Raw genomic sequence first — 246,402 nt, 5'->3', positions numbered from 1 at the left:
CAGCATATGGAAGTTCCCAAGCTAGGGGCTGAACTGGAGCAAGAGCTGCCAGCCTCTGCCAGAGTCACGGCAATGCCGGATCCCCAACCCACTGAGCAAGGCCAGGGATCAAACCCGAATCTTCATGGATACTAGTCGGATTCATTTCCACTGCGCCACACAGGAACTCCCTGTAAGTCTGTTTTCAAAGTCTGTGGAATTATTTTTGCTTTGTATATAAGTTCATTTGTATTATTTTCTTAAAGATTCCACATATGAGTGATATATATATGTATATTTGTCTCTCTCTTTCTGGAGTACATAACATAAAATGACATCATAACAGGGCCTCTGCCTGTCTGTCTGTCTGTGAATCACTGTGCTGTGCTTTCTTGGCCTTCTTAGAACCAGAATGAAGAAGGGGGAGTCTTGTCCTGGGACTCCACCAGCAAACTCACTTGAGTTTCTTTTCTTCCAAAAGGGCCAGAGAATTTGACAGTGAGCACTGGCTTTGCCAAGAAAGTTATGAGATCACTGTTCTTTAGAAAGCAGTGAATGGGATCTGCAGGGCCAAGGATTTTTTTTTTTAAACATCATCTTGGACACTTTATTTATTTACTTGGTGGCAGCATGCAGTGGCTTGATGGGGGATCTCAGTTCCCATACCAGGTATTAAACCTGGGCTGAAGTGGTGAAAGCACAAAATCCTAACCACTGGACTACCAGGGAACTCCCAGGGCCAAGGATTTAAATAACAAAACACATCTGAAGCCCAAATACAATATAGGATACACCACGGTCACACCTTTCTAATGACTCACAGAGAACTATTTACAGGTTAACTTAAAAATGTTCATGACAGTGGTGATGTTGTACAACCTTATGAATATACCAAAAAACACTGTTTAGTACACTTAATTTTATTTTATTTTATTTTTTTTTTTAGGGCCACACCTGCTGCATATGGAGGTTCCCAGGCTAGGGGTCAAATCGGAGCTGTAGCTGCCAGCCTACACCACAGCCACAGCAACGTGGAATCCAAGCTACGTCTGTGACCTACACCACAGCTCACAGTAACACCAGATCCTTAACCTGTTGAGCAAGACCAACCTGAGTTCTCATGGATAGTAGCTAGATTTGTTTCTGCTGAGCCACGATGGGAACTCCTGAATTGTACACTTTAAAAGAGTGAATCATATGGTATGTGCATTAGATCTCAATTTTATTAAATGTGCAAGAGGTATAGAAATAGGATGATGAAACATTCTGGTCAGCCTGGGAGTTGCCAAAATGTGGACTTTTGTAGCTAAAACTGAGAGATTCCTGGGCAAACCTGATCACCAAGGTATAGAAGTCTTAAAAGTTATTTTCAAGGCATTTCCATGATGGCTGGGCAGGTTAAGAACCCAGTGTAGTCTCCATGAGGATTCAGGTTTGATCCCTGGCCTCTCTCTCAATGGGTTAAGGTTTCTGCGTTGCCACAAGCTACATTATAAGTTGCAGAGGTGGCTTGAATCTTGAGTTGCTTTGTCTGTGGTGTAGGCTGGCAGCTGCAGCTCTGATTTGATCCCTGGCCTAGGAACTTCCATATGTCGCAAGTTTGGCCATTAAAAAAAAAATGTGGAATTCCTGTTATGTCTCAGCAGTAACGAACCCGACTAGGAATCATAAGGATGCGGGTTCAATTCCTGGCCTTGCTCAGTGGGTTAAGGATCCAGCATCGCCATGAGCTGTGGTGTAGGTCACAGACACAGCTCAGATCTTTTGTTGCTGTGGCTGTGGTGTAGGCTGGCAGCTGTAGTTCAAATTCGACCCCTAGCCTGGAAACGTCTATATGCTGCAGGTGTGGCCCTAAAAAGCAAAACAAACAAGAAAGTTATTTTCAGAACCAGAGCAAAAAAGTTTGCAGAGGAGTTCCCGTTGTGGCACAGTGCTTAACAAATCCGACTAGGAAACTTGAGGTTGCGGGTTTGATCCCTGCCCTTGCTCAGTGGGTTAACGATCCAGCGTTGCCGTGAGCTGTGGTGTAGGTTACAGATGTGGCTCGGATCCCGCGTTGCTGTGGCTCTGGTGTAGGCTGGCAGCTACAGCTCTGATTCAACCCCTAGCCTGGGAACCTCCATATGCCGCAGGAGCAGCCCAAGAAATGGCAAAAAGACCAAAAAAAAAAAAAAAAAGTTTGCAGATATGAACAGCTCTCCTATCAAGGCAAGACCTGAAAACTGAGGGTAACTGTGGAAACTGTTCACACCTTTCTTTTCCAATCTTCCCTACTCCACACCCCCCAACTCCTGCCTGGTGCTCAGGGACACTGGGTGGACACAGCCCCTCCTGGACCTGGCACTTATTAGGCCTTGGTAGGTGCCGGTTCTGTGAGGCCCACCTTGGTGACTGTCTATTTAGCACTTGTGGACCATTTGGGCCCAGGATTATTGTCATCTGCTTTCTTTCCCCAGGGGCACAGACAAGGCTCCATAGGTTCAATCTGGCAGAATTTTTATCTGCAGGCTCTACCCCTCTCCTCCCTTCCAGCTGACCTCTAGCTCCCTTGCCTCCTTCACCCAGCAAGTTTGTGAGCCATCCTCAAGCACTTGGCTGTGTTCTCCATGGACATAGCTGTTGCGACAAAGAGGAAAGCACATCTAAAAATTAACAATGTGATTTGGGTTCCTCACAACCCCAACCCCTGTATAATATAGTCATTGGTTGGGACATGTGATTCCAAAAGTCTAACAGAGGAGTTCCAGTCATGGCACAGTAGAAACGAATCCGATTAGGAACCATGAGGCTATGGGTTTGATCCCTGGCCTCCCTCAGTAGGTTAAGGATCTGGCATTGCTGTGGCTGTGGTGTAGGCTGGCAGCTGTAGCTCTGATTAGACCCCAAGCCTGGGAACCTCCATATGACGCGGGTTCGGCCCTCAAAGACAAAAACACAAGACACACACCCAAAAAACAAAAAGTCTAACAGAGAGACCCAGTGGTGGGAGGAGCTCTCGTCGCTCTTGGGATGCGGTGCTGGAAGGCAACCTCCAAGGAGGCAGGGCCCAGGCGGCGAGGGCATCGCAGGGCATATAGTTGGTGCAGATAAATCTCTAATAAAGTCTCCCCACAGTGTTCTCTTGAATAGCTGGCGGCTGCGCCAGGCTTCCCCAAGGGGTGTGGATCCCCCTGACTTGCGTGGCCAGCACACAGTAGAGCCATGGGTGATGCTGGCGGTCAGGTGCAGCTCCCATCAGCCTGGGGCCTCCAGGTGAGCGGCGGGTAGGGCTCCCTGAGGCCTGCGCACTCCATTTCCCACAGGCCCGCGCGCGACTTCATTTCCCACAATTCCCGCTCCGCTTCCGGCGCGGCCGGGACGCCACCGAGGGCTTCCGGGTTTGGACCTGGCGCTGCGGTTGAGGCGGCGGCTGCCGAACCGGGAGCGGGCTGTGGGAAAGTGGTATCGGCATGGACGTTTCGGGGCAGGAGGCCGACTGGCGGAGCGCCGCCTTCCGGCAGAAGCTGGTCAGCCAGATGTAAGTACGGGCCGAGTGGCGGCCTGACCCCCGGGCCTTCCCCTCAGCTCTCCTCACGGCGGGAGGGGGGGCGCGGCCGGACCCTAGAGGTCCCGGGCGCTGGACCGCGGGGGACGCAGGCGCGGCCCTCCCTGTGCCCCCGCCGCTCTCGGCCGCCATGGCTGCCAGAGTTCCTGCGCCGAACTCTGCCAGTCGCCTAGCCCCAGCTTGTGAGTCATCGCCCTGCGCTTTCTCACTCGTCGTTGTGTGCTTGGGACTCAGCCTTCCCCCTGCGCCGCGTACACTGCGGACAGTAGAGGCCGGGGCCGCGGTGGCGTCTTCTGCAGGCCTGGGCGCTTTGCGATTCCCTCCCCAGAGAGACGCCTCCAGGCGAGAAGGAGGTGGATGGAAGGGGTGGTGGGGACAAGAATCTACGGGTGACACCCCCGCCCCGGGATGGACTTCGCGGGAGGGTGGCAGGAAGAGGCTGTCAGGAAGCGACCTTCGCTCGGAAGGGGGAGTGGAGAGCTGGGACTAGTGCTCCTCCCTGGTCTCCGCTGGTTGCAGGGGCTGCCGTGCGCCCTAGGCTGCACGCGGGTTTCCGGTTCCTCTGCACCGGCTGGGCTTGCCTGACTGTTGTGCTCTGTTGCCGGGGATCAGCTTGAGACAACCCCCTGCCCTCGGGGGACGCGCCGCGAAGGCGCAGTTATGGTGCAGTCTTTTTCCTACCGGATGGACAGTTTGCCAGGAGCCGCCTTGGGAAGTAGGCGACAAATAAACTGAGTCCCGGAAAGACAAGTAGGAGTATGAAAGGCCATCGTTGCAAGCTGAGGAGTGGGGAGGGGAGTGTGAGCGCTCACTGCGTGGAGGACGTCGTGCTAGGCTGAGAGTTCTGGGGTTTGAGGAGAGACGATCGTGGAATGAGGGCGGGCAGGTGCTGGCTCGTTAGTGGTAGAGTGTTGTGCTGGGGAGGTGAGCCTGTATTTGGCTTGGGGCCTGCTTGGAGATAGTGACCTGCCAGAGTTGGGAAGATCCGCCGAGTCCCTGGAGGTGGATCTAGAACAGAGGAGAGAGTACCAGTTAGGCCTTTATGAGAGCTTTGAGCTCTTGGGGTCTGGGGCCCCGTCGTTTTTCATGTCTGTATTCCCACTGCTAGAGCTCTGACACATCGCTCTATAACATGGTTTGTGGAATGACCTAGTGAGGCAAGAGATTATAAAGGCCTGCATTAGACAGCGGTGGAAACTGAAAAGAGGAAGATGATTTCAGAGAAAGGGGAGAGGGAGCTGAGACAGCCCTGATGACTAACTGAATGGAGAGGGTGGGGTACAGCAGTGTGGAAGGAAGGAAGTATGCCGGGAAGCCCATTGTACAATGCAGGAGTGGGCATTGGAGAGCTAGGCTCCCGGGCAGTGCCATGGAATAGTCTGAGATCAATTCTACGGATATTGCGGAATCAGTGAATATTGATTTTTTTGATGCACTGGCATTATCGACAGATGAAATCTTGAGGATTGGCTCACTTCAGGGCTCCTGTAAGAGCAACCCCCAGGACAAAGATTACTCTTTGGGGAAGCTGGGAATTTAAGGATGGGAGGACTGAGTTGCCACCAAAGGAAATGGGTCTGGTAGGCTAATGTCAGAGGGCTGAGAGGGCCATTGAAGAGGACTGACTGCTATTGAACCACAACAGGGACTCTATGACTAAATGTTTCTTAACACAGCCTTTTTCTGCCTCTAGGGAAGCAGGTTTCTTTCTTTTTTTCTCTTTCTTTCTTCCTTCCTTTCTTTTTTTTGCCAGATTGCTGCTTGTGTATTAGTTTTTCTACTGCTGCCAACAAATTGTGTTGCTTAAAACAACATAGATTTATTGTCTGACAATTTCTACAGACCAGAGGTTTAAGTATGCTCAGCTGAGTCTTCTGCTTAGGGTCTTACAGGGCTGAAGTCAAGATGCTGACAGGGGTACATTTCTTCCTGGAGGCTCTGGGGTAGAATTTGCTTTCAAGCTCACCAGGTTGTTGGCCACATTCAGTTCCATGCAGTCGTAGGACTGAGGTGAAATTATTCCTTACTGGCTGTTAGCCGGGATCAGTCTTTCTTTGTTCCCAGGGGCTGCCTACATACCCTCTCACACTTGCTACGGGGCCCCCTGCAGCACAGGTGGGTTCATCTGCCACATCTCTGACCTCAGCCAGAAGAGATAATTCTCTTAGATAATTTGCTTAAATGAGATTGGGCCCACTTGGATAATCCAAAATGATACCCCTGTTTTAAAACGTGGAGTTCCTGTCGTAGCACAGCAGAAAAAAATCCAACTAGGAACCATGAGGCTGAGGGTTCAATCCCTGGCCTCACTCAGCGGGTTAAGCGTTGCTGTGGCTGTGGTTGCCGGCAGCTGTAGCTCCAATTAGACCTCTAGCCTGGGAACCTCCATATGCCTCAGGTGCAGCCCTAAAAAAACCAACCAAACAAACAAACACCAAAAAAAAAAAAAGCCTGTCACCTTATTACATTTGGAAAGTCCCTTCTCTGAGGTAGCATGTTCCCAGGTTTCCAGGATTAGAGATTGGGCGCTTTGGGGAGCCCTTCAGCCTACTCCTGATGGGATGAGCAGTTTCCAAGGCTGCCTAACATCATTGGGTATTCTCAGTTCTCAGATTTGTGCATTTTCTCTCCAGGTTTCACTTTAAAGTTGTGATTCTTGTTGCCTTTGATTTATTGTGTTCACAAGGTTCACTGTCCACTGTCCTGCTGAAAACTCCTCAGTGACTTTTCTTAGCCTCAGAATAAAACTCTAGATGTCCCACCCTGCCAGCCCCTCACCACAGCCCAGCCTAGCCACTCTTTCTTCCACCCCTGACCCTAATCCAGGCTTTCTAGTCTTTCAGCTTGTTGAACATTCCACATTCTTTCTTTGTTCTCTTTATTTATTTATTTATTTTTATTTTTATTTATTTATTTTTTGTCTTCTTGCCATTTTTTGGGCTGCTCCCACAGCATATGGAGGTTCCCAGGCTAGGGGTCGAATTGGAGCTGTAGCCGCCGGCCTATGCCAGAGCCACAGCAACGTGGGATCTGAGCCGCGTCTGCAACCTACACCACAGCTCAGGGCAATGCCGGATTGTTAACCCACTGAGCGAGGCCAGGGATCGAACCCACAACCTCATGGTTCCTAGTCGGATTCGTTAACCACTGCGCCACGATGGGAACTCCTCTTTATTTATTTATTTATCTTGCTTTTTAGGGCCACACCCAAGGCATATGGAAATTCCTAGGCTAGGGGTCAAATCTAAACTACAGCTGCTGGCCACAGCCACAGCCACAGCAACATGGGATCCAAGCCTCATCTGTGACCTATCTCACAGCAACACCAGATCCCTGACCCACTGATTGAGGCCAGGAATCAAACCTGCATCCTCATGGACACTTGTCAGATTTGTTTCCACTGTGCCACACTGGGAACTCCTGTTCTTTCTGTTTAAATGGTATATCATTGGGAGTTCTCGCTGTGGTGCAGTAGGTTAAGAATCCGACTACAGGAGTTCCCATTGTGGCTCAGGGGTAGTGAACCTGACTAGTATCCATGAGGATGCAGGTTCGATCTGTGGCCCTGCTCAGTGGGTTAAGGATCTGGCGTTTGCTGTGAACTGTGGTGTAGGTCAAAGATTCGGCTCAGATCCCGCATTGCTGTGGTTCTGGTGTAGGCTGGCGATTACAGCTCTGGTTTGACCTCTAGCCTGGGAACTTCCATATGCCACAGGTGTGGCCCTAAAAAGACCAAAAAAAAAAAAAAAGAAGAATCTGACTGCAGTGGCTCAGGTCCCTGCCAAGATGTGGATTTGATATACCTTTTGTGCAGTCGGTTGAAGAATCTGGTGTTGCCACAGTTGTGGCATAGGTTGCAGATGTGGCTTGGATTCAGTGCCTGGCCTGGGAACTTCCCTGTGCCATGAGCGCAGCCATTAAAAAAATTTTAAAGAAAATTTATTATGTAATATTTAAGGTATTCAACAATGGGTAGATTTCACTTTGCTGTGTTCATGACTAGCTCCTTTTTCTTCCTTGAGATATCTGCTTAAGTATGAGATAATCGGGATTCTTTTCTGCCTACCCTGCCTAAAGTGGGGTCACTCCCACTAATATGTTACATTTCAACCCCCTTTAGTTTCCTATAAGACCCCAATCCTGTGAAGCATGGCACCTGGCCTATAAAACACTTGCTAAAGAGTGCAAGCCTAGGTATTTTCTTGGGGGTTATATATGCTGTCTTCTCAAGAACAGGCACCTTCTTTACCTGACCCACGGTTTGTTGTTAAACTCTAGAACCTTCACTTTCTCCACTTGTTAGCTGAGTGATCTTGGATGCTTATCCTTTCTGGGTCATCCCCTCATCCACACGAAGGCAGGAGTCTAGTCTCTCACAGGGGTGGTGGGAGGGAAGACAAGACCTCCATTCCCACCCTGGTAGAGGACTTGGGGCTCAGAGGTTCGTCCCCTGATGCCCCCTTCCTGAGCACTTGCAGGAGTTAGACCCTGGGGAGTGAAGGTGGAACTGCCCAGGGGGTTAGGGGAATTGATGATACTTATAGGAGCCTTTGGGGAGGGTAGTTGTGAAACTTGGTGGGTTCATATGGGCTCTTTGTGGAACATCCGCGTGCCCTGCAGGACTGCAGGAGAAGCACCCCTTAGAGCCCTGGAGCTGGCCTTTATGGGCTTCAGGCCTGCCTCCTGGGGTTGTTGGCTTAGCATTGGGTCTGTCGGCTTCCGGAGAACAGGGGTGTGAGTAGTGACCAGCACTGAGCCTGACGTGGAGTAGGTGAGCGGTGAATGCACCAAAGGACTGCCTTGATTGTTTCTTCCCATCTTATTCTGGAGACTTGTATACCCCTGCACCCGGCCAGTACAGCAGATTGCACCTTTAGGCATGGAATAAATAAATGTCTGTTTGGGGAGTTCCCGTCATGGCTCAGTGGTTAACAAACCAGAATAGTAACCATGAGGTTGCAGGTTCAATCCCTGGCCTAGCTCAGTGGGTTAAGGATCTGGCATTGCCATGAGCTGTGGTGTAGGTCACAGATGTGGTTCGGATCCCTAGTTGCTGTGGCTGTGGCGTAGGCTAGCAGCTACAGCTCTGATTTGACCCCTAGCCTGGGAACCTCCATATGCCATGGGTGTGGCCCCCAAAAGCCAAAAAAAAAAAAAAAAAAAGTCTGTTGGGCTGAACAGACTGCATGGGAGGAGCCCCTGGGGCGGACATCTCTGCATCAGGGTTCTAGTCAGGTGCCAGGATGGGTCAAGGAAGCATGCCAGGTGGATCAGAAAGGTCAGTCACCTCTTTGGCCAAAGCCTCCAAGGGACGTGTGAGCTCCAGGTCAGGGACCTAGGAGATGTAGGGATTTTGGCCTAGACTGGAAGGAGAAAGTCAGTGCTGCTTAGCCAGAAACAAACAAAACAAAGCCAAAAAGGAAAGCAGAAGAGAACAGACAACCAAACAGCAACTTCCAAGGGCCTGGAGAAGCCTTCAGAGGGACAGGGGTGTCCTGAAACTTGCTCATCTGGATCCTGCCAGTGGCTTGTGGTCCTTCCTACCAGGAGGAGCCAGAGTCTTGGCTGAACCTTCTCTGGCTTAGCCCACTCAGGCTGCCCTGCAGCCCGTGCCTCCTGGTGTGATGCTGGCCCTTGTGCTCCATCGGGAAGGTGGCTGAGCCCCGTACTGGCTTCATAGCCTGGTTGTAGGCTGCTCCTGGTCTGATCTTTATGTACAGCCCACCACTAGAATGTCTGCTCCCTAGAGGCTGCCCCTGCTGCGTCTAGGCCAGGAGGGACAGTGACCTGAGGGAGACACACGCCCTCCGTCATCCAGGGCTTTCTCAACATCAGCAGCAAGAGCAGCTGAAATGTGGGCGTGCTGCGCTGGCCCTGCTGTGGGAGTTGGCGTGTTAGTTGCAGCTGTGCACTTGCCCTGCCCACGCTGGGCATTCCAGGGTAGGAAGGACCGTGCTGCTTGCTTATCTTCCTGCCGCAGTCACAAAGGGCAGGGGTACCTGCCTCGGTTGAAAGGCTTCCTCAGGGCAGTAATGTTGGTTATAGATCCAGAGGGTAGCTTTGTAAAGGAATTGTGATGGATTTTAAAAAATTCAAAATGGATCATAGGATCAGTTAGTATACCTCTCAGCTTCAAGTCCTCTACTCTTTTTTTTTTTTTTTGCTTTTTAGGGCCGCACCTGTAGCATTTGGAAGTTCCCAGGCTAGGGGTCAAATTGGAGCTACAGCTGCCTGCCTCCACCACAGCCATAGCAACACCAGATTCGACATGTCTGTGACCTACACCACAGCTCATGGCAACGCCGGATCCTTAACCCCCTGAGCAAGGCCAGGGATCGAACCTGAAACCTCATGGATCCTGGTTGGGTTCATTAATTGCTAAGCCATGACCAAAACTCCTCAAGTCCTCTACTCTTGCTTCATGGACTCTACGCTTTGCCCCTTGTCACGTGGTACGCAGAATGTTTGAGGGGCTGCCCACCACTTGGGGACTCAGCCCTGAGCCTGGATCTCTCCTCCAGGGTCTGCTCTGCCTGCCAGTGCCACCGGGCTGGACTGCCCCTGGGTCCTCACAGGAACATGATTCTTGCCCCAGCTGCTCTCTGCTTCCTGTTTGTTCCTCTGAACACTGTGATCCCATCCCACTCTCCCTGCCAGGACACTGGGCTGCCCCTTGCCTCCCCTCCCCCCAACACTGTCACCACTTTGCATCTGGATCATGTGACACAATCCCTAGTCTGAATCCCTCATGGCAGGAACACCACGAGCCTTTGTGACTCAGAGTTGATTCCTGCCTCTCCAAGAGTGCAGTGGCCCATTCAGGCTCTGGTGATGGTGGGCGCTCACCTCGGAGTCAGAGAAAGTTGGAACACCACGTGTGCAAAGATGCCAACTGGCATCCTCACAGGCTGCTGCTGGGGCACATGAACTAGGCCTCTTTTCTGGAAGGCTCTTTGGCATATTATTTATCCCTGCGACCTTCGAACGTCTGATTCTGTGGGCATTGGCTGCCAGGCTGTGAGCAGAAGTGTTCAGGGCCTGGTGTTGAGGATGCTCACCATGTCCACAGCACGGCAAGAGTAGGGCAGGGGCATGAGCTAGCCGTGGGGACCGGGTTAGGTTTATGGAAGTTGCAAATGGTAGGTTTGGTGCTGCCATTAAGAGTGACCAGGGAGGAGTTCCCTGGGGGCTCAGTGGGTTAAGGATCCAGCATTGTCTAGGAACTTCTGTGTGCCATGGGTGCGGCTAAAAAAAAAAGATGATCGTGGTAGATGCAAGAGCAGATTAGCAAGCAGAACATGTGGTACAGGCTGAGTTTTGTTAGATGTCTTTGGCTGGTTATCTGAGAGATTTTAATTTCTTTGTAATTTTTAGTACATGTATGTATGTGTGGTAGTTTGTTAACAATAAGCATATGTTTCTTTTGTAATCAGAAATCTTTTTAAGGAGAGGTAGGCCCTGTCTGCAGGTGAGGAGGAGGTGAGCTGTGGTCACAGGTAGCTGCCACAAGGTGGAAAATCACCATGTGCTCAGTCCTTCCTCACATGGGCCAAGTGAGATGAGGAGAGTCTGTCCTTGCCACTCCTGCTAAGAAGCATTCCACTTTCAGTCTGAGACTGCCTTTCCAGCTGACCGCCCCCCTGCTGGTAGAAGAGCCCCAGCCAGATGTTCCCTGCCCCATGTCAGGCCCTCTGGCTGCAGTCATGTCTGGCTCTCTCTCTTTTGTTCTTTCTCTTCCCTGTTGGAGCTCTGGCCTTGGCCTCTTCCTCTCCTCTGACCTTTGATGGCTCAGCCAACAGCAGCCCCTGCTTCCTCATTGGACGCATCCTGCCATGAGCTGAACAGGTGAATGCTTTTTTTGTGCTTTCTGCACCCACCGTTTCATATTTTTTTGCCTCACCAAAAGTGTTATAAATTTGTTGTGTGCAGGACCTGGTCATCCAACTACACATCTCATTGTGTTCTGACACGGATCCTCGTATTAGGGGAGGGGTGCATGATAATTGCAGGTAGGGTTGTGGAAAGCAGTGCTGAGCCTTTTTTTGGCGGGGGGTGGGGGGGAGGCAGTGATTTAAAGACAGAGGGGAGTCCAGGCTGTCTCGGAAAGAGAGTCCAGCCCTAATCATCTGGAAACCACCTTCCCATGGGGGAGATGCTCTCTCCACTGACTAACGAATCTCTTCTAACCTGGTGGGACTTGTTAATAAAGCTTCCTAATGGAATGAATTGAGTGTCCAGGTGGAGTTACCTACTTGGGGCAGTGAGTTCTCGGAGAAGACGTTTGACTCTTTGAAATCCTAGTTCTCCTTACTTTGTTGTATGTTCCAAAGTTGCAGGGACAGCCCAGAGTGCTTGGGCTTACCTTCTTTCTAGTATACCACGTTTCTCACACGTCTTGGTGCTCAGGCTTGGCGGATAGCCTGGCTCCCACCTGGATACCCTTCCCTCCTAGCCCTTGGCCTTGCAGGCTTCTTAGTGCTGCCTGAAATCTGCTGGTGGGTGGGGTGGGCAGGGAACAAGGTGAGGTGTGACGTGGCTACAGGTCAGCCTTTGTGCTCAGCCACTTGGCATCCAGTCTAGGAGAGGAGACAGTGGCATCTAGGCCAAGGGCCCTGGACCAGAAGGCCCTGCCTGGGGTTCCCACTCTCTGTGGCCTGCGCACCCCCTCCTGGCTCCTGCGCAGCCTTCAGGGTGTGGGAAGTCAGGCTTGTTGGCTGAGAAGTGGCTCGTCCCTATTCCCACTGTTTCCTTCTGTTCTCTTCCCTCTTTCCAGCTTCTTTCCATCTCATCAGAGGTGAAGTTTGAGGAGAGGCATGGGCTGGAGCCTCTGGTGTAAAGTGGGAGGAGGCCTTGATGGATCACTGCAGGCCCTTCACACGCCATCCGTCTGCTTTGAATCATGTGAGGGAGGCTCTGAATCAGCGCCCATGACGGTGCTGTGAGGATCCCTGCCAGGGTTCGTGTCAGAATTTAGGCACCAGACCTAGGGATGGAGCCTGTCACTAGACTCCCGTAGGGTTTCTTTGTACTGAGGCATAACCCACCCGCAGTAGCCAGCGGCTCATGTCACTCAGATGAAGGTTCATAGGCGAAGATACTGCCAGCTGCCCAGACTGCACCTGAACAGGTCCAGCGCCCTATGCCTCAGCCGATGCAGACCCTGCCCCACCCTCTTGACTTCCCTGCCCTGGAGAGTTTGTTCCACAACTTCCTGTCCTTGAAATCCCATGCTGGGCAACCTTGGGTCTGGGTCCTTCCGTTCAGCGTCATGTCTGACGTTCATCCTTGTGGGCAGCAGGTCCACCCCCGAGCCCCAGGTTACTTTCCTGTTGTGTACCTGACAGATTTTGGGGTGACTTCCAGTTGTTGGCTCTGTGAAGGTGGCGGCAGAGCTGCCTTGGGTCCCATCTCCTGTGGGTACGTGCACTTGTCTCTGTGCCCCCCGGGCAGATGCAGGGGTGGCCTCACTTTAGCACTGGCAGTTTTCCCAGGTGGTACCAGTCCATCCCCACCAGGCACTTTGGGAGTTGCCCTTGTTAGGCATCTCTGTCAGGCACCCTTGCTGATTTTCAATGCACACCCACATTGGGAGCCACTGGGTGCTGTGACAGCAGGAATGGGAGGCATGATTTAGGAGGGAGAGAGCTGTCAGGAAGGAAGCTGCAGAATTGGGTGATCGAGGGAGGGAGATTGTCCTGATCCTGGGCTGATTCTGAGAGGTGGTGCAGGGCAGAGACATGTGGAGTGTGTAGAGTGTCGGCCTTCTGAGGAGAAAAGTATCCGCCACAGGAGCTTCTCAGCTGGGTGGTGGCAGAAGGGGCAGGGGCCCTGTGCAGGACAGTGTGGGTAGAGCGGAGGGGAGAAAGGCCAGGCCTAGGAGAGGATGTGGGCACGGGGAAGCCTGTCTTACCTCTTGTTTCAGGCAGTGTGTTCAGGACTGGTGGCCCAGTCCTTTGCTTCCGCATAAGGTTGCAGAGCATTTCAAAGCAGGAGGTGTTCTTTGTGATCTCTCTGCCCAGAGGTGGCTGTTACTGACCTTTTGAGCCCCTTTCTCCAGTCCTGTTTCTTTGGGCATACAAGTTGATATGTAGTTTAACCATGCCAATATCCCCGTAACCCTGTAAAGTGGAATTCGATTCTGAGTTCAGTTTGAGCTGTGGCTGTCTCACTGCCAAAGTCCATCTCCTGGGGGGGGGCGGACTCTGGTGGGGATTTGTATACCCACAGCCTTGGCTCACACGAGGCTGAACATAGCAAGTCTGTGGCTGAGGAGACTCTTCCACATAGTCCCAGCTCCGTCTGGGTAGAAAAAGACTGGACTGACCTCTGGTTATGGGAGCAGATTTTGTGAGACTTACTGGTTACCCCTTTCCAGAGCCCCAGGCTCTCCATGCCAAGGGGGCTGGCCCCAAGTCAGAGTGCATGGTTGCTCCCCTTGATGGCCTGGAGGGCCCCGCTGCCCTCTTGGGAGTGAGCCTGCTTTTATTTCCTGCCTTACTGAAAGTTCCACTGTGGACTCTTCCAAACCTTCACAAAAATAGGGATAATGGAAGTATGGTCTCCCAGGTACTTGGAGAATAAGCAGTTCATGCCTCTCTGCCCCTCCCAGACTGTTTTCAGTCACACCCTGGGTGCTGTATGATTTGACAGCCAGAATTGGAGCGCAGGTCTCTGAGAGATGGGCCTTTCCCTCCCAGATGCTCACAGAATTGTGTGAAGTAAGTTCCCGGGTTAGCAGGGACTGTCCTTACTACATGGCTGCCTGGCAGTGAGTGGAACGTGCTTAGGGCTGGACCCTGGGGAGCCGTGGTGGTCCTAGGCCTAAAGCCTGAGACCTGCACCTGGACAGGGATCGCCAGGCCTCTCCAGCATCCTGGTTCTGTTGTAGTCAAACAGCAGTTTGGAAAAAAAGAATGCAGCTCATATAGTCTTCCATGGCTCAAATAATGACAGGCCCTTTTAGGAACTGTGGTTCCGTTCTTCAGGTGTTCTTTCATGGGTCTAGTTCATCAGGAATTGAGACATCTTCAGAGCAGAAAATTGGAGAGCTTAATTAAATCGATGTGAAGAGAAAGTGTGAGTCTCTTGTGTTTGTATGATTGAAAAGTTTCTTTCTACAAGACTATAGTACCCTTTTCTACATGTAGGCAGGTGATTAAACACTGAAGTACATATTTTTACCTTGTTAAAAAATACTTATATGTGGAGTTCCCTTCGTGGTGCAGTGGAAACAAATCTGACTAGGAACGATGAGGTTGTGGGTTCGATCCCTGCTTTTCTCAGTGGGTTGAGGATCTGGTGTTGCTGTGAGCTGTGGTGTAGGTCACAGACATGGCTTGGATCTGGTGTGGCTTTGGCTGGCATCTGTAGCTCCGATTTGACCTCTAGCCTGGGAACCTCCATATGATGCAGGTGCTGCCCTAAAAAGCAAAAAAACAAAACAAAAACCACTCGCACGTGTCTTTTAAAAGGTCAAGGAACTTAGGAGTTCCCCCTGTGGCTCAACGAGATTGGTGGCATTTGGGAGCATTGGGATGCAGGTTCAATCCCCAGCCCGGCACAGTGGGTTGGGTAGATCTGATCCCTGGCCCCAGAGCCCCATATACTGTGGGTTGACCCAAAAAAAAGTCAAGGAAGTGGAATGCAGAAGTGTGCTAACAGGGCCGGAAGAGGTTCGAGGCAGGATTTAGTCTGGCAGATATGTCTGCAGCTCCCTCTGAGGTCAAGCAGGCTTCCTCCATCCAGGCCAGGTAGTTTGCTCACATTATTGTCAGTAACTGAACATGTGCCTCATCATTTCCTGCCTCCAAGATGAAAGCACCTGGGTGCCGGGCCCCTGTCTCTTTGGGGAGGCTGCCCAGTGCATGGAGGACAGGGACTATGGGGTTCGGGGGAGGACTTTCAGGACACTCCCTCGGTCAGAATTGCTGATGTAGAGTTCCCTGATGGCTCAGTGGGTTAAGGATCCAGCGTTGTCACTGCTGTGGTGTGGGTTCGATCCCTGGCCTGGGAAATTGCTGATGCAGCTGCAGCTTCCTGTGTCTCCATAGTGCTGGAGTTCCTTGAGTATTTTTCTTTTCCTTTCCTTTCCTTTTCCTTTCTTTTTTCTTTTTATAGCGCTGTACCTGTGCCATAATGGAAGTTCACAGACTAGGGGTTGAATCAGAGCTGCAGCTGCTGGCCTACACAAGAGCCACAGCAATGCCAGATCCAAGCCCCACCTGTGACCTACACCACAGCTTGTTGCAGTGCCCACAACACTGGATCCTTAACCTACTGAGTGGGGCCAGGGATCAAACCTGTATCCTCCTGGATTCTAAGTCAGGTTCTTAACCCACTGAGCCACAGCAGAAACTCCTTTGAGTATTTCTTTATGGCATAGTTGGTGGCATGCTCTGTAGGTGAATATTGTCATTTAATTTTTATCAGACTAGCATTTGCACAGAAATTTTTAAAGTCAAGGAATAACATGACTTAAAAGAGACCTTGGTGGTTCCCTACTCTCCACGTCTTCCCCTGGACTCCGGCCCTTTTCCATCGCTGCCCATGGAGCTAAGCCATAGCATGTGCTGTGCTCCCTGAGGCCTTCATGAGTTTTCTGTGGTGGACAATCAACTGACTTTCTCTGACAACCCAGCTCTTATCTCTGCTTCTCCATCGTTAGCCAGTGTTTCCCCTTCAGGGTAAATGGGTAACGAATGCTTCCCCTGCACAGTGGGGACTGTGATGGCATTTACCCCCAAGGAAAAAATAGCCTTCTTAAAGATGTGCCAGTTTTCTGTGTGCCTGTGGTCAAGTGTTCCCGTGTCCTCAGTCGCCTCTCGGTATAGTTCTCCAGACCCCAGAGCTGCCCAGCTCTCTGTCCCCACCTCCCTTCTGGAGGCCTTCTGGGTGGAGCCCCCTCAGGGGCTTGTCCTCTGAGTTGCAGGGCACCAGTGTTGGGCCTCTTGTTTCCTATATCCTGGGTTTTCTTCTTTTTGGCTCACACCCTCATTCACCTGCTTCCAGGGAGGGGCTGAGGGAGTTGAGTTTCTGGAGGCCTGTGGGTTTGGATGCACACGGACTTCTAGGTCAGAGATGTTTCCTCAAGGGTTGAGAAGCCCATCCCTCTGCTTTCTGGTGTTGGGGCTGCCATGGTGCTGGCCCAGTTCTTCTCCTTTCCGTGCGGTTTAGGGCGACTTGCCTCACTCCCCAAACTCTCCGCCGGCAGTGAATTCCTTCTGTCCTTTCTGGGGCTCTTGTTCCCTCCATGTCCAGGGCTCCCTCTCCTCTAGTCTTTAAAGCTGGCCCATGACCTTCTTCTCCTTTTCTTTATCTTTTATCTCCTGCTGTCTGTCTCTGTCTTCTAGCTCTCCTGTCTGGGGGATTTCTTCAATTTTATCTCTGACCTTTCACTGCTAGCATCTAAGATGCTTTTAATTTGTAAGAACCCCCCCCTTTTTTTTCCCATAATCTGACTTTTTTGTTTTTTAGCATCTTGTTCTTGTTAAAGGGATGTGATAACTTATCCATTTGGATAATAAGGATAGCGTCTTGATGTTTTCTCCTTCTTGATGCGTTTCTTGTGGGTTGGCTGTGTTAGCTGCCTGGGAGCCCTTGGTTGGCTGCTTACTCCTAAAGGGGGCCACTGTGGAGCTGGTCAGAGCCTGGGGATCTGGTGGAGGTGGTGGGGTCTAATCTCAGCTGTTGCTGCCGGCCTATGCCACAGCCACAGCAATGTGAGATCCGAGCCGCGTCTGCAACCTACACCACAGCTCACGGCAACGCTGGATCCTTGACCCACTGAGTAGGCCAGGGATCGAACCCGCAGCCTCATGGTTCCTAGTCAGATTCGTTAACCACTGCGCCAGACGGGAACTCCCCTTAACTTTATTTTTAAAATAGAGTTGTTGCAGGGAACGTATTTATTTGGATTACAACTTAAGCTAGCACCTCACCCATCAGATGGCTCTGTTCTACTGATGGGTTTTCTCTTCTCAGAAAGCCAGGCCTTACATTGAAAACTGTTTGTTTTTTTATCTTAATGGCCGCACCCACAGCATATGGAAGTTCCTGGGCTAGGGGGTCAGATGGAGCTGCAGCTGCCACCCTCCGCCACAGCCACAGCAATGCCAGATCCAAGCCACATCTGATTTACACAGCAGCTTGCAGCAACTCCGAATCTTTAACTCACTAAGTCCAGGGATCGAACCCGCATCCTCGTGGATATTAGTCAGCTTCTTAACATGCTGAGCCACAACAGGAACTTCTGGAACCTGTATTTTTTTTTTTTTTTTTAATTCTGACTCATCTCTTACCATCCTTCTCTCCAAATAAATTCCTGATTTTTAAAAAACTTGGCACTTGCAGTGTTTGGGGGAAGAAGCCAAAGGAAATATAGGTACTTTCTGAGTTGAGAATATGAAACCCATAGGTGTGATGAGACCTGTGTCCCCTCTCAGGGCCACTGTGGTGACTTGCTCTCCTTCTGGTCTGTCTTTGTTTCCTGGGCTTATAGGACCCCTTGGTGCTAGGAACAAAGCTTTGGGCTGGTCTTGTCACGGGATGTGTGGGCTCAGCTGGAACTGGTGGAGCAGGCAGTTCTCTCTTGTTCTGGCCTGAGCTGTGCTTTGCCCCGAGCTGTGCCCCAGATGTGGGGAGCTTGCCCTCAGACCCGCAGGGCCCCTGCCCAGGCCATGAGCACCCCTTCTCAGACATCAGGGCTGGGCAGATCTAGATCCCTTTTCCTTGTGTCTGGTCAGGGGCTGATCACTATGTGGTCAGAATCTTCTTTTAGTCAGCCGAGCTCTCTTCCCGTTGTGAGGTCTGCTTTTGGTGATGTGCTTAGAGCCACCTTCCCCCTCCTGACGTGGGATGTGTAACTGTTCTGCTATATTCTGGGACTGGTGTGACACAGTGGAGGGCCCCACATGCCAGCTGTAGGCTCCTGTCTCAGGTGGGCAAACAGACTTTTCATCTGGGCTGCAGGGAGCTTCCCAAGGTGGGGGGACAGGGCCGGCCAGAACATCCGCCCACAAGGGGTCAGTTAGTTAATGGGTGTTGCAGTTCTCAAATCTGGGGACGTTTCCTCTGGACAGCAGAATGAACATCTTTGGGTGGGCTCAGGATGTCCTATATATTTGAGGCCAAGAGCCTTAGGCACCGACAGGAGACCCAAGGTGCTCAGGACTTCAGAACTCTGCCTGCATGGACCTGGAGGCCGTGTTGAGGAGGGTGGTGTCAGGAGAGAACCAAGCCTGGGTGGGAGGGCCAGGGAGACTGTCCTCTGACTGAGGTCCCTCACCTCCTGTGCGCCAGTGTGCCTGATGACATTACCTCCTATAATTCGCAGGATGAGGTGGCACTGTCACCGTCCTCCCTCTGCACTGCAAGGTGTTGCCTCATGCAGGGTCACTGGCGAGGGGAGGAGTGGCCAGGGCAGGTGGGGGCCTTAGCGCCCATTGAGCTTGCATCCAGGCAACCTGCCCGAGGACACGTGGTGGCTGGGTGTGTGTCTAGGATGGGACTCTGATTGACAAGTTGAGTTTCCCACTTTGGAGATAGTGCGGAGGTGAGGAAGAGAAGGCTGAGCTGGGCCTGTCCTCACACTTTCATCCTGACCTCAGCCTCTCTGAGCATCTTTAAGAGAGAATATTGGGGCGGGGGGGGCAGTACCTCTCAAGACCCGGAGCTGGCCAGTGGCAGGTTGGAATTTGAGCCTCTGTCTGTGCATTCAGTCCAGGGATCAGGAGCCTAGGCTCTCCCTCCCTCCTGTGCTCCCTGCACAGCTTTGCCCTGCTTTTCCCTGGGCCCCTGGCCTCTGCCACCAGGACATGCCTGTGTGAGACTGGTTTCTCTGAGCCTGCCATGTACTGTCCTGTCAGAGTAAGTGGTGTTGCTGCCCCTCGAGTTACAAATAATGGACACTGATGCCTGCCTGCTGCCCATAGAGGTGGACACCACAGTCTGTTCTCAAGGTGTTCATAGGACAGACAGGAAGCCAGTGATTCCCACGGGAGGTGCCATGGGTGTGGTCAGTGACTGCAGGTGTCTATGAAGTGAGGCAGAGAGTGGGGGTTCCGGGTCAGTGCAGGGCTGGTGAGTTGGTCCCCTTGGGAGAGCAAGCAGAGTGGGCGAAGAAGGGGCTCCTCAGCTGGATGGAGGCCCTTGAGGCAGGTGGGACGTGGAGCTGGTCAGAGCCTGGGGATCTGGTGGAGGTGGTGGGGCTGGGACCCGGAGACGGAGGCCACTGCAGGGATGGCACACATGATGTGGGAGATGGGTGAGGTCGGAGCTGTGGGGAGTGGAGGCCAGAATCCGGAAGGGAAGAGGGGATTCCCAGGCTTCCTCTCTGGGGTCTGGGTTGGGGGACTCATGGGACCTGGTCAGGTGCTGGGTTAGGTCCTCCCTGGGGAGGCTCAAGTTTGCACCAGAGACCTGTCGAGCTCTGACTGGGCAGCTCTGCCTCCAAGGGGCAGCCTCACAGAGCCCAGGTCGCGGTGGGGGCTGCGTTTCTGAACCCTCATCCTTCAACTCAGGGCTGGTCTTGCAGTGCTGATGCCTCCCTGGTGGCACCAAAGCACTGTTCCTGTGTCAGGTGGTCGTGAAGGCCCGCCCTCCTCCCTGACCCCAGGGCCAGCCGTGCTCCACCATCCTCTCGGCTGTCCCTTTGGGGCTCTGCCCTCCACTCATGTTTGCTAGTCTTCCTTGTTCATTGAGCATCGCCAGCAGGGGCTGAGTGCGGAGGAGGGGCCCATACTTACGCAGGCCTGTGGGATCTGGTGCCACATGGGTTCAAGCCTGCTGGATGGATGGGAGCCTCTGACAAAATGCTGAGGTGGCCAAAAAGGAAAGGACAGGCCCTCTCTTTGGAAAGCGGATTGTAACAGCAGAACTGCTTCCTTTTTGGCCTCATCTTCTATCTTATGGAATATGATCTGCAGACTAAAGACAGGAACAAGAGTATTTTTTAAAATATGGTTTGCAGAACTGAAAACAGTGTTCAGGGAGCCTGTTTGTTCTCCAGCCGATGACACTCAGGGCCCTTTTGGGGGGATGGGTGTGGGATGTGGCTCGTGCTCTTGACAGAGCCCAGCACCCAGAGAAGCCTCAGCGGATCTGGTGTCTCGGGCCTGTGATGTCCTCCCAGGATTAAGCCTATGGCTGTCTTCTCTGTGGACTTGCCAGGCATCTGCTGCTGTCAGGATGCAAGTCCTCGTGGGGCCCACATGCCCGCCCCCCTTCAGAGTGTCGGCTGGCAGCTTGGAGGACTGCCTGTAGGCAGCCAGATTGAGCTGTGTCCCTGGCTTGCTCCCAGCAAGGTGTCACGTGACGAAAACCTGTGTTCACACCCTGACTCTTGCTGTGCAAGCATTGTCGCTGTGCCGCTGTCTCCTGCACCAGCTGGAAGTTGTTGAGGTCAGGCTAGTCTTCTTGGTCCCACGTGGAGGACCTGTGTGTCCAACACAGCAGATTTTGCCTTGGGAAGGACTGAGAGGGGACTGGCGTGGCCCCTCTGTTCTGCAGAGGAGGGGTCTGGAGCAAGGGTCCCAGTGCTCTTAATGCCAGAATGGGTTGAGGACTCAGGCCATTCAGAGGGCAGGAAATGGAAGCAAGCCGCCCAGCTATTAGACGAGCTGGCCGTGAGCCATCCCTGGGCCTGGCCCCTCTGCCTGCTTGAGCCGGGATGGCTGCTTTGTATGTGGTGACCACCTTTCCTGCTCCTTCCTTCTCCTGGCCCTGCCTGCTTTCTCCCCTGCTCAGCTGCCTTTCATGGTGGTGCCGAGGGCCCCTCCCTTCCAGCTTGTCCTGGACCTCAGCCAGGCCCCGCGGGCCAGGGCAGCTGCTGTGCCAGCCTGCTGGCCAGGAAGCCTGGGTGTCAACATTTCTTCTCCTTTGTGTTCCAGTGAGGATGCCATGAGGAAGGCTGGTGTGGCCCACAGTAAATCTAGCAAGGACATGGAGAGCCACGTGTTCCTGAAGGCCAAGACCCGGGTAAGGCCCTGGGGGCGGGGGGAGGGTGGCTGGTCCCACACTATGGGCATCACTGAGGCGCTCTGCGCAGCAGTCTTGTGGGTCTTCCCATGTCCATGGTACAGGTGTGGCAGGGCGCTGGGCACATGGCACTGGGTGGGCACCTAGGATGCAGGCCTTATGTGGGTCCCTCTGCGATTGTCAGCTCCTATGAATCCCACAGGGCACTCTTTCAGGCTCAGCCCTCCCGGGGGTCTTCACCAAAGCCCCGAGGGGCCTGACAGGTAGGCCCAGGAGGGGTTCTGTTTTTCTTTTGTTGAATGGTAAAGGTGATGCTTGAGGCTGAGGCCATGGAAGGGGGCGTTGCCAGTGTGGTGGCTGGGGAGGATTTCCTGTGTGGGCGCTCACGTTGCCACCTCGGGCTTCACACAGCCACTTCTTTTCATCTGTGCACTAGCCTTGGGGCAGAGCTGTTAGTAGAAGCCAAATGGAGCATCTGGGGTTATGCGACTCTGCTCGTGCAAGGCAGGCCTGGGTCCTGCCCCTGCCCTGCAGGTCCTGGCTTCGCTGCACTGGGCCCCAGTGGGGCCACAAGCTCTGGGACCCACTGTGCTTTGTATGGCTCACAGTTGGATACTGGTCTAGATAAACCAACTGTCAAGACATGTAGAGGTCAGTTGGGGAGATGTGAGCCTCATCTGAGTGTTTAGATGAGATGAGCCTGTTTTGAAACGGAAAGGGGAGAAGTTCCGATTGTGGCACAGGGGAAAGGAATCCAACTTGTACTCATAAGGACAAGGGTTCAGTCCCTGGCCTTGCTCAGTGGGTTAAGGATCCGGCGTTACTGTGAGCTGTGGTGTAGGTTGCAGACGCAGCTCAGATCTGCCATTGCTGTGGCTGTGGTGTAGGCCAGTGGCTACAGCTCCGATCTGACCCCTAGTCTGGGAACTTCCATATGCTGTGGGTGTAGCCCTAAAAATAAAAAGGAAGAAAGAAATGGAAAGGGAGAGATTACTAACAGAGAGTACAGCTTCCAAAGCAGAAACTGTGAGTGGGGTCTGGGCTTAGAAGTCAGAGCATTCGAGTGTGTTTGTGAGCACGTGTGGGTGGAAGAAGCTGCAGGAGCCCGTGTACCCAGATGGACATAGACAACAAGCATCTTCTTTTTTTTTTTTTAATAGTTTTTATTTATTTATTTAATTTATTTATTTTGTCTTTTTGCTATTTCTTGGGCCGCTCCCGCGGCATGTGGAGGTTCCCAGGCTAGGGGTCGAATCGGAGCTGTAGCTGCCAGCCTACACCAGAGCCACAGCAACGCGGGATCCGAGCCACGCCTGCAACCTACACCACAGCTCACGGCAACACCGGATCGTTAACCCACTGAGCAAGGGCAGGGACCGAACCCGCAACCTCATGGTTCCTAGTTGGATTCATTAACCACTGCGCCACGACGGGAATTCCAGCATCTTTTTATAACAACTTTATTGATATTCGTATCCTGTGCAGTTCACCCATTAAAGTGTACAGTTCAGTGGTCTTTAGAATCTTCGTAGAGTTGTGCACCAATCACCATAATCAATTTTTTTTTAATTTTTTAATTTTTTTAGGGCTGTATCCACAGCATATAAAAGTTCCCAGGCTAGGGGTTGAATCAGAGCTGTAGCTGCCGGCCTCCACCACAACCATAGCAACACCTGATCCAAAGCCGAGTCTGCCACAGCTCACAGCAACCCTGGATCCTTAGCCCATTGAGCAGGGCCAGGGATTGAACCCATATCTTCATGGATACTAGTTGGGTTTGTTACCACTGAGCCACATTGGGAATTCCAGCTTTTTATGTTTTAATTTTGTATTTATTTTATTTTCTTTTTCTTTCATTCTTTTTTTTTTTTTTTTCCGCTTTTTAGGGCTACACCTGTGGCATATGGAAGTTCCCAGGCTCGGGGTTGAATCTGAGCTGCAGCTGCCAGCCTATGCTGCAGCCAGAGCAATGCCAGAACCGAGCCAAGTCTGCAACCTCCACCACAGCTCACAGCAGTGCTGGATCCCTGACTCACTGAGTGAGGCCAGAGATTGAACCTGCATCCTCATGGATACTAATCGGATTCGTTTCTGCTGTGCCACAACGGAAATTCGTATTTTTTTTTTCTTTTTAGCTATACCAACAGCACATGGAAGTTCCTGAGCCAGGGGTTGAACCTGTGCCACAGCAGCGAGAGCGCCTGATCCTTAACCAACTGAGGCACAAGGGAACTCCACCACAATCAATTTTAGAGCATTTTCTAAAAGAAACTCAGTACCTGTTAGCCATCATTCCTCATTTTCCCTCCACCTTCAGCCCTAGGTAACTACTTACCTGCTTTCCGTTGCTATGGTTTTGCTTCTTTGGTGCTTTTCATGTAGATGCAACCATACAATGTATGTTTTTGTGACTGGCTTCTTTCACTTAGCATAATATTTTCAATTTTCATCCCTAAACCATGTCATAGCGTGTACTTTATTCCTTTTTATTGCCAAATAACACTTAACTGTATAGATGTAGTGCATTTCATCTATCCATCCATCTGTTTATGGACATTGTTTCCCCTTTTTGGCTATTACAGTAATGCTGCTCTGAATATGGACAAGCTTTCCTGTGGATGTGTATTTCCATTTCTCTTTGGTTTACGCCTAGGGGAGGAATTGCTGGATCATGGAGTAACTCTGTATTTAACCTTTTGAGGAATGGCCAGGCTTCTCAGGAATTGCAGCTGTACCATTTTATTTTATTTATTTTTATTTTTTTTATTTTTTGTCTTTTGTCTTTTTTTTTGTTGTTGTTGTTGCTATTTCTTGGGCCGCTTCCACGGCACATGGAGGTTCCCAGGCTAGGGGTTGAATCGGAGCTGTAGCCCACCGGCCTACGCCAGAGCCACAGCAACGCGGGATCCGAGCGGCGTTTGCAACCTACACCACAGCTCACGGCAACGCCGGATCGTTAACCCACTGAGCAAGGGCAGGGACCGAACCCGCAACCTCATGGTTCCTGGTCGGATTCGTTAACCACTGCGCCACGACGGGAACTCCAGCTGTACCATTTTAAATTCTCTATAGGAGTGTATGAGGTTCCAATTTCTCCATTCCTTATCAATGCTTGTTATTGTTTGTATTTTTTATTAGTGCCATGATAATGAGTGTGAAGTGCTGTCTCAGGGTGGTTCTGATTTGCATTCACTGATGACTGATTGTGTTTATTGGTCATTTGTATATTTTCCTTGGAGAAATTTTTTTTTTTTTTGGCCATCCCGCGGCATATGGAGTTCCTGGGCTAGGGATCTGATCCCAGCTGCAGTTGTAACCTACCCTACAGCTGCAGCAACACCACATCCTTTAACCCACTGTGTCTGGTTGGGGATTGAACCTGCGTCCTGGTGCTGCAGAGACAATGCAGATCCTGTTTTGCTACAGTGGGAACTCTGGGAGAAGTGTTTATTCAGATCCTTTGTCCATTTTAAAATTGAGTTGTTGTTTTTTTATTGTTAGAATGTGACGGCTCTTTATGAATTTTGGATAGAGTTCTCTTATTAAGTATATAATTTTCAGATATTTCGGGGCATGCAATAAGAACTGATAAGAGGGCTGATTGAACTGTTTTGACTTTGGAAACATGCAGCTTGTTGGTCTAGTACTGTTTGTTACCTAGAGCCATGAGTTGGTATTTGTCCCAATCCTGTGGGTTGGGATTGGAGTGACAGGTTGCTGGGCTGACCATTCTTCTGGCCTCACTGGTGACCTCTCACACTGGCAGCTGTGTTGGGCTGGAGGGTCCAAAAAGTGTTCACTCATGGGTAGGCACATCCATCTTCCCAGCGTGGCCTCCAGCAGCATAGTCCGGACTTCCTTAGGGCAGGGTGGCTGCTTCCCAGCAGGAGGGTGTGGAAGCTGTCAGACCCCAGATGTCCTCACTGGTCACTGGGTTCCGGCAAGTCCCATGGCCATTGTATAGTCAGGCAGGGGAATCATTTGCCTTCACCCTTTACGTGCCATGGCCTGTGTGCGCTGGGAGCCAGCAGGTGTGGCTGCTTTTATGGAGCCTGGCCACCACAGGGAGCCTCCCAGCAGCTGGGGAATAAGTCCTCCAATGTGAAGGGGCATCTGGAAGCCCAACAGCCCCTCACATTCTGGTCTCTGCCTTACTGCAGTCTATGTACCACACCTTGGTCATGCTGTTCTAAATCCCTAACTTCAGAGTTCCTGTTGTGACTCAGCAGGCTAGGAACCCAACGAAGTGTCTGTGAGGAAGTGGGTTTGATCCATGGCCTTGCTCAGTGGGTTAAGGATCCTGTGTTGCTGTGGCTTTGGTGTAGGTAACAGATGAGGCTCTGACTCGACCCCTAGTCAGGGAACTTCCATATGCGCAGGCGTGGCCCTAAAAAGAAAAAAAAAAAACCCTAACTTCCAGAGGAGGCCTTGATTGGAAAAGAGGTATTTATGGAGAGGTGTGGGACATTTCCTAGGTCACTTTTAAAGAAACAAATATCCTGCTTGGGCACTGTTGTCTGACATTCAGCTTATTAGCTCTGCTCGCGCCATGCCTGGAGCCGCGAGGCCCATCCCCCCAGGTGGGATGTGGAGGAACTCTCCAGTCAGGTGGCAGCCTGGGCATGCTTGTTACCTGCCCTTCGTGCTCAGACCCCTGTAGTATGACTGTGCAGGAACTTTAAAAGCAGGACCTACAGCAAGGATAAGGGGAGGAAAGAGGGATTTCTCTGCCTCTAGACTCCAGAGGGGCTGGGAGGCAGAGGAGGCCCTGGAGAAGTGCTGACTTTCCCTTGGGATCCTGGCAAGCTGGTGGGTCTAGAGGTGTCTGCCCTGCAGGAAGCTGGGGTGCTCGTGTACACTGCAGGTCAAGGGAAACCTTGAGCACTCTGGCTTGGGAGAACTCACTAAGTCCAGATTACCTGCTGGGCTCCTGCCTGCAGTATGGGGGTCCTCACCAAGGGGAAGCCCCCTCTGCCCTGTCCCTGGCTAGATCCAGATCTCAGGGCCAGGCCCTGGCACTCTCTGCAGTGCTGAACTCTTGCAGGCCTGGGAGCAGGTACAGTCCCACTCCCTTCCGCTTGCAGACAGGAGGCTCAGACATACAGATGCCCAGTGACTTGCTGGGAGGTCCCCCATCTGGGGCAGGGTGAGCCATTGTGGACACTCAGTAGTCTGGGATTGAGCCTGCGCCCTTAGCTACTTCTCTTACTTCCTTCCATCTAGCAAAGCAAAAGACACGCAAAACCCACTTTCATTCCTTAACACCTTAATTCCTGCGGGAAGGACTACACCCCGCCTAAAGGAGACTGAAAGAAGCAAAAATAACTGCCAGGGATTGTTGGGTGGTTGTGGTAATAGCAGCTCTGAACACTCAAGGCAACCTTCTGAAGATTCAGGAAGACTTGGCATCTACCGTGTGAGAGCACAGCCAGGGAGCCTGGGGCCTCTTCGTCAGCACCTGCTGTGGCAGTGCATTTCTGAACATTTGCTTATCACGTGATTGTTTTTATTTTTTGGCTGTGCCAAAGCATGCAGAATTTCCTGGGCCGGAGATCAAAGCTGAGCTACAGCGGTGACAACACTGGATCCTTAACCTCCTAGGCCACCAGGGAACTCCCACTTGGGTGGTTTTTTTGTTTGTTCGTTTTACTTTTTAGGGCCACATTCCCAGCATATGGAGGCTCCCGGGCTAGGGGTCGAGTTGGAGCTATAGCTGCTGGCCTACACCACAGCCACAGCAAAAGCAGGATCTGAGCCACATCTGCGACCTACACCAGAGCTCATGGCAACACTAGATCCTTAACCCACTGAGCGAGGCCTGGGATCGAACCTACAACCTCATGGTTCCTAGTCAGATTCGTTTCCACTGAACCACAGCAGGAACTCCCACTTGGTTGTCTTTTAAATTAAGCTTATGTGTTAAACACACACCAATTTTTTTGCACATGATATATAGTATTATGCAAAAGTAATGCATGTCTTGGGTTTACAGTGTAGAAGTGACGAGAACTGAGTCCCCACAGTGGGGGGCCAAGGTAAAACTCAGAAATAGGAAATGACCTAGAGGTTAATCGGAGGAAGGCCTGAGGGAACAAACAACCTGCTGGGATAAAGAAGGCATAGCCTGGAAAAAGGATGAGGATGCTGTCCACATTTGATAAAGGAGATTCTGTCCTACCTTCAGCCTTTCTTAAGGAGCTTACAAGCCCAGGGTTGGGCTTTCAACTGAATTTGAATATATCTTCTGCTAGCCCTGCTGAATCAAGGACCGTTATTGGAGGAGAAAAGCACAATTGTGTACATTGAAAAATGCAAACACATGAAAAGACTAGCATTTTCTGGACAACTGCTAAGATCTGCTGGTAAGGCCTGGATGCAGCCAGTCCTCCACAGGTCCAGGGCAGTGCTCCTATCCTCAGCTCTGCCTCGGGGTAACAGCAAGTTCTGCTCCTGCACCACCCTTGGGTGGCATGCTTGCTCAGAGGCCTTGTAAATTCTGATTGGTCTTCAGTGGCTGTCTCCACTAGTATGTGCTGAGGACCTGAGAGTATTTTACACACACTCTGTCCTGGCGCTGTGACTTCTCAGTGCCCCTGTAAAGAAACCCAGGTGTAGGGCAAAATCAGTGGTGGCATGGGGAGTTAGCTTGCTTTCTTTTTAATTTTGATCTGATTTTTTAAATTTTAAAATGGATAAGGAGCCCACTATAGTTTGTTTTATCCCTCACTTTTTATATGTTGAAAATATTTTATAATGTATGAAAATAAGATTATAAAATATAGGAATCACAACACAATACTTACCAAAGGTCCACGTTGCTGAGAACACTAGTTCTGGAGCACCTGCTCTGGGGTTTGATATATTTTTTTAGTATATGAGGAAACTTTGAAATAGGCTTTGTAGAAATTGTCAAACTGATCCTAAGGGAATTCAGGGGACCCAGAATGGCCAGAACAGTCTTGGAAAAGAACAAATGGTTCTGGGACAGCTGGATTACCACATGGATAACATCGAGGTTGGTCCCCAGCCTCATATCATATATAAATATTAGCTCAAAATGGGTCAAAGACCTAAAAGCTAAAACTATAAAACTCTCAGAAGAAAATATAGGCGTAAATCTGTGACTTTGGATTAGGCAAGATTTCTTAACTTGTGACACCAGAAGCATAAGCAACAAAAGAAAAGACAGATTAATTTGACTTCATCAAAATTGAAAACCTCTGCATCAGAGTTCCCCTTTGTGGCTGAGCTGGTTACAAACCCAACTAGTATCCGTGGGGATGCGGGTTCAATTCCTGGCCTTGCTCATTGGGTTGGGGATCCCTCGTAACAATAGCTGTGGCTTGGGCTGACAGCTACAGCTCTAATTCAACTCCTGGCCTGGAAACTTCCACGTGCCTCAGGTACAGCCCTAAAAAACAAAAAGACAAAACTTGTGCATCAAAGGACACCATCAAGAGAATGAAAAGACATCCTATGGAATGGGCAGAATATTTGCATATCTATTAAGAGGCTGGTGTCCAGAGTATATAAAGAGCTGCAATTCAGCAATAGCAATAGATGCAGCCAAGCAACCTAATTGAAAAATGGGCAAAGGAAGTTTCTGTGCAGTGCAGCAGGTTAAGGATCCAGCTTTACTACAGCTGTGGCATGGGTTCAATCCCTGGCCCAGGAACTTCCACAGGCCGGGAGTGTGGCCAACAAAAAAACCCAACAAAACTAGAAATGGGCAAGGAACTTGAGTAGACATTTCTCCAAAGAAGATATACAAATGCCCAAGAAGTACATGAAAGGATGCTCAACATCATTAGTCATTAAGGAAAAGCAAATCCCAAACTCTAAACCACAGTGAGGTAGAACTTTAAAAACATGGGCAATAAGAAGTATGGGTGAGAACTTGGAGCCTCCTACGTTGCCGGAAGGAATGTAAAGTGGAGTATCCACTGTGGAGCACAGCACGGTGACTCCTCAAAGAATTAAACAGTGTTACCATAGTTGCACAGAACTTGTGCACAGATTCATAGCCTTGCTCGTAATAGCCATAAAGTGCAAGCACCCAAGTGCTTATCAGCTGGTGAGTGGACAGACAAAATATGGTGTATCTATGTGATGGGACTATTTGGCCAAATGAAGGAAGTACTGATATGCAGTACAACATGGGTGAACCTTGGAAACATGCGCAGTGTAGTGACATAGTCACAAGGGAGCCCATGTGTGTGATGCATTTGTGTAAGACGCCCGGAATAGACCAGTCTGTGGAGACAGTGTACTAGTTTCCTATAGCTGCTGGACAGATGACCACAGGCTTGGAGGCCCCAGTCTCTGGGCTCATGGCTTTGCCCTCTTGTCCCAAGACTCTCCCCTCATAGTCAGGTTTGGAGTGAGTCTGTTTCCTGTCTGTAGACTTTGGGAATCTGACACCCTTTAAAAATCTCATCCAGTCCAAGCTGGCAGGGTATCTTCTGGTATGACACTCTAACCCTTGTGTGCTTTGTGGATGTGATAGGGTTCATGCCATTAGACAGGAGGCTTCCCCATGTCTGTCCTGGATAATTTCACCGCTCCTCCTGGCTTCTGTGAGACAATTAGGGGGATTTGTGAACCACGTGCCTGGTTTCTGGCACTAGTGAAACCTGTCCAGCCAAACCCTCTGCGTTCTCTTCAGAGCACATTCCTACAGTAAATCTCCTGATTTTCGTGGTTTTTGTTTTTGTTTTTTGGTCATCTGAATAGCTTAAGGATTTTCCAAATCAAGTCCGGTTTCCTTTATGCTTAACAGTTCTTGCCTCCATTTCTTGCTTTCCTCTCATATTTCACTTTATGCAGCAAGAAGCCATGCCAGACCTTCCATGCGTACCGTGGAATCTACTCAGCCAAACATCCAAGTTCATTGCGGACAGGTTCTGCCTTCCACACAACTGGGGAATGAGTCAGCTAAACTTACTGCCACTAAATAACAAGGATTCTCTTTGCTCTAGTTTCCAGTCACGTGTTCCTCTCCTCTGAGCCTCACCAGAAACACCTTTAACATTCATCTTTTACCAGCATTCTATTTCTGATGACATCTGTGTTCCCTAAGGTGACGTGCACTTTCCCTACCAGTTCCTTCCTTCCTTTGAGTCCTGAGTGGCAGAGCATTTACCATTCATGCTTCCAGCAGCAGCATTTCATTCCTTGTTGCTTGGCTCGCTCTTGCCTGCCCCTTATTTCTTGTGAACTGGGTGTTAGATCAAAAGAGCACAGTTTGGGAGGTCTTGTTAGCAAGAATATATCTGAGGTGGTGCCTCATGTTTGTATTTATTATGTGTATTGTAGTGTTACATTTCTGGGTGTCTCGATTTTCCCACAAGGCCACAGTTAGTCAGGTGTTTAGAGAAGGACCACCTGACTCTTATGAAGCTTCCCATCCGTTTGTCATCTGATTAACTGGACATTGCAGAATGGTAATTGTCATTAACCCTGGCTTTCCTTCCACACTTAATTAGGGGGAGTTTTCCTGCAAAGAAGGGTTTGCTTTTGTCAACTAGGGCTACATGGTTGCTTGAGAACACAGCTGTTTGGGACCACCAGGAATCCTTTCTTATGGAACTGCTGCCCATGGTACCGGGGGCAAGGAACAGGGCCTGGGGACAGGGAGAGGCTGCTTTTCTTCCTGAGTCACGTCCTGAGCTTGGGCTCTGCATCCAGCACGGAGTTTTAGTCCATTGCAGCCGTTCATTCAGTGCTCACCCAGTGGCCGAACCCAAGCACAGTCCTGTCCCTCCTGGGGCCCCTTCTCACACCCTCTTTGTCGTTGTAGCTTGCTTGCATCTCGGCCCAGGATCAGCCATTGCTTAAAGGAGCCCTGGTTCCTTTTCGAGGGTGAAATGGTATTTGAAGCAAGCAGTGTGCGCACAGGGCTGCTCATGGCTTCTGTGCCTTTTCGTGAACAGTTTTAAAAATAACGGCAACCTCAATACCCCATAATTTCACATTGATATTTCTAGTTCCGATTTAATCATATTGGGTTTTACTTTCATTTTATTTCTTTTTTTTTTCTTTTTTTTCTTTTTGACTGCACCTGCAGCATGCAGAAGTTCCCGGGGCAGTGATCGAACCCACACCACAGCAGTGACCCAAGCTGCTGCAGTGTCAATGCCGGATCCTTAACCTTAACTCGCTGCACCATGGGAGAACTCCTTATTTTATTTATTTATTGATTTATTTATTTATTTATTTATTTATTTATTTATTTATTTATTCTTTTGTCTTTTGGGGGCTGCACCCACGGCATATGGAGGTTCCAAGGCTAGGGGTTGAATCAAGCTGTAGCTGCCAGCCTTCACCACAGCCACAACAATGCAGGATCCGAGCCGAGTCTTCGACCTACACCACAGCTCATGGCAACGCCGGATCCTTAACCCACTGAGCAAGGCCAGGGATCGAACCCGTAACCTCTTCGTTCCTAGTCAGATTCGTTAACCACTGCGCCACGACGGGAACTCCTACTTTTTGTTTTTTAAAATGATCAAAAATCTTTTCCCTGTATGATTCTTTTTTTTTTTTTTTGTCTTTTTGCTATTTCTTTGGGCCACTCCCGTGGCATATGGAGGTTCCCAGGCTAGGGGTCTAATTGGAGCTGTAGCCATTGGCCTATGCCAGAGGCACAGCAACACAGGATCCGAGCCGAGTCTGCAACCTACACCACAGCTCACGGCAACGCCGGATCGTTGACCCACTGAGCAAGGGCAGGGACCGAACCTGCAACCTCATGGTTCCTGGTTGGATTCGTTAACCACTGCGCCACGACGGGAACTCCCCCTGTATGATTCTGACACCAACTTGATGTCACTTACATGTTTCAGTTAATTTGGCATTTTTAGGAATTCTACTTTTTTCTTTTGATTTTGTTTTTATCTTCAGTGTGGTGAAAGATTTATGTACTTCCAGTGTGGAAACCATAAACAAGAGACGAGTCTCACTTCCAGCCCAGTTCCTTCAACCTCGAAGGGTTTAAAACTGTGATGTGAGCATTTCTTTTTGCAGATATAAAGCAAATATACGTGTTCAGATTCCTGTCTTACCCAAAAGGTATACACGTGTAGTGTGTAACATAAGACTTACTGTATTTTACAGGGAGCATGTGTGCCCCACCCCCTCCACATCTGTGAGGGAAGACAGCCTCCACCCTTGCCCCTCGTGCAAGATATGTCCACGTTAGGCAGAGCTTGTAAACTCTAGGACGCTTTTTTCCACATTTCTGTCTTCTCATCTACCAACCAGTCAGCTGGTAGTACCTGCCTGACTGGGTGGTTGGAAGAATGAAGCTTGTTAATTATATATAAAGTGTTCAGAGCTGTGCCTAGGTGCCTGGCCCCACATCAGTGCCGGCCTGTGAGCTGGTACTGCCTGCATCTGGGCACTCGCACTTACGGTGTCTAGCCTGGGAACTGATAAATGCCGAGGGAAGATAAGGGAGGGACGTGACCTCAGCCCTTTCCTGGAGCAGTTGCTGGTGCAGGGGTGGGTACCTTGGAACAGAAGGGGTACCATAACCTATTTGGATGGGGGCTGGGAAGTCCTAACATGGGAGTGAAGAAGCCTACCTGTGGGGAGGTCAGGGCCACAGTTGGGTCCACAGACCTGCATTCTCCACCTTCAAGTTTTGCTGGGTGACTGGCCATTTGCAAGAATTACGAGAACTTGGAGATTATTTGACCCACAAGAACACCCCCTGGTGGCAGTGTGGCTGACTGCTCCCTGTGCCGACTTCTCCTGCCAGGTGGTGCTCTCACCTGCCCTCCCCACCTCAGGCTTTCTCACACTGCTCTGACCCCCAGAGCCTCCATTGCAATGGGGAGCATGGCAATGGGACTGCAGTATGGTGCCTTCTGCTGACCTGCCTCTGAATGCTCCATCCTGGTTCTGTGTCAAGGGCTTTGGGGACACACTCCTGGGCCCTAATCCCTTTTTACTGTATCTTGTGTCAGAGTGAAAGTGTCTGGCTGTTTTTTTCTTTTTAATTGAAATATAGTTGATTTATAATGTTGTATTCGTTTCTGGTGTACAGCAAAATGATTCAGTTATACATATGTATGTATCTTTCATTTTCTTTTCCATTATGGTTTATTATAGGACATTGAATATAGTTCTCTGTGCTATACGGTAGGACCTTGTTTATCCATCCAGTATATAATAGTTACTATCGCTAATCCCAAACTCCCACTCCTTCCTTCCCCCATTCCCCCCCTGCCTTGGCAACCACAAGTCTGTTCTTTTTTTTTAATTTTTAAAAATTATGGTTGATTTACAATGTTCTATCAATCTCTGCTGTACAGCAAAGTGACCCAGTCATATGTATATATACATTCTTTTTCTCATACTATCTTCTATCATGTTCCATCAAAAGTATTTGGGTATGGTTTCCTGTATTGTATACAGCAGGACCTCATTTCTTATCCACTCTAAATGTCGTAATTTGCATCTATTAACCCCAAACTCCCAGTCCATTCCATTCCCCTCCCCACCCCCAGCAACCTCAGTTCTGTTCTCCATGTCTGTCTGATTCGGTTCTGTAGATAGGTTCATCTGTGCCATGGTTTAGATTCCATATATGTGATATCATATGGTATTTGTCTTTCTTTTTCTGACTTGACTTCACTTAGTATGAGAATCTCTAGTTCCATCCATGTTATTGCAGTTGGCATTATTTTATTCTTTTTTAGGTATTTGTCTCTTTCTGACTTATTTCACTTATGGAGACAATCTTTTGAGTCCATCCATGTTGCTGTAAATGGCATTGTTTCATTTTTTATGGCTGAATAATATTCCCTTGTATAAATATACCACATCGTCTTTATCCAGTCATCTGTTGATGGACATTTAGGTTGCTTCCATGTCTTGGCTATTGTTTTTTGTTTGTTTGTTTTGTTTTGTTTGTTTGTTTGTTTTTGTCTTCTTGCCTTTTCTAGGGCCGCTCCTGCAGCATACAGAGGTTCCCAGGCTAGGTGTCTAATCGGAGCTGTAGCTGCCAGCCTACGCCAGAGCCACAGCAACATGGGAACTTACACCACAACTCATGGCAATGCCAGATCCTCAACCACTGAGCGAGGCCAGGGATCGAACCTACAACCTCATGGTTCCTAGTCGGATTCCTTAACCACTGAGCCACGATGGGAGCCCCTGTCTTGGCTATTATAAATAGTGTTTCTGTGAGCATTGGGGTGCGTGTATCTTTTCAAATTAGGGTTTTGTTCAGATGTATGCCAGGAGTGGGATTGCTGGATCATATGGTAACTCTATTTTTAGTTTTTTTGAGGAGCCTCCATACTGTTTTTCGTAGTGGCTGTACCAGTGTTTGTTCTTAGCAACAGTATAGGAGGGTTCCCTTCTCTCCATACCCTCTCCTGCATTTATTGTTTATGGACTTTTTAAAAAAAATTTACTGTAGTTAATTTACAATGTTCTCTCCATTTCTGCTGTACAGCAAAGTGAGCCTGTTATATATATATATATATGTAAAAATAATATATTCTTTTTCTCTTATTATCTTCTATCATGTTCCATCACAAGTGATTGGATATAGTTGTGCTATACAGTAGGAACCTCATTGCTTATCCATTCTAAATGTAATAGTTTGCATTACAAACTCTCAGTCCTTTCCATTCCTCCCCCTCACCCAACTGCAAGTCTGTTCTCCGTGTCCATGAGTTTGTTTCTTTTCTGTAGATAGGTTCATATATGCCATATATTAGATTCCATATATGTGATATCGTATGGTATTTGTCTTTTTCCTTCTGACTTCACTAAGTATGAGAATCTCTAGTTCCATCCATGTTGCTGCACATGGCATTACTTTGTTCTTGTTTATGGCTGAGTAGTAGTCCATTGTGTATACATACCACATCTTTTTAATCCATCCACCTGTTGATGGATTAAAGGTTGTTTAATCCATTTAAAGGTTGTTTCTAGGTCTTGCCTATTGTGAATAATGATTCAGTGAATATAGGAGTGCATGTATCTTTTGGGGGTTTTTTTGTTTGTTTGTTTGTTTTGTCTTTTTGTCTTTTTGTCATTTTAGGGCTGCACCCACGGCATATGGAGGTTCCCAGGCTAGGGGTCTAATCGGAGCTGTAGCTGCTGGCTATGCCAGAGTCACACCAATGCCAGATCCAAGCCATGTCTGCAACCTATACCATAGCTCACGGCATTGCTGGATCCTTAACCCACTGAGCAAGGCCAGGGATTGAATCCGCAACCTTATGGTTCCTAGTCAGATTCATTTCCACTGCGCCATAGTGTGAACTCCCATGTATCTTATTGAATGAAAGTTTTGTCCAGATATATGCCCAGGAGTGGGATTGCTGGATCATATGGTAGTTCTATATTTAGTTTTCTGAGGTACCTCCATACTGTTTTCCATAGTGGTTGTATCAATTTACATTCCCACCAAGAGTTCAGGAGGGTTCCTTTTTTTTCCACACCCTCTCCAGCGTTTGTTATTAGTGGACTTATTAATGATGGCCATTCTGACCAGTGTGAAGTGGTCCCTCATTGTAGTTTTGATTTGCATTTCTCTAATAATTCACAATGAGCATTTTTTCGTGTGCCTGTTGACCATCTGTATGTCTTCTTTAGAGACATGTCTGCTCAGGTCTTCTGCCCATTTTTTGTTTGTTTGTTTATTTTTTGTTTTTTGTCTTTTTCTAAGGCTGCATCTGTGGCATATGGAGGTTCCCAGGCTAGGGGTCAAATCGGAGCTGTAGCCGCCAGCCTATGCCACAGCCACAGCAACATGGGAACCGAGGCGCGTCTGCTATCTACACCACAGATCATGGCAATGCCAGATCCTTAACCCACTGAGCGAGGCCACGGATCGAACCCACAACCTCATGGTTCCTAGTTGGATTCATTAACTACTGATCTACAATGGGAACTCCCCATTTTTCATTTGTTTTTTTTTATTTTTTGTTGTTGTTTTGCTCTTGAATGCTTTTTATAGACTTTTTGCTTTTTAGGGGGCACATGGAAGTTCCCAGGCTAGGGGTCAAATCGGAACCACAGCTGATGGCCTACTCCATAGCCACAGCAATGCAGGATCCAAGCCATGTCTGCAGCCAATACCACAGCGCACAGCCCGACCCACCTGAGCGAGGCCAGGGATTGAACCTGCATCCTCATGGATACTAGTCAGATTCGCTTCCATTCCGCCACAATGAGAACTCTTATTTATGGACTTTTAAATGATCTATTTCCTTTTTTGTTTGTTTAATTTCTTTTGGCCACACCCACAGCATACAAAAGTTCTCTGGTCAGGGGTCAAACCTGTGTCATAGCAGCAACCCAAGCCACAGCAGTGACAATGCCTTAACCCTCTGTGATGCAGGGGAACTCTCACCTGGTTGCTTTTTAAATTTGCTTCCTCTTGTTTCACCTTTTATGGAAATAGAAAAAGCTTGACAAATTCTTTTAACATTTCCCTGACCCCAGAGATGGCCAAGGCCTTAATGAGCCGTCAGATCTTGGCAAGCTCCCCGTCCTCATCCCCTCATCCTCAGCCACCTCGCTTCTGAGCTTCCATTAACCCCCACTTGCCACCCTGTAGTCCTTCAAGGACAAGCCTTGTCAGGTGGTATGGGGGAACCCCTTTCTTCCCAGAAATTGGTGGGGGCTGTCAGGAGTAGGGAGTGCCGACCTGCCTCCCATGTGTCTCTTTGCTGCATCAGAGCCTCACTGCTCTGCCCTCTGTTCCTGCTCCATGGCCTCCCCAGGTCTTTCCCCCATGTTTTCTTCTGCTGATTCCCTGGCTGAGAAAACAGTGCTGGGTGAAGTTAGAGATCCAGGAGGGCTTGTGAGGGTTAGAAGCTGCTCACACTGTTAGGTTTGTCTGAGACCTCCTTCGTGGGTTTCCCATAGGTTCCATTTGTCCTTGGGTTCACAGGTTGTCCCTGGGGAGTCCCACTGCAGGTGCCATGGCTGGTTCTGGGCTGTGTGGTGGGTCCTTGAGCAGACTCAGTGTCACAGTGAGTTAGGAGGGGGTCATCCGAGTGGGCAGGGTGAAGGCTCTGCTCTTTCTGCCTGTCTTGCCAGAAGGATGGTCTAGCTTCTCTGAAGTAAGGTTGTATTTATGAACGTCCCTTCATTGACCCCAGGACACACAGTAGTGATTTCCCCAGAATACCCGGGAGTGAGTGTCCTTGGTTACAAAAAGGACAATCAGTGGAAGGCCGGTGCTGCTGGGCAGTACCAGAAACCCGGCAGCTGGAACCAAGAGGGCCCTGGGCAGCAGCCTTCACCTGCCTCCACTGAGAGGCGCCATGCCTTCTCCTTGGCCTGTGCAGCACATTAATGCAGATCAACACAGAGTTTCGAAAAGCATAGCCAGGGCGCACGTCCAGATTCGCAGGCAAGTGCGACGTCAGCAGTGAGAAAGCAACAGGCCAGTATTAAAAGCGAAAGTACTTTGGTACAAATAGAGCAAAAACAAAAGGGGCTCGCGCAGGCCTTCTTCTGAGACGCTGTGTGACCTGGGGCCGGTCCCACGGCCCCCCTTGAGGAAAGAGGGTGCCTGAGCCACTTTCCAACTGGCCAGGGAGAGAAGCAGCTTCCAGTGTCTCGGTACCTCCTTGATTTTCTGTGTCTTTGTGCCTTTTGTTGGCCTACAGGAGCTGAGTGTAGGGCCTCTCCCGGGGAGATGGCTTCCAGGAGGCCGGGGGGACGGCACCATCCCTGCCTTCGGGAAAGGTCCTTCATGGCTCGCATGGGTGGGAGGGGTGCCACTCAGGCTTACTTCTTTGTCTGGGATTAAACTGCTTCCTGTTTTTACTTTTAGGACGAATACCTTTCCCTGGTGGCCAGGCTCATTATCCATTTCCGAGACATCCGTAAGTAACACTTCACGTCTCCGGGTGGTTGTGGCCACAGTGCCTGAGGCAGGATGTCTGGGTTTGTTTCCACCTTTCCCATCCTCCCAGATCCTCAGCCTCAAGCATGCTGATCTTGGCCCAGTGGAAATGTTAGCATCCACGTGGCCTGCACCACGCTCTTGTTGCTTGTCTGTTCAATGTCCCTTTCTTTCTTTTTTTTTTTGTCTTTTGTCTTTTTTTTTTTTGTTGTTGTTGTTGTTGTTGCTATTTCTTGGGCCGCTCTCTTGGCATATGGAGGTTCCCAGGCTAGGGGTTGAATCGGAGCTGTAGCCACCGGCCTACGCCAGAGCCACAGCAACGCGGGATCCGAGCCGCATCTGCAACCTACACCACAGCTCACGGCAACGCCGGATCGTTAACCCACTGAGCAAGGGCAGGGACTGAACCCGCAACCTCATGGTTCCTAGTCGGATTCGTTAACCACTGCGCCACGACGGGAACTCCTCAATGTCCCTTTCTGAAGAACGGCTGCTTTTATCTCTAGGCAACTCTTAAATAAGCAGAGTCTGCCCTGGAACAGACTCTTCCTTCCCTAATTGTTGGTTTTTCTGACGGAGGCTGGACCTAAGTGTGTTCCTGTCAGGCCGGCAGCTTCAGGGACCAGCTTCTTCAGGGCCTTCTGCAGCCCTGAGGCTCTTCAGGGCCGCTCTGTCATTGCAGCCGCAGCCAGGGACCCACCTGGCTTTTGTATGTTCCTCCCACACCTACAGACACTGATGTCCCTGAGTGGCCAGTCTCTAATGGAAGGCGGTCTGGCAGGTGCCCTGGGGTTTCTCCCACAGTGCCTCCTTGTGGCCTACGTGTGTGACTGCAGTGGACGGGCTCCTCTCTGTACAGCCTGTCCCTCGGGTGACTGCTGCCCAGGGTCTAGAGGCATCTGGATCTTCTTGTCAGTTTCTCAGACAACGGGAGCTGTTGGGGACTCCAGAGCCCCTGTGAGGCTATTAGTTCCTTGCACACTAATTTCTTACCAGAATGGTCAGCAAGATGTACTTAACTTGCTTTCACTTTTTGCCATGTTTGGGAAGGTCCCATGGTGTTTGGAACAGGAGGAGCTGCAACCAGAAGCCTGGGGAATGAGCAGCCTGGCCGTTACTCCGTTTGTCCTGGCAAGGGCTCTGCTTATCAGGCTGGTTGGCCTATTTGGGAGCCGGCGCTGGCATGGCAATGCCCATAGCTGTCCCACCACTGGGAGAGGGTGGAACTGGCGTGGCAGTTCCCCACCTCTGCTGAGGCTGGTTGGATCCCACCTCTGGCCAGCCTTGGACAGATTTCGTTTCCTTACCCAGAAAATGGGGGTGTTGCCTCCCCAGAGTGGGCCTCCTCCTGGGGTAGCTCTTAGCCATGGGGCGGTTCTGCACTCTTGCCGCAGGCCTCCTTGTGTGTCAGTGCTGCCGGGGGTGGGACACACACATGTTCACACACAAACACACGCTGAAGCTCTGACGTTTGTTTTGTCTTGTTTCTAGGCAGGGTCAGCTCGGTTTTAGCAAATGACCTCTGGGCAAATGCCTTTAGAACTGACTTAGCATGGAAATATGTGGTTATATAAAAACTATTTACTTTTTTTTCTTAATATAGATAACAAGAAATCTCAAGCATCTGGCAGTGGTAAGAGTTTCTCCTTTTTGAATTAAAGTTTTTCCCTGACCTTGGATGCGGGGCGCGGGAGTGAGGCTGTGGACACGTGTGTGCCTGAGGTTAAGCTGTTAACTGGAGGAGGAAGTTCCCAGAGAGGAGACCTCGGGTCCGTGAGAACTGCCAGTTCCCGGCCCGAGACCCACCTTCTTCCCGGCAGACATACCGCCCCATCCCGCTCCCCCAGCCAAATGATGAGGGCCCACATGATTATGGCCATAGCGTCTAACGTGTTGAGCTCTTGGGGAGAGGATGGTTATGGCATATGCACCATAATACTCTGCAGTGGTATTTCTTAAAGGATAGCTGTGAATTCACTTCTTTTTTTTTTTTTTTTTGGTCTTTTGTTGTTGTTGCTATTTCTTGGGCCGCTCCTGCGGCATATGGAGGTTCCCAGGCCAGGGGTTGAATTGGAGCTGTAGCCACCGGCCTACGCCAGAGCCACAGCAACGCGGGATCCGAGCCGCATCTGCAACCTACACCACAGCTCACGGCAACGCCGGATCGTTAACCCACTGAGCAAGGGCAGGGACTGAACCCGCAACCTCATGGTTCCTAGTCGGATTCGTTAACCACTGCACTACGACGGGAACTCCTGAATTCACTTCTTAAGTTACAAAGTTTCTTTCTAAGTTAAGAATTATCATTTTTGTAATTTCAAGGTTCTGTCACATGGGAACCCTGTTGATTTAGCCCTGGTCTCACTGAGTGAGCCCAGCTGCCAGTGAAGGGGTTTAGCAGAGCCCAGTGGCCAACCAAGCTCCGACCTTTGAGGCGAGAAGCCAGCCTGGCTGTTTGTCCTGCTGTCAGGCACCCAGGCTTGCTCACTGAGCTGGCTGTACCTGCCTGGGGTCTCCTGGCACGTGTGGTGATTGCAGGCCTCCCGGGGCTGGAAGAAAGTGAAGATCAAGTGTGCTTGGCCAAGAGACTGAGTTCTTGGCATTGGTACACAGGGCCCTTGGGTACCGAGTCCCATGGCGTGGTGTGCTGGCAAGGCCACATCTGCCAGCAGGTGGCTGTTTGCTGTTGTGGCGAGAGCCCTGGGCTCTGGTGCTGGGTGCAGCTTTGCTCAGCTAAGTCCACTCCACGCCGGCCAGCCCCACTGCACCCCTTGCACTCTGCAGACCTCTTGCACACACTGCACCCTTTTCTCGAGGCCTTTCCCGAGAGCTCCTCCTCGGTGGGGTCCTGCCCAGGCTTAGCAGAGGTGGGCTGCTGGTGTGCAAGGACGGCACTCCCATACTCTGGCCCCAGGCTCTTGCTTACTGTGCAGGGGGCCCTTGTCCCTTGTTTTCTTTGGAATCCCAGCTGTGTCTCAGTGCGAGGAGTGGGTGACCAGTGGGGCTCATTTGCTTCTCACCGCTGGGGCTCTGGCACAGGTTGGTGAGGGTGTGGGGTGTGCTTCCTGCCCAGGAGGACTCAGGGTAGGAGGTGTCCTGGTCCCTGGCCTCTTCCCATTTGGGGCATTGAGGGAGTTGACCCTGGAGGTGGGAGGACACGTGTGCTTGATTGCGTCTTGTCTGCATTGGTGGGTGCTGCCCTGAGACACTGTGCCCTGTGCTTCGCAGACCCTATGAATGCGCTACAGAGCCTGACCAGCGGGCCTGCTGCAGGAGCGACTGGAATTGGCATACCTTCTCGGGGCCCAGGACAGCCCCTGGGTGGTATGAGTGGCCTGGGGGCCATGGGGCAGCCGATGCCGCTCTCAGGGCAGCCACCTCCCGGCACTTCAGGGATGGCCCCCCACAGCATGGCCGTCGTGTCCACAGCAGCCCCACAGAGTGAGTACCACACGTCTCAGAACCTGCCGCGCTATGCAGACGCGCTGTGGTCCGTGCTGAGGGCGGGGTGGGGAAGAGCAGGGAGAAGCTCGGCCTCCCAGAAGAGTTGGGGCACCGGAGCCCTCTGCCCAGGGGTGGGGGAGGGCTTGTGAAGTGGGGGAGCTGGGGACGCCATCCAGGGGGTTGTGCTTATAGTCAGGGTAGAACCAGTTCTGTCTTGGTATCCTCGGCCCTGAAGCAGTACTATTGGCACCCACAGCCCCCCGACCACCTGATTTGGGAAGCTGGCTCTTCTAGAGCTGCCCTGGCCACGGGCCACCCTTGCATTGTGGCTGCAGCCAGGTTGCTTCCTGATGGACACACCCAGCCCTCTGCGCTTCTCTGCAGGGCACCCCCTCATCTCCTCCACTTGCTGCTCAGGCTGGGCAGGCCTGCCTTTTCTTTCCAGAACCCTCTTGGTGGACCTTTGATACTAGACATTTGTTCAGTACTCTTTTCCTTATAAAACTTTTAAAAACGGTTTGAGTCACAGAAAGGTACAGAATAGTGCAGAGAGTCCTACATGCCCCTCCCCCAGGTCCCCCAGAGAAACATTTTAGCCCAAATCACCAAAACCACAAGGCCATTCTCTCCAGTAGACTTCTCACAAGGGACTGGGCTTTCCCTTGCACGTGCACATGTATACTTCTGTGAGGGTCTGTCACTTGTAGAATGGCGTCGTCATCCTCACCGGCAGGCAGTCACGGCACCTCCTGATAATTGCACCCGCCTTCAGCTCCCAGCCTGGCAACCGCTGACCTGTTCTCAGCCTCTGTGATTGTCCCATTTTGCAAATGTTCCATCCATGGACCCATATGATATTTGACTTTTGGAGGCTGGCATTTTTCACTCTGCCTATAGTGCTCTTGAAACCCTCCAGGTGGTGTCAGCCATTCTTTCCTCCTCCTTGCGGGGTGTCGTTCCCTCTTGGTTTGCTTATCCAGGCACCCACAGAGGACATTTGGGTTGTTTCGATTTGGGCTGTTACAGGTAAAGCTGCTGTGACCACTCAGGTAGAGGTTGTGATATTTCCATGTGTTTTGTCACACATCCTTCTCAGGAACCTGTGACGGGGGGCGGCAGCCACAGCCTTGAGCACAGTCCTCTGTGTCCTTCTGCTCCCACCACCCCTTCCTCCCAGAGCTTCGTTTCTTCTCCCTATTGACATCTTGCCATCTGCCGCTTTGCTCATTGCATGGCTCTTCATTTCGAGCTCCTGTGTCCTCTCTCATCAGCACACCTGCCACACACACACACATGGGGTGGCTTTGGAAAGGATGCTCAGTGTCTGCTCTGGCTGGCTCCTTTCTACGTTTCACCCTGGTGTACTGGTTGAATTTCGTTTTATCACAAACTTAGATTTTAGAATAAAAAATAGTTTCAGAGCGTATGAGTTCAGAATGCTCCCATGGTGTGTGTCTTGCATTCTTAGTCCTGAGACTATGTCACTTCAAGGGTGAAGCTTTGGTGGGCTGCCTGCATTCCCCCCAGTCTGACCTTGGTCCACATCCTATTTTCCGACTCTGAGGGGCCTGGTGTCCTGTGTATCACTAGGGAAAGTTGACGTGGTTCTCTGCTTTCATATCCTGCTGCTGCCTCTGCCAGAGACACTCCCTCCCCACCTGTCACCTCTTGCCACCTGGCCCACCTGAAGTAGGTGTGGTGGCCCGATGGGCACTTGCTACGCCTTCCTGACACCTTTTCCAAATAACACTGTGTGATTAAGGCTGCCTCAGACCTTAGTTCCTTGTCCCCAGAGTGTAGGTCAGAGCTTTGGCCAGGCCTCTCATAGGCAGTCCAGAGCCCTCTGTGGAGCGTTTATTTTAAGCACCCCAAGGCCAGGTGTCCCTCCCTGTGCGTCTCCACATCTGATTATTATCTGCACTCCTAGAAGTGTGTCTGCTCCAGGTGACCTGGCTGAGCCACAGGAAATGCACACTGCTGACTAGAGGCTGGGCTGAGGTGCAGTACTTTGAACTCTATGCATTTTTGTTCCTTGATGAGTTTTTTATCATGTGCCTTTAGAACCAACTTTGAAAATAAGCCCTATTTCTGGCTGGCTGAGAGGCTGGGTGCTGAGGAGCCCTCCCTCCTCCTGGATAACTAGATGCTAGGTAGGCTGCATTGTGAATTGCCAGGTTGGCAGAAGGTGGAGGAAGGCAAGCCTGTGACCCCTCTACCCTGGATTTGCACTGGGGGCCTTGGTGTTTGTTCCCAGCTCCCCCAGAGACCGGGGTAGATTGGAAGAGAGTGCTTCCAGTTCAGGCCTGTGGGAGTTGCAGGCTAAGGCCAGGTAGTGAGCACATAAAATTGGCAGCAGGAAGGGAGCAGACACACTTCTAGGAGGAGCGTAGATAATCAGATATGGAGACGGCACAGGGACACCTGGCCTTGGGGTGCTTAAAAAATAAAGGCTCCCTGTTCCCTTTGTGGCTCAGTGGTTAATGAACCCATGCAGGGTCCATGAGAATGTGGGTTTAATCCCTGGTCTCGCTCAGTGGGTTAGAGATCCAGCATTGCTGTGAGCTGTGGTATAGGTCACAGTCGAAGCTCGGATCCCTTGTAATGTGACTGTGGTGTAGGCCAGCAGCTATAGCTACAATTCGACCCCTAGCCTGGGAACTTTCATATGCCGCAGGTGTGGCCCTAAAAAGCAAAAATTAAATAAATAAATAAATAAATAAAGGCTGGACTTTAAAGTGAACGAGCACCATGATGCTGTATCAGGAGTGACCAAGCAGATTTTAAAAGTAGCCAAGTAGAACCTGACCTGAAAGGGGAGAGTGTGGGTGAATTAGACAGAGCTGAAGAAGAAATTTGTGAGCTAGAAGCTGCATGTGGAGATGTTACCTAGCTTGTAGCCCAGAGAAGAGGCCTTGGGAAGCAGGGGGTGAGAGATGCGGAGTATGAGATCAGGTCATCTGACTGGCAATAAGGAGAGGACCCAGGGCACAGAGTGGAAGGGCAGCACGTTAGTAGGGTGTCCACACTCCAACCTGTCCTGAGACAGTAGGACACCAAAGGCCAGAAGACCATCTCAGAAAAAATAGAATAAAACAGAAACAGCAAATAAAAATTCAACCCAACCATCCAGCAAAATACAGTTTAGGAAAGGAGAAAAATATTGTCACTTCTACCTCGGTAAAGCTGAGAAACAAAAGGAGATGGAAGGGAAACTTAGAAGGGGAAGACAGATACAAATAAGTTGAAAACTATAAGTAATCACAGTAAATGCGAAGGGGTAGGCTTTCTGCTAAGAGACAGAAGATGTGAGACTGAATATAAGTGGAAGGAGAGCATACAAAGCTGTTCAGTCTTTGCAGGAAACATGCCCACAATAGAAGATGCAAGAAGACTTGAAAATTAAAATGTGTTGGGCAGTTTCCTCTCCCTGATAGTTAAGCAGACAGAAGTAATAAATTTAGAGAGAGTCGAATGAAGTAGTGAGTAACTTAGTCTAAGCCTGTGGGTGGGATGGATGCCCGCGATCTGTACTCTGACAGCCCTCAGAGGATTGTGTGGAGGAGAAGGTCATGCTGCATGGTCCTCCTCATCCCCCTTGAAAGTGGCAGAGGTAAAAGTAGAGATCGCCTTGGTAGCTGCTGGAGGCTGGCAGCCGGAGGGCTCCCTGTGGTGTGGGAACTGTTTGGTATCTTGACTTGCAGTGGTGGCTCAGTCTCATTGGATGAGGAGATTGTACAGAACATAAACTACACACTCAGGCAGATGAGCATAGGTTCTGATTGTGTTGTGTTGTAATGTCACAAAGTAGTACCACTGGGGGGAGCCGGCCAAAGCATGCTGTGTCTGCATCTCTTTTAACCTAGACAGCAGCTTCACTGAACTTCTTGGACTCATAGTTTGCAGTGCTTTGCAAACTGTGTATTGAAGTTCATGTACCATAGTTTGCACTGCAGGGCGTTCAGTGCTTTTCAGAGCAACCACCACCACAATTCTGAAACATTTCTGTCACCTGAAAAGAGACCACATCACAGAAAGTCTTGCAAGTGATTGTTTACATCAGCATTATTCGTAACCACCCAGAAGTGGAAACAACCCAAACGTCTGTTAGCTAGCTGATGGATAGATGCACAAAACGTAGAAAATCCATATAACAGACTATCATTTGACACTAGAAAGAAAGGGGTTACTGATCCTGCCACCTTGTGGGGGAGCTTTGCAAAAGTGATGTTGAGGGCAAGGAGCCAGTCACAGAAGACCCCAGTCCTGAGAGTCCATTGATATGATGTGTTCAGATTGGCACTTCCTCAGGTCAGGGAGCAGGTCAGTGGTTCCAGGGCTGGGCTTCTGGACCACCTAGAGACCAGCCAGTCCATTCTTTCCTGCTGGTTATTTATGGTGCTAAGTCCACTCCGGCCACCCTGCCTGTCGTCCCTGGCATGGGGCAGGCAGAGTAGTCACACACACACACACACACACACACACACACACACACACACACACTGGCATGGGGCAGGCAGAGTAGTCACACACACACACACACACACACACTCACCCTGTTTCCAGCCCAGCTGCAGCTCCAGCAGGCGGCACTACAGCAGCAGCAGCAACAGTTCCAGCAGCAAGTGGCGCTACAGCAGCAGCAGCAGCAGCTCCAAGCACAGCAGAGTGCCATGCAGCAACAGTTCCAGGTAGCTGTGCAGCAGCAGCAGCAGCAACTGCAGCAGCAGCAGCAGCAGCAGCAGCACCTGATCAAGTTGCACCACCAGAACCAGCAGCAGGTACTCAGTGCTCCGTGCCCTCAGCCAGGTTTCTCCTCCAAGGGCTCCCTCAGGGCACAGATGGGGCAGAGGCTGGCTTGTGAGCTTGTGGGGAAGGCAGCTGGGCACCTGGCATCTGGATGGACTCCAGGTGGGCTGGACATTGCACAAGCAGGATGGCCTGATGCACCCTGTGGTGTGTCCGCTGTGAGGACATGCATGCCTCTCGTTCTGTCCCTGGATGTCCACCACCCACATCCAGCATCCCGCGGAGGGGTGGCAGCGTGGCATTAGAAGCCCTCCTTGGAAGACAACCTTTTCTTGCCCACAGTTTGTAGTCAGTCTCCAGACGTGTTCAGCATCTTTGGTCAGGTCTGCTCCTGGCTGAGGGAGGGACACCCCAAAGGGCCCTGTGCTTTCCCACCTGCTCCAGAATTTGGCTCACTGCCTCCTTTGCCCAGTGGCCCCTCCAGGTTGGAGGCCCTTCTCCCAGGACTGGCCATGAGGCTTCAGTCCCACTTTCCTCCTCATCCTAAGGCCTTACAGTAACCACTCTAGGGACCAAACAGACCTCCCAAACTAGGGTGGCTTCTGAGATATGCCCTCAGCCAAGTGTTGCCTCAGCTTGTCTGGGCAACACCCATGTATGACCCTTTCCAAGCTCATGAGACACTTCCCTCAACCCTTCCTTAATCCTCTTAGGCCTCGGGTGGGCTGGCATCTGGGGCTGGGGCACGGTGCACACTTGGCATCCTCAGCGTCCTGTGGGAAGTGTCCCTCTGCCTCACCAGGGGCCAGACCAGCACAGAGCCCTGAGGCCAGTGAGATGACAAGTGCTGCTTGTCTCACTCCAGATGCAGCAGCAGCAGCAACTTCAGCGAATGGCACAGTTGCAGCTTCAACAACAACAACAGCAGCAGCAGCAGGCTCTGCAGGCTCAGCCACCAATGCAGCAGCCACCCATGCAGCAGCCACAGCCCCCCCCTTCTCAGGCCCTGCCCCAGCAGCTGCAGCAATTGCATCACCCACAGCACCACCAGCCGCCACCGCAGCCGCAGCCACCAGTTGCACAGAACCAACCATCACAGCTCCCACCTCAGTCACAGACACAGCCTCTGGTGTCGCAGGCTGCAACCCTCCCGGGACAGATGCTGTATGCACAGCCCCAGCTGAAACTTGTGAGTACCTGGGGCTCATGTGGCCATGGCTCTTCTCATGGTGTCATGTGTGCTGTGGTGGTTTCTGGGTGCCTTGACTGCAGACAGCTTCTCCTCTTCAAGCACTGAGACCTTGGTGGCCCCAGACCCCACCGGCCCGCATGTCTGCTCAGCAAGGGAACATGTGTCCCGCCAGCCGCTGCACCCCCACTGCTGGGGTGACAGCTCATCTTGCAAGCAGCGTGGCTGGTTGCAGCAGAGGCCATGAGCCCTATGACATTGTGGATGACTAGGAGGATGGCAGCACCTGTGTGCTCATGGTGGGGAAAGGCGTGCCGCTTCCAGGAGGGTCAAGGTGACTTGCTAGCCACTTGGAGTTCTTTTCTGAGCAGAGATTGTGACCATGTTTTTGTGAGGGCAGTCATATAAAATACTGTTATTTTCAGCCTTACGCATTTTTGTAAAATAAGAGTCAGTCCACAGTGTTTACATGGAAGACAGAAATTTGTCACCAAGTTGGGAGTAGCTATGTCAAGGGGCCATTTTAGTGTTTTCTCAGCTCACTTTTTTTTTTTTGTTTTTGTGGCCTTTTCTGATTGTGACTCATTGGAAAGAGTGGGGACAGGCCATGCCTGAACTGAGTGACAAGTGAATAGGAGCCCCCCACAGGTATGGGCTGGAAGGTGGGTGGAGGTCCTGAGGTGGGTCACATCTGTCACCTGGGAGCCAGCTGGCCCTGGTTTCCTTCGAGGAGTTAGGGCTCTGACTGAGGCCCTCGTAGGCTGTCAGCGTGCTTGGCTGAGTAGGCGGGGCTGTGCATTTGGCCTTGGGAGCCATTGCTTTGCTTGCAGTGGTAGCTGGTGGTAATGGCTGTATGGTGACATCCTGTCGAGTCAAACTTCTCACCAGTCGAGGGAGATGGGGTGGGAGGGGGGCGGAGGCTGTGCCAACTTAGAGCCAGGCTGGCATGGGACACTTCTGATGAGCCACGGCATAAAGGGCGGCCAGTAGCCAGTGAAGTCACACCAGCCCGCCCTCTCAAGGAGCTTGCAGACTCAAGTCCTGAAGAAGTGGAGGGTGCCCTGCCCTTGGCCCTGGGTGGCTCCAGATCGTGTGCTCCCTTCCTCCCTCAGGTCCGAGCTCCGATGGTGGTGCAGCAGCCGCAGGTGCAGCCCCAGGTGCAGCCCCAGGTGCAGCCGCAGACAGCAGTGCCGACAGCTCAGGCCTCCCAGATAGTGGGTTCCGGAGTCCAGGTGAGGGCCTATGGGCCTTGGCTCTGCAGACACTGACAGGGGCATGTCTCCCGTGCATGGAGCTGGCTGACACACGCTCTACGAGGGTCCTGGTTGGATCACGGCTGGTCCGCGGAGCCCTGAGTTTGCCAGCCCTACTCAGCGCCCAGCTTCCCCCTGCTGATGCCCCTCATCTTCCCTCTTCTCTGAGAGGAGAGCATGGCAGTCTCTTCTCACCTGGCAGGGACAGTAGCTCTAGAATCTAGGAGGAACACAAGGATGGTGGCATCTGGCTCTGGCGGTCCCTTGCTCCAATGTTCTGGGGCTCAGCCCTGTGTTGACACATGTGGCCCTGAGGCCTGCCACACCCACCCCTGCGAATTGGATGTTGATAGGATGGAGGAGACCTCCTGGTTTGGCCTGGCAGAGGCCACACCTCCTTGGCATCTGGGGTTGGAGGTCAGGCCTCGTGACTTCCCCATAAGCCCCCTCACCCCCATGCATGTGTCCAGTCCTGGCCTTGAGTCTTCCTGTGTCCACCTGGCAGAGGCAGCACTAACAGCCAGGCATGACAGAGTATTGGCTTTAGACAGAGCAGAGGTGCTGGTTGACGTGAGAAGACTCCAGTGGGCTACCCGCCCTTGTGGCGCTCCCGTGTCTGGTGGCTCACTGCCTCCCGCCCAGCTCATTCCCTGAGTCCGCCAGGCTCCCTCTCTGTCTGGTGGTCAGGGCCACGGACCAAGCAAGCCGGAGGCCGTGTGTTTGCTGCATGGGGGTGCGGAGCCTGGGGTGCTCACAAGTAGTCTGTGGTTGTTCCACCTTGTGACCAGCTCGCCCGGACTCACTCTTGTGTGAAATACTGTGGATGTCACATCTGTAGCTGGAGTTCTTTTCCGCCACCACAGTCTGTCCCCCAGCCTGTCCTCAGGCCTCCTGGGATCCCTGCTCTTGGTGTCCTGGGAAGAGCAGGAGTGGTGTGCAGTCAGAGTCGGAGCAGCGGCAGCACATAGTGACCGGCCAGTCTGCGGGAGCTGCTGCCCTTGCTGTGTCTCAGGTCTGGTAGGAAGTGGCCTCTGACCTTCCAGCTTCTGTCCTGAAGCAGAACCTCCCTTTACACCCTATTTCCTGGTGTTTGGGAAGGGAGCGGCTATAAAAGTCGACATCCTCCAATGGGCTAGGCAAATCTTTCTGTTTAGTTCATAGGCCTCTAGCTCAGGGAGGCCCATTGCCTGCATCTTCCTAGGCTCCCCATCACCCTCCTGAGGCTTAAGTCAAGGACGCAGTTAGATCTGGCATTGCTATGGCTGTGGTGTAGGCTGGCAGCTGCAGTTCTGATTCAACCCCTGGCCTGGGAACCTTCATATGTGACAGGTATGGCCGTAAAAAGAATGTGTTTTGGTTTTTTTTCTTGGCCCCCCCCCACGGCATATGGAGCTCCCGGGCCAGAGAATCAGATTGGAGCCACACCCACAAACTAAGCTGCTGCTTTGGGCAACGCCAGGCCAGGGATCAAATCCATGTCCCAGTACTCCCAATACGTTGCCGATCCCATTTTGCCACAATGAGAGCTCCAAAAAAAAATTTTTTTTTTGTCTTTTTGCCTTTTCTAGGGCCACCCCCATGACATATGGAAGTTCCCAGGCTAGGGGTTGAATCGGAGCTGCAGCCGCCAGCCTACACCAGAGCCAAGGCAACACCAGATCCTTAACCCACTGAGCAAGGCCAGGGATCGAACCTGCTGCCTCATGGTTCCTAGTTGGATTTGTTAACCACTGAGCCACAACAGGAAGTCCTCCGAAAAATTTGTTTTTGTTTGTTTTGTTTTGTTTTGTTTTGTTTTTGTTTTGCTATTTCTTTGGGCCGCTCCCATGGCATATGGAGGTTCCCAGGCTAGGGGTCGAATCGGAGCTGTAGCCACCGGCCTACGCCAGAGCCACAGCAACGCGGGATCCGAGCCGCGTCTGCAACCTACGCCACAGCTCACGGCAACGCCGGATCGTTAACCCACTGAGCAAGGGCAGGGACTGAACCCGCAACCTCATGGTTCCTAGTCGGATTCGTTAACCACTGCGCCATGACGGGAACTCCAGAATTTTTTTTTAATTAAAAAAAAAAAAAGATTTTGTACACTTTTCCTCCACAGTTCTGTGACCAGAAACCAGTCTGCAGAAATTAGACTTCAGTTTTCATTCTTTATGACTTTTGCTTCTTCTGGGAAGAAGTCATGCCTTTCTTGCTCCAGAAGGGACCCTGTTGTGTGGCCACCAGCTCGCAACTGGGCGCCCCAATCATAAAGCGGCACTGGTTGGCCATTTGTCCAGGTGAGGGCAGTGGGGCCCCATGATGGTGCGGTGCTCCACCCACCAATACCCACACTTAGTGTCTGATGGGGGGGTTGCTCCTCAGGCCACGCTTGTTTGGGGACCCCAGGACAGTGGCTTCCTTGCCCAGAGCCATGACCAGGTTCATGTTGGCACTTGCTGCCTGTGTCACCTCCCAGCTTGCATTGACTGCGGGTGCACTGGTGAGTGAGGGGCACATGTGTGGTGCTGGGGTCTCCTTGCAGTCTTTCTCCTGCTGTGGAGCCCTGCCCCTGGCACTCTGTGCCACGCGACTGCGTGGCTGTGGGCGCTGTCCTGCCTCACAGACCAGCTCAGCTTCTGGAGGTAGATGTTTTGTTTTCTGGTGGGTCAGCCTGCATCCTTCCTGAACCTGGCTGTGGTTTTCATTTGGGGTTATCCCCACAGTTGTAAGCACACACAGGCCCTGCACTCCAGGGCCAGCCTAGGGCTTGGACCCCAGGGTGCCTGCCTCAGTGCTTCTGGAAATAGAAGTTGGCAAGGAGAGGGTCATTGTATACATTAGGGATAGACCTGAACTGTGTCCCCATGGGAGGTACAGCATCCAGGCCTCCCATGCCCACCTCCCCCAGTGTTGGTTACAGAAGAAAGCCAGGACCCAGAGGAGAGGAGCAGGGTTTGAGCTCAGGTGTGTAGTCCTGAGAGGGAAGGTGCTGTGAGTACCTGTTAGGCTCTTCCTGTTGTGACGATAGCTGTGGACATGCTTCCGCAGCCTGGCCTTTAAGGTCTGGCCCTGCAGCCCGTCTGGGATAGGGCTATGTGGAAGGTGTAGAAAGGTCTGAAGGCTGCGTTCCTGGCAGCTCCCCTAACTTCCCAAAGTCCAGACTGACCTCCCTGCCTTGGGCTTGGCCAAGGAGGCCAGCCTGCCCAGCCCTGGGAGCCTCACTCCCATCAGACAGTGTGCCCCTCCCCACTGTACCTCCCACCCCCCGAGTTTCTTCGTTGCTGTCACCTTGTCTTGTCCAGCTGTCCTAAAGATGATCACTGTGGCCTTGGCCCAAGGTGGGATGCAAGTAAGCCTGGCTCCCATCTGCCGTCCCATCGAACGCCACTCCTGGGTGGACAGTCCTCAGCACAGGCATAGGCACTGTCAGGTCGGCCCCTTCGCAAGGCCAGGAGCTCCTCGGTGGCCTTCATCATGGCTCTCAAAGGGCCTGGCCACACACACAAGGCCACCCCCCAGCTTGCCACTTGAGGGTATGTGAGTAAATAGCTGGGTTTATTGTCATTTTAACACTTTGGATAGTTAGTTCCAGCATTTTCCTTTCCTGGAGAAGGTGGAGTTCAGTGTCTAATATTTTTAGCGTTTAGAGTTACGCTGCTGCCGTCTTGGTGGTAAAATGAAACGGCAGCTAAACGGGTGGTTTTGCTTCCTGGGACTCTACTGTCTAGTACTGTAGCCACCAGCCCCGGGTGGCTCTTCACCTTTATGTTAATTACAAATAAGTAAAACTAAGGATTCAGCTCCTCAAGTTACATTCAGTCACACCTCGAGGGCCCGTGGGACCTGAGGGGAAGCTCACAGCTGCTGTGCTGCGGGGCGCCCATCGTGGAGATTCAGACCACGGAGGCATAAAGTTCCATCACCAGCTGTGCGGTTCTGAGCTTGCTCTGTGGAGTGTAGCTTCTCCGGTGCACAGGCCCCTTTCCAGGTGGATGAAGACTCCTTTTCCCACTGCTCTTTCAGGGGTATGAATTCCTGGCTCTCCCATTTCCATATGGAACCTGGAGTTCTTCCATGGTGTGTTCACTTGTCTGATACATATTCATTGTGTGCATTCGTGGGCCGGGCACTGTTCTAAGATTTTGAAGGTAAAATGCCCAGATGAGGCTCCATCATTTTCTGGACTTTCCATTTTAGTGGATTTGCTGCAAAAACCTCAGATTTTCCACAACTTTGAAATCCAGTGTCTGTTGCGAGGGTAATGCACCTATAAACCCCAGTAGGCAGTAGCCCTGCCCTCCCGATGGCTCACATCTGAGGCCCTGTTGACACCATTTGTCACAGGCTAGGGCTTGCTTCTTTGCAGTTGACTTTCCTTTGGTGGGTGTCAGTTATGGGGGGAGGAAAGGGTTTGGAATCTGCTGGTGGAAAAGCTGAGTGGGAGTTCCCCAGAAGAGCAGGAGCAGGGGAGGGGGAGTAGGAGGGGATAGCCCAGGCGCAGCTCCCACAAGCTGCTGGGGGCTCAGGGCCCTTATACACTGAGTGCCCGGCTCCTTGCCATTGGCCCTTTGGAGCCTCTGCTTTGTGGCCTCCAGCTGCTTGTTTGTCCTTCTCTTGCCTCTGGCTCCATGTCCGTTGGGCTGGGTTTACAGCTTCAGTTGGTGGGTGTTGGGAATGGCTTTGGCTTCAGCACATGAACCTGATTTTTATATAAACAATAAAATCGCCAACATTGTGAGTGTGTAATACATGTAATACCAACAGGTGTCCCACTCAAGTGCTCACCCACTGGCACCCGCGGACCTTGATGGGTCCAGTGGCTGCAGTCCGCCCCTAGCCCCTGCACACAGCCCTCAGGGGACCTGCTTCAGCACCCACCTCGCCTGACTGGCTTTGTTCTTTTCTTGTAGCCACAAATTGAGTCCAAGGGGACAGTCAGGATAGAAAGCCGGCTCTACTTATCGACCTTTTGTGAGACTGGGCTCTCTGGTCTGTCTCGCCCTCTTCTCTGGCCACCAGCCCTAGAGTGTGTTCTGTGGCTGCATCTTTGTGCTGTGCTGGGGATCCTTCAGGGCCCCAGCAACCATGACCAAACAAGATTCTGTGCTGGGCTCAGCACAGGAGTCCAGGGTGACGTTGAGTCCCCATCCCCACACTCCCTTGGTAGCGCTGTAAGCAGGCGATGCCTTGGCGGGACCCATGTTCTGCTTTACTCTGGAGAGTGCCTCGTGGGGACAAGTCAGTGCACAGGATCCAGGAACACGGGGTAGTTCTTCAATGTACAGGTATTCCTGGAGGCCAGAGCGTGTGGTGCTGCCAGCCTCCCCTGAGGTTTCTTTGTGGCACAAAGATCCCAGATCAGCCCTGCTGCCCAGCAGCCCTGCCCCATGGCCCCTCCTGCCCCTGGTCACATGTTCTATGCATCTACCTGCCTTCCAGTCCTGCTCCAAGCAGAACCCAGGCCGTCCTGCCTTTCCTGGCACAAGACCTTGAGCAAGTCCCTTCCCTCTGAGTTCCTTCTTCCTGTCCTACACACAAATGGGGGTGGGGCACCTGCTGGCCCTCAGAAGATTCCTCCCCTGGGAACTCAGCTTTCGTGTCCTGGGACTGTCACAGGCAGTGGGACAGACTGCCGAGCCTCTGATGCAGTGCAGCTTCTCCTCCAGATGGCTGTTAGTAATGAAAGGCATGGTCTCATGAGGCCAGGTCTTTGTGGGCATGGCCTCTAGGTGGCTGCGTCCGGTCCCAGGTATGTCTGTGGACTCAGACCTTGGGAGACCTGGAAAAGGCCTGTGTTTGCCCGAGTGGTCTGATGCCAAGAGACCTGGATTGGATGTTCAGGGCCAGGGGCTTGCCCATAACAGCCTTGAGAGCTGTGGCCCAGGAGGCCAGAGGGGCAGAGCCCTAGAACAGAGAGGAGGCTGGAGCCCTGAGCTGGGGCCCAGGCAGGCCGCCTTTCACTGCACCAGGGGCAGCTACTTGTGGTCAGTGGCTTCACAGACAGAAAGCAGAGGGTGCGGGCAGAGCGCACCCTGTCTCCCATGGGCTGAGCCCTGGCACAGCCTGGACACTTGCAGGAAGTGAGCTGTGAAACCGCCTTCCTGCTGATGCAGCCTCGTGCCATTTCAGGTGCCTTTCAGAGAAGTACCCTTTAGGCTGCAGACAAGAGCCAAATACCTTCTAGGAGGGATGGCTGCTCCAGCAGAGGCTGAGGAGCCTTGCTGGGGCAGAGGGCCCAGCCTGGTGAGGGGTTCAACCCATGGGCAGGAGGAGGACGAGGCAGCCCCAGGGCCAGAGAGCAGAAAGCAGCAGGTCCAGATCAAGGAAAAGGAGGTGATGGCAGGGGCTCCCAGGGGGCACTGAGGAGCAGGGCTTGGTGAGGTTCCCCCCAAGGGGGCCCCAGGGTCTTTGCTGCCCTCTGCGTAGACTTTACTGAGATGACATGTTCGCTTTCCTGGTCCTGGCAGTCTGTTGGTCCTGGGTGGGTCCTGGAGCGTGTTCTCCAGTGCATGGGCTATGCTGCCCCCAGCAACTCAGTGCCCAGACACCTGGAGGCCGCTTGGCACCCAGTCGACCTGGCCCTTCCTACCCTGCAACATTCGAGTGAAACCTCTGGACCCGTTGTGCTCCCTCACGAGGACTGCAGGGAGTAGAGTAAGCTGGCCATGCAGAGAAGGGATCAGCTGCTCGCCTCCCAGCAGGGTCTGCTAGTCCCACAGGGCGCTGCTCAGCTGCCAGACCACGGAGCCCCAGGCCAGTTGTGCTGGCCGGACAGCTCAGGGGCGGCTCTGCTCCCATCAGGCAGGCCCAGGTGAGACAGAAAAAGATGCGGTGTTCTCACTGCCCCGTAGCTGGGCTTTTCCTCAGTGCCTCGGAGCTGGGGTCTCATGGAGGCTTGGAGGACAGAGCAGAGTCCTCGCTGGCCTTCCCTTCCACGGGCCCCCACCCTCTGGACACAGGGACCTGAGATATCCTGTCCCAGCCCAGAAGCCCCTGCCAGGAGTCAAGCCACCAGCCCCTGGTCCCTGTGTGTGTGGGCACCCATTGGGGGGTGGGGGGGCGGTCAGAGAACAAGGGTGGGAGCTGGGGCCGAGGGGGCAGGGCGGGTGAGCAGGCTGAGCCCCTCCCCCTTCCAGGTCAGCCAGAGCAGCCTCACCATGCTGTCCTCGCCGTCACCGGGCCAGCAGGTGCAGACCCCCCAGTCGATGCCCCCTCCGCCCCAGCCGTCCCCGCAGCCCGGCCCGCCTAGCTCGCAGCCCAACTCCAATGTCAGGTAGGCCCGGCCAGTGCCCTTCCCTGCCTGGCTCCCCTGCCAGCCCGCCAGTGCCCTGGCTCACGGGCACGCTTCCTCTGCTTTACTGTAGCTCCGGCCCCACCCCGTCCCCCAGTAGCTTCCTGCCCAGCCCCTCACCGCAGCCCTCCCAGAGTCCAGTGACGGCGCGCACCCCTCAGAACTTCAGCGTCCCCTCCCCGGGACCTCTGAACACCCCCGGTAAGTCGAGCCTGGGATGGGCAGAGCCTGGGGCCCCGCAAGGTGAGGTGCTGGTGGCCGAGAGCCAACCCTCTGTGGGCTGGGGCTGCACTGACCGACCGTGTCCCACAGTGAACCCCAGCTCCGTCATGAGCCCTGCAGGCTCCAGCCAGGCTGAGGAGCAGCAGTACCTGGACAAGCTGAAGCAGCTGTCCAAGTACATTGAGCCGCTGCGCCGCATGATCAACAAGATCGACAAGAACGAAGGTGGGCAGCGGGCAGAGGGTGTGGGCGGTGGGCAGGGCCATGGATACCTAGGCCCTTACCTGAGCTCCCCCTTCTGCCCCAGACAGGAAAAAGGATCTGAGTAAGATGAAGAGCCTTCTGGACATCCTGACAGACCCCTCCAAGCGGTGAGCTTTACTCCCAGGCTCCTGGGAGAAGGGCAGTGCTGTGTCTACCACTCACAGAAGGGTCCCCAGGTAGTCATCTGGCCCAACCTAGGACAGGCATTTAGTGATGACATGGAGTTTAGAGAAGGGGCCCTAGGGCTCCATACCCCAGTCCTTATCTTTGGCAACACCCAGCTTCTGCGCACTTCCGGGCTACTGCCAGGCCCTCTCCCCGCCCTGTGGCCCTTCCAGCCATGCCTCCTTGAGCCACATCATTGACGGGCCTCAGTCTGTCCTGTACCCCTGCTGCTGACTTGCCAGTGGCCTTGTGCAAGTGGCTGCATCTCAGTTACCCCAGCTGCACAGTGGGCAACTACAGCTCGAGTGTGCTTGCTGTGAAAGTGAACTGGACCAGCATCTTGAGAAGCACTCGAAAGGTGGTGGAAGTGCCCTCAGGTCCCTACCCTTGCCCACCAGCTGCAGGGTTGCTGAGCGCCAGAGCTCGGCCTGCATGTGGACCAGCCTCCAGATCACTGCCCTCTCCCCAGGCCTTAGTTCAGGCTGGCCTCCCTTTCTGGTACATCTCCCCTGTTCTGCTTCTCCTGGCAGAACAGTGGGCCTGTTGGAGGTGGACAGCTCTTCAGGCCCTCATTGGGGTCATAGCAACAGGAGGCAGGGCCTAACCTCTGTCCTTTTCCTTGACCCATCATATCTGTGCCTTGTTCTTCCAACCAGGACCAGTAGCTCCTGGGAGCAGGGCCACCTTGCCTTAGACTTTGGGTCTGGGGACAGCAGGTGGACCGGCTGGGTTCCTGGACAGGGTTCTAGTGGTCAGGGTCCTGGAGCTCTGTCCAGAGGCCAGTCAGTCAGTGGTTGGGATGAGAACATGAGAGCTGCCAGCTCCCTGCCCTCCAGCACAGAGGGGCAGCCACCTACTCTGCCCCATAGGTGCCCCCTGAAAACGCTGCAGAAGTGTGAGATCGCCCTGGAGAAACTCAAGAACGACATGGCGGTGGTGAGCAGGGTGCCGTGGCCTGGCTGCAGGTGTCTCTGCGAGGGGTTAGGCTTACCTCACAGGGACCTGGAACCATGAGCTGGGACCTAGGGTGGGGGTGGGGGTGGGCATCCAATATTGAGGTGCACAGGAGGCCGTTCTCTCAGCCTGGAAACCTTGCCTCGAAGTCCCCTTCCAGGCTGGCTCTGCAGTGCGACTGGGCAGGAACTGGGAGAAGTCAGCCCTGGCTGTGGCCCTGTGGGTGCTTTCTACACCCAAAGTTGAGGGCTCCATGCACAAGACTAGCCTTGGGGTAGTGCTCAGGGAAGGCAGAGGCTGCAGCAGGGAGAGTGTCCGGCTCTGGCTCTGTGTCCTGGTCTGCAGTGGGTGCGGTTGTGGCGATAATACCATGAAGTCTTTTTTGAGTGAAGATGAGGGCCTTGGAGTTTGGAGAGCCTCTCCGAGAGTGGGCTCCTGACCCCTCTGTCCTGTCCCAGCCCACACCCCCTCCACCCCCGGTGCCACCAACCAAGCAGCAGTATCTGTGCCAGCCGCTCCTGGACGCTGTCCTGGCCAACATCCGCTCGCCTGTCTTCAACCATTCCCTGTACCGCACGTTTGTGCCGGCCATGACGGCCATCCACGGGCCACCCATCACGTGTGTACTGCTCGGGTCTCAGCTCACAGCGGGAGGTGGGTCCTGGGCCTTGGCCTGGCCAGGGTGGTCAGCATGCTGTCCCCTCTAGGGCCCCTATGGTGTGTGCCCGGAAGCGCAGGTTTGAGGAGGATGAACGGCAGAGCATCCCCAATGTGCTCCAGGGCGAAGTGGCACGGCTAGATCCTAAGTTCCTGGTGAACTTGGACCCTTCTCACTGCAGTAACAACGGCACTGTCCACCTGATATGCAAGCTGGGTGAGTGTGGGGGTTGGCGCAGAGGGCAGGCCACTGCCCAGGGACCCCTGCTCACACAGAGCCTGGGGCCACTCTGATGGCTGGGTCAGGCCCTGCACACACTCACCTCCCGCCTTGTGTCCGGGAGGCCCCCTCACTCCATCCCATCCAGCTGTGGCTCTATCACCTGAGGATCTGGGGAGACTCTGCAACCAGCCTCCCCAGGGCCTCTGGGGCCTGAAGGGCACTGCTGGGAGCAGGGCTGTGAGGTGAGGCAGGCTGGGTCACAGGCACGGCCTCATGTGTTGCAGATGACAAGGACCTCCCCAGCGTGCCACCACTGGAGCTCAGCGTGCCCGCCGACTACCCCGCCCAGAGCCCACTATGGATCGACCGGCAGTGGCAGTACGGTGGGTTAGCCGAGAGGCCAGCCCGGGGCAGGCGGGCACCCAGGCTTTCCTCCATGTGCCCCTCCCTGCTGAGCCCTCTTCCCGCTCCTCAGTGGTGGAGATAAGGGTCTCTGCCCCTCTCCTGTTGTCCTCCGGATCAGGGCAGCCGTGTTGAGTGGGTGCGGGGTGAGTAGCCCCAGCAGCCCCTGTGGGCCTCTGTGGGGCCGACCTGGGGCATAGATGGGAGCTTAGCCTCACAGGAACCCACGTGGGTGAAGTGTCCCCAAGCCCAAGGCCCAGAGCTGGCATGTAGAGGACAAGGAGCAGACCCCAAGGCCATCCCTGGGAAACCATTCCTGTTCCACTTCTGGACAGGGCAGGGGGATGGAAGGAGAGCTGGTGTCCACCTTGGTGTTGGGGGAAGTGGGAGATGGTACCTTCAGTCCCCGGGGCTGGGTGGGAACAGGGCAGGGTCCTGACCAAGCCAGCCGCACTCATGGCCCTGCTCTGCTGCAGATGCCAACCCTTTCCTGCAGTCAGTGCACAGATGCATGACCTCCCGGCTGCTGCAGCTCCCGGACAAGCACTCGGTCACAGCCCTGCTCAACACCTGGGCCCAGAGTATCCACCAGGCCTGCCTCTCAGCCGCCTAACCACCCTGGCTGCTCTGCCCACCCTCTAGGGACCACGGGGTGGCCAGGAGCCTTCTTGGGCTCTGTGTCGGACATTTCTAGATGCTGGCTTCCTTAGAAAGCCTGGGCTTAGGTTAGCTTTCCTGCTTTTATCTTCTGCCTTGGGGACCTGCCAAATATTTCCCACACTTGGGTAGGACCGGGACGGGCAGCTGCTTCCTCAGGAGCAGGACACTCCCCAGCCAACCTGCTGTCCCCACAGCTTCTGCAGGGCCACGTCCTCCCTCAGTAGCCATGGAGACTCAGGGTCTTATTTGAGCCTCTCGTGTATGTGCCAGGAAACTTACTGTTTCTGTAGGGGACCGTGCAGAAGGTAGGACACCCTTAAAACACGCAGAATTCTCCAATCAGTTTGGGGACCGCTGGCATGTGGGGCATGCCACAGGGAAGCTCTCTGGCCTGGGGGTGTGGGCAGCGGATCCACTGCCTTTGGCCGGGCCTCATACCTCATGGCATTCTCCTTCTGGCCCTGGGGACCTGCTCCACCGTGGGGGTGCCTGGGGAGCAGGGGTGTCAGGGCAGATCCTGTTCCTGGCTTCGTGCCCACTGGTTAGGCGCTTGGGCCCATGCTTGCGTCAGGACGTCGTCCTCGGGACCCAGCGCCTTACCGACTCCTGACAGGGTGTCACCAGCCGGCCCTCTGGCAGTGAGAGGTCCCCCCTTTTGTATGTGCATTATTGTGTCTTCTGTGGTTCTTATAATAAATTTATTATTCCTGTGTTTGTCATGAATTTGTCACTGTTTCCCCCCACTCTGCAAGTCAAGGGCCCTCTGTCCAGTCAGGGGCACCATCAAGGCTGAGCCAGGCCCCATCCCGGCTCGTTCCCCAGTTCCCTGTGCCCCAGAGTGGGAGGAGGCAGCGATCAGCACTGTGGACATGGCCCGTAGAGCTGGGAGGACTGTCCTGCCAGGCTAGGGTCACAGTGAGGCTAATGTTCTGGCAGTTGAGGGGGTGGCCTGAGGCCGTCATAGGGTGGGGCCCCAGGGTCCTGGAGAGAAATGTTCTCCCTTGGCCTTGACCCTGGCCCTTTCTGGAAGGAGGCAGACCGAGTGGGGCCGATGACTAGTGGTGTTTGTCAGTGGACATAAGACAGTGTCTTGCCCATGTGCCTAGAAGGCTGCCCCCTGCACTCCGGGAAGGGCGTACTGACTGTGCTTTTTTCCAGTGACTGCCAGGCCCTAGACAAACAGCATGGCCACAGGGCAAGCCCCTCTGGTTGCAGGGAGCAGAGCAAGCGGCACAGGGCAGCCAGCCTGCTGGCCAGTGAGGGTTGAGACTCAGGACTGGGAAAGATGAGCTTTATTTGCACAGGTTAGGGTCAGACTTGGTCATAGCATGTGTGTGTCAAGGCAGCAAAATACTGAGCAAGAAAATAATTTCTCAGCTCTGACACCAAGTACTTTATCTGACATGGGTTTGGTTTACCTGGAAGTTAGCTTGAATTAAATATACTAGAGTTCATTGCAGTGCGATCTAGAGGGTTGGTGGTCATGGGCCTGGCTGCAAACCAGCCACAAGGCCAGGCACCAGCTCTCAGAGCACAGGGCGGTGCAGCCGCCTGCTCTGCACCACCTGCAGCCGCTTCTGCCGCTCGGCCAAGTTGCTCTTGAGGCTCTGCCTGAGTGCAGGCAGGACGGCGCGCTCTGCCACAGCTACCGGGCTCAGGATCAGGCTATGGGCAGAGGGAGTGTCACCGTGGTGCCCCCGCCAGCCCTGAGGGCCCTGGGCTCAGAAGCTGCCCGCCCTCTGGTGCCAGTGGTACTCACCATTTCTTAGAGACGCCCTTGGTGGGGACCTTGGGGAGCTGCATGGCCCCTGGGTATGGGGCCTCCTGGTCCCTGATGAAGGAAGAGTCAGCTGTGAGCTGCAGACAAGCAGGCCTAGCTGTGACCGTAAGGGCCACGTGAGGATACTTACTTGGGAGAACTCAGCCCAGTCTTGGGGGCAGCCTTGGGCCTCTGGCTCCCTTCCAGCAGGGACTTGAGGTGCTGCAGCTGAAAGGCAGGGAGAAGGAGGGGGGGGTGGGCAGGGCTGCAGAGGTCCAGGGGTGCCCCGTGGCCCGGCCTCACCTCTTGGGCCTGCAGGAGGTTGGCGTTCCAGAGCTGGCGGATGACCACCTCACACTGCTGGAGCGTAGTGGGCTTGCGCAGGTGCGGGGGCAGGCTCATTGCTGCCAGGGCTCCTGACACCAGCCTGCCCCTCTGCTGGCTGCCTGCCGCCGAGCTAGCCATGGGATAGGACTTCACTTCTTCATCTCTGAAACAGTAGTGACAGCAGCCTGGGGGTGGCCTGCCACCACTTCTCAGGGCACTTCCCGTGTAAGGAAGAGCCCCCTGGAGGCCTGGCTCCCTTCTGCTGATCAGGGTGCTCCATGCACCAAGGGCGGGTCTCTGGGTCCACTGTGACCTGGGCCAACCTTTCTCCCCTCGCAGGGTACACTGACAAGTCGGACATGGTTCAAGCTGCCTGGCTACCCTCTGTTGACCCCAGGTCTGGGGGCTGGGGGTGGGGGTGGGGGTCTAAGGACAACGGAGAAGCAGGACCCTGGCCATTGGTTGCGCTGCCCAGGACAACAGGGTCCCTGCAGACTCCAGGCTCAGTGCTGCTCCCCAGGGAGTCGCAGGGACTGGTCCTGCTCTGGTCCACCCTGCGCCTTCCCTGGCCCAGGGCCACTCGCAGTGTTCTCTTGGTGAAAAACAAGCTAATTTGGCCGAGATACGTACTAGTTTCTGGTTTTTGTTGAGTTGTTTTTTTGTTTGTTTTTGTCTTTTTGCCTTTTCTAGGGCCGCTCCCGCGGCATATGGAGGTTCCCAGGCTAGGGGTCGAATCGGAGTTGTAGCCGCCAGCCTACGCCACAGCCATAGCAACACGGGTTCCAAGCCGCATCTGCGACCTATACCACAGCTCACGGCAATGCTGGATCCTTAACCCACTGAGCGAGGCCAGGGATCGAACCCAGCAACCTCATGGTTCTAAGTCAGATTGGTTAACCACTGAGCCACGACGGGAACTCCTAGTTTCTGTTCTTTGAGAAAACGGTTTCAGGGCTTTGACCAGCCCCTCTTGTAGGCTCAGATCAGCACAGGGCCCCTGTGGGACCCCAGGGAGGGAAGGCAGTGCCCACCAGGTGGGTGAGCCCGGGGTCAGTCTGCTTGCATGGGCTTGCTTCACGCCAGGGTCCTGCCTGTTTAGAAGGGTAGGGCTTTGGCCGGTGCCAGGGCGTGAACCTGCTGAACACAGCCCTGCCCCATGGAATGCAGGAGCCTTACCTGGCCAGTCCCTGAGGGGCTGTGGCTGACAGCTCCTCCTCCAGATCTGACTTCAGGGGGACATCAGCTTTTAAGTCTTGCTTCTTTGAGGAGCTGGGCTGGAGCCTGGCCTTGCCTGGGGAGCTGGCTGTGGGCCAGACCAGACAGCACTGGGTCACTGGGTGGTAGTTGGCTAAGGCCCTACCCCTGCCTCTGTTTCCTCCTTGTCAGGGGAGGTGGTAACAGCCTCTCCAAGGGCCGCTGGAGGCACAGGTGAGGGGTTGGGAGTAAAGCCTATGGCCTGAATGTTCTGAGGTGGCCACAGCGCTAGAGGCCATCTCCCTGAGTGGCAGAAGCAGAGACAGCCACACACCTCCTACTGGGTGGTCTTGCAGGCCTCGGTAAAGGCCAGGGCAGGATGGCTGGCAACATATCACTGGCTCTGGAGCCCATTTCAGGAAAAATGAAGCTGAAGGAGAGGCCTGCACAGGTCTGCTTTCCCAGGACCAGGCCCCTCACTGCCTGGGTCCTACTTCCTCCAGCTTCAGAGACCCCGCTCACCTACAGAGATGCCCCAATGCAGGCTCTGCAGGCAGGGCCAGCCCCGCCACGTCCTGCCTGCCCTGGGGGTGCAGTGAGCAGGAAGGACAGCCACTCGGGGCTCCCCCACATTGACAGCAGTGTCTGGGCAGCCAGGCTGCGCCCAGCCCCAGCTCTCTCCTGGAGGTTTCAGCTCACAGGGCACCTGCGGCCCCCCCTTGGTCCCTCTCAGTCCCCGCTTCACCCCCAAGTCCAAAGGGCATGGCAGGGCCCTCCCCCGAGTTCTGCCCAACAGCAGGCCACTGTGGGATTTCACCTCCTTGGTCAGTATCCACTTGCCATTTTGGGCCCGGGACACCTGCTCTGCCCTGACCCTGAGCTCAGAGGTGCTGGTGAACTTACCTGTCACTGTGGTGTTCGAGATGGACTTGTTGGACTGAAAGCTGGAACTGGAGATGCTGCCTGGGGGGGGGACACACAGAGGTCAGCCCAAGGTGGCAGCAGCCAGGCTCCCATCCCAGCTTCCCCAGTGCTTCTGCACATCCTCCATGGACAAGGGGTCAGGCCTCAGGAGCAGAGGCCATGGGGCTGGGGACGGAAAAAATGGCAGCCCCTGAATGGGAGCACCTCTCCTGATGTCCCATCAGGGACCCCTGGTACTAAGAGCTGGCACCACTTATGGGCCAGGTTCCATGCCCCTATTAGCACCACCCCCACCCCATCCTCCGTGTACCTCCCAGGAAGAGAGTCTCGGACACACCCCAGCCCAGGGTTTCCAGGCTGGCGCCACTCACCACTCCGACCACCTTCCCTTGTCCCAAATTAAGGGGAAGGGGAGCCCAAGACTTGACCTGGGTATCCCTGGGCTAGGCTTGGAGACAGGTAAGGTGAGTGGGCCACAGATGAAGATGCGCCCCCGTGGTGGCTGCAGAGATGACAGGGGAGCCCAGAAGGAGTGTGCCCAGAGCTCCTGCCCCAGGGCGCAGGGACTAGAGGCACGGGACTGGGGCTGGGCTGGACTGCCTGGTGTTCCCCAGGAAGCCTGGGGCAGCCATAGCAGCAGTCCAAGGGCAAGAACCCACCAGGGCGGTGAGGGTGGAGCAAGGGAAGGGGTTCTGGGCTGGCTCCCACCCCCAGCTGCTCTCCCTACTGCCCCTGATGTCGTCCAGACCTCAGACTTTGAGCTGTCCAAGAGTGGCACCTGCCTTGCTTGGGTGCACAACATCACCAGGGCTGGGAGTGGTGGTCTGTCTGCCTAGGACCCTCCCCACTGGGATAGCTCGTGTGGACACAAGCCATCTGGGGGGCAGTGACTTCCCATCAGGCACCTGTGGGCCTCAGTCCTACCTTTCTTCTGAGGCTTCTGATCCATGATTAGCTTGTAGTGGAGATCTGAAAGCAAGCACAGGCTCTCCTTGTCATTTTCTTCTTTTCTTTTAGCCTCACCACCATGGTATGCAGAAGTTCCTGGGGCAGGGATCGAACCCATGCAACAGCAGTGACCAGAACCACAGCAGTGACAATGCCAGACCATTAAACTGCTGTGCCACCAGGGAACTCCTCATTTTGGAAGCCACGGCCACTTTGAGAAGAAGCTTGGCATCCCCTGCCCACTCCTTCCCACTGAGCAGCTGAGAGACCCTGCCCTATGGACCAAACCTTTGTCTTGGCACCCTAGGGTCAGAAATGGCTCTAGCTGTTCCCTGAGCTGTAGCCTGTGTGTGAGAGCTCCCCCCAGCCCATCTGTCCATCCATGACATCTACAGGAAACCCTCTGCCAGGTGGCACCTGCGCTCTGGAGGGACAGGGGCTGGCCAGGATGAGGACGCCCTCCAGGAGCCCCTGGCAATGGACGAGCAGGTGGGCAGCCATCAAGTGATGTCCTGGACAGGGGCTGGCAGCATCCAGCCTGGGCATCAGAGGGACAGGGGTGAGACTCAAGACAGGGAGGGGAGAGTTCTGATCTAATGGAGACTTGGTGGTGGTCCTGGCAATCAGAGGAAAAGCAGCAGAAGGGAGGGGCATGCTGAGGAGGCAGGCCTGCAGGTGCGGGAGGAGCAGCTGGGCCTCATTGTGGAAGGCCTCCTGGCTCATGTGGTGAGGAGTCCCCAGGGGTGTGAGTCGCGTGGGCCCCAGGAGTCAGGGAATCCTTAGTTCTCGAAAACTCATTGAGCGGTATACGCGTAGTTTGGGGTTATGTTTCACTTCTGGGAAACTTTTTTTTTTTTGCTTTTTAGGACCCTACCCGCGACATATGGAGGTTCCCAGGCCAGGGGTCGAATCGGAGCTACAGCTGCCGGCCTACACCACAGTCACAGCAACGCCGGATCCCAGCCACGTCTGCGACCCACACCCACAGCTCACCGCAACGCCGGATCCTTAACCCACTGGAAACTCTTTAAAACAAGGCGGGCCGCGTTGCCTTGGGGGAGGGCGTGGCCAGACCCGCCCCCGCCAGTAGGGTGGACTACTCGGGGGCGGGCCAGGGGCGGGGAGCTAAGTCCCGCCTGGCTGGGTGGAGCCTGAGGCTCTGCGCTGCCCCTCAGCTGCGTGAGCTTTCTCGATGCTGACAGCCCGGACTCACCCTTGTTCTCCCGCTTCAGGTGCTCGATCTCCTCGTGGAGCTTGATCAGTGTCTCCGAGTGCTGCTGCTGCAGGAACTGCAGGCTCTTCTCCAGGTCCAGCACCCGCTTCTGCGCCTCGCTGAGCCCGAGCGGCGCGCCGTGCTGCCCGGGATGAGGGGATACTGCGGGCAGGCGTGGGCGCGAGCGTGACGAGCCCCTGGAGCCCGGAATCCCGGTGCTGGGGGACCGCTGCCCCGCCGCCAATCTCGCAGTGTTCATGCTGCCGCCTCCGCCGCGGCTGCACGCCCACTCGGTGGCCCGGCTGCCAGGGCCTGGAGCCGCGTCGCCATGGAGACGGGTGCGCCCTCGGGTAGGGGGGCCTGCGCGCGGCGGGGCGGGGCCTGGGCCCGGGCAGGGCTGAGGTGGGGGAGGGGAGGAGCATCTGAGGGCAGGGTTGAGGTGAAGCGGAGCGAACGAGAGGCGGGGCTTGGGTACCCCAGACTGGGCGTGCGGCGGGAGCGGAGCTCGTGGGGCGGGGCCTGAGTGGGTACAAACACCTGGCTTAAATGATTAGCATTCTCTGACACTTTTTTGGCCAGGCTGGGGGCATGTGGAAGTTCCCTGGGCCAGTGATCGAACCCACGCCTCAGCAGTGATCTGAGCCGCTGCAGTGACAACGTGGGATTTCTTTTTTGTTGTTGTTGTTTGTTTTTTGGTTTTGGGGTTGTTTTTTTTTGCTATTTCTTGGGTCGCTCCCGCGGCATATGGAGGTTCCCAGGCTAGGGGTTGAATCGGAGCTGTAGCCACCGGCCTACGCCAGAGCCATAGCAACGCGGGATCCGAGCCGCGTCTGCAACCTACACCACAGCTCGCGGCAACGCCGGATCGTTAACCCACTGAGCAAGGGCAGGGACCGAACCCGCAACCTCATGGTTCCTAGTCGGATTCATTAACCACTGCGCCACGACGGGAACTCCCTTCTTTTCTTTTTTTTTTTTTTTTTTTTTTTTTACGACGTGGGATTCTTAACTCGCTTTGCCACAAGGGAATTGTGGCATTCTCTGATTTTTATTTTTTAATTTTTATTTTTTATAGTTGATTTACAATGTTCTGTCAGTTTCCACTGCACAGCAAAGTAACCCTGCTATATACATCCATATACATTCTTTTTTTCACATTATCCTCCATCATGTTCCATCACAAGTGATCAGATGTAGTTATAGCAGGATGTCATTTGCTTATCCATCACAAATGCAAGAGTTTGCATCTACTAACCCCAAATTCCCAGTCCTCCCACTCCCTACCCCTCCCTCTTAGCAACTACAAGGCTATTCTCCATGTCCATGGGTTTTTTTCTTTTCTGTGGAAATGTTCATTTGTGCCATATGTTAGATTCCAGATATAAGTGATATCATATGATATTTGTCTTTCTCTTTCTGACTTCACTTTGTATGAGAGTCTCTAGTTCCATCCATGTTGGTGCAAATTGGCATCCTCTGACTTCAGGAGAATCGTCTGCAATCACAGTAGCTCCTAATATTTAGTTTTGTTCAATGGTTGTGTTTTTGTTTTTTGGGTTTTTTTTTTTTTGTCTTTTTAGGGCCACACCCACGGCATATGGAGGTTCCCAGGCTAGGGGTCCAGTCGGAGCTGTAGCTTCTGACCTACACCACAGCCATAGTAATGGGGGATCCCAGTCACATCTGCAACCTACAACACAGCTTACAGCAACGCTGGATCCTTAACCCACTCACTGAGCTAGGCCAGAGATTGAACCTGTGTTGTCATGGATGCTAGTCAGATTCATTTCCAATGAGCCACGACAGGAACTCCTTGATGGTTGTGTTTTAATAGTTCACTTTTTCAATAGATGATGCAACTACAGGATAGTACTGTTTTAGGTGATACGATTTTGATTCAAAAATCAAAAGGTAGGAGTTCCCGTTGTGGTGCAACAGAAACAAATCCAACTATGAGGTTGCAGGTTTGACTGCTGGCCTCTCTCATTGTGTTGGGGATCCAGTGTTGTCATGAGCTGTGGTGTAGGTCACATACATGGCTGGGAGCCCTCGAAGCTGTGGCTGTGGTGCAGGTGGGTAGCTTCAGCTCCAGTTCAGCCCCTAACCTGGGATCTTCCATATGCTGCAGGGTGGTCCTAAAAAGAAAAAAAAAAATCAAAAGAATTTCCAGTTCCAATAATTGTAGAAGCCTTGTGCTTTATGAAATGTGTGTGTGGGTCAGATTCCAAAGACCCCAGGGCAAGATGCACAGGTGGAGGCTGAAATGGCTGAGATAGTTGCTGCCTACTCCAGGCAGGAGCAAGTTCAGAAACTGACAGAGAAGCTTGTAAATGCCTTAGTTTTCCACTTAAACCTCAAAAGGGCCATAGCTTGGGAATAAAGAATGTGTTTCAGAAATAAGGGATTTTCACTAAGACTAAGGACAAATCAAAATACATTTGCTCTGGCGTCCCTTGTGTCTCAGTGGGTTAAGGATCCAGCCTTGTCACTGCCGTGGCTTGGATGCTACTGTGGCCTGGGTTCGATCCCTGGCCTGGGAGGTTCTGCATGCTGCAGGTACAGTCAAAAATACCAATGGAAATAAAAACAAGTAGGAGTTCCTGTCATGGCGCAGTGGAAACAAATCTGACTAGGAACCATGAGGTTGCGGGTCCGATCCCTGGCCTCACTCAGTGGGTTAGGATCCGGCGTTGCCATTAACTGTGGTATAGGTCACCACACGGCTTGGATCCCAAGTTGCTGTGACTGAGGTGTACACTGGCAGCTGTAGCTCTGATTGGACCCCTAGCCTGGGAACCTCCATATGCCATGGGTGCGGCCCTAAAAAGAAAAAAAAAAAATTCTGGGGAAGATGTGGAGAAAAGGGGACCCTCCTACACTGTTAGTGGGGATGTAAATTTGTGCAGCCACTATAGAGAACGGTATGGAGGGTCCTTAAACTAAAAATAGAGTTGCCATGATACCTGCACTATCCTGAGCCTATATATCTGGAGAAAACTATAAAAGATACATGCACACCTATGTTCATAGCAGCACCTTTTTTTTTTTTTGGCTACACCCTAAGTTTGTGAAAGTTCCTGGGCCAGGGATCAAACCTGCGCCACAGCTACAGCCTAAGCCACAGCAGTGACAATGCCAGATCCTTAACCTTCTGAGCCACCAGGGAACTTCTGGGGAGGGGGTATATTTTTATAGCTGGAATTACCTGCTCATTTATATTTTAAAACATCAAATGGGAGTTCCCGTCGTGGCGCAGTGGTTAACGAATCCGACTAGGAACCATGAGGTTGCGGGTTCGGTCCCTGCCCTTGCTCAGTGGGTTAACGATCCGGCGTTGCCGTGAACTGTGATGTGGATTGCAGATGCGGCTCGGATCCCGAGTTGCTGTGGCTCTGGCATAGGCTAGTGGCTACAGCTCCGATTCGACCCCTAGCCTGGGAACCTCCATATGCCGCGGGAGTGGCCCTAGAAAAGACAAAAAAAAAAAAAAACATAAAATGGGAAATGATCACTATCTTTTTGGCCACATCTGAGGGTCGAAACATGGAGGCAGCTTTCTTCTCTTCCACTCCTTTGTATTCACTCCTTTGTATAAGAGCCTAGAGTTCCTTTGGATGAATGATCTCATTTCTTTCTTTTTTCTTTTTTTTTTTTTTTGGTCTTTTTAGGGCCATACCCATGGCGTGTGGAAGTTTCCAGGCTAGGGGTCAAATCAGAGCTGCAGCTGCCAGTCTACACCACAGCGACGCCAGATCCTTAACCTACTGAGCAAGGCCAGGGATTGAACCCGCATCCTCATGGATACTAGTCGGGTTTGTTACTCCTGAGACAGGACCAAACTCCCTGATCTCACTTCGTATCTCATTTCATCCTTGAAATAAATTCATCAAGGCAAGTCTGGTTACATTTCCAATTTACTGAACAGGGAAATCAATATGCAGAAAAGTAAGGGTTTTAAAAGAAAGTGATCTGATGGAAAAACATGTATTGTTGTGTATATTTTCATTTCTCAGAATTTTCCTTTTGTCACTTGCCCTTCGTGTGTCATATCTGAAAAAACCATTGAGTACTGCACGATTATAAAGATTTACTGCTGTGTTTTCTCCTAACAATTTAAGTTTTCACTCTACCTTGGTCTGTGATCTGAATGTTGGATGGGTCCCATCAATGAAGTGACCATGATCTTTCCTAGTGATTTTTGCTCAGTGTTCCACTGAAGAGCCCTTTTCCTTATCCCAACCCTTTTCTTCTCATGTCAAATTGATTCATCCAGGAGTTCCCATCGTGGTGCAGTGGTTAACGAATCCGACTAGGAACCATGAGGTTGCGGGTTCGATCCCTGGCCTTGCTCGGTGGGTTAAGGATCCGGTGTTGCTGTGAGCTGTGGTGTAGGTCACAGACATGGCTCGGGTCCCAAGTTGCTGTGGCTCTGGCATAGGCTGGCAGCTACAGCTCCGACCCCTAGCCTGGGAACCTCCATATGCTGTGGGAGCGGCCAAAGAAATAGCAAAAAGACAAAAAAAAATTGATTTATCCAAGTAGTTCCTATTTTGATTTCTTAGATGTGAGGGGCTGGATGTGGATATAATAGGTATAATAAGTTATTTGTTTAACGAAGATTTTATTGGGCAGCTACTACGTGCTTTCTCAGTGCTGGAAAGAGAAAGTATAATTTTTGTCCTCAAGGAACAGGCATGCCCATCGGAGAATCACTGGCTTTTTTTTTTTCTTTCACAGCATATGGAGGTTCCCAGCTTAGGGGTCAAGTCAGAGCTGTAGCCACTGGCCTATGACACAACCATAGCAACATGGGATCCGAGCCGTGTCTGCAAACTGCACCACAGCTCACAGCAAAGCTGGATCCCTGACCCACTGAACAAGGCCAGGGATGGAACTTGCATCCTCGTGGTTTTAGTCGGATTCGTTTCCACTGTGCTACGAAGGGAATGCCCTGGCTTTTATTCACTCAGCATCTTGAAGTGCCAAGCACCATGTGAGTGACAAATTGCCTCTTTGTATTTATTTGTGGACAGGGAAGTGAGTACAGAGTGGGGCCCTTAGTCCAGCCTGAGAGGTGGGGTGCAGCAAGGGTGGGGCTCCCTAGGGGCGGGGACAGAGTGGGTTTGGAGTGGAGGTGCTCTGGGAGGAAGGAAGAGGGCACAGACCCTCAGAGACCCACTGAAAACCCTGCAGAGGCCTCAGCCCCCGGAAGGGGAGGGCGGAGGAGGTCTGTTCCAGGCCAGGGGAGCTGGTGTCTCCCATGGGATCAGGGCCCAGAACATGGGTCTCTTTGGAAAAAATTTAAGATGTACAAGTGCAGGGCTTTCCTGAGGACATTCTGTAGGACACAGGTGCTTGGATGTTACTCAACTCCACATGGTAAAGTGGTCTTGAAAGAAAGTGCATCCAAGTGTGGGCTCAGGGGTGGGAGGCCCTTCCAGCAGGCAGGGAGCCAGGTGTTCCGAGAGGGTTTGGCCCTTTGGAAGCCTTTGGGGTAGTGGCCCAATGGGTAAAAGTTGGTGTGTGTGGGAGCTGAGGGGGTGGGCCTTTGGCATAAGCTACCCTGAGGCTCCTGGAAGGGGAGAGGAAGCAATGAGGAGAACCCCCAACTCCTGCCTGACCTCTGGGAGCCGGGCCAGCAACCTTTCTCTCAGATGTGTCCCAGGCCCCTGCCCTGTCCCCGCAGCTGCCAGGCGTCATCCTGAGGTGTAACCGAGGGTGGGCATCAGGTCGGTCCACTAGCCTGTAAACTGCCTTCACCTGCCACGCTCGTTTTGTTTCTCTAAAAACCTGTGTTGGGTAAGTAGCCCAAACAATCAGACTTTAGCCTGAGCTGTGCCTTCAGGAACTTGGCATCAGCTGTGTTCTGTTCAAGCTGAGCTGATGGAGTGTTTGGGACGACTGAGCACAGGGCAGGGCTTGGGTGTCCATGGGCAGAAAGCCAAACCCAACAGTGGGGTTCGCGGCAAAGTAAGGGTGTTATTTGCAGGGCGCCAGGCAAAGGAGTCAGTGGCAAGCCTTGGACCGACTCCCACATGGTTTCAGACTTAGTAGGTTTAATTTTTTTGGCCATGTCCACAGCATGTGGAAGTTCTCAGGCCAGGGATCAAACCTGCACCACAGCAGTGGCAATGCTGAATCCTTGATTGCTAGGGCAGCAGGGGATTCCGACTTAGTGGTTTATAAAGAGACAGAACAGAGGAACCAGGGTTAATCCCTGAGGCTGGGGGGTCTATGTCTACAGTCTGTTAAGGCCACCCTGCCCTGGGAGATAACTCACAACAGCTGACATGATGTTTACCACAAAGCCATGGCTCAGGGCACCTGACCTTCACTATTCCTTATTGATTTAGGCAAATATGATCCAACAGGTGGAGCTAGGACAGAAGGGGACCAGAGAGGAACAGGTGAGAGCAGAAACCTGGGTGCTAGTTGTGATTACAAACCAGTCATGGGATCACCCATGCTCAGACCCTGGGGCGGGCGGGCTGCCTCAGCGGTTTCTTATTTCTAGTCTCCTTTCCCCGCCCTCTCCAGCCTCAGCTTCATCCCATAAATCCCCCAGCCCCGGCCTTGGGTTGGCAGCTTCGCTCTGGAATGAAGCGTTCTTCTCATCGCAGCGTACAGCCTGATGACGATTCTGCCTCTGCTCTGTCCCCAGCCTTTTCTCAACCCTGCAGCCACAGCACTTGAACTAACTTGTGAAGGTAAGGTCCCTGTTGCCCTCTCTGCTCCCACTCTCTGGTGCCAGCCACCGAGCACCCTGGGTAACACAGCCCCCAAGGCCTGACCATCAGACCCTGTTCACTCCTTGACCTTAGTGCCTGCTGCGTTCTTTTGCTGGAATCTGCACCACGAGGCTCCCTGTCACCAGCACAGCTGAGGGTGGCACACAGTAGGTGACTGTTTTCAGTTAACAGATGTGTGGGCCTTTTGTTTTTGCTTTTTTCTGGGGTCCGCCCTTGCAACAAACAGAGGTTCCCAGGCTAGGGCTCAAATTGGAGCTACAGCTGCCAGCCTACACCACAGCCACAGCAATGCAGGATCTGAGCTGTCTGCAACCTACACCACAGCTTATGGCAACACCGGATCTTTAAGCTGCTGAGCAAGGTCTGGGATCAAACCTGCAACCTCATGGTTCCTAGTTGGATTCGTTTCACTGCTGAGCCATGATGGGAATTCCCTTTGCTTTTGACGGTGTTAACATTTTCAGGTGAAGACAATATAACACCAGAGAACCGGATGGAGGGTGGGGTGTGGGGGATGAGAAGAGCCCTGGAGGTGGGGGTACCCAACCCTTGCAGGCAGGTGGCGTCTATGAGGGGCGCTGCTAGGGGCACCATGGGAAACGGTACCACTATCTGGCCCCAGACTGTTATCTCACAATCTGGTAACAAAAGCCAGGAATCTATGTGAACCTGTAGAAACCCCTATGTCCATGAAATTTAATTAAAGCAGCTGCCCAGCTCAGGGAAGGGTCATTGAACCCTCCAGCCAGGCTGGGTGCTCCTGGTAAGATGCCTGTGTGGGGCTAGTGAGTGAAGAATGCACTGCATGGCCCAGGGTTCCCGCTTTTCATGTTGAGTCTGACCCACCTGGTCAAGGCAGCCAGGGTTGCCTTCCTCATCATGGCCTTTTTCCCTGTTTATACCCACTGGGAAGGGGTCCCTGGGCAAGTGACGCTGGGTGCCTAGCGGCCATCTCTGAAGCCCCTGGGCGTGTGGGCCCCCCGGGGCAGAGCTTGGGCATGACACAACTCAGGACCAGGAACCAGTGTATTCAGATCCCTGGTTGCTTGCAGGTTTGGTTTGGTTTGGTTTTTGGTCACAGGCCTCAATGCCATTATTCTGAATTTACATCAAAACACAAAGCCCAAGAGTTCCCACTGTGGTGCAATGGGTTAAGGATCCGAGTTGCCACAGCTGGCCTGGTAACTTCCATATGCTGTTGGTGCAGCCAAAGAAGAAAAACAAAAACGAAACACACACACAACAAAACTCAACATTTATAATTTGAGAAGTTAAAAGCAAAGGCTTTTAAAAGTCTGGGGTCAAATGTTCTCGCTGGTGCGTCATCTGTAGAATGAAAGGCTGTGAAGTGCTGTGGGCATTTGGGACAGAGAACCTATAATCTTCGTGAACTTGGAACATTTAAATGTTACCAAAAAATTACTGTTTTTGAGTTCTTGATTTATTTATTTTTTTGGTCTTTTTAAGGGTCACACCCACGGCATATGGAGGTTCCCAGGCCAGGGGTCCAATCGGAGCTGTAGCTGCTGATCTATGCCACAGCCACAGCCATGCCAGATCTGAGCTGTGTCTGTGACCTACACCACAGCTCACGGCAACGCCGGATCCTTAATGCACTGAGTAAGGCTAGGGATCGAACCTGCAACCTCATGGTTCCTAGTTGGATTTGTTACCCACTGAGCCACGACGGGAACTCCCTTGAGTACTTGATTTTATTGAAGATACAAACAATGCTTGTGACCACCTTTGGCTATAGACCGACCACAAGCTGGCAGCCTGGGGGCATGAGGGCCTTCGGGACCAAGGAGGTGGTGGCCCTGCTGACCTCAGTGGCCTGGGGGACGGAGGGGAGCTGCAGGCAGGGCCCTGACCACAAAGCCTCTGTGCTCCTAGAGGCCTCTTCTCAAAAGCAGGTGTGTGGCCCAGGTGGGAACTGCTGGGAGAACGTGAAGAAGTGGCCCTTCTTTTAAAATCAGGCATTGGGGAACCCTCCCCTATTTTCTCAGGACTCTCTTTTAGGACCTGAGTCTTCCCCTGGAGCTAGAGGCCGGGTACCCATCCTGGAGTCACACTGTCCACTTCAAGGACTGTGGATAGAGGCCAAAGGCCCTCCAGGTACGCCTGACGCCCAACCTCCACCCATTAAACAACCCATTAAAAGAAAGGGCTCTCCCTGCAGGGCCTCTGGCTGTGTGGGAAGCCCACACTGCCCTCAACCTGCCCAGCCTGGATGGCCCATGCCTTTCAGGCTTCTTCCAGATGGTTCCAAGGCTGCAGTTCAGCATCCCCTGGAAGCATGGCTGGCCTATGGTCAGAGCTGGTGCAGCTTGCCCCGTTCAGTCAGCAGCGTCATGGCCACAGCATAGAGGACATAGCCCAGCACGAGGAGCAGGGCACAGAGCAGGGGCCCCACGCAGAATAGGGAGGCCATGAAGAAAGCCAGCAGCAGGGTCAGCAGAGTCCGGTAGCTGCCCAGGAAGCGCAGGCTGAGGCGGGGGCCCCGTGCTCTGTTGGCCGCACGCCCCCGGCCCACAGGGCTCAGCAGGCGCCTGCCAGACAGCCCGGGTTCCAGGAGGTGGTAGCGACAGAAGCTGCCGAGGAAGTCAGCCCTTGAACACAGGGCTGCCATCTGGCCTGCGAACTAGAGCACAGACAGGCCACTCTCAGGGCGCTTGGGGTGAGGTGTGGGGGCCTTCCATCCCCCTCCCTCCTCCCTCCCCACCTCACCCACCCTGTGGTTGATGGCCGAGGACAGCCTGAAGAGCAGGCGGACCAGGCTGGCAATCTCATAGCTCCGGATGGGCTGCAGCTCCGAGTCCCCCTGGTACTCAATGTCAAAGCGGCGCAGTCCGTTGATGATCTAGAAGCAGCAGGAGGTGAGGCCTGGGGGGCCTGGGCCCCGCCCGAGAGCCCAGCTGGGATGCGGGCCTCACCTGGTACCGGCCCAGGGGCGTGAGGATGAGTCCGTCCTCACCCACTACGCAGTCTGGGAGCTGCTTCTTCCCGTTCTCATCCTGTGCTGTCCCCAAGGCAAGTGTGAGCTGCGCGAGCTGGGCCTCGCTGAGCTGTGGGCAGAGACCGCCTAGGTCAGCTGCCCAGGGAGGGAGGTCTTCTCCCTATAGCTTCGGGCAGCAGGGGACCCCACCCCAGGCCCAGCGGGAGGTGGCAGGGCTGGGGACCAGGCATACCCGGAACACCTGGCACAGGTACTCCAGCGCCTTCTCAAGGTACTCATCTGTCTTACGGACACTGTCCTGCCCCATCTCGTCCAGGTCATTGCCAGGGTAAGAGCCGTTGGTGTCCGTGGGGGAGAAGCCCAACCATGACAGAAAGGGACGGCCAGCCGTGCTCTCCCCGTACTGGTCAGAGAGCGACTTGGCAGTCTGCTTGGCCTGTGTGATGAGCTGGGCCAGGCGCAGGACCTGCGGGTGGGCGACCAGGTCAGCTGTACCCTGCCACCAACAGTCCTGGGGCAGCCCCAGCAGAGCCACCTACAGCTTCCCCAGGGTAAGTTTTCTGTTTGTTTTGGCGGGGGGTTCTTTTTAGGGCCACAGTTGCTGCACAAGGTTGTTTCCAGGCTAGGGGTCAAATCAGAGCTGTAGCCACTGGCCTACACCACAGTCACAGCAACACCACAGATCTGAGCCACATCTGCAATCTACACCACAGCTCACGTCAATGCTGGATCCTTAACCCATTGATTGCATCCCCACAGATACTATTTCTGCTGAGCCACAACAGGAACTCCCCAGAGTGAGTTTTGAGGACTGAGATGCAGTTTCTAACAGATGCTACCTCTACTTTTATGAGACGAGATTAGCCTTCCCTGAAGAAGACGAGAACCGCGTGTGGTAACACCTGTGCCCCCTCGGCCCCAATGCACTCACCAGCGCCCGGACCTCGGGCCCGAACATAGGGGTGTACTTGTAGTCCTGGCCCTCCAGGCTGTACACATGGCTCTTCACCTTGAAGGAGGCGTCGGTGACGGCCGGTGGCCACGACGACAGGAAGCTGCCAGTGAATGTGGGTGCTGTGAAGAGCCGGTGCTGGCGGTGCGGGATGACGAGCTCTGGTTCCAGGAACAGCTGCTCGCCTGGAAGGCAGGGCCTGAGGCTGGCTTCAACTCCCAGGGTGACCGTGACCCAGGTCCTAAGCTCTGGGCCCCTGGTCTGCAGGAAGGCCACTTGCCTTGGAAAACAGAGCTCTACCCCACAGCTGCTACGTGGAGCACATGACAGGGGCCCAGGGACCAACAGTGCCTCACCTCGCTGGATCATCTCGGCCAGGTTGGGCTGCGCGAAGACCTTGGCCACACGGAACACCATGAGTGCGTTCTTAGGGCTGACCAGGTCAGTGCGCAGTGCTCGGCTCAGGAAGCCCAGGAAGAGCTTGGTATAGATGAGCAGGTTCTCCTGCACAAAGGGTGCCCTGTGGGCAGGGCCGGCATCAGGGCCCTGCTGTCCCCGCTCCACCCTGGCTGCCACCTAGTGCAGGCATCACAAATGGCTGAGGGACCGGGGTTGTCAGGAGGAGTCAGGACAGGGACCCTGGGGGGGCGCTGCGGGAGGGCCATCAAGGAGGGGAGGGATGGAACCGAGATGCAGGGCTGTGGGCCACTCTGTGTGACAAGATGTGCAAAGGAACAGGATGAAGGCACCCACTGTTTCTGAGGCTGAAGAGACACAGCAGGGTGAGAAGGGGAGGCTGTGGCACAGGGAGGCTGCAGGACCTGGGGGCTGTCCTCCTGTCCTCACCATCTCTCCGACACGCCACGGGCCTGGCTGTCACTGCTCAGGGCCTGCTTCTCAGGTGCGTACCTCCAGGGCTGCAGGTAGCTCAGCCACATCTCTAGGACCTGGAGGATGGAAGCCCAAGGGCTGGTGGGCAAGGGCTGGGGGGAGGCGGGTCCAATCACCTGGTATGCTTCTCCCCTCTGCCCCCAGCCCCATGAGGCTGGGAACCCGCCCTGTGTGGACAGCTGGGGTCAAGGTCAGGACCGGCAGAACCTTCAAAGAGGCAGCACAGCATGGGGGCCATCAAGGTCTTCTCTTGCTTGTCCGCCCCCAGGACCTCCCTCCCTCACCAAGGCATCCAGAGGCCAAGGTGATGGGGTGATGCTCACAGCTCTGAATGACGCATCCAGGGGCCAGTGGCCAAAGCAGTGCTGCAGGAAGAGGTAGAGCTTCTGCTGGACAAACCTTGGGACAGCGGCCCTGCAGGGAGAGGGGGTCACCTCACAGGGGAGCCCAGGCAGCCATCTGTCCCCTGGGGGCCAGGCCTCCTGTTCTTAGCCCCGAGATTCAGAGAAGTTAGGGAATGTCCCAAGGACACACAGCATGTATGGCTGATCCAGTATAGCTCCTGTGTGTACCTCAGCCTGGCTCATGCCCGTGTCACCCACTTTGCCAGCCTGAGAGTCCAAGTCAGCACTGGCCCTTCACCTGCCTGGGGGTTGGGGTGAGGGTGAGCCACTGGGGACGGAGGGGCAGCAAGATGGGGTCTCTCCCTAACCAGCCTGAGAAGCAACCGGGTGGCCCCAGGTACCTCTGAGGCCAGGGTGGGGTGAAGGGACAAACCCAGGAGTGTCAAGGCACCCGCCACCCACCACTGGCACCCACCGCTTGAACTCCTCCAGGGGGCTGGCGGCGTGGGAGTGGGCGGAGGGTGAGGCCTGCTCAGGCCTCAGGCTGTTGGAGAAGGCGTGCAGGTGCTTCAGCAGCAGCCGCACAGCCAGCACATGCTCCTCGCTGGGCATGAAGGATTCCTGGGGGCGAGGGCGCATCAGCACCAGGCACCTTGGCTGGGACCCGCCCCCCCCCCCCCCAGCCCCGTGCATGCAGCACCAGGGACAGTGAGTGCTTCCTTGCACACCTCAACCCTTTGTGGCACCTCTGGGAGCCATGGCTGCCCGTCTGGGTCCACAGGGACCAGAATCGGGGCGGGTCAAGGCCTGCATCCCACCTTGGTGTGCAGACCGCTCCTGGCTCCACTCCTCTTCCCAGGTGAATTCCCCCGCCCACTGCCAAACCACTGAGACAGAACACCCTGGATTCTGCAAACTCCACATAGATTCATAAAGTCCAGGAAGCCTTGTGTTGGCCGCCCAGTGATGGCACAGGGGACGCACGGGAAGGCCTCACCCAGGGTGAGCACACAGGAAGCCAGGCGCTGAACAGCCCCTGGCTGCCCAGGGCACTGTCCACTTGGGCCTCCCTGGCAACACCCCCACTATGGCCATGCCTGGAGGGAACTACGGGTGGGAGGTAACTTCTGCTTGTGTCTATTTTTAGGTCCTTGTGCAACAAGCCTGTAGTGTTTGGGGGAAGATGAGGGGCAGTGTTTCAATAGTTCTAAGAAAACTCAGGGCATCATGGGCACCAGCCTGTGACTCCCCTCTGGGAGCCACACCCCCTACCCCATGCTCCATGTTGGAGGCTGGGCACCCTGCCACCTGGCTGGCAGCCACACAGGAGCTCCCCTGACTCTTCACTCTATGGCTGTCAAATTGAACTGCTGTTCCTCTGCTCCTCCCTCATCTGAGCCAAATGCCCACAGGAGCCTCTGGTCACTCACCCTACCCCAGGACACTCTTACTGTGCCTGGCTGCCCACTGCCCAGGTGAAGGCAGGGACCCCACTCTCAGCTGGGTGAGGCCCTCCCCAACACAGGCTGGAGCAGCACCCAATTCCACACTCCGCCCGCCAGGCCAGCCCCTCTGGAATGTTCTCTTTCCTCCCAGGGAGGCTCTGCTTCTGTGCAGGAACCAGGCAGGCATGGAGCATGATTTCTCATCTGTGCTCAAATTCAAGTTCAGTGGTATGCACCCCCGACGCCTGGGTGATGTGGACAGAGCTTGGCTCCAGGTACACGTCTCTGCCCAGACCTCCCAGAGGTCCTGCCAGCAAGCATTGAACTTCATGACCTCTGTGGCCCCAGACTCCATCTCCCTGACCTGAAATCTGTCGCTGGTCACATCTGCCTAAGTACAGTGCAATTGCCGTGGGGTCACCACCCATGAGTCCACAAGGGGCTGGGCTTGCAGAAGGCCAGGCCCCGGCTCCTCCCGGCCCCTCTACCTTATGCCCGGGCTAGGCTGGTGCCCCACCCATGAGCCCCGGGCCCAGTGTGTCCTCCGTGAGTTCCCAAGGCCTGTACTTCAAAGGCCACACTATCCCGGCCCCAGGAACCAGAGTAAAGAAGACCCTACAACACCCCGGAACTTGTGACACCCTGGCGGGCACGGGGCCTGGTCAGGCAGGCTCAGTGACCCCACAGCCAGCAGGGGCCCCTGTCTCATTCCCAGACATGCGGCTGCATACCCCGAACCTGGGCCCAGGCTGCAGGGCCTGGCTCTTCATCACGCCCGCCGGCCCCCCCGCTTTACCACTGTGCGGACGTGAGCTCCGTGGCTTACACCACGGGGGCAGGGGTGAAGGGAACAAGAGAGAGCGGCCAGTACTTGGTGGGCGTGGAGGGCCTGGAGGCTGGGTTGGGCAGGGCTGTGGAGGGCGCTGCAGACACTGAGCCGGTAGTGCAGAACCTCCAGCTGAGAGACAACAGCAGAGAAACCGGCGGGGTGGGGGCGGGGGCGGGGGTGGGGGGGTGGGAGAGGGAGAGAAAGAAGCAAGTGAGCCCAGGAGTGAGGAGGAAAAAACAAGACAAAAACGAAAGCGAGTCAGTGCCAATCCCAACAACCCAGCCCAGCAGCCTCAGGCCAGTGAGACACCGACCACCCTCTCGGCTCCTCTGCAACCTGCAGGTCCTCTGCTTGCCGAGGGAGGGAGGACAGACTCTCAAGGTCACCTGGGAGGCCCCTCCAGCTTCCTGAGGTCAGCAGGTGTCTGCAGCCTGCAGTGCTGGTCAGCAAGGCTCAGAAAAGAAACTTTAGAGAAGCCAGCTCCAGACATGGCCTCTCTGTCCAGGAGAGAACGGTATGTATCTACCGCGCTTCCCTTGGTCCCAAGGACTTTATCAAGATAAGATGTGCTCGACCGTAGGTGTAGAAGACACAGTTGGTGTCCCATCCTGGAAGGTTCTCTGCATGGGGGCTGCTTCCCAAAGGCAGCACCGGGCGAGCCAGGCTCAGGCCACAGGCCTGGTGTCCTGGAAATGGTTAAAGGTGGCGCCAGCGCTCACTGGCCTTAGTTCTGGGAAGACCAGCTTCAGCCTCACCAGGACCAACCCCCTCTCAACACAGAGCCTCTCACCTGCCCCAGAACCCTCAAGCGTCTACCCCCGGCCCTGCACACCCAGAGGTGGCTGGAACCCTGAGGCTAGGACACCAGGGAGGTCAACTGAGACAGCTCTCCACCTGCCCCCATGCCCTGGGGCAAGCGCAGCCAGAGCCGACTTGGCATGCATTCCCACCCAAGCTCCATGCTTTGTGTGGGAGACAGGCATAGCCAGAGACATGCCCGGGGCTGGGGCAGGAAGGGGCACGGCCAGGAGGTGGCCCTTCTTGCCTTCCTCCTGGCTCAGCTGTTTGCTCAGTGAGGAATCAGGGTGCCCACAGTCCCCCACTGGGTCCCAGCCCCGGCCTGAGGGGGCACAGGGCTGTGGCCGTGCTTCCTGCCCACTGGCTCCTCAAGGAGCCCTGCTCAGGGTGCAATGAGCCGGGGCCCCTGGAGCAAGGGTGCATCTGGACGCAGCCCAGCCTCGGCTACACCGAATGGCCCCAGGGCTATGCAGGGCCAGCCTGGAGACACGGCGGTAGCCGCTTTTCCTAGCTTCCCACACACCTGCTTTCTCTGGTTTTTCTGCCTCAACAGGAGGAAAAGGACAGAACGTCTCTGGGTGCCTGGTGGGGCCCTCTCAGTTCCCACTCCAGTCACCTGAGGCAGTTCTCGCCGTCCTGCAGCCTGGCCCAGAGGATACAACTGTGGAGAGGAGGGGAAGGCCCTGTCTGGGCCAACTCAGAGCCCCCTCCAGGTGACAGGCAATCTCTGGCTGGCAGAGCTACTGCTCGAGACCGAAGTGGCCTCTGCGAGACCAAGCCACTCAGGTGGCCAGCTCCGGCTGCTGAGCACGGTGGGAACATGCAGTGAGTCCCCCTCTGCAAGCAGACGGCGCAGGGCAGGTGCTGTGTGCAGGAGGGAGTCCCTGCGCCCCGCCTTCCTCCTGTGTGGGCGCCTCTCAGTTTGGGAACAGCAGTGGGGGCTGTGCCCAGTCCCTGTGTAGAGCTGAGTGCCAGGGCTGCAGGACTGGTGGCACAGAGGGAAGGTTACAGGCCACTGTCTCAGTTTCACCCACAGATTCTCATTCCAAAGCAAACCCTTAAGGACTCTGACTGGAAGTGGCAAAAGCTAAGTCTAAGGAGCAACCTGATACATTGCCTGCCTCTCACTAATGGGACAGAACTGCCCTGCCCAGTGAGCTGAAACCCAGAGGGTGCCAGGGACTCTACGCCTCTGCACAAGTGAGCCACCTGGTAGGCAAGGAAAAAAGAAGTGAGGAAGGGGAGACAGGCACATGCAGGAGGGTGCCAGACCCCACCCATCACCACAAGGGCCGAAGCCACCAATGTGGGTGGGGCCTGCGGGTCTAGGGCAGCAGGAAGTGCTGTGATGGTGGCGGGAACAGGTTCAGATGTGACGCCCAGAGGCATCTGTGGCTCCCAGGGCCCAGAGCACCAGCTCCATGACCCCAGCTGCCAGGAAGGAGCTTTGCCAGTAGCCTGGGATGGCCCCCAAATGCAGGCCTCCAGCCGTAGGGGCGGAAGCCCAGCAGCGAGCCCAGCACAGGTGCCACTCAGCATCAGAGGGAGCGAGATGCCAGGAGGCTTTCCCACCAGCCAGCCCCTGAAGCTAACCAACAGCAAGGACAAGCAGCAGACTGACCAGACCCACCAGGGCCAAAGCAGGATGTGGGAAGAGAGGCTGTGGCAACATACCTTGGCATGAGGGGACTGCATTTTTTGGTACATCTCCAAAGAATAATGATGAAGCCACATTTCAACGAAAACCTATAAAAGAGCATTCGCTGGTCAGAAGACTTCTGACAAGGCCATCAGGACCATTCAGCAAGGGAAGCGTGGTCTTTCAGCAAATGCTGCCCGGAAAACCAGACACCACACACAAATGCACACACTTACCTACACCATAAACAAGAAACAACTCAAAATGGACCAAAGACCTAAATACAAGTGCTAAAATCATACAACTCTTAAAAACGGATGAATGCTTCATGACACTGGATGTGGTAACAACGTTTTGTTTGTTTTTCAAAGGCTGCACCTGTGGCATAAGGAAATCCCCAGACTAGGGGTCGAATCAGAGCTGCAGGTGCAGCCACAGCAACACCACATCCAAGCCGAATCTGTGACTACACCGCAGCTTGCAGCAATGCTGGATCCTTAACCCACTGAGTGAGGCCAGGGCTCAAACCCACGTCCTCATGGACACTATGTTGGGTCCTTAGCCTGTTGAGCTGAGCCATAATGGGAACGCCTGATCTTTTAGAAAGGAACGAGAAAGGAAGCAAGTTGGACTTCATGAAAATTAAAGACTTGTGCATCAAAAAACACTATATACATAGTAAAAAAAGCCCACAAAATGGGTGAAAAATATTTGCAAATCACATATCTGATAAGTAATTAACATCCAAAATATATAGAGAACACCTAGAACTGTACAAGAAAACATCTCAAATCAAAAATGGGCAAAGGGGGAGTTCCCGTCGTGGCGCAGTGGTTAACGAATCCGACTAGGAACCATGAGGTTGCGGGTTCGGTCCCTGCCCTTGCTCAGTGGGTTAACGATCCGGCGTTGCCGTGAGCTGTGGTGAGGGTCGCAGACGCGGCTCGGATCCCGCGTTGCTGTGGCTCTGGCGTAGGGCGGTGGCTACAGCTCCTATTCGACCCCTAGCCTGGGAACCTCCATATGCCGAGAGAGCGGCCCAAGAAATAGCAAAAAAAAAGACAAAAAAAAAAGGGCAAAGGGGAAGTTCCCATTATAGCTCAGTGATTAACAAACCTGACTCACATCCATGAGGATGTGGGTTCGATCTCTGGCCTTGCTCAGTGGGTTAAGGATCCAGCATTGCTGTGAGCTGTGCTGCAGGTTGCAGTCATGGCTCAGAACCTGCATTGCTGGGCTGCGGTGTAGGCCGGTGGCTACAGCTCCGATTGGACCCCTAGCCTGGGAACCTCCATGTGCTGCGAGTATGGCCTTAGAAAGACAGAAAAAAAAAGGGGGGGGGGGGGCAAAGAGGAGTTCCTGCCATGGCTCAGAAAAAATGAATCTGACTAGAATCCATGAGGATGCAGGTTCAATCCCTGGCCTTGCTCAGTGGGTTAAAGATCTGCTGTTGCTGTGAGCTGTGATGTAGGTCACAGATACGGCTTAGATCTGGTGTTGATGTGGCTGTGGCTATAGCTCTGATTTGATCCCTGGCCTGGGAACCTCCATAGGCCACCAGTGTGACCCTAAAAAGATTATAAAAAAATTAAGGGGGAGTTCCCGTCGTGGCGCAGTGGTTAATGAATCCGACTAGGAACCATGAGGTTGCGGGTTTGGTCCCTGCCCTTGCTCAGTGGGTTAACGATCCGGCGTTGCCGTGAGCTGTGGTGAGGGTCGCAGACGTGGCTCGGATCCCGAGTTGCTGTGGCTCTGGCGTAGGCCGGTGGGCTACAGCTCCGATTCAACCCCTAGCCTGGGAACCTCCATATGCCGCGGGAGCGGCCCAAGAAATAGCAACAACAACAACAAAAAAAGACAAAATAAATAAATAAAATTAGCATAGAGATAGTTTATTAAAAAAAAAAAATTTAAGGGCAAAGAGTTCCTGCTGTGGCACTGGGCAGTGGGTTAAGGATCCGGTGTTGCTGCAGCTGTGGCTGGGATTCAATTCCCGGCCCAGGAACTTTCTCAGCTGCAAGGGAGGCTGGAAAAAAAACCCAAAAATAAAAAGGCCAAAAAAAAAAAAGCAAAAATGCATTTCTCCAAAGAAGATACACTCATGGCCAATGAGGATGTGAAACGCTGCTCAACACCACATCCAGGGGGCAGAGGAAGTCCCAATCACAATGATTAGTGTTGGCTTCAGTCAAAGAACCAGAACATAACAAGAGTTCCCAGGATGTGGACAACTGGAACTCTTGTACGCTGCTGGTGGGGTGAAAAATGGTACAGCTGCTGTGAACATCAGCACAGCAGTTACCCAGGAAATTAAACAGTATCACTTATGGCCCAGCAATCAATCCCACTTCTGAATGGAAAGCAGGGCCTTAAAGAGATGCCTGTACCCCCATGTTCACTGTGGTTACTCATAATTGCCAGGGTGGAAGCACCCAAGGGTCCATCAGATGAAGAGATAAACAAAACGTGGTCTCACACACACAGGAGGACAGCTTTACAAAGGTAGGAAATTCTCACACCTGCTATAATGTGGAGAAGCCTTGAAGACACTATGCTAAGTGAGTCAGTCCTAGAGAAGTACTGTGTGGTTCCACTTAAGAGTCACCTAGAGGAGGAGTTAGATTCAGATTGGGAGAACAAAGGAGAACAGTGGTTGCCAGGGGCTGGTAGGAGAGCATGATGCTGTTTGACAAGTATAGTTTGTCTTAGGTGCCAGAAAAGTTCTGGGAGCCCATGACAAGGATACAAATCTGCTTAACACTACTGAACCGTATGCTTTAAAATGGTTAAGACTTAGGTTTTATGTTACGTATGTTTTACGGTTCAAAAAAAAAAAAAATCATCATCAGAATCCCATCTTATCCACACTCCAGCCTTTCTACAAGCTATGCTGTGGTTACCCGCTCAGCCCCAGAATCCAGTGTCAAAACCAGCAGAATCTCTCCAAGGTGGGCTCAGAAGAGACAGGCAGGCCTGGGGGCTGCATCAGGCACACCAGGGGCTGCCACCTCCATGGGGCCCCTGGCGCAGAAGAGACAAGGGCCTGCCAACAAGGCGAGGCCCCTCCATTCAGTGTCCTAAAACCACTGCTGCAGCAGGGTTTACCATCTGACAATGATGCAGGAAGCCTCGCCAGCACCAGGGGCGTGGTCAGAGGCAGAGTCGGGTGGGCAGAAGTCTATGGGAGCTCCTGGAAACTGAAAGGCTGGCCAGTGATGGTGTCACTGTGAGAAAAATAACTCTGTGGACACAGGGTCCTGTGGTGGAAACATGGCCAGTGACATACAGATGGGCAAACTCTTCCTCGTCTCCTCTAAATGTCACAGCAGAAAGACACTAGCAACTGAGAGCTGCTCAGACCCAGGGGCAGTCCTGAGGCCTCAGCTTGGGGTGGGAGGCACTGGGCAGTTTACCTGGAACAGAAGCAGAGAAGAGGCCCTCACCTGGAGCAGTGTCTCTGACCTCCAGATCTCGTGGGAGGCAGGATCGGCATTCACGGATGTCTGATGGGAGACATGTCGCTTCAAGAGGCTGGTGTGGTGCAGGCCATAGGATGCAAAAGGCATGGCTGGAGTCCTGAGGAGACACAGCAACAGGTCTCCGTCAGGGGTTCCCAAGGGCATAACTAGGGGCAGGCTGGACCTCAAACTCAGACAGCAGGGATGAGGCAACCTGAGGAGCCACCTGGGACCCCCCAAGCCAGTGCTGCTATGTGTGAAGAACAAAAGTTGGCAGTAACAAGGCTCATGGGTGCCCCCAACAACAATGCTGCCCAACCTGTGCCTGATCCTGGGGAAACACCTGAGAAACCAGGTCTGGTGTGCTCTGCCCACACCTGGGCTATGGCCGTTCCCGACTGAAGGGCAGCAGATGAGTGCCTGTGGGGAGGGGCCTTGCATGGATCCTGGATGTGTTACAGACACAAGTAGGGGAGCTGGTGAAACCCAAGTGGGGTCTGGGGAGATGCTGGCCGGGCAGCAACTGATTTACACAGAACAGCTGTGGCTATGGAGATGCATGTACTTTCAGAAAACATTCTGGGACTATTCCAAAAAACTGCAGAAGAAGAAATACTCCCAAACTCATTCTATGAGGCTATTGCCATGATACCAAAACCAGACAAAGATACCACAAAAAAGGAAAATTACAGGCCAATATCACTGATGAAGATAGATGCAAAAATCCTCAACAAAATACTAGCAAACTGAATTCAACAATATATTACAAGATTGGGAGTTCCCGTCGTGGCGCAGTGGTTAACGAATCCGACTAGGAACCATGAGGTTGCGGGTTCAGTCCCTGCCCTTGCTCAGTGGGTTAACGATCCGGCGTTGCCGTGAGCTGTGGTGTAGGTTGCAGACGCGGCTCGGATCCCGCGTTGCTGTGGCTCTGGCGTAGGCCGGTGGGCTACAGCTCCAATTCAACCCCTAGCCTGGGAACCTCCATGTGCCGTGGGAGCGGCCCAAGAAATAGCAACAACAACAACAAAAAGACAAAAAGACAAAAAAAAAATTACAAGATTGTACATCATGATCAAGAGGGGTTTATCCCAGGGATGCAAGAATTCTTCAATATCTGCAAATCAATCAGTGTGATACACCACATTAACAAACTGAAGAATAAAAACAATATGATCCTCTTAATAGAGACAGAAAAAGCTTCTGACCAAGTCTAACACCCATTTCTGATAAAAATCCTCCAGAAAGTGGGCTTAGAAGTAACCTACCTCGACATAATAAAGGCCATATATGACAAACCCACAGCTAATATCATTCTCAATGGTGGAAAGCTGAAAGAATTCCTCCTGAGACCAGGAACAAGACGAGGATGTCTGCTCTCCCCACTACTATTCAACATAGTTTTGGAAGTCCTAGCCACCGCAATCAGAGAAGAAAAAGAAATAAAAGGAATCCAAATTGGAAAGGAAGAAGTAAAACTATTACTGTTTGCAGATGACATGATACTATACCTAGAAAATCCTAAAGATGCTACCAGAAAACTGTTAGAGGTCATCAATGAATTTGGCAAAGTTGCAGGATACAAAATTAATACGCAGAAATCAATTGCATGTCTATATACTAACAATGAAAGGTCAGAAAGAGAGATTATAACATTTACCATCATTTCAAAGAGAATAAAATACTTAGGAATAAATCTACTTAAAGAGACAAAAGACCTGTACTCTGAAAACTATAAGATGCTAATGAAAGAAATCAAAGATGACACAAACAGATGGAAAGACAGACCATGCTATTGGATTGGAAGAATCAATACTGTCAAAATGGCTACACTACGCAAGGCAATCTATAGATTCGATGCAATCCCTTTCAAGTTACCAAGGACATTTTTCACAGAACTAGAATAAAATATTTTAAAGTTTGTTTGGAGAGTTCCCACTGTGGCACAGAGGAAATGAATTTGACTGGTATCCACGAGGTACTTGCTCAGTGGGTTAAGGATCCGGCACTGCCGTGAGCTGTGGTGTAGTTCACAGACATGGCTTGGATCTGGCATTGCTGTGGCTGTGGTGTAGGCCAGCAGCTGCAGCTCTGATTCAGCCCCTAGCCTGGGAACTTCCATATGCCACAGGTGTGGCCCTGAAAAGCAAAATTTAAAAAAAAGAAAGAAAAAAAAAAGTTGTTTGGAAGCACAAAAGACCCAGAATAGCCAAAGCCATCCTGAGAAGGAAAATGGAGTTGGAGGAATCAGGCTTCCCAACTTCAGACTATACTACAAAGCTACAGTCCTCAAAACACTATGGTATTGACACAAAACCAGAAACAGATCAGTGGAACAGGGCAGAAAACAGAATTAAACCCAAGGCACCTAAAGTCAACTAGTCTATGACAAAGGAGGCAAGAATATACAATGGAGAAAAAATAGTCCCTTTAATAAGTGGTGTTGGGGGAGTTCCCATCATGGCTCAGTGGTTAACAAATCCGACTAAGAACCATAAGGTTGTGGGTTCGATTCCTGGCCTTGCTCAGTGGGTTAAGGATCTGGCGTTGCTGTGAGCTGTGGTGTAGGTCACAGACGTGGCTCGGATCCTGTGTTGCTGTGGCTCTGGTATAGGCCAGCGGCTATAGCTCCGATTCGACCCCTAGCCTAGGAACCTCCATATGCCGAGGAAGCAGCCCAAGAAATGGCAAAAAAAAAAAAAAAAAAAAAGTGGTGCTGGGAAAAGTGGACAGCTACATGTTAAAGGGTGAAATTAGAACACTTCCTAACACCTTACACACAAAAAAAACCTCAAAATGGGTTAAAGACCTAAATATAAGACCAGATACTATAAAACTCTTAGAGGAAAACATAGGTCAAACACTCTCCAGAATAAAACACAGCAATAAATCTTCCCTAATCCACCTCCTAGAGTTAATGACAATAAAAACGAAAATAAGCAAATGGGACCTAATTAAACTTAAAAGTTTCTGCACAGCAAAGGAAACCCTAAACAAAATGAAAAGACAACCCACAGAATGGGAGCAAATATTTTCAAATGAGGTGACTGACAAAGGATTAATTTCCAAAATTTATAAACACCTCTTGTAGCTCAATACCAAAAAAACAGACAACCCCATCAAAAAATTGGCAGAAAATCTAAACATATAATTCTCCAAAGAAGACACAGAGATGGTCAAAAACACATGAAAAGATTTTCAACATCACTGATTATTAGAGATGCAAAACTACTGAGGTACCACCTTACACTGGTCAGAATGGCCATCATCAAAAAGTCTACAAACAGGGAGTCCTGCTGGGGCGCAGCGGAAACGAATCCAACTAGGAACTGTGAGGTTGCAGGTTTAATCCCTGGGCTTGCTCAGTGGGTTAAGGATCCAGCGTTGCCATGAGGTGTAAGCTGCAGACGCGGTTCAGATCTGGTGTAGCTGTGGCTCTGGAGTAGGTCAGTAGCAACAGGTCTGATTAGATCCCTAGACTGGAAACCTCCATATGCCGCAGGTGTGGCCCTAAAAAGACAAAAGGCCAAAAAAAAAAAAAAAAAGTCTACAAACAATAAATGCTGGAGAGAGTGTGGAGAAAAGGGAACACTTTTACACTCTTGGCGGGAATGTAAGTTGGTGCAACCACTGTGGAAAACAGTATGGAGATTCCTCAGAAAATAAAAACCAGAATTACCATTTGATCCAGCAATCCCACTCCTGGGCATCTATCCAGAGCAAACCATGACTCGAAAAAATACATGTATTCCAATATTCATTACAGCACTATATACAATAGCCAAGGCATGGAAACAACCTAAATATCCATCGACAAAGGAGTGGATAAAGAAGGTGTGGTACATATACACAATGGAATATTACTCAGCCATTAAAAGGAAAGAAATAATGGCATTTGCAGCAACATGGATGGACCTAGAAATTACCATGCTAAGTGAAGTTAGACAGTGAGATGCCAATGTCATATGGTATCACTTATGTATGTGGAATGTAAAAAAAGGACTCAATGAACTTCTTTGCAGAAGAGATACTGACTCACAGACTTTAAAAAAACTTATAGTTTGCAAAGGAAACAGTTTGGTGGGGTGGGAGGATGGGCCAGGGGTTTGTGATGGAAATGCTATAAAATTGGGTTGTGATGATGGTTGGACAATTATAAAAGTAGTAAAATTCATTGAGTTAAAAAAAAAAAAAAGAAAGAAAATACTCTGGGAATTCCCACTTTGGCACAGGGGATTAAGAACCCCACTGCAGTGGCTTGGATTACATTCCTGGCCCAGTTCATTGGGTTAAAGGATCTGGTATTGCTGCAGCTGTCGCTCAGATTTGATCCCTGGTCTGGAACACCACGTGCCATAAGTGCAGTACCCCCCTGCCCCCCCATCTTTTGGTCTTTCTAGGGCTGTACTCATGATATGTGGAGGTTCCCAGGCCAGGGAACCATCCTACACCACAGCAATGCTATAGCAACACCAGATCCGAGCTGCATCTGTGACCTACACCACAGTTCATGGATACCAGTCAGATTCGTTTCCACTGAGCCACAAGGGGAACTCCCACAGTGCAACCATTTAAAGAAACAAAACAAAACAAAACAAAACAATTTACAAAACAGAAACAGACTCAATGATTTTGAAAGCAAATTTATGGTTATCAAACAGAAACGTGGGGAGGGGTAAATTAGGAGGTTGGGATTGACAAATACACACTATGTTATGTAAAATAGATAAGTAATAAGGGCCCATAGTATAGCACAGGGTAACCTACTCAATACTGCGTAATAACCTATATGGGAGAAGAATCTGAAAAGGAATAGATATCTGAATACATACAACTGATTTACTTCATGGTACAATTGGAACTAATACAACTTTGCAAATCAACCATTATCCAAAAAAAAATTTATTAAAAAAAAAATGGGGAGTTCCCGTGGTGGCGCAGTGGTTAACGAATCCGACTAGGAACCATGAGGTTGCGGGTTCGGTCCCTGCCCTTGCTCGGTGGGTTAACGATCCGGCGTTGCCGTGAGCTGTGGTGTAGGTTGCAGACGAGTCTCGGATCCCAAGTTGCTGTGGCTCTGGCGGAGGCTGGCGGCTGCAGCTCCGATTCGACCCCTAGCCTGGGAACCTCCATATGCTGTGGGAGCGGCCCAAAGAAATAGCAAAAAGACAAAAATAAATAAATAAATAAATAAATAAATAAATGACCCACAACTGGGAAATTAAGAGGGTAAAGGGCCCGTGAAAATTCTTTGTCATGTGTAGCAACTCTTAAAATCTGAAATTATACTTTAAAACAAGTAAACCAGGAGTTCCTGTTGTGGCTCAGGAGAAATCAACCTGACTAGTATCCATGAGGACACGGGTTTGATCCCTCACCTTGCTCAGTGGGTTAAAGATCTGGCAGTGCCATGAGCTGTGGTGTAGGTCACAGATGAGGCTCAGATCTGGTGGAGTTGTGACGTAGGCCAGCGGCTATAGCTCTGATTTTGACCCCTAGCCTGGGAACTTCCATATGCTGCGGGTTTGGCCCTAAAAAAGACAAAGAACAAACAAACAAAAACAAGTTAAGCCAAACTGGCCCAGAAAACCACCTGGCAGCTGAAGTCTGCCTCTGAGAAGGAATGAATTGGCCCACCCAGAGTCCTCCCTGTCGGCTGCAGCCCCCTGCCCTGCCCCCTCAATCCCTTCTCCTTGGGGGCATCTGTCCACATGAGTTTGGGGCAATGGCAGGGCTCAGGCTAACAATTTTCGGGGGTGGGTGGGGTGGGGCAGTATTAGCCTCTGCAGCAAAGAGCCAGCACTCCCAGGGAAGAAGGTGGGTGAGTGAGGTTGGGCCAGAGGGGCACATGTGGGGGCAACAGGGTCTCCCAGGGAGAGTCGGCCCAGAATTCACCCTAGGACAGCTCCCTGCTACTCTGACCAGCACAAGCAGCTCCTCGACCCAGGCCTCTGCTCAGCAAAGGCAGGTCCTGGAGCCTACAGGGCCCTACAGTCTAAGTCGGCCATGGGCCAACCCTTCCGTGGGCTGCCCACAAGACCCTTCTCTCTAGGACCATCAGCCCAGTGCCACCAAATGGCTCTCAGCTTTGAGTCCCTCGCACCCTGCTCGGGCCTGGGTGCCGCCTGTGGGGAAGCAGCCCATTCCGGAGCCAGAGCCAGGCTGTCACTGTGGCCACAAGACCCGCCCAATTCAGGGATGGCCCTCGAAAACCAACACTCAGACATCCTCCTTACCCTGCCCTCCAGCCTGGCCAGGGCAGCTGGGGCAGGGGAAGCTCAGGCCTGAGAAAAGTCAGAGAGCCCTGGACAAAGACTGGCACCATTTTCCCCATGAGCAATGCCCTCTGACCAGGTCACCTCAGGCACTGGCCCAGGCAGCCAGGGAGCCTTACCTGGGAGCTGGTGAGGGGCTGGGCCCCCCCGGACTGGAGGAGAATGGGGGGAGCACACTGCCTTCTGTGGGCAGGAACCACGACAGGTACCTGTCCACCAGGATGAAGTAGGCGCAGTCCGAAGTGCGGATGTGAAGGGCCCCGGGGAGCGGCTGAAGGACAAAACTCCTGTTAATGTGTGGCTGTGGGCACCTCCCCGGCCACTGACCCAGCTACCACAAGGCTTGGCTCCTGGTGTGCGGAAGGGCGAGCCATGTCCCCAAGGCTGGCCCACATACCCAGGGTGGTGCCAGGTCTACCGCTCAGTCCCCCCAGGCCCTGTGCACCCTACCCTGCTGCACCTCCTGCAGGAAGCTGCCCCAATGCCGCTCAGGGGGCCAGCTCACCCCACATCACACATCAGTCTGTCCCCAGCCCATTGTCCTTGCTAAGTGAGGATGGCCTGAAGGGCAAGGCTGGAAGGAGGGGGACTGGAGAGAGGAGGCAGGGAGGGAGGGGGAAGCACAGAGGAAGAGGGAAGCAGAAGCCCAGCCCTCCCTGCAGGGGCCTTAGAGGAAGCAAGCCCCACCCAGAGGCCCCTTCTGTACCTTCTGAGTGATGAGGCTCAAGGCAAAGAAGAACATGTAATACTCGAACGGATCTGAGGGCTGGGTCAGGGGGCAAACGGCAGGGCTGTCAGCCACCACCCACCCACCCAGCGCCCCTACCCATGGGGCTCACAAAGGATACTGAGAGCCAGGTGCAGGCCAAGGCCCCCGGGAGCGGGGAGCTGGACCTTGTTGTGGTACAGAGGACTGTCGGGGAGCACACGCTCCTGGATGGACGCCTTCACAGGACCCTGAGGAAATGGAGGGGCTAGTGGGCAGCTCACATGGCGCCCCACATGCGGGGCAGCCCTTGGGAAGGCTGCCGAGTGACCGGCACATGGACCCCACCCATGGGACCAGTGCCTTCCTCTGTGAGGCGCTTTAGCAAAAGGGCTTCCCGCAGAATCTGTCCCTTCATCCCCACAGACCTGCAGCAGCAGGTCTCTGAGCCCAGCCAGGCACCAGACAGGTCCCATCTCCTTGGCTTCTCACCCCATGGAGCAAGCCATTCCATAATTAGCCCCTGCAGGACTGGAGACTCAAGCAACCCATCCCAAGGCCCTGCTACTCAACCAGGCCTTCCCACTGACAGAATGTGAATGAGTTTTGAAACAAACCATCAGCACGCCATTCTGTGCTGCCTCTTGGGTCCTGGACAGACACGGTGGTACTCCAGCCCAATCACAGCCCCTCGAGACCCTGCCCATCCACCACCATCAGAGCTGCTGCACAGGGGCTCACTTACAGGCAGGTAGGAGACAGGAAAATCAAACTTATAGTCTTCAGCTTGAAGTTTATAAACCAGCTTCATCATTGGGCCACTGAACACAAATGACAAAAACAAGGCAAATGAACCACAAACTATCTTGCTTTTGTTCCTTAACTTCGAGAAATAGTGACTGAAATAAGACTGTCATGCAGGGCCGTCCAGCGCTCTCCAATGACAAACCTACCCCCCAGGATCTAGGAACTCCATGGCAACGCTGTACTCCATGGGGCTCACTCGGCCCTGCAAACTGCGGAGGTTCCACCCGGCCAGGACACCGTCCAAGCTGCCAAAAATGCTCTCTACCAGCCATGGGAAGATGGTGTGCAGCTCCTGCAACAGCATGGGTGAGGCTGTGGGCAGCTCTCCGAGGGCCCGTGACCACCCCCCACCTCCTTGCTGGCCCTGCGGCACCCACAGGAGCAGCTGTGGGTCCCCTTGCTGCGTTTAAGTGGCTGCTTCATGTCCGCGCCCATTACGTAAGCCAGCCTGTGATTAAAGTTCCTTTTTTTAAAAAATGATTTTAATTTTTTCCATTATAGGTGATTTATAGTGTTTTGTCAATTTCTACTGTACAGCAAAGTGACCCAGTCATACACACACATATATATTTTATTCTTTTTCTCACATTATCCTCCATCATAATAAAGTTTTTTTTTTTTTTTTTAAATGCTAGAAAACATCTGCTCTGAAGAGGGTGTTATTTAAAAGGTGGCACTGTCCGCTCTTTCTCAGCACAAGCCCTGGTCTTATCTGCTAGGCCTCCTGGACTTACCTGCATGGACCACGTGCCAATTCTGGGTATGAAGTAAAGAGACATTTTCAATACTTACATCAGGACTCCACAACCTTGGCACTGCTGACATTCTGGGCTGGACACGGCTCCATTGTGGGGGCCATGCTGTGCACAGGGATGGGTGCTAGCAGCACAACCCCCCTACCCCCGACCTGTGACAGCTAAAAAATACCTCCAGACAATGCCAAGTGTCCCACAGAGGAGAGAAGCATCCATGGTGGAGAAGCCCTGCTCTACCTACGTGTTCACATGTTTAAATACGTCACAAACATGAATCAAAACATGGGGTCAGGCCTCCTTGGGGCAGTGCTCAGAGGTGGGAAGCAGGAATGTGATAATGTTTTCTAAGGAGTGTATGAGACACACCCCAGGAGACACCGGGAGAGCTGTACCTTTGCTGGAAAATCCTCAATGACCTTGACCAAGTCCTGGCACCGCTGTGCAAAGGGCTTATTCATGGAGTCGGCTTTCAGGCTAGCCTAGCAGACAGGAGAAACCAAAAACCCGTGAGCATATCTGCCTTAGAGTTTTTGCTGATACCCTGGCTCAGTCAGAACAGAAATCCAAGTGATACGTGGGAGTCGGCGCCCACTGGCCTGTCTGCCCAGAGGTCACAATCCAGGTCACGCATGTCTGTGGCCTTTAGGACGCTCCTCGGCAAGGCCAGGATCCGCGCTCTCTAGACCAGTACTTACCAGGCTGGCTCCCAGCACCCCGTCAGGCAACCCCGTGACCTCAGAGAACCGCACGTCATAACAAAATCAAGCACCACCCAGTCCACAAGCAGGGGTTTGGCTGTGGGGTCAACCCCCTGCTGGGAGGACCCCTCACAGGTCATGGAGCGCTCACATGAATGTGAAGTGCACACATGAATCAGAAGTGTCCCAAGACGATACAGGATTTACACCACTGGTATTGAGAGTAAAAATGCCCAACAGAGAGGGGTCCTTTGTTGTCACCAGCCTTTGGATCCAAGATGTCCTTTAACCATCACCTTAAGAAACAAGGCACTCTGGCCATATGCCAACATGGATCATGAAGGTAACACAAAGGCCAGAAAACATTCAGGACAAGAAATAAGGAAATCCGCCCCAAGTCAGGGGCGAAGGGAAAGCATGTGTGTATCCTGACTACACAAAGAAAAGATGCCTCTGTGCAAATATATGAAGATCAGGAGGAGAGGCCAGATTTCTAACCAAGAGAGCTTTGCCCAAGGACCCCTAAGGCCCTGCCCACCTCCAAACAAGGGTGGGGTCTGTGGCACCTCAGTTGGAGGGGACGGGTGGGCTGGCTCTAGAGGGGCCACCAAGGAAAAATGTTTACAAACAATGTCTTCTGGGAAGTGAAGCTGGAAACTTTCATCACAGTATGTGCCTCACACTTACCCTCTCAGCAAGTTTAATGCTCAAGGGCAGGCTGGGTTGCCCCCAGCAGAGCAGTGTTTTCACCAACAAGAGTCAGGCGGTCAGGACACTTGGCTTTTGCATGGGGATTTATGAGACAGGAAGACATAGATCCCCCTAACCCGCTCCTCCCCACACCCCTCGGGATCAGGAAGCGGCATTTCAATCAACTCATTTCATAGATGAGAAAACCAGGGCTCAGTGGCTGAGCAAAATCCCAAGGGCCTGCAGCAGCAGAAGGCAGAGTCAAGCTGAGGATTCTAACCCGAGTCCAGTGTTATTTCCATTGTGCCCTCGCAAAACCACCTGCAGAGAGCTCAAATCAGCAGCAAGAGCTCTCCAGTCCCTGCCATCATGCTGGTGTTCCAGAGGGCAGCTGACACTCACCAGCAGGAAGCTGGGCTGCTGCATGTGAGGGGACGCCATGGCAGCCACCCGGGGAGACTCGAAAGCAGCTGTCTTAGAAAACCACTGTGGAGAGAAAAAGATAATCTCAGCATCTGCCACGTGACAGAGCGACACAACACCTTGCTTCACACGGGCAGGAGGACATCCATACAACTCGAACTATATGCACTGCCAAGTCTTACGTTTTACAGACGTGCTGTTCACACACAGCACACAGTGGCTGGCTCCAATGTGTGGTGTGGACCCCTGGTAAGGCTTATACAGCACTTGCCATGTACCAGGCCTGGGCCTGAGGGCTCGCCATACGTACGCTGCTCATTTAATCCTTGGTGGCAGGCAGATTCCTAAAGACAGTCTGTCCTCCAAGATTCCTGTCCCTGGTTATTCAAACACTCTTCGAGCTACTGCTGTGAAGGGATTTTGCAGATATGATTCAAGGCTCAAGTCTGAGAAGCATAAGATACAGGGCAGCCTTGACTAAAAGCCAGCAAGGAAACGGGCATCGCAACTTTATAGCTGCAAAGAACTGGGTCCTGCCAGCAACCTGATTAAGCTTGAGAGCAGATTCTTCCTGAGAGACCACAGAGAAGGCATTGGCACAGCTGTGGCTCAGATTCACGCCCCGGCCTGGGAACTTCCATATGCCACAGGTGCAGCCATAAATTTAAAAAAAGGAAAGAAAGAAAATAACATCCTCACAACAACATACAAGGTCAGCACAGATGAGGAAATGGAGGCACAGAGGAGGGGAGTCACTTGCCTTCTGCCAGCTGGTACCTGGCAGAGACAGATTCAAAGCCACAGACCTCCTCACAAATCTCTCATAGAGACGGGTGGATGCACCTCTGTGTGACCTGTGCTGTCTTAGAAGGAAGGAAGAGGAAAAGCAAACTTCACAATGGAGACAGTGAATGGGCAATCAGAAAATCAGGTAGCTCTCCAGAATCCTACCTCTCTTGGCCCCCAGGTCAGAAACTGCAAATGTCCAGCCCTGGACAGAGCAGAGAAGGGACCTGGGAGTCCCGGTGATGGGCTGCTGATGGCCTTCCTGGTACAGTTCTGTCCATGCTCTGAAGAAGGGTACTGTGGTGGTAACTGGCAGTGTACATGAATGGAGGCTGGGTGGCAGCTGAGAGGCTGAGTGGAGACGTGCATCTCTTCCACTTGGCAGCATGAACACTCCCCATGAGGCAGAGGAGACCCTGCCCCCCTCCCAAGTACAAAGCTGTTTGTAGAAAAGCTGAAGATTCCCAAGCCTCCCTGAGTCACAAATGAGAAGGCTTGAGCAGCTAGTGATCAGGACAAGAGAGTCACAGACTCAGGGTCTGATGCACATGCCAGAGTTGTTTTACAGATACTGTAACTGTCACCAGAGGAAAAAAAAGCTAACTGCATGATGCCCAGACTGCAACCATGTCAGAAGCTGCTCCATCTATGGCCAGCACAATTCCAAGAACTGGCCTCAAGAGAATGGATTGGCATTATTGCTCAAAATAATCTGCATTTTTGTAGGCATCAAAATAACCATAGCTGGAGTTTCCTGGTGGCCCAGCGGGTTAAGCATCTGGCATTATTGCTGCAATGGCGCAGGTTTCCATCCCTGGCTGGGGAAGTTCTGTATGCCACAGGTACAGCCAAAAGAATAATAACAATTGTAGCTTGCTCTGCCCGTATATATAAGCAGGCAACTAAAACTGTATGCAAAGAGAGGCTACAGACCCATGCTGACACCCATGGTACCACTCAGACAGCATGGCACTCTACGTCAGCAGGAAGAAGTTACAGAAGACAGACCTTCACCCCTGATCCCGTAGAAGTGGAATGATGTCTGATGGTGGGGAATTGTAAGCAGCTCCTTTGTCTCTTTCCTGTTTGTCCCTTTTTGTTCCCCTCAAACCATACAGAAATAAAGTCACAAGGCAACATTTAACTTATGCTTTACAGAATGCACACAATGCCTTGCCTAACTGGAGTTTCCCCCAAGACTGAAAGAAGTAGGAATGAAGAAATAGGTAGTTAAAAAATGACTAGCTCTCTACCCCCAGCTTTCCCCTTAACAATTCTGCAGGCACACCACACAGGCAGAATAACATCAGAAGAGAGGTCATGAGAAGTCAGCCAGTCTCAGTCAGTATGCTTGCAATGGAAAATTAGCAGAGCCTAACCACCTCCTGCGTCGATAATTCATTGATATGCTTCTCTCCTTTTTTTTTCTTCTCTTTTTAAGGCCAGGCTAGGGGCTGAATTGGAGCTGCGGCCATTGGCCTACACCACACCCACAGCAACAGGGTACCTGAGTTGAACTTGCAACCTACACCGCACCCTGAAGCAATGCTGGATCCTTAACCCACTGAGTGAGGCCGGGAATCAAATTTGCATCCTCACTGACACTACGTTGGGTTCTTAACCCACTAAGCCACAACGGGAACTCCTTTTTTCCTCTTAACAACTGTCAAGAATCTTAAAGAATTGGTCCTGGGACACCAGCTGGTCTTCTCCCCGGGTGCCAGCCTCTGATTAAGGCAATCTTTCCTTTCTGCCAACACTTTTGGCTTTCCAGCAGTGTGAGCAGCCCAACCTGAGTTCGATAACACCGAGTCTGTTCAACTCTTAATTAAACTAGCTATCAGTTTCCGTTTCAAGGAAGACAAAATGCTTAAGCCCTGAACCAAGTGGTCAAGAGAACATTGTGCACTATTCCAAAATGACCAAAGCAGAATAAAACCCTGAACTGTTTGCAAAGGGCAGAGGTTTGGAGATGATAAGGTGAAATTAGCTCCATGCTCACAGTCTGCAGAGGCAGCAGCTGAAGGAATGAGTCCTAGGCGCCCAATCAGGGTGTTTCGGGGAGAGAGGAGCGTCTCTCCACCCCTGTTCTCGCTGCTGCGTCCCTCTGCGCTGTGCACCAAGCCTGAACTTCGCCCCCGCCACCTCCGCCCTCGCTGCCTTCAAGAGCGGATCCCGACCTGGTTTCAGGGTTCCTCCTGGGACCCGCAGCCCCGGTAGCGCCAGTCTTGCCAGGGCCTCCCTCTGCCCGCGCGCTGGAAGAAAGGCGTGCTCCCATCTGCTGCTCATGACAAGAGAGCATCTGGGCCCTCATGTCACAGACAAGGAACCCGAGTCTCCGCAAAGCCAGTCCACACGGGGAGGAAAGATAGAGCCGGGATCCACCTCTGCTCTCTCCACACCGCTCGCTGAGCCGCAGGCTCTCCCTGCTCCACCTCGTTCAGCGAACGTTAACCGAGCGCCCACAAGGGCGGGGCGCGCGGGAAGGCGCAGCTGGGCCCCGGCTCCCGGCCGGCCCAGCCCGAGGCCCGGGGCTCGCGTAGGAACGGAGACGGCTCGGGCAGAGGGTCCAGGTGGCCGCCAGGTAATTGGGATAGACCACGCGCGACTCCCGCCACTCACCTGAGAGACCCACAGGGTCGCTCGCTTTAGGGATGGAGGCCACCATTCGGCGACCCGGCGCCGAAATGTCGTCATCAAGCTGCGCGTGGCGTCACGTCCCCTTTACAAACGGGAAAGGCGCCGCTTTCTCTTTGGGCTGCTTCTTTAAAAGGCGCGTGCACAAAGTGTAGTCCCGTGGGTTTATGGGACCCACTTCGGAACGCGCGACCGCAAGGGGGCGCCCACCTAGGAAAAGAGCGCGCGTGCACGTAAGGCCTGTGCGTTACTGCCTAGAGGCGCGCCTCCTACCGGACCCGGCGCGGAACAGTACACTCTGGGTCCAACGGGCATTTATTGATCGCCCACAGTATGCCAGCGTGAGATACTCTGGATGCCGCCACCGCCGTGAGAGCGTAGAGAAGACCAGTCGCCGAAGAGCGGCTCTCCTCCCAGCGCCCGGCGCCGCCCGGGCCCGGATCTGAGCGCCGGATGGCAGGGGCGCTGCTGGGAGAGGAGGGCGCGGCGGGCCGGTAGGGGGCGCGGCGGGGCTGTACCGGGTGGGGGACCCAGCCGCAAGCAGATGGCGGCGCCAGGCGCGGGGCCCGGGCCGGGGGCGCCACCAGGGCTGGAAGCGGCCCTACAGAAGCTGGCGCTGCGGCGGAAGAAGGTGCTGAGCGCCGAGGAGACGGAGCTGTTCGAGCTGGCTCAGGCTGCGGGCGGCGCCATGGACCCCGATGTGTTCAAGTGAGCGCGCGGCGGAGTCGGGTTTCGGGGTTCCGGGGGACTGACGGCCCGGGCGAGGAAGGCTCACCGTGCGCCGGGTCTGTTCTCTCTAGGATCCTGGTGGACCTGCTAAAGCTGAACGTGGCGCCCCTCGCCGTATTCCAGATGCTGAAGTCCATGTGCGCTGGGCAGCGGCTGGCGAGCGAGCCCCAAGACCCCGTGGCCGTGCCCCTGCCCACGACCAGCGTGCCTGAGACCCGAGGTCAGAGCTGGGCCTGGGCGGCGGGTGTAGGGCGGGAGCGGGAGGTGGGCAGTGCCTGGCACATCGGGGCTTGCTTAGCCCTGAGTAGCCAGGCTTTTCTGTTGTTTTTGTCCCGGGACTGCTCCAAGGGCTGGCCCTTTGGGCTCCTGTCCCCAGCTTCAACTTTGCTACCACCTTCGAGGATGCACATCCAGATCAGGTAGATGAGGATGGGTGGCCAAAGCAGACCAGGCCTCCTCTGGGACTTGTGTACACTGGCGTCTTGCCACCTCTGCATTCCTGTCTTCATCCCATGAACATGGAAACAAAGTGGCTTTGGTTCCTGTTCTCGTGGCACTTGTCGCCTCAACTGAAGAGGCCTTCCTGCGCCCCCTTGTCTGCACCCTACCTGGCCCAAGTCCTGCCCAGGAGTCCCGACAGCTAAGCTTCCATCCTTGGGGCTGCAGATGGACCTCAGTCTGGACCGTCATGGCTGAGGAATGAGCAAGTGCTGGTGACCAGGGTGACGTGGTGGAGCTCTTACTCTCCTTGCTTGTCACTTCTGCTCCCAATTTTTAGAAACCCTCTGAAAGGCAGCAGAACCTTGGCCAGAAACACCCTGAGAAGGGGCTGATACTGGGTGGAGGGGCAGTCAGGCCCTGTGGGTGGGAGCACCAGGGCCCCAGGCACTGTGCCCCCATTCTGAGAGGCCTTGAGTGCTGGAGTGCAGGCCTCCTCACTGATGTACACTGTCTGCTCTCTTTCTGTCTCTCTCCGACCTCCAGAGGCCTCCTTTCTCTCTGCCAAGAACTGTACCCCCCCTGCAAGGCCCTCCTTTTCCTCGGCCCGGCAGACTGCGGCCTCTCCGATTCTGCTCCACGGCCCAGCTGCCTCGCACTCGCCTCTCTCTCCAGGGCCCCCCGGTTCCCTCCGGTTCTCTTGCTGCCTGTTCTCTCCTTTTGAAGGTTGCGTTTATTAGTTTATCTCTGGGGGTTGGTGCTCTCTCCTGTTTCCACGGAAACTACCATGGCCCCCAGAAGGCTAGAGCAGCATTGAGCTGCAAGAGCAGGACCTGGCTGGCCATCCCACCATGCAGCTTAGTGACAGCAGTGATGGGCCCAACCTCCCTCTTCCCAGAGGCTAACTACCGGTGTGACTTGTGTGCTCTGCGGAGGTGCCCCGGCCCCAGGGGAGGACACCTGAGGGTCGGGGAAGGGACAGTTCGCGCTGTGGAGAGTAAAGCCTGAGGTGAGAGGGACACCTGCATTCTTAGTCACCCCCTGGACTTGCTGCCTGGGAGGTCAGACCATGGGTCCCTTCTCCTCCCTGGTTCCTGAGCTGGGGGTGCCCTCCAGGCACGGTGAGGCTGGAGGCCCAGAGCCAGCTGTCTGTGAGGGTGTGAGATCCCATGGGTGCCCATCCCCATATCACCCACCTTGCTGTTCCAGGTATGCTTGGAGCTTGGGCCAGGGGAGCAGAGGAGGGGCCGAGAGGCAGGAGGACTAAAGGCGAGTTTGCAGAGGGAGGGAAAGACCAGGGCAGAGAACTTCCATTGCTGCTCCTTGGCTTAGTGACTGGGTACCAGACCCACTCAGTGCTGAGGGCATAGTGGGGCTGCAAGGTGGACTGGCTCTTGGTCCAGTGAGGGAGATGGCCAGACAGACAGTGGCAAAGGCAGAGGCCAGTGCAGCCCATCCAATTGTGGAGGACAGCACTGGCTTAGCTAGTGCAGCAAGGGCTAAGCAGGGTGGGGGCAGGGCCTGAGCTGGGGCCTCGTGGGAGGGAGAGGGAGGAGGGTTTGGGCAGCAGGTGTGTTGGGTACAGGGCTGGGAGCACCACAGAGGGCTTGGAGGTGACAAAGCCCCAGGCCAGGGTCAGGAGAGGCATGGGGCGCTGGGCCCCACAGAGTTGTTTCTACTTGAGGGTCCTGCTGGGCTGGGCAGCCACCCACCCAAGTATGAGGACACAGAGCCCCTGGGGAGGTGCCCAGTGGGGATAGAAGGCAGGTGAAGGGCTGTGCAGAAAGAGGCAGAGGCCAGCCATGAGCTAGAGCTCTCTGGGGCTGCAGGTCATTGTCCACACAGACCTCTGGTCCCCTGGGTAATGGCAGGATCTTGGGTGGAAAAAGTAAGGAGCCTTGTCACAGTGAGTACTGATTGACTGGGGGGCACCTTGGTGGCCTAGGCTGCTGAGGGGTGGAATGGGAATGTTCAGGCCAATTGGCCTTGGGCTTCCCACAAAATTAGGGTGAGGTTGCTCCAGATCAAAGGCTGGAACCCACTTAAGGGCCTCGTCGTCCAGCACAGAGAGGTTGTTTCTGCTCCGAGTACAGTGGGGTGATGCTTGTCTCAGAGAGGACACAGTCTCTGAGTGAAGTTAGCTTCAGTTATGTGTTTTTTGTTGAAGTTGAGGGAAACCACACATTTTAAAAAGACCTGCAGTTCTCTTGTAGTTTAGTGGGTTAAGGATCCAGCGTGGTCGCTGCAGCAGCCTGGGTTTGGTCCCTGGTTCTGTGGCTCAGGAATTTCCACGTGTTGTGTGTGCAGCTAAAAAAAAAAAAAAAAAAAAAGTGCCCCAGAAAGGGGAAGGTGGAGTATGGTGTGCACACCACATGCCAGCACTGGCAGGCATTGGCACCAGATGGGAACAGACACCTCATCGATAATTTTCATGCTGATTATAGGCTGCAGTGATGTGTTGGGGTCTTTCGAGTAAATTAAAGTATTGAAGTTAATTTTCTGTTTCTTTCTTTTTAATGTGGCTCCTAGAAAGTTAAGGAGCCACAAGTGGCTTGCAGCCCATTTCTGGGGCTGTGTGCCTGGCAGGATCACAGGGCACATCCACTTGGGGTCACCTCCCCAGAAGCTCGGGCTAAGTGAAGGGTTAAAGTACATGTTTGCAGTCCACACTGTGCATCAGTCTATGTGTGTACATGTTTTAGAAGTGCTGATTGAGCTCCTGCTGTGTGCTATCCACCCGCCCGCCCTGGCCACCAGACCCTTCCAGCTGGCCTTGCAGACAGTGGGGCTGTGGTATTTTCTTTCCCTCTCAGTCCTCACCCACCTGTCTTCCTGCCCTTCTGCACACAATGTGCCTTCAGTGATATTTGGCCTTGGCAGCTGGCTGGCCTGTGGCTCCAGGAGGTGGCACACCCACCCCTCAGGAGAGAGTGCTCTGGGGCTTTGAATAGTTCTTCCTGCTCAGCTCTGTGGCAGAGCTTGCAGATGGCATGAGTGGGGAGCCAGGGGGCCATTCCAAAGGTAAATGGCAGAGTGGGTCCCATTGGGTCTGGGTGGCCCCCCAGCTTCAGGAGGCCCCTGAGTCACAGGTGGCCATGGGCTGGTGCATTTGGCGGTTTTGCTTCATTAGGGGGTTGTCCAACACCGAGTGTCCACAGCTGATTTTAGAGGTAGACGAGCAAGCCAGACTATTTTTAACATTCAATAACCTTGAATTCCCGTTATGATGCAGTGGAAACGAACCTGGATAGTATCCATGAGGATGTGGGTTCGATCCCTGGTCCTGCTCAGTGGCTCAAGAATCTGGAGTTGTTGAGCTGTGGTGTAGGTCACAGACATGGCTTGGGTCCTGCGTCGGTGTACTGTGGCACAGGCCAGCAGCTGTAGCTCTGATTTGACCCCTAGCCTGGGAGCTTCCATATGCTGTGGTGTGGTCCTAAAAAGAAAAAAAAAAAAAATTCAGTGACCTTTGTCAGTCTTTGACCCTTAAGAGGGCATCACTGGGAGCAGATCCCTACTGCTTGCCACCCCAGCCTGTGGTCACCTTGGCACAGTCTCAACCTTCCTTCCATGCCACATGACCCCTAATAACCCTGTCAGGAAGGAACTGGGGCCAGTGTGACTAGCTCCTAAAAGCTATGCTCAGGGGCCCCTAGGCATGCAGGGCCTGACTCACCCTGCCCAGCCTGGGGGAGTAGGGGTGGCCTAGGGAGGGCACTCATGTGATGGAAGACTGCGGCGAGGTGGGTCCTGTGCAGTCAGGTGACATTGGTTGGGACCAGAGCAGGGGCACCTGTGCCAAAGGAGATGTGGCTGGTGGTTCTCTCCATGCTTATTCAGGAAGCACTGGCAGGCAGAGTCAGCCCGGCTCACCCAGCTCCCACTACTGGCTGCTCCCTCTCGCCTCTGAAGCAAACCCATTCCTGCCATATCTTTGAATTACAAGGCTGGGAGCTCCAGGCTGGGGGTTCTGACCCCCTGCTCTCCAAGGAATAACATGCCAAAAGGGGTCTTAAGAAAGGCCAGCATTTCTCTAGTTGTTGAGATTAGAGAGCATGGCCTTGAGTCTCAAATGCAGGTCTTTGCTCTAAGAACTCGCCATTCCCCACTGCAGGCTACATGACAAGAACCAGCAAGGGCACGCGCCCTGGTCAGAACTGGGCCTGAGTGGGGAGGGTCTGTGGCCCAGGCACATTTGTCCCCCTGGATCCTCTCCATCTCACCAATACCATCACCCAGGCACGGCTGCAGATCTTCCCAGCTGTCTACACCAGACAGACTGAGGAGGGCAAGTTTCCGACGCAGGAGCAGCCCTGCTCCACCTGCATGTGACTGCCACGTGCTTCAGGGAGTGTCCCCCGCAGCTGAACCTCCACAGAAGCCTGATCACGGGACCGGGTGAAACACTGAATACCTGCGGGGTACTGAGGGGAGAGGGAGGAAAATGGATGAGGAAGGGCATGCCAGATCCAAATCCAAAAGCTTGACTAACCTGCTTCTGGTGTCATCAGTCTGAAGGGGTCAGATGGGGACAACCAGGAGGAGGAAGGGCCTGGGAGGGCAGTTGGGGTTGACAACCAGGGCTTCCTGCAGTCCGGCTGCCAGCCCAGGCTGCCCTCGGGCCTCCTGCCCTCTACCAGGCCATGTTCAGCTCCAGCCTCTGGGCTAGGAACATAACAGATGTGGAGTTCCCGTTGTGGCTCAGTGGGTTACGAACCTGACTAGTATCCATGAGGATGTGGGTTTGATCCCTGGCCTTACTCAGTGGGTTAAGGATCCAGCATTGCCATGAGCTGTGGTGTAGGTCACAGACACTGCTCAGATCCTGCATTGCTGTGGCACCTCCAATTCGACCCCTGGCCTGGGAACTTCCATATGCCACAGGTGCACCCCTAAAAAGAGGGGGGGAAAAAAAAGACACACTAGACATGACTGCTGCTCCTGTGCCCCAGACATTACATGCTGTGAGGCTGGCCTCTGCCCCTGTTGCTAACACCTGTGCTCTGTTTGCTCAGGGAGAAACAGAGGGAGCAGTGCTCTGGGTGGTGGCCCAGCGCTGGCAGAACGCAGCGGCCGGGAAGGATCCAGCCAGAGGATGCCCCGCCAGCCCAGTGCCACCAGGCTGCCCAAGGGGGGCGGGCCAGGGAAGAGCCCCACACGGAGCACCTGAGTGGGAGGCTCCCTATGTATACAGCCTGCCTCTTGTTTCCTCCCGTTGGAATAAACTTACTGAAAAACTGCAGGTCCATTAGAGGCATCTTCTGTCACCTTTTGAATACATTAAGGCACAAAGATTGAGAATTTAGGTTTAGAATCAGGTCCTTGCTATACCCCAGCTGAACGAACCAAGTGACCTCAACCTGTACCACCACCTCCTGGACCTCATTTTTGGGCCCGAGAGAAAAATGTCTGTACTACCAGGTCTCTGGATGAAGCAAAGGCCTAGCATGTTGAGGCCTCCCAGGGCTGTCAGTACCACAAGGGTTTGAGCATGGAGTGGGCGTAACCGAGAGCTTTTCACCTTCCATGGGATGTGCATGCCACGAGAATCCATTAACCCCCCTCCAAATGACCTGACCTGACACATTTTACCTGGTTTTACAGGTTTTGTGGACACCCCCCTTCCATAAACCTCAGCTTTTTCAAATTCCAGCAATAAGCTTTTATGCTGTAGTCCACATGTTCCATCAATAGAGAAGTCTGAAAAACATCAAATTCAATTGAAAAGCCTAACTCTTTTTCTAGAATTTGTCAAACTTTATATTTTTAAAACTTGAGGAGTTCCTGTCATGGCGCAGCGGAAACGAGTCCAACTAGGAACCATGAGGTTGCGGGTTTGATCCCTGGCCTCACTCAAGTGGGTTAAGGATCTGGCGTTGCCGTGATCTGTGGTGTAGGTCGCAGATGTGGCTCGGATCTGGCGTTGCTGTGGCTCTGATTCAACCCCTAGCCTGGGAACCTCCATATGCTGCAGGTGCAGCCCTAAAAAAAGACAAAAGACAAAAAAAAACCCAAAAAAACCACAAACTTGAATTGGAAACACTGACTCCTTCCCCAGTCATGTCACAGAAGCACCAGCTCCTCACATAAGCTTGGGCCCAGCCACACAGCAACACCACCTATGTAGCTAGACAGCTGTCCATGCAGCCCGGCAGGGATCTTCCCTGCCTCTGTGGGCAAAGAGTGCATTCCAGATGAGCACAAGACAGAGGTTTAATTCAGAAACTTTAATAGGTAAACACATCTGGAACATTACAGCGCCGGGTGAAAGGGGGGCCCCACCTTGCCTTCCCACTCAGTACTCCTCCCCCTCCTCAGCCTCTGCTTCTACCGAGTCCACGCCCACCTCTTCGTAATCTTTCTCCAGAGCCGCCAGGTCCTCCCGGGCCTCTGAGAACTCGCCCTCCTCCATGCCTTCCCCCACGTACCAGTGCACGAAGGCACGCTTGGCATACATGAGGTCGAACTTGTGGTCCAGGCGGGCCCAGGCCTCGGCAATGGCTGTGGTGTTGCTCAGCATGCACACGGCCCGCTGCACCTTGGCCAGGTCTCCCCCTGGGACCACCGTGGGGGGCTGGTAGTTGATGCCCACCTGCCGGAGAGGGGAAGAAAGCTTTCATCAAACACAGAAATGGCTGAGTTCATGGAAACAAGGCACAAAGATGCTTGCTGGCAACCTGGGGGAGGCTGGGTGCACCCTGCACCCTGCTTGGTGCCAGTTTCCAGACAAGGAAAGCAGGGAAAAGGAGCCCTAGAGCCTGCTACCTGGTTCAACCCCAAGGTGGCAAAGGGGCTGTGTGCCAGGAACTGACATGTGATAGGTGCCCAGGTGAAAGGACTGTCTTCTCTGAGAAGGGACACTGCTTGGGATTCTTCACACATTATTTTCTCCAGAGGCTTTGACAAGATGGGAATTAATATCTGTGGCTGAAGCCTTTTCCCACCAGGCAGGTTCAGAGGACACAACTGTGGAGTCATGAGGCAGGGTCACATCCCCTGCTTTCCCACCAGACTGCGTAGCAGAGTGACAGGTACACTACCAGAGGTCCCAGACATTGCCACCACTACCACAGGACATGACCCACATGCGTGCTGTATGTGGGGGCAGAGGCGGTTCCTGCCCGAGGACAAAGGGGCAGGCAATCCAAGCAGCAAGTAAGGGATCACATAACCAGAGGTTTGGGCAGAAGATTCAGGGTCAACAAACTTTGTCTGCAAAGGCAAAATGGTACATTCTTGGCTGCTGGGCCATGGAGCCCGTCACAGCTACTCAACTGTGTCTTTGTAGCACAAGAGCAATGTGCCAGTGTGACAGTGTACCAGTGAACAAGGACAGCTATGTCACATGAAACTTCATTCACAAGAGTTGGTGACTGGGGCATTCCCATCGTGGCTCAATCGTGGTTGCAGATGTGGCTCGGATCTGGCATTGCTGTGGCTCTGGCGTAGGCCGGCGGCTACAGCTCCGATTAGACCCCTAGCCTGGGAACCTCCATATGCCGCGGGAGTGGCCCTAGAAAAGGCAAAAAGACCAAAAAAAAAAAAAAAAAGTTGGTGACTAGTCTGCCAGCTATGCTGACCCCTGGACTAGAAAGTCTGAGTTGGGAACCCAGCACCACAGAGAGGGTGAGAGCCAGCAGACACAAGAATAGTGAGGCTCAGGGAAGCGCAGCTCTGGTCCCAGAGGGAAAAAGCTGAGTGGGTTTAGGAATCAAGGATGGGAGCAAGGCTCTGTCCTGCACCCGGAAGGCTGCAGCAAGCTGCGTCTGCGGCCAACCCAGGCCACATGGCCACAGTGCCTCAAGGCTGCTACTTTGCCACAGAGATTCAGGACAGTTCTGCAACTCAGAAGCTCCACACAACATTTAAGTTGGATGTAATGTCTACCCGCTGATGGAATCAGGTGAATTTCAGAGATGGCAGTTTATAGTAATACCCTAAGTGCAAATATCCACGAGAGTTATCAAAGTGCACAGAAAATCCCTACACTTCCATTATAAGAACAATTACTACTAGAAGAAAAAACATACAAGAAAGAATATCTTCTTTATTTCTTCTTTTTTTTTCTTTTGTTTTGCTTTTTAGGGCCACACGTGAGGCATATAGAGGTTCCCAGGGTAGGGCTCGAATCAGAGCTACAGCCACTAGCCTACACCACAGCCACAGCAATGCAGTATCTGAACCAAGCCTGCCACTAACACCACAGCTCAAGACAACGGATCCTTAGCCTACTGACTGAGGCCAGGGATCAAACCCACGACCTCATGGTTCCTAGTTGGACTTGCTTCTGCCTCACTATGACTGGAACTCCTCTTTCTTCTTCTTCTTTTTTTTTTTTTTTGGCTTTTTAGGGCCACACTCAGCACATGGAAATTCCGAGGTTAGGGGTCAAATCGGAGCTACAGCTGCCAGCCTACGCCACAGCCACAGCCATGCAGGATCCAAGATGCATCTACAACCTACACCACAGCTCATGGCAACACCGGATCCTTAACCCACTTAGTGAGGCCAGGGATCAAACCCACATCCTCATGGATACTAGTCAGATTTATTTCCTACGTGCCAGTGCTGGAGGGGCTGTGGAGAAAAGGGAACCCTCCTGCACTGCTGGTGGGAATGTAAACTGGTACAGCCACTATGGAGAACAGTTTGGAGATACCTTAGAAATCTATACATAGAACTTCCATATGACCCCACAATCCCACTCTTGGGCATCTATCCGGACAAAACTCTACTTAGAAGAGACACGTGCACCCGCATGTTCATTGCAGCACTATTCACAATAGCCAAGACATGGAAACAACCCAAATGTCCATCGACAGAGGATTGGATTAGAAAGATGTGGTATATATACACAATGGAATACTACTCAGCCATAAAAAAAGAATGACATAATGCCATTTGCAGCAACGTGGATGGAACTAGAGAACCTCATACTAAGTGAAATGAGCCAGAAAGACAAAGACAAATACCATATGATATTACTTATAACTGGAATCTAATATCCAGCACAAATGAACATCTCCTCAGAAAAGAAAATCATGGACTTGGAGAAGAGACTTGTGGCTGCCTGATGGGAGGGGGAGGGAGTGGGAGGGATCGGGAGCTTGGGCTTATCAGACACAACTTAGAATAGATTTACAAGGAGATCCTGCTGAATAGCATTGAGAACTTTGTCTAGATACTCATGTTGCAACAGAAGAAAGGCTGGGGGAAAAATGTAATTGTAATGTATACATGTAAGGATAACCTGACCCCCTTGCTGTACAGTGGGAAAAAATAATAATAAATAATATTTCCTACGTGCCACAACAGGAGGTCTGGATGTGTTGTATCTCAGTCAACCTAGATTTCCACAACGCTGCTACCACCCAAACACTATTCCGGATAATTTCTGTAAACAGTACACTCCACAGATACATCCTGGGATGACTCAGGGAGTTGCAGAGACACCAGTGAATGAATTGTTCCAATGGCTAGTGGGCCCTGACAGAGCCCGGCTGTCTCGGAACAGGGGGCCATCTGCAAAGGGGCAGCACCCCACTCCAGGGTCTGCCCCCGGGGTTAAAGGTGAACGTTCGCTGCTGCCCAGCCTACCTTGAACCCAGTCGGGCACCAGTCCACAAACTGGATGGTGCGCTTGGTCTTGATGGTGGCGATGGCCGCGTTGACGTCTTTGGGAACCACGTCTCCCCTGTACAGCATGCAGCAGGCCATGTACTTGCCGTGGCGAGGGTCACACTTGACCATCTGGTTGGCTGGCTCGAAGCAGGCGTTGGTGATCTCGGCCACGGACAGCTGCTCGTGGTAGGCCTTCTCGGCTGAGATGACCGGGGCGTAGGTGGCCAGGGGGAAGTGGATGCGGGGGTAGGGGACCAGGTTGGTCTGGAACTCTGTCAGGTCCACGTTGAGGGCCCCGTCGAAGCGCAGGGAGGCTGTGATGGAGGACACGATCTGCCCGATCAGACGATTGAGGTTGGTGTAGGTGGGCCGCTCGATGTCCAGGTTGCGCCGACAGATGTCGTAGATGGCCTCGTTGTCCACCATGAAGGCGCAGTCCGAGTGCTCCAGGGTCGTGTGCGTGGTCAGGATGGAGTTGTAGGGCTCCACCACGGCCGTGGAGACCTGGGGAGCCGGGTAAATGGCGAACTCCAGCTTGGACTTCTTGCCGTAGTCCACCGAGAGCCGCTCCATGAGCAGAGACGCGAAGCCCGAGCCGGTACCGCCCCCGAAGCTGTGGAAGATGAGGAAGCCCTGCAGCCCCGTGCACAGGTCCGCCTGCGGGAGAGCAGAGGCCGTGGGTCCACACCCGCCCAGGCCACGGCCACGGCCAGGCGCCCTCCTTGCCCCCGCAAGCTGACTCGGGTTCACGGTGTCCACAGGGAGCACAAGTCACCCTTAGAGGTCAGACACAGGGACGTGCCCCAGCCACACTGCGAAGGAAGGGCCTGGCGGGCCTCGTGGTGCTGCCAAGAGACGGGGAGGGAGAACACCCCAGGCAGGCCTGCCCTCCCGTCCGGGAAGCCTTGCCAGGGCCCTTCCTACCAGTTTGCGGATCCGATCCAGCACCAGGTCGACAATCTCCTTGCCGATGGTGTAGTGGCCTCTGGCATAATTGTTGGCTGCGTCTTCCTTCCCGGTGATCAGCTGCTCCGGGTGGAAGAGCTGCCTGTAGGTCCCCGTACGCACTTCATCTGCAAAGGACATGCGGGCCACGCTCTTGAGGGCGACTGCAGACTCGCCAGGACAGACAGGCCGGGCCCGTCCAGTTCTCTCGGGCACGGGCCGCTCCTTGGAGCCCGACAGCATCTCCCAGGGAGGCCTCCATGTGATCCGCATGCCTCATCTGCCATTTACGGCCCCGGGAAGGTAGAGCCTGACTGGACCCCAAAGGAGGGACACGCTCTCCCGCCCACACACAGGCGGTTCTGCACATGCCATGCTCCGTCCAGGGCATCGCTGAAAGGTCCCTGACACACGAGACAAGGCTGTGGCTTCTGCCAGCCGTGGAGATTCTGTCATCCCCCAAGTGGCCAGGAAAGCTGCTCTCTCTTTGCAGCTCCCCTTGGGAACTACCTTGGGCTTCTACTCTCAGCAACCTAGCCAAGGTGCTCTACTCACCTTTCTAAGTCCGAGACTCAGGCCAAACTCTCCTGCACCAGCCCGGAGACAGAGCAGGGGGGCCTGCACCACCACCTGTAGGCGGGGTGCACACGACCCCCTGACCGCCCGGGGTGGGGTGGTGGCTTGGGCAGCCTGTCTTACAGCTGGCAAAGCAGCTTTTTTCTGTATAGATTTCCCTAAATTAGGAACCTGAGCCCCACATTTCAAGCACTGACCTTTCAGTTGCTCGGCCAACGTGGCCCCGGGCAAGCACACATGCCTCCGTCCTCTCCACAGAGGGACCCAAAGGAGCTTACATGGGCTCTCGAGGCTCTCCCATCCCCCAGCAGAGCCGCCCAATGGGCCGAGCACCTACCGACCACGGTGGGCTCCAGGTCCACAAACACGGCTCTGGGCACGTGCTTGCCGGCCCCAGTCTCACTGAAGAACGTGTTGAACGAGTCGTCCCCACCGCCGATGGTTTTGTCACTGGGCATCTGACCATCGGGCTGAATTCCATGTTCAAGGCAGTACAGCTCCCAGCAGGCATTGCCGATCTGAACCCCTGCCTGCCCCACGTGGATAGAGATGCACTCGCGCTGGGGACCAGAACATATGTGTGAGGCCCCTGTCTGCATGGCAGTTGTCACTGCAAATAAGACCCACTATCTTGGAGTTCCCTATTGGATCGGCAGGTGAAGGATGCAGTGTTGTCACTGCTTTGGCAGGAGTTTCATCCCTGGCCCGGAAACTTCTGCATGCCACGGGTGTGGCCAAAAAAACTTTTTTTTATAAAGAATAAAAATAAAACAATAAAATAGGTAATTTATTTTTGTGTGTGTCTTTTTAGGGCCACACCTGTGCCATATGGATATCCCAGCCTAGGGGTCTAATCAGAGTTGTAGCTGCCAGCCTACGCCAGAGCCACAGCAATGCCAGAACCAAGCCATGTCTGTGACCTACACCACAACTCACGGCAATGCCAGATCCTTAACCCACTGAGCAAGGCCAGGGATCAAACCTGCAACCTCATGGTTCCTAGTTGGATTGGTTTCCACTGCACCATGACGGGAACTCCTAAAATGGGTAATTAAAAAAAAAAAAAAAACCTGACATCTTTTTTTTTTTTTCTTTTTAGGGCTTTACCTGTGGCACATGGACGTTCCCGGGCTACGGGTCCTCAGAGTGGGACCATGTGAGGCCAGCCCTAATGGCTGTCCTGAACCCACCTAAGGAAGCTTAGAAGCATCCTCAAAGGATAAGATCATCCCAGGAATATTCCAGAAATGTTAAACAAATCTCTTTAGGAAGAAGGTAAATCATACTAGATGGAAAATTGGAACTATACAAAGAAATAAAGAACAGTAAAACTGCTAAACATGTGGGCAAATATAAAAGCCTTTATATCATATTTTAAAAACATAATTGAATGTTACAACAAAACAGAATTCCCATCATGCTCAGTGGTAATGAACCAGACTAGAATCCATGAGGATGCAGGTTTGATCCCTGGCCTTGCTCAGTAGGTTGAAGATCTGGCATTGCTGTGAGCTGTGGTGTAGGTTGCAAATGCAGCTTGGATTCCAAGTTGCTGTGGTGTAGGCTGACAGCTGATACTCCGATTCAAGTCCTAGAACAGGAACTTCCATATGCCACAAGTGCAGCCCTAAAAATAAACAAACAAATAAACAAATAAAAGATTTACTGTGGGGTTTATTACTCATATAAAAGTAACATAAGACAAACAACAGCACAAAGGCCAAAAGGGGGAATGGAGGAATATTGCTGTGAGTGGCGTAACAGCACCTGACAGATGGGCTGGGATGAACTGAAAACGTGTGCTAGATCTCCAAAGGCAACCACTCAAAGAAGAAATGAAGTGGTGGAGCCAAGAAGTTAATAAAGCAGATGAAATGAAGTAATAAAAATTAGGGAGTTCCTGTCATGGTGCAGTGGAAAAGAATTCAACTAGGAACCATGAGGTTGTAGGATCAATCCCTGGCCTTGCTTGGATCTGGTGTTGCTGTGGCTCTGGTGTAGGCCGGCAGCTGTAGCTCTGATTTGACCCCTAGCCTGGCAAACTCCATATGCTGTGGATGTGGCCCTAAAAGCACAAAAGAGCAAAAAAGAAAAAGAAAAAAGAAAAAATCATAAAAATTAATCCAAAAGCAAGTAAAAAGAGGGAGAAAGGAACAAACAGATGGGCTAAATAGAAAACAAATAGCAATGTGCTAGATTTAAACTGAACCATAGTAATAACCACATTAAATGTCATTATAGGAGTTCCCGTTGTGGTGCAGTGGTTAACAAATCCAACTAGGAACCACAAGGTTGAGGGTTTGATCCCTGGCCTTGCTCAGTGGGTTAAGGATCTGGTGTTGCTGTGAGCTGTGGTATAGGTCACAAACGCTGCTCGGATCCCATGTTGCTGTGGTGTAGGCCGGCGGCTACAGCTCCGATTAGACCCCTAGCCTGGGAACCTCCATATGCCACGGGAGAGGCCCTAGAAAAGGCAAACAAACAAACAAACAAATAATGTCATTACAAATTAAATGCAAACACCTAATTAAAAGGCAGACTGTTTGAGAAAAAAGACCTAATGATACACTCACTACAAGAAGCGCAGGGATAGGTTAAAAAAGAATGCAGAAGGGCATATGAACCACCAGCATGCAGACCAGCCCCGGCCTGGGAGAGGGGAGGTGGTGAGCAGCTGGCATCCCTCCAGCAGGCTTGGAGAACATGTTCGCGACAGGGCAGCAGCATGGGAGAGGTGCTGGATCCAGTGGTGGACACTGCCCACTCAGTGGGAGCTTCTCCAGGAGCAGGAAGGTGGGCATGTTAACGAAAACCTTCAGTCCAGGGAGCATCCAGGCCATGCCTGGCCCCTAGCATCTCACCTACATGAGGCTGGAGAGCACAGCCAGGACCATCAGTGTTGCTTTCAAAGCAAAGAATTCTGCCAGGAAAAGAAGGTCATTTCAGAATGATAAAGGGGCCAATTCATCAGGAGGCATAATCTTTAATGGTTATGTATCATTACAGTCATAATGGCCAGTATGGTTATGTGTCATTACAGTCATAGTGGCCAGTTCTTCCAGACAAAGAACTTCAAGATATATTTTTAAAAAAATCCATAGAACCGAAAAGAGAAATTAATAACCCACAATTGAAATCTTCAACACTCTCGATAACTGACTGAACAACTAGACAGAAGCAGTGAGGAGAGAGAAGACCCAGACAACACTACCAACCACACAGACCCACCGGATATCACAGAGCACTCCCCCCACCACACCAAAGAGATCATATTCCCCACCTAGCACAAGACAGGTCTTGGTACATTTCAAGGAATTTAAGTAAGACTTTGATCATTAGTGGAGAAGGACAGCAGACTCCAGAGAGCCTGAAGTAGCCCTACACTGCCACCAGTCCCCACTGCCACCACACCCCTGCACAGCCAGGCCAAGACCCTCAGCCACCCCCACCCCAGCACTACCAACACCAAGCACATCACCAGGGCACAGGCCAACAAAGGTTTGGGGAACAGTTCTGATGTGCTTTCATCCACAGGAAGGTCACAAAGGAGGACGTCCCCGGGTACCCAACTGTCCCAGGAAATACCTGGCAGTAGGGGCATGGGGAAACCGGGCAACCTGATGCTGCAGAAGCAGAAAGGGTGCAGAGGCAATAAACGTGACAGGCCCTGGTGGAGTTCCATTGTGAGACAGGGACTATGTAGCCCACCATGACCACTGCAGGACAGGAGTGGTCTACCTCGCCAGGGTCCTCCACACAATGGCCAGAAATACCAGAACAGTAGAGAGTGGAAAAAGAGGAGTTCCTGCTGTGGTGCGACAGGATCCACAGTGTCTCTGGAGCATTGGAACACAGGTTCAATTCCTGGTCCAGCACAGTGGGTTAAGGATCTGGCATTGCCACAGCAGCAGTTCAGATATGATCCCTAGACCCAGGACTCCACATGCCAAAGGGCAGCCGAAAAGAAAAAAAAAAAAAAAAAAAGAAAGAGTGGGAAAAGAGCAAGGGATCCAAGAGCTTCCACAGGTGAGGCCCAACGGAGCTGCAGGCCATGAGCCCACCTCACCAGACACAGACCCGTGGGTGACAACAGAGGACTCGGCCCTCCTGAGCAGAAGAGGCGATGGAGGGGCCAACAACCAGGGTGTGGAGAATAAGGCAGACCAGCAAGACAGAATTGGTATTGGGTTATAGGCCTCAATTCCACTGGGGCCTCTTCACCATGAAAATAAAAATCAAGGTGAAACCTAATGGAAGCACCTACCTCTACTTCATTACAGATAGAGATGCCTAGAAAACCCCAAACCCTAAGATGGCCAAGGCAAAAACAGCTGATACACCAGCTGGGAATTCCTCCACTCCTGAGACTGAGCAGGGTGGGCAGAGCAAATGCCGGCCAACCGTCTCTACCACCATCCAGTTTAGTCATTCAACAAAAATGAAGGAATACTGGAGTTCCCACTGTGGCACAGTGGGTTAAGAACATGACTGCAGTGGCTCAGGTTGTTGTGGAGGTGCAGGTTCGATCTCCGGCCTGGCACAGTGAGTTAAAGGATCGGCATTGTCACAGCTGCAGTTCAGATATAATCCCTGGCCTGGGGAAATTCCAAATTGTGAGAGTGTGGCCATTAAAAAAAAAAAGAAGAAATGAACAAAAAGTAGAAGCTGAAGACCTTAAGTGCTTGACTGGATCACTAGAACCATCTGCATTACCTATGAAAGATGGGGTTTTATTATATTTACTTAAAGACTTATCTTTTTTAGTAATGAAAAACCTGTTTTTTGGTTGGTTTGGTTTTTTTTTTTTTTTGGTCTTTTTAGGGCTGCACCCAGGCATATGGAGGTTCTCAGGCTAGGGGTCAAATTGGAGCTGTAGACGCCAGCCCACATCAGAGGCACAGCAATGCTGGATCCAGGCTGTGTCTGCGATCTACACCAGAGTGCATGGCAACGCCGGATCCTTAACCCACTGAGCAAGGCCAAGGATCAAAACTGCAGCCTCATGGTTCCTAGTTGGATTCATTTCCGCTGCACAACTTGTTTTTTTTAAAAAGCCTGGGTCTTCTCAGAGTTCCTGTCGTGGCTCAGTGGTTAACAAATCCGACTGGGAACCATGAGGTTGCAGGTTCAATCCCTGGCCTTGCTCAGTGGGTTAAGGATCCAGCGTTGCCATGAGCTGTGGTGTAGGTCGCAGACGTGGCTCGGACCCTGCGTTGCTGTGGCTCTGGCGTAGGCTGGAGGCCACAGCTCCAATTCGACCCCTAGCCTGGGAATCGCCATATGCCTTGGGAGCGGACCTAGAAAAAGGCAAAAGACAAAAAAAAAAAAAAAAAAGCCTGGGTCTTCTCAATACATATTTAAACGTTTTTAAATTGTTTCATATCAGGGCAAGTTGAGTTTTTAAGAACCTCATTTTTATTTGTAATAAAACTTTACAATTTATTTTCGAAAATTCAACTAACTGCAAACCCATGCTAATAAAGATTTTAATTAAAAATTCAAATAACAGACTTCCAATCAGGGCTCAGTGGTTAACGAACCCGACTAGTATCCATGAGCACATGGGTTCAATTCCTGGCCTCACTCAGTGGGTTAAGGATCCAGCGTTGCCATGAGCTGTGGTGTAGGTCGCAGACATGGCTCGGATCTGGTGTTGCTGTGGCTGTGGCTGTTGCTATGGCTGTGGCTGTGGTGTAGGCCGGCAGCTACAGCTCCGATTGGACCCCTAGCCTGGGAACTTCCATAGGCCATGGGTGCGGCCCTAAAAACACAAAAGACCAAAAAAAAAAAAGAAAAAAAATTCAAATAACACAAAATGTGTTTTCTGAAAGTTGAAATTAAATTACAAATCATTAACACAAAGACCACTGAAAAATTCCCAGCTATTTGGAAACTAATAACAAGGGAAATTAGAAAGTATTTTGAGTAGAATAAAAATGAAAACATGACATACCAAATTTGTGAGATACAACTAAAATATAGTATTCAGATGGGAACACACACACAGGTAAAAGTCTAAAGTCAATGACCTATAAAACGATGGCGCTCAGGGCAAGCCACCCCAAAATACACTAGGGTGGCACATTGATTACTCTGAATTAAGTTACTTGAGAATCAGCCGGTACCAGAAAAACACTCTGACCCTCCTTTGCTCCCCTGAAAGCAGGAAACAAAGCTCCTGTGGGGAGGCATCCTCCCTGCGCTGGAGGGGAAGAGAGGAGAGAAGGCATGGTGATCCCTGGAGGTAGGGAATTTAAGGCTGAGAAAGCGGCATAAACAAACTTTGTTACTTTTTCATTAATTTTCTACCCCAAGCAAAAGCCCCCTTCTTTTGTCAAATCCTCATAAATAACTGATTATTTGTCTAAAAAGATATATAAACAGCCTGCTTTGGTCACTTCTTAGTCCTATACCTATAGAACTTCCATGTTTGAAGTTCCCATTGTGGCTCAGGAGAAACAAATCTGACTAGCATCCATGAAGACACACGTTCAATCCCTGGCCTTGCTCAGTGGGTTAAGGATCTGGCATCGCTGTAAGCTGTGATGTAGGTCGAAGATGCAGCTCGGATCCTGTGTTGCTGTGGCTGTGGTGTAGGCTGGCAGCTCCAGCTCCAGTTCAACCCCTAGCCTGGGAACCTCCATGTGCCGCGGTTTTGGCCCTAAAAAGACAAAAACAAAACAAACAAAAAAACACAAAAAAAACAAAACCCCAAACAAAGAACCCCCTTCTATATATACAAAGTTAAATTTGTTCTGTTCTTGTTACTCTGTTTTCTGTCAATCTGATTATTAGACCAACCAAAAAAACCTAGAAAAGTAGAAGAAAACTTTTCCTCCCCTACAAACTCTTCTGAAAAATAGAACAGGGAACACTTCCCAACTCATTCCCTGAGGCCAGTGTTACCCTGATACCAAAACCAAAGATGTTTACTATAAGGAAACTACAGACCAGTATCTCTCACGAAATCAGGCACAAAGATTTGCTCAAAAATTTCAAAATCCAGAGTTTCCACTGTTGCACAACAGAATCTGTAACATCTCTGGAGCGCTGAGACCTGGCTTGGCACAATAGGTTAAAGGATCTGGCGTTGCCACAGATGTGGCATAGGTCACAGGTGTAACTGTGGCTCAGATCTAATCCCTGCCCCAGGAACCCCATATACTGCCACAGGGCTGCCAAAACAGAAAAGAAAAAAAAAAAAAAAAGAGCAATAACCTGAATGAAGATAATATAGGCCATCAAAATGGCAACATCATGAGACAGATAATTTTAAGCAAGGGTATTATTTCCACATGATATAATCATGATTACATCCCAGCTAATCTCCTAGCTCTGAAGAGTGATGGCCTGGAAGTCTAGAAATTCTACTCAGCTTCTGGACTTGTTATATTCATACCAACTCATCAGTAGACATTTCCTAATTTAGTTCATTAAACTAAGTCCTATGAACTTGAGAAGACCCTGCCATACCAACAATGGCTAAACAGCTCTTCTAAAAGTACTAACCATGGTATTTTTCTTATTTAAGACAAAGCCTTTGCTAAAATAACAGCTCCTAAAAAAATGAGCAAGTGTACAAGTTTCTTGTGTACAAATTTCTTATAATCCTGAAGCTTCATTTTACCCATCTGGTAGTAGAAGATACCTTCCTTTATACATGGAATAATTCAACTCTACCAAAACTTTTTTTTTTTTCTTTCTAGGATGGTACCAGCTGCACATGGAAGTTCCCAGGCTAGGGGTGGAACTAGAGTTGCAGCTGCTGGCCTACGCCACAGCCACAGCCACAACCACAACCACAGCAACTCAGGATCTGAGCTGCCTCTGCGACCTACACTACAGCTCAGGGCAACGCCAGACCCTTAACCAGCTGAGCGAGGCCAGGGATCAAACCTAAGTCTTCATGTATACTAGTCGGATTAGTTTCCACTGCACCACAATGGGAACTCCCCCACCCCAAATTTTTTGAGCAGCTTGATTTCATGCTGTGCAATGACCAATAAGAGAAGCTTCAAAACCAATTTTTTGCAAAGGGAGAATGCAGGGGTTAGTGTGAGTTATTTTATAGTTACTAACTTTTCAGAGTTTGGAAGTTACCACAGTGATCAGAAGAGGACACAGGGATGACATCAGCCTCAGTTAACTGTGAATAAGAGAAGTGACCTGGGCCAGGTAAAGCCCTGACAGGGGTCATTCCAGCCTCTGTTCACATAGGGCTGATTCAGGCACCAGTGGGGTTTTTTGTTGTTGTTGTTTTTGCTTTTTGGGGCCGCACCTGCGGCATATGGAAATTCCCAGGCTAGGCGTCGAATTGGAGCCACAGGTGCTGGCCTAGACCACAGCCACAGCAGTGTGGGATCCAAGCCAAGGCTGAGACCTACATCACAGCTCATGGGCAATGCTAGATCCTTAACCCACTGAGCGAGGCCAGGGATGGAACCTGCATCCTCCTGGATCCTAGTTGGGCTGGCTACCGCTGAGCCACAACACGACCCTCCACCACTGGTTTTAGGTGTGTGCAATGACAGATGTGTTGGCTGAGTTCCATGGTGTGTAAATATAATTAATTCAACAACTAACTAGATACCTATGAACTGAGGACATTTAGAATGAACTTATGTATGTGTTGCTGATGGAAGGGAATCTGACACTATCTACCAAATCAGAGCCATTCACTTCTGGCATTCCATACACACATACACCAACCAGTAACACATGGTACAGGAATAGATTCCTCATTGCAACTCCACGTGTAAAAGACTGTAAAACATCCTCATGTCCAGCAATTCAGAACAGGCTGAGCACATGTGGAATACTATGTGGTGGTAAACAAGGACACAGGTCTTTGCTCACTGGGACACAGGTAACTGGTCTGTTTGCACAATAAAAAAGCAAGGTGCAACAAAAGGGGACGCATGTATATCTATTCCTGTTTGCATGGTTTTACCTCAAAAAAACCAAGCAACCTTAAAAAAAAAAAAAAAGCACAATCTTATTTAACGGAGAAAGCAAGACTTTTCAGCACAGATCATCAGCTAATATTCCTATTTCAAGGGTTATTTCTCTAAGTGCCCTTGTGAGTTCAAATGAGAATGCTTGAGTGCAACCCTTGGGTTGCCCCAAGAAGAAAGAGTCTGTGGCGTAAGCCCAGCTGCAGCTCTGCTAAGACCCCTGGCCAGGAACTTCCATATGCCGCAGGTATGGCCACAAAAAAAAAAAAAAAAAAAAAAAAAAGAGAGCGCGAGCGAGTGAGCGAGAGTCTGGAGGGGTGAGGGTAGGGGCTACTTACTGCACCTGCGGAGCAAACCTGGTGCCTGCCCCAGACTCAAACGTTCTGAACACTACCCTGCTAACTGGGCCCAGGCCCCTCCGCCAGTTCCCCAGGCCCCTCCAGATCCCTCCGTCCCTCCAGGCCCAACTCCCGGGCCCCTCCATCCCTCCAGGGCCCTCTGCCGGTCCAAGCCCTACCCCCAAGGTCCCACTGCCCAGTACCATAATGGTCACTACGAGGCCGCACCACACCCAACTCCTCTCAGTCCGACGCCGAGCTCCCAACTGCGGACCCACAGTACCATATGCCACATCCTGATTGGGTACTGACTGCGCAACTGCCATTGGCTCCAACAGCTTTGGGGGCAGGCCGCAAGCCAAGACCACAATGACGATTGGCCATTTCCTTGACCAGTGAACTCCCTTTTGATTGGTCAACACTTTGGGCGGGAAGTGGCTGTGTTGGCGGGAAACTGCGGACTAATGCCTGCCGAGATGCCGGAGGGCGGGGCAGGAGAGGGAGGCCCCATAATTCATTTGTAAAACGGCCGTCTTCCTGCGGAGCTGCACAGGGTGTGGGAAGTGACAGGGCATGGAAGGGCTATTCAGTTAGCAACCCGTTACTGGTGCAAATGTCAGTATCCCGGACTCCCGCAAGAGCACGTGACGGCAGACCACATGAGTGGCTCCCGGAAGGATGTGCTGAGAAGCTGGGGCTGGGTAGTTCCCCCTCAGCAGGAGGGGCTTCTGCGCAGGTCTCAAAAGTATCGCGAGGGCCCGTGGTGGTCAGTGGTTAAGGAACCCGACTAGTATCCTTGAGGACACAGGTTGGATCCCTGAACTCGCTGGGTGGGTTAAGGATCCGGAGTTTCCCTGAGCTTTGGTGTAGGTCGCAGACTCGGCTCAGATCCTGCGTTGCTGTGGGAAAGTCCATATGCCGCGGGTGCGGCCCTAAAAAAAGACCGAAAAAAAAAAAAGGTATCGCGAGGTTTCCAAGCAGCAATGCTGGAGGGCATGGGGACAACAAGGAGGTTTGAAAGTCCGTGAAGAGGGTGGCTGGCCACAGCCAGATCAGGGGGCTAGGCTTTCCAGAGTGGGTGGAAGTAGAGGCAGGTTGGCTCGGCCGTTTAGGGGGAGGATGGTACAGGAGATCCTGCAGGTAGTCTCTGCAGGAAGCCAGAGAATTACATGCCTACTCACAGACCTTGGCCACCTTTACAAGGTTCCTGGAAGGGGGACCGATAACCTCGGTTTCCCACCCTCCCAAAATCCCCTATCCCTCCTGCTGGTCCACGGAAGAGTCTCTTTACCTCATAGAGGAGATGAGCCCCTTCTTGGCTCTTCTAAGCAGGACCAAAAACGAGTTAAAGAGAATATAAATAAAAATAAATTATATATTCATATAAATACATTTTTATGGCACCACCTACGGCATATGGAAATTCCCAGCCCAGAGACTAAATCCAAACAGCAGCTGTGGCAACTTTTTAATCCACTGTGACAGCTGGGGATGGAACATGTGTCCTGGGGCTGGAGAAATGCCCATCCAGATCCTGCTGCATCACAACAGGAACTCCAAACACATTTTATTTATTTGTTTGTTTGTTTGTTTGTTTGTTTTTGTTTTTTTCTGTATTTTTAGAACCAGGCCTACAGCATATGGAAGTTCCCAGGCTAGGGGTCCAATCGGAGCTGTAGCTGCCCCACTACACCACAGCCACAGCAATGCTGGATCCAAGCTACATCTGCGACCTACACCACAGCTCACATCAATGCTGGAGCCTTAACCCAATGAGCGAGGCCTGGGTTCGTACCCGATTCCTCATGGATACTACTCAGATTTGTTACAGCTAAGCCACAGTGGGAACTCCTGCAAACACATTTTACAATGCAGATGTAAAGTTCATATTTATTACCCTGCCTACCCCTGCTAGGCCAATAGAGTCATAGGGTAATGTTCACAGTGACAGATTGAATGCCCTGGGCTTGAGCAACACCCCCCCACCCCACCCCTGCATCACCACTGTAGATTCAGTGAGACTAACTTCATCTACCCTCCTTCCTTGTTCTAGCAGATTTATGAGAGTGTGGCCTGGGGGTTGGAAGGGTCAGGCAGCTAGCTAGGGAAAACCAGAAGCCCTCCATTTCCCGGGGAAGTCCAACATGATGGGTGCCAGGAAGCAGGGCCAGCCTTGGGCAGAGAGGCTGACAGGAGATAGGGAGAATGCACCCCTGGTATGGGCTGGAGCAGATGGGGATCAACGTGACTGCCATGCCAGGAATAGGGGACAATAAGAACGAAGAGCAGGGAAACCTGTTCATGGTAAAGAGTAATGGCAATAATTTTGGAGAAGTAATATGGGGGAACCTGTTGGTGGACTTTGAATGGTGGAGTTTGAGCTAAATTTGGCCCCAGGAGAATAGCAGATTAGGAGAAAGGGGTGTCCAGTAAGTGGACAAGAGGACAGAAACTGCAGGAGACAGACAAAAGTGGAGTAAATATAGCAATGACTTGGGGGAAATGTAAGATTTCTTTTGCCGCAACCCTTTCCCCACAAAAAGCTCCCAGAAGCTGCAGAGGGCCTGGGCTACCTGATAAATGAGCTATTTGAACAATGTCATTTGATGCTAACAGAAAGGGGAGCTCCAGGAGGCAGAAGGACACAGGGACATCTTGGTCACGTGTGGCATGTAGTCTCAGTGACTCAAAGAGTCAGGACAGTAATGCCTTCACCTGAGTCAAGCAATGCAGAGGGGCCAGTTTTGGGGGAAACAGTGGTCTCCCAACTTCTTATTCTGTTCCTATTTACTAGGCTTCATCTCCCTCTGACCACTCAGTCCTTCCTGTCCCTGGAGTTCTTTCTTGCAAACAATTGGTGCTTTATCTTTTATTTGTATAACAACTTTATTCACATACCTCACCAGCTTAAAATGTACAGTTCCATGTTTTTTATATATTTGCAGATTTGTGCAGCCATCACCGCTGCCTAATTTCAGAACATTTTAATCACCCCAGAAAGAAACTCTGTACCTGTTAGCAGTCACTTGCCAGCCCCCACCCATTATGAGTAATGCTGCTGTAAAAATTTACTTGAAAGTTTTGTATGGCTGCACCTTTTCATTTCTTGGGTGCATACCTAGGAGCAGAATGGCTGGATCATACAGTAACTTCATGTTTAACATTTTAAGGAATTGCTCAATGCTTTCTAAAGCAGCTGCACCAATTTACATTCCCACCAGCAGTGTATGAGGGTTCCAATTACTCCACATTATCTTAAACACTTGTTATTTTCTGACTTTTTGACTATAGCCATCCAAGGGGATGCATTGCACTGTGGTTTTGTTTGCATTTCCCTAACAACTAATGATTCGAAGAAACTTTCCATGTGCTTATTGGATATTTGTATATCTTCTCTGAAGAAATGTCTATTCAGATCTTTTGTGCATTTTTAAATTGGGCTGTTTATCTTTTTGTTGTTGAATTGTGAGTGTTCTTTATATGTTCTTGATACAATCTCCTTTATCAAAGATACGATTTGCAAAATTTTTCCCATTCTATGGATTATTATCTATTTTTTCTTTCTTTTTTATGGCCACACCCGCAGCATATGAAAGTTCCCCAGGCCAGGAATTGAATCTGAGCCGGTGCTGTATCCTTTAACTCTCTCCACTGGTCTGTATTTCGAATCCGTGACTCCACAGCAACCTGAGACATTGAAGTTGGATTTTTAACCCACATCACCACAGTAAGAACTCATCTTTTCATTTTTTTTTCTCTTTTTATGTCCCCACCTGAAGCATATGGAAGTTCCCAGGCTAGGGGTCGAATCAGAGCTGCAGCTGCTGGCCTACACCACAGCCACAGCAACATCAGATATGAGCCGCGTCTGCCACCCATACTGCAGCTTGTGGCCAGTCGGATTCTTAACCCACTGAGCATGACCAGGGATAGAACCCACGTCCTCACAGAGACCATGTTGGTTTCTTAACCCACTGAGGACCAGCGAGAATGCCCCTCTTTTCGTTTTCTTGATGGTATCCTTTGAAGCACAAAAGTTTTTAAAAATTTTTTTTTTTTCTTTTTAGGGGCTGCACCCACAGCATATGGAGTTTCCCAGCCTAGGGGTCGAATGGGAACTATAGCTGCCAGCCTACACCACAGTCATAGCAATGCCAGATCCTTAACCTACTAAGCGAGGCCAGGGACTAAACCTGCGTCATCCTGGATACTAGTCAGGATGGGAACTCCAAAAGTTTTTAATTTTGATGAAGTCCAATTCATCCATATTTTTCTTAATTTGCTTCAACTTCTGTTGTCATATTTGTGAAACCCATAAACTGGGTTCATTTCTTGGTGGGTATCTAACCAAATGACAAAATCAAGTCAAAGGGCAGGAGAAGGAAGGATTTGTTACTTGCAGTAGGTAAGGAGAACACTAGGATCTTTCCCAAATCAGTGTCTCCTCAACAGCAAAACTGAAGAAGACTAGAGCTAAGGGTGCATGCATGTTTATAGAGGGTCTTGAGCAAGGAGAATTCAGCATAGAATTGGGGAAAGGGTTGACAAAGTCCAGGCTCTAGTTGATTGAAGTCATGCGGTTCAGCAAAAGTCAACACATCATTCCTTTGGTTCCAGTTAGTCTGGTTTTGTTGAGAAAGTTATGTCTGGTTCTCTTCCTTCAGGGCTTTCCTACCCTATCTTCCTACAAAATCACTGCCTTGTCCACAGCCTTGAAGAATTACCCCTACATTTTTATTTATTTATTTGTTTGTTTTTTGCACCCACCGCATGTGGAAGTTCCCTGGCCAAGGATCAAACCCATGCCTCATCAGTGACCAGAGCCCCCACAGTGACATGCCAGATCCTTAACCAACTGCACCACAAGAGAACTCCACTTCTATATTTTTTTTTAGGGTTTTTGGAAAGTTTAGCTAAAGTACTTGATAATATTGTTGTGTCTGCACCCATTTTGTATGGTCAGGCAGCTTCAGGGGTCTTGAATTACCCAAGATAAGAGTCTGCAGACTCGCAGGTAAATGTATGTTTCTGATATGAGTTCTTCAACTTCCTTTGTGATAAGCATTCCTCCCCACATCCCAGGGGACCTTAATGAAAGCTTGCCAGAACCCTGCTCTTTTTTGTTTGAATTGACCAATTCAAACTCGGCCCAGACACCCTCCAAAATTCTATGCACAGACCTTATTAAAGCCATGTCCCCGAGGCTTTGCCAGGCTCTGCCTGCACTGAGCCTCTTGGTGTGGCCCTCACGGTGTGCTGAGTACTTCCTCCAGGACCTGTGAGGAACAAGCTTGTCAGTTTCATTTTCCTCATGGTCTTTTGTTGAACAAAGCCTCATCCATCCAGCCCCCTTAGGGCTCCCTCTACAAATGTTAATTAAACAAAATCACAGCAGTGTTTTTACAGTTTCAGCTCTGACATGTAGGTCTCAGATCCATCTTGAGTTAATTTTTTGTATGTGGTGTGAGGTTGGGGTCCAACTTCACTTATTTATTTGCATGAGGATATCCAGTTGTTCCAGCAGTTTGTTGAAAAGACCATTTTCCCCCCATTGAGTTGTTTTGGCACCCTCGTCAAAAATTGATTGGCCATCGGGAGAATGAGAAGACAAGCCACTTGGAGAAAATACCTCCAAAAGACACATCTGATAAAGAACTGTTCCCCCAAGTATACAAACAAACCTTACGACTTAACAGTAAGAAAACCAACAACCCAATTAAAAATAGGCAAAAAATCTGAACAGATAACTCACCAAAGAAGATATACAGATAGCAAATAAGAATATCAAAAGATGCTCAACAGGCGTCCCCATCATGGCTCAGAGGAAATGAATCTGACTAGCGTCCATGAGGACTCAGGTTTGATTCCCTGGCCTCACTCAGTGGGTTAAGGATCCTGCATTGCTGTTGCTGTGGAGAAGGCCAGCAGCTAAAGCTCTGATTTGACTCCTAGCCTGGAAACCTCCATACGCCATGAATGCAGCCCTAAAAAGACAGAAAAAAAAAATGCTGAACATGGTATGTTATTAGGGAATTGTGAATAAAAAATAACAGTGAGATACCACAACACAGCTATTATTAGCAAGGCAGAAGTCCAATATGCTGACAACACCAAATGCTGGTGGAGGACAGGGAGCAACAGGAACTCTCATTCAGTGCTGATGAGAGTACAGAACAGTACAACCCCTTTGGAAGACAGTTTAGTGATTTTTTACAAAACTAAACATACTCTCACCATACGATTCAGCAATCACATTCCTTGGTATTTACCCAGCAGAGCCAAAAACTTATGTCCACACGAAAAACTGCACATGGATGTTTTATTTTATTTATTTATTTATTTATTTATTTATTTTTATTACTCCATGACTTTTATTACATTTATAGTTGTAATACAAAAAGGTATAAGGAAATGCTGTGTTGGCCTTATTTCTTTTTCTCTCTCTTTTGTTTTTACTACGCCATGGATGGTTTATTCATACTCACTAATACTTGGAAGTAACTAAAGGGTCCTTCAGTAGATGAATGGATAAACTGCTGCACATACAGAAAAGAAATATGAAAGAAAGAAGGATTTGATTTGCTAATATTTGGTTGATCAATTTTGTGTCTATATTCACAAAGGATATTGATCTGTAGTTTTCTTTTCCTGTGATGTCTTTGTTGGGTTTGCTGTCAGGGTAATACCTTGTAGAATGACGTTGGAAAGTGGTCTCTCTCTCTCTCTTTTTTTTTTTTTTTTTGCTTTTTAGGGCTCATGGCATATGGAAGTTCCCAGGCTAGGGGTCAAATCAGAGCTGCAGCTGCTGGCCTGCGCCACAGCCACAGCAATGTGGGATCTGAGCCACATCTGCGAACTACACCCCAACTCAGCAACACCAGATCCTCAACCCACTGAGTGAGGCCAGGGATCGAACCAGAATCCTCATGTATACTAGTTGGATTTGTTTCTGCAGTGCCACAATAGGAACTCCCAGAAGTGTTTCCTCTTCTTCTTTTATTTTTTGGTGCTTTTATCTTCACTGAGTCTTCATGGTGCTCCTTATGCAGGAGGGAGCCAGCACTCAGCCCAGCCCTACCTCTGGGAATTTACAATTCAATGCATCAATCATGCTTGGCCTCAAATATCCATTGAGTTTTTGGTTTGTTTTATTTGTTTTTTAGCCATGCCCGTGGAAGTTCCTAGGGCCAAGGCTCCAACCTACCATACAGTGCCCCAAGCTACAGCAGTGAAAACAGTAGACCCTTAATCTGCTGAGCCAGCAGGGAACTCTTCCATTGGGTATTAATGGCTGTGTTGAGAGCGCTTCTCTGAATAGATTAAAAAGTCAGGGCCCTTGGAGTTCCCATCTTGGTGCAGCGGAAATGAATCCCACTAGGAACCATGAGGTTTCAGGTTCCATCCCTGGCCTCACTCAGTGGGTTAGGGATCCGGCGTTCCTGTGAGCTGTGGTGTAGGTCACAGACATGGCTCGGATCTGGCATGGCTGTGGCTGTGCCTGTGGCTGGCAGCTGTAGCTCTGATTAGACCCCTAGCCTGGAAATCTCCGTATGCGAGGGTGCAGCCATAAAAAGACAAAAAAAAAAAAAAGTCAGGGCCCAGAAACACTGCACACCAACTCTCATGAGGTCATCTGTCAGGCCTCTTGGAACCTCCTGCTATAAAATTGCACAACCCTCATGGTTTGAAATGCATTTCCCTAGATTTTCTGAAGGCATCTCAGAACAAGGAACATGGGCTCAGTTAGTTATGTCTGGGCCACATGGGACAAGGTAAGGAGAGATGGCTTTCCTGCAGGAAGTGGGAGCCCAGCTAAGAAGCTCCTCAAGACATCATCAGCCAAATAGCAGAAGGGAGCAAGGAGCTGGCTAAGGCAGAGTGTTCCTGGTGGCACCAACTTGCTGGGGAGCCCACTAAACCAGAAAGGCTGCAGGTGACTTTAAAATCCTAATCCAGGGAGTTCCTATTGTAACAAATCTGACTGGTATCCGTGAGGACACGGGTTCGATTGCTGGCCTTGCTCAGTGGGTTAGGGATCCAGCATTTCCATGAGCTAGGTGTAGATCACAGATCCAACTTGGATCCTGTGTTGCTGTGGCTGTGGCGTAGGCCCGCAGCTATAGCTCCGAATCGACCCCTGGCGTGGGAACTTCCATATGCCACAGGTGTGAGCCTAAAAAGGAAAAAAAAAAAAAAAAAATCCTTATCTGGGCATTCTCAGTGTGGTTCAGCAGGTTACAAACCCAACTAATATCTATGAGGATGTGGGTTCGATCCCTGGCCTTGCTCAGTGGGTTAAGAATCCAGCATTGCCGTGAGCTGTGGCATAGGCCAGCAGCTACTGCTCCGATTCAACCCCTAGCCCAGGAACTTCCATATGCCACAGGTTTGGTTCTAAAAAAAGCAAAAAATAAAAATAAAAAATAAATAAAATAAAATAAAATAAAATAAAATCCTAATCCACAAACCACACATCAACCTGGAAACATGTACAAAGTTCTGGAGGACAAGGATATCTGTTTTGGTTTTGCTTCACTTAGATGGATTGTCATCATTCCACTGGGACTACCCTGTCACACCCACCTTTCAAAGAAGTAGGAAGAGGACAAAGACCTCTCAGTCCCAGGAATGAACAGGCCTGGTCATGGAAGGAGATATGGGCTGCCCGTGGCATGGGGACTGGCACAGAGCAGGAGCTCAGTACCATACCTCTCACTGATATCCAGCAGCAGGGGTCTGAGGGGGGTCCCCCAAGTCCTCCCAGCCTGACACAGGTGCTCCCCAGTGTTGGCGTCTGAGGGGCCCTCAGGGTGCCCTGAGCTGGAGGGCTGTGGCTTGTCCCCAAGAGACTGCTTCCTTCTTTGGGGATATTGTCTGTAGCTAGAGGCTCAGAACAGCCAGCATGCATTCTGCCAATTCACAGGACATTCCTGAAAGCCCAGCACTCCCTCACCAATGCGAAGTGGCTTCCTGCCATCCCACTGGGTGGGGGAGTTAAGGGTTGCCCAGGGCCACTCAGTTTAGCAAGACCTGCCTGACTCCTGCAGCCACCACACCCCTAGAGTTGGGGGTGCCTGGATGGTACCCAGGTAGGTGGAGTACACGCATGGGGATGGGGGATCAAGGAGGGGTTCTGAGGCACCAGATCCCCAGCGGCTGCCCTCTCAGACCAGGATTTTAACCTGCCTTGGCTTCAGAGCCTGCCCTGGAGGCCTGGGCATCCTCATCTGTGAACCAAACCAGGGCTAGGTCATCCCGAGAACCTAGAGTTAACCTAGAGCTAAGAGGGAGTGAGCTGCCTGGGTGTTTGTGACAGCGAGGTGGGGCCTGCGCTGGGTCTGGCCCCCCTCGGGCGGGGCGGGCTCTGGCGCAGTCTGCACCGGCAGGCGGGGCGGGCTCAGGGCTCAGAGCTGTTCAGCAGCCACAGCAGGTGGGTCGGAGTCCTGCGGAAACAGACTCAGGCCCCAGAGGAGGTACCTGGGGACAAGGTGGGGTGAAACAGGCTCGAGGGGCAGGGGGTGCTAAGGGGCGGCGGTGGCGTGGGGCGAGGGCCGGCTGAAGCTCAGCACTGAGCCTGGGGTTCCAGGGCCTGGCCGCAGCGCCCTCACTGGAGGCCAGCGCGCTGTTACTCCAGCCCGGCGGTTAGGGGGAGGGGTGATCGGGAGGAGTGATGCCAGGTGGCTGCCTGGGCTACACCCAGGGCAGCAGCTCCGCTCCTGTTCCGGGTTCTGGAGGCCTGGCCTGGCTCCCAGGAAGCCTTGTGTTTCCACCTTGCTCTGGGATCCCACCCAGAGCACTTGTTCCCTGGAGCCTCCCCCTAAGCACACCTGGATTCCACTCCACCAGGCTCCCTGACCTGCCCTGGAGGCAGACCCAACCTCTGTAATCTCCTGACCACCCCTGGCCCAGCCCAGCCCTCTGGCAGGCCAGCATTAAGGGCCCAGGCCCCCAGGGTGGGGTCAGAGGGAGGACTGAAGGCTGGTCAATGCCCAGCTGGGCAGCCTTTCACTCCCTTCTGGCCCTGGTAGGTGCTAGCAGCTGGCTTGGTGCTCTTCTCAGCTGCCACAATGGCCTCAGGGCTGGCGCGCTTCTGTCAGAAGCTGAAACGGCGGAAGCCGCTGGAGGAGGCCACCATGGAGACGTTGCTACAGCGCTGCCTGTCCACGCTGGACCTGACCATGCTGGGAGTGGGGGCCATGGTGGGCTCGGGCCTCTATGTGCTCACCGGCACTGTGGCCAAGGAGATAAGCGGCCCTGCTGTGATCGTGTCCTTTGGTGTGGCTGCCGTGGTCTCCCTGATGGCAGCCCTGTGCTACGCAGAATTCGGGGCCCGCGTGCCCCGCACAGGCTCAGCCTACCTGTTCACCTATGTGTCCATGGGTGAGCTGTGGGCCTTCCTCATCGGCTGGGACTTGGTGCTTGAGTATCTCATTGGTGGCGCTGCGGTGGCCCGTGCCTGGAGTGGCTACCTGGATGCCATGTTCAACCACCGCATCCGCAACTTCACCGAGGCCCATGTGGGCGTCTGGCAGGTGCCCTTCCTGGCCGGGTATCCAGACTTCTTGGCTGCTGGCATCCTGCTCTTGGTCTCCATCTTTGTCTCCTGTGGAGCCCGCATCTCCTCCTGGCTCAACCACACCTTATCTGCCATCAACATGACCGTCATCCTCTTCACCATCATCCTGGGATTCATCCTGGCCCGCCCGCAAAACTGGGGCAAGCAGGAGGGTGGCTTTGCACCCTTTGGCTTCTCTGGCATCTTGGCCGGCACTGCAACCTGCTTCTATGCCTTCGTGGGCTTCGATGTCATCGCTGCCTCCAGCGAGGAGGCCCGGAACCCGAAGCGAGCCGTGCCTGTGGCCATCACTGTCTCGCTGGGCCTGGCAGCCAGTGCCTACATCCTGGTCTCCACTGTGCTCACCCTCATGGTGCCCTGGCACCACTTGGCCCCTGACTCGGCACTTGCCGACGCCTTCTACGAGCGGGGCTATGGCTGGGCTGGCTACATCGTGGCGATTGGTTCCATCTGCTGTAAGTGAGCCCTGCCCTGGCCTGGCCTCCCAGGAAACACATCTCCACTTAGGCCTCAGTTTTACTGGTTGTATAATGAGCCCAGGAAGATGCTAATCGTTAGACTCCACCCAGGCCTGCTGGGAGGGACCTACTCACCCTGCCCCCCCACTGGATGTGGAATGTTGCTTCTGGGCCTGTGCCTCCAGGTTCTTTTCTGGAGAGGGACTCAGCCCTCACCAGATCCCCAGTGGTCTCTGACCTAAACTGAGGTGTCCCATTCCTGGTTGGGGGAGTGACAGCACCCCATAGTCACTAGGCTCACCTGAGAACCCAGACGAACTCATGCCCCACAGCAGTGGCCCCTGGGGCCTGTCTGCTGTGCTGACCAGTCCCCCTTCTCTGCCACAGCCATGAACACGGTCCTGCTCGGTATCCTCTTTTCCCTGCCACGCATCATCTACGCCATGGCTACAGATGGGCTCTTCTTCCAGGCGTTTGCCTACGTGCACCCCAGGACACAGGTGCCTGTAGTGGGCATCATGGTGTTCGGGGCCCTCACAGCTTTTGTGGCACTGCTGCTGGACCTCGAAGCACTGGTCCAGTTCCTGTCCATTGGCACCCTACTGGCCTACACCTTCGTGGCCATCAGCGTCATCGTGCTCCGCTTCCAGAAAGCCCCTGCATCCAGTCCCACCAGCCCAGAAAGCTCTGTCCCTGCGGCCAAGGAGTACAACTCCTTCTCAGACCACATAGAGCTGGTGGGCACTGAGCAGGGCCCAGCCCCTGAGCCTGGGCAGCTGCGGCCAGCCCTGAGGCCCTACCTGGGCTGCCTGGATAGGTGCTGCCCTGGGACAGCCGTGGCTTGGGCAATCGGGGTCCTGGTGGTCTCGGGCGCCATCCTGGCCTGCACACTGACCATCGGGAACTCAGTCCTGAAGCTCCCTCACTGGGGCTCTGTCCTGCTGCTCCTGCTCAGCGGCGGCATGTTTCTGCTCAGTCTTATTGTCCTGGGGGCCTACCAGCAGCAACGCCAGCAGGACATCTTCCAGGTACCTCCCTGCCAATGCCATCAGCCCACCAGCCCCCTCCTCCCCTCTTCCTCTGCTGCCACAGCAGGGGAGGCGGCACACATGTCCCCCTCTGACTGCCTCATGAGTGGGCCCTGGGCATGGCATGCAGCCCTTCCCTGTGGCCCAGCCCCGCCCTGTCCTTGCCTCTCAGATCCCCATGGTGCCACTGATTCCAGCAGTGAGCATCTTCCTCAACATCTGCCTCATGCTGAAGCTGAGCATCCTGACCTGGTTGCGCTTCTTCATCTGGCTGGTGATCGGTGAGTGGGGCCAGCTGGGTGCACGGGGCCACAGGAGGAGAGTTGGGGAGGGGGGTGGGGGGTGTGGGGTGAGCAGCACTGTCACCTGCCGCTCACCTGGCACCACATCCACAGGACTTACAGTGTATTTCGGGTACGGCATGCGGCACAGCAAGGAGAACCAGCGGGAGCTGCCAGGGCTGACCATCACACGCTATGTGGTCTACCCCAGCGGCAGCTCACTGGAGGAGACAGTGCAGGCTGTGCAGCCCCCCAGCCAGGCACCAGCCCAGGAGTCTGGCCACTTGGAGCAGCCCTCCAGTCCATGAGGACTGCTGGGGGCCTGCCCTCCACCTTGGGAGGCCCGCCTTCTGTCCAGGCCAGCTCTGGTTCAGGTCTGCTCACACCAGGGGGTCCTTGGGGCTGCAGTGGGGGTGGCCAGCACTGGTGTGGTAGACTCTTTGCCTGGTGCCTTCCAGTTCACGACCCACTCCAGCAGCCTGGGCAGGTGGGGTGGGGTTGGGGGGTAGATGAGGCCCCAGCCCCAGGGATACACAATAATAACTGCCCAGCCAGCCATGTGGCCTGCATTGTATCCATTGTCTTTGTGGCACTGGGAAGCACGCAGTTGTCCCCACTGCACAGCAAGGTGCAGGGGTTCTGCAGGGGGGAGGTGCCAGGCCCGGTACATCTTTGTCCCACCTTTAGGGGCTTTGCGTAAAGTCTCCAGATGGTACACATGTGGAGAGGTGTGTGCAAGAGCCTAGGCCTGCTAAAGGTAACTTTTGGCCTGCCCAGTCCTTGAGGGTCCCCAGGCCCACTTTGTTCTGCCCCACGGGTCACCCTAGGCGGTGCTGTCCCCACCACAGACATTTCCAGCTCTCATCACTGCCCTTAAGGACCACACAGGAAGCTGCTGGCTTTGACAAGGCTTTACTCCCCAACTCTGGAGCCACACATCAGTTTCCTCAGTGCCCCGTCCACGTGACCCCACCCTGGTAAAGGCTCTCTCACCCTGGCCTGCTTCTCCAAGGCCACTGCACTGGAGATTGACAGGCAGCGGCGACCCAAGGCTTTGCTGAGGCTCCAAGTGCCAGATGGCTGCAGATGCTAGCCCAGCCTGAGCCCCAGCCCTGGCCCTCCCCAGCTGGTCCACGTCACTGCACTGGCAATAGGCCAGGGCCCATGAGAAAGCATCCCCTCACCCCCCGAGTGGGCATTCCCAAGTCCCTGCTAGTGGCCTGGGGCCAAGACAGTGTCTGACTCCTGCAGCCTGTCCCCCCTGCTGATGGCAGCCCCCCAGGCATGGTGAGTTCTCCAGCATGCAAGGCTCAGACCCCGTGAGGATTCCAGAGCCAGGCCAGTCTGCTGGGAGCCCCTGTGATGTGTTTGGGGCATTCCATCTGGCCATTGGACTCCACCTGAGGTGCCGTTGCCTCAGGCTGGTTCTTATGCGTGACCTTGGGCAACAGTGAATTCCAGATGTACACCCTCCCCACCCCCACAGGCTCCAGGAGGTTGGGCTGGGTGTCACCAAGGCAGCACACAGAAGGGCCCCAAGGACCAAGGACCACTGACTCAGCTCCTCCACCTTTGGCTCCCAACCCTCCAGGGCCAAAGGGCTGCCACCAGGGAGGGGATGGTGCTCACAAACCAAGCAAGTGCTGTGCCATTGCATGGGGCCCCAACTGCCCTCCTCCACATTCCACAAGGCCCCCACCCAATCCCCAAACTGGGTGAGGGCTCAGGGCAGCCCAGCACCAGAGCAGTGGAAACAGCCTTCCAGTTAGACTTCTTTCTGTCCTGCCTTAGACTCCAGCTGCACAGACCCTGGACCAGCGCGGCTGAGCGAGGCTGGACAGGTGGGGGTTCTCCTGCAGTGGGGGTGTCACCAAGAGGGGAGGGCTGGAGGCTCCTTAGACAGTGGGAGGGTCTGTGCTGGTCATGCGTGAGTGGGATGCTGCTAGGAGCCCTGGTGACAGAGCTGGGAGAGAGTTCCCCAGAAAGGCGCAGCTGGAGCCATGTCCCACTACAGGGCTCTGCTCTCCCCAGGCAGCACCCACTGAGGCCAGTGTCAGGGAACAGATTGTCTGCCTGGGAGCTGAATGGTGGAATCCTCCTCCCACCCCCGCCCTGGTCCTGCTGGGGCTGCATCTGGGAAGTCCCCAAGGTGAGGCCCCTGCCTTCCAGCCCTCACCCCCACCACAGAGAAGAGGCCTCAGGAGAGGGCTGGTGAGTGGGGGCCAGTAAGTGGGGCCCTGGCCACAGCCTCAGTGACCAGCTACAAGTATTAGCTGTGGCTGCAGGGACAGGTGCTGGCCCCTCTAAGGCTCCTGGGCAGCTGGGCACCGGGGTGCAGAGGCTGGCTCTGATGGCTCAGGGCTGGCAGTCACCTTTGGAGCCTTTGCCTGCAGGTGAAGACAGCAGGTCAGGGCTCTAGCTGACATCCTCCACAAGCAGAGCAGAGCCCCAAGGCTGGACAGACCCACAGTTACCTCCTCGTACTTGGTCCTCCAGTAGAAATGAGCTTGTCCGTCCACGTACAAGAGCAGCAGGTCACAGAGGAAGGTGATCTGTGAGAGCAGGGTGGACCTGTGGCCGGGCCACCACCTGCCCCCTCCACTTCCCCACCTCCCCTCTGGGGTGCGGCTGTGCCTGGGGTGGGCCTGGGTCCCACTTGCTGAAGCCACTCACCACGCCCAGCCAAGCTGCTCCTGTGCCCAGAGTGATGGCTGTGGGGATGAGCCCGAATTTCCCTGCCTGAGAGATGTGGGTAAGCCTCGCAGCCCTGACTGTCACTCCCCAGCCCCACCTGCCCCTGCCCACCTACCCGCCCAGTGACCAGGATGTCGAAACGGATCCCATAGAGCTTGAGCAGACTCCGGGCCTCCACGCCTGAGGCCTCCCACCAGTGAGTGGCAGTCCTAGGGGGCAGGAGAAAGTCTGATGTCCTGTTCTGCTGGATCCCAGGCTGGGTTTGCCTTCCCACGCCCCCATCTCACTCATCCACTGACTCCATGAGCCCCAGCCCCACCCGAGTCCTGAGTGGCACCACTGTGCAGTTGCTGAGGCTACAGAGAAAGATCAAGCTGGAAAGTGCCTCTCAGGAGCTCCCTGCCTGCTGAGGGGATGGGGCAGTGGGAAGAGGGAGTTGGGGCAGGCCCAGGGTTGTAAGGGTCTGGGGGGAATTCATTCTCCCCTAGGAACTGGGGAGGCGGTCTGCAGGGGAATCTCTCAGACTGGTTTTCTAGGGATCAGGAAGGAATTTTAGACAAAGGTGAGGGCTGGGCATGTAGCCAAAACTTTTCACTGAAAAAGATACATGCACCCCTATGTTCATTGTAGCACTATTCACAATAACCAAGATATGGAATTAACCTGAATGTCCATTGACAGATGAATGGATTAAGAAGATGTGGTACATAAATACAATGGAATATTACTCAGCCATAAAAAAGACAAATAAGGGAGTTGCTGTCATGGCTCAGTGGTTAGCGAACCCGACTAGCATCCATGAAGATGCAGGTTCAATCCCTGGCCTTGCTCAGAGGGTTAAGGATCCAGCATTGCCAAGAGCTGTGGTGTAGGTCACAGACATGCCTCAGATCTCATGTTGCTGCCCATCTGTGGCATAGGCCAGCCACTTCAGCTCCAATTGGATCCCTAGCCTGGGAACCTCCATATGCTTAGGGTGCAGCCCTAAAAAGACAAAAGACAAAAAAAAAAGATAAATTAATGCCACTTGTAGCAGCATGGATGGAACTAGAGACTCATACTAAATGAAGTAAGCCAGAAAGAAAAAGACAAATACCATATTATATCACTTATTTGTAATCTAAAATATGGAACAGATGACCCTGTCTAAAAAAACCCAAAAAAACAAAAAACAAATAGACAAAGGTGAGGGGAGCAGAGTGGGGGGTGCAGCCCCACATAGTTGCAAAGGGCAGGTGAGGTCCAGGAAGCAATGTCAAGGGCATCATCTCCAGGTCTGGTGGCTGTGTGAGCACACACATGCAAGTGTGTGTGTGTACACACATATACCATGTTACGAGGTTACAGGAGGTGGCAGAAGGATAGCATCCTGCAGGGCAGGAGGTCTGCTTGGGAGACTCGAAAACATGATAACAAATGCATTGTGAGATCCTTCAGTACATCCTGGATTTAAACATAAAAAGATTTAGTACTATTATTGGCACGGTTGGGGAAATTTAAATATTAGATTAATTCTGCCAGTGTTAAATTTCTTGAATGTGACAACAGGACATTGGTCACTTGGGAAAGGCCCTCATTCTCAGGACAGCCTTGAGAAGGCTGAGTGTGCACTGGATGTCCACTTACTTTCAAAGGTTCGGTTTGAAATCTATCTAAATCTAAAAAAAAAAAAAAAAAAAGAGTTCCTGTCGTGGCTCAGCAGTTAAGGAACTTGACTAGGATCCATGAGTATGCAGGTTCAATCCCTGGCCTCGCTCAGTGGGTTAAGGATCTGGCGTTGCCGTGAGCTGTGGTGTAGGTCACAGACGCGGCTCGGATCCCGAGTTGCTGTGGGTCTGGCGTAGGCCAGCAGCTACAGCTTCGATTCAACCCCTAGCCTGGGAACCTCCATATGCCACAGGAGCGGCCCTAGAAAAGGCAAAAAGACAAAAAAAGAAAAAGAAAAAAAAATGAAATCTATCTAAATCTATCCAGCTCACTCTAGAGTGGAGAGAGAAAGCCAATGTGGCAAAATGGTAAAAACAAAAAGTCTGGTGAACCTGGATGAAGTATTCATGGTACAAACCTTTGAACTTTTCTATAGGATGTTGAAAGTTTTTGATAAAATCTTATGGGAAAAGTAAAAAAGAAAGCCCCCTCTAGGGTAGGGGGAGGGGCTGGGGGGGAGGGGCTGGGATCCAGCAGTCACAGGGGGTGCAGAGTGGAGGGGGAAGGGCTGAGGAGGGGGGCTAGACCAAGCCTTGCTGGCGGTCTTGGAGCTGAGGACACCCCCTCCTGCCCCAGGACCCCTCCCACACCCAGCGAGCGTCCAGAATTCTGGAGGAGTGGTCTGTCCTGGCCACCACAGGAACACAGGTGAAGGAGGACCTGCAGAGGGGCAGATGGGCAGTGGGGCTGCACCTGAAGTTGTAGCTCCGCTCCTGCAGCTGGAAGGAGTAGCTGGGCAGGCATTCGGAGCCCCTGGCTGTGTCCAGGTCACAATCCCATCGGATGTAGACACCCACAGCACCGCCCTGCACAAAGCATAGCACTGCTGCACTGGCTCACAGCCCAGGACATTCTCCCAGCCCTCCCAGAACCCTGCCCCTCCATGGACCCACCAGCAGTGCCAGATCCTCAAAGACCCCTCCAGCCGTGGCTACGAGGTCTCCGATGCGGAACACAGGGCAGGAGGGGCTGGAGCGTGGGTCGTAGCGACACTGCTTGAAGTAGAGGGGGTCCTGGGTCTCCAAGGCATTGGATCTGAGAGGGGCAGGTAAGGGTCAGGCCAGTCAGGGGACAAGGAGTCTCTTCTGCCAACCAGAACACCCTCCCACACCTTACTTGGAGAAGTTAAACTTGCTGAAGGTGACGGTGTTTTTGATGAACAGCGTGAAGTTCTCAGCCTGGACCAGAAGGGGCTTCCTGTGGGGGGTGGGGGGGGGTGTTGGGGGTGAGGGACAGATTCTGTGGTCCTGGGGCTCTTCCTAGGGGTGGGAGAGACTTACAGGGGTATAGCACCACTCTCCACAGGGCACCAGCCCCAGATCTCACAGGTCCTGTGGGTCCCGTTGAACACCACACACTGGCCCGTTTTGATACCTTGAGAACACAAAACAAACCCCAGGCCCTCAAGTCTCCCTGGGCAGGGGCGGGGGGAGCACACTGGGGAGGGATTGACAGAAAGGAAAGATGCAGAGGCACCACCAGGCCTGCACCAGCGAAGCATGCCACCCAGAAGCCCACCAGGCCCGGAGCCCCCTTGAAGTGGTGGTGCTGCAAGGCAGGGCCAGTTACCGTGGCTGTGCGTGCCAGTCTCCCCTTCAGGACAGTCCTCATCAGCCCAGCAGTTAGCCAGCGGGATGGAGGGGTGCTGGGGGTGAGAGAGCAGACTCGCCAGGGCCCTGGGGAGATGCCTCACTACCTGCCCTTGCCCTGCAGGGGTCCCTGAGTTCAGGGGCACATGGGAAAGCTGGAGGGTGCAAATAAAAGGGGCTGAGCAGCCCTGGCCGGAGGGGGTGAACAGTCAAGAAATTAAACATTGGCAGGATGAATCTAACATCTAAATTTCCCCAACTGTGCCCTGGGGCTCCAGCGGCAGCCTTGGCCTCTGTTGCAGGTGTCTCAGGACCTGCCACCATGCCGGGCCACCTGTGCAGGGTGGAGGTGTGTAGCCTGGGGAGGCTCCGCAGGTGTTTTCTGAAGGCGGTGACACCACAAGGAATGTATGCTGGGAGGGACCACACAGCCAGGACCTATAGGAGCTGGTGGGAGCTCTGGCTGGTCTCAGGAAGTAAGGCTGTCAGAGCTGATGAATTACTTCCTAGCCCCAGCAGTTTCGTGGGAAGAGCCAGAAGCGGGGACATGGAGCAAAGAGGAATCACTTGGATTCCAGAAAATACAGAACCATGGTCCCAGCAAAATTTAAGGACAGGCCACAGACAGAACAATAAATAGATGTCTTCTGAGCACTTAGAAAGGGAAGGACATCGCATGTGTTTGCCACGTGCATGTGCTTCATCTCCGTTGAGGAGGGGGCTGACCAGGGCCATGGTGACTGCCCTAGAAACTGTGGTGGAACCAATGACCAGGACTTAGGGACAGGTGACCACACAGTTACTCTCCAGCCCAGTTAGCAATTAAATAAAGATGTCACCATGGAGGTGGGCTTCCAAGGTCATGCCTCAGGTCCTAATTGTTGAAACAAAACTGATGGCTGGGAAACTGTACACTTAAAAATGGTTAAGATGGTAAATTTCATGGTACACGTATTTTATCACAATAAAAAATGGAAAAAAATCCACTGGAAAGAAGGGTCATCGGGCTCTGTGACAGTAACTGGAGCCCCAGGACATCCCCAAGCAAGGCGAAAAGGTGTGATATCAGGGGGAGGATCTGAATTTTTGGTCTATTTTGGAAATAGACAAGAATATGGTGGGGGACTCTGGCTTGACCAATGTTGTAGTGAAACATACCCAGAGATCATAAGCAACTCTGAACCCAGGAGAGTGCTATTTGCCCACAAGATGGAAGCTGCCTCAGGACACATTAATAGAGGCTGTGCATAGAAAAGGGGAGGTGATCTTCCAGCTCGCCTCTTGCTATTAGAACCTACCCGAGCATTGTGCCCAGTTCTGGGTGTTATACTGACAACCTACAGAATGCCCGGAGGTTCAGATCAGGATGGGGAGAGCCCTGGACATGTCATAGGGGACCAGAGAGGAAGACTCTGGAGGAAGACTGCTCAAAGGTCCAGAGCCCTGTCACTCACACTCTGGGAAGCCTTGGGCATGTGACTCTGCCTTGCTGAGCCTCTGTCTCCTCATCTTAAATGGGATCACAGTAATTCCTCCTTAATGGGATCACAGGGTATTTGTGAAGACTAAATGAAATGATCAGGAAAAGTTTTCCTCCCTGTGTCTGAGGTACAGCAGCACTTACTGTATCCATGACTGATGAACCCTCAGTCACGTGGGAAGGAGGAGGGGGGATATGGCTGGTGACCCAAGGTTGGGGGAGGAACTAGGGACCTGCTGGGAAGCCCTGGGGCAGCCTTACCTCTGGGCATCTGCCCTGAACTTGCTCTGGAGTCACAAGAAAGTTGGTCACCAAGAAGAACACGTTCTCTCCCTAGAAGGCAAGTGATTCAAGGTTGGTCTCTGCTCCCCTCACCCATCAGGAGAGGCAGAAGCTGGCAGTTTCTGAGGGAAGGAACCCTGGCTCCATCGAATCATCAGCCCTGATCCCCAGGAAAATGCCTGCAGTGAGGCAAAGGGGGCAGAGATGGGAGGTTGGCTAGACTTCTGGCCATTCCTAATGCCATGTCTGTCTCTCATGTTTACTCTTGTTTTCATTTCTTTTATGGAGGAGAGAATTTTGGAAGGTCCTTAATTTTTTTTCTTTTATGGCTGCACCTGTGGCATATGGAAGTTCTTGGAAGGGTCAAGCTGGAGCTGGAGCTGCCGGCCTACACCGCGGCCACAGCAACACAGGGTCCTTAACCCAATGAGTGAGACCAGGGATGGAACCAGCATCCTCATGGAGACTATGTTGGGTTTTTAATCTGCTGAGCCATCCAGGAACTCCTCTCATGTTCATTCTTATTTGCTCATCCAGAATTTTCTAAGAGCCAGGAACTAAAGATCCAGGCCAGTGAGGGGTGAACCCTCACTGCATGCATGACCAGGGGCCAGGGAGCAGGAGGTGAGCTCTGTCTGGGCACAGGATGGCTGGCGCGCATGTGCTGCACCTGAGAGCTCGGTGGGTTTGGGTTTGGGGGATGCACACCCAGGAAGGGGAGCCAAGGGCTGGGCAGAGGCAGCAGGGGTGGCCATGGTCAGGATCTGGAGGGGCTTGGTGGCCATGTCCATGGGAAGGGAGCCTTCCAAGGTTGGAAGGCAAGGGCTGGTGGGCTCAGCTTGGCTGCTGTACAGGGACCCTCCAGAAGACCATAGCTCCATCCTGCTATGGTGCAGGCAGCAGCAATAGAAAACTGTTAGGAGAGGAAATGAATAGGCGGGAGGGATAGGAAGACGTGGAACGGGTCCAGCTTTAGCACTGGTAGACAGCATTGGATGACAAGAGGCCACACTGGGAGAGGGAGACAATTTCTCTTTGGACATTGGGGGTGTGCACCCAGGAGGCAGCTGTGCCTGGGGAAGGTGGTCAGCAGGGTACGATCTGGGCACCAACAGGACAGAGGAGGAACCAAGGCCTTGGACAGTCAGAGTGGAGGGGGAAGAGGAGGAGTGCCTGGCCGTGGGGGTCCAGGTTAGAGACACTCTAGGCCCTGGCCTCCCTGCTCCCCTCCCACCACCACCCAAGCTCAAGCCTTGAGCTCCTAGACACTCCACTCATTTCCAGAGGCAGACTTGGCTTCCAGCCCATCCCCTTGTTCAGTCGGAACACAGGTCTTACAGATTCTGAAAGCCCTAGGCAGACCCCACTTCTCTGTAAGGCCCTTCCTGAGCCCAGCCCTGTGACGGTGCCAGCAACCCCTTCTCAGCATCACCTGCCTCTCTTGTGCCCACTCACTGCCAGGGTAGTGTCAGGGGTGTCGGCACCTGGCAGCAGCATCAAGCCACCCACCTGTGGTGGCTTCACGAAATCAGCCACATCCCACAGTCGGTTCCCCAGTTCCTTGATCTGGGTCACGGAAACCCCTTTGAGTTTGGTGATGACAGAAATCTGGGGGTCCAGATCCTGCTCCTGGTAGCCTTTCTTGGCGAGGAGGGCCCACCTGGTGAGGGCATGATGGGCACAGGGCAGATCAGGTTCCCACCTACTTGGCTTCCCTCCTCATACACCCCAGGCTCCCAGCCCAGCATTTGGGGCCCCGCCTCCTCTCCATCTCCCACACCAGTCACCCCACACAGGCCAGGAGCCCCAGCCATGCATAGGAGAGTCGGTGCCCTTGTGGATGTCTCTCATCAGGCACTCATGGGCTTGGAGATGCCCACCACCTCCTCCTTTACCAGTCAAAACCCTCCCCTTGCCCCAGCTAAACCCAGCTCCCTCCTTAAAGATGCCCCCAACCAGGTGGAACTGGTGTCTCTACTAGGGCCTTAGTGCTCCATCTTTCACAGTGTCTGGGGCCACCTCCTGCCTAGCCTGGGGGCTCCTGGTCTCTGCCTGAGCCCAGCATGGGGCTGGGAACCAGGCAAGAAAAGGATGCCAGTGGGTACCTGAGCACCTGACCTTCTCTTGTACCCCACTTGCCTCTAGACAGATAGACAGCCTTGCTTCTGTCCCCATCCTACTCGGTCCCAACCCACCCTGCTCCACTACCACAGCCCGGCCTCAAAGAGTCAAGCCCTCAACCCTCAGCCCAGCAGGAGCAGCCATGGTCCCTCCAGCCAACATGCCCAGGAGCCGTTCTCTTACCCCACCACGTAGACCATGACCCCCAGCTGCAGCAGCCTCTGCAGGGTGCCCACCCGCCAGTTCCGGGTCATCACGTACTTCTCCGTTTTGTAATCCAGAAGCCCCCAGCCTACCGTGGCCCCCGGCGAGCCCATGCTCCCAGCTCCTGCTGGCAGCTGGGGTGCATGAGTCAGCACAGCAGCTGCAGCCACAGCTGAACAGGAGGTAAAGCAGGCGCCAAGCTGGTCCAGGCCAGTAGCTATTAAAGGGACACTTCCACTCAGGGCAGGATTCAGCCTTCACCTCTCAGGCCCAACCCCCGGCTGCCCTGGGACTCCCATCAGCAGCAGACTCCCTCTGCCTGGCCCTCCGCTGGCAGGAAGGAGCAGTCGCTGTCCTCTGCCCGCTGACCTCACCTCCTTGGGGTGATGACAAGTGGGATGAGTACTATGAGAGGACAGCAAGGGGCCAGTCCGAGCGCAGAGGAGAGGACAAAGAAAGCTTTAAGAAGCGCCCTCTGAGCTGACACTTGCAGCTCTTAAGACCAACAGGCAGCGCGGGGAAGGTATGTTCTTGGTGGAGGGACCAACATATGCGACGCTAGAGCATGAGAGCTGGGACCCACAGAGTGGGGGTTTGACTCCAGCTCCAGAGAGCAGGTGGCTGGCTCTGCAAGGCCTCCTGAGCGACGCCGCAGCGGAGCCGCCCCACCCCCAGGCTCCGGAGTGGGAAAAGGGCGATGCTGGAACCGCCTGGAGTGGCAGGGAGAAAAGCCCGTGGCGCGCGTGCGCCAATCGGTCCTGCCTGGGTGTGGGTCAAGGTCAACGCAACCAACAACTTAGGGTTGCCCGGGCGACTGCCGCTGGGGAGGCGTTTCCATTGGCTGCCATGCTGCCTGTTCGCCATGCGCCGCATTGATTGGTCAGTGCGCGGAGGGTCAGCTACATTTATAAGCCACACCCGGGTGGCAGTGCGGCATACTCCTGCTCTCAGCGGCTGCCGCTGCAGGGTGGGTGTAACCATGAGGGATCCCTGCGAGGGTCCTGGGGAGAAGGAAGAGCAGGAGGAAGGGGCGGCGGCCACTGGGCATCCTGCAGAAGTCCTGGAGGCCAAGTGTTCAGACGTGGATTCGGACTCTGACCTGGAGACAGAAGGTGCCTATGGGTGGGGATCAGGCTGGGGCCGAAGTGGGCGGGAAACCCCGTCCAGCCAGCAGCGGCTCCAGCCTTGTGCCCTCCGTGCAATACTCCTGGCCACATCAGGAGTTCCACCATCACAACACACTTCCACAACGATGGGTTCAGAGGCAAAAATCCTACCAGAGAGTGTAAAAAGGGCTGTCCCACCCTGAAATGGGATCAGGGCTAGGTTTCCTCAACCCTCAGGAAAAACTAAACTCATGGATGTGTAGAAAACGTAAATTGCTGTAGTTTTCCTCCCCCATAAAATGTTCATAAAGCATGTGCGGTCTGCAGTGCAAGAGAAGACACATCATGCACTTCGGTGGAGGCAGGCAGAGTAGAGCCAGGATTAGCTACTACCAGCTGTGTGATTTGGGGGAAAGGAATTGCCTTCTCGGAGCCTCGATGTCATCACTTGTATATGTGAGCAAGAATCCCTACTAGCACAGGAAGAAATGCCTCTAGAGGAAAACAGAGGCTGGGTAGTGACAGAGGCTGAGGAGGGTTCCACCTTCATCCCTTGTCTCCCATCAGGCACCCATAAGCTTGGAGAACTGGTTAAGGATACCCTCTACCTGAGGTCTTGCCAGGCCCACAATGTCGTGCCTGCCTCCTGCTTCCTGCGCCAAGGGAGCGCCCCAGAGCTCAACCTGCGGCACCGTGGCCTGGGTCCCCAGGTACCCCTGGAGGGACCCCAGGGGCCAGGTTTGGAGGGCGAGGACCTGGGAGGCAGTAGCCATGTGAGTGGTCCCTTTCTGAGCCCAACCCAAACACTCTGTGGCCTTGCTCTGTGCCAGGCACATCCCATCCCCCACAGTGGGTGACAGGAGGGATCAGGGCTGTGACAGAGTTTGGTACAAGGGCTGGGAGCCTGCTGGGGAGTCAGGGAAGGCTCCAGGAGCTGAGGTTTGAGTGGAGCCTAGAAGGAGAAGCAGGTGTTCCCGGGCATGTGGGAAGGGATGGGCCTTTCAGCTGGAGGACATTGAGTGGTCTGAGCCCAGAGACAGAGCCAGGGTGTGGCTAGCTGTGTCTGGGGCCTTAAGCCCTGGGAAGGGCCAGGCCCCTCAGGCCCCTCTCTGTCCCAGGGGGCCCGGGCTCTGGCTTCCTCACTGACATCCAATCCCTACATCAAGCGGCTGGACCTTCGAGACAATGGACTCTGTGGGGCTGGCGCTGAGGCCCTGGCAGGTGCTCTGAGCAAAAACAGCAGCATCAGTGGTAGGTGCTGAGCATGAGACAGGTGGGCAGGAGCCTGCTGTGTTGCTGGGGGAGGGGACCTCATAACGGGGTAGAGAGGGTGTGGTGGAGTCAGACCCTCTGTGGCACTGCCAGTGCTGACCTATTCAGTCCCCTTTTCTGCTGGCCAGGAACCCTACATATGGTAGCCTCCCAGTCCTGAATGCAGGTGGAAGAGTCCAGCACAGAGGGGCAGGGGCCAGGCAGTGGGCAATGAGGGAGGGCTGAGGGGAGTCTCTCAAGGCTGGATGCAAATCCCGCCTCTGTCACCAAAGAGCAGGATTACCCCGGGCAGGAAGCTCACCTTCACTGAGCCTCAGTTTCCAATTTGTGAAATGGGCCCAACAAGGCCACTTCGACCTTGGGAATGTGGGGAACATATGCTCATCAGAGTGTCTGCTTCTGTAAGAGCTCCATGCACTGCCATGGGAATGCAGCAGTGGGGGCTTCTGTGGGTGGGTTATGTGGCTCCCAGGCATGAGTCATAACTGGGGTGGTTACATCCATGTCACAGACAACCTCCGCAGCACCACAAAAGTAGGTGGTTTTAGGCCCTGATGAAGCACATGGACATATGAGGTGGGGCCTTGGGGTCTGGGAAATGGCCTGTGGCCTAGGGGGATCCAGTTGATGGGGGGCAGAGTCATCATGCCACCCTAGGACAGTCTGACTGCAAAGCCCCTTCTGCTGTCAGGCCTGGAAAGTTTGGTGGATGGGGAAGGATGGTGCCTGGCTTTGGATCCCGCTCACTGAACAGTGGTGTTGGCCCCTAGATGTGGACCTGTCGGAGAACCAGCTGGGAGCCGTGGGAGCCCAGGCTGTCTGTGCCGCCCTGGTGATGAACCCAGCCATTCAGCGGGTACAGCTGGCAGGGAATGGCCTGGAAGAACAAGCAGCCCAGTACCTGGCTGAACTCCTACTGGCCAACACAGGCCTGAAATCCCTGGACCTGAGCTATAACCAGCTGAATGACCAAGCAGGTAATATCTGGCCAGTGGCCAGGGCCACCATAATGGTACTCATGTACATCTTCCTGTGGCAGGGGAGGGCAGAGGTAGGCAGGCCCACTCAGAGCATCTGTGTTCTGGTTGCTGATCCCTGCCCCCACCCATGGAATTCAATCGATTCCACAGGCATCTCACTGCCCACCACCATGTGTGCTGGGTGCTGGACACCCCACTTGGAATCTAGCCATGAACTAAACAAAGTCCCTGACCTCAGGGAGCACACAGTAACCAGATAATTCTCCATAATTATTAGTGCCACAAAAGAAACAAACAGGGCATGATTCTGGAAAAGAATGGGAACCCCCCTGTGAAGAGGTGACATTTAAGTTGAAATGTACAGGGGGGAAGCAACCAGCCATGGCAAGACCAGAGGGAGAAGTATTTCAAGCTGAGGAACTATTTCCCAGACAGACTCCAGTATGACCAGGCTAGAAGAGGGGGGCCAGTTTGTGGGATGGAGAAGCAATGGGGCCACAGGACTGCAAACCATGGCAAAAGCCATGAAGATTTTATTCCAGGTGCTGTTGAAGATGTCAGTGGGATGCTGTGATCTCACCCCCTTTCTCTCATGCCCCAGGGCCTTTGCACAGGCTCTACTTTGCCAGGAACATGGAGGTCTACCTGCCCATCATCCACCCCAATCCATTGTAAGAATCACCTGAGACTCTAGGTTAGGAATATAGATTTTGCAGCCCTGAACTTGCTGAACCTCTGAATCCTCTTGGGGGAGATGCCTGTTCACCTACACTTTAACAGGTGCCCCAGGAGCTTCGTCTGCTCCCGAAAATTCAGGAATCACTGCTCTGGTTGCTTAGAGTGAATGGGGGTGGCAACAGCCTTGGCCTCTGAGAATCAGCCCTAGAGCTTAACTGCCAGAGAGTCAGCCTGCCTTCAAAGAAGATTGTCGTGGGAAGTCAGTGAAATTAAAAGACAAGATCATTTCAGACTTTCAACAAACTCAGTACAGGCGTCACTCTCGGCCTGCATGGTCAGAGGGCAGCCCCAGAGAGGCATGGAGGAGGAAAGAGCTAGAAGGCAAGGCCCTGTGAAGGCAGCACAGTAGGGATGAAGTTTGGCCTGGAAAAGGGCAGGCTCGGTGGGCCATTTTATCTCCCCAAGTGGGGATCTGTGGGTGGGCCTGACTCCTTTAGGGGTGAAGGAGTTTGGGTCTCAGTCTCCCCACCTGACCAAAGGCAAGGGTAGCACTTACCTTATGGGGTGGCTGCATAGGTCATGAAGAACCAAGCACTGGAATCACAAGAGGCAGATGCATGGGTGTAGAACCCACTCACCTCCAGCTGTTCAGCAAAGAAGGGGCTTCTCTTTGAGGTGGGGGTCTGCTGACCTCCTCTCCCAGTCCTGGAAGTGTCTAGGGAAGAGGAATGAACATGTCTGAGGGTGTTGGACCCAGTGCTGGATAAGAGGGTGGGAGCCCTGTGCTCAGGAGGCAGCTGGGAGTCCTCAGTGCCCTGCGGGGAGCTCTCCAAGGTGCTAACACCGCTCTCCTGAACTGGGGGCCCAGTGCTCTGCTGTGCACTTTGCCAAAGCAGCCTGTGCAGATGCATGCACCATGGACAGGGATCAGATTCAGAGCTGGGAAGGACTCCAGGGCCGGTAGGAGACACCAGCCAGGGTGAGGGCACGGAAGGATGGAATGAAGAGCTATTCTTCAGGGGAAGAAGCAGGTGAGCAGGGGGGCAGCTGAAGGCTGAGGACTGGGAGCTGAATGGAGAGCCTGGTGGTGGGTGGGCTTCTGTCCATTTTACATTTAAATGTCTCTCAGGGTTTCTTACCCACACAGCCCTGCTTTCCTTTTGTGTACCACTGCCCCTCTCCACCACAGCTGGACTGGCCTTGTCACTTCTTATGCAGACTATAGCACAAGCATCCCCCACCACAACATTTCTCTTCTGAAAAGCATCTCCTCCTTCCCATTTCCTTTCACTGACTTCTTCCTGGGGATGCTCCCCATGGTGCCTGCACACGTATGCAATGTGTTCCTTAGTCTTCAAAGTTCTGTTCGCTTTCCTGACCCCCCCAGGCGAGGTGAGCCCCCACTCTGTTCTCACAGAGTGTTTGTGGTCTATGATAGCTCGCATCCCATTAATTTATATTTATACCTTCTTCATTAAAGGTGAATTCCTTGAGGGAAGGGCAGGCCACTTTGGGTTCAACTCTCTGACCCCTGTGCGCAGCAGAGACCTTGGCCCACAGTGGGCATTGGTATCATTTTCTGAAGGAATAAACACAGTAAGAAAGTCTGTCTTGGTGTTTCTGAAGGGGAAACACTTGGACCAGCCCTGGCAGAAAACGCAGGACTCACGGAGCTTAACATGAGCTGGAATCACCTGCGAGGCTCAGGAGCCGTGGCCTTTGCCAGGGGACTGGAGGTACGGGCCCCGTCCATGGCCTCTCCTTTGGGGGCACATCTCCCAGGTGCCAGATGCCCATCTTTACAGCTCTTCAGAAATGAGCCTTGGATCTTTTCAGCAGAGCATAAAGAATGTCTCTGTAGCTAACTAACATTCCTAGATCTGTTTGATGACAATGATGTTTGCTCTCCCCATGCCCCCCTCATGTCACTCTGTGAAGGGTCCACATTTGATGTTGCACACCTTCCCAGATGTCACAAACTCTTGGCTGGTGAGGACAGCGTGATGTCCAGTGATGCATACTTGCCGCTGGGCATGTGCAGATGCTTCCCTGAGATGACAGCCTTGGACACTGGGACCCCAGCACACTCTCAGACACCTGCCTGCTCGCTTGGGTCTTGTGGTTTGTAGGCCTTGACAGTGGGTGGCACAGGCACAGGCACCTGTGGTGCCCCCTGTGCTGGCTGCCTCTGCGGGATCCTCCTCCAGGAACCTCAGCTGCTGCCTGGCCCTCTTGACAGGGCTGACTGGGGTCCTGCCCCATAGACAGGTCAGGCTCTGTCTCCCTGGGGCACCCCCGAGCTCCCGCCCTCCTCCCCAGCGCAGCCCCCAGGTAGGTTTCATCCAACAGCTCTTCACCTGGTCTGCTCTGTGCCTCAGTCCTGGTCCTGGAGAGGTCCCCACCTGGGGAAAGATCTTGATCATGGTGTCTCTGCCCATGGCCAACAGCCAGTCCTGAGGCACATTCACGTCCACACCCTCCCCTTGCTGTCCCAGGTCTTGTGGCTCTGCCCATCACCACCGGCCAAGCCCCAGGGCTCCCTCCTCTGCTCTCTGCCCATGCTCTTTGCTCCTCAGGCCTCCTGGGCTCAGAGGCTTGGGCCCGCTTTTTGCTCCTTTGCATCCCAGGCCAGCATCTTCTTGAGGGTCCTGGACATCTCATACAATGGCTGTGGAGATCCTGGAGCCTCTGCAGTGGGGGAGGCTCTCAAGACCAATAACGTGTTGGAGGAGCTCAATCTTAGGTGAGAGCACAGGGAGCCTGGTGCCCCAGCCATGGCCACCCAGGGATCCGCATTCAGCTTGCTCCTATTCCCACTGAGAGCCCAACCTTCCACACACACTTACAGTGGGGCTTCAGCCACTGTCTGAGAGTGCCCAGCTCTGTCCTCACTCACATCCATCCAGGGCAGGGGTGGGTGCTCCACGTGAGCTTTCCTCCCTTTCAGAAAGAGTGGTTTGCTCTGTTCAGTGCAGGGCTGCTGGAGGCCTGCCATGGGTAGGCTGCTCCTCCAGGCCCAGGCAAGTTCCATGCCTCTGAGGTTAACCAGGGTCAGGGCTGCAAGCCCAGAGGGAAGGAAAGGCAGAGGCCATACAGGTCATAGGTTGCAGAGGCTGTGCCTCATGCTGGGGTTGCCTGAGTGAGCTGCACCGGCCTGCCATTGGCAAGATCATCTGCTCCATCCTGCCCACTTTTCCTCCTTATGAGAGAAGCCATGCCCAGAGGAGGCCACAAGAGATGCTAGGCTGGAGTCTGAGAGGTTGGAGGGACGTGGGGCTGGTTCTGGTGACAAAGGAGCTGAAAGCTGTGCTGGGGTTTGGAGTTTGAGCCCACCAGGAGTCGGGGGAGGGAACAGAGGCTTTCATGGATGGAGCAGAATGAGTGGCAGCACCTGCTGAGCTCTGAGGGCCAGGGAGCAGCAGCTGGTCTCCACTGGGGAGGGGGGTGAGTGACAATGCTCTAGGCATGTTTGCTGGGTGAGCTCCCTGAACACTTGGGCCTCCTTTGATGCACAGTAATTACCCACCTATATACAGTGACCTGCCCAGGATCTCTGGAGTGTGCATAGAGGCTGGGCTGAGAGGTTCAACCTGGAGGATGCACCAGCAGCTCCAGCTGGGCCCTGGGGCAATGTGGCTCTGCACAGTTGCTTACAAGGTAGCACAATGCACACGCCTTTCTGTTGCAGCAACAACCGCATTTCTGCATTGGGAGCTCTGAGCCTGGGCCAGGGTCTGCGGGTCAACCGGACACTGAGGATTCTTGTTGTGAGTGCTGGTCTGATGGGGGAGGCCCTGGCACACACCTACCTGTGCCTGTCCACACAGGCTGCTTCCCTGCCACATCTTTTCACCCAGTGGCAGGGGGTACATGGGTTCCAGAGCCCAGATGGGGGAAGGGGCTCCGGCTTTCTGCTGTGACCATGTTTTCTCTTGTCATCCACTCACCCATCTCTGGCCTGACCCCTGAACTCTTTCAGATTCCTTCCCTCCCAACTCCCCCTCCTCCCCAGCCCACTGGAGTCATGTTTGGCTGAAGATTGTCAGGGCCACCTGCCTTCCCTTGACCCTCCCCCTGCTCTTCCTCTGGCCTTGCTGGAACCCAGGGGCAGACCAGATGTGCTATTTCTGGGGTTGCCAGTGGGAGGGAGCAGCTTACCCGTGAAAGCAGAAGACAGAGAAGAGAGGGTAGAGCAGGCCCACAAAGGCCCCTGTTCAGAGGATGTGCCACCAGCCCAGCCTGGCCCTCTGCTGGCACAGGAGCCCCCAGCAGCACCCTCTCCCAGCCTGAGGCTCACTCCTCTCCTGTAGCCCTCAAGACCCCAAATATCTCTCTTCTGCTCTGGGTTCCCATTTCCAGCACCTGCTGGATGGTCCCCCAGAGGAAACAGGTACCTTGGATTCTAGGAGCAAACCTGACACATTACCCTCCCAAAGGGTCGCCTCTAGGTGGGGGGCTCCTTCCTAATGAGTCAGAAGCTGGGCTCAGTGCTGGCCCCTCCTTCTCCTTCCACCTTCTCCCCCATTCATCTCACCTCCCCCAGGGTGCTGGTGGTGGGGGGGTCCCCTGCCTGCTCCTTCCCCATTTCTGGCCCTTCCTTCCCACCTGCCACCAGTTGCTCTTTCTAAATCAGAAATGTGCCCATTTTAAGCCTGATGAATCCGGGCTGAGCTTGTCATTTCCAGCACATGGGCTTTGGGCTCTGCCAGCCCCATCTCTTCCCACCTTGAAGCTCCTTACTCTGGGCCAAGCTGCTCACAATCCCCCCACCACACCCTGCAACCTCTCACCCCTCCTTTCTAGCTGAAACACCCAGCTCCTGTAAAGCTCAGCTGGGGTGTTTTATCCCCTGCCACCCTCTGCTGCCCAGGGAGGGGTGGTGCGCACGGTCCCATGGCCCTCCACACATTGCATTTTGCTTCACTTTCCTCTCCTGCTCAGTGAACTCTGAGGGCAGAGTGTGTCTGCTGTGTCTGTATCCTCGGCTCCCAGCACAGAGTGGGTGCAGGGTGGGGACTCAGCCAGTGACAACCTCCTCTTCCCTTCCCTGGCCCCACAGCTTCACCCAGGTGGCGTGTCCCAGGGGGCACCTTCTGAGCTGAGAGCAGACACCCAAGCCACAGCGACAAAGAGGGATCCCGCCCTCCTTCCCTTTCTCATGTTCCCCCGCCTCCTGGGTTTAGCTCTTCTCACCTGGGCGTGTGTTTCTTAGGTATCCAGGAATCCCATGCGAAGTGAGGGCTGCTCTGCTCTTCTGAAGTCTGTCTGGGCCAACCCACTGTCTGCCGCAGAACTGCTGGATTTCTCTGTAAGAGCTTCTCATAAACCTTACCATGATCCCTGCGCAGTCCTGGGAGGCACCACGTGCTCCACTTTAGAGGAAGAGTGGGGATTAGAGTCACATGGGCACAGACTCACAGTGTGGCCAAGTCCCAGTTCCACCTGGGGCTGAAAGTAGGTTGGGTCAGGAGGCCCCTCTGACTCTCCTCCCAACCCTGTGTGGGGTATCTTGGGGTCTCATCTTGGACCCCTGCCTGGGCTCCTCATTGGCTGAGGGGAATTAGGAGGCTCAGGGAGCACGGGGCTTGCTGCTTACGGATGCAAGGCAGCCCCTCCCTGCCTGGCCAGTGCTCCCTGCAGGTGGGTCGCATTGAAGGAAGGATTGTGTGGTGGGTGGCTGCCCGGATTAAAACCCCTTTTCATTCGATTTTGCCTTTTTTTTCTTTTGGCCGCACCTGTGATATGTGAAAGTTCCTGGGCCAGGGATGGAACCTGTGCCACAGCAGTGATGAAAGCCAATGTAATAACAATGCTGGACCCTTAACCTGTTAAGCCATCAAGGAACTACAATTTTGCCTTTTTTTTTTTTGACCCCATGTCATATGGGGTTCCCTGGCCAAGGATCAGATCCAAGCCGCAGTTGCAACCTACAGCAATGCCAGATCATTTAACCCACTGTTCCAGGCCAGGGATCAAACCTGCGTCCTAGTGCTGCAGAGATGTCACCAATCTCATTGCACAACAGTGGGAACTCCTTGCCTTTTTTTTCTTTTGTCTTTTTAGGGCCGCACCTGCTGTATATGGAGCTTCCCAGGCTAGGGGTGTGGATCAGAGCTATGGCCGCCAGCCTACGCCACAGCCACAGCAATGCCAGATCTGAGTCATGTCTTAGACCTATGCCACAGCTCACAGCAACACTGGATCCTTAACCCATTGAAACTGTGTCCTCATGGATACTAGTCAGATTCGTTTCCATTGAACCATGACAGGAACTCCTTCTTGCTTTTTTTTTTTTTTTTTTGTCTTTCTGCCATTTCTTGGGCCGCTGTCGCGGCACATGGAGGTTCCCAGGCTGGAGCTGTAGCCGCCAGCCTATGCCAGAGCCACAGCAACACAGGATCCGAGCCACGTGTGTGACCTACACCACAGCTCACGGCAACGCCGAATCCTTAACCCACTGAGCAAGGCCAGGGATAGAACCCGCAACCTCATGGTTCGTAGTCAGATTTGTTAACCACCGTGCCACGACGGGAACTCCCTCTTGCCTTTTTAACAAAGGAAAAAGTCACTTTTTTCTAAGGCACTTAAACATCAAGAATCCCCAAATATGAATTATAAAGAGGCTAGTCACAAATCACGCTTATTCTACCTCTCATTTACTTCAACTCAGGCTTGAATCAGAGCCTTTCTAGAGATGTTTTCACAGCTCCAGTCCTCCCAGGTTGGGACAGCTGATGTCAGACAGCTACCTCCTAGTCTCTACAACTCCAGAGCCAGAGACCAGAGACCAGCTTGCCTTGACTGTGTTCCCTCTGCTCTGAGAATTCCTGTCAGTGCTGGGGTTTTGTTTTGTATTGCTTTGTTTTTCTTTTTTAGGCCCACACCTGCGGCATATGGAAGTTCCCAAGCTAGGGGTCAAATTGAAGCTGCACCTGCTGGTCTACACCACAACCACAGCAACGTGGGATCTGAGCTGCATCTGTGACCTACACCACAGCTCACTGGATACTTAATCCACCGAGCAGGGCCAGGGATCAAACCCACATCCTCATGGATACTAGTTGGGTTCATTATCACTGAGACACAACAGGAACTCCAGTGCCGGATTCTATCATGCTAAAAAAAAAAAAAATGCAATGGGGAAGGTGGGGTCAAAATGACAGAAGAGTGAGATTTGGAGCTCCACTTCTCCCACAAACACATTAAAAAAAATACTTGTAGAATGATTCACACAGAACATCTACTAAACAAGGGCAGAAGACCTCAGACCTCCAAAAAAGGCAAGAAAACCTCCACATAACTGGATAGAACAAAAGGGAAAAAGAGAAAAGAAAAAAGGAATCAGGATGGGGCAAGCATTCCTGAGAGGGAGCCGTGAAAGAGGAAAGGAATCCATACCTTGGGAGGCCACCTGATGGGGAGATCAGCTGGGACAGAAGAACCTCAAAACCTCAGAGAAAAGCACAGCAGCCAGACTGAGGAGGGCAAATCAGAGAGAGAGCTGCACAAACCATTGGTACCACCACCCAGAACACCATAGCCTGAGATACTTGAGCAGGTGTTGGGCACTGAGACTCGGGCTCCTGAGGTCAGTTCCAGGGAGAGAACTAGGGTTGGCTATGTGGAGACAACCTGAGGGGGCTAGGGAGCAGTGCGCCACAGCCTATGGAGTGTGAGAGTTCTGGGCCAGCAGAAGAAGCAAGCCACCATTGTTGGGGAGGGCGAGAGGAGTGGGGACAGGACCACCATAGGAATTTCCTTCTCTAAGCACAAGGCTCTCAGGTGGCAGGGTGCCTCTTGCATGGACTATAGGGGCAGGTGCAAACCTCTGCATACATCATGGACTCCAGAGGTGGGTGTGGCCTGCCGCCACTGAGGGTCCCATGACCAGGCACCATCTGAGGACCCAGTCACCTCAGGGGTCACTGCCACAGAGGGTCCTACAACCTAGTGCCTCCCACTGCCCCCACCTTCCTGGGAATGCAGATACCCCACCGCCCTACCACTGCCACTCCCATGGGCCCCCACCTCCCTGGAGGTCAGTGCCACTGCTGAGGGCCCTACAACCAGAAGCAGCCTGCAGGCACGGCCCATTGCCCCAACCTCCCTGGAAGCATGGGCAGACCATGCACCTGCACACCCCCTAACAAGGGGATAATAGCCTGCACACACTGAGGAAAGAGGCAGCAAACATCCAAGAGGCAGCCCTCACGCCAAAAAAAATAGTAAGCTGCCCAGGGATCCTCCCACAAATAAATAGCCCTCCAAAAACTACAGTAGATGACTGTCTTCCCTAAACTTGCAGAGTAAGAAAAATATAAGCAAAATGAAGAAGCACAGGAACCATTCCCAGTTAAAAGAAGGAGCAAACAATGAAACATACATCTGCAGTCTAACAGACATGGAGTTCAAAAAGGAGGTAATGAAAATCCTGAAGGAATTAAGAACAGCTATCAACAGTAACACAGATTACTTTAAATAGGAACTAGAAACTGTAAGTAGGAGCCAAGAAAAATTAGAAAATTCATTTGCAAAGATGAAAGCTGAGCTAAAGGAGTTCCCATCATGGTGCAGCAGAAACAAATCCAACCAGGAACCATGAGGCTGAGGGTTCAATCCCTGGCCTCACTTAGTGGGTTAAGGATTAGGCGTTGCCATTGAGCTGGAGTGTAGGTCGCAGACTCGTCTCTGATCTGGCATTGCTGCAGCTTGGCATAGGCTGGCAGTTACAGCTCCAATTAGACCCCTAGCCTGGGAACCTCCATATGCTGTGGGTGCGGCCCTAAAAAGACAAAAGAGACGAAAGAAAGAGAAAGAAAGAAAAGAAAGAAAGAAAGAAAGAAAGAAAGAAAGAAAGAAAGAAAGAAAGAAAGCAAGCAAGCTGAGCTAAAGACATTGAACAGCAAAATGAATAATGCAGAGGAATCAAAAAGTGACTTGGCAGATAGAAGAATGGAAAACCACTCAATCAGGACAGCAGACAGAAAACCAAATGGAAAAAAAAATGAAAGCAATATAAGAGATCTATGGGATAAAATAAAGCATGCCAATCTACACATAAGAGGGATTCCAGAAGGAGAAGAAAAAAGAAAAGAGGGAGTTCCCATTGTGGCTCATTGGGTTAAGAACCCAACTAGTATCCATGAGGATGTGGGCTTTGATCCCTGGCCTTGCTCAGTGGATTAAAGGATGTGGACTCAGATCTGGTATTGCTATGGCTGTGGCAGTGGCATAGGCTAGCAGCTGCAGCTCTAATTCAACCTCTATTCTGGGAACTTCCATATGCCATAGTTGCAGGAAAGAAAGAAAGAAAAAAAGGAAAAGAGGATTGAAAATGTATTTGAAGAAATTATGGGGAGTTCCCATTGTGGTGCAGCAGAAACAAATCTGACTAGAAGCCATGAGGTTTCAGGTTCGATCCCTGGCCTCGATCAGTAGGTTAAGGACCCGACATTGCCATGAGCTGTATTTAGGTCACAGATGTGGCTTGGATCTGGTGTTGCTGTGGCTGTGGCCTAGGCCAGCAGCTATAACTCCATTTCCACCCCTAGCCTGGGAACCCCCATATGCCACAGGTGTGGCCCTAAAAATACAAAAAAAAAAAAAAAAAGAAGAAGAAGAAGAAGAGGAAGAGGAAGAAGAAGACAAAATTATGGCTGAAAACTTCCCAAATCTAAAAAAGGAAATAGATACCCAGATACTGGAAGCACAGAGATCCCCAAACAAGGTGAACCCAAAGAGACCTACACCAAGACATATTATAATAAAAATGGCAAAATTTAAATAAGGAGAGGATTCTAAAAATGGCAAGAGAAAAAATAAAGACTTAATTGCAAGGGAACCCCGTAAGACTATCAGCTGATTTCTCTACAGAAACACTACAGTCCAGAAGAGGGTGGCAAGATATATTCAAAATTCTAAAAGGGAAAAATTTGCAACTTAGAATACTCTACCCAGCAAGATTATCATTTAAAATAGTAGAAGTAGCTATGAGCTGTCGGGTAGGTCGCAGACAATGCACGGATCTGGCATTGCTTTGGCTGTGGTGTAGGCCAGAAGCTATAGCTCCAATTCCACTCCCAGCCCGGGAACCTCCATATGCCACAGGTGCGGCCCTAAAAATACAAAAGATGAGAAAATGTATAGCAGAAGTAAAGAATTTCTCAGACAAACAAAAACTAAAAGAATACAGAATGCTAAACTTACTCTAGAAGAAATATTGAAAGGTCTCCTCTAAATAGGAAAGAAGTAAGGAGACACAGAATGGAGAAAAATCACAGTTGGAAAGCAATCACTTAAATAAACCAGTGTATAGATCAAAAAGGAAAAAAAAATCCTGTTTGTGAAAGCAATGATAATCACAAGGAACAACAAAAAGATAAACATGAAGATGTAAAAAAAGAACATCAAAATCATAAAATATGAGGAAGGAGAGTAAGAAAATCTAGACTCTTTTTTAGAATGTGTTTGAGCCTCCATGACTATCAATCTAAAGCGAGCAGATATAGGTAGGGGTTAACATACTTGAAAACAAGGCAACCGCAAATCAAAAATGAACAATAGGTTCACAAAAATGATTAAGAAGAGGACACAAGCATAAAGTAAAAAGGAAATCATCAAACCACAAAAAAGAAAAAGAACAAGGAGAAACATGGAATCAACTGGAAAACAAGGTTTAAAATGGTAATAAATACACATTTATTAATAATTACAAAGAAAAGAATGAAATTAGAACACTTCCTAACACCATACACAAAAATAAACTCAAATGAATTAAAGACCTAGCTATAAGACCAGATACTATAAAACTCTTAGCGAAAAACATAGGCCATTCTCCGACATAAACGACAGCAACATCTCAGATCCACCTCTTAGAGTAATGACAGTAAAAGCAAAAATAAACAAATAGGACTTAATTAAACTTAAAATTTTCTGCACATCAAAGGAAACCCTAAACAAAATGAAAAGATAACCCACAGAATGGGAGAAAATATTTGCAAATGAATCGACTGACAAGGGATTAATCTCCAAAATTTATAAACACCTCCTACCGCTCAATATCAAAAAAACAAACAACCCCATCAAAAAATGGGCAGAAGATCTAAACAAACAATTCTCCAAAGAAGACATATGGATGGCCAAAAAATATGTGAAAAGATGTTCAACATCACTCATTATTACAGAAATGCAAATCAAAACCACTATGAGGTATCACCTTATACCAGCCAGAATGGCCAATCATCAAAAAGTCTACAGGACGGAGTTCCCGTGGTGGCGCAGTGGTTAACGAATCCGGGTTCGGTCCCTGCCCTTGCTCAGTGGGTTAACGATCCGGCGTTGCCTCGAGCTGTGGTGCAGGTTGCAGATGCGGCTCGGATCCCGAGTTGCTGTGGCTCTGGCGTAGGCCGGTGGCTGCAGCTCCGATTCAACCCCTAGCCTGGGAACCTCCATATGCCGCGGGAGCGGCCCAAGAAATAGCAACAACAACAACAACAACAAAAAGACAAAAGACAAAAAAAAAAAAAGTCTACAAACAGGAGTTCCCAACTTGGTGCAATGGTTAATGAAACTCATCAGAAAATACCAAAAAAATGAGTTCCCATTGTGTCTCAGTGGAAACAAATCTGACCAGCATCCATGAGGATGCAAATTCAATCTCTGGCCCTGATCATTAGGTTAAGGATCTGGCATTACTGTGAGCTATGGTGTAGGTGGCAGACGAAGCATGGATCTGACATGGCGTGGGCCAGCAGCTACAGCTCCAATTCGATCCCTAGTCTGGGAAATTCCATATGCTTCAGTGCAGCCCTAAAAAGACAAAAAAAAAAAAAAAAGAAAGAAAAAGAAAGAAAAAGAAAAGAAAATACAAAAAAAAAAGACATAGATTGGCAGATTGGATAAAAAAAATCAAGAGACTACAATGTGCTACCTACAAGAGGCTCACTTTAAGGCAAAGGACACACATAAATTGAAAGTGAGGGGGAGTTCCTGTCATGGCTCAGTGGTAATGAACCTGACTAGTATCCATGAGGATGTGGGTTCGATCCCTGGGCTGGCTTAGTGGATTAAGGATCTGGTGTTACCATGAGCTGTTGTGTAGGTCACAGATGTGGCTCAGATCTGGCATTGCTATGGCTGTGGTGTAGGCTGGCAGCTACAGCTCCAACTCAGCCCCTAGCCTGGGAACTTCCATATGCTGTGGGTGCAGGCCTAAAAAGACAAAAGAAAAAGAAAAAAAGAAAGAAAAGACAGTGAGGGGGTGGAAAAAGATATTTCATGTGAAAGGAAATGATAGGAAAAGGGGGGTCGAAATACATCAGACAAAGCAGACTTAAAATAAGGCCATTAAGAATGATAAAGGACACTACTTAATGATAAAAGGATCAATTGGAGTTCCCATCATGGAGTAGCAGAGACAGGTCCAACTAGGAACCACGAGGATGTGGGTTCGATCCCTGGCCTCGCTCAGTGGGTTAAAGATGTGGCGTTACCATGAGCTGTGGTGTAGGTCAAAGATGTGGCTTGGATCCTGCATTGCTGTAGCTTTGGCATAGGCTGGCAGCAACGGCTCCAATTAGACCCCTAGCCTGGGAACCTCCATATGACTCAGGTGCAGCCTTAAAAATACACACACACACACGCAAAAAAGATCAACTGAAGAAGACATTAGTTAACATATATGTCCCTAATACAGGAGTACCAAAATACAAACAACAAATGCTAACAGGCATAAAAGGAGAAATTGATGGAAATACAATAATAGTAGAAAACTTTAACACCCCACTCACATCAATGGACAGACCCTCTAGGCGGAAAATCAACAAGGTGACAGAGGCCTTAATGACACAATAGAACATTTAGACTTAATTGATAGCATATCCAAAAGATACAGAATATACATTCTTTTCAAGTGCACATGGAATATTCTCAAGGATTAACCACATACTGGGGCACAAAACTAATCAACAAATTTAAGAGTATAAAATTATTTCAGGAGAAAAAAATCTGGGTAACAGGAGTTCCCGTCATTGTGCAGTGGTTAACAAATCCAACTAGGAACCATGAGGTTGCAGGCTCGATCCCTGGCCTTGCTCAGTGGGTTAAGGATCCGGCGTTGCCGTGAGCTGTGGTGTATGCCGGCGGCTACAGCTCCAATTAGACCCCCTAGCCTGGGAACCTCCATATACCAAGGGTGCGGCCCTAGAAAAGGCAAAAAGACAAAAAAAAAAATTATTTCAAACATCTTCTCTGACCACAATGGCATGAAACTATAAATCAATCACAGGGGAAAAATGAGAAAAAATTGACTACATGGAGACTAAACATGCTACTAAAAAAAACCAGTGGGTCAACAAGGAAATCAAAAGGGAAATTAAAAAACACCTCGAGAAAAACGACAATGAAAACACAGCCATACAAGATCTATAGGATGCCACAAAAGCAGTTCTTAGAAGGAAGTTCATGAAGATACAGGCCTTCCTCAGAAAAACAAGAAAAATCTCAAATAACAACCTAAACTACCAACTAAAAAATGGGAAAAAGGGGAGTTCCTGTTGTGGCTCAGTAGCTTACGAACCTAACCAGTATTAATGAGTATGAGAGTTCAATCCCTGGCTTCGATCAGTGGGTTAAGGATCTTGCATTGCCATGAACTGTGGTGTAGGTTTGGCAACTGCAGCTCCGATTTGACCCCTAGCAACTGGTTCTTCGAAAGGGTAAACAAAAAAATTCACAAACCTCTGACCCAGACTCACCAAGAAAAAGATAGAGAGAACTCAAATAAACAAAATAAGAAATGAAAAAAGGAGAAATCTCAACTGATACTGCTGAAATACATAAAACCACAACAGAATACTATGAACAATTATATGCCAAAAAATGTGACAACCTAGAAGAAATGCCAAACTTTCTAGAAACATAGAGCCTATCAAAACTGAATCAAGAGGAGTTCCCATTATGGTGCAGCAAAAACAAATCTGACTAATATCCATAAGGACGAGGGTTCAATCCCCAGCCTCACCCAGTGGGTTAAGGATCTGGTGTTGCTGTGAATTGTGGTGTAGGTCGCAGACATGGCTTGGATCCTGCATTGCTGTGACTGTGGCCAGCAGCTATAGCTCCAATTGGACCCCTGGTCTGGGAACCTCCATATGCCACGGGTGTGTCCCTAAAAAGCAAACAAACAAAGGAAAAAACTGTGAATCAAGAATAAATAGATCTTTTGAACAGACCAATTGCTAGAAATGAAATTGAATATGTAATTTTAAAACTCCCTACAAACAAAAATCTAGGACCAAAATTCCACCAATGCAATAGCAATCAAAAATCAACAAATGGGACCTAATCAAAACTACGAGCTTTTGCAGAGCAAAGGATACCATAAACAAAATGAAAAGACAGCCTACCAAAAGGGAGAAAATATTTGCAAACGATGCAACCGACAAGGGCTTCATCTCTAAAATATACAAACAACTCATACAACTCAACAACAACAAAAAACCCAACCCAATGGAAAAATAGGCAGAAGACCTAAACAGACATTTCTTCGAAGAAAACATGTGGATGGCCAATAGACACATGTAAAAACGCTCAACATCACTAATTATTAGAAAAAAGCAAATCAAAAGTACAATGAAGAGTTCCTGTCATGGCGCAGTGGAAACGAATCTGATTAGCATCCATGAGGACACAGGTTCAATACCCGGCCTCGATCATTGGGTTAAGGATCCAGTGTCCCCATGAGCTGTGCTGTAAGTTGCAGACAAGACTTGGATCTGGTGTTGTTGTGGCTGTGGTGTAGTCTGGCAGCTGTAGCTCTGATTCGATCCCTAGCCTGGGAATCTCCATATGCCTTGGGTGTGGCCTTAAAAAGCAAAAAAGTAAAAAGTAAATTTAAAAAAACTACAATGAGGTATCACCTCACACCGGTCAGAATGGCTATCATTACTAAGCCTACAAATAGGAGTTCCTGTCGTGGCTCAGTGGAAATGAATCTGAATAGCATCCATGAGGACACAGGTTCGATCCCTGGCCTTGCTCAGTTGGTTAAGGATCTGGCGTTGCCATGAGCTGTGGTGTAGGTTGAAGATGTAGCTCGGATTTGGCATTGTTGTGGCTGTGGCATAGGCTGGCAGTTGTAGCTCCAATTCGATCCCTAGCCTGGAACTTCCATTTACTGCAGGTATGGCCCTAAAAAGCCAAAATAAAATAATAAGTCTACAAATAACAAATACTTTTATTATAATAGAAATATCATAATATTTGGAATGAGACAGTCCTGGGACACAGTCCTGAGTCCACCAACATGGGATTATGGGTTCCATATTAGAGATAAACACTGGTGTGTGTGCCGTGTTCTAAGTTTCTATTCCCTAGTGCTACCATTAGTCTAGTATCGGTAGCCAGATTTTTTTTTTTTTGTCTTTTTGCCTTTTCTAGGGCCGCCGCTCCCGCGGCAATGGCGGTTCCCAGGCTAGGGGTTGAATCAACACAGGATCCGAGCCGCATCTGCAACCTACACCACAGCTCACAGCAACGCCAGATCCTTAGCCCACTGAGCAAGGCCAGGGACGGAACCTGAAACCTCATGGTTCCTAGTTGGATGCGTTAAACACTGCGCCATGACAGGAACTCCTGGTAGCCAGATTTTTTTTCTTGGCTATGCCAATGGCATACAGAAGTTCTGGGGTCAGGGATAAAACCAGTGCCACAGCAGTGACAATGCCAGATCCTCAACCCACTGTGCCACCAGGAAACTCCACGGGTTGCCAAATTTTATCCTTGGCTTTAAGGGAAATGCTTTAGAATCCTTATCATTCACGTGCAGCCCTTCCAAAGGGCTCAGGCTTGCCTTTGTGTGAAGTGGGATCACCATGAAGGTGGGATGAGGTTCCAGACCCAACGGCAAGAACTCTGGCAGGGAAAGATTCAATGCTCTTTCTCTCCTGCCAAACCTTTGTTCTCACTTTTTATTGAGGAACTACATGTATGCTGAAAGATGCACACAGATTAGGGGTGGATTTTACAAACAGCGCACAATGGTATATAACCAGACCTCCAGACCAAGAACCAGAGCAGACCCCTAAACGCCCCTCTTTGACCACTTTCCTATCTCTGTTTGGGTTGTAATCACATTGTCTTGCACAGGGGAGAAGCCACCCTAAGGAGCTTCCTTTGTGTGTGTGTGTGTGTGTGTGTGTGTGTGTGTGTGTGTGTGTGTGTGTGTGTTAAGGAGCTTCCTTTGTGTGTGTGTGTGTGTTTCTCTTCTAACAAGCTTCTCTGTGATCTTATGTATGTAAAACAGCCAAGTTCTCAGAAAGTAATACCATACCACCTTGTAATGGGTTTCTCCTCAGGATATCCAGGTGAACAGAGAGTTTGATGACCTTGCCGGTTCACTGAAGCTGATTCTTCCAAGGCTTTGCATAAAGACAGCTGCCCACAGAGTGGAGTACAGAAAAGAACTGCTGCCCATCTTCAGACCATCTACATGATTGTGGAGTGTGGTTTCCTCACCTCTCCCATCAGCCACATCAACTTCCTGATGCTTTTTAACACTTGAGTCTGCATGGAGTCCCCATGTCAACCAGGTGGTAAGTCCCACAGAGGCGGCCTTCATGGTGGCTCAAACATTTGTACTACTCAGGACCTTCCTTTGCTCTCACTCATTCATGTAAGAGAAACTTGTACTATAGACTACACAATGAGCTGGGCATTGGGCCCAGATGCCCAAGATCTGGCACATGATTAAAATATCAGGTGATGTGCAACCGGCATTCCCAAACACCACTATGAATAATGCAAACTGACACAGCCTTTTCAGAAGGCAATTTATTAAGCACTGAGAACTTAAAACTGCCTGCCTAGGAGTTCCCGTCGTGGCTCAGTGGTTAATGAATCCGACTAGGAACCATGAGGTCACGGGTTCAATCCCTGGCCTTGCTCAGTGGGTTAAGGATCTGGCATTGCCATGAGTTGTGGTGTAGGTTGCAGACGCGGCTCAGATCCCGCGTTGCTGTGGCTGTGGTGTAGGCCGACGTCTACAGCTCTGATTGGATCCCTAGCCTGGGAACCGCCATATGCCTCGGCAGCGGCCCTAGAAAAGGCAAAAAGACCAAAAAAAAAAAAAAATCACATCGTTTGTCTGGCAGTTCCGCAAAAAGTTAAACCATATGGAGTTGACCATATGACCCAGAAATTCCACTTCTAGAGAAATGAAAACATGTCCACTCCAAAAACTTGAACACAGATGTTCATAATGGCATTAGTCATAATATCCATAAAACGTAAATACCCACCAACTGATGAGTAAATAAAATGTAGTATATCCATACAATGGAATATTATTTGGCAATAAAAAGAGATGAAATCTGGGGTGATGCAAATGTTCTAAAATTGGTTATGGTAGCATTCCCATTAGGGCTCAGTGGAAACAAATCTCACCAGTATCCATGAGGACAAAGGTTTGATTGATCCCTGGACTCACTCTGGGGGCTAAGGATCTGGCATTGCCATGAGCTGTGGTGTAGGCTGGCAGCTACAGCTCTGATTTGACCCTAGCCTGGGAACCTCCATATGCTGCAGGTGCAGACCTAAAAAAGACCAAAAAAAAAATGGTTATGGTAATGTTTGCACAACTCCATTAATCTGGTAAATATATGTGAATTAGATACTTTAAATAGGGGAATTTTTTGGAGTTGCCTGGTGGCTCAGGGTGTTAAGGATCCAGCAACGTCAATGCTGCAGCACAGGTCACTGCTGTGACCCAGGTTTGATCCTTGGACCTGGAGCTTCCACATGCCACAGACACAGATAAATAAATAAATAACAAATGAAAAGTATTATAAGACTTTTTTTTTAAAATTTAAATAAATAGGGGAATTGTATGGTTTGTGAATTGTGTCTCATAAAGTTGGCTAAAGGAATGAAGTACCGACACATGCAAGGACAAGGATGAACCTTGGAAATGTTATGCAAAGTGAAAGAAGTAAACCCTAAAAGACCACTCCATTCCTCTGAAATGTCTGGAGTAGGCAAATATGGAGACAGAAAGTGTATGAGAGGCTGCCCTAGGGCTGGGAGATGGGAAGGACTGGGAATTGACAGATAAACAGTATGAGTTTCTTTGAAGGAAAAAGTTCTAAAACTGATTGTGGTGGTGGTTGCACAACTCAGAATATACAAAACATCCACTGAATTGTACATCCCTTTAAATGGGCGATTTCTATGATACGTGAATTGTAGCTCAAGAAAGCTGTTTTAAAAAATTGGATTGTTCGGCCCAAATTGTGTGGGAAAAAATGTATACCCTCTCATATTAACACTGTTTATCTCTAGGTTGCAGCTTTATGGTTTACTTCCTCCCTTTTCTTCTGCATTTTGCTCTTTTCACTGTTATTTTTACATAAATCGTACTTAAAATCACAACAGTCCCCTCTAAACTCCTACGAGAAGCCGTAATGGCCAAAACGACTATATTGCACAGAAGAGGTAACTCCGGTTGATGGAGGCCCGAGGATTCTGGTCCATGAGCTTGCTGTCCCCTCCCCATCGGAGGCCCGCCCTGGACTGGCAGGACCCTCCTCCCCGCCGTCCGCAGGAGACCCTGCAGAAACTTGTGGGAAGTGGAGGCCGGGGAACCGCAAATAGCCAAGGACCAGGCGCGGCATGTGGATGAGGGGAGGGTTCCTGCAGCCTACAGGGCGCCGGGAGACCAAAGAGATGGTGTGGCTCACACCTCCACGACTCTGACCAGAAGGCTGAGATCGCGCGGGATCTCGCAACCGCGCCACCCCGCAGCCTTCCCGCCAAACTAACGTCCAATCAGGATGAGCCACACTCCACAGGTCACACACCCACCAATCAGAAGTGGGATACTGGGGCCCGGCCCACCCCGCGAAGCGGCGAGCCAATGGGCATTGTGGCCGGTGACTGAGTCTTGCAAGTGAGCGCGCGCAGAGCAGGGGCGGTTGGACTGCAGCAGCGGCGGTTGAGGTCGGACCCTCGGCGGAGCTCACCATGGTATGGCCTGGGGGAAGGCCGGCTGGCTGGGCGGAGAGGCGCGTACCCCACGGCTGGGACAAAGCCTCCAAGGCCGGCCGAGGAGCCGCCTGTGGGCCTCTGTATCGCCTGGGTAGGAGCCGAGGCTGAGATGGAGGAACGGCGAAGCTCCAGCTCAGCCCCGGAACGGATGCCGGCCAAGGCAGCTGGCATCTGGCCCAGGGCTGGGGGGAAGCGGAGGGCTGCGGGTTGGAGCGCAAGGAACCTGGTCAGACACCAAGGTTGTAAGAATGGGGCTCAATCTTGATTAAGCTTCAAGTAACTAGGCAGAGGGGAAATGCAGTCTACCGGACGCGTCCCTGGCCGAGGCCTTGCTGCCTGCGCGTTGCTCCCAGCCGCGGTTTGTAAATGGAGAGAACAGGGCATGGTCTCCGATCACAGATTGCTCCAGCGCTATGGGACCTCCAAAGTGAATGGCGAATTGTATTGGAGTAAGGCAGAACAAACAGCCTGCTTTCAAAAGGGGTGCCCAGGAGTTCCCGTCCTGGCGCAGTGGTTAAGGAATCCGACTAGGAACCATAAGGTTGCTGGTTTGGTCCCTGTCCTTGCTCAGTAGGTTAAGGATCCGGCGTTGCCGTGAGCTGTGGTGTAGGTTGCAGACACAGATCCCGTGTTGCTGTGGCTGTAGTATAGGCTGGTGGCTACAGCTCCAATTCGACCCCTAGCCTGGGAACCTCCATATGCCGCAGGAGTGGCCCAAGAAATGGCAAAAAGACAAAAAAAGGCGGGGGGCTGCCCGGGATGCTGATGGGTCCCTCCTCTGGAGGACCAAGTTCTGCTCACCAGAGGTCATTCTGGAATGGAATGCTTCTTTTTGTCTTGATGTGGGATGATTGATATATTATGTGGCCCTCTGATGCTGAGATTTGGTGCTTATATAATAGAAAACAGGACCTCAGGTTCTTAGAACTGTAAGCTAAAATTTAGACTGGGATGGCTTCCAAGTTTTAAAATAACCTAGTTATTGCATAGTAGCAAACACTTAGGTTCTGGGGCTAACTCTAGTCACTGTCATCTAGGGTGCTTAAGAGCAAGCGGTTTCCACAGGGTCACATAAGCTGCCTGAAAAATAAGGTTTAAGAAAGCCCTAGACACTCTGAAGCACATCAAAGGATTAACTTATGTTCTGCATGCCAGAAGTGACAACAGCCCCACAGACGGGGGTCTCACATATATGTTCTGGTCCCCAGCGCGAGTGCATCTCTATCCACGTGGGGCAGGCAGGGGTTCAGATCGGCAATGCCTGCTGGGAGCTGTACTGCCTTGAACATGGAATTCAGCCCGATGGTCAGATGCCCAGTGACAAAACCATCGGCGGTGGGGACGACTCGTTCAACACGTTCTTCAGTGAGACTGGGGCCGGCAAGCACGTGCCCAGAGCCGTGTTTGTGGACCTGGAGCCCACCGTGGTCGGTAGGTGCTCGGCCCATTGGGCGGCTCTGCTGGGGGATGGGAGAGCCTCGAGAGCCCATGTAAGCTCCTTTGGGTCCCTCTGTGGAGAGGACGGAGGCATGTGTGCTTGCCCGGGGCCACGTTGGCCGAGCAACTGAAAGGTCAGTGCTTGAAATGTGGGGCTCAGGTTCCTAATTTAGGGAAATCTATACAGAAAAAAGCTGCTTTGCCAGCTGTAAGACAGGCTGCCCAAGCCACCACCCCCACCCCGGGCGGTCAGGGGGTCGTGTGCACCCCGCCTACAGGTGGTGGTGCAGGCCCCCCTGCTCTGTCTCCGGGCTGGTGCAGGAGAGTTTGGCCTGAGTCTCGGACTTAGAAAGGTGAGTAGAGCACCTTGGCTAGGTTGCTGAGAGTAGAAGCCCAAGGTAGTTCCCAAGGGAGCTGCAAAGAGAGAGCAGCTTTCCTGGCCACTTGGGGGATGACAGAATCTCCACGGCTGGCAGAAGCCACAGCCTTGTCTCGTGTGTCAGGGACCTTTCAGCGATGCCCTGGACGGAGCATGGCATGTGCAGAACCGCCTGTGTGTGGGCGGGAGAGCGTGTCCCTCCTTTGGGGTCCAGTCAGGCTCTACCTTCCCGGGGCCGTAAATGGCAGATGAGGCATGCGGATCACATGGAGGCCTCCCTGGGAGATGCTGTCGGGCTCCAAGGAGCGGCCCGTGCCCGAGAGAACTGGACGGGCCCGGCCTGTCTGTCCTGGCGAGTCTGCAGTCGCCCTCAAGAGCGTGGCCCGCATGTCCTTTGCAGATGAAGTGCGTACGGGGACCTACAGGCAGCTCTTCCACCCGGAGCAGCTGATCACCGGGAAGGAAGACGCAGCCAACAATTATGCCAGAGGCCACTACACCATCGGCAAGGAGATTGTCGACCTGGTGCTGGATCGGATCCGCAAACTGGTAGGAAGGGCCCTGGCAAGGCTTCCCGGACGGGAGGGCAGGCCTGCCTGGGGTGTTCTCCCTCCCCGTCTCTTGGCAGCACCACGAGGCCCGCCAGGCCCTTCCTTCGCAGTGTGGCTGGGGCACGTCCCTGTGTCTGACCTCTAAGGGTGACTTGTGCTCCCTGTGGACACCGTGAACCCGAGTCAGCTTGCGGGGGCAAGGAGGGCGCCTGGCCGTGGCCGTGGCCTGGGCGGGGTGTGGACCCACGGCCTCTGCTCTCCCGCAGGCGGACCTGTGCACGGGGCTGCAGGGCTTCCTCATCTTCCACAGCTTCGGGGGCGGTACCCGGCTCGGGCTTCGCGTCTCTGCTCATGGAGCGGCTCTCGGTGGACTACGGCAAGAAGTCCAAGCTGGAGTTCGCCATTTACCCGGCTCCCCAGGTCTCCACGGCCGTGGTGGAGCCCTACAACTCCATCCTGACCACGCACACGACCCTGGAGCACTCGGACTGCGCCTTCATGGTGGACAACGAGGCCATCTACGACATCTGTCGGCGCAACCTGGACATCGAGCGGCCCACCTACACCAACCTCAATCGTCTGATCGGGCAGATCGTGTCCTCCATCACAGCCTCCCTGCGCTTCGACGGGGCCCTCAACGTGGACCTGACAGAGTTCCAGACCAACCTGGTCCCCTACCCCCGCATCCACTTCCCCCTGGCCACCTACGCCCCGGTCATCTCAGCCGAGAAGGCCTACCACGAGCAGCTGTCCGTGGCCGAGATCACCAACGCCTGCTTCGAGCCAGCCAACCAGATGGTCAAGTGTGACCCTCGCCACGGCAAGTACATGGCCTGCTGCATGCTGTACAGGGGAGACGTGGTTCCCAAAGACGTCAACGCGGCCATCGCCACCATCAAGACCAAGCGCACCATCCAGTTTGTGGACTGGTGCCCGACTGGGTTCAAGGTAGGCTGGGCAGCAGCGAACGTTCACCTTTAACCCCGGGGGCAGACCCTGGAGTGGGGTGCTGCCCCTTTGCAGATGGCCCCCTGTTCCAGGGCAGTTACACTGCAGGGAGAAACAATTTTAATAATCTGCTAGGTGGTTCAATCTTCTCCAAGTACTGTATATACCCCTACTTCTTACAACCACCCTGTACTGCCATGGGGTAATATACTAAAATACTTGACATTATAGAGACTGAGACAGCTTTTAGTATCTGACAGCCTCGGGGACAGGGAATAACACAGGGAACTTTCAGAGACCTCTGGCTGCAGGCCTGTCTGTCCACATTTCTCCATTGCTTCCTCAAGAAGCTTGTCATGGTCTGTGCTCATCATTTTGAGGGTTAGAAATCATGGTTTTTAGATTTTTACATGACTTCAGTCACTGGTTATCACTACATATTAGTTGACACTTATTTTTCTATAAACAATTTTAAATTCCTTAAGCAGTGTATACTGTGGGGGCAAAGGATGGTTCACTGCTGTTTCTCCAAACCAGCCTGGGGACACTGCCTCACACCCAGAAGCATGGTCATTTTAGGTGGCAACTCAGCTGTATTTAGCGTCACAATGAACCTGTGTTTGGAAGTCAAATAACAGAAGGTCCCACTTTAGATCTATTGTGATTACCAGGCTAAAAGCCTCTCACCATGCCTGCAGTGGTTTACTTTGTGCCCCGGTTTTTGATAAAAGTCCTTGTTCACAACTGATTGAAGACTGACAGAGTGACTCACAGAAAAGGGTAAAATCTCTAACAAATTTCACTGACCTGGAAATGTTCATTAAACCTTTTGTAACAGGTTTGCAGACCTTAGAGTTATACGTGGGGGTTGAAATCCTCCACTCACCATGATCTCTGGAAGGCAAGGACATCCATAGAGGTTTCAGCTGGGCAGCACCATGGTGAGGTGTAGTGTCCTGTACTGATTCCCCTCCTCACTGGCTGAATTCCTGAGCCAGGCAAAGATTGGTCTGTGGAAAGGTACAGGTCACAGCTTTTGTCCATAGAAGCTTCTTCTTCTTCTTTTTTTTTTTTCTTTTTCTTTTGAGGGCCACACCCATGGCATATGGAGGTTTCCAGGCTAGGGGTCAACTCGGAGCTACAGCTGCTGGCCTGTGCAAGAACCACAGCAACATGGGATCTGAGCTGTGTCTGTGACCTACACCACAGCTCATGGCAGTGCTGGATCCTTGACCCACTGAAGCGAGTTCAGGGATCAAACCCGCAACTTCAAGATTCCTAGTCAGATTTGTTTTTGCTGCGCCACAACAGAAACTCCCATAGAAGCTTCTGAATCTTAGAAGATGGTTCTGCCCCAGATGGACTGTGTTGAATTCTCATGGCTTCCAGTCCTTTTTGTTAGTCTGTGACTTCACCATTTTTTCAGGGTTATACTATTTCCAAGGAGTCTTTTCTGTGTTTAAGTTATTTCATTATAAAAAGGCAAGTATGGTGCAAAATATTAAAATGGTCCAAAAAGCTGAAAAGCTGAAGTCCTCTTCCCTTTCAGAGCTTTGTCCTTCAAGAGATACTCTGTGTGTATTCACATCATGCTTCTTGGTAGTGATCTTGACGGCAAGAGGCCAGCAACACAGGCAAAGAAAATACACTCTTTTCATGTAGGTGACAGACTTGACTCATCGCACACAGGTAGCCAAAGGGAAAAGCAAGGTGGCAGCCATCCTGTTTGGAAGGGCTGGCCAGCCTGGTCTTAGAGCTGGGGGGTAGGGGGCACCCCTTGATCAGATCACAACCCCCTATACATGCCCCCTGCCCCCAGTTCCTCTGGAGAAGAGCTGCGTCAAGCTGGTGCTGGCTGCCAGCTGCTCCTTAGGTCAGGGCCAGCCACCTGTCCGCACTCTACCAGTTGTTTGTCCTCCAGCATGATATCTCCCAGCTTTGGTTGTTACTCTGTAAATGTTTTGAAGTACAAACACTCAGGTAGAATTCAACTTGCTCTTCTTTCTACCAAGTATACAATATACCTTGGACATATTTACAGGCCAGGGCAGGTTCTTCATTCCTTTTCATCATGGTACCGTGTTTTACTGTAGAGATGTGTGATAACTTGTTTCCCAGGAAGGACATGTTTCCAGTTTTGCCATTTCAAACAGTACCCTAAACTAAATATAAAAATCTTTATACATGTAGCTTTGTGCTCTTATGTGGGTAAATCCAAAACGTGACAGTATTGGGTCAAAGAATATTAAATGTTGTCAGATACTGCCAAAAAAGAAAGTACCAGTTCCCATGGGGCCCTTGTTTTTAAAAACAAGGTACCATTTTTCACGCCACAGTATAAACGTCTCCATCTGTTCCCCTTCTCTGGCAGGTGGGCATCAACTACCAGCCCCCCACGGTGGTCCCAGGGGGAGACCTGGCCAAGGTGCAGCGGGCCGTGTGCATGCTGAGCAACACCACGGCCATCGCCGAGGCCTGGGCCCGCCTGGACCACAAGTTCGACCTCATGTACGCCAAGCGTGCCTTCGTGCACTGGTACGTGGGGGAAGGCATGGAGGAGGGCGAGTTCTCGGAGGCCCGGGAGGACCTGGCGGCTCTGGAGAAAGATTACGAAGAGGTGGGCGTGGATTCGGTGGAAGCGGAGGCCGAGGAGGGGGAGGAGTACTGAGCGGGAGGGCGAGGCGGCCCCCCTTTCACCTGGGGCTGTAACGTTCCAGATGTTTACCTATTAAAGTTTCTGTATTGAGTGTCGTCTGCCCCTCTGTTGCTCTTCGGCCAAGTTCCCCGACCAGATACTTGCCTTTTCCGAGCGAATTCCTAGGGAAAAATCATGTTTCCTCCCAAACAGAAAAAATGAGGCACCTCAGTTGCTGTATTACTTCCAGAATAAGACTATAAGGCCAGTGGGGAAATCGGGGAAAATGTTTTAAGTTTAAACACTCCGGATCCTTCGCGCCCTTCCTCCGGGACCGGAAGCGGTCCGGGTCACAGTCGCGGGACCACAGCGTTCACCCTCCTCGCCCCGTCCTCTGGAGGAGCTGCCCCAGAGCCTCCCTCCCGTCCACAGGGGCACCTCTCATCAGAGGCATGCGTGCCCGCCCAGCCAGGCCTCCGCATCGCACTACCAGCCCGTTCTTGTCAGAGTCGTTCCGATCCTGCGCGCCGCGCCCCGCAGGCCGACCACTTCCGGGGCCCGCTCCGCCCCTCAGCGAGCGCCGCGCGCTTCCGGGTCTCTATGGTACTGACTTCCGCCGCGAGCCACACCTCGCGAGACTTCGGCGGCGCAGCAATGGCGAGACCGTAAGTGCCGCTGACGGGAGTCGGGAGAGCGGGCTGGGAAGGGCCTCTGGCGAGATCGGGCCGGTGTGGACGCGCCAGGACGGGGCCGCCTGGAGCAGGGTGGCGGCTAGGGGCGCGAGGCTTGTCCGGGCCCAGATAGCAGCCCGCAACCGAGTTCCTGCCTCTTCTCCAGATGCCGCGTCACTGCTCCGCCGCTGGCTGCTGCACACGGGACACGCGAGAGACGCGCAACCGCGGCATCTCCTTCCACAGGTCAGCGCGCGTGCGCGCTGGCGCCGAAAGGGTCACGTGTTCATTAGTCTGTCCTGCCCACCTGAGGAGCCTTCACTGCGCACGCGCTTCAGCGGGTCCGGCGAGGCTTGAGTTAGAGGCTGATGGTGGGCGGAGCTGCGGTGGAGAGGGAACTAGCTGCTGTCAGAGGCACCCTGGTGCAGAGCCAGTCGCTTTACGTTTTGAGGCCTTAGCTTCCTAGTCTGTGTGCCCACAGGGTCCGGGGGCAGCATGAGTCAGGACGGCCCTTCCCATCCGGTGTGTCGCCGGCGGCCCGGCGCTGACAGGCTTGTTGCCCTACAGGCTTCCCAAGAAGGACAACCCAAGGCGAGGCTTGTGGCTGGCCAACTGCCAGCGGCTGGACCCCAGCGGCCAGGGCTTGTGGGACCCAGCATCCGAGTACATCTACTTCTGCTCCAAGCACTTCGAGGAGAACTGCTTTGAACTGGTGGGAATCAGGTGAGCCTCCTGATTCCCTGGCAGGCCGCCCTGGTTCTTCCCAGCTCAGAATCTCAGCTTCCTCTCCGGACGGAAGCAGTTAGAGACACACACACCCCGGGTATCACTGTGTCAGAGGGTGCTCCTGGAGCCCAGACACGCCAGCAAAGGCACAAACATAGCCGCTCCTTTCAGGGGGTCAGCCCAGTTCTGGTGGGGCCTTTCCAGTCACCTTAATTCTCAGGAGGCTCTCAGGGAGGAGATGGGGTACCTCTTAACTTGGCATCGCCCAAACTAGCTGTTTGCAGTGTGCCTCCCACCTGCCCCAATGCTAGCCCAGGATCCTGTTCAGGGGCTGGGGGGCTGCAGGCTCCGCACCCTGCAGGTCAGCCTGGGGTGCAGGCCCTCTTCTCTACTTCAGACTGCTTTCCCCTACAGTGGGTACCACAGGCTGAAGGAGGGAGCAGTCCCTACAATATTTGAGTCTTTCTCCAAGTTGCGCCGAACAGCCAAGACCAAGGGGCACAGTTACCCACCCGGCCCCCCTGACGTCAGCCGGCTTCGGCGATACAGGAAGCGGTAAGCGCTGCGCTGGGGGATGTCCCACTTCACGTCTGAGGGACTGGGCTTTCGGGTGGAGCCTTGCTGGACAGGGCTCTGAGCCTATGGTTCAGGGATGGGGGTTAGGTGGGCTGGTGAAATGAGGTCAGTGAGCCCTGAGCCTGGCCTGTCCCTTGCTCTGTCTCCCTGTAGCTGCTCTGAGGGCCGAGGGCCCACGACTCCGTTTTCTCCACCTCCACCTGCTGATGTCACCTGCTTTCCTGTGGAAGAGGCCTCAGCACCTGCTGCTCTGTCTGCTTCCCCTACTGGGAGGCTGGAGCCTGGCCTCAGCAGCCCATTCTCAGACCTCCTGGGGCCCCTGGGTGCCCAGGCTGATGAAGCAGGCTGCAGCACCCAGCCCTCCCCCGAGCGGGAGCCCGAGCGGCAGCCGTCCCCTCTGGAGCCTCGGCCTGTGTCACCCTCAGCATACATGTTGCGCCTCCCTCCTCCTGCTGGAGCCTACATCCAGAATGAGCACAGCTACCAGGTGGGCAGTGCCCTGCTCTGGAAGCGGCGGGCTGAGGCTGCCCTTGATGCCCTGGACAAGGCCCAGCGCCAACTGCAGGCCTGCAAGCGGCGGGAGCAACGGCTGAGGCTACGGCTGACCAAGCTGCAGCAGGAGCGGGCACGGGAGAAGCGGGCACAGGCAGATGCCCGCCAGACTCTGAAGGAGCATGTGCACGACTTTGCCATGCAGCTAAGCAGCAGCATGGCCTGAGTGAGGAGCTGCCCATCAGGGTTCCTGCCTCTTCCTCCTTCAGGATCTGCCTAGAGAGGGACCTGACTTGAGCTGTGTCTGACCTGCCAGATGCCATAATAAAGCGGTTTCTAGGAGTTCCCATTGTGCCTCAGTAGGTTAAGAACGTGACTAATATCTGTGAGAATGTGGGTTTGATCCCTGGTCTTACTCAGTGGGTTAAGGATCCAGTGTTGCCACAAGCTGCACTGAAGACAGCAGATGCAGCTCAGATCTAGTGGTGCCATGGCTATGGCATAGGCCCCAGCTACAGCTCCAATCTCTGGGAACTTCCATTTGACACAGTATGTCCCTTAAAAAAAAAAAAAGTGGATTCTAGAAAGAAGCCCTGTTCTCTGCCTCTGCAGGGGGTGGGGCCCCCTGAGGTCTGCTTCCCCCCAGACTGGCTGTAGCCTGGAGGGCTCAGACCCTGGAGGCCAAGCTCTTGGCTGTGGAGAGCAGAGCCCAGTTCTTGGCAACCCCTCCCCAAGCAGCTCCTTGTTCTACAACATTCTCTGAGGGACAGGGTGGTGTGCATAGAGGTCAGGGGCAATGCTGGGCAACCTTCACTTGACACTAAGACAGCCTTGATTTACCCAGCTGGCCTTTTTGGAAACAGTCATAAAATCCAGGCCAGATTTACTTCGTTTTCAAGAAAACAACAGACTTCCATCCCCAGACCCAATGTCCTTGGCAGTCAGACGTGGCAGAGTGTCTGTGCCCCAGCTGCTGCTCAGCCCCCACTCAGCACAGGCCTGCTTCATCTGCAAAATGGACAAGATTACTGACCTCGGGCTGCTGTGCCTGGCAAGCAGGGAGGGCCCCACAACCACCTTTCTGGTCCCTGAAGATATGGCATGAGGCATGGAGACCAAAGGGCCATGCACGTGGGCCAGTCCTGGCTCAACCTGTCGTCTTCCTTCAGTCCAACTGGACCATGGAAGGCCTCTTGGCTCCTGTAACCATCAGCTCAGAGCATGAGGACTTAACTTGGCACATGACATTTCTCTGCTGGGCCTCAGCCACAAAGGTCCCAAGAGCATAGCTGAATCCTTTTAAGTCCTGGAAATGGGCCTGCAGGGATGTGAAATTTGCTGTCTGGGGCCCTCGGAGTCCAATTTCATTTATTCACTTCATGCCCAGGAGAGGCAGATGCAGAGCAGGGTCACAGGCAGGTCTCAAGCCGTCTCCTAGCGTGCTGGTGGCCTGCAGGTAACTCCCCTCGCCCTAGAATGTCCACCTGCGTCTGGCACCTGGGGCTCCTCAAGGCCTGAGATATGGCAGGTGCCCCAATAAGATGAGGCACAGCCAAAGGCAGGAAACTATGGCGCTGACCATTTTCCCTGAAGTGGCTTCCTGGCAGCCAGGACAGAAGGATTCTTACTCCCAGAGGGGAGACAGAATCGTACCTTCTCCACTGGGGTGGACTTCACCTTCCATTGGGACAAGGAAGGACTCTGCCTATCCTTAGTTTCCCAGCTCAGGAGCAGAGGAGCCAGGAGAGCTGGCTGTGGGCCCCAGGCCTCTCCTCGGGTGGGGAGAGGCCAGAGGCTGGCCTGCGCTCCGCCCATCCCTCCCACCCCTAGGAGACTGGAGCACCTCAGTGAGGGTGGGGAGCTGCTGGCAGGCTGATCCCAGACCATCAGGCTGCAGCTCCAGGAGGACCTAGGCCTAGAGCCCACCAGTGGGGACTGCACGGCAAGGTGTAATGTGTCAGTAGCACTGCTGTGGTTTTAATGGAAGCGAGCCTGTGACAATAAAGACTTAGTGAGGGACAGGCAGGGACCTGGGGGCACCTCCTCTGACTTCACCCTGGCATGCCTAGAGACATGCTGCACACTCAGGCAGGTGGGACCCCAGAGCCCTTGTCTGTGCGGCCTGTCCAGAGTGCCTGACCTTGCAGGCCGGGGGCTGGCCTTGGGGCCCTTCAGGCCCATAATTCATCTACAGTCAGACTCCCTGCCATTAGTGCTGCCCAGGCACAAGTTCTGGGTGGCAGAAAGGGCCTTACAGCGACCCCAAGGGTCAGGGGTGCAGTATGGCCCCCACATTAAAAGGGTATTGGCAACAGGGCCCAGTGGCTGGATGTGCAAGTACCTGCCGACAAGTAGGGCCCAGAGCCAGCTCCCTGGCAGGTTTGTCTTCCCCACTGGGCCCAGCCCAGGACCTCTGCCTCCTCCCACCCCACCCTCCCCCCAAGAAAGGGTGCCAGCCAAGGTGCTGCTTCTCTGTCTGCTTCCTGTGGGACCTCTGTCCTCAGCCATGAAGTGGGGCACTTGGTGCCCTCCATGTCCCCTCAACTCCCTTTAGAGGCCCTGGGCACCTGGCCCCTCTGCCACAGGCCTGAGCATGGCCAGCACAGTCTACAGTGAGGCAGGGCAGGGTTGCACCGTGGGGCCCTCATATGTCAGCGCCCAGCTCTGCACACTGCTTGTCAGAGATGTGGGAGGCCAGAGAGTCGATGATGTCTAGCAGCAGCTGCTGGCTCAACGTGCGCAGCGAGGGCAGCTTGGAGACCTGTGGAGGCAACCAAAGGCCAGAGGATGGAGGTGGAGTCTTGCCAGGGCTGGGGGGCTATGGAGTCTTCTAGGTGCTTGACCAATGCAGAGCTCAGGCTGGCTCCGAGGATGGGGTAGAATGGCCATTGGGTTGGCAGTTCTGCCTGGTGATTCCCCAGGGCCCGCTGTGGCACGAGGCTCCCTCCCACCTGGCCACAGCCATGCCGAGGGGAGCGTGTCCTGGAGATGGGTGGGCGGCACCGGCGGGAGGGCCCTGACCTTGGTGAACTGGTGCACGATGATGTGGAGGCAATGCCGCTTCATGTCAAGCGCCTGCGTCTTGTCCGCCGCCTCTAGGATCTGAAATGGCAGGTTCCCTGAGACGCCGCCCACCCCTCACCCCCCACTCTTGCAAATGCAGGAGGTCCCTGCCAGATGGTCTACCTGTAGCACGTTCTGCACCGTTACATTCATTTCCAGGTTCTGCTTGCAGTACGCCTGCAGCCGGTTGTTGTAGAAGCCGTAGTAGTAGGGTGCCGCAAACAGGTAGCTGGGGGCTGGTTAAGGAGCTGCCAGCCAAGGGTGCCCTCCCCCAGGACAGACTCCCTGCGCCACAGCCGCCAACTCCTGCCTGCTCAGACGGGGTCAGGGGCACACATCCAGGGCTCCATCCTGCAGGGACACTGCCCTGCTCTCTCCATAGCCTCTGAAACACTCCAATTCCAAGGCCCTGATCAAGATCCAGAGAAAACTGAGGTTCCTCTCTGAGGAAAGGACCCATGTGCATGCCTCACAGAACCCTAAAGGGCACCTTCACCCCCACATTCAGACCCCCACAGAAGTGACATGGCCAGGAGTCACTCCACACAGAGCCGTGACTGACTCCTCCTCCGAGCCCACCTGGCCCTCCCGGGTGCACACCCCCCTGTGCCCATGGAGGATTGTTCCAGAGAACCCAGGACACGGAGCCGTGCCAGGAATGCCTGGGAGCTCCAAGGCAAGGATGCAGCGAGTCCTCAGGCGGCATGTTGACTTCGCCATAGTAGATGTAGCGCAGCATAGACTCGAAGGCCTGCCTGCTGGGTACCATCTCCCCGATGGAGATGTTCACCTGGCCGTCCTCAGGCATGAAGGACCGGAACATGGCCTCAAAGTAGCTGCAGATAATGGGCCCTGCCCTCAGCAAGGCACTGGCACCTTGCCAGCCCACCCACCTGCCCACCACACCCTACCCACCTGGAACGGGCAGCCAGGATGGCCTTGTGGGCTGGCCGTGGGTGCCCGTCCAGCAGGAGTGTGATGTCACAGAACTCTGCGCCTGCACCCTCCAGGTATGCTTTCATGTCCTGGATCAGAGATGTGCCTGGGGGTGTGGAGGGACCCTGAGCAGGCGCCCCCCAACCCCCAGCCATCCCTGAGCCAGAGAGTGGCCTGATTCAGGGCTGGGGACCCCAGGGCACCTCCTCCTGCACATCTGCCCATGATGACCCTCCAAACAACCTCCCCCAGGCAGGGGCTGCACCAGGCCCTATTCTCCTCAGCCCCAAACACACTCCTAGGCCTGGCCACCCCCCGCCCCAGAGTCCAACCTTCTTCCAGACTCAGCTCACGGGGCCCTCCCCTCACCCTGCACTGGAGCCCTTAGCTTGGCACGCCCCAGGCACTCGCCCTGTGTCACCTGGAGCCAGTGGCCAGGGGCAGCACAGGCCCAGGCCAGGGGTTGAAAGAGTCTCTGAGGCCCCTTCCCGGGCTGGGTGGGACAGGACAGGGAGGTGCCGAGCATCTGAGGCTGCGCTCACCCCTCACCAGGCCGCCCCAGATGTGGGCACACCTAGAAGAGAAGCTGAGCGACTAATCATGGGACCCTCAGCTTGTCGCTCACTGCAGACTCTTGGACCTGGCATTGTGTTCAGGGCAGCACTCGCTGGAGAGGGCCCATGTTCCCCCCACCCACCCACTCTCCCAAGTGGGCCCAGGGGTTGCCACCTCAGCATTCAGCCCACCACCATGCCTGAACCTGGGCTGCCTGTGGTCGGGCCCCAGGCCCCAGGGACAGGGACAGGGACAGGGTGAGTTTCCTACCAATGTCCACAGGCTGGTCTGAGGGGGCACGGGTAGGCGGCTGCTGTTTCCGCCGCACGATCTCCACGATCAGAGGGGACGAGAGGTGCTCAAACTCCTTCATCATGATCACCTGGTTGAAGTGGGACTCCTTCACCACGAAGTTCAGGCAGTGCTCCTGGACAGACAGGCACCGGGTTTGGGGTCAGGCCTTGCACAGGGCAGCATGGTTGCGTGGGGTGGGGCAGGGCAGGGTGGGCTCCCCGCAACCCCGCACCTTGAGCTGGCCCAGCTGTAGCCGGGCGGCGCTCTCACACACAACAAGCACGTTCTGCAGGTCCACGGAGGCCTCGATGTACTGGCGGCACAGCTGCTCCAGGCGGCGCAGCTGGAAACTCAGCGCCAGCTTGTACACGTCCATGATGAGCAGCACATCCTCCACATGGCCTGCGCCCAAGAGCCCCCTGAGCCTCAGTGATACCCAGGCCACCCCAGTCCTGTTCCTGCACCACCCCCAGCGCAGCCAACCTTTCCGCGGGTACTTGATCTTGTCGGTGTAGAGAAACTGCATGAGCACCTCAAAAGGCTGGGCCTCGGCCTCACGGATGGCCACGCGCAGCAGCGGTGGCCGGGCCCCACCAACAGCCCCAGCAGGGCTCTCCCTGGGCACCAGTGCCGCCTCCTCCTCCAGCTTCTACAGGGAGAGGAAGGGGTGCTCAGAGATACCCCTGGGAGCCGCTGCCCAGGCAGGAAGGGGACAGGGAGGGGGCAGGGAAGGGAGTAAGGGTGGGCAGGGCGGAGTCAGTAGCCCTTACCTGGGTCAGCCATTCCCGTGCCTGCACAATTTTCCTGCGGAGCCAGCGGCTACGCGCTGTGACAATGGCCACGTGGCCCTGCACGCATTCTTCCTTCTGCAGAAAGATACCCTGGTGAAGGGCGAGGGACCCTCACCCTGGGGGCAGGGCTGTCAGCAGGCACAGAATGGCACCCACCTCGCCCAGCACAAACTCCACGTCGCAGAACTGGCGGCTCTCCCACAGCCGTCCGTAGTCCTCGTGCAGCGTGCACTTGGGGTAACAGGAGAACTGCAGGCAGAGACCCCGCTGCTGGCCAGCTCTGCCCTCCCCCCAGCTCAGCTCAGCCCCCCACTGGCTCCCGGGAGCCCCACCCTGCACTCAGGTTCCTCAAACTGCCTTCTGCCCCAAGCCCTCCAGCCAGGTAGCCAGACTCCTGAGAGGCTGCAGTCCCACCAGAAAAGCCCCACCCGGTCGGGCCCCACCTGGAACCGGTACATCTCCCCACTGCGGATGTTGTTGTCCACGGTGCCCCCAAAGATGTACATGGCGTCCGAGATCACAGCAGCTGCATGGAAGAGCCTTCCGCTGGGCAGCTGGGGGAATAGGACAGGTAGGCAGGAGGGGACAGGGCAGGGTGGTGTCTCCAACAGGGGTGCTATCTGAGGCCTAGCATTGGCCGGGCTGAGAGCAAGGTCAGTACCAGTGGCCTGGAAGAAGGGGCCAGAGGTCCGGACCCCAGGGACAGCCACAGTGGGAGAAGTAGGGCCTATGTGGGCCTGCAGGCAGGACAGGTTCTGTGGACTCCCAGGGTGGACAGCAGGTGCTGGATGTCATGTGCTGCCCCCATGTCACCCAGCCAGTGAGGTGTGGGCTCCTGGCCTCACCTCAACATTCTGTGTGACCCCTAAGCCTTGCCCTCCACATCACAGGACCAGCTTCAGGGAGTGAGGAGTAGTGACAGGAGCGCTGGTTCTCACCTCTGAGGCTGGCAGGGTGGGCTGCCTGGCGTTGGTGCTGCCAAAGTCCAGGCCAAACACATCCCGGGACTTCTTGCAGGCACCCCGCTCCTCAGAGCCCAAGGCAGGTGCCTCCTCAGATGCAGATGCTCGCTCTGGCGTCTCAGCCCCACCGACCTGGTGGGGAGGCACGTGGGCGCATGGCCACTGAACCAGGGCCAGGCAGGTGGCCAAAGACCACTGCTGTCCCCTGTGCTGTACATGCCCAAGGTAGGGACACGTGCTGTGTGGACAGGGTGGGGGAGGAGCCACGGGATGAGGGCACTCCCAGCACAGCTGGGATGGGAGCTGGCTGTGGTCCAGGTGTGCATCCCAGGAGGACCTCCCAAGCATGGCACACACACACCAGGCAGTGGCGTGTTAGCTGTGGGCAGCAAGATGGAGAGTGGGCCAGAAGGACATGTGCCAGGAGGATGCAGGTGGGGTCGGGCCAGGGCGGGAGTCCCAGCCTGACTTCTGCTGGCTTAGACACTGGCCCTACCCACCTGTAGACTGGCAGCACCCACCTCACTGTCTGAGCTGGGCTGGATGACCTCCCAGGTCTGGAAATCCACGTCATAGCAGTGCAGCTCATTGGGGAGTGTGTTGTCAGCTGCGCCCCCAAACACGTAGAGGTGGCGATCAAAGGCCACCATGGTGTGCCCATAGCGCCGCTGCGGCGGTGGCGGGGAGCCCCGGAGCAGGTGCTCAGTGGGGATGCGGGTCCACCTGTCATGGGTGTCCACACCACACATGAACCATGGATGGGGTGAGGGCTCCTGCTCCCCACAGCCTCCACCCAGGTCTGACCCCACTGTGGGCCTGTGCGCAACTACCCTGTGACCCTCACCCCATTTCACTCTGGCACCAGTTCTGCCTGGCTCCATGCAGCCCACTGTGGGTCCTGTCCTCACCCCCCAGCCAGGGCAGGCAGCAGTAGCAGGGCCAGGGGCTGGCATCTGACCAGAGACACAAATGCTGGAAGCAGGGCCTATCTGTCCTCACAGTGGGACAAAGGCAAGGCTGCCCAGGCCCCTGGATGCCTGGCTCTACTGCCCCTGAGGGGCCCAGGGGGCCTGCAGCCCAGGCTGCACAAGGGCCTGTGACAGCCCTGCTAGAGGGGGCAGCTCCAGGCACTGGTGTGGGATACTGGCCAGGGCTGCCACCAAGGCACTCACGTCTTGTCCTTGAACTCAAACTGGAAGAGGTTGTTGGTTATCTTGGCCCCACTCTGCCCCGAGAAGACAAACATCCTGTCGCGGCACACGGCTGCAGGGAAGTTGCAGCAGGAGGGTGGGATCTCGCCGCTCTGGGCCACCTGTGGGGGAGGCCGCTCAGCAACTGCTACTTTTATTCCATAAATGTCTGTGAATGAGGCTTCATGGGCCGATCAACTCAGCCCTGCCTGAAATGGCCCAGCTTCGAATAGCAGAGAGGCCGGGGCGCTTGGAGAGACCACCTGGTAGGACACTGATGGCATGTGCCACCCCCCACCCCCACACCCACCTGTGTTCAAGGAAGGGCGGCTCATCCCCAAAGTACATTAGCATGAGTCTGTAGTCACTGTGGGAACAAAGCAGCCCCGCCCCTCACCCTCACCTCCTCCCAGCACGTGAGCTCCCGGTCTTGGAGGCCGATGGTCCACATATCATTCAACCTGCATTAGGACAGAGGGTCAGGACCCCACAGCTGGGCTGGAAGGCAGGGTGGGCCTGGGCCCAGCCAGGAGGATGGCGCCAAGAGGAGAAAGCACCACTGGGGATGCTGACCAGGGGGCCATGGAGAAGCCACGGGCTGGGGGCTGTACCAAATCCCCGCAGCCCAGGCCCCTGGGTAGCACATATGGAATAAGTGGCTTCATTTACAACGTGGAGGGTGGCAGGGTGGCTGCTGAAGCTCTGGGGAGCAAGCTTGTGCTATTTTTGTAATCAGAAAAATGCAGCAAAGCCAATTTTTCTCCAACGAGGAAAAGGCCTATGACACAGGCAGGAGCCCTCTGTTGCCTCCATGGGGATGGGCCTGGGCCCTCAGGGTCACTGCTTACTGCAGGCTGAAGTCTTCTCTCCCCAGACATTCAAGGGGCCACCACCCAGACCCCTGGCTCTGAAGGCACCTAGGGCTTTGGAGGTGGCCCATCCTCTGCCAACTACAGATGGGGAGAGGAGGCACCACCCCCTAAGTCACCCAGGGACCTCCAGTGCCAGAACTTCTGGCCTCTGTGAGGGTCCGGTGGGAGCCCTACCCCATGGCCTTCATCCTGCCTAACTTCCTGTCCCCCCCACCACAACTTGTCTGCACATCCACACTTCTGAGAAACCCCCAGCTCAAGTGCCCCCTCCACTCTGCGCCTCAGTGCACTTCCGGACTGCCACCTACCTGGCGTTGCCGTCATAGCCGGCAAAGATCCACAGCTTGTCACTGTACACTGTGGCACCATGGGCAGACCTAGCAACTGGCAGCCTGGGTATGAGAAGGGAGTGAGCAGTGAGGACATCCCGTGTAGACCAGAGCTTTATGGCCCCATAAGGACAGGGCTGGGGCCAGAGCCCCACGAGTCCCACCAGGCCCCAGGGCTGCCATGTCCACATCTGCTAACATGGGCTCTGGGGACACCAGATGGGCCCCTGGGGATAAGAGAGGGGACTCTGGCTGGACTACTGGTAATAAAGTACAGCAGCAAAGGCTGTGCTCTTGAGGCCAGGGCAGCTGGGAGAGGAGTCATACACCCAAGGGCACAGAGCCCCTCCCAGCTCCCAGGCAGTATCAAGGGTGCACAGGGAAAATAGGGCCAGAGAAGCGCCCAACAGCGGTAGGTCGGGTCCCTGTACTCTGGGAGGAGGGAATCTAAGAGCTGGGGAGGTGAAGACAGGAGGGGTTGGGAGTCCACACCAACTACCAGCTTTGGTCGCTATGTGCCCCAGGCCTCAGGTCCCCATCTGCAGAGGCCAATCCAAGCCCTCAGCCCCAGGACCCAGCGCCCACCTGCATAGCCCCAAAGGTCTCAGCAAAATCTCTCACCGTCCTTCAATCTTCCACTCTGTCCACTGGCCTGTTGCAAACTTGTATTCAAAGAGGTCATTTTTATTCTTCAGGTTAGAATTGGAATAAATGTCCCCAGTGTAGCCCCCTGTAAAGACAGTGACAGGCTGTCACACCCAAAGGCAGCAATTTCATCTTAAAACCCAGGAGATGGTGGCAGGATCTGGCCTCAGTTAAAATGTACCCTGGGAACCCCTCCAACCCTGAGAAGCCCACCCCTGCTCAGACTCTGGAGAGAGATGACCAGAACCCCTGGAGCCTTGCCCCTGGTGTGTGTTCTGGGGGCAGCCACCAGCCAGGCCACAGAAGCAGACAGTTCCACCCTCAGGAGATCAGGATGGTTAGGGAAAGGCCCTGATGCAGCACAGGAGCTCAGAGGACGAGGGAAATGCTGGGGTGAGAAGAGGCTGGCCAAGACCAGCACATGACCAAGTCTTGATGGGAAGGCAGTGTGGGCCAGGAGGGGGGCCACTCACCAAAGACGAACATGCTGCTGCCGTAGACCACGGCCGAGTGGTGGTAGCGGGGGGCAGGGGGTGTCCCGGTGGTGAAGGCCCTGGGGGGACAAGGGGCAGTGGGTGTCAGTACGGGACAGGCTCCATCACCCCTAAACTTCTTTTTCCTTTTCTTTTTAATAGCAGCACCCATGGCATATGGAAGTTCCTGAGCCAAGGTTCGAATCTGAGCTGCAGCTGCAGAAACACAAAATTCTTTAACCCACTGCACCGGGCTAGGTCACACCCATGCCTCCGCAGCAGCTACCTGACCTGAGCCACTGTAGTCAGGTTCTTAACCCACTGAACCATAGCTGGAAGTCCTTCTTTTGTACTTCGAAGGTAATGTCTATCTCATTATAGAAACTTAAAACATTGCTAATAAGAAAAAAAAAAATAGCACTAAAATTTACATATAAGCCCTTTGCCAGAAACCACCATCCACATCTTGAAGGCTCTGGCCCACACTTTTCCCACACATTTTTATGCATCACAGTAATTTTAATGGAATCATGTGATAGATATTTTGGAATCTGCTTTGTCAACCTAACAGTAGAATGCAACTAGGTCTCCTTGCTACTCTGGGATCATCAACACCCAAATTCCCACAGCTGCACTGTATTCTGCAGCACGGGTGACCCACAGGTTTTATCGATCAATTTAAACACCCATTTATTACTGCTTTCCCAGGCCTGCTCTTTTTCAGTTTTATAGTTAGGCAATTTTTTAAAAAATGTATTTTAGGGAAGTTCCCAGGCTAGGGGTCCAATTGGAGCTGCAGCTGCCAGCCTACACCACAGCCACAGCTACGCTGGATCCAAGCCACGTCTGCAACCTATACCACAGCTCATGACAACACTGGATCCCCAACCCACTGAACGAGGCCAGGGATTGAACCCATATCCTCATGGATGCTAGTCAGATTCATTTCTGCTGTACCACAATGGGAACTCCTAGTTAACCAATTTTCAACAAAGATTTATAAAGTCTTGAGAGTCTTTAAGTTAATCTGTAACTCTTGGCCATATTTTAAAATTAAGCATGAGAGAAACAACACATCATCTTCCACGGCAATCCCAGGGCCACCTGGGTGTCTGGGCAGAAGATGGGTGTTAGGTGGGGAGAGGGGTGGTCATGCCACCTCCAGGTTCGGCAGCTGTGGGTCTTGGACCCAGACATCCTCCTCTGACAATGGGGGACAGTGAGACACCACCCCAGAGGGCTGTCCCAGAGCTGCTGTAGCACCTGGGGCCAAGGGGCTCCTGCATAAGTAGAAGGCACAGCTCAGGAGGAAGCCTGGCATCTCCTAATCCTGGGATCCTCCTCTGTCAGGAGGGGGCTGGACTGGAGCAGACGGGCACTAATGTGTGGTGTTCAGAGAGGGGAGGTATCTTGCCCAAGGCTACACAGCTGGGGAGGGAAGCGAGCTCTCCTAGCAGAGGATGGGCCCCACCAGGCTGGGAGCTGCCACTGCCAGCCCCTGGGCAGCATGCACCCTGCAGCTGCAGACTCCACCCTGGAAGGACCTGCCAACCCATGGCCCCTGGGAGATGGGGCTGGTGACTGAAGGCTCTCCTGAGGCAGAATCTCCTGGGTCAGATAGATCCCTTTAGGTATCAGGATTCAGAACAACCAGTCTCAGCTGGGGACTGGAAAAGAGAGCCAAGCGATGAGGAATCACTCAGGCGTTCCGGGCAGGGTGTCCCATGCATGGGCTGGGCCTCGGTCATCTCCTTGAAGTTCCTCTTGTTTTCCACCAAGGGGACTTGGCTGGCAGCCAGACCCCCGCACGGTGCTCTGAAGTCTGGAGAAAAGCAGGGCTGGGTGCCGGGGTACCCACCTGCACCAGGAGCAGTCCTTCACGTCGAAGCGAAGAAGGTCGTTGAGCATTGTCTTCCTACAAGACAGCAAGGGACCCAGGACATGGACTCAGCAGCCCGCAGGAGAAGGCAACTTTTTTTTTTTTTTTGCCTTTTCTAGGGCTGCTCCCGTGGCATATGGAGGGTCCCAGGCTAGGGGTCTAATCGGAGCTGTAGCCCCCGGCCTATGCCAGAGCCACAGCAACGCAGGATCCGAGCCGCGTCTGCGACCTACACCACAGCTCACGGCAACGCCAGATCCTTAACCCACTGAGCAAGGCCAGGGATCGAACCCACAACCTCATGGTTCCTAGTTGAATTCGTTAACCACTGTGCCACAACGGGAACTCCAGAGGAGGCAGCTCTTTGAGGGACTCAGCCAAGGCCAAGCAATGCTGATGCCCAAAGAGGTGACCCCAGGGGAAGCTCCCCAGCTGGTGTGGCACCCTGGACTGCCATGTGGGCGGGACCAGCTGCCCTAGGATCAGGACCACGCACGATCCCTGGTACCATATGCCTCTCCCCAGCTCCAGAATCCCCCCATACTCCCACTCTTATGCCTCAGAGCCCCTTCTCCAAGGCTGTGCCAACAGTGCCACACAATGCAAAGGCTTGCTCACATGTCAGGGAGCTCCTTCCCTTCTCTCTAGCTCCCTGCCTCCTCTTTATTGCAAGGCTAAGGGAATAGCTGTGTTAAAGATACAATAAAGCAGAGAGCAATCCACAAGCCAGCATTACTCTTAACAAGACCCACCTGTTAGACCGAGCCCTTATCAGTAAGAAGGAAGCAGGGCGTGGACCCAAGAAGAGCCCAGCACACCTACCCACCAGGCCACCTCACCTCCGAGAAATGGCCTGGGAGGTCAAAGAGCCTGTGTGAGGCCAGAGCCAGGCAGTGGGGCTGTGATTTAGCCCCCCTTCCCTTTCTGATCTGCACCCCCTCCAGCTGTATCAGGTCATCTTTCTTTGTACCTAGTCAGTCTTTACAAAGTTGCATTAGAATGAGACAAATTTGTATCCTGTTTCTTAGTGTCACTTTGTAGAAAAAATATTTCTGCTCCTTGTTACACAGCTGTCAGGCAAACTCTACCAGCTGCAGAACACACTATACAGGATATCAGGCCTTTTCTGGTTCGGGAATTGTCTGGGTACTGGGATTCAGATCTAGCCCTGGCCCAGAAGACAGATAACAAACACCCGTGTGCTCTGGGGACTGCTGCAGCCAATAAGAGGTGCAGGAGGGGAGGGGAGGGCGGGGCCGCCAGCTGGTCTGGTTGGTCCAAGGGGAGGGGGTAGATTTAGAGGACAGGCAGGACAGCAGGAAGCAGGGAGCAGCCAGCAAGGAGCTGAGCAGGAGGATGCAATCAGAACCCAGCAAGGCAGAGATGTCACCCAGCACCACTCGGACAAGGGCAGAGGGGCAGTGTGGGCACAAGCTGCCAGGAGCGCTTATGCTTTTACTCACAGAGAGGGACACATCCCACCCACTCCAACTGACTGCTCGTGGAGAAAGGGAATTTGGGACAGACAAGCTGGAAGCCAGCGGCCACGCCCAAGAGACCCTTCTCCCCAGGCTGTGGGTCTGTGAGGGGTCCTGCTGACCACATCAGCCCCAGATCAGCTCCCTGGGGATCCTGCAGGATCAAGGCTGCAGCACCAATCAGAGGCCAGCTCTTCTCCTGTGCTTGAAAGGTGCGGACAGGACTCAGGGGCAGGACGGTCATGTGCAAACATCACACCCTCAGCACAGGGACACCTCCAACCTAACCCCCTCACAGCCCATGCTCACTGACCCTCAGGAGCACCCTGCAAAAGGCTCACCCTCTTCTGCAGAGGAGACCACAGTGCAGCTGGCACCTTTAAGCCACCTGCCCCAAGCCACAAAACTGTAACCTGAACTGAGCCCTGTCTGTCCAGGAGACAAAGCTTCTGCCCCACATCCACCAGGTTCCCAGCCCTCCAGGGCCCTGGTGGGCATCCCCAGCCTCTCCTGAGCACATCCACACACAGAGGGAGGGAAGCCTGTGGACTTCAGGCTGTGCAGGTCTGCACTCTCCTACCTCTGGTGGTTGCCATGCTGAGCCCTCTGCTTGGTACACTCATCCTCTTTTGCCTGGCTCATGCCTACACAACCTTTGGATCATGAGCGCCTCCAGGAAGGCCTCCCTGACCCAACAGGACCCCCTTCTCTGTTGTGCCCACCCCCTGCACTTGCCATGGCCCAGCCCACAGAGACGGCTCTTTCCCTCTGGAGCAGTCCAGCTCCTGGGAATGAGTGGCAGAAAAACATGCCAGGAGAAAGAAGCAGCTGCCCAAAGCAAGGGTTCATCTGGGCTGTTTCATATATATCTATATCTATATCTACCTATCTATATAGATATAGATATTTAGGGTTGCAACCAAAGCATATGGAGGTTCCCAGGCTAGGGGTCCAATGGGAGCTGTAGCCGCCAATGTACACCACAACCACAGCAAGGCCAGATCCGAGCCACATCTGTGTCCTATACCACAGCTCATGGCAACACCAGGTCCTTAACCCACTGAGCAAGGCCAGGGGTCATATCTTCGTCCTCTTGGATACTAGTCAGATTCGTTCCTGCTGAGCCACAATGGGAACTCCTGGGCCATTATCTTTTTTTTTTCAGGGTCACATCTGAGGCATATGGAAGTTCCCAGGCTAGGGGTTGAATTGGAGCTGCAGCCGCCGGCCTACACCACAGCCACACCAATGTGGGATCCGAGCACCATCTGTGACCTACACCACAGCTCACAACAATGCCGGATCCTTTTTTTTTTTGGCTTTTTGCCTTTTCTAGGGCCACTCCCCTGGCATATAGAGGTTCCCAGGCTAGGGAGTTTAATCAGAGCTGCAACCGCCAGCCACAGCCACAGCAATGCGGGATCTGAGCCGCATCTGCGACCTACACCACAGCTCATGGCAACGCCGGATCCTTAACCCACTGAGTAGGCCAGGGATTGAACCCACAACTTCATGGTTCTTAGTCAGATTTGTTAACCACTGAGCCATGACGGGAACTCCAGCAATGCTGGATCCTTAACCCACTGCACAAGGCCAGGGATCGAACCCGCAACCTCATGGATACTAATTGGGTTTGTTACTGCTGGGAACTGTTCATGGGCTGAGATATACTTCCAGGAAAGTTATTTCCAGAATTTACAGCAACATGGAGAAGCCCTTACAAAAGTGAAAATGACAGGAATAAACAAATCTGTATCCTGCAAACCTCAACTGCCATGTGAGCTCGTGGCCCAGAGAGAAGTACAGGTAAGATGTTTCTTTCAAGCTGATGTCCACTCACTGAGAGCGAGAGGGACATATCTGTGTACTGGGTGTGTGCTACCACACTGAGGCTGTGCTGAGGAACCGCATGGATTGGGATGCTAAGGGCTTAGCTAACATCTGGAAAGACAGCAGTGAAGCTGCAGAGGCCCAGTGCGAGCTACCCTGCTTCTCTCTCCCCAGTCCAGATTCACTCACCCGTTGTCTCCACCAAATACATAGATGGCATCTTTATAGGCCACCACTGTGTGTTTGCTGCGCCTGGAAAGAGAGAGGGAGGTGGTGGTGAGGCCAGGACCCTCCTGAGGGGTCACCCAAAGAATGAGACTCGGCACTGGGGCTGCCAAAGAATTCAGATGACACCTCTCAACTGCCAAGATCGATGGAGACCCCAATATTCCAGCAGTATCCTAAAGGACTTTGCATGTGGGGACTCCTGACACTCCCACCCCACTGCAGAGCACCTGGAACCCCATCTGGAGACCCACAGACACAATGTAACTCTAACACTCTGCCCTGGGCCACCCCACTCCGAGACTCCCTCGGGAGCCCCTCCCTTGCCCTGGACACGGACCTGGACCCACCTCACCCAACACACACCAGGTCCCGCCCCAGGAAACCACAGCCCAGCCTGGCCCAGGGGCCTGCCTGGGACCTCCTCAGACACCCCCCAGGACCCCCGCGCCCCGCCTACCGGGCCCCCACGAACTCGTCGCAGGGCGGGAGGCGCCGCCAACGATGCACTGTCTCAAAGGGCCCGAAGTTGAGCGTCAGGTACTCGACACTGTCCGAGCAGCTGTGGTCAAAGTCCACACTCGGGGCCACTTTGGACCGAGCTCCACCGGCCAGGGCCCCGGCCCCGATCGGGGCCCCCGAGCCACCGGGCCCAGCCATGCCCGGTCCACGCCCGATGGGCCACCGAGTCCGCGGGACGTGAGGCCACCGCCCCGGGCTGCCTCGAGAGACTACATTTCCCGGCGAGCCTTGGGCCGACGTCGCCGCACTGCCGGCCGCCCGCTTTTCCAGGAAAGCCTCACCGCCCCAGTGACTTGGCAGGCCGGATTGTGCGGCGAGCGCATACACTTCCGGGAAGAGTTTCCCGCGAAGGTCGGGCGTGCGGTTCCCCCCCCAGCGAGCGCGGCGCCGTGGCCACAACCCCTCCCGGCCCGCACTTCCCCGGCGCGGCTCCCAGCATGCCCTGTGCCCATGGCTCGGTTTCGATCGTCCGCCGCGCCCGGGATCCCGGACGGAGGGTTCCGGGCTCGCAGTGGCCTCCGCGGGCCGCCCCACCATCCCCTTCTTGCTCTGTCCCTGGCCTGGCCCCCGCATCTCCCCACGGCTTTCTTTTTGGCTGGGAGACAGCGTGCACAGAGGCTCTGGATTCTCGGTCCTACTCTGCCAGAGCTTCAGCTGCTTCACCTAGGAAATGGGCATTCAGGAAGCTCAGGCTGGGTCCGTCTCCGGACTCATTGCTCGAACCTTAATGGGCAAACACCCCCAAACTGCCAAGCGCGAGTTCCCACTGTCCTCTGAAGAAGCATTCCCTGTCTCGGGCTTTATGCATGTGCTCTCCCTCTGCTTGGAGTGCCGTTTCTTCAAAATCCAGATCCAAGACATTGGTCTGAGGAGGCTTCCCTAACATCTGGGGCAGAATCAGTTGCTATCTCCTCTGGGCCAAAATTCCTTGGTGAAACACTGGGTGTTCTGTGGTCTCTGGTCATGCCTGTCTTCCCATCATCTGCTTTCTCCCTTGGGGGAGTTTGCCCAATTACAGTGGAAGTCACACAGATCTGCAAATGTGTGTGTTTTAATGTTAAGATACTGTCTAACATGTCACAGGGTCCTACAGGGGACCAGTCCCAGTAGAGGGATAGGAGGGCAGGCCTATCAATGCCACTGGATGCCTTGGATGGTGAGCTCCTGGAGGCCACTGGGGCCTCTCTGGAGGGGAACCAAGCAGCTGAAGCCAAACACTGGGAGGGCTCAGGTTCTGCCCTGGAGGATCCTGGGGAACTGGAGGTTGGCACTTGCCCCCCTGGCTTGGCCTCTGTCCCTGGGACCCCAGCATGCCTGCCCGAGTCCGCTGCATGCAGTTCAGGATCCTTTCCCTGTGAGCCAGGACATGTCGCCGGTCCTGCAGGAATGAGGGAGGAGGAGTGAGAGCAGGAGGGAGCAGGCTCCCCACGGGGCACCGTGAGCAGCTGGCCCTTGAAGACAGAAGAGGGCTGTGCAAGGCCCTGGCACCCAGCAGGGGTGTGTACTTGGGCAGGTGGGGAAGGCTCAGAGGAAAGAGGGAATGTACGTACTTGCTGTGCAGCAGAAACAGTCTTTGCGAAGGCAAGAGGGAAAGACAGAGAAGGCTGGGGAGACATCATGTCACTCACCATGTCCCCACTTGGTTCTCCATGTTTCCAGCCTGAGCCTCCTCCCCTGACCCCATCCCATGGCCTCCAGGGCTTCCTCAGTCCTGGGGATTCTCTATAGGCAGGTGGAGTCCACAGGGTGACTCCCATTGGCACCATGCCCAGATGAGAGTAATGACTGGTGTCCAGTGGCTCACTGGACAGACCCTGAACAACCATCCCCCACCTCTGTGCAGGGTGCCCCAGAAGCAACACAAGCCACATCTTGTTGCCCTGTAATTGAGTTCAGCCATGTTCAATGGGGTGTCCCGGCCCCAGTGACTGCCCAAGCAGTGAGTCTTGACCCATCCACACAGCACTGGCTTTGCCCTTGGACATGGCCTCTTTCCCTTCTATCCCCCAAGAGCACAAATAACCAGCCCACTCCCAAACCATAAGCCTTGCCCCACACCAGGCCATCGCTCTGGGAGCCTGTGACTGATTGAGACTGAGGTGGCCAAGTGGAGAGGGGGAGGAACCTCGAGGGCTGTGGAGGCAGCTTGAGCCAGCACCTCAGGGTACTTTTCCCCCTTTCCCCAAGATCCCCAGAGCCCACACTCACTCCACCTCCCGTTTCCGGATGCTGCGGCCAGAGGCCAGCACCTCAGCCACCTTAGACACGATGGGATCGTAGTTCATGCTGGCCACGGAGATCACTTCGTCGCCTCTGCAGGGAGAGGTAGCCAAGCCTGAGGACAGCCCAGTGGCAGCCCCTGTCCTTGGAGACCTGAGTCCACCTGAGGCCCAGCGAGGCTCTCACTCAGGGCTGCAGGAATGTCCTGGGCACCCAGCACCCCCTTGGCCTAGCACAGCTTCTGCTCCACAGGACCCTGCAGAAGCTCCAGCCTTCCTGCCCAGTGGGGCTCAGGACTGGGACCAGTGTCACTTTCCTTGGTGTAAAATGGGGGTGTCACACTCATATCAAAGAGTGTGAAGTGTCCACCTCAGTGCCGGGCAGCTGGACTTTCTGTGGCCCCACGACCTCCCCTTTCCTGGCCATCTCCTGCCTGGCTGCCACCCTTTGCCACTTGGCCCACCGTGCAGGGAAGCCCTGTCCTCTAGAGCACAGCTTCTCTAGGACTGAACCTTCTTCCTGACTGAATACCTGATGCTTCCTGCCCCTGCTCTACCCCATTGCTCTCACTTGGTGTAAAAAGCCACGAACTTCAGCTCATGCAGGTCCCCCTGGATGACGACGTCGTCGAAGCCTTCTCCATACCCTGCGAGCCGGGCGGAGGGAACAGGTCTTCACGGAGTCCTCGCCCAGTGCCCTTCTAACTCAGCCCTGGCCCCTCAGGCTCCGCCCTCTTGGTCTTTTTAGAGGGTCTTGGCCATGACCGCATCTACCTGCGACAGTCACGGCCCCGCCCCTGGGGTGTTCCTCGCCCCGCCCTAACATCCAAGCCCCGCCTCCGCACTCCACCACACCTGGGTCTCCCGCCAGTGTCGGAGGCCCCTTGTTACCTGCATAACGCAGGCTCTTGCCGAACATAGCGGTCCACAGGTAGGGCACCGTGCTGATCTCCGCCTCCTGTGCCAGCATGTTCTGGGCTGCCACGCGCCCTGTGGGTCCCAGTGGTGAGAGCCCCGACCCCAGCCCTTACCCCTCCACTGCCTGTCCCCGCTCTCGCGGGGGTGGGGGTGGGGGCTGACAGGTGAGAATACTCCTCACCTCCCAAGAGATAAAGACACATCACTACTCAAACCACTGCCCACCCCCGGTTGCAGATGATGGGCGCAGGAGGGGACCCCCGCCCAAGGTGGCCACTGAGATTGCTGCTCTGAAGAAGAACTGGAATGATGTGCCTGCGCTGGGAATAGAAGGTGGGGGCTTCCTGGGGCCATGTCCCCTGTGACAGACAACTAACAGGTCAGGTTGAGGAGAGAGGCAGAAGAATAAAGCACAAGGGTTCAGGGAAGCAGAGATGACTGCCTCCCTCAGGGCCCAGAACAGAACAGCATCCCAGTTGGGATGATGCCCTGCTGGGCCCCTGTAATTGGATGTCTGTTCTGATCCTCTGGACCCACCCAGTTAAACCTTGTCTTATTTTATTTTATTTTATTTTATTTTTTAGGGCCACACCTGCAGCATACAGAAGTTCCCAGGCTAGGGGTCAAATCAGAGCTGCAGCTGCCAGCCTACACCACAGCCACAGCAACGTGGGATACAAGCCCCTTCTGTGACCTAAAGCTCACAGCAACACCGGATCCTTAATCCACTGAACAAGGCCAGGGATCAAAACTGCATCCTCATAGATACTAGTCATTACCGCTGAGCCACAACAGGAACTCCCTTCCCAGATAAATCTTAATTATACTCAGCTAATGAGTGGCTTTGGGTTCCTTAAAACCTAGCACCAACTTTAGACCTTGCCTTGGACCTGAATGAAAATTGATACCAGGAGTGGGTTTGGGCACAGATGCTGGGATGATGTAAAGGCAGAGAAAAGTGGATACAGGAGTGGTGGCCCTCCCTCTGATGCACCTAGCTGGCTGCACCGGCAACTGAAGGGCCCAGACCAGGTGTGCACAGTGACTGCCCAAGGTGAGGGGGAAAGGTGTTCCTCAGTGAGCACAATAGGTACCCTGAGCCCAGGTCTCCAGGCCCAGATGACCACCTCCCAAGGCCTGCACAGGGCAGCCAGGTCCACAGAGCCAGTCAAGTGGCCCATTGGAGGCAGAGTGGGGAGCTGGCCCTGGCCTACTAAGGTCTTTTCTCTCTCTCTGGGGGTTACACAGGTTGTCAGGGATTGTGCAAAATTGTTTCTCTGAGGACAGATGGAAAGGAGAGGCTGGCAGAGCAGGGTGTCCAGTGGGCTGACTCTGTGAACCACCTTGATCACCTGGATGAGTCTGGCCAGTCAGGTCACCACAGAGCCTTGAATGGCCGACCCAGTGACCAGGACCCAAGACCAGCAACTGAGGGGTGGCCGGGGGAGGCCATCTGGGACAGCCCCCTGACTCTGACCTGGCCTTGGGGCTGGCCGTACCCTGGGCATGAGCCATCTGCCAGTGTGGTATGTTCACTTTCCGATTGTTCCTCCAGGCCAGGGGGAAGGTGACAGCATCACCAGCTGCAAACACGCCCGGGACGTTGGTCTGCATCATCTGTGGGGAGAGGGCCTGAGGCTGGTGGGGGGTAGGGCACCCAGACTTGGACCTCCTGATACCCGCCACCAACACCTTACCCGCCTGCCCACCCCCAGCCCCACCTTGTTGACAGGGATGAAGCCTCGGGAATCCAGACCGATGCCACTCTGCCTCAGGAAGCCCGTGGCAGGCACAGCTCCTGGCAGGACAGGGGCCACGGTTTCCACCCCCTTCCCTTCCCCCTCCTGCCTCATTACTCTCCATCACCCACACTCTTCACTCCCACAATCGCTGACCACCCAGTGACTGCCCACCCTGTACCTTCAGGTCCCCTTCCCCCTGCCCCTTGGACCTCAGAGCCTCCCATCAGGCCTCGTGCTTCGCCTCCTCTGAGAAGCGCTCCATGAAGCCCCTGGTGGGGATCAGCATGCCACGCCTCCCCAGCCCCACTGCCACCTCCCAGCTTAGTCTCTCCCCAGATGGCATTTCAAGTGGAGCGGGGACCAGCTGGGGATTTGTCTGTCCCACAGCCCACACAGGGCAGGCCAAGAAGTAGTCACCAGGAGTGTCCTCCATGCCAGGCCCAGGAACGGCTCATACCATCATCCCCTGCAACCCTGCGAAGCGGGTACAGTTTGGGTCCCCAATTTACAGAAGTGAAAGCAGCCTGGGGAGAGGAAAGGACTGGTCCAAGGTCACTCCTGAGTGTGTGAGGGATGTGGCCCACCTGCCCTCACTCACCAATGCCCACCACGCAGACATCAGCCCGTACAACCTTGCTGCTCTTCAGCACGACCTCCTTAAGCTGCAGAGAATGGGTGGCTGAGTGGCTCCCGGGCACAAGAGAGGGGGACACAAGGTGGCAGGGTGGGGAGCAGGACCCACCTTTCCCTCCTGGGCCCGCAGTTCCAACACCTCTGTCTGCATGTAGAACTTGACCCGGTTGTTCTCAAACATCTGTGGGGCCAGTGGACGGGTGGGCAGGTGAGAGCCTGGCAGGGGGCAGGGCTGGGCACCAAGTGGTGGTTTCCCAGGGCAGGCTCACTTTCATTAGGGCGCGGCCCACACGCTCCCCCAGGAGCCTCCGGAAGGGCGTCTCTTCCAGCTCCACCACAGACACCGAGTGCGCCTTCTCTGTCAGGTAGGCGGCCACCTCCATCCCTAGGGGGGGTGGAGGTGGGCTGGCACCCTGCACCTCCCTGGGCCAGTGCCACCCCTGCCCAGGCCCCACCATCCCCAGCTGCTCACCCAGGAAGCCGGCTCCCACGACCACAGCGTTGCGGCCCCGGGCCAGCCTCACCACGCGGTTGGCGTCCTCGGGCGTCCTGATGGTGAACACGTTCTCCACCTCTTTGCCTTTGCAGCTCAGGGTCTTTGGGCTGAGAAGGGCAGGAGTAGGTAAGGGTCTCCTGGCACCCTGAGCCCCCAACTCCCAGCCCCTGGGGGGACCCTCCCACCTGCTCCCGGGCGCCAGCAGCAGTTTGCTATACTCCAGCTTGAAGCCGTCCTTGAACACAGCCTTCTTGTTCCTCACGTCCACGGTGACCACCTGTGACCCGCCGGACAGAGTGCGGCCGGGGCCTAGACCTGTGCCCAGCCCCTCCTCCAGGCCCTGCACCAGGCCCAGAGCCGGCCAGGCATCTGAGCAGCTCCGCCACATGCCTGAACCTTCTTCACCTGGCAGCTCCTCCACCGTTAAGCTCCACTTTCCCCTCGTCAAGCTCCCAAGGACCAACCCTGGACAGAAGTCCCCATCCCTGCACACTGGGGCTCTGTGTGTGCCCAGGACCCTTCCAGGCCTGGAGCATCCTGGGGCCTGAGTGGCAGGGCCAGGAGGGCAAACACACCCGCACGTCCAGGGGCCTCATACCCTGCCCGGTTCCTGAAGCCTGGCCCAGCCCCATTCCCTTGCCTTGTCCGCACCTGGGCCTCTGTGAGCACCTCAATGCCATGCACTCGGAAGAACTCCTTGGGCCTCAAGGCCAGCTGCTCAGGCTGTGTGTCCAGTGACTGCAAAAGACGCCTGAGTTGGGACTAAGTGGGCATTATCCCATTTTACAACCTAGGACCAGGGACTGGAGGGAGTGGGGCAGCCAGGGTCACACAGGGGCACCACAGGAGCACCTGGCAAGAATAATGAGGGCAGCTGACCAGACCCAAGGGGTGGCAAGCAAGGGTCCCAGTGGACCTAACTGTGCCCAGAAGGACATGGGTCCGGGCCTGCCCAGCCCCATTCATGCCCCCCAACCTTGCTGAGCTTGGGCCGGTCGTAGGGGAGGTGCCGGTCCAGCGTGCACAGGACGATCCTGTCCGAGAAGCCCTCCTGCCTCAGTGTCTCCGCACATACCAAGCCAGCGGCCCCTGCGTGGAGGGATTTTTGGGTCAGAAGCCGCCTTTTCCCCAGCCCACCCTGCCCCTCCCAACCCTACAACCAACCTGCTCCCACAATGAGCACGTTGGTGCTGCCACTATGGCCAGCGCTTGGAGAGATGCATGTGGCCATCACCTTGGTCCTTCGCTGTAGCTGCAAGGCCTGGGGGTGGCCAGAAAGTGGGGGCAGCTGGGAGCTGTGGTCACTGCCATCCCCCCATGCCCATCCCAGGGGGCCAGGTCCTGCTGCTCCATTGCTGCCTCCTCTCCCACAAGGAGTCCTCACACTGCTCCCCAGCCACCCTCACCAGGCTCCCTCCCACCACAGGGCCTGTGCACATGCTATTCCATGGCCCAGAGGCTTTCCTGGTCACCCCCTTTGACCTGAGTCCCAAGCTAGCCCCTTACCTGCTTGCTGGCCCGGATGTACACCTTCTCCTTCTCAATCTTCACCTGCAAGGACTGCATGGCTCAGGACCAGGCTTTGGGGTGCTCTGGTCCCTGGCCCGACACCCACAGACTCCCACCCCACTGCACACCCGGCCGCACCTGGAACTTGTGCAGACTGTCCAGGCCAGGGAAGTCTTCTAGGTCTCCGGTGCTGATGTTGAAGCAAGCGCCATGCCAGGGACAGCGCACTCGACCACGGGATAGCACTCCTGGGAGGGGCAGTGCTAGGCTGGGCCACCAGCAGTAGCCCCTCTCCAAGGACCCCTGTGTCCTAGCACTGCTGGCTCTTCCCTGCAGCTCAGGAGACCCCACTAATAGACAAGGGCCTGAGATGCCAGGGAGCAGGGGCCAAGCATGCCTTGTGATGGCGCAGCCCAATTGGAGGAGGTCCCAGCCAGCTCCATGTACACCTGATGGCTTACCTTTCACCAGGGGCGCACCGTAGTGGGGACACTTATGTCCCAGAGCATGGAACTCCCCGTTGTCCTTCACCAGCAGCACTTTTCCCCATCCCAGCTCCACTTCCCGCATCCTGAGGAGGGGCTACCCTCAGGGTCAGGGCTCCAGGCACTAACTCTTCCTTGGGTCTAGCCTTCTGAGGCGCATTCCCCAGCCCAGCAGGGGCCACAAAGGTGGTAGCCCAGGCCCCCCAGGCCTGCCTGCCGCCCTCCCACCCTCTCCCAGGCCCACCCAGCACCCACTGGCCATTCTCCAGGTCCTTGACGTGGCAGACGGCAGCCTCCATGAAGTCCTGAGTGCCAGGATAGGGATGTGGGGCAGGCAGGCGCTCCTCGGCGTGGAAGTGGCGGGCTGTGCCATTGCCCTGGTAGGCCCGGGGGCTTCCTTTCCCACTGGCAGACAGCTCTTCTTTGCGGTCCTTCTCAGGCAGCACCACCTCAATCTTGAGCTCCACTGCGGGCATGGGGGTAGGGTGGGGTGGGTGGTGATGGTGGTGGCAGTGAGCTCCTAGCCCCACCTACCCCTCAGGCTCTGAGTTTGGGTCCTCTCCAGGTCATGAGCCCCCCAGAAACCCCACCATCAAGAGGCAGGGTAGGGGTGGCGGGGGTGGGGGCACTGGGTCATTTTGAATTTATTTATGCATGTTTCTTCCACTAACAAAAATTAGTGAGGGGGCAGGAACGAAGTTCATTCAAGCCTGAAACTGCCCCTTCTCTGTGCACCTACGTGGACATGCCCGAGCCTTACTGACCCCCAAGGGCCAGCCCCCATCGGGGACTGCCTGGTCCCTGAAGGCTCAGGGGTAGGCTTAGGGTCTGACAGAGCATCCAGCACTGGATGTAGCCAGTTTCACAGCCTGTGAATCCAGATAATGGGGAACCAAGGGTTCCATAGATTTGAAATTCTTTCAAAATTAAAAAAAAAAGCATATGCAACATAATTTCCACTTTTCAAAATAGGGGCTCTCAGGAGTTCCTGCTGTGGTACAGTGGGTTAAGAATCTGGTGTTGCTGCGGTTGTGGCATAAGTCTCAATTTCAGCTCGGATCCATTCCAGGCCTGGGAATTCCATATGCTGTGGGTGCGGGGAAAAAAAAAAGCAGCTCTCACCAGTTTGGGAATTCTTCATTGTCTGCCAAGGCTGGGTCTCAGTGTGTCCATGGGCACATGGGCAGGGGCCTTAGGGGTGATCCCCACGAGGGTGGTGAAAACAGAAGGCACAGAGCCCCATTCCCCCCTCCAGTGGGGCCTACTCTGGGGTGGGGGTGGGGGCGGGGGGAGTTAGCGAGATTGTCATTTTCTTCTTTGTACTTCTCTGCATTTTCCAAATTCCCTACAATGTGCCTGGGGTATTTTTCTAATTAGAAGGGAACAATAAACAGAATTTTGAGCAGTGATAATCCGGCCTCCCGGGCTGAGGGGTGGAAGCTGAGGCCCTTGGCACAGCGTGGGCCAGTGCCTGGGCAGCGGGCGCCCTCCCAGCTCCCAAGGCCCCTGAGCCTCCAAGCTCCTCCCCCTCAGATCTGACCCTCCAGAAACAAAGAACTCAGGCCTTAGCCTGTGCCCATCCCTGGCCCGGGCTGCTCTCCCACCCTTCCCCAACTGTCTACCTAAACAGTCACCTCCTCTGACTGCCCAGCTCTGGCATGTCCTCATCTCATACTTGCTAATTTCCCACCCTGGCCTGGCCCCTCACCCTCCTGTCCCAGCCCCCCTGCCCCAAGCTCAGACCTGGCAGGGGGCAGGGGTGAAGGTGGCCCTGTGATTCCAGCTGGGCAGGAAGGCCCCTGAGCATAGCACATAGAAGCTGTTGTATCAGGTGGGGAGGTTAGGGGTGGGATGGGTTTTTTCCTTCATTTTCCATACTTTATGTAACGGTGTTAGAATGTTTTCAGAAGAATTGAAAAGAAAAACACTTTGGACTCAGCTGACACCAGCTATGTGAGCTGTAGGGAGAGCACTCACAGGAACAGCTTGGCAGGGGCCCAGATGAGAGCCAAGCCTGGCTGCTCTCATCCTCTACCTCCTTCCAGAAGGCCCCAAGGCACTCACTGATGTAGTCTAACGGGAAGACATTAAGTCAGGAGTCCTAGGGAGTTCCCATTGTGGCTCAGCACTTAATAAACCTGACTAGCATCCATGAGGACATGGGTTCGATTCCTGGCCCCACTCAGTGGGTTGAGGATCCAGCGTTGCCGTGAGCTGTGGTGTAGGTTGCAGACTAGGCTCGGATCCCATGTTGCTGTGGCTCTGGCGTAGGCCAGAAGCTGCAACTCTGATTTGGGCCTTTAGCCTGGCAACCTCCACATGTCACAGGTGCGGCCCTAAAAAGACAGACAAAAAAAAAAAAAAAAAAAAAGTCAGGAGCCCCGGTGGAAAGGCAGATGCTGTAGCCCTTTTTGATAGGTGCCTTCATTATAAATAGCTCTGAGCCTCCTGGCAGCCATGGCAAAGAGGGAAAACCTTTAGGGGAGTTCCTGCTGTGGCACAGCGGGAACAAATCTTACTAGTATCCATGAGGATGCGGGTTTGATCCCTCCCTTCGCTCAGTGGGTTAGGGATCTGGCATTGCCATGAGCTGTGGCGTAGGTCACAGACACGGCTCAGATCCCGCCTTGCTGTGGCTGTGACATAGGCCGGCAGCTGTCACTCCAATTCAACCCCTAGCCTGGGAACTTTCATATGCCAAGGGTGTGGCCCCAAAAAGCAAAAAAAAAAGGGAAAACCTTTAGGTGGCCCTTATTGTAACCTAATAAAGGGCAGGTGACAGGTGGCCAAGAGACCTGCACTTCCTCCTAGTTCTGAGCTCAGGAAGGACGGGCCTGGGATACTTCTTGTGAGGAACACGGGGTCCCTGTGGCCCCTACTGATCCCCACTCAACTCTCACAGCCTTAACTCCCCGCATCTCACCCCAAACCTACCCTCCTGCTACGGCCCACAGGGAGCCTGACCCCCTAGGGGATCATAACCTGCTGCAGGTGCCTCCCATGTGCCAGGCTCCACGGTAAGCAGTACAGCCTGCACAGGAGCACAATTATTAGACCCATTTCACACATGAGAACACAGAGGCTCAGAGAGGTGATGTCACCTGCCCAAGACCAGTGTCAGGAACAGTCAGGCTGGATTTGGGCTCAAGAGCCCAAGTTCTTAGCCTTGTCCCCTGTACCAGGGTTCTGGTGCTGGGGGTCTGAGGCAGGCCAGCCCTATGGGGTCTTTTAAAGGAAGCTGTAGGTGGTGTCTTCTGCCCAGGGCCTTCTGCCAGCTCAGTGGTCCTACAGGAGCCTGCTGTGGAGACAGCCAGCATCCTCCTGTCCATATCGGATAGGAGAGAGTCGAGGTCAAGCCAGTGGACATCTTTGTCCAAGGGCTGCGTGTCCGCAGCACAGGAGTCAGGGGAGGGCAGGTGCAGGTGCAGGTGGGTTCCCCGCCTGGCAGGCCATCAAGGGGCTTCTCTTGCCCCAGAGTTCTCCCTCAGACCCAGGAAGAGGAGAAAAGGCTCATTGGTTCCAAGGTAATGGAGCCTGGGTGGGTGGCAGGGCACTGACCGGGCACTAGGGAGGCCTCCTGCAGCCTCAGTTTCTTCACCCATGACACGCTCGCTCACCTGTGCCCTCCAGGGTTGTGAGGAGGGAAGAGGGAAAGTGGGGGCTGGAGGGAGAACCTGGTAGAGAAGGGTCTCCATGGAGAGCAGACCTACCCCTCCCCAGCACCCTGGCGCCCGGCAGTGTGGGGTGTTCCTTTCTGGGTGGGGGAGTGTCCAGAGAGGCTAAGGAGGCAGCCCAAGGTCACACAGGTGGGCAGGAGAGGTGAAAAGGGCCAGGACATATCCCCCGCTCCACCTCACGGCAATTTTGAGAACTCAGGCTTCTTTTGAGGGGGAGGGAGGCTCAGAGGGGTAATACATGCTCTGGTCACACAGGGGCTCACAGTGTCCCCAGAGCCACCCTCCCCCACCCTGAGGGAGACAGCATCTTCCGCCCCGACTCAGCAGCAGGAGGAACACGTTTCCCCTTTCTGAGAAAGATTTTGCTGTTATTTCCACCACCAGCACCCTAAGCCCCAGAGAAAGAGGGCTTCTGTGACTGCCCCCCGCCCCACCACATGACTGCCCCCCGCCCCACCACACGCCTGCCCTTAGTGTTAACATTCGGAGGGAGCTGCTGCCTGCCCAGCCTGACCTACTTTGGAGGCAGAGGGGGAGGGGGAGGAGGACGGTGGCAGGAGGGGGAGGAGGAAGAAGAAAGGAGGTACCTGGCTTGGGCTTGGAGAAGCAGCCGCCCATGGCGAGTGGCCTGTGGGTGGGGGCAGGTGCACAGGTGGTAGGCCGTGGGAGGCCTAGGGTGCCCTCGGGACAGGACCTTCTGAGGCCCTTAGAGAGGTCGGAGCTGCTTCGAGGACCTGCGGGGAGACAGCATCTATGGGGAGGAGGGCTTTGATGAGGCCTGAAGGCAGAGGCACAGAAAGAGAGTGGGGGACTTCTGAAAGAGGCCTGCCTAGGAGCTGGGACCCTGGTGCATAGGGGAGCCGGGTCCCAGAGGAAACCCCGCTTCCAGGCCACCCAAGCTCAGCACTCTCCCTCCCTTCCCCCTTTGCCTGGGCCCCTCTGCTCCAACCTCAGCTGCCCTTTAGGTCCAGGAAATCTGCCCACCTCTGCTGCCCTCTAAAAGCCTGTGGTCTAGGCACCCTAGGACTCTCCCCTCTCCAGGGAGGCCACATGCCTGGGGTCCAGCCTGGGTCAGTTTGGCAGACCAGAGCCTTCTTGATCCTAGGGATCCTGTGGGTTCCTCCTCCACAGGGGTGACATTTAGTTCTCCCTGGCCCTGGCCCCACCCTGGCTGTCAGCCCTGATACCCACCTCCTCCAAGGACAGCCACTGCTTCTCGTTCCCAGCCCCACGGTAGACCGAGCTGCCTGGCCCTGGAAGGCAGGGCAAGGGGGCAGGGGTCCAGGAGACCAGGCAGCTCAGCCTCCACCCCTCCTCCCAGTGTGAGCTGTGGCCAGGAGGGGCTGGGGGCGGGGCTGGGCCCTGCCACTGGTCCCCAGGGAAACCCAGCTCCATGTGAACAGAAGTGGGCGGCCAGCCCGGGGCCTGATGGGCTTGGGGGAAAAGGAGGCCTGGCACACAGCCCTGGCTTCTACCCTACTCCTCTGCTCTTCACAAATGCCCCTGGTGTTGAGGTCATGCCCAGGAAACCGAGGGGCCAAGGGCTTGCCAAGGTCAAGCAGCAGGTAGGGGCATCCAGGTGGCCTTCCAATCCCTCCCATCTTAGTTTGTTCCAGGAAGACCCCACATCACCCTCAAGCCATGGGGCTGGGGAAGAGGCCACCCTGTCAACAAAGGAAGCCCCACAGCCAAGGACCTCTCAAGGCCACAAGGTGGGCCTTCTGGAAGATGCAGCTTACACACTGGACTTTGGAAGGCCCAGGACAAAGGCGTAGCTGCCTTGTTTACATGACCTCGGCAGGCTGAGGCCCACATGGTCTTCTCCAGATTTCTTCAAGGGCCTGGGTGGGTGTCTGAGAGCAGGGGGCCAAGAGGGAGGAAAGGCTGGAGAAGGCTTGTCTATTGCCTGGCACCTGGTGTCACCTGCCCTGGAGGGCCATCACAGGTGAGGAGGCAGTGTCAACTGAAGGCCACCTGGGCGCACGCATGCTCCTTCCCCCAAGGCAGGTCTGTAAAACTGAGCCACCACCTGCCCCACCTGCTCCTCCCTGGCATGAGGGTGCCCCTCCCCAGATCCTGGCTGTCCCTTTGCCTCTGCCCTGCCTGCCACCTTCATGCCTGGCCTCAGGCCTCACTGTTGGGCCACAGATTCCAGAAAAAGTGGGACTTCAATTTGCCACCAGGTGCCTGTGCATGCGGCTCCCTCCCTTTCCTGGGGCCCAGGTGTCTTCCCTCCAGGGTCTTGGGCCTACTGAGGGACTAAACCTCCAGGCCTACTGAGTGCCAGGCTAGCATGGAGCCTCCTACCTCCAGATGTCCCTACTCAAGGCAAAGGTCCTGGCCAGGGGCACCAGGAGAGGGTACCCCAAGTTTCGGAGTGCTGTCCCTTGTCCACACACTACCCAAAGCCAAAAAGCTATAACAGTGCTAATTACCTACCAGGAGCCGGTGTCTTGTCCCTGGACCAGTTCCAGGGCCCAGCGGTGCGGGTGGGGCAAAACTGCTCCCCTCTCAGCCCCAGACTGGCTCTTCTCCGGGGATCCCTGGGCCCTTCTCAGGCGCACCCTGAGGGGCTCCTTCCTGCCGCTCCCGCCCTCAGTGGCTCCCGGCGTCCTGAGGGCTGCGGCCCTTCCCTCCTACCCCTCGGGGCTCAGGGCAAGTCTCCCGCCTTTGCGCACAGCCCTGCTCCCCGAAGCCCTTGCCAGCCATCTTCCCGCTCCGGCCAGGTTCCCGCACCCGCCGGGCAGCCCAGGAAGGCGACTGGCACACACACAGTAGGGCCCCGCGGCGAGCAGGCGGCACGGCGGGGGAGGGGAGAAAGAAGGGGGCGCCCGGGCCGCCCTTGCCCTCCGGGCGGCCGCCCCCGAGTCCCCGACGCGCCAGCCCGGGCGCGGGGCGGGGCGGGTGCCGGCCCGGGCGGACCCGCGGGCTCACCTGCGCTCAGCGCGGGCGTCCGCTCCGGAGCCGCTGGGGCCGCGGCGGGGCGGGGCCGACGCTGCGGCGACACTGCGGCCCGGCGACCGGTGCATATGGGGCGCCCGGGCGGGACGCTGGGCGGGACGGGGCGGGGCGGGGGCGGGGGAAGGCCGCAGGCGCCCGGACGGGTCTGGGTCGCCGGCATCTTCGCGACCCCAAGGGGCGCCATGCTGGGCCGAGCTCCGGTCTTTTTCCTTTTCTTTCTTTCCCAATTCTCAGAACGTCTGCGGGCGGTGTGGGGCAAGTTGAATCACCCGCAGAAACCTCCCCAAGAAAGAAAAACCAAACAGCTCCTGACGGCCCAAGACCCCTTGGCCAGCTGTCCTCCCCTCTGCTCTGTCCACACTCAGAACGTTCTATTTTATATTTGGTTACATTTTCTCTTTCCCACTTGTCATTATACCAGGAGAACGTTATATTCATAAATTACAATGGTGCACTGGGAGTTGTGTCCCCTCCTCCAAGAAACTCTTCCAGCAGCCTTCCAAGACTGTCTCAGCCCTGCTGCTTGGCTCCTGGCCCCTCAGGTTTTCTTATGCTGTCCAGATCTCTGCGCTGAACTCAGGTAGGGTTTGTCTCTCCAGCAAACAGGGTCTCAGTGACCATGTGGGAGATGAAAGAAGCAAGTGTTCCAGGACATGGTGGTTCATCCAGCACTAAGCACATGGGGCCACCAACTGTTGTCCTGTCATCATTGCTCCTTTGTTAGCTTTGCCATCTCCCCCTTTCTGGGCCTTGCTCCCCTCAGGTAAGGACGACAAGGACAGTAGCAACAGTCCCCTGTGCCAGGCTGACCAGCCTCCGAGGCAGCCCAGGGAGCAAGTACAACTGCCCTCATTTTACAGAAGGGGAATCTCAGGGAGGCTGAATCACACCAGGGGCAGGAACAGGGTCTACATGGGTCACACGCTGCAGGTGGGTGTGGGGCGAGGCCTGGAGGGACAGGCAGCTCTGCTCAACCCATCCCTCTGCGGCCATGTTAGGTTTCCATAGCAAGATTGTTGCCAGGGTCACAGGAGTCGTGCTGTCACTGGGCAGATGGTGTTGCTTGAGCCTGGTGGCCTTGGCCTCCAAAGAGCCTGTCCCTGCTCCACACGTGTGCTGACCTTGCAGCCCTACCCACCTCCAACAGCCCCCTAGTCAGGAATGCAGTGTGCCCCATAAATAACCATGGCTGTGGCTTTGCTTGCACTTCTTCCTCTGATCTTCACAACAGCCAAGGAGGAAGGTTCTCAGTACCATCTTCATTTCACAGATGTGGAAACTGAGGTTCAGAGAAGTTAGGGACTCTGCAAAGCCACACTGCTACTGAGAGGCAGGGCAGAGATGTAGGTCCTGGCTGGCCAGCTGGCCAAGGCTGCAGGGTCTCCAGTGCAGTTTCAGTCCTAATCTGTGACCTTTGTGAGTCAGTGAACCCCTTCTGCCCTGGGTTCCCCAAGAATCTGGGGGTGACTGCAATGCCCTCTAGCTCAGGCTGCCTCCAAGACACCATGACAGGTGAGCCAGGGGGACACCAAGGGCACTCAGGATGTGGGGTGGGGGCTGCGAGCTTGGGATGCCAGAGATGACACTGAGAGGACCAGGTCAGTGTGGGGTCTGTAAAGAGGCCAATGACCAGGGGAGATGCCCTGACAAAGGGGGAACCCTCTGTGGCAGCCTCTGCCCTGAGGGCGGACTCTGGCTGCCCCCTGGTGGGGCAGAAATGATGAGATCCTCTAGACAAAGAGCTGAAACAGAAGGTAGGCCCTAGGCTCAGGGGTAGTGCGAATGAACCTGGGAATCCAACATGGGGAGGCTTAGGGTACCTCTGAGCTTTGGGCAGCCTGAGGCTGATTCTGGCAAGGTGATCTCTACTATACCCAATGGGGGAGTAGCAAAGAGGGAAATGGAGCCCCAGACACCCCAAAGGCCAAGGCATGAGAGGAAGGTGAGGGGATGATCCAGGGCTCTCCCCCCACTATGCAAGCCTGTCTGTTCTTACATATCCCACCCTGTTTCCCCAGTGCTTGCAGTAGAGGGTCTCCAAGCCCACCTATGCAGGACAGTCTTTTAGGTCAGAAAATGAGATCAGCAGTATATGACATTGGGGTTGGCACCCCCTGGAGGCCAGCCTGAAGGTCTGCAGGGCCCTTCTGAACTTCGCCATCTGCGGGCAGAGTGGTCTCTTCCCTGTGGATATCAAGATGGGGAGACCTCAATTTGTCTAGCTGGTCCCAGGAATGCTGGGATGAGGGCAGGATGGGTGGGAATTGAGCCCTCAGCCACCCTGCGATTTATTCTTACAGAGGCAGAGGTTGGAATTTGTCCTGAGGTTGGCAAACCTGGGCTAAGCCCCACCCCTCCCTACTCACTGTCTCATCCCAGACTTGCTGGGTTGGTCTGGTTATGGTGGCTCAGCTGCCCTGCATCCCAGGTGGTCTACACGGCCTGACTGCTGTGTCCCCAGCACACTCTGGATTCTCTTGGGGCTCTGACTCTGTGAAGCCAGCTTCCCGATACCTATTCAACCCAGCCTCTCCCCACCCCCACCCTCGTTGCTGGTTTGCCCTGAGTCCTGTCCAGTTCCCAGGCTCACGGGTGACCAGTTCTATTCCAGTCCCCATGGAGGGAGGGAGGGTCAGGGGAGTGACAGGAGCTGAGAACAGACAGACCCATAGAAGCTCATCAGAAAGGTATCTAGGAGTTCCCGTCGTGGTGTTGCAGGTTTGATCCCTGGACTTGCTCAATGGGTTAAGGATCCGGCGTTGCCCTGAGCTGTGGTGTAGGTCACAGATGCAGCTCGGATCCCTTGTTGCTGCGGCTCTGGCATAGGCCAGTGGCTACAGCTCCATTGAGACCCCTAGCCTGGGAACCTCCATATGCTGCGGGTGTGCCCTAGAAAAGACAAAAAAAAAAAAAAAAAGGCATCTAGGCAGGAGGTGAGACAGCCACTTCTGGGGACTCAGAATATGCCAGTCCAGTGTGGGCTGAGTGCTGGGCTCCAGGTGGTGGCCTGACATGGAGGCACGTCACAGGCAAGGAAGGAGCAGGTTAGGGGTTTTCACCACTTGTCTGTAGGAAAAAAAAAGACCAGGGGGGCCAGGAGGCCCCTGGGGCAAGGACTGAGCCAGAGTCAGCCCAAGAGAAAAAAGGCGGCCCTACCCCTGCAACCCTTCCTTAGACCTGAGGATTTTCTATCATCAAAACACTAGCAACAGTGAGCTGCGATGTAGGCTGGCAGCTGCAGCTGCTATTTGACCCCCTAGCCTGGGAACTTTCATATGCCAAGGGTGCGGCCATTAAACAAAAAAACCCCATTGGCAACAGCACCCATACCCCTTGACGATTGGCTGCCTTGGCCACAGTGGCTATCATTTGGCCATAAACAAGGTGTCTATGGAGGCACTGTCCTAATCTCCGCAGGCCCTTGCCACATAGGCCTTCACCTCCACAAGCTCACCCTGAGGCTGTCAGGACCGCAGGTCCAACAGGGAGGTAGCCCCACTTCCCAGGCTTCCTGCCCCCAAGGAAGCCCAGCCCATGTTGCTGACCAAATCCCTTTCCAAGCTGAAAGCTCTCTTCAAAGCCTCTAAGGCCTGGTTTCTTTGGTATTTCCACCTCTCAATTCTATAGAGTCCTGAAAGCCAGTGCTGGGTGGGCATTGGCAGCACGGCCAGACACAAACTCTGGTGGGTGCCGCTTTGTGGAAACATGAGGACAAAACAGGTGTGGGAGCAGATCTGGCTATGGGGTGGCAGGGTGATGAGCTGCACACCTGAAGGTCCGGCAGTGCAGCTGGAGGACCACAGACAGGAGGATTTATGAAAGCCAGATGGGTGTCCCTGAGCCCTAAACTGGGACAAGGCTGCTCCTCCTCCCAGACTCCACATCACACAGGGGGACACACACAGCCCTAAGCCGGCCCCTCCCCTCTCCCTAGGTCTACCAGGTGCTCAGCTGTGGAGCGCCGGCATGGGTCAAGCACCTCTGGGCAGGACTGAGGAGACACTGAAACACGAGAGCCGCTGCCACCACCGGCTGATGCAAGTTTTATTGAGACAATGTACAAACAGGCCATGGAAACAAGGGTCTGATGCTGGGACCAATAACGTAAAATGGAATACAAAAATAAAAAGGCACTGATCTGTTAAGAAAGACACTCCATGTATTCTAAGAATATAAGTCATTTAATACTGTTAATTTTATAGCACAAAATAAAACAAGCTATGATCCCCAAAAATAATTTTAAAAGCTTACACAGAAAATATTATTGCCTGAAGTTTATGATCTTTAAGTTACAGGTCAAGAGAGTTTTGTGTTGTGTTGTTGTCGTTTTAAAACACACAGTGAAGACCGTTGAGAAGCAAGGCCACTGTTCCTCCTGCAGAGACCACTGCCCTGTCTCAGAGGACTGTCCTTTTACTCGGTTGGAACGCACGCCCAGCTCAGGGACCCGACAGCAGTTACAGGGACGCAGACCTCTGGAAGCTGAGGGAGAGCTCAGTGGTGTCTTGGGTGAGGTGTTAAAACAATCAAGGATTCACTCATTTTTAAGAGGTTAATGAACATAATATTATTAAAGGATTAAATTATAAACACCTGGCACAAAAACACATCATCCCTTTTCAAAAATAAAATGTTCCTCTGGGCAAACACTACATGAGCCATGGCGGTGGCCCGAGCCCGCCTGGCCTGCACACAGCTGGGGGAGAAGTCAACACAGTGCCAGCTGCCTGGGCTCCAGGACAGAGCATAGGAAGTGTCCCATATGGGTGACAAGTTGTCAAGTGACAGCCAATGCCTTCTTCTCTCCGTTACCTGTCATCACGTGGCACCACGCTGGGTAGAGGTGATAAGGATGACTCCTGTGCTGGAGATCCTTCTCAGGATAAGTTTTTAGTCAAACTGTCAATACTCTTTCATCCATGTTTTGTTCTCTTCCCAAGAGAGTTAATTTAACATCCTTGTATTTTCTTCACTGACACACAGGGGAGCAGAGCAGTAGCCACAATGAACAATCCTAGAGAAGAAGAAGCCCGCCAGGAGGGAGGGCAGAGCTCTGGAAGATTCCAGTCCCCTCTGAAGCAGTCTTCCAGACCCTAGGGGCCCAGGCCCAAAGCCAAGGCAGGGTGCTGTATTTTTGTCTATTTAGTGTGTGGGGAAAAGAAAAAAAAAAAAAAAATTCCCCTGCTTTATGAAAAAACTACTCAGGTGCTAAGTGGAAAGGGTCCTACTTCTGGCACACAGCCAAGAGTTCAGAACCCAGGGCTTGCCTCATCTCAGGCTCCAAATCTCCTGGCAGCCCTGGAGAATGTGCAGCGGCTGAAATACAGAGCAGACCCAGGTCTGTGGGGGCTCGGACTCTGGCTGAAAGGAAACCTTGCTTCCAATATGGCCATATACTTCTTACACTTGAGCCAACTACTGTCACTAACAGCTGCCCAGCATCTCAGCGAAATCTGGTGTGTGGCCTTAGGGTGTGTGCCCACTTTGAACAAGGCACACAGTCCATATTCTGTATTCAGACCTGGTCACTTTCAGGCAGAGCACAGGGACCCTGCCACCCATGTGCCACCTGTCATGGGCTGGGCTGGGCTGGCTGGACTCAGAATGGAAGGCAGCCACAATGGACATGCACCTTCTGGGCAGGAGGCAGCCACAGTTCCCACTAATCAGCAACAGCCCACAAAATGGACCGTGATATCTCAACACTCTCAAGATCCTTCAATATGATGGTTACCTCCCTGATGGAACACTTGATTCAAGAGAGTGAGAAACGCTTACCCTGTTGGTCCTATCACCAGAGTAACTGCTCTAACCTAAAAACTGGAGGCCCCCGGGAGCCAGGGCCATGGCTATAGCCACACTCAGTGGCTACCCCACCCCGGCTCCACTGTGTTCACTCCAGGCTGAGGCCTGTCCTTACCAGTGCCCAGAAGGGCAGGCAGAGCCAACAGCACCAAGTTTCCAGAATTCCAGTCTGCTGCTGGCGCACGAATGGCCACACACTTGGACCAGCTGGCTTGTCTGAAAAGGTCTCTTTAACCAACAGGAAAACCTTAACATCAGACTGGCAAGTGATTACTGATGCATCTGAAGTCTCAACCATAAGATGTCAAATATATCAACTAATGTCCAGGGCCTGCATTTTCCTTGCTTGACAACATCTTGGACACAGGAGGGCTGGGACCAGCATTAGCAGCACTATCTTTCTTGGGCAGCCTGGTGAGCTGGGCTGGGCAGGAGAGTGAACTGCAATCAGGGCACTGAGTGGAACTGCAAGATCCATTAACAAATTCAATGACTTTTTAGAGAAATTAGGGTCCTATACTTCAAAGGGGTACATGTGCTGGAAGGCTGGACAGAAAGCCAGCCAGGTGTCCTCCTGTCACTGGCAAACAAGGTGAACCACCCCCAACTGTGATGCCTTTGAGGACAATGTCATGCAAGAGGCTGTGCACACAGCCTGCAGTGCTGCAGCTGCTGTTTGGTTTGCTATCTGGCAGCACAAGGTACTACCGGCAACCGAGACAATGAAGGCGCCTCTTCAGAGTTATCTTCCTCATACTGTGGCTTCAGTTTAGAAGCTCAGGCACGTGTCATCCCTTGTATCATCACAAAAATCTAACCTGCTACTTAAAAACCTGCTCAGGACACACAGTCTGATTAATTAAGTCTTCCAAAACCAAACCAAAGAGCAGAGGGAAAAAAAGAAAAGCCAAGTCACATGTGGGGAGTTTAGGGCAGAATTCTCTCTCCTGTAAGGTCCACTTCCTCCGCTCTTCAAGGAAAACCATGCTGGCGACTGGGCCCTGTGCCATGGCTCACAGGGGGCAATGCTGGCCACAGGCTTGAGCTCGTGCAGGACGGGTGGTCAGCCCCAGGGACAGGCAGGGCACTAGCCAGAAGGAAGCCCTGTCCTCACCCCCCTCTCTCACTTGTGTGCCTCCACCAGTGTTTCCAGTTCAGATCCAAAGAACTCTAGAATCGTCTACTGACAACACGACTATGATACAAGATGCTGGGCAGCCACCGTGAGCATTCCAATGTGTGTGAAGCTACCCGCTGCAGAAGCTGGATGATGGCAGTGCGTGGCCTGCCGCGAGGACACTTTCCCACCTCCAAGGAAAGCAGGACAACAAAGCAGCAGGCTGGGGCGGTGGCGTCACTCATTCTCATCAGGGTTCTGGGGGTCGATGATTTTGACGTGTGTGAAGGGGAAGAGCCCTTTGCGCCCGTTCACCTCACCTTCCCACTGGCCGTTTATGTTCATCCGTGTGACTTTGACGATGTCACCGACCTGCAAGGGGGAGAAAAGACAAAGTCAGCATTTTCTCCAAAAACTAAATCACACACACTGTTCCATTTGTTCTTAGGACCCACTCATTCTTCTCAGTGCTTAAACCTGAAATCAGGCCGTGCCAAAGACACCAGGAACTACCAATAAGCCCAGGGTGCTTCTCAGCCCAGGATGCGCTCTGAGGCAGAGCTCGGTCTTTGCTCTCCCGGCTACTAGCTCCAACGGGACAGAATGAGCCCATGACTCTCTAAGAACAGTTCAACGCACACAAAAAGTGCACTAAAGACCCATCTCCCCCTAATTTACATGGGAAGGGACTGCTGCCACCAACACATCTGGCCTGCTGCCTCCCTACCCAGCAGTGTGGACCCAGCTGTGGCAGTCCCAGGGGAAGGAATTCCACCTACTGTTAGAGGACAGGCACCAGGCAGGGGGGTCTCTGCTCCTCAAGTGGCCATAGCAACTCTGACGAGTGTGGTTTTCAAATTGTCTGTGGAGACCCCAGAGATCTAAGGAAGTACTTTAAAGGTCTAACGAATGTCCTGCTGGGACTTGAATTTTTAAATTGTTTTATTAAAGTTTTAACCCAAAGCAGAGTCAAGTGTGCTCCCACATTATCCTAAGCTGCCCTGCTCACTGCTGTTCACGTACACTTTCCTTCGAATGAAACTCTGTCCCATGTGTCTGACTGAAGGCTCATCCAAAAGTGCAAGGTCAAGGGTAAAAGACACCCCTTACCACTTGCAACAAAGAGCCTTCAGAAAGGAGCTAGCTGCTGGGGTTGACCAAGACTTCAGCTACCAGCTGCACTTTTTGTAATGCTTTCTGCCCACTGTCACAGTCCCCATCCCAATTGCCTCCCTAAGTTAGTCCTGTAAATCTCATTTTGCATACAATGGGGTTCCATGCACAGTTTCATTTGGAAAGACACATCTCCTGCCAAAGCTACTGGGCTAGCAAGCTGACTTGCTGGCCTGATGTGACCAAGAACCCCAGAGCTGCCAGAGCAGCCCGACAAGTCCACCAGGTCCAGTGGGCCTGTGGACGTGCCTTCACTGAGAAGCTGGGCCCCGGGGGAGCCACACCTGCCTTTCCAGGTGGACTGCTGAGCCACTGCACGCTGAGGAAAAGGAGGATGCTTTCCGAGGCGGATCCAGAGGAGGGAGGCTATCTTTGAAGCATTCATTGAATGATTTCAAATATAGGGCTCAAGAAGAAGTGCCAAAATCTAGCCATCTTGTTTAAATAAACACAAGGTATCTAAGGTGAGGAAGAGCTCAACAGAGAACTGAACTCTAGACTCTAACACAGCTTGTGGTCCATTTGTAAGAAAGCACCAGTGAACAGCTCCTTGTGGGGGAGGAGGGCAGGAGACACATGGCTTAGATGACTGTACGGCTCCACGCGGTAGCAGGAAGCAATGTCCACTGAGTGGTACATTGGCAAGTTTGTCCTGACCTGAGCACATGGAAAGGGCTCAGGCTGGGGAGATACCCCAAGAGGATGGAGAGGAAATGCGCTCCAGCTGCAGTGTGGGCCTGGTGTCCAGTCAGTGGATACTGTGAGTCAGGAATCTGCCTGCAGGGCCCTTTCAGACTCGCTTTCACTCCCAATTCTCAACACACCAGTTGCCTGTAAGGCAGGCTGGAGCCCTCTCCAAGATCACGGGCTGGTTGGCCAGAGAGCAGGGGTACAAGGCCAGGCAGCACTCATCCTGGCCACCATTGTCCCTGCCACCCTGAAGGGTGCCAGAGTGGCCTGGCCCATCTGCACCGAGCACCACTCGACTGCCCTGCTCCCCACCGAGCTACCCTCTGCCCCTGATGTCCTATCTCGAACTCCCCACTCTCCTCCCCACCCTGTACCTGCTCATCTCATCACTACTAGCTCATGGAACCAATAAATACCAAGTGTCTTGTAACCGCCCCCCCAACCCCCAACCCACTGAGAAAGTCACTGCTTCTGTGCAGAAAGCAGCGCTGTCACCAGATGGAACCTCTCACCTTGTGGAAACTGGGCTATTCGGGAGTATGTGACAAGATGACAATGGAAAAAAGAACTCTATCCCCCGAAGCTCCATACTTAGAACACAGTATAAATTCCGTTTAAAAAAAAAAAAAAAGGAGTTCCTAATGTGGCGCATCAGAAATGAATCCAACTAGAATCCATGAGGATGGGGGTTCGATCCCTGGCCTTGGTTCAGTGGGTCGGGGATCTGGCGTTGCCATGAGCTATGGTGTAGGTCACAGATGCGGCTCAGATCCCCTGCTGCTATGGCTGTGGTGTAGGCTGGCAGCTGTAGCTGACTCGACCCCTAGCCTGGGAACTTCCATATGCCAGGTGTGGCCATAAAAAGCAAAAACAAAGACATACATACATACATACAAGAAAAGGCAAGGACAAGTAAGAGCATGTGTGGGTGCCTGCCTATAGGAAGTTTCTATGAACTAGGGGGAGGGAACAGATGAGCTAGTGACAATCCAGCTGGACCCTTCGGTAAAAGGGGTGATGGTCCGTGGTCACCCAAGCAGCATGAAGGTGGGCCTGCACTCAGAGCCAGATCCCACAATGACAAGATATTTAAAAAGAATAGCTGTGACAAAAAGGAAACAAAGCTATGGCTGTCTGCAGCTGATAGGAGCTGTTGGCAGGTGTCAGGACCAGTGGCTTCTCCCCAAGACTGAGGTTTTGGTTTGCCCCACTCATGTGGACTAAGATCAGTACCTAAAAAAGATACTTTGGGAATTTCATCTTTTATCTATGCCTTTTCTATCTTCAATTGGACTTTAGATGCCCAAAGAGTGTACATCTTGCCTCAAGTTTGTAATCTGAGGTAGACTTAGCTGATAGTTGAGAAATGTAGAAGAAAAGTCTCACCTTCCTAAAAACCTGGTCCTTGGCAGCCCTCTCCCACGTCCTGGAGACCAGGAACAAGCTCTGACCTCCTGCTGACACCCCCACCTCTGGGCCCCCAGCCTCAACCAGCCTGGCCACCTTCCCGCCTCCGCAGCCCAATCAGCCCAACTCCCAACACCCTCCTCTCCCACAGCCTGACCCCTACCTACCACACTGGCTACTGCTCCCACCATTTCACCAAGGAATTCCCCGGCCCAGGCCAAGGGCCAGGGCCAGTCCTTGACCACTGATGCTCCATGGCATCCGAAGCAGGAGACTTCCCCTCCCTCTGCTGCCCCACCTTCTTTTTGTGATGCTCTGTAAAACCACCTGCCAGGTTTGTGGACAGCAAAGGCAGGTGCCTTGTGGTGCCCTAAGCTCTGACAGACAGGCCCAAGGAGGCTACTTTCCTGCTCCTCCTGCCCCCTCACCCCCAGCAGCACTCTCTGAAGGAGGGAGCTGGCTGTACTCCATGTCACAGGTCTCTCGCAAACTACTTTCCAGGAAGTCTGCAGAATCAAGGAAAGGAGAGAAAAAACCTAAGGCTGCCATCCTGCAAATGCTGGAGACAGATGGCCAAGCAGAACAGCAAGGTTCTCAGAAGAGAAGTGACAGGCATGAGGGCCTAAGGACAGCAGAGGACAGCCCTTTTAAATATATACACAGAACTGGGTCACTACTGTTTCTGACCCCCTAACACCATTTCCCTGCACAAGAGCAACATCCAAAAGCCTGTCTCCAAGACTCTGCCCCGTCAGCTCCTGACTCCTCTCATCTCTGCCCTCACTTCATGCCTCTCTGCCCATGCCCACAGTCCCACTAGCTTCCTTTCAATTGTTCAAATTTGCCAGACTCATCCCCAGATCCAGACTCTACATGAGACCCGAGGACATGCAGTGCTGGAAATGTGATTACATAACTTCACAACTTATAACGCTAAAAATCACGCTCCAGGCTATTGCCCAGAATTGCCAAGCTGATCCTAAGAAACTTTGGGCCTCTGCTCGTCTTTCACAGTTGAAGACACACAAGCAACCCTGATGACCACAGGACAACCCCTGCCCCCTCAGAAGCACCCATCAAGTTGCATATGCCCACAATGTGTAGAAAGGGCCTCCAGGCGGCAGCCACTGTGTGCACAGGACACACCTAAAACTAAGATCCAAGACCTGCAACCACAGGATGTGAGCAATCTCGCCTGTCTGCTTAAAGCAGGTGTAAGGTGGGGCCTGTGGTGATTCATGCTATGACCTTTGGAGTGAGGAAGGGCTGACCAGAGTCCTGCCTGGTTCTGCCACTTTTAGTGGCTACATAGCTGTGACAAACTACTCAAGTTGCCCAAGTCTCAGTTTCCTTTGACTTTGAAAGATTCTTGCAGTAATTAAAGGAAGTAATTCTTGCAATAATTAAACTGAATGGGATTGTTAACCAGTACACCCATAAGTAAATGGTGGCTGTTGGAGTTCCTGAATCTGACTAGCATCCACGAAGACGCAGGTTCAATCCCTGGCCTCGCTCAGTAGGTTGAGAACCTGGCGTTGCCGTGAGCTGTGATATAAGTCGCAGACACAGCTCAGATCCCGCGTTGCTGTGGCTATGGTGTAGGCTGGCAGCTACAGCTCTGACTGAATCCCTAGCCTGGGAACCTCCATATGCCACGGGTGCGGCCCTAAAAAGATGAGGGGGAAAACAATGGTGGCTGTTATTGGAATGGGGATAACTGAAAAGAACCCATCTTCCATCCCTGGAATCATGCCCCCACCCAGCTGCTCACCACACGCTGGCCGAATTCCAGGAAGAACTGGAACCAGCATAGAGAAGTACTATACTAAAGTGGGTTTTCACCCTGTCAGTTAAGCCAAGGGGATGGGAAAGCTGTCATATTAGAGAGAAAGGAGGTGAGAGACAAGCCTGGAAACTGGGGGAGGCAGCTGAGGAAGACAAAGGGAGGTTGCAGAAGGCAGGTCAATGCTGGACACTGCCAGAACATTCAACTCTCATGCCTACCAATTAACCCCTGACTCTGAGGATCTTTACAGGATACTCACTGGATGAACCTACCTAATCAGTTCAAAGAGATCAAAAAACGATGCAATGAGCAGTTAGTGGCAGAGAAGCAGTACTGGTTCAGTGCTGCAGAGCACAGGGGTGAGGACAACTACATGGACCAAGGGATCCTGAGCAGCAGAGTGATCAGGTGCCACTCAGAAAACTTCTGACAGCTCACTTCACACATTGAAACATAGCCCGTCACCCCTCAGAGCCAGGGCCCTTTCCACAGAGGACACCTTGGTTCCAGCACACTGCCTGCTGCCCACGGTGACAGGCCCAGGTGCAGACTGGCTCCTTACCCTGCTGTGCTGAAGAGCACCTGGGCTTGGGCCCTTCCAACAGCCAGCTGACGGCTTCACAGTCACTGTGCTGCTCCTCTCTGTGGCTAGTACAGGGCCCCTCAAGGTCTGAGCCCAAAGCAGCGCTCACTCTGGAAGGCAGGTCAGTCTGAAAGTTGCTGGATATTAACCTGGTTCAAGAACCCCCCAAACCCTGGAAGATACAGGTGACCCAACCAGTACCTGAGACCACATCCCTTATACACTGTTCTCTACTAACTGGCCTTTACGATAACCCTCATTGTGACAAGAAGCGCCATTACAGCAGGGGGCACTCAATGCTCAAGCCAGGCGTGCCCAGGCCTCCTGTGTGCAATGGGGGCAACAGGAGAAGGAAGACTTATACGGATGGGGACATTTCCTGAGGCTGGGCCTCCTGGAGCCCCACCCGCCCTGACTGAACAGCAGCCCTGGAAACTCTACTGTGTGTCTCCTGGCACCTGATTCAAAGAGCAGCCCAGGCCTGGGAGGGCTCAGGCACTGGCGGCCACAGCAGCTGTCTCTCCTCTCAAAACTGTTGTTCTGAGACTGCACTCTCCCAGGGCATGTAAACTAAGATTAGAAGCGAAAACAAGTCTCAGAGGAATCACAAGTCCCAACATGAGTGACATATGGTCTCAAGAACATCCTGAAAGCATATGCAGGATTGAACGTAAATGCATTAATGTATGCTGTTTCTCTGGAGAGATTCTACAGATTTCACCAGTTTATCAAAGGGGTCCATAGCTCAAAGAAAGATATAAAACAGGGAGTTCCCGTTGTGGCGCAGTGGAAACGAATCCGACTAGTATCCATAAGGATTCAGGTCTAATACGCAGCCTTGCTCAGTGGGTCCAGGATCCGGTGTTGCCGCGAGCTGTGGTGTAGGTTGCATACAGGTTTGGATCTGGAGTTGCTGTGGCTGTGGCATAGGCTGGCAGCTGCAGCTCCGATTAGACCCATAGCCTGGGAACCTCCATATGCTGCGGGTGCAGCCCTAAAAAGCAAAAAATTGAAAGAAAAAAAAAAAAGATATAAAACAAAGCAAAACCGTATCAGGCAGTTTTCACCCTGCCATCTACGGCTTTCACTTGTTCACTCATTTAAAACATGCCAAGTATTCAGTACCAGGCCCTGGAAGGACCCAGACAGAATGAGCAGCCATCTCGTGGAGCTACCCAGGCCCTCTGTCTCGTTTTACACCACTCATGTGTGCTTGGTGCACTGCACCTGAATCAGCCCCTCCCTGTCCACACACTCTGAGTTGCAAGCAGGTGGTCTCACCCTGACTTATGACACCCTGACACCCTGACTTATGACTCATTAGTTTTATTTTTGAAGACCTGTCTTTTCTTTAAAATTTCCATTGTCCTTCAGGCAGAAGTTAGTTCAAGAGGGCCATTTACTGATTAACATTTCTAAAAATAATAATAATAATAAAAAAAGGGAGTTCCCATCATGGTGCAGTGGTTAACGAATCTGACTAGGAACCATGAGGTTTCAGGTTCGATCCCTGGTCTTGCTTCAGTGGGTTAAGGATCCGGCGTTACCATGAGCTGTGATGTAGGTTGCAGATGTGGCTCGGATCCCGAGTTGCTGTGGCTCTGGTGTAGGCCAGCGGCTACAGCTCCAATTCGACCCCAGCCTGGGACACTCCATATGCTGCAGGACCGGCTCAAGAAATGGTAAAAAGGCAGGAAAAAAAATTTTTTTCTTATGAGAACACAGGGATTTTATTTTAGGATGAGTCAGGGGTTGAAGGCATCCTGTGATGCAAGAGAATATGGGCAATGGAAAGGAAGAAGTAAAATCATCTCCATTTGCAGACGACATGATCCTATAGATAGGAAGATTCCAGAAGAAAGTTATTAGAGCTAATCAAACACAACAGAAATTACAGGGTATAAGATCAACACACAATAGCAGCTGTGTTTCTCTATTCCAGTAAAGAGCAATTAAGAATGCAATTCCAGGAGTTCCCGTTGTGGCGCAGTGGTTAACGAATCCGACTAGGAACCATGAGGTTGCGGGTTCGGTCCCTGCCCTTGCTCAGTGGGTTAACGATCCGGCGTTGCTGTGAGCTGTGATGTAGGTTGCAGATGTGGCTTGGATCCTTCGTTGTTGTGGCTCTGGCGTAGGCCGATGGCTTCAGCTCTGATTAGACCCCTAGCCTGGGAACTTCCATGTGCCACAGGAGCGGCCCAAAGAAATAGCAAAAGCAAAAAAAAAAAAGAATGCAATTCCAGGAGTTCCCTTGTGGTACAGCAAGTTAAGGATCTGGCATTGCCATTTTTTCTTTCTTTCTTTTTTTTTTTTTTTTGTCTTTTTAGGGCTACACTTACAGCATATGGAAGTTCCCAGACTAGGGGTTGAATCAGAGCTACAGCTGCCAGTCTACACCATAGCCACAGGAACATCAGATCCTTAACCCACTGAGCAGGGCCAGGGATTGAATCTGTGTTCTCAGGGATACTAGTCGGATTCATTACTGCTGAGCCACAATGGGAACTCTGACATTGTCACTTCTGTGGCTTGGGTTTGACCCCTGGCCCAGGAATTTTTATATGCTGCAGGCACAGTCCGCCCCCCGCTCCTGCAAAGAATGGATAAACAAAGTGTGGTATATCCATAAAAAATAATTTTACTTGGCCATAAAAAGAATGAAGATACACATTACAACACAGATGAACCTTGAAGGATCATGCTAAGCTCAATCCAAAGGACAAATGCTGTGTGGTTCCATTTACATGAGGTGTCTTGAACAAGCAAATGTATCCAGGTAGAAAAGAAGACTAGAAGTCACCAGGGCCTCAGAGGGGCAGTGGGGAGTTCCTACTTAATGGTTAGTTTCTATTTGGGGTGATGAAAAAGTTTTAGAAATAGTGGTGATGGTTGCACAACACCGTGGATGCAATTAATGCCACTGAATTGTACACTTAAAATTTTCTTATACATGTTTCATCACAATTTAAAAAAAATGAATAACATGCCAAAAACCACTGAGTTGTACACTTTAAGTGGGTAAATTGCATGATATGTGATTTATATCTCAATAAAGCTATTGAAAGACAGACTGTGGGCTGAGTCCCAGCTCTGCCACATGCCAACTGTGAGGCTGTCAATAAATTACAGAAGAGTCAAGTTCTAAGTGAATAAAATGGGGCAGCTGTGAGGACTGACTAAAACACTGAAGCCCCTCACTGACGGTTCTTACACAACAGCCATTATTACCATATACAGAACCCTGAGGTCAGCATAGCAACAAGGCTAGGACAGGCCTTGTCTGAACCACACTAGGGCCAGGATTTCATGGTATTCTCACCCATTTACATATTAAGAAAGAGGAACAAAACCCCTTTAAGAGTAATTTCTAATTCACAACCCAATGAGAATATGATATGCTAGAAGAAAAAAATGTTACCTTAGGTACAGAATTCCTAATACTATATGCCATTAAGGACAAGTGACACAAGGTCAAACACAGAGGGTGAAGGAGGGGCCCAGGAGCCATGACCAGAGTCCTTAAGAGGGTGAGTGCTAATTTGTGGGCATCTCTGGCAAGCCTTGGTGAAAGAAAAGTGTTAATCCCCTCAGCTGAGCCCTTTGGTGACGTGGTAATGGCTCACTTCCCATGCTCTTGCCCTCTGCCCAACAGATCTAGCACTCCCACCAGTCTGCAGCGGCATGGAGTGCAGTCCTGTTCACACAAGCTCTTCCCTTTTTATTTATCCTTCAAAACGCCTTTCAAGGGTGACCCCTCCTGCGGGTAGCCTTCCCAGACCAGCACCTACCCACACTCCAGCTGATTCTGTGTTATCAGATCACTCACCACACTGCTGGTTTCTGCCTCTAATCTGGCACCAGGTGGTGAGCTCCTTGGTGGCAGGACCCTACACGGCACCACTCACAGGTTGGTTACACGAACAGATAAATAATGAAGAGATGTACATCAACTTGCAGAGCCAGGCTGCCTTTCAGACTCAGAGAATTTAAGAAATGTGCCCAAGATCACACCAGGAACAGCTGGGATCTGAATGCAGGCCAGTGATCTCCACTGTGTCAAAGGACACATCTGGAGCACATGGTGTTCGGTAATGACACCATCACTCCTGCACCATTCTCTTCTGCCAATCTACCTTTGGAAAGGTCGAAACCCCCCACAACCCTCCACCTGAGAATGTTCTCCTAAGATGTGACTTGTTTCCCAGGAGCCCTTCCAGCTCCACTCCACCAGGGCAGAGGAGAATTCTGCTGCGTGCCAGGAATGGGGACACCCTGCCCTAATTCACCTTGCACAAGCACTGAGGGTTCCCTTTCAAACCAAACCCCAAGAATCAATTCACTTCTGGAAAAAAGGTGAGCAAGAGAGCAGAGTGTCTAATCAAAGACTAACTTTATTTATCTATCTTTTGCTTTTTAGGGCTGCACCTGAAGCACATGGAGGTTCCCAGGCTAGGGGTCAAATCGGGGCTATAGCTGCCGGCCTGTGCCACAGCCACAGCAACGTGGGATATGAGCCTTGTCTGCAACCTACACCACAAATCACAGCAACTCCAGATCCTTAACCCACTGAGCAAGTTCAGGGATCGAACGTGCAACCTCATGGTTCCTAGTAGGATTCATTTCCACTACGCCACAACAGGAACTCCCAAAGACTGATTTTAAAATATCTCTTGAGGAGTTCCCATTGTGGCTCAGCAGTTAACAAATCCAACTGACAAGTGAGCTGTAGTGTAGGTTGCAGACAAGGCTCGGATCCTGCGTTGCTGTGGCTCTGGCGTAGGCCAGCAGCTACGGCTCCGATTAGACCCCTAGCCCGGGAACCTCCATATGCCATGGGAGTGGCCCTAAAAATGGCAAAAAGACAAAAATAATAAAATATCTCTTGAGGAGTTCCTGCCATGGTGCAGCAGAAACAAGTCTGACTAGGAACCATGAGGTTGTGGGTTCCACCCTTGGCCTCGCTCTGTGGGTTAAGGATCTGGCATTGCTGTGAGCTGTGGGTGTTGGTTGAGAACTCGGCTCGGATCTGGCATTGCTGTGGCTGTAGCATGGGCTGGCAGCTGTAGCTCCAATTAGACCCCTAGCCTGGGAACTTCCCTATGCTTCAGGTATGGCCCTGAAAAGCAAAATAAAAAATTAAAAATGCAAAAAAAAAAAAATTAAAAATGCAGGAATGTTCTTTCAAAAACCAAGATTCCTTGGGGGGGGGGCGGGATTCTGAACTGGGAGTTCCTGCTGTGGCTCAGTGGCAACGAATCTGACTAATATCCATGAGGACGCAGGTCTGATCCCTGGCTCCACTTGGTGGGTTAAGGATCCGGCTTGCCATGAGCTATAGTGTAGGTGGCAGATGTGGCTTGGATCCTATGTTGTTGTGACGAAGGCCAGCAGCTGTAGTTCCAATTTGACCCCTAGCCCAGGAACTAACATATGCCACGGGTGTGGGCCTAAAAGACCAAAAAAAAAAGTCTGAACTAATTCTGAAAATCAAGTTCACCTGGACCACCCGTCTCTGTAATACTGTCTCATGGGGAGTAATGAAGCCTCACTGATTATCAGCACATTTTGTCCTACTTATCTCTTTAATTTTAATACTTTTCCTGGTAACCTAATTGCAAGTGTCTCAAGAGAGTTGTTTTTAATAGGATCAGACAGGCACCAGTTTTAGAACATAGTTCACAGAAATACTTATGGCATAGCCAAAAGTCTCACTTAAACATATAAAATCAGAAATATCCTAAGTGGAATTTGGTAAAGGTATATTTCTTGGGTCCACCCACACCCTCTTGGCCAATCACCTAAAGCAGGCCTTTCATGAGGCTTGCATGGCTGGGCTGATGTCATGAGGAGGCTCAAGTGGGGAGACCTATCTCTAGGGCCGAGACTAGAAGAGCTGTGTAATGGCCAAGTATATGGGTTATCTCAAAATAGACTCGATTAACCACACTCCTGTCCCCCTAAGGCACCCACCTAGTACCTGCCCACAGGCGCTACGTGATCCCTTCTACAACCCCCTGTGCACACACGCCAAGGAATAAACAGGCAATGTGAGTTTCTAACACAGGTGGACAGGCAGGCATCCTAAGGGGAGTGAGGCTTTAAACCCTGGCTCAGGTAAACACCTACTTCTTGACTTCCTTTATGGGACTTGGAATTCTTTTTTTAAGGCCACACCCTCAGCATATAGAAGTTCCCGGCTAGGGGTGGGAATTTGGAGCTATAGCTGCCGGCCTATGTCACAGCCACAGCCAACACTGGATCTGAGCCACATCTGTGACCTATACCACAGCTCACAGCAACGCCAGATGGTTAACGCACCAAGCAAGGCCAGGAATCGAACCTGTGTCCTCATGGATACTTGTCAGATTCGTCCTCATGGATATTTGTCAGGTTCCAAGCCATGATGGGAACTCCAGGTCTGGAATTTGGACTGGGAGCCTGGACCCCAAGAGTCAGGGAGTCACACCAACTCACCCATGAAGAGACTACAGACTTGGAAATGCCCCCAAAGGCTGAAACTACTCAGCAAACTGGAAGGTATTTAGAGCCCAGAGCATCCCAAGTTACTCTGGGGTGCTCCGGTGGGCAGCCATGCAGGAGCAGGTCTGCGTGGGGATAAGAAAGCCAGATGGCCTCTATCTGCTAAGGGAGACTGCCCTGGTTCCTTTACTGTCCTTCCACTGGGAAGCGCCTCCCCAGACCTGGCTCCTGCCACAGGCCTCAACGCTCTTTCCTCTAAGCCAACACGAATAGGAGAAGCAATCAGAGGCTCTGAAACAAGCCTGCAGGTGTAGCTCACTTGGATATAACTCTTGGTCCCAAAAAACCCTGGGGATCCAGTGACAAAAAATTGGAGTTCCCATCGTGGCTCAGCGGAAACGAATCCAACTAGGAACCATGAGGTTGCAGGTTCGATCCCCGGCCTCACTCAGTGGGTTAAGGATCCAGCGCTGCCGTGAGCTGTGGTGTACGTCGCAGACACGGCTCGGATCTGGTACTGCTATGGCTGTGGCGTAGGCTGGCGGCTATAGCTCTGATTAGACCCCCTAGCCTGGGAACCTCCATATGCCACTGGTGCAGCCCTAAAAGGACAAAAGAAAAAAAAGAAAATTACAGCTAACTTTTCGTCTGAGGGCAGCCCTGTCACATCACCCTTCTGCTGGGCCCAGGCTGCCCCCACCTCTCTGTGCCCTGTCCTCAGGGTGAGCACAGAGGAGAGGTGATAACAAAACATCAGTCTCTCCAGCATAGAGGCTATGTGTGCTACTAAGGAAGAGCATACAACTGTCATCCTGTAATAATGATACCTGCATTGCATTGTGTGGTTCACAAAATATTTTCATAAGTTATCATGAATGAAAGAACTAGGAATTGTGACACCAATCCCATATTCTAACACAGTAATATTTAGGGCCCGCCTTGCTTTATGTATTTTATACATCAGCAAAAATAACAGAAGAAATATATGGGAGTATTCCTCTAAAAATATGAATTTTAAAAATCTATTTTTCAGGAGTTCCTGTTGTGGATCAGTGGCAATGAACCCAATGAGTATCCAGGAAGAAGCAGGTATCTTGATCCCTGGTCTCACTCAGTGGGTAACGGATCCGGCACTGCAGTGAGCTGTGGCTTAGATTCCACATTGCTGTGGCTATGGCATTGGCAGGTAGCTGCAGCTCCAATTCAACCTTCAACCCCTAGTCCGGGAACTTCCATATGCGGCAGTTCAGCCCTAAAAAGAAAAAAAAAATCTATTCTATTTTTCAGATCTTCTGTCTCCAGGCCCACCATGGGGCTTGTGCTCATACAGGGTCACTGTGGGGCTTATCAGATGTCTTACCAAAACTTTACCTTCTGCAATTAATATCCCTTTCCTGGAAGTTCATCAACACTGGCTTCAGGACTTGTGTTTAGGCAAGCCACAGTGACATACTAAGCCCTGCGAGAGCCAACCCTCCCCTGACCCTGCTTCGTAAAAGGCAACTCCTGTTAGTTAGAAGAACATGACTTGGTGATTAAAATGTTCAAGTTCTATTTCATGCTATGTGATTTACAAAATCTCAAATAAGGTCTGAGACATTTAAAAATTATCCTTTGCCGGAGTTCCCGTTGTGGCACAGTGATTAACAAATCTGACTAGGAACCATAAGGTTGCCGGGTTCGATCCCTGGCCTTGCTCAGTGGGTTAAGGATCTGGCGTTGCCGTGAGCTATGGTGTAGCTCGCAGACGCGGCTTGGATCTGGTGTTGCTGTAGCTGTGGTGTAGGCTGGTGGCTACAGCTCTGATTTGACACCTAGCCTGGGAACCTCCACATGCCATGGAAACAGCCCTAGAAAAGGCAAAAAAAAAAATTATCCTTTGCCTAAGTGAAGAGGAATTTGATGACATTCATATTTCTCCTTAACTGATCAGAATGTTAAAAATATGGAAATGTACACATGGCCATGTGTCAATCTCTATGTTGATTTCCTCCCTTAGGTCATGGGTCTTTCTTAATCATTACTTTTCCTTATTGGAAAAAAAATCAACTACTCTGAGACTGAACCTGAGGGTCTGGGAGCAGAAAACAGCAGGGTGGCTGACTTGGGAGAAACAAGGGCTAGGGAAGGAGGAAGAACCGAGTGGGTCCTCAAAATCACCCAATTCTCCTATCGCCATGAATTTAACCTTAAATGAGTAGTCATGATTTTGCAGAAACAAAATTAAAATGAAAACGAAAACTGAGTGTCAAAGGACCCAAAAACCACCCTTAGTAGATTTTACCTCTAATGCCAAGGCGGTCTTGTCATATGCACAGGGCACTCTTTTCTGGATTGCTTTTGCAAAGACAGGTCCATTCTGCGTGGATGGCAGAGGGTTGACCGTCACCCCAGGAGTACTGGGAACGGCAGGCAGAGGAGCTGTGGTCTGAGGCTGAGCATACGCGTGAGCAGGTTCTGGGATTCCGTAACTGTTGGAATTCCTATTCCCATGCTTTCCAAGTGGTGAGGACCTCACGAGCTTTTCCACATAAGGGACAGGGATCATCCCGACCCGGCCCTCCTTGTTCCGGGCACTCCACCACTGTTCTTCTGGCTTCTCTATTATCACCAAGATCTCACCCTTTTTAAAGGGCAGGTCTTCGGCATCATTCCCAGGAAAATCATAGAGAGTCCGTACATACTCCAGATTTTCTTCCGCTGTGGGCAGGTTGGGTGCTGACACAGAGCCCACTGGTGGGCTTGGATACCTTCAGAGAAAAAGAAAAGTGCTCTAAGAGAAAAATCTTCCATGCCAGTGCTTGTCAGACTTTTAACAAACCACTTAACTCTGTAATGAACTATATTCCCCTCCACATCCTCAGAAATTAGCCAGGTTCTGCCACACTCTGATTTTCTGTAGTTTGTAATGCAGAAATTAGTATCCTGAAAATGCCTTTTAAAATCACGTCAGGGAGTTCCTGTCATGGCTCAGTGGTTAATGAACCTGACTAGTACCCATGAGGACGAGGGTTCAATCCCTGGTCTTGCTTCAGTGGGTTAAGGATCCAGTGTTGTGATGAGCTATGGCGCAGGCTGTCGGCTGCAGCTCCAATTGGACCCCTAGCCTGGGAACCTCCATATGCCACGGGTGTGGCCTTAAAAAGACAAAAATTAAAAATAAATTTTTTTAAAAATTTTAAAATAAAATCACATCAGGTGCATAGTATACCCTCCACCCTCACAATAACACTGTTTTATAGGAACCTTTTGTATACACATACAAACACCTGGTCCAAATTTACTTTTTTTTTTTTAGAATTTACTTTTTTTTTTTTGGTCTTTTTGCTATTTCTTGGGCCGCTCCTGCGGCATATGGAGGTTCCCAGGCTAGGGGGTCTAATCAGAGCTGTGGCCACCAGCCTACGCTAGAGCCACAGCAACGCGGGATCCGAGCCGCGTCTGCAACCTACACCACAGCTCACGGCAACGCCGGATCGTTAACCCACTGAGCAAGGGCAGGGACCGAACCCACAACCTCATGGTTCCTAGTCAGATTCGTTAACCACTGCGCCACGACAAGAACTCCAGAATTTACTTTTAAATTTGCAGTGAGTTCAGCTGCCACCTTCCGTAGGCCGCTGTCACAACTACCACATTCTTCCTCCTAGTCCTAATCTATGGTGTGCATCCTGCACACTTCCCTGAACACTCAGAGAGAAGATGACGAAGGCCTCCGTGACACTCAAAATACAAAGACCAGAAAAGGGAGTATATATCTGCATTATAATTAAAAAAAAAAAATAATCCATATTGCGTCTTGTACAGGAATCATCAGCTGAGCCTCAAAATGAAAACAGGTTTTCAATGAAAAGCTCTTAGGTGAGAGGTCTTCCCAAGCACCACAATCCTTGCTGAAATCCACTGTGAGTTACCCCTGCCGATGTGGAACGAATGCCCAGCATCAGTTACAAAAGCAACACCCCAACACCTAAAAAATATTCTGAAAAGCTACGAATACATAAAGTCCCCCCCCTCTTTTTTTTCAGGGCCTGCACCCGAGGCATATGGAGGTTCCCAAGCTAGGGGTCCAATTGGATCTACAGCTGCTGGCCTACACCACAGCCACAGCAACATCAGATATGAGCCGTGTCTGCCACCCACACCACAGCTCACAGCAACACCAGATCCTCAGCCCACTGAGCAAGGCCAGGAATTGAACTCACAACCTCATAGTTCCTAGTCAGATTCTTTTCCGCTGTGCCAAGACGAGAACTGCTAAGTCTTTTTTTTCCCCTGCTTTGGCTGCCCCACAGCATATGGAGATCAATCCTGCATCCCAGTGCTCTCAAGACACTGCTGAACCCGTTGCGTCACAGGAACTCCAAATAGCGAAGTTTTGGAGAAAACTATTTTGCCATCAGCATCCCCAACCAAAACTTCTTTGGAGCACAAAATCTGCATTAGAGTAACAACCCTAGGCTTCACCTCTTTGGGGGGCAATGCCTGCAGCAGAACCTCATCAGAGCCCAGTTCTAGAACAGCCTGGAAGAGAATGCTGGGGTAGGTCATTTGCCCGATTAACCACTGACCACAGTGGTTTATATTCCATCAGATCATATCCATTCTCTTTCTTTCCTCCACACAGTAAATGACCTAAAAAGTTACTCTCTCTATATAAAAATATATATATATTTATTGTCTTTTTAGGGTTCCACCCATGGCATATGGAGGTTCCCTGGCTAGGGGTCAAATTGGAGCTGCAGCTGCCAGCCTATACCACAGCCACAGGAACGCCAGATCCGAGCTACATCTGCAACCTACATCACAGCTCACAGCAAGCCGGATCCTTAACTCACCCAAGACCAGGGAATCGAACCTGCATCCTCAAGGATGCTAGTCAGATTCATTTCCGCTGCACCAGGATGGGAACTCCAAAGTTACTTCGTATTAACGTTATCTCCTACCTTAAAGCATTTTATTAAAGAAAAAAAAGTTTCCTTTTTAAAAAGTGTCACCATGTTAAAACATTCAGCAAAACAAAATACAAAACAAAAGAGATAACAGTTCCTCCAGTTCTCCTTCCCTCTTGTCCAGCCACTTTCTAGCTTCCTGTACCTGGGGCAGTTTTTCTGTTTTCCCAAGTCACTGTTCTTGCTTCACTGTGTGAGCCTGCCTCAAATGCAGCATCCCTGTGTTTCTGGGCGGTTTTCTTCCTCCCTATTATTTAATCATCACTGTCAAGCACTCTTTTGAGCACGTTTCCCCTGTACTTTATTTTTGTAAACCTGAGATTCCCAGATTAAAGAACAGGAATTTTTTTTTTTTGTCTTTTTTTTTGGTCTTTTGTTGTTGTTGTTGCTATTTCTTGGGCCGCTCCCGTGGCATATGGAGGTTCCCAGGCTAGGGGTTGAATCGGAGCTGTAGCCACCGGCCTACGCCAGAGCCACAGCAACGCGGGATCCGAGCCTCCGAGCCGCGTCTGCAACCTACACCACAGCTCACGGCAACGCCGGATCATTAACCCACTGAGCAAGGGCAGGGACTGAACCCGCCACCTCATGGTTCCTAGTCAGATTCGTTAACCACTGCGCCAGGACGGGAACTCCAAGAACAGGAATGTTTTCACTGCCCTTGGGACATATTGCCATACTACCCTCTCGAAAAGGCATCTTTGTAATTTGGCAAAATGTACATCTTTTTAGTGTAAATGACTAGCTGCACAATAGTCAGAATACCTTGGTGATGAGGAGCTTGATTTAAAACCTGAAAGACCTTAGCTATTAACCACCTGACAACTAAGACGAAACTGCCCAATGTCAGCACATCTAGTAGAGATGGGAGCAGCAGCGGTTTAAAAAAAAAAAAAAAAAAAAGAGCTGACACTTATGCCTACATCAGCCAGGCTCCATCAGTTAAATTGCTGACTTGTCCCAGCTGTCCTGGGAGGTAAAATGCTTTCCACTCCCCAGATGTAAAGCCAAGCAGGACTCTAGTTTGCACCCAGGCAGTCTGGCTCTAGAGTCCTCTCCTAGCCTCTCAGCAGATCAGCCTAGGGGATAATCCCTGAGTCTTGTGGGTATATGAGAATTAACACCATGTGTGAACCATTCACCATAGTTAGCACCCCTTCCCCATACCCTAGAAAGTGTACCCATGTTCCCACTTCAAGGGCTGCAAAGATTCTGTGAAAAATTTGGGTCACATTACACAAATCTCAGATAATGTACTAAGAGCACAACAGGTTCCTTCTCAGACTCTGGCAAGGGTTATTTTACTGTTTATATAACTAAAAGTTAAAAGCAGTTAGTTCTACAACACAGATCATGAAACACTAGTACCACTTCAGTGGGGATTAACACTAATGAAATCTATTTACCCAGGTATCCACTGGCTTATTTGTACTAAGAACTTGGGGGACAAACAATGAATTAAAACCAAATTCCTTCTCTCAAAAGACAACTTAGTTGTGACAGAGCTTGTCAGGCAAAGGACAGCAAAGTGTGAATCATGTCATGACAGGAACACTCAGGAAGGGGTGAGTTTGCTCAGGGTTAGGATGGGCAAGGGGGTGATGCACAAAAAGCCAGACTAGCCCCCTTTAAAGCTGAACGAGTTTTTGGAAGACTGGTTTTCATGTTCTGGTTCTATCTACATCAGTAAAGACTAGAGGCCTAGGAAGCTGTGTGTGCTAGGGTGCTAGTCACAAGCCCCGATCCAGGAATAAACTTCAGAATGCCCGAGAAAAAATGAATTATCCCAGTTTTCTTCGGGCAGTGGAGTCTAATCAAAAGGTTAAGTATGTCTGACCTGGCGTCATCCTGCTCTCATCTCTGCAGGAACTAACATGTAATTTGATGAATACATGATTCTGAGACAATGGGGAGTGGAGAGCTTTGCATTTACATCAGAGGCATGGCTTAGACCCCAATCTGGATATTTAGACCTCAACTCTCTTAATAACAAACCCAATCAGATTGTTGACACCCCCCAACTTCCCTGTTGAAAGTAATCATCTCCTTCACCCCACCTTTCCATCAGAAGCACCACTCAAAAGTCCCTGAAGCCACACCTCTCCCCTGACCTGCAGGCAAGTGCCCAGTGAAGGTGGTCACTTTCCACTTAACATTCCCAGCACACTGATCTTAGCCTAGCTTCTCCAGTAACAGACCTTAACTAACCTCACACTCTAGACTCTCCCTACCCAGCCCCACACCAGAGCAGTTGTTTTTTTTGTTTGTTTTGTTTTTTTGTTTTTTTTTTTGCCTTTTCTAGGGCCTCTCCTGCAGCACATGGATGTTCCCAGGCTAGGGGTCTAATCAGAGCTGTAGCCACCGGCCTATGCCACAGCCACAGCAACGCCGGATCCTTAACCCACTGAGCAAGGCCAGGGATGGAACCCACAACTTCATGGTTCCTAGTCAGATTCATTAACCACTGAGCCACGATGGGAATTCCTAGAGCAGTTTCTATCAAGTGAAAACGACCATTACAATTCTTTTCTTAAAAAAGTGTATGAGTTTCTGCTGTGGCACAACAGGATTGGCAGTGTCTCTGCAGCACCAGGATGCAGGTTTGATCCCCAGCCCAGCTCAGTGGGTTAAAAGGATCCAGTGTTGCCATAGATGAAGCATAGGTCCCTGGCCCTGGAACTCCATATGCAATGGGGCACCACAAAAAACCAAAACAAAACCTGTAGAGGGCACCCACTCAGAGAGCAAAGGCGGCCCTTTACCCATCTATTATCCTCCTTCTTTGCCAGAGGGCCGCCTATCACCCACATCAAGCACACCTGTGCCTCTCCCAACAGGCATTGCCACCACTCATAAACTTGTTCTCATCCTTCAAGAATCAGTTCAAAGAGCACCTTCTCTTTCAAGCCCTGCCTGACCCTTTGGTTATCATCCCTGCTTTTAAACCCCTATGCTATTCTGTTTTAACTAGTTCAATATACCGAGCTCCTCAAGGGCTAGGACCATGGTTTACTCGCATTATATGACTTGGGTCTAGTCTTGGGCTTTGGAATGGAGTAGACCTCAACATATTCAAGTTCCTGCTAAAACTAAAATGCCAAAGACACAGGGAAGCTCTCCCCATTCCTGTTTCTATCCTTGTGCTTTCTTCTGAAAACACAAAAGCTTCAGTAAATTCCCTAAATCCCGCTTACGCAGACAAGGAAAACTTGTGTGCCACCTGACTTGCTGTCCAAGTCTCTTTACCTCACCATCGCTCAACTCACACTCTTAGCCATCCTTCCAGACTAGCTGCCACACGCCTGGTGGCCCCACCTTACTTGTTATGACTCTAGGATAATCTGAACTCCCACTAATAAGCACTGCCTCCTTTTACTTACCAGAAAGAACCAATATTTTAGCTGAAGGAACCTTAGAAATAATCATGTCCAACTGTTCAGATCAAGAGGAAAAAAAAATTTTTTTTTTGTCTTTTTGTCATTTCTTGGGCCACTCCGGTGGCATGTGGAGGCTAGGGGTCGAATCAGAGCTTTGGCTGCCGGCCTACGCCAGAGCCACAGCAATTCAGGATCTGAGCCGAGTCTGTAACCTACACCACAGCCCATGGCAAGGCGGGATCCTTAACCCACTGAACAAGGCCAAGGATCGAACCTGCAACCTCATGGTTCCTAGTCGGATTCGTTAATCACTGAGCCAGGACAGGAACTCCGAAAATTCTTTCCTAAATACAAAATTCTCTGAATTGGAGTCTTAAACAAGAGAAAAGTCACAAGTCAAATGGCTACCAGTACTTTACATGCCATGGGAACACAATTCTCAACTGGGCCAGCTTCCACTCCTATCTAAATTGAACTCAGGTGATTTAAATTGCTGAAGAAGAAACTCAGAAGATTTATCCACAGTGCTGAATGCTATGCTAATCAATTATCCTTCTCCCTACTCCTAATTATAAAAGACCAAACCCAAGTTTCCTTAAATATTTAGACAGGGGTGATGGGAAGAGGCATGGCCATGCTGCTGGTGGAACCTCTGGTCCCTGCTTCACAGGAGTGAGGAGACTCTTCTGGACTGGGTGCCCACATTAGGGTCTTCCCATAGCTACTCGACCGTATCAGATGGCATGGACTTTACAAAAGTCTCAGTAACCAGGAACCACCTCAAGAGCATGACAGGGACAGTTGACTCAACCTTAGTTCCATATTCTCAGTACCAGCAACGTGTAATGTCTGCTGAATAAAAAGCAAGCTTTTCCAAGAAATAGCAACAACAACAACAACAAAGACAAAAGACAAAAAAAAAAAAAAAAAAGCAAGCTTTTCTCCAAGGGTTAATTTGCCTTGGTTTCCCAATTTTTATTTCTCATGATTTTTCTCCTCATATAGCTACCTGAAATATCCTGCTGTTAAACCGGGAAGAGCCTCTATTAAAACAAAAACAAAAAAACAGTAATGCTTATCTGACTACTAACTACAACTTAATAAACAATCTTTAAAATGTGTGTGTGTGTTTTTTTTTTTTTTGGCCATACCCACAGCATGTGGAAGTGCCCTGGCCAGGGACTGAACCCAAGCCACAGCAGTGACCTGGGCAGTACAACATTGGATTCTTAACCTGCTGCACAGGGAACTCGCTCAAACAGTTTTTTATATAAAAATTACACCCATGTGAAGAGAATCCTTTACAGTCCATTCAAAAATCAAACGCCACTGACATATCTTTAGGGTTAAATTTAAAATCTAAGATGGGGGAGTTCCCATTGTGGCTCAGTGGTAAAGAACCCAACTAGTATCCATAAGGATATGAGTTCAATCTCTGGCCTCACTCAGTGGGTTAAGGATCTGGCGTTACCATGAGCTGTGGTGTATGTCCAACATACATAACTTGGCTTCGACCTGGTGTGGCTGTGGTGTAGGCCAGCAGCTACAGCTCCAATTCACCCCTGGCCTGGGAATTACCACATGCTGGGAGTGCAGCCCTAAAATCTAAGATAGGAATGAATACCACAAACTCAAAAGGCAAATTAATATAAATCTAGCAGACAAAGAGCTACAAATATACCAAATCATCTATCTCTTCCTTTCTCTTCCCTACCATCCCCCTCCCATCAGCAACTTATCTCCAACCTTAGCCTCATGTAAGATCTCTACTACCAACAACCTGGGTCATCAGTCATCAACATTTTGACCTGGACTGTGGAAGTGCCCCCAGTCAATCCCCTTGCTTCAAACTCCTTCCATGGCACCCCTGGCACTTTCAACAAAATCCAGTTTCCTTACTTGACCATCCTATCTCCAGACCCTCCTTCCAGACCTCTGCCTTTGAAAACTCCCCCTCCTTAGCCTAAGCTAGCTTCTCTACCCTATCGCAGTTTCATGCTTCCTCTGACCTGACCACACCACCTCAGCTAAGTCCCTTCTACTATACTCTCTCAGCCTAGGTTTATTTCCTTCAGAGCATTTACAAATCTTTTAAGTATTTTATCTATTTCTCTATTCTGTCTCCTCCACTAAAAGCTAAAGTTCATGATGCAGAAAGCATGCTTGTCACCCATCTTTCCCAGTACCTATCACTGGGATACAATTTTCTTATAATATTTAAATTAAAATATTCAAAGTTGGGGGGGGATACACAGAGGGTTTGGGAAGGAAATGCTATAAAATTTGGTTGTGATGATTGTTGCATACCTATAAATGTAATAAAATTCATTAAGAAAAAAAGAAATTTCAATGGACGTATATATTAATTTGGGAAGGAAATAAAATTTTCATTATTTTGCATTTTCACATTCAAAATAAATAAATAAATAATAAAACATTCAAAGTTCGAGTTCCCACCATGGTGCAGCGGAGATGGGTCTGACTAGTGACCATGAGGTTGTGGGTTCAATCCCTGGCCTCGCTGCGTGGGTTAAGGATCTGGCATTGCCATGAGCTGTGGTGTAGGTCGCAGACATGGCTCAGATCTGGTGTGGCTGTGGCTGTGGCTGGCAGCTACAGCTCCGATTTGGCCCCTAGCCTGGGAACCTCCATATGCTGCGGGAGCAGCCCAAGAAATGGCAAAAAGACAAAATAAAATAAAATATTCAAAGTTAATGGAGTTCTTGCAGTGGCACATGGGATCAGTAGCGTCTCTCCAGTACTGGGATGCAGGTTTGAGCCCCAGCCTGGCACAGTGGGTTAAGGATCTGATGTTGCTGCAGCTCCGGCTCAGAGCTGTTCCCTGGCCCAGGAGCTCCATGTGCCTCGGGGAGGCCAAAAAATAAATAAATAAATAAAATTTAATTAAAAGGAACATTTAAATTAAAAACAAACTAGAACAAAACAAGCCCCAGTTCTTAAATTCTGACGAAGTTATACGGTTGGGATCTTTCACTAAACAAAACAAACCCTAAAAAAGAACTATTAGATAAGTGGCATGAAACCCTGGCTCCAAAAGCTCAGTTGTTTTTTTTTTTTGTCTTTTGTCTTTTTTTGTTGTTGTTGTTGTTTTTGCTATTTCTTGGGCCGCTCCCTCGGCATATGGAGGTTCCCAGGCTAGGGGTTGAATCGGAGCTGTAGCCCACCGGCCTACGCCGGAGCCACACCAACACCAGATCCAAGCCGCGTCTGCAACCTACACCACAGCTCACAGCAACGCCAGATCGTTAACCCACTGAGCAAGGGCAGGGACCGAACCCGATACCTCATGGTTCCTAGTCAGATTCGTTAACCACTGCGCCACGACGGGAACTCCAGTTGTTTTTTTTTTCCTCTCTTTTCCTTTATATACATATATGTATACGTATATATGTATATCCTGTAGGTTCAGGGATTGAACCTGCATCACAGCAGTGACAAGGCCAGATCCTTAACCTGCTGAGCCCCAGGGAGCTCTTAAGAGTTCAGTTTTGATGCCTAAATAGTTAGACCACTTAACTTATCCTGTTTGGAGCGTGAAATGGCATCAAGGCTTGCCCAGCCTCTATTCTCTGTGGTAGGTAACATACCTAAGCAAATCTGTGAATTTCAGGCTGGGGAAAGGCAATCCAGATTTAGTCTAACAAAGTAAACCCAGTCAGGAGCTAATTTCAACCAGCATTATGATAGCCCTCAGATATACAAGGGAAAAGAAAAACTAAATTACAGCATAATGCCCAGGGCAGAGAGCACAGAGAAGAAACAAGCAATGCTGGGGGAAGGGAGTCAGGGAAAGGTCCTGGAACTGCAAGGAGGATTTCAGGGGGCGAGGAGTAAAGAGAAGCACTCAGGGATGAGCCCCCAGCCTGAGTGCAGGTGAGAGCAGGTGTGTAGGGATGGCCTGCAGCGAAGGAGTGAGTGGCCTAGTGGGGCTGCACCAGAGGAAGATGAGAACAGGTAAGGACAGGCATCACACACAGAAAGTTACAACAAGATCTGGGGGTTGTTTCTGTGGGAAGTGCGAAGCCACTGGGGCACATTCATTTTTCTCGGTCTGGAAGGGGGTGGAGCCAGCCACTCATGCTTTTTATTTTTTTCAATTTTTTTATCTTTTGTCTTTTAGGGATGCATCCGAGGCATACAGAGGTTTCTAGGCTAGGGGTCCAATCGGAGGGACAGCTGCCAGCCTATGCCAGAGCCATAGCAACACCAGGTCCGAGCCGTGTCTGCGACCTACACCACAGCTCATGGCAACACTGGATCCTTAACCCACTGAGTGAGGCCAGAGATCGAACCTGCATCCTCATGGATATTAGTCAGGTTAACCACTGAGCCATGACAAGAACTCCCCACTCATGCTTTTTAAAGCAGCTGTATTATGGTGTCTGTCACCTCAAGCACAATGCCTCGCACACAGCAGGGCTTAATAAATGACTAAAATTAATGATACAATCCACCTTCACAAAGTAGGAAAGTAATTTACTTAAATGTATTTATTTAATGGCTGCACTCAAGGCATATGAACTGCCTGGGGCAGGGACTGAAACTGAGCCACAGCTGTGACCTAAGCCATAGCTTCGGTAATGCTGGATCTTTAAACCCACTGTGCCACAGTGGGAACTCCTACTTAAACGTATTTAAAAATCTCCTTAGGAGTTCCCGTCGTGGCGCAGTGGTTAACAAATCCGACTAGGAACCATGAGGTTTCGGGTTCGGTCCCTGCCCCTGCTCAGTGGGTTAACAATCCGGCGTTGCCGTGAGCTGTGGTGTAGGTTGCAGACGTGGCTCAGATCCTGCGTTGCTGTGGCTCTGGCGTAGGCCAGTGGCTATAGCTCTGATTCGACCCCTAGCCTGGGAACCTCCATATGCCGAGGGAGCGGCCAAAAGAAATAGCAAAGAGACAAAAAAAAAAAAAAAAATCTCCTTACAGTGAGTTCTAAGATGATCTCCAACCCTGATCCTGGAATTACACTGGGCTAAAAGTTGACTCCAGAGTCAACTGGAGACCTGGAGGTTTCACCAATGAGACTCTTGGTGTCTATCTAGGTCTTTGTTATACAGTATCTGATTTATAATCACTTTCTCCCAGTTTTTAAAGCCCATTTAGTTCAGCAGTTAATCTTACAGTCATTATATCATCAAGGCCTTGTTTCTTCTCTATCTCCATCCCACAGAAACAACACTTAAGGCATTCAGTGTGTACTCATTAATTAATTATAACAGCTTTTAATGTTTAAAGCTCAGAGTAATATCTTGTCAGCAAGTCTATAAAGTCAGAAAGAGCTCATCATTAAAAATCTATTAGCGCTTTTTTTTTTTTTCCTCTCTAGCTTTTTAGGGCCACACCCATGGCATATGGAAAATACTGGGCTAGAGGTTGAATTGGAGCTTCAGCTGCCAACCTATGCCACAGAAAAGCGGGATCTGAGCCTTGTCTTCGACCTACACCACAGTTCACGGTAACACCAGATCCCCCACCCACTGAGCAAGGATGAACCCACATCCTCATGGATACTAGTCAGATCTGTGACCTGTGTGCTGCATCGGAAAGTCCCTTGTCCTTGTCAAATAAATATTTAAGAAACAAACCAGGCAATGAAATACTTTTTACTTTTAAAATTCTAGCAATTTCTTTAGTCCAAATTTGGCATAACTTAAAAGAAACTTCTAACAAAACACTAAGGCAAGCAATCATATAAAAAGAGGATATCTGATGCTCAGTGTTACTCTGGGTTAAGTTTAAAATAGATACTTAATCATTAAACCTAATACAAAAAGTACACCTGGGAGTTCTCTTACGGCACGGTCTGGCAATGTCACTGCAGCTGCTCTGCTTACTGCTGTGGCTCTGGTTCAATCCCTGGCCCAGGGAACTTACATATGCCACAGAAGAGGCAAAAAAAAAAAAGTACAACTGAAATTCAACTAGGAGATAATTAAGGTGAGTGTCATTCAAAAATTTCCCTTAGTAATATTCTAGCCTTATTCCTCCTTGGAGATTTAACCAAATGTATTTCTAGTTTATTAATGGTCCAACTTGGGGAAAAGCTGTTAATTAAAAAAAAAAAAAAGTCCTCGTTGAAGCCAATGCACCCTCTTTCAAAATCTTTAACTAACGTATTATAAAATAGGTGCCAGGCTTATTTCAAATTAGCATCAGGATACAGTTCTGATATTTCAGTTAATATTTCAGTTAAAGATACTGTTTCTAAATGGTAAATCATTTTCATCTGTCGTGTGGTGTTCCAAAGGCTACAGTCCAGGAGTTCCTCACCTGGAGTTCAGAGACGAAAACCTTGAAAGGTGTGCAACTTGTGTGTGTGCGTGCGCGGGCGCGCGCTTGGGGGGGGGGGCGGGGTGGCGCCAAGTCTATCTTCAGTCTGTGTCCCAAAAAAGGTTTCAGAAACAACAAAATCCTGCTTTACCATGAAACTTAGACGACGCAAAAAGCGCCCATTTTTAACGATGCACCCACAGTTCATTACATTTCAAATGCACCCCCTTATCCGCAGCGACCCAGACCCTGACACTACCTTCCGCTCGGAATGCCTTATGGAGAACAACGCGGTTCAGAAGGCGGGGATCTGGGCCCACCCACACCACGCCCCGCCCGCGTACCTGGGCGCTGGCTCGATGAGGGTGGTGGTGTCCAGGTAGTGGATCTTGTAGAACTCCAGCAGGGCCGGCAGGTGGTCGAACTCCTGGTCCCCGATCTTGAAGCGGCGGTTGGGCAGCGAGTTGATGATGTAGTGGGACACCCGCGAGTTCTCGGATACCGACAGCACGTAGTCGCCGGGGCAGGTGGACGAATCGCGGACCAGAAACATTCCGTGGCGCTGGCCCTGGAGCCGGGTCTGCGCCTCCTGGCGAGACACGGGCCCCATATACCAGGCCGAGCGGTCTGAGGAGTCGAACCTGGCGGAGGACATGGTGCGGCGGCCGGGCGGCTGTTCTGCCTGCGCTGGACGTTCCGCCCGAGTCGGCGGCGGCCGGGCCTCTGGCTCCCCGCTCCTACGGGGCCGAGCGCGGGCCTTCCTCCCGGCCGCGGGCCCGCAGCATCCTCCGCGCCGCCCGCCTGCCCCGCGGCCGCCTCACCGACGGAGCGGCTTGGAGGCGCGGGCCCAGCCCGGGTCGCGGCGGCGAAGCCGAAGGCAGAGGAGGCCTCCTGGGGAGCCTCCAGTCACTCCTGACCCGGCGCGCACCGGCCTCTGCCCCCGAAGCTCCGCACCTAACCCGCGGCAACGCCAAGTACAGGACCCTCAGAAGCGCAGCGCCGCGCCGCCGGGGCCACTTCACCCAGCCCGCTCCCAAGAGCCACAGCAACAAAATGGCGGACGCGAGAGAAGCGGCCGGCCACCTCCCCCTCCGATCTGCGCTCCCGGTCTGCGCACGCGCAGGGCCGACCCCCGGCGGTCGCCGGGGCCCTCCCCGTGACGTCAGGCGGAGCGGCCAATCGGGAGCGCAGGCATGCGGGCGGGGCGCGCGGCGCCCGTGCGCGTTCCCGCGCGCCGGGCACTCTTCTTGGACAGCCTGGGGAGCTGCCGGGAAGCGGCTGGGGCGGCGCACGAGCGGGGTCTCTGAGACCCGCTCTGGGAACAAAGCGAAGCGGGCGGGCTTCTGCTGAGTGGAGGGGTCGTGGAGCCGCCGCCCCTCGGGCTGCAGCCACATGCCCTGGATGGGGTTCGGTCCACCGCCTTCCCCGCGGGGCTAGCGCAGCGCCGACCTCGCGGGTGGAATGAATGGCTGCGGGGAGCATTCCCCGGGCTGGAAGGAGGGGAAGGCGTGTCCGAACCTGTGCCTAGAGCCCTGTGCTCCGGCCCACGGGGCCGTTCGCGCCGGGGTGAACCCATCCCACGCCGTAGGGGCTGGGTGGTGTCCGCTCCCGGGTGAACTCGGGCAGCGCCTTGGTCCGCTGCCTTCGTGACTCAGCAGGTTTTCAGCTCCACGGTGCTCTCCTGTGTGCTCGGCTTGGACTGAATCGCTCCATGTCAAACATTTATAAATATATATGGAAATATATATATTTCCATTTCTAGTATATTTATTTTCTTCCAGTTTTATTGAGCTATAATCGGCACACAGCACGTACAAGTTTAAGATGCAAAGAATAATGTTTTGACTTGCATACTGAAATGATTGTCACAGTAAGTTTATTGAACGTACATATAGGTGCAAAATTAAAGAAATAGAAAAAAAATTAGTGGAGTTCCTGCAGTTGCGCAGTGGGTTAAAGAATCCTACTGCAGCGGCTTGGATCTCTGCAGTGGTGCGGGTTCCAGCCCCAGCTGGGGCAATGAGTTAAAGGCAATGAGTTACATACAACACTGTATTAGTTCCTGGTACACAACATAGTTATTTATCGTTTCTCTGATTTCAGAATGATCACTGTCGTACCATCATGCCATAATTATTATTATTATTGTTATTGCTTTTTAGGGCTGCACACGCAGCATATAGAGGTTCCCAGGCTAGGGGTTGAATAGGAGCTACAGTTGCCAGCCTATGCCACAGCCACAGCAACACAGGATCCGAGCCATGTCTGCTACCTACACCACAGCTCTCTGCCAGAGACCAGGGATCAAACCCACAACCTCAGTGGTTACTAGTTGGGTTCGTTTCCACTGTGCCACAACAAGAACTCCAAGCCTCATATATTGGGGGTTTTTTTTTTGTCTTTTTTTTTTGCTATTTCTTTGGGCCACTCCCGCGGCATATGGAGGTTCCCAGGCTAGGGGTCGAATCAGAGCTGTAGCCACCGGCCTACACCACAGCTCACAGCAACGCGGGATCCGAGCCGCGTCTGCAACCTACACCACAGCTCACGGCAACGCCGGATTGTTAACCCACTGAGCAAGGGCAGGGACCGAACCCGCAACCTCATGGTTCCTAGTCGGATTCTTTAACCACTGCGCCACGACGGGAACTCTGCCTTATATATTGTTAAACAAGCTAATAACACATTAAAGTGCTTGGAGTAGTCCCCTGCACATATTAAGCAGAATAACATGTTTTCTTATTCTTTTTTTTTTTTTTTTTTTTTTTTGCCGCACCTGCTATATGCAGAAGTTCCTGGGTAGGAGATTGAACCTCCACCACAATGCCAGATCTTTAACCCACTAGGCCACCAGGGAGCCTATGCAAGTTTTTGGTTATTATTACTTAGCCTCTCCCTAGGCTTCTTCCATAAACCTAAAGGTGTGTGGATCTCTCAATAGGCAGGTGAGGGTGGGGAGAAAAGTCTCCATCTTATTTTCTAGCTACTTTTCACTGACAGATTTTACTTCATTGTCATCCACTCCTTTGCCTGAAACTGGCCTTTGGACATCATCACTTATGTCCACTGAACCCATCACATTCCTTGGTCTTCCTGGCCTATGTGTTTATACTGAAAAATCTCTGTCTGGAGTTCCCTGGTTGGCTCAGCAAGTTAAGCACCTGTTGTCACTGCGGTGGCTTGGGTTTAATCCCTGGCCTGGGAACTTTTGCAAGCCCTGGGTGTGGCCAAAGAAATTCTTTCTAGAGAGACTCCTGTTTGGTTTGGTTTGTTTTTAGCTTTTGGAACACTAACATAATTTCTTCCAAGTACATCTCTCTCTCTCTTTTTTTTTTTGGCAGCCCCATGTCATATGGAATTCTCAGGCTAGGGATCAGACAGAGCCACAGAGTGACCTACACTGCAGCTGCAATCCTTTTTTTTTTATTTTTTATTTTTTTATTTTTTGTCTTTTTAGCTATTTCTTGGGCCGCTCCCACGGCATATGGAGGTTCCCAGGTTAGGGGTCGAATCGGAGCTGTAGTCTCTGGCCTACGCCAGAGCCACAGCAACACAGGATCCGAGCCGCGTCTGCAACCTACACCACAGCTCACAGCAACGCCGGATTGTTAACCCACTGAGCAAGGGCAGGGACCGAACCCGCAACCTCATGGTTCCTAGTCGGATTCGTTAACCACTGCGCCACGACGGGAACTCCTGCAGCTGCAATCCTTTAACCCACTGTGCTAAGCCGGGGATTGAACCTGTGTTGATCCTATTGTACCACAGTGGGAACTCCCCAAGTATATTTTCCGTGTTTCTTTCTACAGCACTTGGTCTCCAGCCTCTAAGTGTAGAATCTCAGTCAGCTTCTCTACAGCTTCCTTTCGTAGGCTAATCATCATGAAGTCTTCAGAGGTCACTCCTCTATTGCTGAGTCCGAAATACGTTTATTCTAAAAGTAGAACAAAAACTAACCACACCCTATGACTACTATACAAACACTGTGGTCACAGCCTAAATTCTTATCACATTCTATTGTAATTGTTTATGACTGTATCTCCCTTCCTAATCCGAGCATCTTGGAGGCTGTGATAGCATGTGGGTTTTTTTTGTTGTTTTGTTTGTTTGTTTGTTTGTTTGTTTGCACCCATGGCAGGTGGAAGTTCCTGGGCCAGGGATTGAACCCCTGCCACAGAAGCGACAATGCTGGGGCCTTAACCAGCTGAGCCACCAGGGAACTCCTATAGTACTATTTTTTTCTTTTCTTTTTCTTTTTAGGGCCTCAGCTGTGTGCACATGGAAATCCCCAGGCTAGGGGTCGAATCAGAGCTGGCCTACATGGCAGTTTAGAGCAACACCAGATCCTTAACCCACTGAGTGAGGCCAGGGATCAAACCTGCATCCTCATGAATACTAGTCGGATTCCTAACCTGCTGAGCCACAATAGGAACTCTTGTAGTATCATTTTTATATTCCCAGTGCTTAGCGCATAATATATACTTAATAAATAGTTTGAATATAGGTGAATAGAGATGGGAAGAAGTCAGAGAAAACTGAAAACTTATTTTGTAAAAGGTACGGAGATTGCATAATTGTTTCCTGTTTTTAATAAATACAATTTTTTTTGGCCACGCCTATGAACATGTGGAAATTCCTGGGTCAGGGATTGAACCTAAGCCACTGAGATGACAATGCCAAGTCCTTAACCTACTGTGCCACAGGGGAAACCCCTGAATCATCTTATACTTAACTAAAGAACTTGTAGTTCCCTGATGGCATAGTGGTTAAGGATCCAGTGTTGTCACTGCTGTGACTCTGGTTACAGCTGTAGCAAGGATTTGATTCCCGGCCTGGGAACTTCTGAATGTTGCAGGCATGGCCAAAAAAAGATTTTTTTAATGTTCATATCCCTATTATAATTCTTCATGCCAAACTATTTAAAGTATCAGCTTACTGGAGTTCCTGTTGTGGCTCAGCAGTAATAAATCTGACTAGTATCCATTAGGATGGGGGTTCGATCCCTGGCCTCAGTGGGTTAAGTATTTGACGTTGTCATGAGCTGTGAAGTAGGTCACAGACACAGCTCAGATACTTTGTTGCTGTGGCTGTGGTCTAGGCCGGCAGCTGCAGTTCCAATTCAACCCCTAGACTGGAAACTTCCATATGTCGCAGGTGTGGCCCTAAAAAAGCAAAAATAATAAAAAATTTAAAAATAAAATATCGACTTAACTAATCACTCCTTTCATAGGCTGACATCTCTGAGTGAGGCTGGGTTGCTGTATCCAGAACCTCTACTGATCAGTACAGAAAACACTGGCCAACTTTATTCCAGTGTTTTATTTATTTATTTATTTACCTATCTATCTATCTATTTATTTATTTGCTTTTCAGGGCTAGGGGTCAAATTGAAGCTGCAGCTGCCAGCCTACACCATAGCTCATAGCAACACTGGATCCTTAACCCATTGAACAAGGCCAGGGATCAAACCCATATCCTCGGATACTAGTCCGGTTTGTAACCTGCTGGGCCACAACAGGAACTCCTCCAATGCAGTTTTAATTGCTCTGCCACTTCTTGTATAAAGTGTCCACTTTCTTGTCACTTGAGCTGAAAGGCAAATTTTCTTGTTTCTCTTGGATTTCAGAACATCCTGGAGTTCTTTTAGGGAAATTCTGAGCCTGGTGATCCTTCACTCAGGGGATATTGGTTGCCTCTCACATCATCTCAGAGAAGTCACTTTAGTGCAACCCTTTAGACCAGAGGTCACCAAATTTTCCTGTAAAGTCCAGATAGTAAATATTTTAGGGTTTGCAGGACAAGAGGGAAAAAGAAATATTATGTAAGTGCTTATCTAACAAGAGAAAACATTTTTCCTATAATTTTTTGGAAAATGAAAAAATGTTCCACTGTGGCTTAGTGGGTTATGAACCCAAATAGTATCCATGAAGATGCAGGTTCGATCCCAGGCATTGCTCTGTTGGTTAATGATCCAGCATTGCCGTGAGCTGTAGTATAGGTCACAGATGAGGCTGAGATCCCTAGTTGCTATAGCTGTGGTGTAGGCTGGCAGCTACAGCTCCAATTTGACCCCTAGCCTGGGAACTTCCATATGCCACGGGTGTGACCCTTAAAAAAAAAAAAGGTCAAAATATCATAGTAATGGAATATAACTGTCTTATAATCCAAGTATAGTAATAAGAATAATGGATTTCTCTGGTTTAGGATAATATTTTGCTTAATTTGCTTTCAAAATTAGTGTCCCTATCGTCAAATATTGACTGTCAATCCTGAGCTGTAATAAGACTTTATATATTTCATTTTTGAAAATGTTTCTCACCCAGATGGTACTGGTAATACCACTCTCAGTTCAGGAGCATGGTTTTGTTTTGTTTTGTTCTTAGCCATGCTTCTGGCATGCAGAAGTTCCTGGACCAGGGATCAAACCTGTGTCACAGCAGCAACCCAAGCCACAGCAGTGACAACACTGGATCCTTAACCCACTGAGCAACCAGGGAATTCCTAGCATGG

General features: G+C 52.8%; 12 protein-coding genes and 1 long non-coding RNA gene across 29 annotated transcripts; 7 read left to right on the top strand and 6 right to left on the bottom strand.

The window, feature by feature from the left end:
- Positions 1–3,324: 3,324 nt before the first annotated feature.
- MED15 (mediator complex subunit 15) lies at positions 3,325–60,544 on the top strand. Of its 5 annotated transcripts, none has more exons than XM_047762291.1 (17): positions 3,325–3,496; positions 21,409–21,496; positions 38,307–38,358; positions 39,982–40,011; positions 41,607–41,819; positions 46,386–46,600; positions 47,434–47,757; positions 48,870–48,989; positions 56,129–56,265; positions 56,357–56,484; positions 56,596–56,730; positions 56,813–56,876; positions 57,804–57,870; positions 58,347–58,507; positions 58,596–58,762; positions 59,053–59,151; positions 59,647–60,544. In XM_047762291.1, the coding sequence occupies exons 1-17, from the start codon at positions 3,429–3,431 to the stop codon at positions 59,781–59,783; spliced, it is 2,205 nt and encodes a 734-aa protein (XP_047618247.1). In that variant the 5' UTR covers positions 3,325–3,428; the 3' UTR covers positions 59,784–60,544. The 5 variants fall into 5 exon arrangements, with proteins under 5 accessions (XP_047618247.1, XP_047618249.1, XP_047618252.1 ...); XM_047762296.1 differs by lacking the exon at positions 3,325–3,496 and adding an exon at positions 3,663–3,705; XM_047762292.1 differs by lacking the exon at positions 3,325–3,496 and adding an exon at positions 4,081–4,238.
- A 570-nt stretch (positions 60,545–61,114) lies between these two features.
- Positions 61,115–66,539, bottom strand: CCDC74B (coiled-coil domain containing 74B). Of its 2 annotated transcripts, XM_047762298.1 has the most exons (8): positions 66,196–66,539; positions 64,959–65,003; positions 64,014–64,073; positions 63,093–63,219; positions 61,893–62,079; positions 61,741–61,817; positions 61,590–61,661; positions 61,115–61,495 (listed from the first exon to the last, which is right to left on the bottom strand). In XM_047762298.1, the coding sequence occupies exons 1-8, from the start codon at positions 66,452–66,454 to the stop codon at positions 61,357–61,359; spliced, it is 966 nt and encodes a 321-aa protein (XP_047618254.1). In that variant the 5' UTR covers positions 66,455–66,539; the 3' UTR covers positions 61,115–61,356. The 2 variants fall into 2 exon arrangements, with proteins under 2 accessions (XP_047618254.1, XP_047618253.1); XM_047762297.1 differs by having other exon boundaries at positions 61,741–62,079.
- An 8,099-nt stretch (positions 66,540–74,638) lies between these two features.
- Positions 74,639–100,248, bottom strand: SMPD4 (sphingomyelin phosphodiesterase 4). 2 transcript variants are annotated; one of them, XM_047762059.1, is made up of 20 exons: positions 100,019–100,168; positions 96,590–96,673; positions 95,192–95,278; positions 94,191–94,336; positions 93,983–94,058; positions 93,380–93,488; positions 93,238–93,290; positions 92,651–92,802; positions 86,242–86,374; positions 82,834–82,905; positions 80,404–80,490; positions 78,563–78,708; positions 78,067–78,157; positions 77,699–77,799; positions 77,209–77,372; positions 76,832–77,037; positions 76,133–76,366; positions 75,878–76,009; positions 75,676–75,804; positions 74,639–75,585 (listed from the first exon to the last, which is right to left on the bottom strand). In XM_047762059.1, exons 1-20 carry the CDS (start codon positions 100,091–100,093, stop codon positions 75,256–75,258), a joined length of 2,607 nt encoding a protein of 868 aa, XP_047618015.1. In that variant the 5' UTR covers positions 100,094–100,168; the 3' UTR covers positions 74,639–75,255. The 2 variants fall into 2 exon arrangements, with proteins under 2 accessions (XP_047618015.1, XP_047618016.1); XM_047762060.1 differs by lacking the exon at positions 80,404–80,490 and having other exon boundaries at positions 100,019–100,248.
- Positions 80,576–83,132, top strand: LOC125116644 (uncharacterized). Its single transcript, XR_007132397.1, has 2 exons — positions 80,576–80,875; positions 81,713–83,132. It is a non-coding gene; the product is annotated as an uncharacterized LOC125116644 (long non-coding RNA).
- A 329-nt stretch (positions 100,249–100,577) lies between the features above and the next one.
- On the top strand, positions 100,578–106,442 carry LOC125116643 (mitotic-spindle organizing protein 2B). Of its 2 annotated transcripts, XM_047762062.1 has the most exons (4): positions 100,578–100,741; positions 100,834–100,982; positions 101,747–101,926; positions 106,216–106,442. In XM_047762062.1, exons 1-4 carry the CDS (start codon positions 100,578–100,580, stop codon positions 106,368–106,370), a joined length of 648 nt encoding a protein of 215 aa, XP_047618018.1. In that variant the 3' UTR covers positions 106,371–106,442. The 2 variants fall into 2 exon arrangements, with proteins under 2 accessions (XP_047618018.1, XP_047618019.1); XM_047762063.1 differs by lacking the exon at positions 101,747–101,926.
- Positions 106,443–107,408: 966 nt separating this feature from the next.
- Positions 107,409–112,970, bottom strand: LOC125116642 (tubulin alpha-3 chain-like). Its single transcript, XM_047762061.1, has 4 exons — positions 112,680–112,970; positions 111,746–111,894; positions 110,798–111,478; positions 107,409–107,792 (listed from the first exon to the last, which is right to left on the bottom strand). Exons 1-4 carry the CDS (start codon positions 112,939–112,941, stop codon positions 107,496–107,498), a joined length of 1,389 nt encoding a protein of 462 aa, XP_047618017.1. The 5' UTR covers positions 112,942–112,970; the 3' UTR covers positions 107,409–107,495.
- Positions 112,971–131,012: 18,042 nt separating this feature from the next.
- On the top strand, positions 131,013–134,535 carry SLC7A4 (solute carrier family 7 member 4). The gene is made up of 5 exons (XM_047759416.1): positions 131,013–131,122; positions 131,663–132,665; positions 133,056–133,696; positions 133,869–133,977; positions 134,092–134,535. The coding sequence occupies exons 2-5, from the start codon at positions 131,702–131,704 to the stop codon at positions 134,283–134,285; spliced, it is 1,908 nt and encodes a 635-aa protein (XP_047615372.1). The 5' UTR covers positions 131,013–131,122; positions 131,663–131,701; the 3' UTR covers positions 134,286–134,535.
- Positions 134,536–134,873: 338 nt separating this feature from the next.
- P2RX6 (purinergic receptor P2X 6) lies at positions 134,874–172,822 on the bottom strand. 7 transcript variants are annotated; one of them, XM_047759419.1, is made up of 14 exons: positions 171,333–172,822; positions 149,557–149,669; positions 148,729–148,805; positions 143,239–143,389; positions 141,709–141,780; positions 139,948–140,023; positions 139,659–139,752; positions 139,495–139,575; positions 139,272–139,413; positions 139,072–139,184; positions 136,787–136,880; positions 136,651–136,716; positions 136,452–136,529; positions 134,874–136,364 (listed from the first exon to the last, which is right to left on the bottom strand). In XM_047759419.1, exons 1-14 carry the CDS (start codon positions 171,355–171,357, stop codon positions 136,281–136,283), a joined length of 1,266 nt encoding a protein of 421 aa, XP_047615375.1. In that variant the 5' UTR covers positions 171,358–172,822; the 3' UTR covers positions 134,874–136,280. The 7 variants fall into 7 exon arrangements, with proteins under 7 accessions (XP_047615375.1, XP_047615374.1, XP_047615378.1 ...); XM_047759418.1 differs by lacking the exon at positions 171,333–172,822 and adding an exon at positions 149,785–153,258; XM_047759422.1 differs by lacking the exon at positions 149,557–149,669.
- LRRC74B (leucine rich repeat containing 74B) lies at positions 145,034–164,984 on the top strand. The gene is made up of 9 exons (XM_047759428.1): positions 145,034–145,166; positions 145,728–145,870; positions 146,279–146,411; positions 147,203–147,409; positions 149,717–149,826; positions 150,718–150,833; positions 151,779–151,857; positions 153,303–153,398; positions 164,446–164,984. The coding sequence occupies exons 1-9, from the start codon at positions 145,034–145,036 to the stop codon at positions 164,581–164,583; spliced, it is 1,155 nt and encodes a 384-aa protein (XP_047615384.1). The 3' UTR covers positions 164,584–164,984.
- LOC125115457 (tubulin alpha-3 chain-like) lies at positions 166,488–173,189 on the top strand. Its single transcript, XM_047759417.1, is given in 6 exon segments — positions 166,488–167,110; positions 168,340–168,562; positions 169,348–169,496; positions 169,765–169,824; positions 169,826–170,446; positions 172,818–173,189. Coding segments are annotated over 6 exon segments (1,353 nt in total). The 5' UTR covers positions 166,488–167,107; the 3' UTR covers positions 173,115–173,189.
- Positions 173,190–173,671: 482 nt separating this feature from the next.
- On the top strand, positions 173,672–175,888 carry THAP7 (THAP domain containing 7). Of its 2 annotated transcripts, XM_047759426.1 has the most exons (5): positions 173,672–173,746; positions 173,919–173,998; positions 174,320–174,475; positions 174,893–175,033; positions 175,208–175,888. In XM_047759426.1, exons 2-5 carry the CDS (start codon positions 173,919–173,921, stop codon positions 175,770–175,772), a joined length of 942 nt encoding a protein of 313 aa, XP_047615382.1. In that variant the 5' UTR covers positions 173,672–173,746; the 3' UTR covers positions 175,773–175,888. The 2 variants fall into 2 exon arrangements, with proteins under 2 accessions (XP_047615382.1, XP_047615383.1); XM_047759427.1 differs by lacking the exon at positions 173,919–173,998 and having other exon boundaries at positions 173,709–173,746.
- Positions 175,889–177,496: 1,608 nt separating this feature from the next.
- Positions 177,497–206,282, bottom strand: LOC125115454 (leucine-zipper-like transcriptional regulator 1). Of its 3 annotated transcripts, XM_047759415.1 has the most exons (39): positions 206,204–206,278; positions 203,857–204,003; positions 199,848–200,058; positions 199,569–199,678; positions 199,246–199,355; positions 199,105–199,149; positions 198,763–198,859; positions 198,575–198,687; positions 198,250–198,336; positions 197,784–197,875; positions 197,575–197,705; positions 197,372–197,487; positions 197,212–197,283; positions 197,068–197,131; positions 196,449–196,525; positions 196,227–196,344; positions 194,701–194,799; positions 194,381–194,456; positions 193,799–193,903; positions 191,033–191,095; positions 187,515–187,571; positions 185,657–185,736; positions 185,160–185,268; positions 184,518–184,601; positions 183,741–183,798; positions 183,320–183,459; positions 182,669–182,870; positions 182,124–182,279; positions 181,629–181,739; positions 181,342–181,434; positions 181,165–181,260; positions 180,878–181,043; positions 180,627–180,796; positions 180,371–180,527; positions 179,525–179,651; positions 179,296–179,445; positions 178,733–178,838; positions 178,568–178,648; positions 177,497–178,307 (listed from the first exon to the last, which is right to left on the bottom strand). In XM_047759415.1, exons 2-39 carry the CDS (start codon positions 203,885–203,887, stop codon positions 178,191–178,193), a joined length of 4,077 nt encoding a protein of 1,358 aa, XP_047615371.1. In that variant the 5' UTR covers positions 203,888–204,003; positions 206,204–206,278; the 3' UTR covers positions 177,497–178,190. The 3 variants fall into 3 exon arrangements, with proteins under 3 accessions (XP_047615371.1, XP_047615369.1, XP_047615370.1); XM_047759413.1 differs by lacking the exons at positions 193,799–193,903; positions 194,381–194,456; positions 194,701–194,799; ... (14 more) ...; positions 203,857–204,003; positions 206,204–206,278 and adding an exon at positions 191,529–192,003; XM_047759414.1 differs by lacking the exons at positions 177,497–178,307; positions 178,568–178,648; positions 178,733–178,838; ... (15 more) ...; positions 187,515–187,571; positions 191,033–191,095 and adding an exon at positions 192,626–192,968 and having other exon boundaries at positions 206,204–206,282.
- Positions 206,283–210,245: 3,963 nt separating this feature from the next.
- CRKL (CRK like proto-oncogene, adaptor protein) lies at positions 210,246–240,550 on the bottom strand. The gene is made up of 3 exons (XM_047760350.1): positions 240,237–240,550; positions 227,556–228,021; positions 210,246–213,524 (listed from the first exon to the last, which is right to left on the bottom strand). Exons 1-3 carry the CDS (start codon positions 240,545–240,547, stop codon positions 213,390–213,392), a joined length of 912 nt encoding a protein of 303 aa, XP_047616306.1. The 5' UTR covers positions 240,548–240,550; the 3' UTR covers positions 210,246–213,389.
- Between the last annotated feature and the right edge of the window lie 5,852 nt (positions 240,551–246,402).

The sequence above is a fragment of the Phacochoerus africanus genome, chromosome 15, assembly GCF_016906955.1.
Source record: "Phacochoerus africanus isolate WHEZ1 chromosome 15, ROS_Pafr_v1, whole genome shotgun sequence".
NCBI lineage: Eukaryota > Metazoa > Chordata > Mammalia > Artiodactyla > Suidae > Phacochoerus > Phacochoerus africanus.
The sequence above is the reverse complement of the archived record's forward strand: the minus strand, read 5'-3'. Positions and strand labels throughout refer to the sequence as shown.

Bases quoted from the DNA above. Each gene is read 5' to 3' on its own strand.
- THAP7 (XM_047759426.1), top strand. From the start codon at position 173,919: ATGCCGCGTCACTGCTCCGCCGCTGGCTGCTGCACACGGGACACGCGA. The intron at 173,999-174,319 runs GTCAGCGCGCGT...GTTGCCCTACAG, and splicing joins CGCGGCATCTCCTTCCACAG to GCTTCCCAAGAAGGACAACC. The intron at 175,034-175,207 runs GTAAGCGCTGCG...GTCTCCCTGTAG, and splicing joins CTTCGGCGATACAGGAAGCG to CTGCTCTGAGGGCCGAGGGC.
- LOC125116642 (XM_047762061.1), bottom strand. From the start codon at position 112,941: ATGCAGACAGGGGCCTCACACATATGTTCTGGTCCCCAGCGCGAGTGC. The intron at 111,479-111,745 runs GTAGGAAGGGCC...GCTCTCCCGCAG, and splicing joins TGGATCGGATCCGCAAACTG to GCGGACCTGTGCACGGGGCT. The intron at 107,793-110,797 runs GTAGGCTGGGCA...CCTCTCCGGCAG, and splicing joins GGTGCCCGACTGGGTTCAAG to GTGGGCATCAACTACCAGCC.
- CRKL (XM_047760350.1), bottom strand. From the start codon at position 240,547: ATGTCCTCCGCCAGGTTCGACTCCTCAGACCGCTCGGCCTGGTATATG. The intron at 228,022-240,236 runs GTACGCGGGCGG...TTTTCTCTGAAG, and splicing joins CTCATCGAGCCAGCGCCCAG to GTATCCAAGCCCACCAGTGG. The intron at 213,525-227,555 runs GTAAAATCTACT...TCCCCCTTGCAG, and splicing joins AGACCGCCTTGGCATTAGAG to GTCGGTGACATCGTCAAAGT.
- LRRC74B (XM_047759428.1), top strand. From the start codon at position 145,034: ATGAGGGATCCCTGCGAGGGTCCTGGGGAGAAGGAAGAGCAGGAGGAA. The intron at 145,871-146,278 runs GTACCCCTGGAG...TCTCTGTCCCAG, and splicing joins ACCGTGGCCTGGGTCCCCAG to GGGGCCCGGGCTCTGGCTTC. The intron at 147,410-149,716 runs GTAATATCTGGC...GTGTTTCTGAAG, and splicing joins CCAGCTGAATGACCAAGCAG to GGGAAACACTTGGACCAGCC.
- SMPD4 (XM_047762059.1), bottom strand. From the start codon at position 100,093: ATGACGACATTTCGGCGCCGGGTCGCCGAATGGTGGCCTCCATCCCTA. The intron at 78,158-78,562 runs GTGGGTGCCAGT...CTCTCCCTGCAG, and splicing joins CCCCTGGAGGAGTTCAAGCG to GGCCGCTGTCCCAAGGTTTG. The intron at 77,800-78,066 runs GTGAGCATCACC...TCCATCCTCCAG, and splicing joins TGGATGCGTCATTCAGAGCT to GTCCTAGAGATGTGGCTGAG.
- LOC125115454 (XM_047759415.1), bottom strand. From the start codon at position 203,887: ATGGGCGGCTGCTTCTCCAAGCCCAAGCCAG. The intron at 200,059-203,856 runs GTACCTCCTTTC...CCATGCCCGCAG, and splicing joins CTTCTCCAAGCCCAAGCCAG to TGGAGCTCAAGATTGAGGTG. The intron at 199,356-199,568 runs GTAAGCCATCAG...TGCCCCTCCCAG, and splicing joins CGGTGCGCCCCTGGTGAAAG to GAGTGCTATCCCGTGGTCGA.
- MED15 (XM_047762291.1), top strand. From the start codon at position 3,429: ATGGACGTTTCGGGGCAGGAGGCCGACTGGCGGAGCGCCGCCTTCCGG. The intron at 3,497-21,408 runs GTAAGTACGGGC...TTTGTGTTCCAG, and splicing joins CAGAAGCTGGTCAGCCAGAT to TGAGGATGCCATGAGGAAGG. The intron at 38,359-39,981 runs GTAAGTAACACT...TTCTTAATATAG, and splicing joins TATCCATTTCCGAGACATCC to ATAACAAGAAATCTCAAGCA.
- CCDC74B (XM_047762297.1), bottom strand. From the start codon at position 66,454: ATGAACACTGCGAGATTGGCGGCGGGGCAGCGGTCCCCCAGCACCGGG. The intron at 64,074-64,958 runs GTAGGACTGAGG...TCCCCCCCCCAG, and splicing joins TCAGAAGCCTCAGAAGAAAG to GCAGCATCTCCAGTTCCAGC. The intron at 63,220-64,013 runs GTAAGTTCACCA...TCTGGCCCACAG, and splicing joins CTCGAACACCACAGTGACAG to CCAGCTCCCCAGGCAAGGCC.
- P2RX6 (XM_047759418.1), bottom strand. From the start codon at position 149,887: ATGGGCATCTGGCACCTGGGAGATGTGCCCCCAAAGGAGAGGCCATGG. The intron at 143,390-148,728 runs GTGAGTGGGTTC...TGCCCTCACCAG, and splicing joins TCTTTGCTGAACAGCTGGAG to GTGGGCCCTCCTCGCCAAGA. The intron at 136,881-139,071 runs GTGCAGCCCCAC...CCTGCCCCCTAG, and splicing joins GAGCGGAGCTACAACTTCAG to GACTGCCACTCACTGGTGGG.
- SLC7A4 (XM_047759416.1), top strand. From the start codon at position 131,702: ATGGCCTCAGGGCTGGCGCGCTTCTGTCAGAAGCTGAAACGGCGGAAG. The intron at 132,666-133,055 runs GTAAGTGAGCCC...TCTCTGCCACAG, and splicing joins GGCGATTGGTTCCATCTGCT to CCATGAACACGGTCCTGCTC. The intron at 133,978-134,091 runs GTGAGTGGGGCC...CCACATCCACAG, and splicing joins CTTCATCTGGCTGGTGATCG to GACTTACAGTGTATTTCGGG.
- LOC125116643 (XM_047762062.1), top strand. From the start codon at position 100,578: ATGGCGGCGCCAGGCGCGGGGCCCGGGCCGGGGGCGCCACCAGGGCTG. The intron at 100,742-100,833 runs GTGAGCGCGCGG...TGTTCTCTCTAG, and splicing joins ATGGACCCCGATGTGTTCAA to GATCCTGGTGGACCTGCTAA. The intron at 100,983-101,746 runs GTCAGAGCTGGG...TCCGACCTCCAG, and splicing joins CAGCGTGCCTGAGACCCGAG to AGGCCTCCTTTCTCTCTGCC.